The sequence below is a fragment of the Anolis carolinensis genome, chromosome 3, assembly GCF_035594765.1.
Source record: "Anolis carolinensis isolate JA03-04 chromosome 3, rAnoCar3.1.pri, whole genome shotgun sequence".
Lineage (NCBI taxonomy): Eukaryota > Metazoa > Chordata > Lepidosauria > Squamata > Dactyloidae > Anolis > Anolis carolinensis.
Window position 1 is genome coordinate 238,027,466 of NC_085843.1, and position 288,358 is coordinate 238,315,823.

The 288,358-nt window shown below is 39.4% G+C and overlaps 5 protein-coding genes across 37 annotated transcripts in view; 2 read left to right on the top strand and 3 right to left on the bottom strand.

Annotated features, from left to right (window-relative positions):
• Positions 1-4,007: 4,007 nt before the first annotated feature.
• On the bottom strand, positions 4,008-20,800 carry ilkap (ILK associated serine/threonine phosphatase). 2 transcript variants are annotated; one of them, XM_008106438.3, is made up of 12 exons: positions 20,610-20,800; positions 18,218-18,283; positions 16,171-16,227; positions 13,884-14,003; positions 12,711-12,837; positions 11,230-11,336; positions 10,150-10,243; positions 8,998-9,085; positions 7,657-7,778; positions 6,305-6,424; positions 6,047-6,128; positions 4,008-4,330 (listed from the first exon to the last, which is right to left on the bottom strand). In XM_008106438.3, the coding sequence occupies exons 1-12, from the start codon at positions 20,662-20,664 to the stop codon at positions 4,190-4,192; spliced, it is 1,179 nt and encodes a 392-aa protein (XP_008104645.1). In that variant the 5' UTR covers positions 20,665-20,800; the 3' UTR covers positions 4,008-4,189. The 2 variants fall into 2 exon arrangements, with proteins under 2 accessions (XP_008104645.1, XP_008104646.1); XM_008106439.2 differs by lacking the exon at positions 20,610-20,800 and having other exon boundaries at positions 13,898-14,003.
• A 9,837-nt stretch (positions 20,801-30,637) lies between these two features.
• Positions 30,638-169,366, bottom strand: kif1a (kinesin family member 1A). 30 transcript variants are annotated; one of them, XM_062976439.1, is made up of 51 exons: positions 169,221-169,366; positions 152,175-152,335; positions 119,721-119,797; positions 117,138-117,317; positions 111,446-111,511; positions 109,536-109,714; positions 109,247-109,358; positions 107,250-107,327; positions 106,730-106,795; positions 105,913-105,930; positions 105,226-105,301; positions 104,592-104,670; positions 103,264-103,406; positions 101,870-101,896; positions 95,770-95,903; positions 94,670-94,749; positions 93,252-93,327; positions 88,545-88,624; positions 87,681-87,787; positions 85,903-85,983; positions 84,583-84,763; positions 82,441-82,513; positions 81,376-81,469; positions 80,112-80,260; positions 79,538-79,716; positions 78,270-78,407; positions 75,934-76,185; positions 70,520-70,638; positions 70,313-70,398; positions 69,549-69,687; positions 68,077-68,242; positions 67,158-67,248; positions 65,541-65,659; positions 64,967-65,022; positions 61,488-61,596; positions 60,473-60,539; positions 59,907-59,991; positions 58,909-59,014; positions 55,685-55,711; positions 51,336-51,359; positions 47,508-47,622; positions 46,447-46,580; positions 44,669-44,730; positions 44,042-44,187; positions 42,663-42,875; positions 41,962-42,039; positions 40,832-40,956; positions 40,348-40,494; positions 38,062-38,254; positions 36,731-36,849; positions 30,638-36,130 (listed from the first exon to the last, which is right to left on the bottom strand). In XM_062976439.1, exons 2-51 carry the CDS (start codon positions 152,278-152,280, stop codon positions 36,088-36,090), a joined length of 5,400 nt encoding a protein of 1,799 aa, XP_062832509.1. In that variant the 5' UTR covers positions 152,281-152,335; positions 169,221-169,366; the 3' UTR covers positions 30,638-36,087. The 30 variants fall into 30 exon arrangements, with proteins under 30 accessions (XP_062832509.1, XP_062832502.1, XP_062832501.1 ...); XM_062976432.1 differs by having other exon boundaries at positions 75,934-76,161; positions 95,770-95,981; XM_062976431.1 differs by having other exon boundaries at positions 95,770-95,981.
• A 10,224-nt stretch (positions 169,367-179,590) lies between these two features.
• LOC100559647 (allantoinase, mitochondrial) lies at positions 179,591-209,105 on the top strand. The gene is made up of 12 exons (XM_008106529.2): positions 179,591-179,832; positions 180,881-181,038; positions 190,175-190,326; positions 192,733-192,847; positions 193,521-193,667; positions 195,140-195,185; positions 196,426-196,519; positions 196,924-197,110; positions 200,885-201,023; positions 201,314-201,486; positions 207,258-207,290; positions 208,390-209,105. The coding sequence occupies exons 1-12, from the start codon at positions 179,802-179,804 to the stop codon at positions 208,549-208,551; spliced, it is 1,437 nt and encodes a 478-aa protein (XP_008104736.2). The 5' UTR covers positions 179,591-179,801; the 3' UTR covers positions 208,552-209,105.
• A 2,853-nt stretch (positions 209,106-211,958) lies between these two features.
• On the top strand, positions 211,959-223,706 carry agxt (alanine--glyoxylate aminotransferase). The gene is made up of 11 exons (XM_008106426.3): positions 211,959-212,645; positions 213,275-213,467; positions 215,363-215,427; positions 216,016-216,116; positions 217,947-218,017; positions 218,133-218,217; positions 218,921-219,016; positions 220,204-220,273; positions 220,906-221,001; positions 222,039-222,167; positions 222,559-223,706. Exons 1-11 carry the CDS (start codon positions 212,397-212,399, stop codon positions 222,664-222,666), a joined length of 1,263 nt encoding a protein of 420 aa, XP_008104633.2. The 5' UTR covers positions 211,959-212,396; the 3' UTR covers positions 222,667-223,706.
• A 1,048-nt stretch (positions 223,707-224,754) lies between these two features.
• armc8 (armadillo repeat containing 8) overlaps positions 224,755-288,358 on the bottom strand; it is a 68,915-nt gene continuing 5,311 nt past the window's right edge. Inside the window, exons 2-23 of one of the 3 annotated variants that reach the window (XM_008106424.3) lie at positions 282,537-282,613; positions 272,515-272,586; positions 257,043-257,185; positions 256,860-256,957; positions 252,027-252,119; positions 248,580-248,639; positions 244,782-244,862; positions 240,368-240,443; positions 240,196-240,286; positions 239,321-239,381; positions 238,195-238,395; positions 237,199-237,294; positions 236,715-236,797; positions 235,992-236,073; positions 233,587-233,673; positions 232,248-232,340; positions 231,628-231,777; positions 230,829-230,924; positions 230,047-230,142; positions 229,173-229,245; positions 228,511-228,604; positions 224,755-226,800 (exon numbers count right to left, since the gene is read on the bottom strand). In XM_008106424.3, the coding sequence (XP_008104631.1) occupies positions 226,767-226,800; positions 228,511-228,604; positions 229,173-229,245; positions 230,047-230,142; positions 230,829-230,924; positions 231,628-231,777; positions 232,248-232,340; positions 233,587-233,673; positions 235,992-236,073; positions 236,715-236,797; positions 237,199-237,294; positions 238,195-238,395; positions 239,321-239,381; positions 240,196-240,286; positions 240,368-240,443; positions 244,782-244,862; positions 248,580-248,639; positions 252,027-252,119; positions 256,860-256,957; positions 257,043-257,185; positions 272,515-272,586; positions 282,537-282,613 (2,037 nt within the window). In that variant the 3' untranslated portion in view covers positions 224,755-226,766. Of the gene's footprint in view, positions 226,801-228,510; positions 228,605-229,172; positions 229,246-230,046; positions 230,143-230,828; positions 230,925-231,627; positions 231,778-232,247; positions 232,341-233,586; positions 233,674-235,991; positions 236,074-236,714; positions 236,798-237,198; positions 237,295-238,194; positions 238,396-239,320; positions 239,382-240,195; positions 240,287-240,367; positions 240,444-244,781; positions 244,863-248,579; positions 248,640-252,026; positions 252,120-256,859; positions 256,958-257,042; positions 257,186-272,514; positions 272,587-282,536; positions 282,614-288,358 lie in introns of those variants that run through there. The other 2 variants (XM_008106425.3, XM_062976458.1) reach the window with 2 other exon arrangements.

A 288,358-nucleotide genomic window follows, 5' to 3' on the forward strand; every position in this document is an offset into this window, starting at 1 on the left:
ATCTCTTTTGGGTAGTGGTGGGATGCATTCCTTGTGAATGTCAGATTTTTCTTCTATTCTTCTAAAGTGACTGGAATCCCCTGACATATTTTGTGGTCTTCTGATCTTCCAGAAGTCCTGGAAGATGACATTTTTGTCATGCGTCTGGCTGTCACATAGCCGGGTACCATACCATGAGAGTAGAGTCAGCAAATATAGGTGGATAATAACTGCTACAGAAGTTGTGAGATGTTCTTCCATGGCAGAAGTTTAGAGATATCTCCTGGATCAGGATCAGGATCATGGCCGAAGACCTTCTCATGCTCAAGCACTACCCCCTCCCTCAAATATATGTACATATTGCTTTTGTGTAGAATGTACCAACTATCTGACTTCTTCCTGACGTAGATATGCTATTTACCTTATGATTCTGCCCAGTTTATAAATAATGCTAAGGAAACTGCCAGCTACAGTTTGGCTCAGGTTTCATAGAGGCATTGGCTTGCCTTGCTTGCTCCACCGCTAGTCCAGCTCATCAGTGGCCTTGAAAACCCATCAGACCACATTGTGCTGCTAGCAGACAGAGGAAGGATATACTTTGTGCAGCACATTTTGGGACTCATTTAAGTTTATCAGGGCAGATGTATACAGTATTACGTGCTTAGCATCCTCTGGTGACATGAAGGAGGAAGCCAAAGGTATTTCCCTTTCTTAGTAATTGTCTGTACTTTCTCTGCAGCTGCTACAACCGCACTATGATAACCAAGAAATCTAACAAAATACAGACCCACCTTCTACTCCTACAGCAATCCGAGCACGTAGGCAGACATGGTTTTGTATGCGTTTTCTTTTTTAAAAAATTCAAAGAAATTAGGAATGCACACATTTTAGCCTAAGATAGGGCTCTCTACAGATAACACTCTTTTATATAATCACTCCCTACAAGCTATCGTTTTAAAATGTTCAGCAAAGTGTACTGTGGAAACCTTTGATACAAGTAGGCGTTCTAGTGGAGTGCCAGCGCCAACAAGATTTGCTGCTGGTCTACAGAGATGCAACCATTTACATGGAATCCAGATATCCATGTCATATTGTTTCCAGGGAGTGATATGCTGGGTGTTTGAGTCCTCTTCACAGGAAAAGGACCCAAGTAAAAATCTATCCGTTTCAGAAAAAAAATCTAATATTGTATCTGCAGCAACTAGGCTTTTATATACAGGCAGTACCCGAATTACAACCAACCAACTCATATTTAAGAAAGGGGGTGAGTCAACAGGAAGCGAGAAAAATCTACCCCTTGGAAGGGAAATTGACTCCTGAAAGAGCTGTCACGAGGAAAAAAGTGTCTCCACTGAAATGTTCTCACCAATCTTTGTCGCTTCTAGTGTGAGAGAATTGGCCGTCTGCAAGGACGCTGCCCAGGGGATGCCCGGATGTTTGACGCTTCACCATCCTGTGGAGGGCTTCTCTCATGTCCTTGCATGGGGAGCTGGAGCTGACAGAGGGAGCTCATCCTGCTCTCCCCCGATTCCTGCTGGCACAAGGGTTTAACCCATTGTGCCACCGAGGGCAGTTTCTCAAGTCGCACCTAACATGAAAAAACCCCAATCTTTGTTTCCACAACATGCCAATTTTTTCTAAATCTAATTATTACAGGGAGAGGAAGTGAAGTAAAATCTTCTGAATGGAGACACAGACAGCAAAACAAACACCATTGGGAGGTTAACCCTTCCCTAAGTTATACAAAGTTTATGTATATGTAAATGTATGGAGTTACACTTTAAAAACGTTTCTGTTCTGACTTAAATACACATTCAACTAAAAAACAAAACCTACATACAGAACCTATGTTGTTCATAACTAGGGGACTGCCTGTCCAATTATTTCCTCCCATTGTAGAGGAACATATTCACACACAAGCTTGTTTTCACAACATTCTTTCCAAGAATCATGAACTGCAGGTAGAGATGAAACATTTTTTTCTAACAGTGAGAAATCAGCAGAAGCACCTAAAACAGTGGTTCCCAACCTTTGGTCATCCAGGTATTTTGGACTTTTAACTCCCAGAAATCCCAGCCAGTTTACCAGCTGATAGGAATTGTGGGACCTTAAGTTCAAAATACCCAAAGGACCAAAGATTGGGAACAACTGACCTAAAGCAAAGATGAAAACTAGCTCTGAAGCAGCTACCTATATTGAACTATTGCATGCAGCTAGATGTTTTAGGAAAGACAAATTCTTAGTAAGCGGTGCTCCCACCCTTCCCACTCTGGAGATGCCACTTAAGCCTGATAAGGCCCAGGAGGTGCCCTGCCCTCCAGAAGTAACATTAGCCCTCCTAATTCAGCTATTTTGTAATCATGTTTCCATTCACATCTTTTAAGTGTGTATTAATATATAAGCTATAAAGTTTTAAAATCAGCTTTATTTATTGTGCTATATAATGCCTTTGCATTAAGATGTGTTTCATTTCCTTGAAAAAAATAGTATACAGTAAGACCCCCAGTATCCATGGGAAATGTTTCTGGATTTTGCATGGATGCATTAAACATTTTTAAGCAGAGGCTGCATAGTCTTCTGTCAGGAGTGTTTTGATTGTGTGTTTCTACATGGCAGGGGGTTTGACTGAATGGCAGTTGTGGTCTCTTCCAACTCTATGCTATAATTGCACTTCCTCACAAACACTGCATAGCATTACACACAATTTCAGCATCACACAGATTCACCCACTCCAATCTTCACCTATCCCCAATTAGTGTAAAACAAATCTTACCACCTAGTTTCAGATGTGTTTCAGATTCACTAGGAATAGCCAAATAGTACTGCCATTAACTAGGTAGTGGCCTAAACCCTATTATTACTTCTGGCTAGAGTTAAATCAATTGGATTATCTGTGTTGACTCACCAGTTGCTTGGTGAGTCAACAACGGGGACTAACAACAGTACTGCAACCACTGAGTCTGACTTGATATAATACTTGCTTGCAGGCAAACATGCATAGTTTTGTGTATGTGTTGAAGTAGCACAGAGAAATATCCATTAGCTTTCATCAGCTTTTAGCTTGCCCACATTTGAAAGATATCTTTTGGCAAGAATTCAAGAGTGCCCTATTTAAATATCTAAAACATTCAGCTGGACCCTCTTTGAGTTGGTGCACACAGGGACATGCACACCTGCGTGAATACCATAAAGATTTATCTGCATAATTCCCTTTCTGCAGCTTCCATGTCAAATCTGCAACTTCCCTAAAAACTCTTGAGCGATTCTTCAACAATGACATCATTTTATTTGTTTTTTTGCTTAGTCTTGACTGACCTCCCATGACAATCAGGAAAGGCGTTTGTTGTCAGGAAGCCAGTGATTTGGAGCAGTTTGGGGTTTTTTTTAAAAAATTGTATCAAAAGCGACTTTAGAACATACAGCAAATTGCTTCTGTTGTGAGAGAATTGGCTATCTACAGAGACGATGCCCAGGGGACGCCCAGATGTGTTACCATCCTGCTGGAAGGCTTCTCTCATGTCCCCACAAATTAGAGCTGACAGATGGGAGCTCACCCCATCTCGCAGATTTAAACCAGCAACCTTCAGGTCAGCAACCCAACCTTCATGCCAGCAGTCCAGCTGGCACAAGGGTTTAACCCATTGCGCCACCGCGGCTTCATAACGGTTTGAGTGTTCGACAATGACTCTGGAGAGGTCCTCACTCAGCTATGGGAGTCCACTGGGTGATCTTGAACATCTATATGACAATTTGATCTTTAAATATGATTGAGAAAGGATTGGGAACCCTTTAAAAGACAACTTCTAAAATAAGCTGCATCCATGCCCTTAATAAATAAAACAAAATACATCCATGCCTTTCATAAATAAAACATGTGTTGTGTACTTGGGCTATAGATCCTGATGCACAATGCGGCTGGCAAAGGAAAAATGTTTTAGACTAGTTTAAGAAGTTAATTTAGTGAAGACATTTGATGGCCCCAACTGACCCAGGTGCAAACCCCTGAAATAATAAATTGACCTAAACAGTTAGAAAAAAGAACGAACCTTTTTATTTACAAATAAGAGCATTTAGGGAAGAAAACACACAAAAACCCTACATACATACATACATACATACATACACTCACACACACTCACGGACACACATAACTTGTTCTACTGAATCCACTGCATGCTGCTATGGACTTTGCTGGCATGTATTTCTCCCGTCACTGCTCAATCCGGACCACCACCACAGTAACGTTATCAGCAGACCCTCGCTGCACAGCTTTGTTGGCCAATCTGTTACAGGCAGCTTCATACCTGGCATCGGCGGCTGATTTGGCATCTCTTGTAGGAATCGTTTTGTCCTGTTGACAAGACAAGACGGGTCACTTTCTTCCATTACTTACATTCCAGAGATAGTATTAAGATGCTTCTCTTTCCCCCACGCTGCCTTGAATCTTTTTTGAGGATTCAGCTCAGCACAGAGGCAAGTAATTTGGGCACCTGATGCAAAAACTCGCTAAAAAACAACGCAAAAGGGCCCCTCTCTGGCAGTAAAAATCTTGTAATACAAGACTAAACAACTAATGGTTTGCTATTGTTTCATGACATGAAAATCATCTGTGGGAGGCAATAAGTAAAGGAGCACCCCTTTTCCCCAAGTAACTCACTCAGGTCTGCATTTACTATTTAGTCACTTGCATTGTCTTCTTTTGACTCTGCACAGGCAAGACAGAAACACACCCAGAGGTGTTTTTAAACTAAAAAGAGCAGTTTGCATTTAGCAGGAAGACAAAATAGCCTACCAGGCAGCCCCAACAACACTGCCCTCTTTAACATAAGGCTGCTCTACTGGATCTGTATGTTTTGTTACTTCGTGTCCCTTTATCTCAGAGCACATGCTGGGAAGGAGAAAGGAACTCAGGTCCAGTCTTCATCTACAGTGAAGGCTGACCTCAACTGGCTCCAGAATCAGAAGTTTTGGAGGCAAAATAATCAATGTGGCAATATGTGCAATAGAGCAGAGAGGCACACACTCTTGCAGAAATTGTTTAAAACAATTTATGTACAAGCATTCCCTTGAGTTACAGTTAAAAACATGGATGTTTAGTCACACTTTCGACTAAACAAGTCCGTTATACCTGGCCTTTATCTATATTGAAACTTCCTTGTCACTTTACACTATTTTTCCACTTAGATTCATCTTCCCGTTTATATTTTCTCAAATATGCCTATTTTGATATAGACACTTTTATCAGTTTTGATTGTTGCCCATTTATGTCCTATGTTGGACTTTTTACTGGCATATGGTGACAGTTAATCATTTTATTATTGTGTCTTAATGATGTCTTTTAACTTCTGATGTTAAATGTGATTGATTGGGCTTGCTCCCCATGTGAGCCGCTCCAAGTCCCTGTTGGGGGAGATGGAGGTGGCATACAAAAAGATAAAGTTATTATTATTGTTGTTATTATTATTATTATTATTATTATTATTATTATTATTATTATTATTATTATTATTATTACAGACATCTGACTCATATGACTCCTAGTTACCAACGAGAGTAAGACAAGAAGAAGTGAGAGGAAATCTACTCCTGGAAGAGTTATGGGGAAAAGGTGTCTCCACTGAAGCTTATCATCCACCCTTGCTTCTACGTCAACCCATTTTTTTTTTCAAAATCTCATTAGCACAGGGACAGAAAGTGAGGTGAAATCTTCTGAACAGAGACACAAACAGCAAAACAAATGTTATAGGGGTGTTAACTCTTTCCTGTGCATTCTAAAACTAAAAAAATGTTTTGGCTGGAGTTACACTTAAAAACTGTACCTGTTCCAACTTATATACAAATTCAGCTTAAGAACAAATCTACAGAACCTATCTTGCTCATAACCCAAAGACTGTCTGCATATCCTTCAACAGAAAGCACAGCAAGACTGTTATTGTTAAGAGTGATGTGAAAGTCACAAGAAGTAGATAAAAGGAGCAAGAACGGCCAAATTCTCCTGTCAGTGCTGTGAAAGTGAAGTGAGTTTGCTCCTCTAAGTGCCTTTTTAAAAATTCACTAAACCACTCACCTCCAAACAAGACATGATGAAGTTCACAGCTTCTTCTGGTGAGAAGACTTTGAAAAGACCATCACATGCCAACAGGATAAATCTATGAGAATAATTAGTGATAAGCTTTGTCCAAACTAACCGAGGCAGAAAAAAAAACCAGAACTAAAATAAAAGTTCAGTGCTGTTTTTTTTTTTTTTGGTTTTTTTTTGGGGGGGGAGGGTTAACAAAAGTACTATACATATTTTCCTCCTTTGTTAATTTTGATTCAGTGTTACCTGTCATTGTGTGTAAGTTGGCAGCGTTTCACATCTGGCACAGAAATGACCCCAAAGCGCTTGTACTGTCCATCTCCAATAGATCGAGAGACTTCTAGAACACCGAGAACACGACCTTCCCTAAGAAGGGGAGGAATGGGAGGGATGCAAGTATCATCAAGGCTGAACAACCAAACATTATATAGCACTGCCAATTATGCCCCATTTGTTGGTTACAATAAACAGCATCCCTGGCCAATAGTTGGAAATCTGGGTCCCAGATGTTCAATCACATTTGGAACCAACAAACTACAGAAAGAATCTAGGACCAAGAGGGAGGCCTCCTCTATGAAATTCATGGACAGTCTATTCCTTTACCCTCTAGCTGAGGAACAGGCAGAGTGAAGCCCATGGGCAACATGTAACCATCCCTCCCCTTGAACAGAATTTTTACATTTCTTTTTAAAATTAAAATCCCCCACTTTTTCTGGCTGTACTTATACCATGTTCCCATGGTTGTTTTAGGTCCTACAGAGATCTTTTTAAAAGCAGTAAATAAACATGAACTTTACTTTTTCTAAAAAGTATGCACAGCGGAGACATGTGTTGAGATTTGTAGGGAGAGGGACAAATGCAGCCTCCAAACCTCTGACAATTCTCAAATCCTGCTCTAGTTCTAGAACTCAAGCCAAAACTATCTCTTTCCTTGATTATGCTGTTACATGTCAGTTTAAAGTTGTTTTGCTACTACACGATGGGCCAAAAGTCACAAAGAGGTTTCAATATTTAATAACTCCTTTGTTTTATGTTTTTAATTCACAATACCATAGCATCATACACAATATGCATTGAAAATAAATGTACATTATGTGAGAAACCCCAAATCTCATAAATGGTGCCCAATACCACTTTTTCCTCTCCTTTGAGAGAAAAAGCAGGATATAAATGATGCTGCTGCTGCTGCTGCTGATAATAATAATAATAGGGTAATAATAATAATAATAATAATAATAATAATAATAATAATAATAATAATAATAAATATATATACAGAATCCCTTTGTGACTTTTGGGCCACCCTGTAGCTTAGATGTATAGCGGTTTCCTAATATATACAACCCGGGGTGGAGCTGTTAGGGAATGTCCTTGTTCTACTGGATTTTAAGAAATTTAGGAAAGTCAAATCTATAAGAAAGTACAATTACCAGATATCTACCATGTGACAATGAACATATGCATCATGAGATGGAGGAACAACCAAGTTCCAGGTTTGTTAAAATACAGCAGTGGTTCTTAACCTGTGGTACTCCAGGTATTTTGGCCTACAACTCCCAGAAATCCCAGTCAGTTTACTTTGTCTTTGCATTTATTACCTGACATTCCCCCCAGCCTTTTGGATCCTCATCCGCTCATCATACTGAGTTGGGTTATGCTCCTTACTGAGGCTTAAGGCTGTATGCTTCTGATTCTCTTCATTGTAACGACACAGAATGGCCTGCACTGACAGAAGAAGTCTTGTCAACAAGCAGTACATATTGTAGTCTCACAGTCTCTGCTTGGATAATTATGCAGGACACTGCTGTCCTACAAGGAGATCTTAAGACAGGCTCCAAGCAGCAGACTGAACTGCAGAGATGAGCTCTTTTAAAGCTGTAATGGTGAACACCACCACTGTGTTGGAAATGAGAAAGCATTAACACTTGCATAGAGAGCGCAACTGGGGACAGAAGGAACCCTTTAGTGCAGGCATGGGCAAACTTTGGCCCTCCAGGTGTCTTGAACTCCCACAATTCCTAATAGCCTACTGGATATGGAAATTGAAGTCCAAAACACCTGGAGGGGTGAATTTGCCCATGACGGCTTTAATGCATGCCCGCGGTCTTGTTTTCACCTCTGTTTCCTATATCTATGTAGCTCAAGGTGTTTTGCTTCCTGCCTACATATTGAGGTGACTTCCTCCTCCTTCTAATAAATCTTTGGTGTGCTTTATTACCCTGTGAGAAGTGAGCATTGTGAGGTTTCTCTGCCTCAAGAGGCCTTACACTTACACACACACACACACACACACACACACACAGGTCAGGATTAGAGACTCTACTCTTTTTTTGTCTATCATTTTATACAAAATGCATTACCTGCAACAATAAAAGGAAGCTTTTACCAGAGCATCCTGCGTGTTTCCCATCATTTCCTATTATAAGCTCATATGCAGCACTAGTGGCTACTTTGCATTCTACTCTGGTACAGATACCAAATATTCCTACAGCACCATCTAGCATTCACTAAGAAAACTAAAATAATACAGAACTGTGTTTTCTGTGACTGAGCAGGGATTAAAATCCAAGATTTCCAGTCGACTAGTTCATCACTCAAACTATACCATCATGCTGCCTCTCACACTACAGCACATGAATGATTTTTAACCACCATGGATGCATTCTGCACAATTCTGAGAGACACTGGAGCTCTTTGGCAAAGAGTTCTGATTACCTAATCAAACTATAAATCCCAGAATCCTGCAGGATGGAGCCATGGCAGTTAAAATGCTAAAATATTACAGAGTGCAATAAATCAAAGACAAATGAGGCAGCCCATTTGAGGGACATACTGCCATAATGTATGCGTACTACGTTGCTTCTGTGTAAAAGGGGAAAAGTCTATTTAATGCAAAAGAAACATGTCTAAATTGAACCCAGAACTTCCAATGTGCTTACCCTGCTATCTCCAAGATTGGCAATATACAAGGTATTATCTATCACCAGTACACAAGTTGCTGTAGAACCATCCTTCCAGGCAGGTTTCCTAAAAACACCAGAAATTTTGGGGGAAAATGAGCCCAAGACTCCTTTGAGGCCTGTTTCAAACTTATCTCATATTTCAGCTGCACAATTAGAGTGAGGTGAGGTACACAACTGAAAATACAGGTAATTTAAATCAACGCTGTACTATTTTGACAATACAGTAGAGTCTCACTTATCCAACACTAGCTTATCCAACGTTCTGGATTATCCAACGCATTTTTGTAGTCCATGTTTTCAATACATCATGATATTTTGGTGCTAAATTCGTAAATACAGTAATTACTACATAGCATTATTGCATACTGAACTACTTTTTTGTCAAATTTGTTGTATAACATGATGTTTTGGTGCTTAATTTGTAAAATCATGACCTAATTTGATGTTTAATAGGAGTTTCCTTAATCCCTCCTTATTATCCAACATATTCGCTTATCCAACATTCTGCCGGCCCGTTTATGTTGGATAAGTGAGACTCTACTGTATTTAGAAATCCGTTTTTTAAAAAAACAAACAAAACAAAACAAAAAAACCCTGCATTTCTTTCCTTTCCTAAACATCTACTTAAGAAACACAGAAAATTCTGTTTCTTCTCATATGCAACTTTCTCTAACATATCTTTCCCTGTTGAATACATCATTGTATGCAATTTCTGTGTCAAGAAGTTAACTGAAAAATTCAGATAAGTATAGTATTCATCTCAGTCAACGTATTAGCTTGGAAGTACAAATTTACTCATCTTAAATATCTGCATTATTCCTGAACATCCCTATATAGAAAAATTAATCCTGTGTAAGAACAGTTAAATAGAAATTAAGTATTCAAAAATGCAACCCGAATCCCTATGTACTTTCTAAAATGACAGTGTCATAAATATACTTGACATGATCATGACACCTGGTAAAGTTTCAATAATTTAATTATTCATTTTTAGATGCTATGTTTAATTCGATTTTAACGTTCATAGTCTTTAAGTTTTAAATTGTATACTATTGTTTTTACCACTGTCCAGTTTTGAGTTTAAGATAAAAAAGTGGCATAACAACAACAACAAAAAGTTCTACTTACTGGCTGGAAGCCTGCTTGAGAAATTCTTCATCAGTGTGTTTGAAGGTATCCAGAAGGCACCTTCTTATTGCCTTTTCCACACTGGGCACGTCTCCTGTGACATAAACCCAAGGAAAAGCAACCATCAACCATTATCTCAGATGCCTGGCAACAAGATAGGCATATTGTAATTGTACATTACATAAACAAAAGTTTTTGCTCAGCATAACCTTTCCACTCTCAGTAGCTATGAAGACAGGAAAATCAATGAATTCAATGATGAAGACTGAAACTCAGCCCCAGCTTTTAACCAGCTTGCTCTATGGTAATTGCTTTTGACAGTGTCATTTATCTCCTACATTCAAAGCAACAAGCATCACGAATTCAAAAGAACAATTGCTTGCACAAACAGAAAATTCAACAGAAAATGCTGATTAATGGATACAAATGTTGTCTCTTATGGACAAACACTCTCAGGGTGCTCCTTTAAATCGGGACAGATCTTCAGAGAGCATGGAGCAAAAGGAAGTTATTGCCTGCAACCTAGAATCACAGAGTTGGAATAGACTGCATGGGTCATCTAGTTCAAAGCCCTGCCATTCAGGAAAAGCAATCAAAGCACCCCCCCCCCCCCACACACACACACAAATGATCATCCAGCCTGTTTAAAAGCCTCCAAAGAAGGCAGCTTCCACCACACTCCGAGCTAGAAAGTTCCACTGCTGAACAGCCCTTATAGTCAGGAACAGCTTCCTAATGTTCCGGTGGAATGCATACCTCCGGACAGAGGGAGGCAGATGGATGGCCAGAGGGAGACACTTGAATTCCCCATGAAATGCCAGCCTTTCTGGCTGGTGTTCACACCAGTCAGCGGAGGGGAGGGGCCCAACTAACCTTCCTACAGGTAGCCCTTTCCCCTCTCCTTTTGGTTCTCCTGTCTTTTTCTCTTTAATTTGAACCCATTCCTCTGAGTCCTAGTCTCCAGGGCATCAGAAAACAAGTGTGCTCCCTCTTCCTTATGACATCCTTTCAAGTATTTATACATGGCGATCATGTCTCCTCTCAACTTCACTGTTATTTTGTGCTTTCCATTAAATGTACCTTTGGGAAACTTTCTTATCAAGTTTTGATGTAGATTTTGTGCTGCATAATTTGAAGCTCGAACTCCTCCATGCCCATCAAAGACAGCAAAGTATGAGACGCGGGTGCTGTAAGAGAAGGCATATATACACTGATAGTCTGATCTCACTACAAGATTGGCAAAGAAACTAAAAATGCATTCAGATAACAGAACTGCAAAAAACATCCCATTATCTATATGCTATCTCAAATCATTCTCCTGTAAAAAATAAAACTTTTCTGCAGCCAAAACTTGTGAAAATGAAACTTCTATGCCAGTGGTTCTCGATCTGTGGGTCCTCAGGTGTTTTGGCCTACAACTCTCAGAAATCCCAGCCACTTTACTAGTTGTTAGGATTACTGGGAGTTGAAGGCCAAAATATCCGGGGACCCACAGGTTGAGAACCACTGTTCTATGCTCTCAGCAACATAAATGGCAGATCATGTCTCCCTGTTCAGTCTCCCTGTTATGCTACAAACTTTTCCATGAAGGTAGCACAACTGTTCACATGTTTTTACTAAGAGCATATGCAAGAGCGTTGGATCTCAGCTGCGATTTTCTTCCTTACAGTTTCTCTTCCTCAAAGGACTGCCATTATACACCAAGCTGAAAATACGGACACTGATCATAATGTGAAACAACATTCCAACTAGGTTTCCCATTCATCTTCCATGTGAGAAGTATTATATATTTCTGAATTTATCAAGGTGGAATGTGGCCTTTCTAGTATAGTGTCAACTACACTGGAAAGCCAAAATAAAAACAAAAAAAGACTGAACAGTTACCCACTCCTCTATGGAATTGTTCTAGGAAGGGTTAGGTGACTGTGGAAGGGGGGTGCATTATCCCCATAGGATCATAATCATAGAGTAAGAAGAGACCCCAAGAGCCATCCAGTTCAACCTTCTACCATGCAGGAACACACTATCAAAGCATCCCTGACAGATGGTCATCTAGGCTCTGCTTTAAAATCTCCAGAGAAGGAGATTCCACCACACTCACAGGCAGCATTGTTCCATTGTTGAATAGCTCTTACTGTCAGGAACCTATTCCCAATGTTTAGGTGGAATCTTTTTTTTCTTGCAATTTGAATCTATTACTCTGTGTGCTAGTCTCACAGCTGAACACTTAAAAGCTTAAGCACCCCTATCAGAATATTTATAAATACTGAATTCCAGATCTTGAAAATTAAGATGGATTGGAAAGGAAAATCACATCTATGAATGCCCTGGGAAACAACTACTTACAGCAAAATGGTAAGGAATTATGAACAAGTTCATGGCTCTATCTGTATGGGTCAAGTACTGCAAGTAGAAATGTAGAAGAAAAAGAACATGGACCACTTCCAGACATCAAACCAAATGAATTCAAAGCCACTGTCCACACAAGGCTGTTCTACCATAAGATGGAAGACATTAAATATATATGCATCAAAGTAAGTACTCAGAGATATAAGGCGTACATTTGTGAGGGCAGAGGGCTGCACTCTTCCGTAATATCATTCAGAATCACATGGGCATCCTGCATCTCTTCTCGTTCACCTTTCCTCTCTGCCACATAGCCCTTCAGAGGAAGAATCTCAGAGAAATCTAAAGAGGAATCAAGAAAAGATACATTCAGGATTCAATCTCTGCGCTCCCTTTTTTGAACAAAGGCAAAAAAGTTACCTAACGAAGGCAAGGAAGAAGTGCGCTGAAAACATATTCAGCACAAACTGTGTTTAAGCTTTAAGACATTCATACATGACATTCATGTTAGGAAAAGTCTCCTATGACTGCTATGGTTATGTAGCAAGCAGGGCATGGCAATTTAGGGTACCATAGCAATGACACTCACATAAAAAACTAACAGCAACGTAGTGCTTAGAGATAGGCACAAGAAGGCAGGAAGACAACATTTTTATAAGAAGCTGTTCAAATTGTGTAAGTAATAACCTCTGAATGTGTGACAATATGAGGGTAGCTATCATATCGTTAAACTGAACAACCACAGTCAATTGTATCACAGCAAACACATTAAAACACTGCACTCTGAAGCGTGCAAAAATGCAAACAGTATTAGAAACTGGGGGATGGACACCATGGTGGCAAACCAGGTTATATTGCAATAAACACCTATAAATGTACAGTTAGCATTACAAAAAACTTGTGGGACAGAGCAAGAAGAATAAAGTCCTATATTTTATTATCCATTCAGTTTGAAAAGAGAACGCTTTATTCACATTGATTCTTCTTAATTCTGGAGATCATGTTATTGTTGAAAGGTACTTTAAGAAACAAGCTGGTAATCTACAGGCTGAATTAAAAAATAAAACAAAACAGTAACATGACTAACCTACCTCCCAAGGCTATTGTGAGGAGGCAGGGGGTAAGCCTCATGTTGACTGTAACCCAGAGCTCCTCGGAGGATAAGAGGGCTACAAATGTGAGAGAGGCAAGGAAAAAGGAGCTGGGAGAAACCCATTCTTTACAGACATGGGTGTTCTGTAAGGGTTTTGCCCATAGATACGAACCCACACTTGCCCTTAACTGATCATTAGCAAGACTGTTCTCAAAAAGGTAATGTTATCTTTACCCTAATATAAAGTAAGCACTACAAAAGACAAGAAGTATTTGGCTTCAGATTGTCTGAAAACCTTTACAAACTTTCTTTTCCACAAGTTCTTCACTCCCATTCTTCTCCCCTTCCGTGGACTTTCTCTTTTCTCCCCTTCCATAGCTCACAGGAAGGGAAACTTGTTCTGCAGGATGCGAAACTAGAAAATAAAATGTCAACTGTTATTATGTCCTCTACTGTTCCATATTTACAAGGGCAATTTCATTTTTTAAAAAACCTGATTCCATAAAACTATGCTCTAAAGTGTTCTTGCTACATCGTTTTGGTAACTGTTTGGAGTCAAATTCCTTTCTGCTACAGATCATATCAGCCTTTTTTACTACAATCAATTTGCTGAAGTCAAAATGGGGCACTTCATGCTTTCTGAAACTTACAGCCCCATGTACACAGAGGCACTGAATGCACCTTACATTACATCTGAAGGAGACAGTTAAAAACAACTGTGGTTGAGATCCTGTACTGGGAGATATATCTTCGGCACATGGCGCTATTATCTAAAACTCACTTTTTGAGTAATGCAGTTCTCTCAACACAGTAATGTCTGTATTATTGGGGAGTGGGGGGATCAGTGGAGATGTATCCAGCTGTTTCCCTGTATTATGGACATCATCTACAGAGATTTCCCAAAGACCTATAGTATCACTAGCTATAGCAAAAATAACAGGATGCATTTCCACTAATCGTCCAACAAAATGGAAATGGCCACAGAGCTTCACTTAAAAGGTGGGTTGAGGTAGTTTTGGCCCTTTCACAGTCAGTAAAGGATCCTGACCACTGCAATGACTGAAAGTGGTTTGAGAGCACATATAGGCTTAACATATAACCTGCTAACAAGGTGCCAGCCTATGTTAAGGAAAAGCAGCTATGGAGAGGAAGGCTTTGGAATTGACAAACCTCCTGGAAAGCCTACTAACACATTACCCTATGATTGCTTCTGTATTAACTCACCCTTTCCTAAAGCTACATTTCCCAAAAAAACATTCATTAGGATTCCACATCTGCATGCTAAGCATAGTGTGGCTTTTGTTTGGGAATATGCTCAACTGAAATGTGAGTCTCAATGGAAATGGATATGAACAAATAATACATTAGTGAGGTGAATTGTGTGGCCCTCCAAATACAGCTGAAATTGCAGCTCCCAGAATTTCTTTTCACTGATTATACGAGCTAGGGCTGTTGGAAACTGCAGTTCAAGAATTCCCACTAATGGAGTAAGTGCAATCTTACTTCTTTATATATCAGAAATATAATTAATGTAGGATCCAGAAGAAAATACAAATCGAACACCTTACCCAGCCTCTGACAGATAAGACTAAATTCAGCTGGCAATGCTTCACAAGCAAAACCCAGACTGTTTACTTACAGTCTCAATAGTCATGGCCCAAAACTGTTTTTTTACTTCAACTTAGTGTGAGCGGTGTTTTAATGTACAGAGGCAGAAAAGGCATGCTTTAACTTCTGCAGACACACTTAATGGATTATTATATACAGCATTCTTTCCAGAGCTTTCTCAACTACAACTCCCAGAATCCCCAACCAGAAGACCTAAACTATGACACACACCACTGAATATAAACAGTCCAACATTTAGCTCAAGAGGGATTGGGAACACTTGTGAATCCCATGGCTAGAGCACAATCTAGAAAAAGCCCACTAGGCTGAAGGTCTACTGATCTGAATAACCCTCAACTGAAACAAAAGGAAATGTGGTTTGCATCAAAGCTTTAGTCAATTGGGAAAAGCAAATATCTCCTTCCTATCCCTGGTTTTCAGGGGAATAGAAAACAGTAAGTTTGTGGACAGATGAAACAATGTTTGCCCATTCAAAACAAGAGCAGAATGTCTTTCCCTCACTCTGAATTCCCATTGCAATTTGGTTAATCACTAAACCAGAAACGTTACATCAAAGATGAAGGACCTTTGGTCCTCTGGATGTTTTAACCTACAGTTCCCATCACTGACAGTCAAGCATGGTCAATAGTAAGTGACTGCTGGAATTTCAAAACATTTAGAAGACCAAAGTTTCCACTTGTGGGTTACATGTTATCAAACTGCCTACATTTCCAACTGGTAGAAGTAAAGTACACACTGCTGCCATGTAATCATTTTTCAAAGAGACTGCCCAGATAGTCGACTGCTGCAAAGGGATCTTCCACTGAACAAAAGTCAGAGCACAAAAGAAGTGGAGTTTTCAAGGGATATTTCACCTCCTGCAAACCATCACTTACAGCACTGAATTTTTCCCTTTGATGGAGTATACAGATTAACCAACAATTAAAGGCATTGGCATGTGTGACTGGGCTCACCTGTGTTCCCACTGCTGGCAGGTGGGAGATCATCAAAAAGCAAAGAGCTTCCTGCATCTTAAAAGACAAGAAGGAACAGGCTTAGAATTTAGGCTCCACTGTAAACAGATTTCTGGGATAGCATAATAGAAGAGAAGAAATTATCCAACGTAATTCTACCAAGATAAAGTATTTCCTAAATTATTTGCTTGTTCAGAAGAGGCCATTGAATCTAGCTCAAGACAATGGAAGGAGTAGGAGGACACATACTGTCTGGGAGCACACTGCCATTTCCTTTCCTCCTAAGCCAAATTGCCTTTCCACTATCTCTCCTTGGAAGCTTTTGAGGGAGGTTTTGGACAAGGCACAAAGGGTTAGGATACAGGCAGTCTGAGTTATACATGTCCAACTTACAAATAACTCATAGTTAAGAACGGGGGTGAGACAACAGGAAGTGAGAGGATTCTACCCCTTAGAAGGGAAATTCACTCCAGAACAAGTTGACATGGGGGAAAGATATCGTCACGGAAGTTTTAATACCAATCCTTGTTTCCGCAACAAGCCCAATTTTTCAAAATCCAATTTTCACAGGGACAGAAAGTGAGGGCAAATCTTCTGAACACAGGCTTAGATAGCAAATCCTAACCCTACCCCTTCCCTGTGCTATCCAAAGCTAGCCAGTTTTAAGCATGAATTTTAAACTTGTGTCTTATGTTTAATTTCTGTTCTGTGTATTTTAATATGTATATTTTATAGAAATGCATATATGGATAGAATTTTTACAATGTCTATGTGTTTTAATTATGCTACAACCCCCTCAAGCCACGAGGAGAGGCGGGTAAGAAATAAAATTATTATTATATATTTATATATGGAGTTACACTTATAAAATATACCTGTTCAGACTTACATGCAAATTCAACTTAAAAACAAACCTACAGAACCTATATTGTTCATAGCCCAGGAACTGCTTGATTTTTAAAAATGCATTTATAATGGATGCACATGAATTGAATATTTTTCTTTGCCATTTTGATGAAGAATTTTAGCCATAGAGAACTACAGGATTCCCACTACATATCTACATAAACCCTTCTAAACTAGAGCCCTCCAGCTGGTGCACTAGCCCTGTGTTTACAGCACTTGTAGTCCCATAAATGTAGATCAGAACAGGTTCGGATATGGCAGTAACTCTCTAGAGTTTCAGGCAGAGGGATTTCAAAGCCCTACATGGAGATGGCAAAGGCTGAAAACAGAACCATACGAACTATGACTTTTGTCCAGTAACACTAGTTGTCTCTAAAGACCTACTTCAGGATAAATTCTCATAAACAGAATGTTCTACAGATGTGTGACAGGTAGGTATGTTTGCTAATTAGGCATGGCACACAGACATGAATACAGAGGTTGCTTTTAGCATGTTAGGACAGGGGAAAAGATATTCCATTTTTTCTTTCTACCATACAGCATGTTGTCTGTGCATTGTAATAATAGCCATGCTGTCCCTCAAAACATTACCAGAAGCCCAAATACAGAAAGGAAGCTTGTGTGGGTAGCTGAATACCAAAAGTAAAGTTGGACAAATAAGCTTAATATAATGATAGAGAGCTAGGGTAGAGATCCCTTTGGATACAGAAATTGGGTCCATACTGTTCCGTGAAGCTAAAAGAGATAAGAACATATTCTGAGTGTTAAAACACTTTTTATAATATAACCTAGAGACCAAAGAAGAACACTCTGTATGTTGGTGTATGGACCATCATAAAGACATAAATGTGCGCATCCTGTAATTTAACAATTTTGACAACATGCTAATTTCACATAAAAACAGACTGTTCTAGTTAACAGAAATCAATACTTTCATTTGGTATTTTGGAAGCACACAAACTTGGCAATAGCTACTTCCTGACAATTAACCCTTGCAGGTCACAAATGTAAACTAACCCCTATTACTATTTTGAAAATCTGGTAACGCTAACAAAGAGCAAGACCATGCTAACTACAACCACTGGTTCCTCTTCCAATTGATGCTAATATGTGAAAGACAAAATATCCAGAAAAACCATACCCAAGTCAGTGCCGCTGACTGGTGGGAGATCATCAAAAAGCAAAGACCCTCTCCGCTCTTCTTTATCTAGAGAAACATCCCAGAAGAGAAAATTAGAAGAGACCCTTGGCCACAAATAATACAACAGAGGTATCACATGGTTACACTCTATCCAGATGAAACTACAGAATTATTTTGGGTCTCCTATACCCACAACACTGGCAGGAATCCAGTAACCATGAATTCCTATAAGGAGTGGCTTAGGGAGATAAGGATGGTTACTCAGGAGAAGAGGAGGATAAGAGATTAAAGGTTAAAGGTAAAGGTTTTCCCCTGACGTTAAGTCCAGTCGTGACCGACTCTGGGGGTTGGTGCTCATCTCCATTTCTAAGCCGAAGAGCCAGCGTTGTCCGTAAACACCTCCAAGGTCATGTGGCCAGCATGACTGTATGGAGCGCCGTTACCTTCCCGCTGGAGCGGTACCTATTGATCTACTCACATTTGTATGTTTTCGAACTGCTAGGTTGGCAGGAGCTGGGGCTAACAGTGGGCGCTCATTCTGCTCCCGGGATTTGAACCTGGGACCTTTTGGTCCACAAATTCAGATAAGAGATTACTTGATAATTATGTTTAAACATTTGAAAAGATGTTGCACTGAGGAGGGAACAAGCTTGTTTTCTGCTGCTCCAAAGACTAAGTCACAGAGCAATGGATTCAAGCTGCAGGAAGAGAGAATCCATTTAAACATTAGAAAGAATTTCGTGACAGAGTTCTTTGGCGGTGGAATATGCTGCCTCAGAATGTGATGGAATCTCCTTCTCTGGATGGTTTTTAAGGAGCAGCTGGATGGCTATCTGCTGGGAGTGCTTTGATTGTGTGTTCCTGCTGGGCAGAACGGGTCTGAACTGGATGGCCTTTGGGGTCTCTTCCCATTCTAGGGGACCTGGAATCAGCCTCAGAGGAGGCTGCCTAAGTATTTAATTTGGTTTTGTATTCTAAGCAACTAAAAGATGTTCCAAGTCTTCTGAGTGATGATGCTGGATCTAATGTAATGTCCGTAATGTAATGTCTGTTTGTGGGGACCTCATATCTCCCAAACGATTTTACCGATTGCTACGAAATTTGGTCACAATATAGCATTCAAACTGACAGGGATTTTCAGGCATTAACATATCTACTATCACAAACCTGTTACAGCTGAGACAGGTAAAACCATGCCCCGTAGAAACGGCCAATCAGTCTCCTACTCCCTTAGCAACCGTCATAGCAGACAGCTCCTCCCCTTAGCAATGGCGCTAGCAACGGCCAAGCAGTCTCCTCCCTTTAGCAACTGGCATGGTCGGGGCCGCAAGTGACAGCTAGGCCTGCCTCCTTGCCACTATTTGGCTTGGCGAGTTACACGAAGCCAAGGCTCTGTGGCCTAGCCATGGAAAGGAGGAATATTGAGAATGAAAATCCTTTTCATGGGCCCCAGCGTGGTGAGTGAGAGATATCACTACGTATTATATTATTATTATTATTATTGTATTACATTCCAATTATCCACAAGCATCGTGAAATCACATATATCTGAAGCCTACTCTTTCTCTATCCCTTCTTTCCCATTGAACCTGACTGGGCCACAGCAACGCGTACAGCTAGTAAATACAGCTAGGAAATAATAAAAAATTAAATAGAAGCCTCCACCAACTCTAGGATTCTAATACTGACAGGAGTTTTAATAACTGGATCTACAGCAGCAACCATCCATGCAACAAGTGTGTGTGTGTTTATATAAGTTTGTGTGTACGCACAAGCATGTGTATATATGGTATATATACACATACACATAGTAGACTCTCCGTTAACTGAAACTCAAGCAAATAGCAAAGGAATCAATGAAATAAAACTTTAACTAAAAATAAAAACTAACAGTGAAATCAGTACACCCGAGTTGCATTAAGGTACATTTGTGGTAATCTGCTTTCAATTATAATTGTATTTCAACATCACTATCAAAACACTGAGTTTAAGGTATGGTCTAGTGTGGAGATCTATTAGTTGGACCAATTTTTAATAGTAACTCAGCTAAGAGCAACTACAGTTATCTGGCACCGACCTAACCCCACTGGTGCCGGTTAACTGAGAGTCTCCTCTCTCTCTCTCTCTCTCTCTCTCTCTCTCTCTCTGTATATGTATATATGTGTGTGAATACGTGCAGTTTCTGCCTGCAATGCGCCTGGGTATCAATAACTGACACGTGTGTCTATGGATACTTTCACACGTGTTCATGTGTCACAGTATTTGGCCAAGGGGCATTATGCGGGTCTCTCTTCCCTCCCTCCTGAAAAAGCCATCCCAACACAACCCTTACTATCCACCTTCGCGGGCCCTAATCCAGGCCTTTCCCTCCCCTCCCTCCTCCATTGCTCACCGATTGCTGCGGGCGCCGCAGAGGCCTGCTCCGGGAAGTCCCCGAACAGATCCATCCGGCCTGAGCTGCAACTGCAGCACCGACTGTTTCCTCCTCCTCACGCCAAGGCCGCACGAGCTGCCAATCGTTTGCAGAAAGCGGAACGGAATGCCGCGCTGATTGGCTGCCCTTCGCTTCCCGTGCCTCTACGTCTCCTTAAGGGGCGGGGCTAGCGCCAAAACAACAAACAAGAGGAGCGCCGGACTTCAACTCCCAGAAGCCTCAGCCAGTTTGGGTGAGGACTAGGAATTGTGGGAGTTGAAGTCCAAAATATCTGGAGGCCCAAAGCAGTGGCGACCTCTCTCACGAAGCAACCACCCCGCTTCCTGTCTCTCTCGTTCTTCACTCTACGGGTCTGATGGCGGGGGGCGGGATTATCTCTTGTCAATCACGCTGAGGTTGTTTTTATTTCTTCGCCACTTCCGGAAGGCCGGTCTTCTTTTTCCGGGTCTAATTGGTAGCCATAGACAAGGCCTCCCCCGAAAGGGCATCACAGAATTAATTCAGTTTGCCGCCACTTTTAACTTCTGTGGCTCAAGGCTATGGCGTCATGGGAGGCCCTCCCCTTCTTTGCCTTGTCGAAGGCTTTCATGGCCGGGATCACAGGGTTGTATGTTTTCCGGGCTGTATGGCCATGTTCCAGAAGTATTCTCTCCTGACGTTTCGCCCACATCTATGGCAGGCATCCTGAGAGCTTGTGAGGTTTGGAGAAACTAAACCTTCCTTGCTTAGTTTCTCTATACCTCACAACCTCTGAGGATGCCTGCCATAGATATGGGCGAAACGTCAGGAGAGAATACTTCTGGAACATGGTTTATACAGCCCGGAAAACATACAACAACCCAGGGCTGGTGCCTTTCCAAACTATGAATCCCATGATTGCATAATATAACTCTGGCTGACACTGACCACAAAGTCACATCAAATGACCTAGAGCAGGCATGGGCAAGCTTGAGCCTTCCAGGTGTTTTGGACTGCAACTTCCACAATTCCTAACAGCACAATCTGTTTGCCAAGTTTCTCTACCCATAAGGTATCTAGCTTGTGATGGATCTGCAAATCATCCTATTCAAGAAGCTTGTGCCTTCAACACCCTTACCTGGTCATTGCAAATTCTTCCTGCACATCTACTTGATTTGAAGCCCATGCCTTCAAATCTCTTAACATGGTTTTTGCACATCCTTGCTTCAGATCTGCTACTTGGAGACATCTGTGGGTTCAAGAAGACCATTACTTCAAATCTCTTACCTGGTCATTGCAAAGCCTTCCTGCAGATCTTCTACTATTGGAAATGGCAACCGTCAACAAGCCTTCTATAATAGTTATTGGTTATGTATGTATTTGAGATTACTTACTATAGTAAAGGTCAAGTCCATTCATGTCCAACTCTGGGGGGTTGGAGCTCCTCTCCATTCTGAATTCGAAGAGCCAGCGTTGTCCGTAGACACCTCCAAGGTCATGTGTCCAGCATGACTGCATGGAGCACCGTTACCTTCCTGCCGGAGTGATACCTGTTGATCTACTCAAATTTGCATGTTTTTGAACTGCTAGGTTGGCAGAAGCTGGGGCTAACAGCAGGTGCTCACTCTGTTCCCTGGATTCGAACCTGCAACCTTTCGGTCCACAAGTTCAGCAGCTCAGTGTTTTAATACACTGCACCACCAGGGGCTTACTATATTGTATGCATATCATGGTATGCAGTTTTTCCCTTAACTCAATGTTGTTTGATGCTGTGGGAGCGACTACAAGCCATGTGACCCAGATCTGAGAACGTTCAGAGAGACTCCATTTTAGAACCTGTTTGAATCAGAAGTCAGTTGGAAGTCAGTTATGTCAGTTGCTATCAGTTATTTATTTATTTATTTACAGTATGTATATTCCGCCCTTCTCACCCCGAAGGGGACTCAGGGCGGATCACATTATACACATACAGGGCAAACATTCAATGCCCATAAACACATCGAACCGAGACAGAGACAGACAGACAGATGCAGAGGCAATTTAACCTTCTCCTGAGGGGATGTTCATTTCTGGCCACAGGGGGGAGCAGCTGCTTCATCATCCACTCTGATGGCACTTCCTCATTCCAACATTGTAAATTAGTTAAACTTGCCTCCCCACTTTTATAAGTGGTACCTTATTTCCTACTTGATAGATGCAACTATCTTTCGGGTTGCTAGGTCAGCAACGAGCAGGGGCTATATTTTATTTTTAATTGATGGGTGCTCACCCCGCCACGGGCTGGCCTCAAACTCATGACCTCATGGTCAGAGTGATTTATTGCAGCAGCTGCTCACCAGCCTGCGCCACAGCCCGGCAGTTAGAGCAGGCATGGTGAAACTAAGGCCCGGGGACCAGATGCGGTCCCTTGGGCACTTACCTCAGGCCCTCCTCATTTTCCCTGCCCTCATGGCATAAAGTCGTGGTGGCCCACCACATCTTAATGCATAAAAGATGGGGGAGGAAGGCACGCAGCAGCTGAGAATCCTCTGGAATGCTCTCAGCCACCGCATGTCTTGCCCTCCTCCCGGCATAAGGATGGTGTGAGCAGCCCTGTCCTTATGCTGGGAGGACGGCTTGAGGAAGGCATGCAGCGGTTGAGAGCCCTCTGGGATGCTCTTGGATGTCGCTTGCCTCACTCTCCTCCTAACATAATGCCGAGAGGACAGCCTGAATATTGAGACAGGAGGATTGGAGCAGTTGCAAACATGTCCTGTTTTCCTCGGCATAAAGATAGGGAGAGCAGCCCCATCCTTATGCTGGGAGGACAACCTGAGAATGACCCGCCCCCTCCTGGCCCAGCCCTCTCCTCCTGGGTCCATCCCACCCGGCGTGTGCCTGGCTACTCTCTTTCCCAGGCCCACAATGCGGCCTCAAGGCAAAAAAGTTTGCCCATGCCTGAGTTAGAGTGTGAGTCAGTTTGCATCACAAGTATAGTACAGTATAGTTGATGTATGAAGTTAGTTGAGTATGGTATAATATGCTGCACCGAGTACAGTGTTACCTCACTACTTCGTGGTTCACTTTTCACAGATTCGCTGTTTCGCGGTTTTTCAATAAACTCTAAAAGACTATTATGAATCATGAAAAATTACAATTTACAGCCTAAGGAAGGGAGGAAGGAGAAGCCCAAGGGAAAGAAAAAGAGCCCAGGCGGCAACGGGAGGAAAAGGAGGTGATTTATCAACACACGATTGGTTGATAAAGACTTAAAATAGTGTATAACTACTAAAATAATGTATAAATATTAAAATAATACTTCACAGATTTTCACTTATTGCGGGTGGTCCTGGAACCTAACCCCAGCGATAAGTGAGAGAACACTGTAGTCCGTTCATATTAAGTCAATGTTCAGTAATGTATTAGACCAGAAAGAGTGTTAATATGAAACTATTAAGAAATGTACCTGTATGCTGAATACATGAAGTTTGTAAGTAAATAAACTATGTTAACTTTTAATGAAGACTACAGTAGAGTCTCACTTATCCAACATTCACTTATCCAATGTTCTGGATTATCCAACGCATTTTTGTAGTCAATGTTTTCAATACATCGTGATATTTTGGTGCTAAATTAATAAATACAGTAATTACTAAATAGCATTACTGTGTATTGAACCACTTTTCCTGTCAAATTTGTTGTATAACATGATGTTTTGATGCTTAATTTGTAAAATCATAACCTAATTTGATGTTTAATAGGCTTTTGCTTAATCTCTCCTTATTATCCAACATATTCGCTTATCCAATGTTCTGCCGGCCCGTTTATGTTGGATAAGTGAGACTCTACTGTACTTATTTTTGATCTCTTTAGAGCATGATTTAAAAGCAATATATTTTATGGGGGAGTAGATATTTTTGGACAACTGTAATAACTCTTCTGAAGATCTGCTATATATGTTATTCATTGGCATATCTTTGTTCCTAACAGTTCAAAGAGGAAACCAAGGATATCAGTCCTTAACATTTGAGAAACCTAAATTGTCTTGCATGAATAGTAGTGGATATTTACCACTAAGGAGATTATTCACTCAATTGAATTTTTAACTCTTCTCAGGAAGATCATAAATTACAAAGGTAATGATCTCTAACAAGGTAATGCATTTCCAAAAGGTTATGATTATTCCAAATAGTGTCAATGCCAATCTCCAAAAGGGTTACGCTTCCTGCAGACCTTCCACTTGGTGACTGCTGTGGGTTAAACGATGAACATGCCTTCAAATCTCTTACCTGGTTATTGCACATCCTTGCTGCAGATCTTTTTGGTGACAGTTGTGGGTTCAAGAAGTCCATTACTTCAAATCTCTTGCCTGGTCATTACAAACCCTTCCTGCAGATCTTCTACTTGGTGACTGCTGAAGGTCAAAGAAGCTTGTGCCTTCAAATCTTGCAGTCAAACATAGGACCCCGCAAAAAAGATTTATAGTTTTCCAAGGGCAACAAACCAAAATGAAATACAGTGGCACCCTTCCTCTTACATGAAGTCTCCCAAGCCCTGCCACTTCCAGACCCTTGCTTCTGCCCTCTATCCTCCTAACTATGAACTATATTTTATTCCACTTTATTCTAAAAAATCTATTAAATATATTCTGTGGGTTCAAGAAGCTCATGCCGCCAAATCTCAAATGGTTTTTGCACATCCTTGCTGCAGATCCTCTACTTAGTGACTGTTGTGGTTTGAAGAAGTTAATTGCTTCAAATCTCTTACCTGGTCATTGCACATCCTGGCTGCAGATCTTCTACTTGGGTGACTGCTGTGGATTCAAAACGTTCATTACTTCAAATCCCTAACCTGGTCATTGCACATCCTTCCTGCAGATCTTCCACCTGGCTTACTTGTATTTTACTATGAGCTCCTGGATTGATTTGTCCTCATTTACTGAGACTATTCTCGTTTTCTTAAATAATAATTTCCTTAGGAAACCATAGCATGTAAGATTGTAATCCACAAAAAGAAAATGGGATATAGTTAAATTAAAGATTTATATAATGAAATAAGAAATCAATGGAATGGAAACAATTGGTAAGATTGGGATAAATTGTTTAATATTAAGAAAAATTTGGGAACAAATCAAAAAGGAAGAAAGTAATGAGGGAGAAAATATAATAGACAAGACTTGATGGTGAAAAAGATTAAATAAAATATATGAAAGAATGATAGAAGATAAGGAATCTATGTATAGGACAATGGAAAACAAGTGGGAAAAGGAAGGGGGCCAAATCGTGACCCAAGCTGAATTACTAAAACAAAATGTGATATAAATATGCAAATTTTGTTAATAGGGATATATGGGAATAGAAGAATTAAGGAGCAAGACCAAGAATTAATCATGATAATGTTTAGAGTTGCACACGCAAGAATAGCGTGGGGCTGGAAGGATAAAAAGAAATAGACACTTGAAAATGGTATGAATATATGTAGGATCAAATACAACTGAAAGTATGGATGTTATAAGAAGAAAAAAAACATAGTCAGACAAGCAGAAGAAAATTAAAGAAATATGGACTCCATTTAGCAGATGGCTACAGATCGTTAAACCAGATGATAAAAGCTGGAAGAAAAAATTGGATAGAATGGAAAGAAGGCTCATGTAACAATAAAAAAGGTTTAAGTTGTCAACAGGGAAGAGGGTGGGGTGGGTGTGGGGAGGGAGAAGGGAATGGAAAAGGATAAACTATGGTAACTATGATTATGTATATAATCATATAATGTGTATATCATATAATTATGTATATATACAAAATAAAAACAAAAAGAAAATGGCTGTGTTGCAACTACTTGGGGCATTTCTTCTTTTGTGTCATTCAGGCACTGTCTGTGTGGACAAAATACATCTTACCCATCTTATATTGGCTGGTATTCTGCCACACATCATTTATGTCAATCTGTGCTCCATCCAATTCTTTGGCCCTTCAAACTGCTTTAAAACAAATGTCTGTTTACCCCAAATTCTGGACCAGGATCCAAACTGGAAGATTTAAGGGTGGACAAATCAATTTGTGGAAGAGGACCAGGGCCAGTAGGTCAAATGATCATTCCTACCAGGAAATTAGAGAAGGCATTTGGGCAACTGAGGCAGAAAATTTTAGGGGAAAGACGCCTCCTTTCTTCAAAGGAAAGTGGAAACAAGGCGAAACTAGGAAAATCAACCCACCATTTGCTGCCTCTTTGTGATCCTTACTGCCAACTGCTTCACCTTGAGTCCCCCACTCCAGCCTTAACTGCCACAGAACAATTGGTGCATCACAATGGAAGACAAGGCGCATCATCCCTTGCCCTGTGTAGGCTGCAGTGGGATGGCAATAAGCATCCTGACACCACTTTTAGATAAATGTTTTAAAATATGTTCACTTATTTTTATTGTACATTGTTTTATAGGTTATTGTTTTACATATGTACATTGTCTTGTATTGTTTTTACACAATGTTGTGAGCTACTTTGGGTCCTATTTAGGGAGAAAAGCAGGATAAAAATAAAGATTGATTGAGACTGACTGACTTTCAATGCCATGGCTCAAATCCTGAAAGTGTCCCCCAGGATGGTAGGATATATCAGCACATCTTGGCATGAGACAGATGGTTCTCCAACCCAGTCACAAAATATATTTTGTGTTTTCGAAGAATGGAGACATAAGCTAGTTGTTCTCAGAAGGCTGAGAATTCCCATTTGTTGTCTTTTGAATCTATATTAGGGAGGTAAGCTGCTCTGATAAGCCAGCATGGTATATTGGTTTGGACTCCAACAGGAGATTAGGGTTTGAATCCCTGTTCAGCCAAAGAAATTTTTGAGATGACTTTGGGTGAGTTGTACATAAGACAGAAACAAAGATAACAAATCTCTGTTGTTGATGATGACGACCATGTTTGCCTTGAAGTCATTTCCAGTTCTTGGTGACCCCATCTCAAGGTTTCTGGGGCTGAGAGTATGTGACTCACCCACAGCTTCTCCTGTGGGTTTTCTTGTCCAAGCAGGGATTCAAGCCCTGGTCTCCAGAATTATAGTCCAACACTCAAATCATTCTGTCATGCTGGCTTTGTAATAAATCTCTCTTTTGTTTCCTACAAGTGTGTCTGCTCCATTTAAGAGCTGAAAGGGAAAACTGGATACACTTGCCACATTCCACCCACTGGACAACACAGAAACAAAGATAACAGCCATTTATCTCCTATAGTGGTAACCTTTAAGCCTGAGTATCTGATTTGGGGATGGATCTTAAAAAAGGAAAAGTGGCAAAGCACATGGCAGGAGACCAAGGTTAGAACTATGGAATTCACACAACTACAAATCCTATGATCCCATATAATGCAGCCATGGGAGTTGAGGTGGTAACAAATGCCCCTAGGCATCCTTTTTTAATGATAGGATTTCCTCTGCTATATCAAATCTCCAAAGTTGTGTACCACCAAGTCGTTTGCAAAATATGGAGACCAAAAAGAGATTCTATCACAGGATGTTATTGGAAAGATTTGGTCAGAAGAGTTTTGCCATTGTCTTCCTCTAAGAGAGTGTGATGCTCTCTTGTTTCCATGGCCAAGCAGGGATTCGAACCATGGCCTCCAGAATCATAGTCCGGCACTCAAATGACTAAGCCACACTGGGCTAGCAATCTGTTATTAGACAAAAGGGTTCCCACGGAGGTTGAAGGTGCTATGTAGAAATATAGTTTGTTCAAACTTTGAACGGAATACAAATGTGCTTGTTATGTAAAGGTTGGCCTCATGGCAATTTCAGTTGTCTTAAAACTTTTTTAAAAAATTCTCTTGTTTTAATGTTATGTTGAAGATTGTTAGACGTCTGTAAAGTAAATGGTGTTAAAATATAGAATATCACTTGTAATTTTAGAAAATAAATTTACAGTTGAGGGCAGGAAATTCTATCCTTCCCGCTGAAAACCCAAATTCTCTTGAAGCCAGAAACTATCTCCTGTCTTCTGAGTTTGAAACTACTAGCTAAGGCAGTGGTTCTCTACCTCTGGTTCTCAACAGGTGTTTTAGCCTACAACTCCCAGAGACCCAAGCTAGTTTACCAGCTGTTGGGATTTCTGGGAGTTGAAGGCCAAAACATCTGGGGACCCACAGGTTTGAGAACCAATGAGCTAAGGGGTGTACTAATGAAGAACATGGTCTATTAATTAAAAAACAAAGGGCACATAGAATGAGATATTAAGTATATGCATGATCTATTCTCACCTTTTGCACTTTTAATCATACTGGACATTAACTTAGAGACGTCCCAGGGGCATCTTTACATGGTTTTACCTATAAAAGTAAACTTAACTGCATCATTAATTGTTCCATCTCTCTTGGCACCCACTGGCCAGTGTCTTTCTTTCCCATTCTTTTTTGTTTTTGTTTACTTTTCCAAAATAAACCTTTTATCTTGAGGTCCAAAATGGCTCACCATTACCTGTTTGGATTCAAATACTCGACAATTGAGAGGTTAAGGTGATAGAGTGAGAATATGGTGTGTATCTTCAAGTTGTTTCACACTTATGACAACTCTAAGGTAGATCCTTTCACAGGGTTCTCTGGGCAATATTTGTTCAGCGATGGCTTGCCTTTATCTTCCTTGGAGACTGGAAGAGTCTGACTTGTCCATGGTCACCCAGCGGATTTCCATGGCTGAGCAGGGAGACTCAGAGCACACCACCAGCAGTTCCAAAACTGTCTTCCACAGAACATTATGGGTTTTGCAAAAGTATTATGGGGGTCCAAGAAAAATCTTTTAAAAAGGGTCCCACAAGAGGCCAACTATTCAACAATCTCTAATGTGAAGGGGGAGCACAGCTGATTTCCAAACACCATCTCAGCTTATGCTGATATGAAAAGCAAATTTAGAAGTAAGTTGGATGCCCAGATTTATATATTCAATTGTTGGACATAAACTTCTGAACAAAAATCAAATCATGTCAGGGGCTACTGTAATTTTTATATGTTTTTTATGGATTTAATCTATATTGTTTTTAATACTACTGATGTTTAATACTGTTTTAATATTTGTATATTTTAAATTGTACTGTAATGCTTTGAATGTTAGCTGCTTTGAGTCTAATGGAGACAAAAATGAGATATAAACAAACTTAATAATAATGAAACAATTTAGGTGTGAATACAATATTTGCTTGTATCAAAATAAAGGTCTGTGGTTATATTTAAAATATTTTCTTTTAATTTCCAAACCTACTACAATATACAGAACACCCAGGCAACAAGAGTAGGTGAAAGAAGGAAGAACTTTGCGGGTTCACAAAGCTTTGCAAAAAGCAAAGACAGAATTAGATTTCTACCATGAAAAAAAGTATTTTAAAGCAGGTATGGGCAAACTTTGGCCCTCCAGACGTTTTGGACCTCAACTCCCACAATTCCTAACAGCCAGTAGGCTGATAGGAATTGTGGGAGTTGAAGTCCAAAACACTTGGAGGGCCGATGTTTGCCCATGCCTGTTCTAAAGGGTCCCATGACTGGGAAAAAATTGGAACCAGTTCACGATATAATGCTGGCTACCAGTATTAAAAGTTTTAGTGTTTGTTCAGTCAAAATTAGGTTGTTTCCAGGCTTTGGTAATCGGATATGCTGGTCTACAACTACCATCATACCAGCACTATCAATGGCCATGCTTACTGGGAGGTTAGTGTAACACATTTGGGGCACAGTAAGTATGGAAACTGCTAAGACACTAGCTGGCCATCTCATATACAAGGCGATTCTGTGTATATATCTTCTTAAAGAATGTTGTATGTAAAAGTTGGGTGCAAGACCTTCACTGTCTTTTTTAGATTAAATTATATTTTGAATATTGTTTAATTTTAATTTTTTACTGATATTGTTGTCTGAATCTGGCATTGAATTATGGGCATAGTTTGTAAGCCGCCCTAAGTCCCCCTTTGGGGGTGAGAAGGGTGAGGTATAAGCACAGTAAATAAATCAATAATAATAAATAATCAATCAGAAAATACTTAAATAAGAGAGCAAGCAAAAAGATCCAGGATATCTTGTCCAGTATTTGCATAAATGCCACATTTATTTCTTTAACTGAACAATGCCTTAGGTGTACACAAACAGTTCAAGACCCTAATTTCCAACACTCATAATTTAAGACATCAAGAAAACTAGACTCATTACTTCAGTATTGTTATTATTTATAACAGGTGTGCCCACAGCAATCACATATATACAAAGCAAGAGAAATGGTCTCCCAGCACTTGGAGATGATGTCACGGGAAGAACTCATGTGGACAAACTAGATAATGGAAGCACAGGCAAAAAAGATTAATAAAAAATAAAAAATGTAACCACAATCTGTTATTATAAAGTACGATCTTGATATCGAGTCATAACTCATGAATAGAAGAGATCCTTCGTATAGATCAGTCAGTACACAACAGAAAGACAGTAAGAGCATATTAAACAGTTAAATGTCTTGTGTTGTTGCAGTTGTATATTACCACAATCTCTACATAGTTTCAAAGTTCTTAGCTAATTGTGCTTCTTTCACTTGTTTCTTTACCTGTCTGTTACTTTTGGATAATTTTCAATTCCACTTCTCGGCTAAGATGCACCATCCTTCCAATGGAAGGCGGTAGAGAGGGCATCTGTTCTTTTAGAGATCCCACCTTAATTTTTAGAACTGGAAAAGGTTTTAAATAAATAAAACAACTGTGCCATTCATAGTTACAGAAGATAAATCCCTGACCAATATGTACTACAGAAGAGTGTTACATTATATCATAATACTAAACCATGGTTTTCTTACACATCATTGTTTTATCTCACCAGCCTCCAACAGCGATTTGTAAAATGGTAGTGTTAGTGGGAAACAAAGTGAAATTGGAAGCTGTCAGTTATGTTTCATGCTGAATTTAACGGGTCTCCTTATCTACAGGACAGGATGGTATCCTTGGAATATGAATTCTAAAAGGCCTCCAAACAAAAGACAAATTAAAATCAATCAGCGGGAATTCTTCTCATGTAGTCCCAAAACCAGTAAATGTACACGTCACTTGTTGTTTTGTCAATGAATGAAGCAGTAATCTCAGAAGCACCAATGCCAAGGAAAAGATATGTGCAAACTATCATGATTTAATTTCTGTAACTATTTTTTCCAAATTATTACAGAAATCCTTCACTGCTAGGAGATTGCTATCATGTTGGATGAATTATCAGTGTTTCCCAACCTTTGGTCCTCCAGGTGTTTTGGACTTCAACTTCCAGAAATCCCAGTTAGGAACTGTGGGGGCTGAAGTCCAAAATGCCTGCAGGACCAAAAGTTGGGAAATACTACATGATAAATAATCTACTGACAATGTGTTGAATTCAAAGCTGACCAACTACTTTTCAGTCATTGCATTACATTTCCTATTCAAACATACCCACTGATTTCTAAGAGCTTTGGGACAAGTTTTAATCCCTCACTGCCATGTTGTCTGCAGGTTTGCTGGCCCCAGCAACATGGGACACCAAGTGAGAGAAAATACTTTTTTCCAAAACTGAAACCATCAAGGGACATGAACTGTAGGCTGGTTGACCTAAGCCGTATCCCATATCAATCTTTTCACACTGTGCAGGCAATATAGATATTTTAGCACTTGACTGGTCAAAAACAAACATGAACAAGAGAGGGCACTGAAATGACCTCTTCATTCATTATCACTAGTACAGTTTTAATACATTATTACTAGTACAGCTATTAGTTTCCTGGTTTTGGTCTCAATGATAAAGGCTGTCCACATACTATACGTTTCGTTGTTGTTAGAATCCTGAAATTAAAGTGTGGGAGAGTCTACTTAGGCAGATTTTTGATGGGCACATACATTTTTACTGAATCCCATGTATCTGTGAAAGCCTTCTTCTCCTCAGATAGAAGGGAAAATATCCCTCTGTCAATGAACTATTGCGATATTAAGTTTACATTCTTATGAACACTTACTTAAAAAATAAGTCCTACTGAAAAGTGAGACTTACTTCCAAATAAACATATGTACAATTGTACTGTGTTTTTCATTTTAAAAAGAGAGAGCTTTATACTACACTTGCTTGTTTCCACCTGGCTCCTGATAGCTGTGGTTTACTCTCAAACATAAAACATCAGAACATTTTAGAGAAATGAAGATTCAGCATGGCTATCTGTCCATGCTGAATCCTCATTACTCTAAAATGTTCTGATGTTATATCTGTCCATTTTACTGCAAATCACTTTTGGCAAAAAATTGTCTGGTCTAATGCCAATTATTGCCAATTAGTAGAGTTGGGGCATTGAATCAGATACTGGTAAATAAGCAAGAATCTCCACTGAGCAGAAATCAAGAATCAAAGATGATTTTTCATGACATGATGTGCAGATTTTTAGACTTATGGGTGATTCCAGGTATAAAAGCTACACAATCAATGTTTGGGTTTTCTTTTGCTGTAAGCAGATTTTCAGTGTACTTTCTACAGTGTGCTATATACCTCCTTCTCCTTTTAAAAAATGTTTTTACATCCCATTATGTTCTGTAGGATGGATCAAAACAATGGCAATTCTGTTCCCTCCCCAGTGTACTTATGGACTCTTGAGCAAGATACTTCTTTCTTTCTATGTCAGTCTGTACATTAGGGGTGTTGCTCCCTACCCGCTGCCCACCTTGCTAGATTTGGCTATTTTGAACCATTCCTTTCTCCCTGCTTGGATCTGATAGCAATCCCTGAGCTGTGCAGGGTGGAGGGGGGGGGGAGGATAGAAGTTTAGAATAGCAACATTCAAGCATCTCCCTTTCTTCATAACCTTTAAGGAGGCTGAGACAGTCTAAGCCAGGTGGTTCTCAACCTGTAGGTCCCTATGTAGCAGAAGAAAGCATGTCCCCAACATGTCATCCACCTTTTCCAGGAACAACGTTTCTTACCCTGCCTCTCTTGCATAGATCTGAATCTGGGAAGAATTCCTGCTGCTATTTTACGTCTTCTTCCAAAATTTTATGTTCCATTACATTAAATTAAATGGATGCAGCATTGGGAAAACAAAGGGGTGTTACAAGAGGACGACTGTGTCATGTGGAACGTACACACACCATTAAATGTAAGTGAAGAGGGCATAGCATTCCACTGTAAACACCTTGTCTGGAAGCAGCTTTAAGCTGGAAAGTTGCAATGAACAAAAATAGTCCACTAAAAGCTCTTTAAAAATTACTTATTATTTTTTTCACTCAGGAAAAATAAACCACACACATTAAAACAAATAGAGCTGTCTTTTGACAGCCTCCTGTATGGTCATACTGACCTGGCTGTAAATAGCATTGTGGACAGGAAAGCACTTCTTCCAGACACTTCGCATATAATTTCTTATAATGCAGAGACAAGCTTTAAGCATATTTTGAAAGAGATTCCAGTACCACAGAAGACTAGGATTAATAGAGTAAAATGGTAGTCTATGAGGAGAACTATCCCTTCAAACTTTTTGTTGTTCTCTGGATCTGTAAGTCAGAATGAGAGTTGGAGAAAGATGGAATGACAAGCTATTTTAAGGGGGATTATAAGGGGGGAACAGGTAACAAAGAATGAAGTAAAATATGACTCAGTGATGTTATGCCTGGCTGATGAGGGAATCAGAACACTCAGTCTGCATATTTATTCTAGCAAAGGCTCTTGGGGACTAAAGGATTATAGACACCTGAACGAATGTCTGCTATCAGGAAGAGCAAGGAAACATGAAGAGAGGGTTGGAGGCTTCCTTGGATTTGCCAAAGTTTAGGTTTGCAGGGGCACCCAATTTTTAAAAAATCTGAACAGGAACGTTTTGAGTTTTCACACAAACTTTGTAAACATTTGGTGTAAAGGTCATCTTTTACATTCTGCTTAGAAAATCTAATACTTCAGAGAAAGAAAATAAAGAAATGAGGTGCAGGCGTATTTAATGATTGCAAGGAGACTTTTAAAAGCACCACCTGATACAACAATGTAGAGAAGGGCCCATTTGATATCACACTTTTCCATCCATAGTCTAGGGTCTTTTCATTCTTGCTACATCATTCCCCATCATCTAATTCAAACCTAAGCCTCTCATAAATCAGTTTTCACACATTCAGTTTCAAGTTTCTTGGGAAGTACATTTATCTTCCCTTGAGGTTGTACTTCTGTTCTGCAGAATTTTTTTCTCCCTAGGCATTGGGAGTGGTTATACTCTATTCCTTGGAAAATGCCATTTTTCCCTGACTATTCTGAATGCTGTGTAGAATATAGTTGTATCACAGTAACCTAATGAATATTATCTGTGATATGAACAATGAAAAGCAACCCACATTTCTGATATGTTGGTGAATAAAGAATCCATCGCAGAATTTTGCTAGGAATCACATGAATTTACCTCCAACAACACACCGCAATTGACGTGAAAATGAATGTCAGTCTCAAAATTACAAGAAGATGCACGTGAGAAATAAAGTGATGGACTTAAAAATGAAAAGCAACACCAAAAGGCTGGGGACCAAGAATGCATCACATTTTCCCCATCAATCTATTTAGCTGCTTTCTAGAAAAAAGTGTAGGATATCCAACCTTTTTTCCCCAAACACAGAAGAAGCAGCTGGGGGTGTAGATGGGGTAAATAATTCCATCTAGCGAATGAAAAGAGACTTAAGTGCAACTGCCATTGCTGTTTTTTTACTCCCAAGTAGAGCCTCCTAAAATTGCTTCTTGTTGAAAGCAAAAGCAAGCATTTCGGAGGAATGTTAGACACTTTTGGATGTAACATCTGCTTCAAAGCCAAGTCAAACAAACTCAGGTGACTGTGAGGGAAAAAGAAAAATGAGCAGCCTGGCAGCAAGTGTAGTGTTTGGAATGGGGAAAGGGTAGCTAGCTTCACACAATGGTTGACGGGCCCCTCCTGAGCTGACTTCCACATCTCTTCCTATATCAGAAACAGGATGCAGCATCACGTATGTTCATAAGTGTGGAAAACAACAACACATGATAAACAGAATGTACATTTTTCAGTGAAGTAAATAGAAATAAATACTTTATAAATATAATCTCATACTACTCTTTCTTGCTCTAACAAGTAATTTTTTAAAATGTCAATAATAAGTTATGATTTATCAGCACACAATCCTATCATTTTTATCTCTTAAGTAACATGATTTATAACTTGCACTCTTTTCCAAATTCCTGTATCTTTAAGTCAAAGTTGCTTTAAGACTCAAAATTAAAAAGCTCTTGTTTTGTTAGTGGTCATATGCCACCCAATGAGAGACGGGTGGAAGATCACATGTGCACAAGAATCTCAGGGTATACCAGGCTTCTAAAGTTACCATAGAAATGAATTTGGCCAACGAAGCTGTAACTTGAGATGAATCACTTTGCTGGCGCAGCACTCTGGGAGATGAATGACAGGAGAGATCCAGATTTAAGGAGGACCCACAAGCAGCGCCCATTGTTTCACTTGGTTTGATGAAGTGGGTGGTTCTTTTGGGTTAAATTCTTGTCTGGGCTGTTCTCCGTCTAGATAGCTTGGACCTGATAGAGAAGCCATGAAATAAGAGAAGTTAAAGAATGGGGTGAGTGAGAGTAGAAATTACTCTTCAGACCCCTAACCTCAGAGATGTCATTGAAAATAATTAACTTCCCTCTCACCTCATCACCCTCCTCATCCCTCTCCTTTCTTCCTAGGATCCGTGCCTTTTAACAATTTTAACAAGTTCCAGCCAACTGGTACAAATTACCTGAATAACACCACTGCCTAATTTGCTTTCAGAAACTTTCTGTACTGAACTCAGTTGAGCTGAGCAGGAGGCCTTAAAGTCAGAAAAAAATGTGATTCAGAAGTACTGATACTTCTCTCATTCTAAGAGTCAATATGGTATAGTGGTTTGAGTACTGGACTAAGACTTTTTGGGAGAACAGAATCCTTACTCAAACATGGGAGCCCACTGGCTGACTTTGAGCAAGTCACATTCTCTCATCCTCAAAGGAAGAAGGACAACCCTCCTTGAACAAATTCTGCCAAGAAACCCCTGTGATAAATTCACCTTAGAGTCACTATAAGTAAGAACTGACTTGAAGGTACACAACAATCACCGTTCACTGTAGAGAAAGGCATTTAAGTTGTTCAGTTACCTTATTGAACCAGCCAGGAGAGGGTTGAATGCATATAGCCAGTCGTGCATATCCTTGTCATTGCATGCCTGCAGCAGGATCCCGCGATGCTCAGTGCACACTGCAAAGGTGTTAGGAGTCTAAGAGAAGGAAGGGATGGGAGGATAGAGAGAGAGATGCATCTGAGAGCCAGTAACAGACAAAGAGTATGCAGCAGAATCTAGTGTGCAAATATAATAGACTAGACTACTTCAGAATCTATACTGGGCACTATGGAAATAGCCCTTAATAAATTCAGACCCTTTTTGTCTTCTAATATGTAAATATTTGTAAATACTCACGTTGATATTCAGTTTTGAAAATACAAAAATCTTTTTTTTAAAAATCTTTAACAGAACAGGACTGAAGTTTGTCCTTATCCTAGGAAAGTCATTCATTTCACATTATGTTTCCAAGCTATCAATTTACACAGAATATTTACTTGCAAATCATGCTGATGAGAGTATTACCTCTATTCACTTTATGTTTTAGATGCAGGTCCTCTTTACATTTAAAATACTTTTGGTGCAAAACATGTTTTGTTTATGCTTGCAGGTCTTGCTCAAGATTGTGTGACAGCTGTATTAAGTGCCCTGAGAAGTGTATATGTACATGTGCTTGAATGCATGCATCACCAAAATCAAAACATTGTTGTTAATCAAGCTGGGAAAGAGCATCCCATGAGGGATATCTAAGATTATGTAGAATAAGTCAAATATTTCACTGGACTGAAATGTTTTGCTGCCATCCTCCCACTTCCACCTATGGGGAAAGGGGGGTAGTCACATGTCCAGCGCCCCCTGAGGTTTTTTTCTAGAAAGATATTGGAGACATCCTTCTTTACAGGGGCTTTCTGAGAACAGAGCTCTTTTTTCCTTTCTCCTCCTTTTCTTCTCCCCATCAAATTTCTCAACAGTAAAAGAAATCCCTTTGTGGGTGCTGAATGTGTGACTAGCCCCTTTTCCCCTTATCCCTCACTTACTATGTATATGCAAATAACAGTATTCCAAAATATGAAAAAATTGGTATCCCAAAATCCTTTGTCCCAAGCATTTTGATTAAGGGAGACTCAACCTGAACAAAGCTGAGGGAACCAACAGGTAGGGTAGATGTATCTTGTTCAGAAACCAATCTGGTCAAAACATGTAGCTTCTAGATTCTCTTAGATTCTACTGTCATTCTCTTGTCTCTGACCATCTCAAAAGACTACTGGTATGATCTCTTATTTCTGTTACATCTCCATCTTCAACACTCTAATGATCAATTCAGGCTGTCGCTTTCTCATTTTACCCAATCTGTGAATTTGTTCTTACTTTCAGCATGGCTTGCTGGTCCTCACTGTATTCCACCTGAGCTGATGAAAGATTGAGAACTGCCCTCTCCACTGAGTCCTTGTCACTGTTGTAAATGTAGACATAGGGGCGTCTCACCACCACATAGCGCTTCACCCAGCCATTTGTATGGGGCTCCAGGAAGTGGAGGTAGCCTTTTCGAGAAACAATTGGACTGTGGAAGAAATACATTATTAGTAACAATATAGAAACTGCACACAGTGTAATTTACCATGCTTTTAATCACATCTTTGGGAATATAGTGTATTGGAAGAGCCAGCGGTGAAAACCCACCAGGTGACATTGGGCAAGTTACTCACTCTTAGCCCTTAAAAGCCCATGATAAGTTTGAGGGTCGTCATAAATGGGAAATGATTTGAAAGCACACAACAACAACAAAGCATAGTGAGCAACTGTCTCCGAAGTTAGAAAGGCTTCTGTGATTAGCTTTACCCATGTAGATCCTGTTTTCAGAATCTAGTAATTAAGTTGATAATGCCTGTTTTCCATGCAAAACAAAGCAGTGTTTTTAAAGTTTTTTTATATGTTGATGCAGAATTGCCCCCCACCACAACCTGCTAGGGACATGCACCATATTTGTGCCCATTGGATGCAATTGTTTGTTTTATTTCTTGGAAACTGGCCATGAATGTGCGCAGGAGAGATAGAGAAAGAAGATGGATGTCCATCTGCCAGAAGTGCCTTGAGTGTGTATTCCTACATGGTAGGGGTTTGGACTGGATCACGCTTGTGCTCCCTTCCAACTATTCCTTTTTTACCATACAAAGTTCCACGTGGAACAGAAAAGGTGAATGGGAAGAGAATGGCAGAAGGGAGAAAATTTACCAGTTTCCCTTCCTCTTAGGACTGCAGAAAACACCATATGAAATGACTAGGATTCGGAATGGTACAGAAATTCAACAATAGCAAAAACACAATGAAGTCTCAATTTGGCTTCCAATGGTCTCACAAAAAAACTGTTATCTTTTTCAATGTGATGGTAAATACTTCTGTCTGCTGATGTTGTAGCCCAGCCTGCACTTGAGCTGTCAGGTAATTCTGACGTTGGGCCTGTTCAGCCTGTCAGAGGACTCTGGGTTTGGGCCTGAGATTCCCATGTAGCTAGATGAAGCTGCTGTTCCTGGACAGCCAGAGTTAGAGGTGAATGTGCCTGAGGATTCTGGGACCAGGCATACAATGGTTTCAAGCAGGTAGCTTGAACCACATTCCCTGGGAGAATCAAGGTCAAGTTACTCCTTGGCAGATGGGCATTCCAGTTTTAATAAGAGTAATGAGGCTGACAGAAAGAAAGCAATATGTCAACAACGGCAAGAAAGGGAGGTTGTGAGAAGAAGCAGAAGGTTGCTAATGAGAAAGGGTTTTGAGCAACCTTCCCATGGAAAGAGGCCTTGATTTTGACTTTAAGAGGAACTGATTTCAGAGGTGGTAATTTTGCTCATCGAGAGACTTGATCTTACTTTATGGACTCCTGTTTCATGTATCCTTGGATTTTTATGCCTTGTTTCTGTGGACATTCATGCCTTGATTCTGTGGACTTTCATGCCTTGTTCTTGTGAGATATAATGTCCTGTTTCCCTGGGTTTTCTTGCCAAGTTCCTGTAAGCCTTGTACCTTGAGTCTTGTTCCAGTCTTGTCCCTTGTTCCTGGGCATTTTGGATCATCATGTCAAGTTTCTAAAGTCTTGCATTTTGGATTTCCTGTTGTAGTTCATGACCCTGCTTTTGGTTCCAATTCATGACTTCGTTCCTTGGACTACTTTTGAATACCTTGATTGAAGTTATTCATGTTTTTTGGATTCCATGGACCCTTGCTTCAAGATTGCTAACTATCTTGTACCTGGTGGATTAAAACCTTGTTTCCTTGGCTTTGAACTTTGATTTACTTTTGCTTACATATAATAAACAGCTTGTTTTACTTATAGTCTGGGGCTCCGGTGTGGTGTTAAAGTGTCTCTGCAGCCTAGGGGTGCAACAGCTGAGCCCAATTACACAGTAATTTGGTTGGGGGGTCGGAGAAGCTAGCCTTCAACAAGAGAAGATTTCTCTTTGATGAGTTTTCTCCTTCACTGTCTACAATAGGTGTAAATACAGCTTTCCATGGCGTTACGGTTATTTCTCCAGTCTTTGTCATAGAGTTGTTTTTTAAAAAAAGGAAAGTTGACTGTATTATACCTTCAAACCAAGACAAAACAACACATAATTTGCTTGGCCAAGTACAGAACTCTCTCCACCTGCCCACAACTAATACCTGACTCGAATCTCTTGAATGTCAGGAACCAAAAGGCGCTGGATCTCCTTTTCATCCTCGGGCCCACAGGTGGGGGTTTTCTTCTGTTCTCCTTCAATTGCGTGTTCAGATTCAGGACTTTCTACCCTTGAAGACAGCTGGAGAGGTCTGGACAAGAAAGAGATTTGAAACTTCAAAAATCAACACCCATGAAAGAAGAGAAATTTAACAATAAAGATCAAAATGATATGAAACTGAATGCTGCCTATCTGAGTCATTCCTTTGTTCAACTCATTGAAAAGTCTGAAAATTATCAAAAAAAGTTTTAAATGTATTAATGAATAAGAGGTTTTGATCAGCACTCAATTTTTCCCTACCCCAATCATGGGCAAGTCATGCCTTGCAACCTTTTCTTAATAATGAAAGTGATAAATGTGCTGAAATGGCACATATAATGGTGGTTGTGAGATAGGTTTAAAATTCTTAGTTATGCCACCTGTCTTACCTGGCATCTGTGGCAGTGTACCGTCCTTCAACCAATGATGGGCAAGTGGAAGAGGGAGTCAAAGTGCTGCCACCAAGAGCTGGCATGGAAGGATCTCTCATCAGAGTCACAGACATTTCAGATAACTGTATAAATAGAATCCAACACTGGGATTACTTCCTTTACAACAACAGAAGACAGACTTCTATATTCAGGAACCTTTGAATCAGCCCCCAAAAGAATATGGGAACTAAGAACACATTTATCTTCCCATCACAAAACAATTTCTACTCCAGCTTCCCTTGGCTTGTTTTTCCCCAAATGAGACAGATTTTATGCATGGCACACATATAGTTCATTTTATTGATTAGCCCATTGGCTGTAACAAAACACTTGACGAACACACTTGACACATACTCATATAGCAAACAACTCACATTGCAACCAAAGTTAAAATAAACAAGCTGTTAACAAGGGGTCAAGATTCAAATATCCGCATCACACCTACAATTTACCCCAATCGACTCCAAATATGCAGTTCTCAGCTGAGTTGCTTTTTATAAAAATGGGCCATTTTGTATGTTATTTTAGCATTCTGGCCAGCCAATAAAAATGTAGTTTTAATATAAGGATTCCAGTGTGTCTTTTGTATAATGTATGATCTGAGATATTGGTTTCTCTCTTTGTTATAAAAGTTACAGTTAAACAGTACATGTGTAATGTCTTCCGTATGGAACTTGGTTAAACCTTCCATGTTTGACTACTGAGTCCAGCTGTTCAAATCTAGTTTTGGTAAATACCCTCCCTGAGGTGTTTAGGAATTTCTGTTTTTTTAGATATTGGCTGTTTGAGAAGTATGCTTAAAATGACTTAACCATTCAATGAGTCAGCTTTACTAAGGGTAGCAATGTATTTCTGAGCTTTAATATCCATATTAATGTTTGAAAAGCTGTTCTATCTGCCACCAAAGAGCAGCATCTCCAAAGTCCACCCTGAATGATGATTCAACTCTTTACGATGATACTTTTCTGAAAGTAAAGTGTCATTTGTTTCTCCTCCCTGGGTACAACATTCTGGCCAACAGAAGAATCAGTTTCCCAATTCTTTGGCTAGTGACAAGGCCAACACTACAAGCATGGAGTTTTGCTTACCTTGCTTTCACTTGCGCTAACACAGACATGGCTATGAGTGTACTCTCTGTTGAATGTGTGTGTAAGGAGACGTAAACACTGCAGAAAAGAGGGAAAAGAAAACAAAGTTCAACATCATAAAACAGTGGCTGGACCATGATTAGGGCAGAATTAACTGGGATGCTAAACTGACTTCTACAGGATAAAGTTCCAGCCAGAAACTGTAATCCTGCTTCTTTTAATGTGAAATGTTTTGGTTTGAAATCTACTGAAAAAAATGCCCCAATAAGTTTTAATGTTTTTGTTAGTGATATATGTGGACAATGTCATTATACAGTGCAGCCATAAGGAGGCACTATACATAGTTTTATATTGGAGGAGTCAGAATCTGCTGCTGTTCTGTATCTGACACAGAGAAAGACAATAACATTTTTGTTTAGCCAGTTGGAGGCTGTGTTCTTTAAGCTTTCCATGACGGATAGCACTACATATGTCAAAAGACAAAGAGAACATTATACCAGGACCACAATCCTCTCTCTATAGAAATCTCATCCAGCCTTTGCTATCACTTAGGATTGGCCAAAACAAAATGATAATGGTTGGACTCACAGATCTAGTTCAAGCACTATGGGAATGCATACATAGCTATGTCCATCTTATCACCTGCCTAAGGCATGGATAAAGTCAAACACAGGTTTCCTGGGTTATCCGACATCTTATACCTTAACTGCAAGTTCTTTCTGCCTCTCGTTGGGCATATCTAGGGGCAAATTCCTTCCTTCTGGAGTACCATCTGCTGAGATAGGAGATGAAACACAAGATGTGCTTCGCGAATCAGAGTCATCACTGGAGCTTGATGACAGGGAATCAAGACCTAAGCGCTGAGTTGTCTCTAGCTTCTCACGCAAGAGCAGGTAATGTCTTGTTTTCTCAACCTATGGAAAGGCAGAAACAAATCGTGATTGGAACATACAGGGAATCATGATGCAGAGATCAGTCACTACCATATATATCTCTAACATGTATATCACTACAAAGAAAATGGGACATAGATATTATCTGTAATTAATCTCAGTAGCATATGAAGTGGCACTTATGCACAACTTATTCAGGAGTAGGCAATTTAAAAAATAATTCCTGGAAAAAATTGTGTAAGGTTCTATCATCTTAGTAGAGCCTGGATCCTTTTTTTGGACTGTAATTTTCAGAGCTATTAAGCCTCTAATACAATTTTTAACCCCCCCCCCTGCAGCTTCGTTCCATATAAATATTACAACACAATTTATTTTTTATCATGTTTTTCATATCATTTTGAATAGGGAGAGGAGGGAGGGAGCATGGCTTCTGCATATGCAACATTTCTGTTTGGAATCAGTAAATAGCTCCCCAAACCTTTCCATAGTGTGAACTTCACACCCATGACCCAAAGGAGGAAAGATATGACAGTATGTGAGGATGTTTGGAGAATGTCCTCACTGTGCGTTGGGGGTTATTTTACACTTAAAATGATGCGTGTTTCTCAGAAGTAAATGCTGTGCCTATGTGACTGTGGAGTAAGTCCCATTAAATTCAATGGGTCTTTCAAGAAAATATGCACAGTCCTAGAGAGAACTGTACTTAACTCTCACTGAAATGAGTAGGATTAGCTAGACATGATTCATTTGTACTGATTTCAATATCACATAAGCATTAACATGATTGATTATAGATTCTGGTTTCAGAGCATTGAATACTTCTTTTAGAATGCCTATAACCATCAGGTATTGTTCAGACATTGAAGTTTCCAAAATAAAAAAACATTTATGTGTCACAGATAGTTTCTCTCTTCCGTTTTAATAAGATGTGGATACAGATGTTTTGGCATGGCCAGTTTACTGCCATATAAAATCCAGATTATCTGCTCTGAACTGGATTATATGGCAGTGTAGACTCATATATTCCAGTTCAAATCAGATAATGTAGATTATCTGATTTGATAATCTGGATTATATGGCAGTGTAGAAGCGGCCTTAGTTAATGTTCTCTTAAATTCCTCCACACCCGATCCCATCCACATGAGCATGGATACACTGAGGTGGAAAGGTGGGTCACTGAATCTTACTTCCTGCAGAAGGCTCAGTTTCTCTAGTTCCCATTGATGATCCAAGATGAGGCTGTCACTACGGGGCCGCCAGCCTGCTAGGTTTTCCTCGCCTCGCACGTATGCCACAGATGTGTCAAGCACACGTCTTCGTCTCCTTTGCATGCCTGTGTTTGGAAATATTTCAAGTGTATTGTTACTTATTTATTAATCACACTTTGGTACCACTTGTTATCATGAAATCTGTAAGTGAGTCCATTATTTAGCACTGTTCATACTTAATTTGCAGAGCATGTTTAATTTATTTTATTTTAGATACACTCCAATTATGGTTGTCATGGAGCCTGGAGTTCTGGTCACAGGGAATCATGTTGTTAATTGCAGACTGTAGATTCTCTGCCACTGCAGACAGATGTCCCATTGCAGATATTTATGGTTAAGAAATTAAGGGGCAACAATATAGATATTGTTGATACTGTTCACTAAAATGAAATAACGTATATTATAGCAACAGTAAGTCTGGATGTTCCTTTCCCTCCAATCTTTCGGTCTAGTAAGTCTTCTACCAAGCTTTCATAATGGTAAAGGCTAATTAGGACACCTAATTTTATTTTATTTATTTGGTAAAGGTAATGAAGAGTTTCCTACCTGGACTGCCAGCATCGGCCACCCGGCAAAGGCTGAGCTCATAGACTCCAGTCACACGGTTGCTACAAAAGTGAGAGTGAAAAGTCAGACCAAGTGGTAGAAGAAATATCTTTCATAAGAACAGACGAAACAGCCATGCTGGATTGGCCCAAAATCCTGCATTTCAATTGACAATGGCCAAAGAGGTGTCTATGAGAAGCCTACAAAAGAAGGACATGAGTGCAATAGCACTTTCTCACTCATGTTCCCCAGCAAAAGGTACTCAGAAACATAAGCATCATGTGCTGGAGGTAATATATAACCAATGTATAGCCTTAGTTACATCTTGCTTGTGTCGCTCTAAGGTGCTTCATGTGAGGTTCTACTTTTGGGTTTTTGGATCTTCAGAAGAACTAAAAAGCTTGCAACCAGACAGTAAACAGGGCTGGTTATAAAAGGAGCACACAACTCCTTTGTTATAGCAGCTCCACTTGCTACATGTTTGTTCCTGCCACAATCCAAAGTTCTGGTTTTAACATCATAGAAGCTTAGCTTCCAGTTATCTGAAGAATAACCTCTGAGATTTTCAGAAATGTTGCTCCTGTCACCTTCATAGGCACATGTGATGCAAAAGAGGAACTTTCTCCTCGGCTCAAAAATCTCTTTCTAGGGAAGCTGTACCGACTTCTTTCTTGTTGTCACTACGTATGTTGGTAGCAAAGGCTTTTAAAAATTCTGACAATCTTTCTTGAACTATTTTTAAAGAAAGGATTTCTAAAAGTGCTATTATGTTTTGATCTTTGCTAAATGTATTTTTAAGTTATCATTGTAATGATATGTATGCTGTTATCTATACTATATTTATTTTTATGCTGTAAGCCTTCTTGTGTCTTGGTTCTGAGAGAAAAGGTAGCATGTAAATAATAATATAAATACAGTAGAGTCTCACTTATCCAAGCTAAACAGGCTGGCAGAAGCTTGGATAAGCGAATATCTTGGATAATAAGGAGGGATTAAGGAAAAGCCTATTAAACATCAAATTAGGTTATGATTTTACAAATTAAGCACCAAAACATCATGTTATACAACAAATTAGACAGAAATAGTAGTTCAATACGCAGTAATGTTATGTTGTAATTACTGTATTTACGAATTTAGCACCAAAATATCACAATATATTAAAAACATTGACTACAAAAATAGCTTGGATAATCCAGAAGCTTGGATAAGCAAGGCTTGGATAAGTGAGACTCTACTGTAATAATAGTATGACAGGCCATCCACTTTCATGGGAATTAGGGACACAGTACACCCACAAAATTGAAAGAACTGTGAATTTTTTAAAAAAACATTTTTTTCCTGATAAAACACCTTTCCAATAATCCCTAGGTTCTCCGGTATGATTCTATGGTCAGCTTCCAACAGAGGCTGATCACAAAATGACACTAGAGGACTTAAAGATTCCTACAGAAAACATATTGAGTCTACAAAAAAAAACCCCAAAAAAACCCCCAAATCTATAAAAATTAAACCCACAAACTGTAATAAAAACAGCAAAGAGCCGGTGATAATCATGTGCAATATTTGGGGGGGGGGGGAATTAAGCATTTAATTCCTCTTGATGTAGAAAACACTCAAATATAAACCAAGTGTTCCTAGGAAAATCAGACAACTCTTAGACAAAAGTTTGAGTTTATTGCAGAACTGATAACCTTGACTAAGATGTGAACACACATGCTTCCTTGTCAATCTTGTGCTTAACTCTTCTTTTGCCTGAGGAAAAGCAAAAACATCTTTACCTCTCTGAAGCTCGAAGACTTCCACTTCCAAAAAGATTGCGGATGGATCGAGAAGCAGGGAGTTTGGCATCTCTGGAGTAGAAGACCATGCAGAAATCTTTGGTGACCACAGCTGGTTGGGTGCAATTCTCCATCTGGAACAGGAAGAGACTTGCTAGTTACCAAAAGTGTCTTCCACTCAGGATCCTTCTGACTGTTAGTACATTGTGTATTGTTTTCAGAAAGTATTATGTGTGGACCTTCCCAAGTAAAATTATGTTCTGCAGGAGATTATCAAATAGTATTATTGGTATACTTTCAATAAGCTATTAACGTTAATATTTTTGTTATCTAGGAAGAGCTTCCTGATGTGGGACACAACATAAAGACTATATGAGTGTGCAGGACAAGGGTACTAAACCTCTACACATTTTCTTCTCTTGTGCACTTACAATGGGACTGCAGACAGCTATTGGCATAACCTAGGTATATATTTCCCTCCATACTAATGGAACAGTGGTGGTCTTTTAGCTATTTTAAATAATCAGTTGATCAATCAAGCGGTCATCACCACCATCCTTTGCTCTTTTGATGTCTCCACAGCTCAAAACACATTGCACCTATCCTCCAATCATCAATTCAAAACACGATCGCTTTACCTATTGCTGGTCCAATAACCCTTTATTGGGATCCTGTTTTGAAAAGACTGATTTAAGCATTTACTTTACTGCTATCCCTGGTGGTGGCGCAGTGCGTTAAAGTGCTGAGCTGCTGAACTTGCAAACCGAAAGGTCCCAGATTCAAATCCCAGGAGCGGAATGAACGCCTGCTGTTAGCCCCAGCTCCTGCCAACCTAGCAGTTCGAAAACATGGAAATGTGAGTAGATCAATAGGTACCGCTCGGGCGGGAAGGTAACGCTGCTCCATGCAGTCATGCCGGCCACATGACCTTGGAGGTGTCTATGGACAAAGCCGGCTCTAATTACTTATACTACAGTCAAGAACCACAGAATTGCTTAAGAAACCTAACTCCACGTGGCATATTTATAGGAAATGATACGAAGGCATTGGTGGGCTCTTGCCTCAATATATGCAGAGAGGGTCATGTAGATTTTCTCTCTGTATGGCGTGACGCGATTCAGTAGCAGAGAGTTGTGCATGGAACTATCCCAGGCTGCTTCAAACTGGTAAAAGGTCCTGCAAAGAGACAGCAAAATATTTGGTTAAAAACACACAGCAATCAACAACCAACAAAACTGCATGAAAAGCATTGTATTAGCAGCAGCAATATGCAAACATGCAAACACACAGACACCTTTGTGCTGAATGGATGCAGCCATCCTGGAGTGCTCAGGCTCAAAAACACTTCCTTGTTTTGGAAAACAAAATAGAAGGCACAAGTGGGAATTCCCAAGGAAGTTTTTGTGCTATGAATCCTGATTTTTTAAATACATAATCAGAGATGATTTTGGATATGCTTAAGCTGTGATAAATAACAAGGTGCCAGAAAGGGAGGACAGTGATATAAGGACAGTTGAATGGACAGTTGGCATTCTCTCATCTAAACACTACAATAAACAAAGACAAACATGTAGTCATCTGTAAATACTACAGCTTGCAGAAGGGTAGGAAAGATATGAAATCCTTTCTTCCTGAGTAATCCTAAACAGTAACAACGATGCCATAGACCTATTCCCCCATATTTGTCTTGGGATATAATTTAACAATGGCCTTAGAAAGTAAAAGTGGAAAATAGTAGATGACACAAAATAAGAGGGAGGTAGAGAGTAATAAAGCAATTTTTAAAAGAAAAGACCCTCTTTTGATCCAGGAAAAATTGCTTATTTGTAAATTTTGACTACAGCACTCCAGGGCCATATCTCTTCAGTCAAACATAGCATAACACTATCAATCTTCCTTCCACTGAAAGGAGGAACTATTTTTTTTCTTTGGCAAGCAAGTTCAGAAAAAAGGAAATAAAAAGAGTGAGGATGCTCAGTTCTGCAGTCAGTTCCATTTCTCCAGAAGCATTTCTCATTTCACAAATTGAACATTACCTTTTTGAGATGTTTGATATGTCCATAAATATTCCCTTTATTGCTTATTTTTCACATACAGCCATAGTTGCCCATGCTCTAAAGAAGTCCAGGCACCAGCCTAAGACCTAAGGAATTTGACTATTTCTCCAACCCCTAGTTTGTTCCTCCACTTCGGAGGAATTTTTTGGACTAGTTCACCGATTCTATGCACTAGGCATATCTGGAATAATAAGAAAATGTTTTTATTCCCCAAACCTATCTTGCCCATAATGTACCCCAATTTGGCCTGATATTCAAGGCCTCTTGTCTTATAAAACCAGATGCATAAAATATATGTGCGTACTACCTTGTTTTGAACGAGATAAATAAAAACAGTGCTGCAAAATTACTCAATATCTTCTGGCAATGATTATTTATCCAACCTCTGTTTAGGCATTTACCTGAACATCTGGAAAGCTAAATGGGTGGTGAGGATTTGAGCCCTGTTCTCCTCACTAAAGTCCCAGTGTAAACCTTCAGTGTTGGAAATCTGAGTGCAAAGGTTTGCAGAGAACTTTGCAACCACATTTGGCTGAATCCTGCCTAAACCATGGGGGCTCTATAATCTATATACGCACAATGATGGTTATAAAGCCCTCTGTAGGCTTTTGTATTCAGTTACATATACTATAAGTTTCTCAAAGGCATGAATTTCTGAAGCATGGTGTGTCCCCAACACCATCCTGGGAAGTGTAATATGAATACTATCATTGGGAATATCAACTCCAATTAAATTTGTTCCCAATCCTATTCAGAAATTAGGGTTTTTGTAACAAAACAGCAACTACTCTTTTATACTGTTGAAACCAGGTAACAACTCTGATTATGTATAGCAATATCACCTCAATGTAATGTCCTTTGTTCTTATGTACTATAGCTCCCATCATCCTTAGTCACTACTGTTGGTGCTTAACATATCATTTTGGCACTTAACATTAACAAGGTGCAGAGCAGTCTTTAAACTAAGCCCTGGGAGAGAGATGACAGGAGTCGAGAGGCATCTGGCATGGGCTGCTCACAATATTTCTCACTGCGTAAGGGAGGATAAGGTGCAACTAGACTATGCTAGAAGTCTCTGAGCCAAAATGGGAGGATTGGACTTCTTCATTTTAGGAATGTCACTATTGTAAGCATGGAAAGAATGGGGAAAAGTAATGGGAAATAATAATCTTTGGACTCGGCTTTATAGAAATGATTCAGAAGTAATTGCTGTCACTCTACTTCATATACGGTATTGTGTCAAACACGCTAGAGAGGGAACATTCAGGGAGAACAAAGTCCAGAGGGCAACTAAAGGAGCAAGTGTTGCAGTTTCCCCTGGAATAATCTGTGTTCTGACCATGACAAAGAAGGGCAAACTCTAGATACTCTAAGCAACTGTGCTTAGAAAACATGTCACAGAATCACCCAGGGGGGACATTTAGTCCTAAGTGATATTGGTGTAAGATGAAAGTGTACCTGAACCAACTTAGAGATAGTGATTATAATGTGTTGTCGAAGGCTATCATGGCGGGATCACAGGGTTGTTGTGTGTTTTCCGGGCTGTATGACCATGTTCCAGAAGTATTCTCTCCTGACGTTTCACCCATATCTATGGCAGGCATCCTCAGAGGTTGTGCCATAGATGTGGGAGAAACATCAGGAGAGAATACTTCTGGAACATGGCCATAAAGCCCGGAAAACACACAACAACCCAGTGATTATAATGCTATTGAATGCAACATTCTTTGAATAGAAGACTGCCAGAGAGTCATGACACAATCATATTTAAGGCGGGGTTATTAAAAGCCACAAAATAAAGGCTCAGCTAGAGAGTAAAGGTGAATGATGGGAAGTCTGGACAGATAAAAGGAGTTTCTTCGTATGATGTGCAGTTAAAGTGTGGAACTTACTATTTAAGATGTAGTGCTGGTTGTCTTGGTGGCTTTAAAGGAAGGCTGGACAATTTAATGGAGGCTATCAACAGCCGTTACTAGATATGAAGGCTGGATATTACCTCAGTGATCAAAGACAGTATGCCTCTGAATACCAGTTACTGAGGAGAACAAATGAAGGGTTCTATTGCACTTATATCCTGCTTCTGTACATCTCTTTGCCATTTAATTGTGTGCATAGACAGAAAGTCAGGCTTAACAGGAGCTTGGTCTGATCTAGAATGGATGGTGGAAATTGTCATTCGATACATCTGAAGGACACCAGATTGGGGAACTCACACCTTATGTTTCCAGCTATGATTTTCTACCAGAAAGACATCCCTTTGCAGAGTCTCTTTGGCTCAGTTTTGACATTTTGGACTCACTAAATGAACGAGCATTTCAGAAACTACATTCAGAAATTAATCAAAATATTAGAACGATCTGTCATTTATGTCTGAGCATCCTCACATTTCAAAAGCATTTCCACATGGACATTCCACTGTCACAGCTCACCAAACTCATATCAACCATAGTCAGAAACCTCTTTTTAACAACAGAGATGCCAAGCTTCTTTTTGTAAGATTAAACATTACAACAGGTCCAGCTCTCAGAAAAAAGATGATGGCTCTTGTCAAGAGGATCTCACTATTGGTTGGTGCACAGTTACCATCCCATTCTAAACACCACATTTTCACATCAAGAGATTTGGAGCATCTTGCAAAAAATGAACCAAAAGAGTTGAGACTAAGTCCACTGAGACACAAGCTAATACAAGATAGGTTAACTCCAACAGGAAGAAAGCAAGGACAGGAAAGTTGTAAAGTAAGCACGGAGGAAACAAGTGAGAGGAGACAGAGAGAAAAGCAGAAGGGAACAGACCAAGCAAGTGTATGAGAGAAAAGTGAGAGAGAAATACCTAGTGTCATTTCCAAGTGAAATGCTATAAGTGGAAGGCAACCCAAGACAAACACATGTACACATACACACATACACAAAGAAATTAAAATGTCAGAAAGCATTGTTTATATGGTGTCCTGTGAAAAGCTACCCAGAGAGGCAGCTGCATGGGGTGCATGGGGATTTGAACAGAGTCCAGTTACAGTTAGTTGTGGATTTGATATAGGTGGGGAAGCAAAAGGAAGAAAACAAGTCATAGGTTTCCCTTCATTCTTTTTTGGTAGAAAGATTTCGCTCACCAAACAAAATCTAGTTCATGTCCTAGACCTTCCTCCATTAAATCAGAAGGCTGTCTTATATCCATGCCCATCAAAATTAAGCTTCAATATCTCTATCAATGGGCTGAATATCAATGATAATTTTTATCAGGGCTGTTATTCATTCAGGCCCTATTCCAGGTTCTGTGAAATTCAGTCAACAATTCAGCCAAACAATTTACTAGCTTGTCTACCCTGATGTATCATCCCTTTCATGCACAACAAAAATATACATATATATTTTTAACTTCTGAATTCTTATATGTTGGCCCTTCTACAACAACAGAAATATATATTATTAATACAGTGTGTTTTATGAACAACTATTGTTATTAACAATTGTGAAAATGTAGAAATACATGGTCAAGAAATTCCATAAGCAGCAGTTGGACATGTTTCAATAGACAATGTAGCTAATACATCATTTTGCTGATCAGGTGGCAGGGACATTCTGGGACCTAGTCAGTTATCCAGGTCAATTCATTAGTAAAAAGCATGGCTGAAAGACTCTGCAGTTGGTCCTTGCATATCACATTTCCAAGAAGCTATTCAAACAAAGCCAGTCTGAGTTAGTCACATAAAGCAGTAATGGTGAATCAGGCTGCATGCACTGGATATTGAGCAATACGTTTGAATCTCCATATTCATTTTTTGTCTTATCCTAGGTTCTTTGCCCTTCTTCAGTAAAAAATTTTTTATCCTATGTTAGTAGATCACAAGGTGCACTGATTTTTCCATGGTAGAGGCTTGATAATCCCAGACCTACAAGAAAACATGCAAACTAAGGCTTTCAGAATTAACACATGCAACATCAATAAGCAAATCCCACTGAGCTCAATGAGATTTACTTTCCCATTAAGTGTGAATCTTGGTTTAGAACTAATGCACTTGGTCTAATTATTATAGTACATATGCAATAAGATTGTTGATTATGCTCCGTCCTGTGATGTACTAAAATGTTTGAAATGGGAGATCACACTTCAATGGGCTACTCTTTATCAATTCATGTAGCTTCTCTCCAGCACTGTAGCCAGCAGCTGATCTTTTTCTTCATCACTGTTGCTTTTAGACAGTCAATCGACAAGCATGCAGTGCTCTTTCTTCATGCTATCCAGCCAGAGCCATAGATGGATGAACAAGAAGGTGGGGATAGTGAAGAGGAAGCAAGCTCTTGTCCGCAGTCTCCTGCTTCGCCCTGGCTGCAGCATTAGCATGGAGAGTAACCAGCGCTTGAGAAATCCTTTGGCCAGTAAAGCCAATTTCCCAAGCTTTGGGAACAGCCATCTCGCCTCTTTATTCCCATGTGGCTCCCTGTTTCAAACTTAAGCAGTGCAGCATGTGGAAATGGCAATCACTCAGCACAGGCAACACAAGACTCAGCACTTGATCTCTAATCCATATTGTAGAGAAAATTGTGATAAGCTGATTTCAAAATCATTGGCTCATCTGATCCCACTTGTAGTATGTCCTGATTACCAAAGGAGAGCAAACAGGGGACACCATGCAGAGCCACCACAGCAAGATGAGGAATTGCAATACCAATAAATAAACCCAAATGTCTCAGGAAAGTATGTGGGTTCTCACAAATTACATATCATTAAAAGTTGATAAGATATGGGGGTTAGGATCTCTATTCTAGCATCAAGTATGTAGAACACCTGCCTGTCGCATTCATCCTCCAAGAAGAATTCTACTTAAGATGACTTCATATGATGACTATGATGACTTGAGCATGAAACAGAGTGTGAGTCTCCTCAGGGAGATAGGGTGGGTTACAAATAAAGTGTATTATTATTATAAATACAGTTGAAAAATTAGGTTCAAGACTGCTGATGCAGAAAATAAGTTCTTGAATGCTGACAGAAATCCACAACCCCCCAAATTAGTTATTCATTAATTATACTTATTGATATATTTTTGTTATTGTTTTTGTGTGTCTTCAAGATGTTTCTGACTTATGGTACCCTATTACCACATTTTCTTAGCAAGATTTGTTCAGAAGGAGTTAATTTCTTCTGTGATACATATGGGTATCTAGCAATAACATTAGAAAGACGCTTGGCAACTCATTCGTATGATGGAGGGAACTGGAGCATCCTACTGTGTTTATTTTGACATGCTGAGACAACCAACAGCCAATAAACTAAATGGTAAGATTTCTTCATATCCCTACTAGGCTGACGTATCCTATCTCTGGATGACTACTTACAAAAATGAAGAACAAAAACCTGGTGCAATGACTGCACACAACCCAACAACAAAGCATTTATCAAATTGGACATATGTAAGCAATAAGCCACATAATACTTAATTCTAGTACCCTTATACAGCATTCCCTGTTTATAAATTGGCTACCGTATTGGGGAGACATTTTCTAATATATGGGAGCCCCCAGTGGCGCAATGGGTTAAACCCTTGTGCCAGAAGAACTGCTGACCGACAGGTTGGCAGTCTGAATCTGGGGAGAGCAAGTGAGCTCCCTCTGTCAGCTCCAGCTCCCCATGCAGGGTCATGAGAGAAGTCTCCTGCAAGGATGGTAAAACATCTGGGCATCCTCTGGGCAACGTCCTTGAAGATGGCCAATTATCTCACACCAGAAGCAACTCGCAGTTTCTCAAGTCGCTCCTGACACAGGAAAAAAAATCTAATATGATTTGTTCTCACATTCTTGGCCACGCCCTGATGTGCGCCCATCTCTAGTTTTATTTTACAGATTTGTGTGGAGGGGTTTTGCCCCAAAGTTCTCCATATTCAGTCTGGAGACAATTTCTCCGTGTTTTCTGAGCCTCCTAGGTTGTTTGAGAGGCCTTTTTCAATCAGGAAGCTAACCCAAAGTCAACTGTAGACATGGAACCAGAGAGGGCTTCTGATGCTGCTGATGGAATTGTTGTTTACCCGTCCTGCAACTACCATTTTAATCAGCACCATTTTCTCATAAAGTTGGATGGGGATTATGAAAGCTGTAGCCCAATGGACCTGGAGAGCATCACTGCATAATAGCAAAGAAATTCGCTATAGTGTGATCTCCTACCAATGGAAATCAATGAATTCTGGTCAAGTCATTCCACCCTAAAGATCATCCTTGTTTCCACATCCATGTAGAGATTTCCCATAATTTTATCAGGAACAAATTCTACATTGAAGGGAATGTGCATATCCTACAACTAATCTGTCTTCCCTCCGAGAACATGAGTTCCTCAGAGATACATCCCTCAACAATCAGTATTAACCATGTGTTTACTTTCTAACTACCATCACAAAACAAGACACACTAAATGTAAGATACACATGTGAAGAAAAACATATGCTATGAAAAACAGAGGTATTTCATCACAGCAGAAATGTGCTAAATATCTCCTCTAGCTTAATCTTCAATAGATGTTGTAGGGGTTAATCTTTCTTCTCATTTTTCACACCTTGTTGTCTATTTGTCTGTTTAGTTTGTAGAGTTGCTCCTGACTAGATCAACAAAACATTACTACCCCATCTGAAGAAGCTGTTATCACAAGACAACTCCTTCCAAGAAAGCCTCTTAAACTATATCTTTTCCTGTTTGTCTTTCACACACTAGTGCCTTTCCGTACTCCCCCTGCTCCCATCACGCTCAGCCCAGTTCGTCATGCATCTTGCATCAGCTCACAGCTAGCTAAAAGTGCCTCTGTGCCAGTGCTAGGTGCAGGGGATGGGATTTCAGCATGGGCGAGAGGGGCCAGCATGTTTTGCGGAGATGTCCAAAAGAAAAAGTAGAGCAGTAGCAAAACAGAAAGAAAACCCAGCCAACAAAAGAAACCAAACATTTATGAGAAGGAGCAATAAAAGACAATGTTGCTTTAAGAATAAGAAACTCAAACAGAAAAACCCAAGTAACCAAATGGAACAAAAAGGAAGCCCAACAAAGCAGAAGAAGACAGAGAGAGAAGCCAGTGTATTTTGGTTGGTGGAAGGACGTTCACTATGTAGCATTGTTAACCACAGTGCTGACTTGGGTGGGAGTGAGGGTGCATCAAGGAGCAGGTAAAGAAAAATAAATGGGGAAGGGAACAAATAATACCTAGGCATATCCGAATCAAGAAACTGCCTGCAAAAACACAAACAATCACATGGTTAGTGTGGTCCAAATGGGTGGCGGCAGCAGCGGCAGCAGCAGCAGTTTCATAACGCAGCTCTTCCAAAGCTCAGAGCCTACAATCAGAACCCTTCTGCACTCCCGCAGGCCACACAAAGCTGCAGAAGAAAACCACTAAGTTCTGAAATAATTCAGATAAGGGTACAAACATACTGGTGTGTGAGCGAGCAGCAGTCTGATGCTGGAAGCACCTATCCGGTCACAGATGGCATATTGACTCTGGACTCAGAAGACATAAGTTTAGTTCTCTTTTTAGTCAGTAAAGTTCCCTAGACACCATTATTCTAAGGAAGACTACTTTTCTTTACAGAAGGATTAGCCTAACAGAAGGAGTGGCCTTTGGGGGGATATGTAAATATTCACTTCATTCTTGTGTGCAAGAAAGAATTTAATAAATCTATGCCTGAATTTTTGCTCATTTTTAAAGGATTTCTTTGTGAAAAAATGTATGTAAACCCAACATCTTTGCATAGAAAAAATATACCCTCTTTTTCTTTTCCAACAAAAAATCCTCAAGTGCAAACCCCCCAAAAAACCATTGTGACAATTTACAATAATCTTAGTATATTAAGCAATCCTTCTTCACGAAGAATGGGAAAAGCTGCCAGTATGCTTTGCGTCCCTACCATTTTAATACTGAGATCAAAAGCATTTGGTGCCAGTATGGTTTTGCTTCAGTTGTCTGGTACCTCCCAACAGACTTCAGAAGGCCTAACTGAGCCACAGATGGCATCCTGTCCACCTAAGGCAGTGGTTCTCAACCTGGGGTCCCCAGATGTTTTTGGCCTACAACTCCCAGAAATCCCAGCCAGTCTACCAGCTGTTAGGATTTCTGGGAGTTGAAAGCCAAAAATATCTGGGGACCCCAAGTTGAGAACCACTAATCTAAGGGATCATAAATTCTGAAATGATGAGCACAGATCCAGGGAGGCTTGATGCCACTACATTACATAATATTAAGAGTTCTTTTCCTTGTTTATGGAAATTACACTAATTTATCTTTCCTTTTGTATGACTCAAGGTAGAGGGCAGAGACCAAAAGAGGTAGTTGCCTAGTCATTGGGAAGGTAGCTTGATAACACATAATAGCAAAGCTGAGAGCCAAAGCAGCACATTCGCATAGTGTGTCAGGCATGATCCTGCACATAAGCTCTTCTCACTCCAGCAGCATCAAGACCCAAAGCAAGCCCCCAAAGCCCATGCAAGATCAAAGAATGGGGCATTGGGAATTTCCCATAGTCTTCCTCAGTCGCCATCGTAGATTTGTCCTTCATTTTCGTCTTTCAGCTGCTGAATCTGCCAGTCCTTTCTGGCAGCTATGTGGTGTCAGCCCACACCTCAGTTTTCATCCATGTAGGCAGCTAGGCAGAGGGCTCATACACCATGAAAAGGAAATACCAAACATGAAACCCTTTGTATATTTCATTATTACTCTTTCTACACGTCCCTGGCAAGTGTGTCATGGTCTGGGGTAGACCTTTTAAAGGTATTATTCTTCATATTTTGTATTTGGAACCCTGACTTTCACGATGGATGTTGCTTAGGATGCTGTATTTGGTAAAGAATTGTGGATAAAATGTTATAAACAAATAGGATTGGAAATAAATATGTGCTTAACCAATATTGTAACGCTTGGTTTGAAAAGTCATCCTTAAGTCTCTTGCTAAAAGCTGTTGAGCTTTCATAAGAAAGCATCAGAAAGACAACTCACAGAAAATGCAGTACAACAGCCTTCCTCAACCTGACACATTCCAGATGTGTCATCCCTGAATGTACGACCTCATTTTAGGCCATTCATCTTTTATTTCAGCCTTTCACTTATTTTCACACACTAACACATTGCTTTGCCCCCAGATTCATCTGTACTATTCCTTGTTATAGTTGCATAATTTCCTGCCTCACTCATATCAACTTGTGATCAGTGGGCATTTGTTGAAGATTACGTATATTAAATATCTGGATGGAAGTGAGTATTGAAAGATGTACTTGAAATGATTCCATAATGATTACTCTGACAACTATAAGTGACATTGAAGAAGGAAACTGTCATCTCCATAAAAAGCAATGCAAACAAGAGGTAACTGAGATTTCCAATTGTCTGCATGCTAAATTACTAACATAGTGGCATTACTGTCCAGTCCATGATACCAAACTAAGCCCTTCATCTTATGAAAAAAAATGTCACAGTGCATTGCTATCTGCTGGATTCATCCCTCAGTGATTATGTCTTTCATACACATATTGTTAACCAAGCCCCAAGGAGCATGGAAAGATTTCCAAACATCTGCTATTCCCAGAATACGCTCTATCTCAACAACAAGGAAATAGCAGAAGTTTGCTTCTGGGATGTTCCTAAAGACATGACTGAGTGAATGGGGGCATCCAGCAGGGCTAACCATGGGGGCTAGGGCATTTATCGTCACAGAAGACAGGCAATCACTGCAAAGCAGAACAGTCTGTCAGATACTGTTAGACTGCTGCTCTGGAACATGCCTTTGGCCCCAGAAAATAGATTGTCTTAGAGGCTAGTATTCTTTCACAGCAAGAAAAGCTACCAGCCCTTCTCTTCTCTTGTAGTTTAAAATGGCCCTTACTGTGTGCTGGAAAAAGATGCCTGAAAGCCTATTCTAATGAGACAACATGTTTGTTACAAGCAGAGGAGCAGCATCCCAATGGCAATTTCCAGAACTGTATGCCTATGGGAGATGCACTGCTTTCCAAGTTCGGGGGTCAATCCATACTGTTTCCATTTAGAATAATCCATCAGCCTGGAATCCTGAACTTCTTCTGCCTGTGAGGACAGGTGGAAAAATAACCTGACCTGGTAGTTTTAGATTGATATGGCTCCAATCTTTTGTAAGTTGTGTGATGAACATAATGAATGTTAATAGCCAAAGTCAAACATGTTTGTGAATCTTGAAAAATGTCTACTATCTGGCTTGTAAATGTATAATCAGAGGCTTTTCCTCTGTTAGATACTGCCATACTTAGCTCATTGACTTTGCTGCAGAAAGAGGGCCAGGCTTAAGAAGAAATACCTGTCCACCCACGAGGTCCATATATTCCCACAGGAAGACCTATAGGGAAATCATGTTTGCCCCCAGGTTAGATGAACACAGCATGCTAGGAAACCGTTCAGTCGGACTCACCGATCATCTTGGGAAGGACAGATATATCCTGATGAGAGAATGTTCAGGGAGAGAATGTTGGGATCAATGAGCGATTCATCTCCTTCTGGGGTGTTTCGGATCCGGCCTGCAGGCAGAAAATACCATATGGGTATACTGACATACTGACATTTCCATCTAGAATGACGAGATGAATACCCCCTCATTATCTGATAGCTCTCATTATATCTCCTCAACATGCAAAATTGATTATACCTGGAATCACAGCAGCAGTCAGCTGTGTGTGTTGGGGGGCACACCACATGATTTAAACAGGGCAGCAGCATGTGGCAATGACTCACTGTCCTCCTCATCATAACAGTCTCTCAAACAGCTATTGGGAATGCCAGGTGGAATGTGAATAGGATGAAGAGGCAGCATGTGAGGAAATTAATCTATGCACTCTCCTCTCCATCATAATTGACCTCTGTATAACCTGAGCTTAAATTTGTTAGTGGCAATTGGAACTTCACAACAGCAGCCCAGGCACTTGTGTTGGCTATGTGGAAGCCTTCTTCAGTAGTGATGCTGTAGAGATCACGTGCAACGTTTAATTCCCTGTTAAGCTGAAGCTGGCTATATTGCTGAGACAAGTCCATATACCATGCTATTACACCATGCTACCCATGGAGGAATGAACCCTTGCACATCATTCTGATATGATTAGCTATTAAAATTGACCTTCAGAGTCAAGGGAATCACCTTGACAAAATCTTCAACAAAGAGCTGTTGCTTATCAAAACACCAGAAATGCAGCTCAGATTGGCTTTCATTGCGCTGCAATTAACTCTCAGATACAGACAGCTAGAGTCAACCCTGTCTACCTGAACATAGTCACAACAAAGTTCAGCCACTTGAGAGCTTATTTTCCTGTTTTGACTCTTGGAATATAATATTTGTATCTACAAGCCTTGCTTTTTTAGAAACGTGGAGCTATTCATTTCAAACAACTGGACTGGCAAAAGACAAATTTTGCTTACCTACAACTAGCTCCCGCACTTCCTTCCAGCGGATGTGGCTTCCTGTCTCATGCACCAAGGTAACCGTGATCCTCCTCTGGATGCCCTGCCATCCAACATGCCCAAAGAGAAAGGAGAAAGGGATTAACAAACCTGCAAGAAGGCAATGGCTACCCACTGAGCTAAACATTGGCTCTTCTCCAAAGGACACATAAGTGATTGGGGCAAAAACACTGGTTGAAAGAATCCCACTGCAGATTACCTTTGCAAACAAGATTTTAAAAGAGCAGTGCAATTCCTACAGTGCCTTCTCCCTCAGCAAGTGCTTTGCCAAAATAAAGGAATGAAATGGAATGTTAATACAAATTGTCTCCTTTAACTGGTCCACTGTGAGGGAGGCAGACAACAGTGCAGAGCTCAGCAGAATTTCCCCTTCTCTTCTCTCGACAAAGCATAGTCTCAGTTAGAAAATCAATATGATCACAGGAATTGCACTCTCAAGAACTGATGTCACAAAACATAAGGGTCAAGAACACAATATCACAAAATCCATAAGAGTTCTAGGGGTAGGAAAGGCCAGAAAATACCTGGTGCAGTAAGAAGGTCCCATGGCAGGGCATTCCTCCCCGGTGATCCACAACAGCAGGGATGTAGCTGGGAAAGAAATGCCAGTGAGACAGGACAGAAAATAGCCACACCTCAGAGCTCCAGAATCAAGGCAAGGGAAATGGTAATGATTGCCATCTGTATTGTCCACAGAATCACGTTGAGGGCGTTTGTGATTTGGCACTATCATTGCATCAAATATGTAACCATCAAATGTTATTCTCATAGGTACAGTTTTGAGCAGAGGTTTACTTCTGTTTTTGAGAAATTGATGCTTTTTGATACAAAACTGTTTTGGATGCACAGTGACTTTATTAATTAATTAAAATATTTATCTCAGGAAAATGCACAATAAAATCAATTCAGGACAATTTAAAATTACAGCAACAATTTTAAAAGTCTACAAATATATGAAATCACTTGTCACTTAAAATGAGACAATTTAAAACCAGTGAATAGTTGAATGGCTACTCCTGCAGATTTCTAGGACAGGAGATTCATCCTTTGTTTTGGATATGGAGAAAATAGTTATAGGAGTATGTTGGAGCGGTGAACCACTAAAACAGCCCTGTGGGGTTGTACTTTGCCCACTTCTGGAGCAGACAGAACTGAGGCAGATGAAACAACAGTCTAAGTGAGAATAAAACAGCTTCATATATTCAATGCAGAACTTTCAAAAAGAACTCACAGCAACCCAAAAATAACTTTGTTAATGCAGTTTCTAGAATCCCCCAGCTAGCCTGGGTACTGTTACTTCTTCAAGCTCAGCTTCATAGGAAGCTTCATAGGTAGCTTGCAAATGAACCAAATAAAGAGGTTTCAGAGAGATGCCATCTGAGTGCAAGAGGCTCATCTAATGGATTTCCACTTTGAATGTTCTAATAGGCAAACATGGTGAAAACATTTTAACTGTGTAACTCTGATAATCACTGCTCTTGGAGCATAAATTGTGATATGCCTTAGCCCATCCTCCCATCATTTGAAGGGATCACTTACTCGCCATTGGCCTCCAGCTCACAAATCTCAAAGAAGACCATCAGATCATATTTGCACTGGCAGGGACCCACGCTGGGCCTCGTCATGGCACTCAGTTTGGTCGCAGGCACTGCAGAGGAGATATAGTGCAATTATAGGCTGAAGACATGGGCAAATTATCTAAGTTTGGCATTCAAGTTCACTCCATTACAGAGAAAAGGGAAAGACAGCCAGACCCACCTGCTGTGACCATCTAAGAATCAAACTGCACCCTGCATGTGTACCTAATACCTAAAAGATCTCTCCCTCTTTTTAAAAATGGAAATAGGTGCATTGATCCAAGTTGGAACCAAAAGTAAATTTGTACCACTCCTAATCCTGCAGGATATAAAAGGAAAGAAACTAATGGCTTTGCAATCTTTCTGTTTGAATGAAAAGAATATGGCTGAGGGCTTAGCTTACCCCTCCTAGAATGGATATCTAAACAGAAATCTAGCAGCAGTGTTATAAGAACTACTCTCTGGCTCAAAAGCTGAGAGCTATTCTGCATGCCTAAACCGTTGTTGTTGTTGTTGTTGTTGTAGCTGTTGTATGCTTTCAAGTAGTTTCTGATTTATGGTGACCCCAATGTGAATCTATTATGGAGTTTTATGAGGATGAGAGTGTGTGACTTGCCCAAGGGCACCTAGTGCAGTGGTCCTCAACCTGTGGGTCCCCAGGTATTTTGGCCTACAACTCCCAGAAAGCTCAGCCAGTTTACCAGCTGTTAGGATTTCTGGGAGTTGAAGGCCAAAACATCTGGGGACCCATAGGTCGAGAACCACTGACCTAGTTGGTTTTAACAATCAAGCAGGGAATTGAACCCTGGTCTCCAGAATCAAAATCCAAAACCCAAACTCAAACCATTACATGAGCTAGCTTTTAGAGTTCCTAAACTGTGTTTTTAGATTCATAGAGTTATAGTGCAAAAGTAGTATTTCACTCAACGTTATGATACTATAACTTCTCAAAAAGTTTGAAAATAAATGAGGAGAAACAAGCACATGTTGCTCGGATATAATATGCTCCCAGATTTTGTGCGGAATGTAAAATTGAGTAAAACAATTGAAAATGAAAGACCTCTGGCCCCAAAATACCATACAGTCACCCTGGAAGACCTAGAAAATGCCTAATGGGGATTTTTTTCCACTTGCAGATAAATAAAACCACAAATACTGGCTTTGCAGATATGGGAGGCATACTATAATCCAGAACAACAGAAATGTTATTTGGAGATTATATCTCTGACCAACTTGTTTTATTTATACTCTGTTGCTTATGTTATTCCTTAAGGTTCTGTGCAAAATGATGACATTATTACAAATAAGTATCTCTATCTCCATTTGCTTTTTTAAGTGAAAGGGATGTGACAGCTGAACAGAGAAAACATAGTAGAAAGAGGTAGCAAGAAAAACATGCAGAGGGCACAGCATACAGCATGTTGGAATGTCCACTGACTCAGGGATCATCAACCCATAATGGACTCATGTGTATTGTGAATTCATTGAAACCATCATACAGATTGAATATGGGCATAACTAGCAAAGTGATGCTGTTCTGAAATAGAATGGGATGCTGTACCATATCTAGGTTTCTCAAGCCCTAGCTGGATACATTTCCAAGGAACACCCACCACCCATTCAAGAACCCTGTGTCAGTGTTTTCCCACAGCTTTATCCAGAAGACCAACCAGGCTTCTGAGCCTTTCTCACAACACAGTTCATAACGGACATAGATGTTGCAGGCCTTGGTTCCTTCCCCTCGTTTACGAGGAAGGAGGAGGCAGTGCTGGCCGCTGACAACATTTGCCCAGAGAATACTTCTACAAGTTGACTTGCAAGCACATGGGACACCAGACCCTTAAATTTCTGAAGGGCTTCATCGTGTTCTTCACATGTGGCATGGAGAAACAAATAGGGAGCAAGACAAAATGAAACATTTGTGCCCAGATACACAAAGCCAAAGCAAAATGTATGAAAGACATAAGTAATCAGGAACTGGCAAGGTGGAAATGACATATGACCCATGTTTGCTTGGTTTAGTATTATAAATGTAATCCATAGTGTTTAGATGTAGATAAATGTATTTTATTTTTGGCTTTTGTTTTACTGTTGTCATGTAAACATGTATATCTTGATTGTAGTTTTAGGTAGCTGAAAACGTATATGTTAATAAAAATATATTTTTAAAGAAGACATACGTAACTTAATAATTGTCTGAAAATATTGCTCTAGCTTCTAAGATACTGTGTGCTATTTGGATATATAAGCTTCAAAGAGACCAACCAATCTTTGGTCATTCTCAACAGAAAATAAGGTGGAAATTGGAAAGTAAGATGCAACAAAGAGAGTTATGTTCAGTTCTTCTCTCCAAAACCATCTCTCATACATGTACTTGGAAAAGGAAGTCAGAGTGTCAGTTAAATTGAAATTAAATATGCTGACAGTCCTGTTCTGCTTGCATCACAGATAGTAAGTAAGTATTATGCCTTGTTGCTAGTGATGTTATGTGGAACCCATGACTTTACTGAAACCTCTGGTCTTCTTATTAAAATATAGGGAATAAGTATCATATTGTTTCTGTTTGGAAACCATATACACAATCCTGGCAGAGAAATGTGTCACAGGGGTTTTAGGTTTTAAGTTGTTTTTAATTTTAATTTTCTTATTTTAGTGCTTCAAGTATTATTTTGTGGCAAAAAGGCAGGCTGACATTTATTCTAATGGATATCAGAATGTGTACAAAAAGCAATACTAAAGCAAACCATGGATACAAAACAATAAAACTCTTAAAATCACAATAAAACAAATCAAAGACATCTTAACATACAAGGAAACAAAGAATCGTTAAATCTAGAAAGCAGCTAACTTCAAAAAAACTTTAATTGCATAAACCTACATTTATAATGCTTAGTGTCAAGGAAGACAATACATTTACACAAGTAAACTCTGCTTCATCATCCGTTACGATGCTATTCCAAGTTACTAACTATGCATTGTGTTGCTTTTGTATTATGTAACTCTTAGTTATGATTTGTTAGTATACCATGTGTAACCCTATAAAAGATATCATTGCATTAAGCAGTATGTATTATTTATACATTATTAAGATACCTTCTGTCCAGATCAGAACTGTACAAATTCCTAAGCTGAAATGTACTGACTTTGAACCAGGATGTTATATCCAAGTGCAAAGGAATTCTTTTGTGACTCCCAATGATTACATCAGAAAATCAACAGCAACTATGTTGCTGGAAAAAGTTCCTACTTGCTTTCTGGGTTTGTTTTAATTGATGTAGCAACCCGTTTTTCCCCCTGTGATCCATTTTGCTGTGCTTGCAACTCTTCCCAGACAAATACAACAGTTTTGTAGGAACAGGGCACTTTCCCCAAACTCCTATCTTTCTAATTTCTACATTTCCATTAAGACTCAAACTAAATGAAGAGAAATCTCTCTCCTACCTGGTTTGGATAATGGCATGACCCGAGGGAAATGGCGCCGGGATGGTCTTAGGGGGCTGAAAAGACAAAAGGGAAAAATTAAAGAACCCAATGAAGAACATTTATCACTATAGGCCCATTAGATGGTCTCTATAAGGAACTCGGGTGAATATGAGTGGGGTAGGAGGACTTGAACATGGGCAACAGGGTATGAAGAACTGGTGCAACTCTTCATTTGCCCAAGAGACTAAAACTGTAACCAAGATTGTATCATTGATGTTTTGTGGGTGATTTTCTGTGCTGAGTTGATTGGTTTTGCCTGTTTACATGACATTTCAATGCAGTAACCAAATGAATGATCAAGCTAAGACCTACTTATACAATGTAAATGAATGTAAATAAACACAAAAGAAATTCTTCCAGGGCCCAGGTCCTTTGAAACCTCAAGATAATACCAGTGGAGAGGCTTCCAATTATTTCTTTGCTGTTGTCACATGTATCAAAAAAGAGACATAATCTAGGCTATATTTCCATAAAGGAAAGCCAGCAAGAGTGTGTTGATGGGAATGCCAGTTCTAATTTTGGTGATTCTTACCTAAGGACATCCTTGCAGAGAGGTGGAAAAGGATGCTGCTGATAGTGTCCAAATACCTCAAAAACAATTGGCTGGCTTTTAATGTATTCAATGAAAGATTTGGTGACCTCCACTGCAATCTGAGTGAACAGCAGGAGATAAGAACAAAATAAAACACATCACTTGAAATAAGAATCAAGATGCATAAAACCCGCTAGAATATTTATAACTTCCTATGCATTTAGGCTGAAAATCAATGAAGGATTGTGTTTAATTCTGAATGTGTGGCTTTTAGTAGGATTGTTCACTATCTGGGAATCTAGGCCTAATTATTGTTGCTGTTAATTGCCATCAAGCCAGCTTCAATATGTGGTAACTCAGTGAATGAGAGCCCTTCAATATAATATGTTATAAAAGGCTTCCTTCCTTTTATGAACCTGTAATGCAGTCTTCACCTTTCCTGACTGCCTTCTACTTTGTCAACATTATCATATTGATAGTTCATAAATCAAATCAATAAAATAAGTTCTATTAATCAGTTCTGTTACTGATAAGGGATTTTTTGTACCAATGTTAGGTTTCCCTGTTCCATGAGGTTTTTTTCAACCATCCCATAAAACTGTCAGGCAAATTAGCAATACTTATGATAAATGGTAGAAAAATATGAATACAAACTGTGTATGATCTATACTCATATTGGAGCCCCCGGTGGTGCAGTGGCTTTAACCCTTGAGCCGGCAGGACTGACGACTTGAAGGTTGGGTTGCTGACCTGAAGGTTGCCGGTTCAAATCTAACCCTGGGAGAGCACATATGTGCTCCCTCTATCAGCTCCAACTCCATGCGGGGACATGAGAGACGCCTCTCACAAGGACGGTAAAAACATCAAAACATCCGGGCATCTCCTGGGCAACATTCTTGCAGATGGCCAATTCTCTCACACCAGAAGCGACTTGCAGTTTCTCAAGTCACTCCTGACACCGAAAAAAAAAATACTCATGTTGTTAAATATCACAGCTGGTTTTTTATTTTCTTGCCAATGAAGAAAGCAGTGCTTTATATTCCTGCATTGTCATGACATCTTAAATTTATTGCATCAACAGAATGACACAGCATATACCACACTGCTGTACGGTTATGCCTATTCTAAAAGCTTACTTGTTACTGAAGTACATAGAAAAATACCAAATAACAAAGCTATAATACAATGTATAGATTGCATTAGAACATCTATATAAAGCACACACCCTATCCTACCAGTTTTTGGCTTTAGTGGCAATCATTGGCAACCACTGCCATTTCTGATTTCAACTCACACAGAGCAAGTAGCTACTGAACTCCTAACACAAAAGGGTGTTATATCCATGGTATAAGAAATGCTCTCTGAGTTAAAACAATCTACTTTTCTATAACCTCATTATTAGTCATACTGTTGCCATCATGCTATTAATACTATCACGCTATTAATACCATCTCTATGACAATCTGTCCTTTCAGACGAGAGAGAGAGAGAGAGAGAGAGAGAGAGAGAGAGAGAGAGAGAGAGAGAGAGAGAGAGAGAGAGAGAGAGAGAGATATTCTTAGTGTAAGTTCTTCATGTAACCTTTCCAGCTGGAAATAGCTCTGAAGTTATACTAACATTTTGAACATGATAGAAGCCAAGTGGTGGGCCTCGCCCAGTATTCTTCAAAGGCTCTGTGGAGAAGGCCTCATCATGGCGGTGGATAAAGCTGTGGAGGGAAAATAATCAATGTTTACCATTGTTTTAAAATATATTTATATATTTATCTCAGGAGAAACCTATTATTTTATTTTATGACACAGCAAACAAGATAGATATGCTGGATTTCGTATCATAAAATCACAAGTCGAACACTTCCCAAGTGTCTAGGACTGTGTGATGTATTATTATTATTATTATTATTATTATTATTATTATTTTGTTTATTTATATCCCACTTTATCTCTCCTGAAGGAGACTCCAAGCGGCTTACAATTAAAAGTATGACCATATAATTTAAAATATCTAAATATTCAAACATTAAAATCGAATTAAACATAATAGTATTAAAATTCAGTTAAAATCCATTAAAACCTATTCAAAGCTAAATATAATAGCACCCCCTGACTATTATTCTCACATTATTTTGTGTGTGTGCAATATACTACACATTTCTTACATAAACAAAAGCTGACTTGGGATTTTTTGCTCAACGTGCCTTCCTATACAGTGTGAGTATAAGATTCTTATAAAGATATCACACTTTGGAAGTAAGTCTATGGCAGGATGGGTACTTCTCTGTGAGAATCTTTAACACTAGCTTTTTGTTGACCTTCTCTCATAAGAGTCACTAGTTCACCATGAAGGTACTGACAGAAGCCAACATAGCTATGTTCTAATGTATGTTCTTTATACTTTAAAAAACTGAATCCACTTAATCAGGCAAGAACCTACTTCTCTCAAATTCACATCTTCCACACAAAAATGTGAAATAGCTGGTAAACTACAAAGAGAAATGGGTAAATAGGAAATAAGAAAAATAAGGACGATATCTCACTTAAACTGGCAGAAGATGTCTGCATATTCTGCTGAAATACTGGAGGCCTGCAGAACAGTCACCCTGAAAGTGAAAATGCTTCCCAGTTTCAAGTGTTCCAAAGCTGTTTCTAAAGGCCCATCCACAGCAGACTTCTCTGAACTGTCCAGAAGATCTTCAGGAGTGGCTGCAGAAAATAAATGTAATAATATATAATAATGAATGCAATAACATATATAACACTTCTTCACTAGAATAAAGACCACAGGCTTATCTACACTAAACATTTAGGTCGGTGTGTGATTGGATCTGCCCTGTGGTGGCTAAATGCTACCTTGCCCCAGGCAAAGCTAAATCAAGGGAAAGCATGAATCCTCACTCATCCTTGAGCTCCCCCCACCCCCACCCCGGTGTTTAGGGCTGTCAAGATACCTGGGCCAGTTTCTAAACTGCCATCCGGTGCTTCCTGGGCTCAGGTGGCCCGGAGACACAGGACGTCTCATCCATGTCTGGTGCAGCTGGAACTCATGTCTGCATTAGTAGTTAGTGTTGAAGGGCCTAATGTTTCATATCCCGTGGAACATATGACATACTAAGAAGCAAAGGAAGTCCTAGGTACTGAAGGGAAAAAAGCCTTGTAATTCAGTCACCAGGTCTTTCCATATAAAAATGGCCAAATGATTGCATCAGCTTGATAATGCTGAATCTGCAAAGGATAAACTACTCTGGATGTATAATGAAAGGAGGGAAAAGCAAGTGTGTTTCAATTTATTCATCCGTTCTGCCAACTGGCACAACTGGCAACTCCTATTAGTTCCCTTCTTTTCATTCTTTGCTCAAGGCAGTGAATAGTGTACATCGGTGTTTCTCAAACTGTGCTCCTCCAGATGTTTTGGGCTTCAGCTCCCAGAAATCCCAGCCAGCGTACCAGCTATTAGGAATTGTGAGAGCTGAAGTCCAAAACATCTGGAGGAGCACAGCTTCAGAAACTCTGATCTAGATAATACATATGCTGGATAGCAAACTTTGGCACAAGAGAGAGAGAAAAAAACATGCTGTTGCCTTATTTTGAAGAAATATACCAACTTTGCCTCCCAAATGTTACTGGTAATATTAACTGTTCTTCCAAGGCCTGGATTGTTTTATGGGTTAAATAACCTGTTCTTCCAACTTATTGGTTGTTCTACTGGTGTGTAATTTAGAATACACTAAACAAGATCCATAACAACTTACGGTAGCAGGGGGAAAAAGCAACAGCACAGAACTTAAATGCAGTACTACATCATACAAGTTAGGGTTCTTTTATATTTCAGTAAAGACTGTTAACTTTATTACACTTGTTCCACTGCCTTCAACCATGCAATGCAGTTATAAAGCTACTGAGGATAATAGCTTTCAATGTTTTGTATCTCAGGATCCCAGCAAGGGCTCCATTTTTTAAATTGCTATGTACAAGGTTCTCAATTTCTTTCCTTATCTAAAAATCCTTTCACCTGCACAAGTGTTGTTGTTGACTTCATCTGCTGAGGGTCCAATATCAGTTATCTGCCCCTGGCCCTCAACAATGCGCAGTTCCTCCTGTGAGGTTCCAGAGCGGGACATCCCCACCACAGGACAGGATTCAGACTGGAACTACAGTAAAATAAAGAAAAGTAAGAAATAAAAATACAAAATATGATGGCAATGCTTAACTGTTTTCCCTTGTAGAAACATATCTTGTCTCTCCTTTTGAACCATTGGATTAGGGAGAGCCACTCCCAAGTTCAAGCAGCAGAACCAAGAAGAGAAGACTGAAGACAAGAATGTGCTTTGTATTTATAAGCAGTAGTAAGAAACACTGTTTTCTTGCTGAATAGTATGCACAATTTGGACACATCCCATAACCAGTAAACTACTGAAGTCTAAGACTGTAGGTGTTGCAAGTGCTGCTTTCAACTTCAAACCAATTTGCTCTGCTTTCATGTTACAACATATAGTTTAAGGTACATAGAAACTATAAGGAATACACCTGTGTACCTTTTTTGGAGGGGGGGGGGGAAGTCAAGGTATGTCAAAACAGAAGAGAGAATAAGCTTTGTTGTCACTTAAAATGCATCTGAATGGACTTTTACCTACTCCATACTTCCCTGCATTCTTGTACAGTCCAAATCTGCAGAACACAGTGGTTATTTAATAACTGATGACACATGGCCAATTTGCTACAGCAACTTGGAATGATGCTCCTTGGAATGCTGCAGTACTTGCATTCATAGCATACCTTCTCGAAGTGTTGGTCATCAAAGGAAATTTTGGCTGTTCCTGACTGCCTCACTCCTGAACCATAATCTGGTGCTTCTTCATCCGCTAGAAACAGGAATACAGTTAAAAATTATAGCAAGGACCAAAAGATCAACCTCTTTAAGTGACTGAAAGTGTTCACCTGGAGTCAAGGAATTGCTACATAACCACCTTCACCACTTTTTACCTGAGATGGCCTGAACTGCCACACGCAGGAATCCTTTCACTTCTCCCTTCTCACTGACGATGGCGACACGATGGACCAGAGGCACCGGATACAACAAGTTGCTGAGATACACAAAAGCTCTGTAAACAAAAACAACATAAGAGAGTGGTCACTGCGTCTCACGTAGGAGCTTCTCCAAACACACTCCATAGCCGATGGCAGCTGGGACCACAGTTCACCGCTCACATCACAACATGGCGCTGCAAAGCAAAACTAAAGAAAGGCAGCCATGGCCAGCCGGACAGAGAAGGGAATTCAGCGTGCTTAGGACAGAGTTCCTGTGCTGAGCCGTGAAGCGAAAGTGTAGAGAGTTAGTGAGCGCTAGCATAGCATACCTCTCGTTCTGTCATCGTGGCCGAAGGGAAGGGAGGGGGGCTGCACTGGTGCAAGAAGGAAACTGGGAAAAGGACCTGTGGCAGGAGAGACTAGACAACTAGTACCCTGGGTGCAGGAAGTCGTCCAAGGTCCTGCTGCTGCATAATGCCAGGATGGAGGGGACAGAAGGGAGGGAAAGCAACGAAACTGGGGACCAGAGTCAGGAAGTGAGGACAGAAGGATATAGATAAGAAAAGAGGAAGGATCAGAAAGGGGGTAAATTAGGCAGCTACAGAGAAATATTCTTATGACGTTCCTTAGGAAACAGAGACAAATTCAATTGAAGTTCAAGCCTCCTTCGAATGACTGCTTACTTCTAGTTAGACTAAACCATTAGGGGGTGGAGGGGAGCCAACCAATATGCTGCAGCCAATTTCATTCTGTCAAGTAGACTGAGGACATGGGTGTTTTGGAATAATAAATAAAAGTGTTCCCTCAGTTCCTTGTTACTGACACTGAGACAAAAAGTTAGATTTTTTTTTATGAAGGAACAATATTTATCACTGAGGGTTAGGAGGACACATCAATTAGGAAGCTACACGAGGAATGTATTTTTCCTCTTGAAACCCATTAACTCCAATGCCAGCTAGCGACTTAACAATATAACCATACAATATTTAGTATTCTTGATATAAATAGAAATATCCAGTGTGTTTACACAATCTATATACTGTATTTTTAAAGTTCTTGCTTTGTTACTTCTGTTTAGGAGCAGATATTTACAAATTCTGTTTTGAACCTTGATCCATTTGATTGGATTTTATAATAATATGGAATATGTGTATAGTGTAATTTGCTGCCATTATGGGTCCAATCCATATACAGTAATGGAATGTATATTTTAGCACTAACAGAACACAGAGACTTCCATTAAAGTCCAGCTGGGCTGCTTTTCCTTGCAATCTGCATACCAAAGTAGGACAAACCATTATTGTTCTAAGGAAGGGGAACAGACATGAGACACAAAATTAATAAGCACAACTCAGTGAGGAATTCAGGAGGCAGCAGCTGTGATGCTCCTATTTGTATGCCTGCCTACAAATAGGGTCCCACTTTATCACATTATTATTATATTTATTCATATCCCATTTTTTCTCTTTAAAGAGACTCAGAGCAGCACTCTTGACCAAAACATGTTTAGCTCATTGCTGCAACCCAGCACCAAAAATCATTGCCTTTATAGCCCTCCTTTGCCACCCTCTCAATGCAGTGAAAACACAGATCTCATCACAATTGAACTGCAAAGGGCTTTTATTTGTAGATAATCCTGGTGATACCTCAAAGTAAATTAGCATTTCTTCAACCAAGAAATACCAAGCTTAATATTTGAAATCCAAATTTTGTTGGAAGCATGATTAGCTGAACCTTTAAATTGCTGCTAATCCTAGGTAGGGAAAACATGCACACAGGGGACAGATGACAGTCTTGTTTAAGTAAAAATATTGAACTTTTCACATTTTAAAGAATGTTGTTTGAAAAATTTTGTTGATGCTTTCCCATCTCTATGGAATTACTCTTGACTTATCCACAGGTGATATACAAATCCATAATTTTAGTCCCAAATCCTACCCTCAATGTATACAATGTATACATGTAAGTTGACTTGTACATGAGTATGCTTTCCAGGGAAACTTGGGGCTGCAGCTCATCAACCAGCTTTGCTCTAAAGCAGGTTCACAACCTGTGGTCCGCAAGAACAAAATATGGTCTGCGGCCTCACCATTACTACACTGTTGCCTCAAAACCACGCAACAATGAGGGCGACTGGTCTTGCGAAAACCTCTTATAGTGTCAAGGCAACTAGGATGTCAGGAGGGGAGAGGCTGACTACCCATGAAAGATTACTACTACCACATCAGCTCTAGATTATTAAATATGGTTTTCTGTGGGAGAGCAGATGGCGACTACTGGATGGCATATGTTCTTTTGGTACTAATGTTGGAGAGTGGTCCCTGGTCAAAGGGGTCCCTGGTCAAAATGGTCCCTGGTCAAGTGTTCCCTAGTCAAAAATAGGTTGGGAACCACTGCTCTAAAAGGAGCTTGAAACATATATCTGCTGGAGTGTTTTTATGACCACTAGTAAGCATGACACATTATGAAGCAGGCTTGAAATCCAGACGATTGAAGAGAGAAAGAACTGGAGAGAGGTTTCAGAGATAGTAACAGCAAGATGAGAAAAGGGGAAAAATCAAGAAAGGCAAGAACAGGAAATGAGGTGGAGAGTTGGACCAAGAAAGGTAGAAAGAGGCTAATTGTCATTAAAGAAACAGAGTAGGATAGAGGCGCTAACCACAAGATTGGTGAGGTGCAGAGATGGCATGCTCAGACCAAAGAAAAGCCTTTCAAAAGGAAGACAAAAGTGAAATAACCCCCCAATTTTGCTAAAGCTTTGGAGAAAGAGCCAGCAGCTAAAATAAATAAATAAATAAGTAAAATGGAAAAAAATTAAAGACAAGGATCCAATCAAAGCACACTTCACGAGAAATGTGAACGGCACAGCTGCTGCATGAAGGGAGTCAATTTTGGCTGACCCAAAAGACTCCCAAGAACAGTTCACAGGATTGGGGGAGAGGGTTTTCCCTCATTGAGATGTTTGGTAGTTTGGCCTGTTTATTGATTTGAAATCTCAAATCCCCCAAGAGGAGGGGAAAAAAGAGGAAGAAGCCAGCTCTTTCGGTCTGAGACTGCGGGACTATTCCACCATCTCCCTTTCTGCCTATTCTAGGCCCCTTTCCTTCCCTGTCCACTCCCATTTTCCTGAATCCTATTTACAAATGAGGAAACTAATCGAAAGAATCTCATGGCAATTAATAACAGGTCATAATGTCATGATTTCTCATTTTGATCCCATGAAGGGTGAGTAAAAGGAGACAAACATTTACTCCTATCTAGGCAAAATCCATATAGATCTTACAAATATAGCAAATATTGTTCTGTAGGGTTGTGCATTTGTGTGGACCATACAGCCATTGCAGAACAGGCCAATTTTCTGATTTTTTATTCAAAAACACAATAAGAAATTGACATTTACCACGGCATTTACAGTCACAAATGCAATCTGCAAGAAAGTGAGGATGAAGCCTATCAATTCCATTAATAGACATGGAAATTGATGAGGTTTGCCTCTTAGGAATAAACTCACTTCTGCTAAACTGCAGTGTGTCAAAAATATACTCCGTCCTTTTAGGAAGCAGGACGAGTAGAGCAAATAGTACTGGCCATATGAAAAGCAAATAGCATCAGATGGCCATATAAAGAGCAACTGTCTCCAAAGAACATCATGGAGTTCATTTTTGGATATCAACCTCATTGCCATCTTTTTATTTCTTGAAACCCTGGCTTTTATTTGCTGTGAAATGCCCCAAATGCAAATCTTATATTACTAGGTAACACATGCCCATTTTCATCATAATTTTTCCAGGATTTACTAATTTATGGAATGAAGTTTTATCACCAATCACTCCTTTTTCTCTGGAATGGCATCACAGGGTTGCTTTATTTTAAAGATACACATCTCAGTACTCCCGCTACCTCCTGCACCAGCTTCAACAGGGAACTATATTAAATTTACAACCTTAATACCGTATATACCAGTGTATACGCTGAGTTTTCAGCCCTTTTTAGGTCTGAAAAAGTCCCCCTTGGCTTGTACTCAAGTGAGGGTTCTGTCTGGCTTATATTCGGGTTGGTTTTACTCAAGTATACAGGCAATCAGAGTTGGACAGTAAATATGCGAAAACATTTAACCTAGTGATGCCTCAATTAATGTAATTTTATTGGTACAGTAGAGTCTCACTTATCCAATATAAACGGGCCGGCAGAATGTTGGATAATAAGGAGGGGTTAAGGAAAAGCCTATTAAGCATCAAATTAGGTTATGATTTTACAAATTAAGCACCAAAACATCATGTTATACAACAAATTTGACAGAAAAAGTAGTTCAATATGCAGTGCAGGCTGTGGTGCAGGCTGTTGAGCAGCTGCAATAAATCACTCTGACCATGAGGTAATGAGTTTGAGGCCAGCCTGTGGCAGGGTGAGCACCCGTCAATTAAAAATTAAAAATAGCCCCTGCTCGTTGCTGACCTAGCAACCTGAAAGATAGTTGCATCTATCAAGTAGGAAATAAGGTACCACTTATTTAAAAAAAAGTGGGGAGGCAAGGTTAACTAATTTACGACCTGGAATGAGGAAGTGCCGTCAGAGTGGATGATGAAGCAGCTGCTCCCCCCTGTGGCCAGAATAGAAAATCCCTTCAGGAGAAGGTTAAATTGCCTCTGCGTCTGTCTGTCTCGGTCTCTGTTTGATGTGTTTATAGGCATTGAATGTTTGCCCTATGTGTGTATAATGTGATCTTCCCTGAATCCCCCTCGGGGTGAGAAGGGCGGAATATAAATACTGTAAATAAATAAATAAATAAATAAATAAATAATGCTAAGTAGTAATTACTGTATTTACGAATTTAGCACCAAAATATCATGATGTTTTGAAAACACTGACTACAAAAATGCGTTGGATAATCCAGAATGTTGGATAAGCGAGTGTTGGATAAGTGAGACTCTACTGTATCTATTTTTATTTTTGAAATTTACTAGTAACTGCTGCATTTTCCACCCTCACTTATATTCGAGGCAATATGTTTTTCCAGTTTTTTGTGATAAAATTAGATGCCTTGGGCTTATATTCAGGTCGGCTTATACTCGAGTATATACGGCTTGTAATGCAAGGTTCCCAAGCAAATATCAGCCAGGGTGGCTTGGCAGGATCTGAATTTGTTGCTTTTATTTTAAAAACCCTTCTTACTGCAAGTTGTCCTACCACATGTCCACTGACCCCTTAAGTATAATCTCTGCTTTCTTCTTTCTTTTTGCCCCCACCCTTCCTTCTCCATAGAACAGCTCGCAGCTCACCTGTCCCTGAATGCCTTAATATGGGAAAGCAGATCTCTTATGCGAAAGAGCTAGTTCCTTCCCAGCATGCTCTCCTAAGACCTCACCAACCTTCCTACTAAACTGAACAGGGGGGAGCGGTCGTAAAATGGATCCTGGCCATCATACAGCGGGTACTCCGGAAAGATGTCTTCCTCCAGGTCCTCCTCCTCCTCCTCCTCCTTCCCCACGTGCTGCTCGTCAGCAGGCTCGGTGATGTCGGAGTCAGGGTTCGAGAAGGTGGGGGAGGGGGTGAGATCAGCCATGCGCTCGCTCATGCATGTGTTGAAAATAGGAGAGCTGTTGCAGCCAGAGATATCTGAACTAAGGTTAGTACAACAAGATAGGAGACAGGTTAACACCAACTATTCCAAGCACACGTACACACACGCAGAGTAGATCTGTCGTGCCTGTTCTTTTCAAACAAGCAGCAGGGTTAATAAGGAAGGAAAGAGATGAAAAACCTCCCAAACCAAACACATCTAATGGAGGAGACCAGGATGCCATCAGCTGAAAATTCAGAACATCCAATGCTGCACTACATAGGAAACTTCACAACCGTCTTCAATGAAGCCAATATGTGGCTTCAGAAAATCAGTGTCCTCTGATCCTATTTTATAAAGGGTACAGATAATATTGTCACTGTGAATTTAGACAGTGGAATGGGTCATACTTCAGATGTACCCAAATTTGTTGAAGTTCAATGGCAAATCTTTTTTTACCTAGCCTTGAGCAACTCTCAGCTGATGGCATCACTTTTGTTTCTATTAGTTGCATGGAAGCACACAAGACCACACATTATATATAGGTAGAAATCCACATAACACACACAACAAATGTATAAAACCTACTATAAAACCTTCCTTGGTCATATTTAACAATGAAAGGGTTTTTTTGTCCAACATGAGAGTACAATATTCTCCCAACTGGCCAGAAGGTTTTTCTACATTGTAATATGGGACAAGTGTGTGCCATTACAATATATCTGAATGTGATGGTTTCTTCTTATCCAGAGGTTACAAGGTGGAGTCCTGCTTGAAAGACTACAATTTAATCTGTACAATGTCCAGAGTGGTCACCCAGGATCATAGAATGTGCAAACTATGAAAACTCAATATACTTTCCTAGAAGAAATTTCAGTCATCATTATAATGTAGAGAAGGGAAACATGCTCCGAACATCATGCAACTGGACATCAGAAAAAGTCACATGGATGGAGACTATACCACCATTTATGTACATATAAAGGCGGTGTTGGTAATGGTACCTTTTTGCACAGAAATCTTGCAAAGAAACACAGATGTATGATCTTGTTGGCTGTACATGTGGCTATATTTTTAATAGACACCACATTGATATAATGGAAGGCAACCAACTCAGGAACATAAACCTGGATGGTAGTGTAAGATCCTTACAGAGTGAGGTCCTGTTCCGGTATTCTGAAACAAATTACTGGGAGGCTGTGTGGATATACTAGCTCCTCCTCCTTCCTTCCTGTGTGTTTCCATGCTCTTCATATGGAAAGTTAATCAGTGGAGAGCCTGCTCTGAATATGAAGGCTCACCAGGTAATACAGAACACCGAATGTTTAGTGTCATATATCACATGGAAAGTTTCCTATATCACATGGATACACAATTCACTCTGCACATAAGGAAAGTGACAGAAACAAATGAAAAGAGAGGCAGATATAGCCTACTACTTCTCCTTTAGTATGAATATATACATAGTTTATGTATATTTATAGTTTATTTTATGTTCCAACATTGAATGTTTGCCGTATATATGCTGAGTCCCCTTTGGGGTGAGAAGGGCAGAATATAAATGTTTTAAATAAATAAATCATAAATAAATAAAAGTGACTTTTCCAAGTACTGTGCATGTATAAATGTAAGGGCATTAAGTCTAGTCGAGTCCGACTCTGGAGGATGGTGCTCATGTCCATTTCGAAGCTGAAGAGCTGGCATTGCCCATAGACACCTCCTAGGTCATGTGGCTGGCATGACTGCATGGAACGTTATTACCTTCCTGCCGAAGTGGTACCTATTGATCTACTCACAGTTGCATGTTTTCGAACATGCTGGGGCTAACAACGGGAGGTTACCCTATCCATGGATTCGAATAGCTGATCTTTCAGTCAGCAAGTTCTGATCTAAGTTCTGCAGCTTAGCGGTTTAACCTGCTGTGCCACAGAGGCCCTTGTATAGGCCCTATGCATGTGTAGGGACCAATATTCTACACAACTATTTTTATGTGCAATCAAATGTTCAAGTGTTTCTCTGCTCCACTGCAGAAGCGGCTGCTTTTGCTGTATAACAACAGTTGTCTTTGTTGTTGCCATGGGTGGCTTTTCTTTTGATCTCTTTAGTTTAGGATGGCATTTCAATACAGTAGATCAAAGCTCTCACCTGCCAACCAGCCTGAACCAAGGGAAGCGGTCATAAAAGGGGTCTCCGCCCGTCACCACATTGTCACAGTCTTCTATAACACTAGAGGGCACTTCAGCAGCCCGGTCATACATCTCTCGCATCAGGTCCAACCTCTGCCTGCAGTAACAAGGAAAAGAAATAAGCCCCTTAATTCCTCATTGATATACCTACATCTATACCACTATTTTACCTGCAGTCTTTCAAAAACTAATGCTGAATCCTGCTCCATTTGCTAGAGACACACTATTCCATGGGGAATATTGTCCAACCCCACCTGGAACAGGTAAACTGTGCAAAACTTATTGAACACTGAAGGGAGTCTGAGAATAGCTCAGAGTTTAGAATAGCATCCTGCGCCGGGCTGTGGCGCAGGCTGGAAAGCAAGCCAGCTGCAACAAATCACTCTGACCAAGAGGTCATGAGTTCGAGGCCAGCCTGTGCCTGCGTCTTGTCTCTGTCTCTGTTCTATGTTATGGCATTGAATGTTTGCCTTTATGTGTGCAATGTGATCCACCCTGAGTCCCCTTTGGGGTGAGAAGGGCGGAATATAAATGCTGTAAATAAATAAATACATAAATAAATTCACAGATGTCAAGCCTATGGACACAAGCACTAGTAGGTGCCATTCAGCATGCTCTATGGGGTGGATGTATTACTGTTTTGTCATTGGGAGGATTTGGATTTCAAGCTGTTTCATGATTTGGCCAAAATGTGGATTGGCAGGGTTGTTGTATGTCTTTCGGGCTGTGTGGCCATGTTCCAGAAGTATTCTCTCCTGATGTTTCGCCCACATCTATGGCAGGCATCCTCAGAGGTTGTGAGGTATGGAAAAAACTAAGCAAGGACTGTTTTGGATTGATCAAAAATGTGGATTGATCAATGGCATGCCAAGATCCACTTAGCATTGACATTAAGTCCAACACTTGCATGAGATCTCAGCATGGGATCAAATAGCAATATCAGCCATAAACTACAGTATCTTTTTGACTTTGCTATTGAAAAATGCAATTATTAGATACAGTATTAGAAGCATTGCTGTTTGCACAGAAACCTTTCAAAGAAACATAGTTGCCGGTTAACATGGCCACAAAATATGATCTTCTTTCTTAAATTCAGCCCTCCTGTCCAACCGGTGATATTCTAAAGTGGTCATGTATGTAGGCTCTCAATAACCTGGCAAAGCAATATTAACACATGTTTATGAAGAAATTCCCTTCAAAGCTCCTATTCCTCTTGTTTCTATTTACCTGAGTTTCTCCAGAGTCCAGTAGTGAGTTGCTCCATTCTTCTGGTCCTGCACCTCCACTGCCACAATAGTCCTTGGAAAAGGGCGTTTCTCGCGATCTTTGGCAGCGTCCGGAGGAAGCAAATCAGGAGGCAGAGGAGAGTACAAAGTGTCTGTGAGGAGTACGAATTGAAACTGAACCTGGAAGTGAAGAATAAGTATTAGTAATTAGCACTGCTTCACTCACAGAGAGCACTTTGTATTACCCATAACTTGCTGTATAGAATATCAAGATCTTCTCAAAGATTAAGAAGAATCCAGAACATTCACCTTCTTTCACCATCTACTAATTAAATGTATTCTGGCTTTTTCCCTGGAGGGCCCATTTAGCTAACATAGGTATTGACCATTGATAGATGTATCCTTAATGAATTCATCAGATCTTTCAAAAAATATAGAACAGCAGTTTGCATTTGTAAAATGGTAGTAAATTAACTGTAGTTATGAGCCAATCAATCACTATGAGTCAGTGAGCAAATAATACTATGTCCACTTGCTTCCTCCTCCTCCTCCTCCTCATTGCAGAAATTGCTCACCTTCTTCTTCAGCTCCACACTGATGGCATTGGCCTCCTTGAGGAAAATGGCATTACCCCACAATTGGTCCCGGAGAGACGTAAATTGGTACCACTTCCACTTCCTGAAACCCCAGAGTGCTAACTCAAACTCCCGCTCTGTCCACTGAACTGGGGAGATAAAACATTCAAAACAGTTACTTTCTTTGCAGACCAAGTTCTTGTTTATATATATATTTTTTATATGGGTTCCTCCAGGTAGGGTTAACATGTCAGGAGGTTGCAAAATTTGTTGCTGCTGTTCTCTGGTTTTGCTGTGCTTCTAAAAATATATATCCAAACAATGTTTTTGCTATCCTGGCCTATTTTCCAACTGCAACATTCGATTCCTACCTTCAAATCAGTTTCTTTTATAATTCAAAGACACACGGAAACAAGAAAAGTTATCTTTCTCTTCTCTTTTCTATCTTTTTTCTTTTTCTTTTAAAATTTACAATGCTTCAGCTCAAATTGCACTTTGGTAGCATAATACCATAATGCTAAGAATTGTTATTTTATACAAAAAAGAGGGAAATGTCCTTTTTAATTATTTATTTTGGATTACCTTGGTAAATCAGCCCTTGGGTTTTTAAAAAGAGTCCTAATGCTGGGTTTCTGTGAGTTTTCAGCACTGTTTGGCCATGTTTTAGAAGCATTCTCTCCGGACTATTCACCCACATCTAAGGCAGGCATTCTCAGAGGCTGTGAAGTCTGTTGGAAACTAGGCAAGTGGGGTTTTTTTATATCTGTGGAACATTCAGGGTGGGTGACAGAACTCTTGTCTGCCTGAGGCAAGTGTGAATGTTGCAATTGGCTACCTTGATTAGCACCGAACAGCCTTGCAGCTTCAAGGCCTGGCTGCTTCCTGCCTGAGGAAATCCTTTGTTGGGAGGTGTTAGCTGGCTCTGATTGTTTCTTGTCTGGAATTCCCCTGCCTTTTAAGTGTTGTTCTTTATTTACTGTCCTGATTTTAGAGTTTTTTAAATACTGGTAGACAGATTTTGTCCATTTTCATGATTTCCTCTTTTCTCAAAACACAAGGGAATTGTTCATACAGCCCGGAAAACACTTTCAAACTAGGAACAGAACATTTTTCAAATTTTGCTACATAGTGTAATTTAGGAGCGCCCTTAAATTCCAGTAGTGGAGGAAAGGTGAGATATAAACATGTGAGTATATGCAAATTAATATCAATTACCACATGAAAACCTCCTCATAAGAGCACCTTCCTTTTACTAAATTCTTACCTTCATCCTCGGGTTCCTCCTCTTCCTCATTAGCTTCAGGGTAGTATCTAGAGTCCATCTGCTTCTGTAAAGCCTCCAGTTTACTTTCATAATCCTGTAAGTACAAGCAGAGTAGCAGTTCTGAACTGTTATCCTATTTTCCCCATTAATTGAAAAATCATTCCCCTCTATGCAGTAAAGCATTTATTTCCCTTCCTTAGTAATCATTGTTCTAGTTTAATAGTTTACAGAATTTCATGAGATACAGAATCATGTAAATGACGTCTGAGAGCACTCATGAGGAGATGCATGCCAGATTAAAAACAGATTAAAGTGATATTTTAAAACAGCTATAACATTACACACAATTTTTAAAAGTCTGGACTTAAGTGCCAAAGGACGTGAAAAACAGTGACATATTGGCTGTCACCATGGTCTCAGTAGATTTGCGATATAGTTGTATAATATAATATATTGTATGTATATATACTTGTAAACCGCCCTGAGTCCCCTTCGGGGTGAGAAGGGCGGTATATAAATGTCGCAAATAAATAAATAAATTTCAAGCCAGACTGATTTCCTTTGGGAAGCAGTTCTACAGCCAATGCGCAACTATACAAAAACTCCTGTCTCAAGCACTCTTCCATCTAGCAATTCTGAGAGCGGGGACATGCAACAGGGCTTCTGTTAGTCATTGGTATTGCGTTAAATTCATTTTGTCCAATTTCTACATAAGAATGTGTGCTAATTTCTAGATGCAATTACCCCTCATATGCAAGTTTTGAATACAAAATCCCTACAATATAATAGTTTTTGGTACACAATATTGAATGAAGAATGACACTGGAAAATTTAGAGAGAACACAATCTGAAGAATATTGTGTTCAAATTCAGAAGGTGTGAATTATGTTGTTTCAGCTAAAAATATGGAACAAACAAAATTCTTCTTCATCCTTGATTTTGGAAGGATGGATTTTGGAAGATTAGCCATATTTTGAAAGCAACTGTTTCATCTACCATAATTCATCTAACCCTAACCCTCCCCCCCTTTTTTGTTGTTGAAAAATCAATATATTTATTACTTACGAGTCTTTGCTGCTCAAGAAGGTAATTAGCCTCTTCCCTTTCCTTCCGGTACTGGTCTTCAAGTTCCTGAAGCCTGCATAAAAATAAGAATAATAAAGTAACATTGACAGTTACAAAGAGCCACAACATTTATTATTTACTGCATTTCACTACCTCAAATCCAGACTTCTTTTGGACCTGTAACCCTGCCTTATACAGCATCTGACCATAGTACACACATCTCTTAGTTAACAAATGCTCTGATAGCAAAACACGTTTTTACATGTGCCAAACCCTCTGGTTTCCCTTCTAATCCTTTGCCTAGCATGACAGTTTAAGCAGCACTAGTACTACGGTAGATGCACTAGATGCTGCAGGAAGACTGGAGAAACACAGACTTTTAGTGTCAGGTTGAAGCAGTGTATCTGTAGTAAACAAATATGGAGCTGGAAAAGAGTGGCATTTTATTCTTGCAAAACATATTTTATTTAGTAGTTAATCATTATCCCAAAGTACTAATAGCCATGTATATCTGCCTACAACAGGCAAGGTAAATAACAGCTGCCTCCAAAAGCCCTTACTGAATATGTATGAACAGAACAGCAGATAAACCTCTTTCAACAAGTTAAAGCATTCAACTATAAATTTAGCCACAAGAATGGAAATTGTCATGCCTCCACAGAGAGCCCCCCTATTTTCCCCAATTTAAGACTTCTTTAGTTGGAAGGGCCTAGCCTCTACAGAGTCAGCCATTTGTCCAGGAGATGCTAAGACGAGTAAGGATGCAAAAAACATTGCAAGTCAAAGGTTGATAGATAAAAATTAAACAGTTGAACAGCTAGTTTTACAAGCAAAAGAGACCTTGTCACAGATACAGAAAATAAGGAAGAAAAGACACAGAAGCAAGGCAAGTAAGCAAAGACCACAACTGGATCAAATTACAAATTCCCAACCTTTTCTATAGGCTTTCCAAAGACCTTTGGCTGTTGGATCAGGAAGGAGCTAGAATTTGAACCTTTTGTGATTTTATTAATTTCTTTATTAACTGTTCTCCTGTGTACATCAACTCTGTTCCTAGTAAGATCAGGGCACCTCCTGAAAACAGCTTGAGAGGACAGAACAGAAATCAGAAGAAAAGTGGAGACTGGCCATCTACTGAATGCATTTTTGAAGAAGCCTTCATGTCCTCCTTAGAAAGTTCACAGTTTTTGTTTACTTATGTGAAACTTAAATGCCTTGGTTGCTTCGTTTCACATCTAGTTAATTTTGAATAAAAAGGATTCATGGAAAACACCTTGTACTGCTTTTCTTTTTGTGGTGAAGGAATCTCTCTCTCATCTTTCTATGTTATTTATGCCTCTGGTAACAAATTCTCTGACAACAAATCATAGAATCATAGAGTTGGAAGAGACCTCATGGGCCATCCAGTCCAACCCCCGGCCAAGAAGCAGGAAAATTGCATTCAAAGCAACCCTGACAGATGGCCATCCAGCCTCTGCTTAAAAGCCTCAAGAGTGTGGAGCCTCCACCACACTCCAGAACAGAGAGTTCCACTGCCGAACAACTCTCACAGTTAGGAAGTCCTTCCTAATGTTCTGGTGGAATCTCCTTTCCTGTAGTTTGAAGCCATTGTTCCACATCCTAGTCTCTGGGGCAGGAGAAAACAAGATTGCGCTCCCCTCTCTATGACTTCCCCTCACATATTTATACATGGCTATCAGGTCTCCTCTCAGCCTTCTCTTCTGCAGGCTAAACATGCTAAATTCTTTAAGCTGCTCCTCATTCTTGTTCTCCAGACCATTGATCATTTTAGTCACCCTCGTCTGGACACATTCCAGCTTATCAATAACTCCCTTCAATTGCGGTGCCCTGAATTGGACACAGTATTCCAGGTGTGTTGTGACCAAGGCAGAATAGAGGGGTAGCCAAGGAACATATCTTCTTTGTTAATGGAGGTATGTCTGTTTTCTGTCCCATGAGAGACAGTGATTCTCTAGCAGAGATCCTTCCCATTACCTGCTACCTGATCCGGCCAAATGGACACAATGGGAACTGGGCCTGAGACCTCCTCAATGAAGAGTGTTTGCTCTACCACCTAGCAATAGGTCTCTGAATTCTTACTCCTGCTCCTCAGTTTTTCTTATGCTTTTCCATCTAACTCACCTTTGTTCCATCTCCTGCTTCATGTCAATGCCTTGTTTCTCCAGAAGTTCTCTCTGGGCGAAAGCCCAGTCCACGGGTTCAGCAGGGGTTTCTGCGCAGGGAGTCCGCTCTCGCTCCTGCCGTGCCTGCTCTGGGTGGTTAAAGCGAAAGACGTGGCTCTTGCCCATGATGATGCGATTTCCTGTAAGGACCAGGCAGGGAGCATATTCAGAAAAGGGGCAGAAACAAGGTGGTCTTCCAACACCTGTATAATGGGTTGCTAAACCAATGCAACAATTACCATTTTACAGGTTCTATCAAACAAACACCAATTACATGAAAACAAATAACACACCTGATCAGGGCAACTTAAATGCAAATTTTTCCTCACATATATCCTCACATATTCCCAAGGTGGGAAAAATTACTTTTGGGGCTACAATTCCTCAGCTAACATGGACATTGGCAGTTCTGCCGTGTGGCAAGCTATATTTACCTGTCATAGCAGGAAAGATGAGGAAGTAGCGCAAGATTTGGATAATAAAACGAAGACAAGGAGGAGGAAGGGGGGAAACGTGACAGCACCTTTATGACTATCTGATTTTTATTTTCTCATAAAATGTATACAGATGCAATACCAAGTGGTATTAATGCCTCAGGCATAAAGCAGATTCATCCAGTTGTGGGAGTGGTTTGTATTGTAATCTAGATCTAGAACGGTGCAAACTATGCCCAGAGAGATTTACATCTTTCTAGATCCTATTGCATTCTATCCCATTCCCACAACTGTATAAATATGCTCAAGATCTTAATCAGGAATAAGTCCAAACATCTGAGCTTATATCCACAAAAGCTCATGCAAAAACAGTAGCCAGTTAGTTTTGAAGGTGCTCTCACATTTTGCTCCTTGACCTGTTCCTTTCTCCTTTTTGTGCTGCAAGACTAACAAAGCTACTTCTTTGAGATCTGGATGAATTTTTTTTCAAGAATTTTTGACTCCCAGTTGTTTAGCAATAGCAATATCAAAATGATTTTCAAACCTTCTCAAACTATACTACTGAAATGAAGATAGATAGGAGTAAACACAAATTGGTTTTTTTGTGTTTTTGCATGGGAGAACTACAAGATCAGTTGAATTCTGATACTCAACGGATTTTCTAAAACACCACCATCTTATAATTCCAAGAGTTTATCTCTTGTGTCTGGCCTCAGCTGATGGGTCTTGGGGATCTTTGGAAACCCCAAACACTAACGAAGCTTAGTGTGCCCTCCCTGTGCTAGCATTTTTGTCTTATTCCAAAGCACATCTCCCCATCCCTTTACCTTAGCAAACAAACCTACCAGATCTTAAGATGCTGGGTTCTGTGACTTTCTTGCCATTGACATAGGTGTCTGCCCCTTCACAAGGTTCCAGGGTCACCACTGGTGCGGAAAAGGAGTAGGTGGAATTAGGGGTGGATGGGGAATAAAAGGCACATAAAAGGTACTGTGAAAAACACAAGGGACAACTCTTTTCCCAGGCTTGTTTTAAAAAAACATGGATGATTGGTCTACTGGATGAATGAGAAAACAAGTACTGGCAGGCAGTCTATACATATTAGATTGAACTCTGATAGACATTTTAATATACATAAGACAAGGTAACACTTTCATTCTAAATATGGGTTCTCATTTGGCATGCTCATATGAAAAATTATCACATATTTCAAGGAATTACTTTATAACACATCAAGATATGATCCAGAGGCTCAAAGGCTAGATTCAAAACCCAGTGAATTTGCATGGATCATCAGAGTCCTAATCTACCCTTTAAATGGAAATATTTGATGTTAATGTGCTATGAAATAATTGAATTTGATCTAATCTTATAGAGAGATCCAGTTAGTAGTTATTTCAGACAAATGGCTGCTACATGTTAACTCTTCATAATTTTCACAGACCACTTGTACTGTGGGATATGTCTTCCAACTGCATAGTGAATTTGTTATTTATTCCACTACCTATAGAATCTGGAGAGCTGAAAATGAATTAATGGTATCTAACCATATGCTCATGGGCTATTCAATGGAGAGATGGGTGGAAGGGCTAGATGATTATAGACTTCTGAATGATGTTGGACTGCAGTTCCTATATATCTTACCCAACACAGTCAATGATAAGCAATTATGTGAGCTACATTCAAACAAAAATGGGAAAGCTGTAGTTCCCAGACTTTCATAGAAATGCAATGACACCCCTACATGTCAAATGTTGTGCTCCAACTCCAAAACACATTACAGTTGATTCTCTACTCTTGTGGGTTCAAATTAATATGGTCTTTCTAGAAATATCTAGATCCTCCAGTGTGACTATGCTCAAATTCCAAGAAGTTGCCATAAAGTTGTGCTGGAGGACCTAGAGGTTTCTGGAGACATATTTCTCTCAAGTTAACAAAAATATTTCCCCACATTTCCCCCCACTTTCATAGGCATCCTGCATTTCAACCCCTGCAAGGGCCTATGTAATTTCATCTCTGCGTAGACCGTACTAAGGGAGTCCACTAGCAAATCTTGTTTCAGCAAAGTTGGTGCTGGTACATAAATCTACAAGAAATCCATAAAAACGTGTCTCCAAGTATATACACAAAACTTTGGAAGATGGAGGGCACATTAACCCCCTAGGAAATCCTGAAGGGTCTCAGTTCTCACTGCATCTACTCCAGATACCCCTAGGAGTACATGGGAAATATTAACATTATGGGGGGATTTTAACATTGGGAGGTGAGAGGTCACTTTCTGTTTTTTTTTAAAAAAAAAAACTTTCCTGAGGCCAAATTGGCTTGGGCGAGGCTGAAGTATGGTAGGAAAGACTCCCCATAAACCCTAGAGGGTATTTGGGAGCATTCTAAAACTAAACCTTTGTGGGATAATTGACTCCTGTGGTATTCTGGAGCAGGGCTCGGACTTGGGTGATACAAACTCAGAAGAAAAGAAACAACACTCCCTAGTCTGGCTGCCATGATCTAAATGCTGCATTTTGAAAAAAAGGATTTTTGCAAAAAAGATGGTGAGCTTCTCTGTCATTTCTAACTAGATAGGGATAGACAGCTGGAAACCATGGAGCTTTCTGTATGAACACACCTTCACTGCCGCCCTTTGTGTCACTTCGGAATAGGCAGTGCTCTTCTTTGATGAAATGCCCACTGAGTACAATGTCTTGTCTCCTTTCGGCATCTTCTCGACCAACCCTGTTGGGGACAAAGCAGTAAATTAGTGCAAAGCATTCTGGGTACTCTTCTGAACAAGTAATTAATAATAGAATTGCTTTGACCAAATCTATTATCATTGTAGGCAGATGGATGAGGTGATGGTTATTTTAGGGCTTAGCACAGCTCAGATGCATTAGTTTGCTTCTAGTCATAATTGGGGTGCTACTTTTGGCACACAGAACCCTAAAAACAGTTGGTTCATCTTGTCTTAGGGAATGCCAACTATATGAACTTCTCTGTTCACTTAATTCAGTGGTTCTCAAATTTTCAACTCCCCAAAATCCCAAGAGCTGGTAAACTGATGGATTTCTGGGAGCTGTAGGCTAAAACATCTGGGGATCCACAAGTTGAGAACCACTGACTTAAATCAAAAAAGAACTGTCTAGGATCTCTGTATTTACATAATCGTAAATATAATTGTTAGACCCAACTAAAAAATGAATAAAACTTATACAAGTGTTGACAAACCACTTTTCCAATGAGCCAATGGGTTTATTCTGTCTGGAACTAACAAATGGATTTAGACATGACTCATAATCATGCAGCTTTTCACATGTTGCTGGAGTGCATATGTCAGCAGCCTGCACAGCAATATCAAGGAATAACGGGAAGTGCAATCCAACAATATTTGGACGGCTGTATGACAATACCATGTGGTATATAAGAGTTAAAACAGATCAACACTAATTCAATCAGTTCACTGTGAGAAATTTACTATCCTCATCATGCTCATTACCTGGTTATTCCATCTTTAATGTAGTAGAGAAGGCACTCAGACATCAGAGGATCCTCATTTAGGTTGACCAGATGTGGCGTCTGAGAGAAGCAAAGGAGAAAGATTAAATTAAGCAACTCTTCTCATTCCATGCAGAAGTCTACTAGACCTTGGAAATGTTACTGTTTTGGATTATAATTCCCAGCATCTCACAGCACAAGCCATAGTAGCTATGGGATTCTGAAAGTTGTTTCCCCCATCCTGCCCCCGAAATCTCTCTTCCAAGCTCTGAGCCTATCCATGCTTTTCTCATAGGTCTGTTCACAATAAGACAACAACAAGAGACTCAATTTTTCTGCTATATCATGCTGATAGGTACCTTTAAAAACATTTGGGAAATTCTGTGATTTGACACTTACCATTCTGAAGTGTTCAGACCATATGCTAACATTTTGAAAACCATTTGTTATTGTGTTCCTTCAAGTCATTTCTGACTTACAACAATTCTAAGATGAACCATATCATAGTGTTTTCTTGACATTTGTTCAGAAGTGGCTTGCCCTTGCCTTCCTCTGAGGCTGAGAAGTGTGATGTACTCAAAGTCACCTACTAGATTTCCATGGTTAAGTAGGGATTTAACTTCCGGCCTCCAGAGTCCTAATCCAATGCTCAAACCTCTATCCCACGCTGGCTCATCTTTAAAACCATAACTCTACCAAGGCTGACAAGAATATTTGTATTCTTTCATGATTTCAAGACTTGGGATGGAGCAAGACAAGCTATTCTTTCCATGCAGAATAAGATTCCCTTACCCCTTGTTTCTATCTTTTAAAAAAATACTAGGCAGTGTAAGAATGAGCTTTGGAGTCATGGTAATTTGCTAAAAATGAATGATATTAATCTAACTATATATGTTGTTTTATTGTGTGATCCTATGCATATTGTCCTAGGACTCACTGAACAAAGTGAGACTTTTCTATGGCTACACTGTAGAATTAATACATGGCAGTTTGACATCTCTTTAACTGCCATGGCTCAATGCTAAGGAATCCTGGGATTTGTAGTGTGGTGAGGCATCAGCACTCTTTGGCAGAGATGGTTAAAAAGCTTGTAAAACTACAACTCTCATGATTTCATAGTATTGAGCCATGGTAGTTAAAGTGATATCAAACTACATTATTCTATAGCAGTAGTTCTCAAGCTGTGAGTCCCCAGATGTTTTGGCCTTCAACTCCCAGAAATCCTAACAGCTGGTAAACTGGCTGGGATTTCTAGGAGTTGTAGGCCCAAACAACTGAGGACCCACAGTTTGACAACCACTGTTCTACAGTGTCGTAGATGCACTGTCATACCTGAGTAGGGAATTGAGCCCCAGGGGTCACAGTCCAATGCTCATACCATACAACATACCATGCCATTCTGACTCTAGTAATCTCTTACCCCAGGATGTTCTTGCCTGGGGGCACAGAAAGTATGTTTCCTAACAAATGCCTTTTATTATGGCATAAGCCAAAATGGAATTGCGTCTGCTTCATTAGATCAGTTTCATCAGTGTATTGTAGTGGTTGATGTTTTTTCAAAATATCGGGCTCCATAGCCTGTGCTTAGAAACTCAACATATCAATTACTGCTATAGATTGATTGAGTGGATCTGATGAAGCACATTCCATTCCATTTTGCTTATGCCATAATAAAAGGCATTTGTTAGAAAACATACCTTTTATTGGAGTGACTTACATTTCAGTTTATGTCACGCTGTACTGTTCTTTTAAAGAACAAAAGTAACAATCTCTTGTGTAAAAAATGTACAAGGTATTGACTTTTCTGCACCAGGAAGCAAATCTGCAATGCATATGCATAACCTAATTAAAAAAGAGTCACACTAACCTACATTTGGGTTTCACACTTCAACATTATGCTGGATTAAACGGCTATAGAACACTATTGGCAATCCCATTGTTATGACACCAGTCTGAACACCATGCAAAGAATATTGCAAATCGCAAACTCATGCAAGAACTAGGAATCCACGCCAAGCAAATAAGCACACCTAAGTGAAAAGAAGTCTTAAATGGATTCTGCAGCTGTAACCCTATAGAGACTGCAGAACCTCCCATCGTCTCTTACAGGATATTTGAAATGAAGTCAACAAATCTGAGTTCCCAGATGTACTATTAGGTTCCTTCATGAGGCAGTTGCCCAGGCACCTGAAACCCAGCCACAGTTCATTGCTAAAGCCTACCACTACGGTGGAGTACACTAGCCTTCCACAGTCCAGTCCTCTTTCTCTACAAGCCAGTTGAGATGGGAGTTAGGCAGCTGTTTCTAGCCATTATTAGTGCTTGCTCACTCACAAACCCTAGTAGGTGGGATGGCAGTCGGCTTGCACATCAGAATGTGCTACTGCTCATTTTGCTGCTGGCAAGAAAGCCAGCCAGCTACAATTACAAGAAAAGGCACCACCAACATCTACCTGGTGGATGGGATGGAGAGAGCTACAGAATGTGTCATCAGCAATATTTGCTGGTCCAAAATAATGCATCTTACCTTGTGGGAAGGCACTAGCCCAATGGGTAGACCACATAACATGTATACAATAGATTCCAGTTCAATGCATTGTGTTTAAGGTTAAGATTTGGAAACATCTCTGAAATCCTGGAGAGATGCTCGCAGTCACAGTGTGTAGACTGTGCTAAGCCACATTAAATAAATGGTTTAAGGTGTATTTCGAAGCCCCAAATCTGGACAACTGGAGCTGAAATCCAAGATGAATGCAATACTGGGTTCCTAAATATAATGTTTAAATCTCTAATCAACAGAATGCAACTTTAGGTCTTGGGTTTTAACATATTTCCTATTTTAAAAGTCTGAATCAACATCATCCATTTTATTTTTGATCTCAATATACTTGTATTTTGTTTTTTATATCCAGGCTATTCTACCATGTTTCGACAGCTGTTCTCAAAAATGACAGTACTAAACTATTGTAACTGTGTATTTGCAGCATTACTCAGTCATTAGTCAAAAGGCAGTGAATTGACTAAAATCATTTGACTGACAGTCCTGCTTATAGCTATGGATACACATAAGAACAGGCACCCAGTAGCAACTACTGCAGATAAGGTCTTTTTATCCTGACCCTGAGCAAACAGCACCTGAGGGCTCTTCACTGAGAAGAGACAGTGTGACGCAGAACTCTCTCCACTCTTGAGTGGTAGATTGAGGAATCACGTAACTCCATTTACTTGAGACAGGATAGTTAAATAAGTAAGTTCATTACATCACTCTTTAGAATGCTCATGATTATGTAAGTCAAAGAAAGCATGCTGAATATCATTGTGTCATCCATCCTCTTGTGCTACTTATTGCAAAAGAGCTAGGAAGCCAGCTCTTCCACACAGCATTTTCTTAGTACAAGGAAGCACAAGTGTGTCTAATGCCACAGGATAAGATGTAGATTTTTAACAGGTACCACACAGATCACTCCAACAATACCCTTCAGACCAACCTTCTTGGGGGAGTGCACCCCTACACTTTCCAGGAAAACTTCCTGGTGGTCAACTGGTAGTAGCTACATGACAAAAGGTGGAAGAAAAAAACAACTCAAGCATACAATAACCATTACTATAACCCTGATAAACATATGAATAAATCTAAGGCACTAATATATATGGTATCTACTAACGATAATTGTTAATCTATAAATGGGTAGCCTGTGGACAACAACTATGTGTGATCTCCAATCTTTTCCTGCTGCCCACCAAGTTCCCAAGATCATCTAAAGCCCTCAAACAGACCCAATTTCTTTTTGGACTGTGTGCATGGTTGAAATTACACAAAAAGTATCCAAACTTGCCAAGCTTCCCAAACATATAGGTTATTCTTTTCCAGTAACTCCCAAATAATTCTCCCCAAAATCAACCAAAAGTGAAGTAAACCAAACCAAGAAGTGAATAAATTAAATCAGAACTAAAATAAAGGAAGTCAAAAATCCCTAAAGATGCCATTTGACCTCCCCCCCCAATGCAGCTAGCCATATAAGATTAATATATTGAAGTTTCCCTCCATTTCAAATATTGTTTGACCCTGAGACTTATTGCAAGCATTTTGATCATTAGGTTGTATCAGTATTTGACCTTGAGTTCTTCTTAAGAAAATCTTCTGAATTATGCTTCCCAAAAAAAAAAAGATTCTACACAACCAGCAGTAAAGTAGAACACTGTTGTGTCTACTAACAGTCATGTAATAATCTCTGGCTGCAGGGTGAGACAAAGAACATTCAGAGCTAGTTATGGCACCCATACGCCAGCAGTAAAATATTAACGCAGTTTCAAAGAGGGAAGGGCATTCATGTATTCAAATGCTATCAAAAATGTAATGTACCAACAAAGTTGAAGATGGGAAAAATGTGTTGTTGAAGGCTTTCATGGCTGGAATCACTGGGTTGATGTGATTTTTCCAGGCTGTATGGACATGTTCCAGAAGCATTCTCTCCTAACATTTTGCCTATATCTATGGCAGGCATCTTCAGAGGTTGTGAGGTCAGCCCTCACAACCTCTGAGGATGCCTGCCATAGATGTGGGTGAAACGTCAGGAGAGAATGCTTCCGGAACATGGCCATACAGCCTGGAAAACTCACAGTAACCCAAACGGAAGAATGTTTACACTGGTACATATTGTACATATAATCTGCTTCAAAATGCACTTGAACACCATGGAGGTCCTACCTTCTTAGGAGAGAATACTCCTAGTGTACCACCATCTTCTCTCATAGCCACTCCCATTTCCGCTAGCAAAGCTTCCCTGGAAAATGTAAAAGGGGGAAAAAACAAGTTTTTGAAAATTCTTTTGTTGAGACCTGGGTTTTGTGATAAAACCCTCCCTTTTGTTGAAGCCTGGGTCTTGTGATAAGAGAAGCAAGAATACTCAGAAAGACAAAGTATATCACATGAAAATAGAACTGATAGCCATATATGTATATATTTAAAGGGTAGGTATGTTAGAGGGAATCCTACGAAATGGGTGCTGGGAGAATATGTGGATAATTGACGGATGTCTGGATGCTGAGAAATAATAGGCAGACGTGAGTGGGACAGTGGCAAAGATTAATCCTGACAGCAGCTGCAAAGCAATAGTGGCTGGTGGCTCTCATGTCAGTGGAGCAGTGCATCCATTCCAGATTTTGGCTGAGTTTACAAGAATTTTCTAAAGTGCTGAACATACTAAAGAACAAGGTTCAGGATCTTGAAGAAATGTTATAAAATCTGCATTAAGACCTGGAGTGAATTGATCACCTAACTGATCTGGGAGGCATTAACCATCACAAATAGAAGGTACAAAAAGAACCAAAGTCACAGTGGAAACATCTGCCAAAGAAGAAAATGAACCTCTTGTCATGGTTTCCTACTGAACGTATTACTGTTTTTAGTTTTATAGGAGGTGGACTGGATGGACAAGGAACATTCACCCCAACATTTAATGTAGATTTTCTGACCCATGTAAGAACCTTAACATACGTTTTGAAATTAGCATACTAGGATGTTTACACGCCATCTTCAGGATGAAGCCATTGTGTGACTTCCGGCGGAGGCTCTGCCCTTAACTGTAATGGGGATAACATCTCCAAGAGGGAGATGCGCACAGGGCGATGGATTTCGCTGCCTGGCCTCTGCAACAAAAGAGACACCTTTCTTTTGTTGCGGAGGCCAGGCAAAGCATTGCCTGGCCTTTCTGATGAGGCCCTAAGAAAAAATAATTCGTAAGTGGCTGGTTCTTGTTGCCTCAACATTTCCCAGACTCTCGAATTCCTCAGCGTTCATGAAGCTAATCTACAAACTCAAAAAGCTCTGAGTAATAACTTGTTTGTATGGTGGCTTTAAGAGGTAATACGCATCATTCATAAACAATGCATGCAGTGTTGACTTGTCTCATTAACACAAGTCTGGTAGGCACATAAACATCCTGTACATGGTGTCAAACCACCTGAAGGCTGCTTTGTTAAGTCACAGAGGCATGGCAAATCTATAACAGCCCTAAAATTAATCATTCTGTGCCAAAAGAATAAAATTGTAATATAAAATGTTGCATCTGATGTGAATATTTTTATTATGAACATAGCAATCCAGACTCATTGTCTAGTTCCTACCTTTCCATCCGGATTGCTTCTGTTCTACGTAGTTTTTCCTCCCATGTTTCATTCAACTCAGCAATGATTTTCTCAGTTTCCTGCAGAGAATAATTCAACATAAACATTTTATAGATATCACTGGAGTGTACTAGAAACATTTTGAATGCAGTACATTTTGCAAAACTCACTATATTTTCTCCAGTGCAGTGGTCCTCAATCTGTGGGTCCCTGGGTATTTTGGCCCACAACTCTCAGAAATCCCAGCCAGTTTACCAGCTGTTAGGATTTCTGGAAGTTGAAGGCCAAATCATCTGGGACCCACAAGTCGAGAATCACTGAGCTAGAGACTTAAAGTATCTAAGATGTTATTGATTACAATTTATTTATTTATTTATTTCTCACATTTATATCCCGCCCTTCTCACCCGAAGGAACTCAGGGCGGCTTACAACAGTGGCAACAATTAGATGCCCATACAAACCAATATAAAACAGCACATAAAACACTTAAAACTATTAAAATACATTATGAATTAAAAATATACATTTCAAACATAAAATCAGATCTGTTCTTCCTCATGCTTTGACTATAGTTCAGTCTGTGTCATTTTCACCGTTTTATTGATTAAAAGCCTGGGCACACAGCCATGTTTTTAGGGCTTTTCTGAAGCCCAACAGGGTTGGAATTTGACGCATCTCTCTTGGGAGGGAGTTCCACAGCCGGGGAGCCACCACCAAGAAGGCCCTGTCCTTCGTTCCCAACAGCCGCGCCTCTGAGGCAGGTGGGACCGAGAGCAGGGCCTCTCCAGATGATCTCAGGGATCTTGCTGGCTCATAGGAGGAGATACGTTCCAATTTCTATCTTCTCTGATTACTGATCAAGCTAGAAATGCCTGATGAAAGTTACAGGCTAACATATGTGAGCTATGCTCTCAATAGTTGACTTGAGAGTCCTTCCCATAGACGTCTCTCAAGCAACATACTCCAAATGCATACTTTCATTCATTTATAGGCAATACACCAGAAAGTAATGTTTTGTTATACCATGATCTTTTTCTGTCATGTTTTTTCTCTCATTATCTCTACAGTACAAACAATGGCATCATGACCCTGCACTTACCTTCAACCTCTCAATGGCCTCTTCACTACCTGGAGCAAACATGATGCGCTCATGGAGACTGGTGACAGAAGCAGCTCGGCTGGACAATGCAGACAGTGAGGAGGACGGGCTCATTCCTACCAAGGCATTGGTCACTGTGGAGAGATTGTCATGGCGTTGACTCATATCTGCCACTCTACGGTTATCATTATTGTTCTCAAAGTCGGAAATGTCTATGGGGGTTCAGGAGGGGAGAAAGAAGAGGGAAAGACACGAGACAAGAAGAAGGAAGGAGAAGATAGAGAAAAGAATTGCAGTTTGGAAATAGCAACATGATGCAATGAGGAGAAAGGTAGAAATTGAACAAAGAGATATACAGACAATCATGTAGCTATTACTGCTAGGGCAGGATCCTCGCATCAGCTGGAACATTCACACTACACCCTTTACAGTTTCTCTTAAGCACCGAAGCACCAGACTTTGTTCTTTCCTGTGCCTTGGAGAAAACTGATAGCACACTGAAAACTTAATCTACAATCATGCAACCTCAATATCTCCATTAACATTCTTGGCAAGAGGCAGAACAACTGCTGTCCATTCAGGCCACGAAGAAGGGAAAAAGAAGACTTAGAGCTTAGCATCATTCCATCTCAGAGTCGACTTTTCAGAAGCTGCAAATACTTTTAAATCCTGGTAGCCATCCTGGGAATTTTATTCAAAGGTGAGGAATAAAACCTTAAAACAAACAAGATCCTGGGGCCAACGCAGAGTTTCACCTTGTCACACTGGGCTTCCATGGCAACATTGATTGTCCATTTGCATTTCAATGGCCTGTGAACCATTCAATTAACCATGAAAAAGAATGTTGAACAGCTAGAATTTGCCATCCAACTTTTGATACTTGAGAAAGTATCTCAAGTATCTTGAGATCTTGAGAAACCTCTTCTCCATGCTCCTTAGATGAAGAACCTTAATAATACATAATAATTAGACAAAAGTCCTTCCTTGTGATGACTCCCAATCTCTAGGCTATCTGCCCCATTAGACAGGATGGCTTCACCAACATCAGGAGATTGGCTTTCAACCAAGCAATCATGAGAACCTTCCAGTGACAAAAGTGTATCCAAATCAGAGAATTATTTATCTCAAGATACTGTGTTAATGCTCTAAAGCAGTGGTTCTCAATATGTGGGTCCCCAGGAGTTTTGACCTACAACTACCAGAAATCCCAGCCAGTTTACTAGCTGTTAGGATTTCTGGGAGTTGAAGGCCAGAACATCTGGGGACCCACAGGTTGAAAACCACTGCTCTAAAGGATGTCTGTGAATCAATGCTGCAAATGCTAAAACTATATTGCATGGCCATCACAAGACATTTTGATGCATGAGGCAGTAACAAGATAGGATGTTGATGCTTCCCTATACAGAAGCCAACTTGATTGTTAAGTCAATATCATTTCGATACTGATGTCCAGATAGCATTTAAATCATGTCTGAGAAAGGAAACTATTTCAAAAAGCTCATGGCTGGTTATGTGTAATGCACACTTCCTTCCTGTAACAATGGGGAAAGACTCGGGGATTAAGGATGAAAAAAAAACAAGGAAAGTGATCTCATTGGTCTGTACCAGTTGTTTGTCCGGGGCTATTGTCTTATTCTGCCTAATAACAGATCTAGCTCCAATAGACCACAACAAACAGAAGGCATAAGCCATTTACAACAGGTTATGAATGCATTACTTATACTAATCTATACAGTACTGGGTATGGCTGGAACAAGGATAATGGTAAGATAGCCTATTAGGAGAAGGCCCACATATAATGCTTAGAACATCCAGGCTCAAAACCTCCACTGGGATTGTCTCCATAAATTCAATACTCTTTTTATTCTATGTCTATGGGATATGTACAGTTCAATCTCCACCATGTTTATTCAGGCTCACAGATTTTGACAGAACTTATATTTCAATGAAATATTAACATCTCTGAACTTATTTTGAACTTAGAGACTATACTACCTTTGCTCTCAAACAGCAATATCCTTAAGATTCTCTCATGTTGTAATCTCACTGATATTAATAAAGAAAAGTGTTCTTTCATTTTTCGGCTTGTTATTTAAAATATGTAACATGAATCAGAGGTTGGAAACATTACTGTTTGGGCTACAACTTCCAAACACACACCTGCCATGGCTACTGTTCATACTGTCTGGGAGAACCTGGGAGTTGGAAGTCCTCTGCATGGAATCCCAGCAGATAAGAAGATGATTGTCTAAACCAGACAAGGGCAAACTTCGGCCCTCCAGGTGTTAAGCGGCTGAGGGGGGAAAGGAAAGGGCCTGAGGCTGTTAGGAATTGTGGGAGTTGAAGTCCAAAACACCTGGAGGGCTGAAGTTTGCCCATGCCTGATCTAAACAGATGCTACAAGCCACTGCATGGGAGGAGGTTGGACTGGGTGGCCATAGTGGTCTCTCCCATCTACGATTGATCAATCACATTGTATTCTCCAGCATTTGGAACAGAAAACAATGAGTGACACTAAATGTCACAAAAGTCCATGATGGACTTGTTATATCTGTGCTAGTAATAAATATATTTAAACTCTAGATAGTGCTAAAAACAGGGATTAGAAAAACTGAAGAGGAGCCCAAACATGAAAGGTAATTCAGAATATTTTGGAGCCTATTAGGAGAATTCACACAAAAGTTAACTAATTCATATTTGTAACAACAATTTTAATGTTAAGTATACTGTCCGTTAATAATACATTAGTTTTATCAGATTCACGTGTAAAGTTAAAATTGTTTTCAGCAGCAGTTTAATGGTTTAGAATTGTGTTAGCACAGATTAATGAACATAACAGTTTGAATTTGGAAACTCTGTTTAACTTCCATTGCTGCCAAAGGCTTGTTAACCTTACCATCTGTCTTGTTGAATACTTGCAATAATTGTATTAGATGAATGTCTTTAAATATGTATACTTATCTCTGATTGTAAAATTGTTTTATAGGTTGTGTTTTATATATGTACAATTGTTTTTATATTGTCTTTTGCACAATGTTGTGAGCCGCTTTGGGTCCCGTTTTACGGAGAAAAGCAGGATACAAATAAATAATGATGATGATGATGATGTTTGGAAGTACTGTATTCCTTAAAAAAATAGAACATGAGACATACTGCACCAAAATGCGGGCCATTTAGTAAAAACACACAGAGGAAAAGGAAAGGCAACAAGGTGATGTTTAGGAAATTCCTATGGCATTTCCTTTTGGATGCTACTTCCTCCCAAAGTATTTATTCTTCAATTTCCTTTCCTCATTCCCATAATTTTATGGGGGAAAGAGGTTCAAAAATGCTATCTTGCATCTGTAGACCTCCCAGATTAATCCATGGCAAACCTCATCTTTTTTCTTTACCATAGAAAGCAATAAAGGAGAGAAAGAGGACTAGGTTCACTGTGTTTTTTGCTGAGGAGCACTGAGAGCCATCTATCAAAAAGCACCCTTTGACATCAGATTAACATGGATGCTGATATAATCTCTTTGATTTTAAAAAAATCTATGCAATGGAGATGCTGTCTTCTAAGATGGTAATAGCAAAAGCTGTTAATATTCAGTTTCTGAAACCCAAACTCCAGGGTGACCCTTCTTCTTGACATACATTGTCATTCTTTTTTTTTTTTTACTGTGTTTTACATGAAAGATTAAGTATTTCTAAGACATTAAAAACTCCAGGAAAAGATCCTGAGAGCTTTGTAAGATAGCACTTCTCTAGTCTAGCTGCCCCTCTACATTTTTTTAAAGCCACAGGACCAGGCAAGAGCTCTGGAGTCTTTTCTTTCCTCTGCGGCTAAATTATTCAACATCTATTTCAAGACTTGGCTGGAATCCAGCACAGGCTGAACAACCAGGCCTGTCTCTTTATCCCTCACCATTACAAAACCTTCCATTGCAATGCAGCCTTCTGAGAGTCCCCCGAGGACCAGAGAAGCCTTGTCTCAATTTTATCCATCACTCACTCGCACAAAGTATTTTAGAGTCTGGAGGGGGCTGGGCTTTGGTCCCTGCAAGGTTTGAACAACAAAATATTGATGTGCTGCAGAGTATTGGGAGGTGGGGTGGGGGGGAGGGCAGTAGAAAGCTATCTGTGTGACTAAAGCTAAGACGGTAAATTAAACAGAGCATTACATATCTAAGGAAATATAAGGTAAGCAGAACCACTATTTAATCTGAGTTGTGTGGGATAGGGTAGGATTTTGTATCAATATTCTAAAATACATTTAACAAAATGGTCCTTGGTATTCACTAGGATTTGGTTCCAGCCCCACTACCCTCCAAACAATCTGTGGATACCAAGATGGAATATGAAAATGTAATTAATTATATAAAATAGCAAAATGAAGGTTTACTCTTTGTATATGTACACATATGTGTGTGTGTGTGTGTGTGTGTGTGTGTATATATATATTTCAAACCATGGGTGAGGGTTTTTTTCATGTCAGGAGTAACTTGAGAAACTGCAAGTCGCTTCTGGTGTGAGAGAATTGGCCATCTGCAAGGACATTGCCCTGGGGATGTCTGGATGTTTTAATGTTTTTATAATCCTTGTGGGAGGCTTCTCTCATGTCACCACATGAAGCTGGAGCTGATAGAGGGAACTCATCCACGCTCCCCCCATGTTGGATTCGAACCAGCAACAACCTTCGGGTCAGCAACCCAACTTTCAAGTCATCAGTCCTGTCAGCACAAGGGTTTAATCCACTGTACCACTGGGGGCTCCTACCATGGGTGGTGAAATTCATGGATACAGAATCCACAAAAGGCCAAATCTATTATTAAGCATGACATGGCCAATGTTCTGTAGATTGAGAGGAGACACAACATGTGTAATTGAGAAGGGTAAGGCAGGTCCACATGGCTTTTTTGGAATTTGGAGGATAAGTAATACCAGATAACTGGATCCATTAAAAATAATGTCCTCAACCTCGTACCTCCCCTCATCCCAGCTGTGTTGGTTTGCTACTCTCAGAATGCACCAGCCAGGTACATTGAGTGTTGTAGTCAAAGGTGTTCGGAGGACAACAATTTAGAGAAGGTTCCATTATAGCATAGTGCCTCAGTCTTGAAAATCTCACTAAACTTGCTGTGTTTGCAACGGGTGCTTTCCTCAGAGCGTAGGCAGTACTGCTCACAAACAAGGCACAGGCTTCAGGGTTTCCTAGCATGCTAGCAAAAGCCAGGTCCAAGTTGTCAAGCCCTAACTGCAGATGGGCTACTCCAGCAGCATCCCTAACTGGTACAACTATATGACCAAAAAAAGACCAAAGAGGATCATTGGTAACACCAGTGACACCCATGGCCTGAAGTAGATATTTTAATGCTTCTGAATAGGCTGTTTCCTGCCTCCCACCTACGCATATTAATTGCTCCTAGCCCCAGCAGAAGCAGCAACAGCAGCAGCAGCAACAAGCAGCAGGAAACATTTACAGCATAGAGAAATGAAATCTCAAGACTATTATAGGGATGGGAATATGGCAACATTCAAAGAATAATCAAGTAACAAAAGACTAAACCCAATCTAAAGGGAAAATGAAGGCCTCTGGTAAAAGGCCAAACAGATTGAAATAGATCTGAAGAGCAAAAATTATTTAGTCTGTGGATGAATGTGTCAATCATGGGCCAACAACTTCTGGTGGACTATATGGCCATCCACCCCACATTAAAGGACTCTCAAATATAGTATTTGTACCCATTTGCAAAGAAGTATGGGTGTTGTAGGTTCACATTCAAGGCTGTTCATGGGGCAAAACTGCCATGTTTGTGGAACAAGGCAAGATTCAGCAAACCAATAGTTCATTTCTGCTCTGGAACCGGTGAGTGCAGAGACAGATCACATTCAAAACAATGAATTTTTCTGATTTTTGTCCCGCGCTTTTTAGTTTTGTAAATAATAATTCAAGATCTCTTCTGAGTAACTATGGAAGTCGAAATTTTCCCTTCAGCCTTGCTGAATTGTGCAAAGGCTACTGAGTCCATTTCTCATGCTGTACATATGTTCCTTTGCTATGACTGAGTCTGCCATAAGCAGTGAAGCACACAAAATACCAGCAATGGGGAATACACACATTTAGGTCCTCCTGGAACGGGATTAGCTAAGAGAGACAGGAGAAGGAGTGAGGGGAAGACAAAGAAAACAAAAATAGGTTCATCTCACAGAATTCAAGAATCAACACCTGAGGGCTCTTCCAGATATCCAGAATCCCTGACCTTTATTGCCAGTGTTTTAGTATACTCCCATTTTGTCTACTTCAGAATTGGTTTCATTGGGCTGGTTTCATTGGGATAAGAGAGATAGTTGTAGTTGGAAGACTTTTTGCCACTTCGATTTCAAGGGGGTGAAGTGTGCGTTGTATGACAACAACACACACTTGATCACACAACCTACTGGCACATATGCAGAGGGAGGCAAGATAAAATTTAAAAAGGGTTGAGAAAATGATTGAGAGAAGTGGGAATGAGCAGCTGTGAAAGCTTGTGTTGAAGACACAACTATGATCCAATAAGGAACTATGCCACTCACAGAGCCATCTCCCCCACAGCATCCACTTTCACAACAATTGTTCTAGATGGGTTTACATCGTACAATGTAAAGCCCCAATTCATATCTTCCTAGCAAGAAAACATGTGGGTTGAGTGTTGTGGGCAAAAATAAATACATAGATAAACCCCACAACAGATGCCACGCTTGAGGGGGAGGAGAAATTTGGATCCCCTGGAGTGACCGAGCAAGAACAGCTCATTTATTGTGCATTTATTGACTGGAAAGGCCATGAGTGGCATATCCTTCAAGTCAAACAATTCCTGCTTCATTCACTGCAAGTGAGGAAAGTCCACACTGGGATATAATGTGGTAAAAAACATATCCAGGTCAGACATCAGGACAACTACAATAGTCTTGCAATCTTACTACTGGGTATGTAAACAGCTTACTATCAACAAGAAGATGTTGACAGCAATGTCAAGGACTAGACAGGCAAAGAGGGATGGTTTTGTGGAATCATCAGGAGCTAATAAAGAGGAAAAGGGTGGCGTGAAGAGTTTCTGGAAGAGTGGTACCTTAGGGTCATTTGCCTTATTACTGTGGCACTTGCAGTGGTTGACTGTGCCAATATGATGAGCTCTTGTTGAGCAGCATAACCTCCACACCTTGGATGGGCAATATCATCATGTGACTACAAACTTTTGACATGAGCATCTGTAAAATTATAACATAAACGCTGTGTAGTAACAGGGCAAACTTCACACCACATGAACAAATGTAAACTGGGTTCCTCATGGTGGTTACACCAAGTGATCTGGCACTTCAAATCTCCCCCTTATCGTCTTGTAGAAACCAACTAGATGGGCAGTGGGACATCATGCAGAAAAGGTGGATCTCTGAGTTACTTAAATAACTCGGAAGAACAAACATATGCAAATAGTCTCCCAATCCAGTTCAATGCATAGGAAGTCAACATACTGTCAATAATGTCTCCCAGACCCTGGGCATACAGCAGGTCTCTCAGACGAGCCACTTCATCCTTCAGTTCCCTGATCAGTTTGTTGTTAGGATCCTCATTAATGACAGCATTGCACCTGATCTGCTTAGCACGGTCAGCATACCTGTAGAAGCAAGATGAAGTTCATGTAAGTGCCATATGGTGTGCATATAAAATAGTGAAGAGATGAGCTCCACTGGTTAGTGTTGATGATATTTCTGAGGAACCTCTGAATATGGCAATTTGAATTGAAGAATGAGGAGGTGAGAACGTTTTCATCTATGTTTTCATTCCTGTTATGTAGAGGCAAGCTAATGAAAGAACAGTTAAATCCCCAAGGACAATGCAATACAATGAGATTATTAGTCGTCATGTTATTTCTACAACAGCTCATAAGCTATTAACAAGAGATATTGATAAGATGTCATTCATAGGAAGCAGCTCAACCACGGTATCACTACAATGAATGTGAGAAACATTACCCTGTTTCCCCTAAAATAAGACATCCCCAGAAAATAAGACCTAGTAAAGGTTTTGCTGATTTGTTAAATATAAGGCCTCCCCTGAAAGTAAGACCTAGCACCGTTATTGTTTGGAAGCATGCCCACCGAACACAACACCAGAGCATGCAGGATCGGTAAATGTATGTACCATAAAGTGTTGTACATGGAAATATTGGTAGTAACAATAAATTCTTGATAGGATTCAGTTTGTCTGGTTATGCTGGTTTATGATGACAACTACTGTACAGTATATAATAAATGTTCATTTTTTTGTTCAACAATAAATGTGAATTCTTCTTCATGGAAAAATAAGACATCCCCTGAAAATAAGACCTAGAGCATCTTTGGGATCAAAAATTAATATAAGACACTGTCTTATTTTCGGGGAAACACGGTACTCTTACAATAAACTCAAAAGTCATGTAAAAGCTTTACCTGTCTAATATTTTCTCCCTAATCAGCCCCATATATATTGGTGTACTAAGAGGATTCACCCAATCCTCCTATGATCATGAAATTATTGTGAATTAAATTAATGATCAGATGGGGAATTATTTAACATAATCTCAGTTTTTTGTGAGCAAAGCATATAAAATGTTTAATGCCTGAATATTCACTAAAGCTCACACTTCCAAATGTGGATGGTGCAGTTGTACATATTTTCCCTAACTAATTAGACAAACTCTAGTTTACTCAATATACAAGCATTTCTGTCCTCCCAGAATATATTGAAAAAGAAAGAAAAATTGTGCAGGAAAAGCTCACTCATTAGCTACACATACTGCAGTGTGAGAAATAACTCTTACCTTAATGTGCTGAGGGTCTCATCATAATTGATATCAGCAGGGCTAAGGGCAGCAACCATAGCAGTCCTAGAGTTACCACCTGCACAGGGAATGCACAATCGCCCATAAAAACAAATTTAGAGATCAAATCATTTTCAGGTTGCATTTATAATGTTCAAAAGGCTGGTTCTCACATGGAAGCAGGATTAAATCATTGCTTTGAGACACATATTGAGCAGAATGGTGGATCAAGTCCTTCCTGTCCATGACCTGGAACATTGTCTGCTCCCACTTCCAATGGCTACATTTCCCTGATTGAGTGAAGCAGATGCTGCTGGCCTCAGCGCATGTCAGAGCTAAAACCTCACTTTGAGGAAGGACCTTAAGTGTTTGGGTGTTATTTTTTAAAAACAAAAAATGGCTTTGCAGCATTCAACAGTTGTTGTAGAGCCTTGTTATGATAAACTTCAATATTTACTACTACATCACAGTCTGCCATTCATCCAAACACTGAATAACCTGAGGTAAGGAAGGATGCTACTATATAGTATGCATGTTTAGATTAGAGAAGGATCAGTGGCATAACAGGGACATATATATCACAGTGAATCAAGGAGCCTAGATGACACTAATGACATTTAGGATTAATAAGTACCAAGATTTTCTCGAAGGAGCCAGGTAAGTACAGAGTCTCGATATGGAATGAAGTCCGTCTTTTTCTTTTTCTTGTTCTATGAGAAGGAAAACAACTAAGAATGACAGAGACCTCTGATATCTGTAAATAATTGTCATGTATAATTAAGGAAGAAAATTAACACATACAGCTCATCCCCATCATGCAGTTTGTCAGACTGAGGGTGAAAAAGCCCTGCGCAGATGTTCTCCTTAATAACTTTCATTAAGATACAAACCTTCAGAATTTTATATGAAACATTAAAAATGAACTATTGATCCATTTTGAGGATCTCAAAGAAAAATAGACTGCCATGATGATGATGAAGATGATGATGATGATGATGATGATCACAACAACTGAAATTTCCTGGTTGCTACCAGATTACTGGTTTAAATAAGGATGATTAGTGTTGCCACTTTTCAGGAAATACAACTCAGCCTTGAAGCAAGAAGATGTTTTGTGCGATGTGGCAAATCCTAGCTCTTATATATTTATTGTGATTTCAGTATAAATCCATCTTGTACTTACAAAGTAGATAACACAATACAGTACTATATAATTTATAAATATATTCTGCATATCCTCCCATAAACTGTTTTAAAACTGAAAATCTTTCAAAATTAAATTATTACAACCAATTATCATAGTGTAGAAGTGAGCATTTACCTTATTTGGTCCTGAATCCTGAAAGGAAATCAAAAATATTGATTACAACGGCATAATAATGCATGGTCAAAACAGAATATAATAAAACAAGTGGGTATTAAATTTTTAAAAATGAGACACTCTTCTAGTCCAAATATAGCTCCAAATCTCTAGTATTTTGGGGGATAAAAAAGCTTGATGTGGCAATCAACCACAGAGCAGAAAATTTCAACAGCACCGAACAAGTGGAAGAGACATATGTACACTGATGGAACAGGATAAACCCTCATGTTCCTTGCATGAAGGACAAATGTGACAAAAAAATGATAGACAGATAGTTCAAGACTGCTGTCAGAGAATGGCACATAGATGTTCTTATCATAAAACCACTTTTTACTTGCACAAAAGGGCTCCACATCATTAAAGAGGAACAGGACCATACTGTCACTTTAATCTTAGGGGACGTAAAGATTTGTGTACCACCTCCCTGAATCCAGAACCTATAGAAAATGAGTGTGTGTGTGTGTGTGTGTGTGTCTGTCTATCTATCTATCTATCTATCTATCTATCTATCTATCTATCTATCTATCTATCTATCTATCTATCTTCCACTAATTAAATACAGGATGTGAACATCACACTGTACATTTTGATTCATAACTGCGCTGCGGCTTGGAGTTTTTAGTGAAAGCAAACACTTAACCAGCATCTTTTCTAGACACAAAATGGCTGAGTAGCCACCCAAGTGAAGGATTTCAGAGAATGTATTGGGAGAGGAAACCTGCACAGGATTTCTAAGGAAAATGCCCCTACCCACTCATATCAACAAAAGTCTTACCATTTCAGCTAGAGCAGAAATCACCTTTCCCAGGGTGGTTAGTGATTTATTGATGTTTGCTCCTTCCTATGAGGAAAAAAAAAATTCCAGTCTGAATCAACAAATTCTCTGCACAGAATTTGCATTAAAAATATGCTTAGGAGCTGTACATATTCCACTGGAAACATCTGCCAGTATCCAGAACTAATTTTTGGGAACACGACTTCTATTTTAACTTCTACATACATGTGCATAACAGTATTGGGCAGTTTTCTTATTCCTCAACTCAGAATCTATGAGGAATGCCAAAATGAAACGGCATTAAATAGCCAGGCAAAACAAGAACTGGCAACAGAGAGAACTGTAAAGAATTATGTGTAAATAAGTATGAACAGGAGAAGGAGTGGCAGTCATTCCAGAAGCTACTTCTAATCCTTCAATTGAATGACAGAGAGAAGTCTCTGACAGGTAATCTTATGCTGGTAGCAGAGCACCCATCGTCCACTCCTGTAGTTTAGTTTGATCAGGAAGTTTCCTTTACCTTAAGTCGTGTGCCTTTTGCTCCTGTGGAGTCAGCTCGTTCACTCCCTGCAAGATCGACCAAGCTAATTTTGCTGACCTGAAAATAGAAAACATATTACCTATCATATCCATCATCATATCTATTTAGAAGAATAGAAACACTGTCTGCTATTCAGACATTAGGAGACAAGTAACAATTCTAATATAGTCTTTCTTCTGATCAGCAACTACTTCAGACAGTAAAAAAAATATGTTTGGTGTGCTTCTAAGGCATTGCCTTAATATTGAGCATGTAGCCAACTTCCTGATGGGAAGTAATGTTGAATCTGGATATAAGACTATTTGATAAACCAGGTATACATCCTTTAGTTCCATGGGAGAAAGGCTGTACTAAATAAAATACTATATGACTGTGATTAATAGATTTACGACAATAAATTATTTAATCGCAATGATGCATAAAAAGTTAATGGTTTGGTAACAAATGTTTTTTTTTAATCTGAAGGTCTTTTATTTATTCCAGCTCTTTCTTGGCATGAAATTGGAAGAGCCATGTAGGTTAGAAGCACTCAACATCAAAACCAGAATGAAATCCTTAGCATGCTCCAGTTATCATATTAAAAATGTACAAGCTCAATGGCAGGTTGCACTAAGAAGTAGTTTATGTATTTTCTACTCTTCTCCTCCACCCTGTGCATCACAGTATTGGGAAATACTTTATTTGTAAAATTTGCTAATATTATTCCTCTCAAGGAAGAAATTTAATAAAATGTAAAATAATACAACTAGGAAATTGCAATATTAAGGTTGCTTATACAATTGAGCCAACACTGGGAGCAGTCCAGGCGATTCTTTATATGGATAATCAAAATCTGTTCAAGATGGCTACTAACCATTGACTGCATAGTTTTCAGAATCTTCTCACCAACATGAAATTTACCAAGATATTTGATGACTCTATGACACTAACCTGTCGAGAGATAATAGCCACTAAATACCAATGGCTGGAATGGGAACAGAAGGAGAGGGCTATTGCCACCATGACCTTCTTGTAGGCTTATAGGAAGTATCTGTTTGATCACCGCAGGAAAGAGAGGGCTTGAATAGAGTGACCTTTGCTTCAGTCTGGCAGGCCTCTACATATCTATCCAGATTATTTTTACATTATGAATTTTGAAATATGTTTTAATATGTATGGGTATTATATGTTCTTTTAAATGGATGTTATGTGTTTTATCATTAGTGTAGGAGCCCCTGGTGGTGCAGTAGGTTAAACCCTTGTGCCAGCAGGACTGCAGACTGAAAGGTCGGCAGTTCGAATCCGGGGAGCAGGGTGAGCTCCCGTTTGTCAGCTCCAGCTTCCCATGTGGGGACATGAGAGAAGCCTCCCACAGGATAGTAACACATCAAACCTCTGAGCATTCCCAGGGCAACAGACTGCCAATTCTCTCATACCAGGAGTGACTTGCAATTTCTCAAGTCACTCCGGACACACACAAAAATATTTAGTATAATGTCTTATATTTTATTCCATTGTTGTTCCCCATTTTGATCTATGAAGAGAAGTGGGTAAGAAATAATGATGTTTTCCAGTGGACAATTCTAGTATTTTCCAGACACTGTTACAGCAAATGTCTTGAGAGTCGTCAGCTGTACAAAGCAATTCCTCTCTATATTTATTCCTTTTGTATCCAACTCTCTTTGATAAATGCCAATGCAAAATATAATAATATGTGCAAAAATAGAGACTACAGGTCTGTACAGATGATAACAGAATAAATACAAGTAGGTTCATCATCAAAGTAATCCCTGAATCTATCTCTTCTGTTCATTTCCTGAAAAATGATGCTGCTTCTCTCTCATTTTAATGAATCAGAGCTTTCAGCTGTTTGTCTGGTTGAGGTCAGAGGCTTAGTCATAGTTGGAGTGTTGTAAGAAATGATGTGGCACCAGGTTGTACCCTCTCCCTCCCCACTGGGGCTCCTGACAACATCTGATGCCATGTTTCCTACCCACCTTCTCAGTGGTGATGTCAGTCTCGGCATCATGCCGCTTCTGAGTGAAGATGATATTGAAAACAGCGTGGGAGCGGCTGCTGGTTTCATTCATATTGGTGGCAGCCACTGTCCTGTTGCAGAAAATAAAGAGCAGCAAAATGAAAATGTCTACCTTTTTAAAAATCCAGGAGAAAGACTCCTTATCACAAAAAGAAACAAAATGATTTGATGAAAGAGAACTTTGAAAAACACTCTATCCATGATTCGGACATGACTATAGGACCAATCACCTTGCACTTCTCTTTTACCTGGCTTTGTTCCCAGAGTCCATTAGATCTTGGATGTCATTATAGGATGTGACAGCTAGTTTCGAGAGATCTTCCACATACGGCCCAAGGAGTGGGTGCTCTCTCACTCTTAAATTCCCTTTGTTTTTGGGGTTGAGGAGGTCACGCACACGTTCACAGTATATTTCCATGTAGCTCACCTGCAGGACACAATGTGCAAACTCTGAGGCTGACACCTTTCAATAATGCATTTAGATTATGAGAATGCTCTATCTTTAAATTTTTAAAATTTTAAAATACATTTAGGCTGCCTTTGAACATTATGGGAATGCCCATTCTGCAGGTCATCCCTTTGGAACAAAGGAAAATCTCACTGTCTTAATGTGTTTATAAAATATGTGTTATTAATTATTGAATCAATTTCCTGCCTTTTTCCTTGTCCCAGGCTGATAATGTACTATAAATCACCTTTATCTAATTATCTTTCAGAAGATCCACCCCAAATGAAAGGAATTTAATTAAAGCAAGCATTTCCAGTCATATTCCTACAGTATGCACACTTAACTGGAAGCAAGACCCACTGAACATATTGTTATCTTTTAGGGTAAATTGTATAAGGTGTTTTTGTGTACTTACTATTTTTTCTTTTAATCTTATAGGTCTACAACAATTTAGTACTCTAACAGACACTGAATAGTTGCCAAATATCTTTGTTAAAACATGAAGACAGCTTAGCAAAACAAAATATGTTGAGTATATGATGCTAATAAATATGTCTAAGCCAGGCATGGGCAAACTTGTGCCCTCCAGGAGTTTTGGACTTCAACTCCCACAATTCCTAACAGCCTCAGGCCCTTTCTTTTTCCTCTTCAGCCGCTTAAGCTTAATAATAGTGGTTGTAGCTGTGTTGTCGAAGGCTTTCATGGACGGAATCACTGGGTTGCTGTGGGTTTTCCCGGACTATAAGGCTGTGTTCCAGAAGCATTCTCTCCTGTCATTTCACCCACACCTATAGCAAACATCCTCAGAGGTTGGGAGGTCTGTTGGAAACTAGGCAAGTGGGGTTTATATATCTGTGGAATGTCCAGGTGGGAGAAAGAACTCTTGTCTGCTTGAGGCAAGTGTGAATGTTGCAATTGATCACCCTATTTATTTATTTATTTATTTATTACAATATTTATATTCCGCCCTTCCCACTCAACAGGGGACTCAGGGCGGCTTACAATAAAACGCTGAATAGTGCTGAATAATTAGCACTGAATAGCCTTGCAGCTTCAGAAAATAGGGGAATTCCTGACAGAAAACAATCAGGGCCAGCTAACACCTCCCAACAAAGGATTCCCCCAGGCAGAAAGCAACCAGACTTTGAAGCTGTAAGGCTATTCAATGCTAATCAAGGTGATCAATTGCGACATTCACATTTGCCTCGAGCACCCTGGATCTTCCACAGATACATAAACCCCACTTACCTACTTTCCAACAGACCTCACAACCTCTGAAGATGCCTGCCATAGATGTGGGTGAAACATCAGGAGAGAATGCTTCTGGAACATAGCCAAACAGCCCAGAAAACTCACAGAAACCCAGTGGTTGTAGTTGTTGTCATGAACTTCATTTTTACTTTTCCCATGATTGGGAGCCAATGTGGTTTACAAAATTAAAGTAATTGCAATATAATTAACTGATAATTAAAATATACAAAAGGTCAACATTAAATCAGAATTAAACTATGAACAATATTAAAAAATATTAAATCTTCAAAGAATGAAAGCCAGTGTAAAACTACACAATCTGAAACAATATAGCACTCTTTGAAAAGCCCTTTCCTTAAAAAGCTCGACAGTCTTTCTATGCATGTTCAGTGATCTCATCATATAATCCCTCTTGCCCCTAGGAAACTATATGAACTATGACCAACAATCGCTTTGTACCTCCACTGAGTAAGACATGTTGTCATTTGTTGTGTCATTGATTCGGGAGAAGAGATCTTCACACAGCTGCATAACATGAGAAGGCAAGAGAATGGGTTATATAAATCAGAGACAATGGTGCCATTTACTTAAGACCTCTCCCCCAACAATTCAGCAAATATACAGATGGTTAAGTGTCATCACTGTGGCATTAGCAGAAATTCAAATAGAAGAGCTCATCAGATATGTTTTTATTCTTTCACTAAATGAAACACAACTATAATTAATAATAATAATAATAATAATAATAATAATAACAACAACAACAACAACAATAATAATATAACTTTATTTTTGTACCCCACCTCCATATTCCCAAAGGGACTTGGGGCAGATTACATGGGGCCAAGCCCGAACGACACAGCTTAAAATGTAATATATTAAAATGCATAACAACAATATAAGACAGAATAAAACAACAACATTATAACGATATATAAAAAGGCATCAAACCAACAACCAATAACAATTTCACTTTATCATCACAGGTGGGTGGACTAGTGCAACAATAATTTAAAGAATAGGCTAATGAGTAAAGTGCATAAGTCATATGGCAGCAGTAAGGATAAGAGCAATAGTAAAGTGTGAGGACAGATTTTTTGGTCCTCTCTGGGGCTAGCTATCTAGAAGTTTGTCTACTCAAAAGCACAGCGGAACATCCACATCTTTAACTCTTTGCGGAAAATGGACAGGGAGGGTGCTAGCCTAATCACCCCGGGGAGGGAGTTCCAGAACCAGGGGCCACAACCGAGAAGGCTCTCTCTCTTGTCCCCACCAGTCGTACCTGAGACGGAGGTAGAAGCAAGAGGAAGGACTCCCCAGAGGATCTTAAAGATCGTGCAGGTTAGATGGGGAAGATGTGGTCATGAAGATAGGCAGGTCTCGAACCGTTTAGAGCTTTATAGGTAACTAGCTGTGCCCGGCCACGCGTTGCTGTGGCTTAGTCTGGTGGTGCTGGTCAGTCTACATTAGGTTCTATTTATGCTGTGAGCTCCATCTTCTTTATACTCACATTAGTAGTAGTATTTGAAGTCTGTTACCTTCTTCAATTTTTGTGTTGATTGATAATTGCTTGAGATCCCTGTTGTCTTTTGTTTGTTGTTAGTTGTAATGTCTGATTCTGCTGAGTGCGGTTTATATTTTTATTGTGGTACGATAGTCTTTTTTTGTTTTGCCTGTGTAGGTGTTTATTATTATTGTTGTTGTAGTGATTATGAAGGTTGGATAAGTTAGATGCTACTGTATTGTTTTTTGGAGGCCCAGTGTAGCACTGACTGGCCTCTCAGCCTCAGTGCCTGGCTCTTTCTTGCCTGTGATGGTGTTGATTCTTATTGTTGTTGTTGTTGTCGTTGTTATTATTGTAATTGTTTTTTTGGAGGCCAAGTGTGAATGTAGGGATTGGGGAGGTGGATGAATTGTGTTGTCAAATGTTGTATTTGTTGTAGTCACAATGCGTTGTTGTGAGTTTTGTGGGTCTGGATTGTGGTTTTGTGGTGTGGTTGTGTTGTTATAACTGAGAGGCAAGGCTTTTGTGTTGTGTTGCGAAGTTTTGTATTTCTGGGTCGTTTAGTTGTGTGCCAAGTTTTGTATTTCTGGGGCGTTTAGTTGTGTTGTTATAGTCACGATGCATTGTTGTGAGTTTTGTGGGTCCGGATTGTGGTTTTGTGGTGTGGTTGTGTTGTTACAATCGGGAGGGAATGCTTTTGTGTTGTGTTGCCCAGTTTCGTATTTCTGGGGCGTTTAGTTGTGTTGTTATAGTCATGATGCGTTGTTGTGAGTTTTGTGGGTCCGGTGTGGTTTTGTGGTGTGGTTGTGTTGTTACAACCGGGAGGCAAGGCTTTTGCATTGTTTTGCCAAGTTTTGTATTTCTGGGGCGTTTAGTTGTGTTGTTATAGTCATGATGCGTTGTTGTGAGTTTTGTGGGTCCAGATTGTGGTTTTGTGTTGTGGTTGTGTTCTTACAACTGGGAGGCAAGGCTTTTGCGTTGTGTTGTCAAATTTTGTATTTCTGGAGCGTTTTGTTGTGTTATAGTCACGATGCGTTGTTGTGAGTTTTGTGGGTCCGGATTGTGGTTTTGTGGTGTAGTTGTGTTGTTACAACCGGGAGAAAAGGCTTTTGTGTTGTGTTGTCAAGTTTTGTATTTCTGGGGCATTTAGTTGTGTGCCAAGTTTCGTATTTCTGGGGCGTTTAGTTGTGTTGTTATAGTCACAATGCATTGTTGTGAGTTTTGTGGGTCCGGATTGTGGTTTTGTGGTGTGGTTGTGTTGTTACAACCGGGAGGCAAGGTTTTTGCATTGTGTTGTCAAGTTTTATATTTTTGGGGCGTTTAGTTGTGTGCCAAGTTTCGTATTTCTGGGACGTTTAGTCGTGTTGTTATAGTCACGATGCATTTTTGTGAGTTTTGTGGATCCGGATTGTAGTTTTGTGGTGTGGTTGTGTTGTTACAACCGGGAGGCAAGGCTTTTGCGTTGTGTTGTTAAGTTTTATATTTCTGGGGTGTTTAGTTGTGTGCCAAGTTTCGTATTTCTGGGGCGTTTAGTTGTGTTGTTATAGTCACGATGCATTGTTGTGAGTTTTATGGGTCCGAATTGTGGTTTTTTGGTGTGGTTGTGTTGTTACAACCTGGAGGGAAGGCTTTTGCGTTGTGTTGCCAAGTTTCGTATTTCTGGGGCGTTTAGTTGTGTTGTTATAGTCACGATGCATTGTTGTGAGTTTTATGGGTCCGAATTGTGGTTTTTTGGTGTGGTTGTGTTGTTACAACCTGGAGGGAAGGCTTTTGCGTTGTGTCGCCAAGTTTTGTATTTACGGGGCGTTTAGTTGTGTTGTCATAGTCACGATGCGTTGTTGTGAGTTTTGTGGGTCCTGTGTGTTTTTGTGGTGTGGTTGTGTTGTTACAACTGGGAGGCAAGGCTTTTGCATTGTGTTGCCAAGTTTTGTATTTCTGGGGCGTTTAGTTGTGTTGTTATTGCATGATGCGTTGTTGTGAGTTTTGTGGGTCTGGATTGTGGTTTTGTGGTGTGGTTGTGTTGTTGTAACCTGGAGGCAAGCCTTTTGCATTGTGTTGCCAAATTTCGTATTTCTGGGATGTTTAGTTTTGTTGTTATAGTCACTGCGCAAACAACTTTATCATTTTATATATATAGATGACCTGCACCTTGAATTGGGACCGGAAACTTATCAGCAGCCAGTGGAGCTGTTTAAACAGGGGGGTTAACCACTCCCTGTAGGTTGTGCCGGTTAATAGCTCTGCCATCAACTCAGAAATTTTTCAAGGACAGTAGAGTCTCGCTTATCCAACCTTTGCTTATCCAATATTCTGGATTATCGAACGCAGTCTGCCTCATGCCCAGATCCACAGCTGTTTCTCTAGGCAGCAAGGACTGAACTTTTTGCGGATTTTACTTCCGAAAATGTTGTTACCGCAAGTTTATTTTATGCAATTCTATCTTTATTTATAGTCAATTTGTTAGTAGCTAATACACTGCAATGTTTTCATGATAAATTTGTAAACACAGTAATTACTACATAACATTACCATGTTTCAAACTGCTTTTTCCTGTCAATTTGTTGTAAAACATGATGTTTTGGTGCTTAATTTGTAAAATCATAATGTCATTTAACGTTTAATAGGCTTTTACTTAATCCTTTCTTATTATCCAACATTTTCGCTTATCCATCGTTCTGCCGAAACTCTACTGTATCTTTCTTTCAATAGTAGATATTACAGGTAGGAAAGACCTGCTTGTTTAACCAGTAGGTTCCCCTTTCTACTAGACAGGCATTGAACCCCCTCTCCTCTGAGCAACAACAGACAGCACTGATTTAGATTTCAAGACTGAGTGAAAATGGCTGACAAGAAGACTTCTTCACTATTGCCTCTCTACTGATGCAATCCTTGTTCTGCCTCCTGCACTGACTGCTAATTCGTCTGAATCACCAAAGACAGGAGTGGGAATTTTTGCTTCTCAACATGCCAACCTTGGCTGACTAGTGCTGTAATTCAGAGCCCTGGGATTCTGTAGACACAGTGTGAAAAACAGTCCTGGGGTTCCCTCCCTGTGGACTCCCCAACTGCAGAAGCACTGAAGGGTAGATCCTTCCCACAGAGGACTATGAGATGCCAGCCTCAACTAGCAGAGAGCAGTGCTGAATTCAAACCTTTCTCTCTTCAACACTGTAAGAAAGCCAAGCCATCTATCTGAGACTGTGCATTGCAGCTGCTCACATCCTGAGACAGCCTTTCCCGTTGTCCTCTTGATTCCACTGGCTGGATGCAACATCTCATTTACTTCTTCAAGATATTTTTTTTTTGAAGTAAGCATTAACAGGAGGATTTTTATGGGGCATGCTTTATTTTTTAAATTTATGGTTTAATTAATTTTAAAATGTATCATGGTGTGATCTTAATGGTTTTTCAATTGAATGGCAAATGTTTTAATTTATTGTGTCTGGAAGCCACCTTGGGCCCAACTCTGAGAAAATGGTGTCATATAAATAAAATAAATAATAATTTTAAAAATGTGGAAGCAGCTGTTACAAGGGTTCAATTGTTGACTACCATGATGATGTGTGCATATATGTATATAACAGAAATATTGCTCCCCAAGGTCAAAAATGCTGGGTAAAAGACATCATCTGAATTGTGGGGAAATTAATCCCTTGAAATAATAAAAATGTGAGGTAAAATTTGGTGGCATTATTGACACAGGTGACTAAGGAATCTTCCCAGCATTAGAAGGAATTGGGAGCCCCTTCAATATTGGAAAGAACAGGGAGATCCCTTCAGGAAGCATGTTTTTAGAGGAAAGGGAACAAGAGTGAGATTGTCTTCTACTTGTCTTCTATATGTGGCAGGTGAGGTCTGAGTTGCCCCTACCATTGAGAAAAGTGAGGCAACTGCCTCAAGCAGCACATTTTGGGAATCATAACAAAATAGAAAATCAAGCAGCACATTTTGGAAATCATAACAAAATAGAAAATCAAGCAGCACATTTTGGGAATCATAACAAAATAGAAAATCAAGCAGCACATTTTGGGAATCATAACAAAATAGAAAATCAAGCAGCACATTTTGGGAATCATAACAAAACAGAACATGCATAGTTATCCCACATGCTTCTGTGTTATTTTTTCTGCAAGAGATGGGGAGAGTTATAGTGGGATTTTCTATCTCCTATGTGAAAATAATTTGGCTACTATGCATCTTGATTTGGATAGTGGAGGCATTATTTGCCGCTCCATCTCAAAATATACTGGATAGGATACTCTCTTGTTCATCTTTTCACACAGCAAAATGTTTCATGCCAACCTTACCACAGATCATAGTTATATTTTACCAGCTAACCATCCCAGAGGCCTATTGCCATCACACAACTTTCTGTTATGGTTATCAGTTACTCTTTTTACTCCTGCTTATTTTGCATATTTTGATCACTTTACACAAACTGTTCCTTCTTTTCCATTGAGTGAACTTACCACACTAACTCACACATCCCTCCCTTTATGAAGAAGCCATGGACTATTGTGATCTCCTTGCTGACACTCAGGAAATCAAATGCACATCCCAAATTTCATTCCCTTTTCTATTTCGAGGATTGCTTTCTTTGGGCTGCTTGTTTGCTTGATTTTAGCTGTAGACTATTTTCATGATTACCTGAGGAATTATGCCTTGCTGATCTTTTTCCTGTCTGCCCATCATGGTATATGATTTTCCAGCTCCAGTTTGCCCATAGGCAAAGATGCAGACGTTGTAACCCTCAAAAGCATGTTGCAGCATTTCCTCTCCAATATCCCGATAGACCTGCTTTTGAGAGGCATAGTTGATGTCATCAGGCTACGAAGAAAAACAAAACAGGAGTCAAAATAAGAAAGACATAGAACAAATGAGAAGAAGAGATGAGAGGAATCATTCCTATAGCAGTTTGCTTTATCCAAGAACTATACTAAAATGTCACTGCAACATCTATTCTGAAGAGTTATTACAACTTCTCACCAGAACATAGTGATTGGCAAAATTTTCTTTGTGATGTTATTTATTTATATTTATCTTGGAGCAAAAAGTAAAAACCAACTACAATAGAATTTCCCCATTTATATATCCATGGCTTTGAAGTTACTTTAAGCACAATAAATGGTGGACTTTTCTTATTCTGCAATATTGCATTACTGATAACAAGAACTGTACTTCTTATGACTGACAAACTTGGCATGATAAGAGGAATCTTATTTGGTAGCCCTCCTTCCCAGTCACAGGTCTTTAACTATACAAAGCTGAAGGTCAGAGTACTAATCATCTCCCAAATATCTTCTAAGGGTGCTTCCAGAAAGAGGGAGGCCAAAATGGAAACAACAAGACTTCTCCTTCTCACTTCATTTTCCTTTCTGTCCGTAAATGTTCATGGAGTGAGACATTGAAAATTGTTCACACCTAGAAGTCTGTTTACATTTCCATGTTAACTTTGCCCAAAAGTTCAATTAAGTTTTAAGTTACTGCAATGCTAGTGATTTGGAAACTAAAAAAAATAATGCAGTGGGGAGTAAAATTGTTATCTGGGCTGGCGTTTTCATCTCACCCACCTCCACATAGCTACACCTCAAGTCTGGGAAGAAGCTATATGTGTAGATCCTTCACGTACTGAAAAACTTCAAGTGTTCAAACTGTAGAAAAGACCTGCCTACTCCCATTGTTTTATCTGACGTTTGAAGCATTTATATACAGCATACGCAATGAAATACATCCCAATTACAGTTGTTCCTCAACATTTGCAGTTTTGACTTTTGGGCCGGGCTGTGGCGCAGCTGGCTAGTAACCAGCTGCAATAAATCACTACTGACCGAGAGGTCATGGGTTTGAAGCCCGGGTCGGGTTAAGCCCCCGACCATTAAATAGCCCGGCTTGCTGTGTTACCTACGCAGCCCGAAAGACAGTTGCATCTGTCAAGTAGGAAATTTAGGTACGCTTTATGCAGGAGGCTAATTTAACTAAATTACAACATCATAAAACTGCCAGCAACATGCAGGAAAGGAATGAGAAAGTACAGTCACTACTGGACGGTGAAGCAACAGCTCCCCCTGTGGCCAGGATCATGAAGCTGGAATGTTAAATGCCTCTGTGTGTGTCTATATTGTATGTTGTTTGTCTGATGGCATTGAATGTTTGCCATATATATGTTCATTGTAATCTGCCTTGAGTCCCCGGAATATAAGAACAGAATATAAATACTGTAAATAAATAAATAAATGAATAATTGATTATTCATGGATTCAATTCAGAATCTTTTCCCTATGAATCTCTAGGTCCTCCAATGTAATTCCACGGTCAGCTTTCAGCAGAAGTCGACCACAGCTGTGCTGGAAGGCCTAGTAATTCCTAGAAAAGTGTTCTCTCAGGAAAAAAATGCAACAATTTCTTTATTTTGATTCTTCACTTCCATAGGGGTCCTGTGCCTCTAACCCAACCTTTGGGCCTCCAGGTGTTTTGGACTTCTGCTCCCACAATTCCTAACAGCTGGTAAGATGGCTGGGATTTCTGGGAGTTGAAGTCCAAAACACCTGGAGCCCAAAGGTTGGGAAAAACTAACCCCTATCAAAGGCACAGAAGAGAAGACCTGTCTTCTGGCTATCATGGCCATTCCCTTTTTCCTAACTTTCTCCCTACATCTTGAGAAGGCATTTAAGATTAGCCCCAAGCTGAGTTGCAAGAGATTATTAGTATTGGATGGGCAATAAGCGTTTGGATGTTAAAGGGGAGTGGGTTCATTTTTACAGCCTTTATTTTTAGTTGTGGAGGAAGGAGGTTGCTGGTCTTCAATCATAATATGGTCAGCCGTAGAGAGGTCACATTTGATATACTTTAAGTATCATAATGGAAAGAAATAATCAATGATGACTTTGTGCAGCAATGCACAATCTTAATGAATACCTGCAATGCTGTACTTTTTTGGAGAAGAGATTATGGAAGGTTGGGGGTAATACAAGATTGCATGAACCCAGCTGCAGAAGTCAGAGAAGCTGAGTCACAGTTTTCCTGTTATTGGTCCACAAATTGCTCGTGATTACTTCTCAAAACCTCTTCCTGTTTAGAATTCATTTACTGAAAAATCCTGATGAATTACTTTTAGCCAGAATTAATTAAGAAACACCATACAACAGACTAAGAATTCAAACCTAATAGTAAGACAACTCAAAAAGATTCCAAAGGGAATACATTGCATTTTGTGGCCTTGTGTCTACTTACTGTGGTATGAGACCAATAGGAATAGTCAAAGCTGAAGCTTTTGGGTGTCTCCTTTGGCTGTTTTGGATTAATGATAGCTAAAAAGAAGCAAAGAGGAAAACATAATATGAATGAGCAGTCCGCAGTCAGTATTTCCATGTAGCAATAAATGATCTCTTTCCTTGAAGCATCCATATTATGGCAACAGCCCTGGTGTTCCTCACTGATTTGGACATGCATTCTGCCTGTGAAAACGACTACAAAGTGACACTTCATATGACACCAGGGTGAACTCCAAGGAATGTTACCTGGCTAATTGCAATGAAGACAGCAAGAAGAACCTTAAGAAACAGGCAAAAGAAACACTCAATAACATAATTGGAGGCTTCTTCTACCATTGCCGACCTGACGTTTTTAAAAAGTGGTCTAATTTAGGAAAATAACATCAGGAATTGAGTTGCAGCATCACCTCACAAATACCCTGACAAAGTAAGAAACTGGGCCCTGAGACACTATACCAATGGTTCTCAGCCTGTGAATCCCCAGATGTTTTGGCCTTTAATGTCCAGAAATCCTAACAGTTTGTCAACTGGCTGGGATTTCTGGGAGTTGTAGGCTGAAACACCTGGGGACCCACAGGTTGAGAACCACTGCAGTACACAATACGGTTTCAGCATGTTGTTATTTTTTCACCCTTTCAACTCAACTTTTGCTTATGTTGACCATATCTTAGGGTTTCCTTGGCAAGATTTTTTTCAGAGGAGGTTTGTCATTGCCTTCCTCTAGATCAGGGGTCCCCAAACTAAGGCCCGGGGGCCGGATGCGGCCCTCCAAGGCCATTGACCTGGCCCCCGCCCTCAGTTTTATAATATGATATTTTAATATCAGTTTTAATAATATAATATATTGTATATACATATAATATTGATAATATTATAATGTTATACAGTATAATACTAATAATAATACCATATAATAATATTAATTATATGTTATATATAATATTACAATATAGTGGTATAGTTCATTATAGTAAAATATAATGCTAATATTGTGCTATGCTAATAATATAAAATATTGTACAGTAGAGTTTCACTTATCCAACATAAACGGGCCGGCAGAACGTTGGATAAGCAAATATTTTGGATAATAAGAAGAGATGAAGGAGAAGCCTATTAAACATCAAATTAGGTTATGATTTTACAAATTAAGCACCAAAACATCATGGTAGACAACAAATTTGACAGAAAAAGTAGTTCAATACGCAGTAATGCTACGTAGTAATTACTGTATTTATGAATTTAGCACCCAAAAATCACGATATATTGAAAACATTGACTACAAAAATGCGTTGGATAATCCAGAATGTTGGATAAGTGAATGTTGGATAAGTGAGACTCTACTGTATGTACATACAGCTGCTCTGAGTCCCCTTCGGGGTGAAAAAGGTGGGATATAAATGTAGTAACTAAATGCAATAAATAAATTCTTAATTTTAGACTTAGCCTCGCCCAAAGACTGAAATGACTTGAAGGCACACAACAACAACAATCCTAATTCACTTGACTGTGTCATTGGCCAGAAGCAGGCCCACACTTCCCATTGAAATCCTGATAGGCTTATGTTGGTTAAAGTGGTTTTCATTTTTAAATATTGTATTGTTCTTTCAATGTTGTTGTTTTATACTACAAATAAGACATGTGCAGTGTGAATAGGAATTTGTTCGTTTTTGTTTTTTCCAAATGATAATTCGGCCCCTCAACAATCTGAAGGATTGTGGACCGGCCCTCTGCTTTAAAAGTTTGGGGACCCCTGCTCTAGATATTAATTACAGCACCTGATATTTCCTGGTGGCCTCCCTTCTGAGTACTCACCAGGTCTAACCCTGCTTAGTTTTTCAGATCAGACATAATCTGGTGCTTTCAAGGAATTTGGGCAAATAACGCCACTTTATGTGGCATTGCTGCATTCTACGGATACTGTGGCTTGTACAATCAGTCCTCCACAGGTGTCGTTTTGTGGCTCTGATTACTCATGGATTTTATCATACAGTTGTACTGGAGGGCCTACAAATTTCAACGAACGTGTTCTCTCAGGTTTTAAAAAATGTATTCTATTTATCCAATGTTTTTCCATTTTTGTGGTGGTTCTCCATCTTGATCCCAGAAAATCCAGAGGGCTGGCTTTAATTTAATGCAGGACTAATATTAATATTATTAATCATAATCATAACAACAACAACTTTATTCTTATATCCCACCCTATCTCCCCCGAAGGGACTTGGGGCAGTGAAAGCCCAGTGAAACAACAATAAAATATATCAGCATAAAATGCATTTCAATTACAATGAGTTAACACATAAAAACATATAAAATATTATAAAACATAACTCAACAAAACCAATAACCGATAGATGAGACTAGCTGTCTCTGACTAATAATGATAACCATATGTTCTCAACTTGCAAACTGCATACAATGCAGTTGTAATATCACTAATAAAGTTGTAATATCACTAATAATGATAACCATATGTTCTCAACTTGCAAACTGCATACAATGAAATATAATGGAATATAGTGGCATAATTATGTATTATGTATCTATGGAACATGGGAAGGGGGAAGCGGGTACTTTCTCTTGAAAAACATTTATATCATCAAACATGATATTTTCTAACTCCCATTCTAAAACATTTCTCCTATAATAGAAAACACAGACTTGATGAAACATTAAATCATAAGAATCTTGCAAAACTGATGTGAGTGTCCAGTTGGATTATTTCTGCTGCCCTATTTGATACCCTTAACGGCATAATTACCTCCTGTGTCTGATCATTAAACATCAACAGATTCTCCCTTATTAATTTTTTTAAAAAATACAGTTTATGACAATAATGAAGTAGGACCAATGGACCAATCTGACAAATGACTACCAGTATTTAAAAAACCTCTAAAATCAGGACAGTAAATAAAGAGCAACACTCAAAATGCAGGGGAATTTCAGACAAGAATCAATCAGGGCCAGCTAACACTTCCTAACAAAGGATTGCCCCAGGCAGCAACCAGCTAAGCATTGAATCTGCAAGGCTATTCAATGCTAATCAAAGTGATCAACTGAAACATTCACATTTGCCTCAAGCAGACAAGAATTCTTTCCCCCACCCTGGACATTCCACAGATATATAAACCTCACTAGTTTCCAACAGATCCCTCAACTTCTGAAGATGCCTGCCATAGATGTGGGCACAACACCAGGAGAGAATGCTTCTGGAACATGGCCATTCAGCCCAGAAAACTCACAACAACCCAACCAATCTGACTGTTTGGGTTTCACCCAGTTTTTCCATTTTAAAATTCAGTTTGTCTTATTTCTCCATCAGTTTGAAAACACATATCCATCTCTGCACAAAACATTCACACCAATCTTGGTACATTTCTTCTGGCACACAATTTTCTGTGTGCATCTTCGCATGCAGATCTCCTTAATCCATGTGTTTTCATACATTACTTTCACTGATACACGCATTGTTGTATATCTTCCTTATCTACATAGTGTTTATTTGTATAGTGTTTATTGCTGAGCTTTTTTGAACCTGATGCACAAATAGTGGAAAAGAACTGCATTCGGATCACGTTTTAGAGCAGGAAGGATAAATAAGTTATGTTCGCATTAAAATTTGAACTGAACAGATCTCATCCTCTCACCCCTACAAGGAGCCCATTCGAGTACTCCTACATCTGATAAAAGAAAACAGCTAAAGTTACAGAGAAATGTCACTTGACAGATGCATCATGGGGAAAGCTTAATCACAAATTAAAGTATGGGTAAGTGAGGAAAGCAAAGATCCCCCATATCGAGAACATAAAATCAATATTGATGAGTAGTTACTGGAAGGAGGAAATGTAACAAGATCAAATGAAATGTATTATATGTGAGTATGAATGGAAGAAGGAAAGAGAGCTAGTAATTTTGAAGATACTAGTCTATAGACTAAGGCCTGCAAACCATTAACTACCTGCTCAGGAATTGTAATTCAAAACTGCTAATAAGACCTGAAATAGATGACCTGCCTGGTAAACTGTGATAAGAACTGTGACAGTGATAAGAGAAATGTTTGCAACTGTTAACAAGGAAGTCAATGCAGAGCTGCTTGTGTTTGCTAACACCAATCAAGAGGAATCAACATCTGGAGCCAGGAAACAACTTTGGGACAACATCAGCAAAAGACTGCTATATAAGTGACCTTATGACAATCCAGAAAGTGTGACAGACAGCGACGTTGTTCACCCGCCATGCTCAGTGGAGATGGTGTACTTGGGAATGGAAGTTCTGCTTTGGGAAAGCAGGATTCTGTTCACTTTTTGGGGCCTCCTTTTCTCAGGGAAAGAGGAAGGAGTGCGTTTTGGAGTCATGTTCTTTTGGAGTTTTGAAGTTTTGGCATTTTGGAACTATGTGTTGGTAGGCTGCAGTGGAAGCTGGGTCTGGCCTAAGCAGGTGCTTCTCCAAGGAGGGAGAAAGGATATGGTAATATTTGTATGCATTAAGATGGATGCATGTTGTGTGTGAATGCTGAGTGAAAATGTAACCCCCCCCCTTTTGTCTGTTTGTTAGCCAATGTAACTGTAGGTTGTTTGTGAATCCAATGTAGTTGCATAGAATCTGTATGTCTGTATGTCTAAATGATGTTCTTTGTTGTTCTGTAAAAGTTCTGCTATACCTCTCAGACTGAAATTGTCATAAAAGGAACCTATGCTTTAAAGTTATTGAAAAGTTATTCATAACATTTTTGGTGTCAGAAGTAGGATATTCTGTTAAGTCTGAGCAGGATATTTTAACCTTTGTTTTAAAAGTATTCATGACAGAAATATGAGGAAGGACTCTCGTGTAGAGCGAAGCAGGATGTATGCAATTTGGTTGTAGTTTGTTTACCACTAATACGGTTGGTGTTTAATAACTAAAAAGAGAATGCCGAGGCTTTAATATTTTGGAAAGAAACGTAATTGTTCAGTGATTAAAGAAAAGCCTACTATACATGCTCAGAGGCACTTTCATTTAACATATTTTTTTTACTTACAGTGACATACCAATTAGCACATGCACATTTTGTGCAAATTTGTATTATGGATCTATGCTCTAAAACATTTCTCATCTGTTCATTCATTCCACTTATCTCCCACATTTCCTTCATTAATGGAATACCAAAAAAAAATTAAATTAAAACACAACAGAAAGAGGAGCACAGGAGTAAAAGACTGAAAACACAATACAAAATATGCCGGGCAGGATATTCAATACCTTCCTATTTGATCCCTTCTGCAGAAAGTGAGGGTAGTTATAATAATAAATAACAAAACTTTATTTATATGCCACCCTATCTCCTCGAGGAACTCAGGGCAGTTTCCAACATAAGAGAAAACAAGACAACAACTTAAAACCATACAACTACTAAACATAATGCAATAATAAACATAAGTATTCAAGACATACAAATCAATCAAGTAACACAGACTTAAGAACTAATGACAGAATACTCCATCAATGAACCAAGATACAGTTGCCAAAGACATGGCAGAATAAAAGAGCTGTTTGCCTGCCAATAGGAAGACAACAGCAAGACAACCTCCCTTGGAATGAAGTGGCCAACGAGAAAACCCTTGGTTGCCATAGACTACAAATGCCTCCTGATTTAGACAATGCCGAATTGGTCATGGGGATTCTGTGTGGGAAGTTTGGCCCAGTTCTATAGTTGGTGGGGTTCAAGGGGCTCTGATTGCAGGTGAACTATAAATCCCAGCAACTACAACTCCGAAATGTCAAGGTCTATTTTCTCCAAACGGCACCAGTGTTCAAATATGTGCATATTGAGTATTTGTGCCAAGTTTGATCCCGAACCATCATTGATTGAGTCCGCAGTGCTCTCTGGATGTAGGTGAACTACAACTCCAAAACTCAAGATCACTGTCCACCAAACACTTCCAGTATTTTCTGATGGTCACAGGAGTTCTGTGTGCCAAGTTTGGTTCACTTCCATTGCTGGTGGAGTTCAGAATTGTAGGTTAACTATAAATTCCAGTAACTACAACTCAAATAACAAAATCATCCCCACACCCTCAACCCCACCAGTATTCAAATTTGGGCGTATCAGGTATTTGTGCCAAATTTGGTCCAGTGAATAAAAATATATTCTGCATATCAGATATTTACATTACAATTCATACCAGTAACAAAATGACAGTTGTGAAGTAGCAATGAAAATAATTTTATGGTTGGGGATCACTGCAACATGAGGATTAAGGGGTCGAGGCATTAGGGGTCGAGGCATTAGGAAGGATGAGAACCACAGCTCTAGCAAGAAAGAGTACACTTATTCAAATGAAGTCCCACTATATAAATGAGACCAGAGATGGGCCATTGACACATAGCCATGATGTAAGGGACTCAGAGGGAATCGCTAAACGAAACCGACAGCCAAACAGGGAGGTCAGTGGGTATGTGCATCAATTACTTAGGTTAACAGCACAGGCAGAGCTATGACGGGTTTCTCCCACAAACGTCAGAGACAGAAAGTGGCAGAGTGTCCTTAATGTCAGCCAGTCACCTTTAAATCTACTGGAAAGCTACTCCCATTGTACATGGTTGGCTAGCTGTTCAGCTAACACTGCCTTGGCCAAGCAGAGGCAGAGGGATGTTCTGCCCAACCTCCCATAATCCCTGCCCTTCTCTTTCTATATTTTCAGCTGCAATAATTCCATCATTGCCATTTCAAAATAGTGTTTTATTTGTGTAATCAATTCATGTTTGTTTCCTAGTTGTCTGGGTGCGGCAATGAAGTGGCAACTTCGATAGATTGCATGTATTAACACATTCTAGTCAGAAGGCATTCTCTTAGCTTGTCAGAACAGTGGATTTCCTGAAATTGCAGTGCTGTACAAAAAAGGTTAACCAAAACGGAAGCTATGGCTTGTTTTGAGAAAATCTTTGGATGGCCCTATCACAAACACACATCTTTTTTTCTTTGCTAAGTGGCCTATCCAGTAAAGTTGTATGGGAAAGCAAACAACTAATCTGAAGATGATGCTTCCAAGAGTGCATCTGTATTGTACAATTAATGTAGTTTGAACACTCCTTTGACTGCCATAGCTCAATGCTATGGATTTTCAGAGGTTGTAGTTTGATGAGGCATTATTTGCAAAGGAGGCTAAAAACGCTGTAAAATTACAACTCCTATGATTCCATAGTATTGAACCATGGCAGATAGTGGCGTCAAACTGCATTAATTATACAGTCTAGAGATTTATTTATTGTGTCAGAAGCAAACCGAGGGTACAGTTGTAATGTATTTAAAAACACAAAAAAGTTAAAAACTTGGCATGATACTAAATGTACTTTGACCAGTAGCTGGCCACTAGGAGTGCCTCTGGTGTTGCTATCTGAAGGTCCTCCATGGTTCATGTGGTAGGGCTCAGGCTGCATTATAGTAGGTGGTCTGTGGTTTGCTCTTCTTCACATTCGCATGTCATGAACTCCATTCATAGCCCCATTTTTTAAGACTGGCTCTGCATATCATAGTCCCAGAACGCTGTCTGTTCAGCACCTTCCAAGTCTCCCAGTCTTCTGTGTGCCTAGGAGGGAGTTTCTCATTCGGTATCAGACATGGCTTGAGGTTCTGGGTTTTATCCTGCCACTTTTGGACTCTCACTTGCTGAGGTGTTCCTGCGAGTATCTCTGCGGATCTTAGGAAGCTGTCCTTGATTTAAGGCATTGGCATGCCGGCTGATATCCAAACAGGGGATGGACCGGAGATGTCGCTGCCTTTGCCCTTTCATTATTGGCTGCTACTTCCTGGTGGATGTCAGGTGGTGCAATACTGGCGAAACAGCACAATTTCTCCAGTGGTGTGCGGCATAGACATCCTGTGATAATACGGCTGGTCTCATTAAGAGCCACATCCACTTTTTTAACATGGTGAATGTGTTTCACACTGGGTATGCATACTCAGCAGCAGAGTAGCAAAGTGCAAGTGCAGATGTCTTCACTGTGTCTGGTTGTGATCCCCAGGTTGTACCAGTCAGCTTTCGAATGTTATTATTTCTAGCGTCCACTTTTTGCTTGACAGTCAGGCAGTGCTTCTTGTAAGTTACAGCACAGTCCAGAGTGAGTCCCATTACCATATCCCCACTTCTACATATCAGGTATCCATGTGAGATAGCTTTTTAAAAGCAGAATAACCTTTTTAGAGTGCAACTACCTCAATCCTCTAACTAGTATGGACTTGCCAGCTGGTGGGCTCTGGCAGTTATCATGCAAAAGAAAACCTTCCAGAATTTGATATAAAGCACGCATTATCCTTGTAGTGACCCTGAAGAACATTTCAGGAAAATACAAGACATGGAGGCAAAAGCATTACATGGCTGGTAAGAGCCTTTTCCTTCATGTTTCAACTGCCATTGATTTAGCCTCAGAGGGAGAAAATAACAGTCTGAAGAGGAAAAGAGCTCCATAGTGTCTTTGCTCAGTAGCTGGGGATGCAAAGAAGTCTTATACCAGCCAGGTCCCCCTTCAGCAGTTCAGCCTGGTGTATAGCTGAGTCCTCCTTCAATTCAGCAAGAAGGGAAGCTGGAAGAGAGATCCACAGGTGCTCATGAAAGATAACAAATTCATCATCTGGTGCTGGAAAAAGCTACCTGCCCATAGCTGTCAGACACACTCTCTAAATCAGTGGTTCCCAACCTGTGGGCCGTGAAACCTAAAATAAGGTCTGTGAAATGGCAACTACTGGATGGCATATGTTCTGTATCAGAAACTAGAACTGATGTGGTCTATCCAATGCATCAGCACCCCAAATAACCAAACCAAATCTAAACTTGACCAAAAACCTATTCGTAACCCTTTTGGCATTAATGTTGGAGAGTGGTCCCTGGTCAAAGTGGTCCCTGGTCAAGTTGTCTCTGGTCAAAGTAGTCCCTGCCTGGTCAAGTGGTCCCTGGTCAAAAAAAGGTTGGAAACCACTTCTCTAAATAATATCATACAAATAGTGTGGACTGAGATAAGTGTCATTTAAACAGTGAGAAGCCAGTGTCTCTTTGGCTGGCTGCTGAAAGCAACTTCAGTCCACCCCATGACCTCCAGACCCTGCTCTTGTATGTCTAGGATTTATGACCCTGGGACTGCTCACTGGCTTCTCCATTTGGACTTTGTACTGATTTATGGCTTCTTGGTCTCTGATCTATTACTGCAGATTCTATGCTTCTGTTTTTTAGCTCCTAGGCAGGACAGGTGAGAGGCTCTTCCTCCCTGTTCCAAGTGCCATTCTTATGGTCTTTGAGGGAGAGAAGAGCAGCCAACATCTGCTGGACTTATTCCCCTCCCTCACTGCCATTCCTTTTTCCTTGTATGTCTTATTTACACTGTAAGCCTGGGTGGAGGGAACTGTCCAATTAATGATGTGTAACCTGTCTTGAAGATCTATTCAACCAAACACAACAGTGAGGTATAAATATCTAAATAAATTTGTAAAAACATGCTTTGCATCTTTATGATCCCCAGTAGAAGCTTCTGAGACAGGGAAACCTAGGACTTTAAGCATTTGGAAACACAGAGACTGTCTCATTTGCAGAAGCTCCTCTGACTGACCTTTAACTTCAGTAAGACTTCCAACTCTTGATCCTAGAAGCAATTATAAGGAATCAAACAAAACAAATATAGGGGATGTCAGCTGAAAGCAATTTAACCACTTGAAATTTGCCTCCACTCACAACTCATACCCGCATTAAAATTCTGTGCCATATTTCTCCGTCGATGTTGAGAGTGTTGCCATGGCAATCCAATGCACCGAGGTTGGCTTGCGCTGCCTTTTCTCTTTAATTGTTTGTCGCTTTTTAAAATGAGAGGCACACCAAACAGAAGCATGCGCAGGGAATAATGGGGAGCCTAAAAATAACATTTCCATAATTTTAAGCGTCATTCAAATGACCTTCCCACAGAAGAAGATGGTGCTGAGTGAGGAATTACATTCGTAAACAGGCAGCTGATTTGCCATTCAAATCAGGAGACTTAATCATGTAAGCTTGATGATGCCAAGAAGAGGTTAGTTCTTAGGGAAAGGAAGCAAAAAGAAAATCAAAGGGAAAGAGGACACATTAGTAATGAAGGAAAAACATGCAAGGCAGCAATAAATGAGAGCTAATGATTACTGTGCTATTTTCACATTCAGGACTACAAGTGGGCAAGGAAACATTTCCTGAGGTAGGAGGGTAGATGGAAGAAATTATTGTGGAGAGTCACTACCAGAAAAGGCATTTGTCATTACCGGTTTCCCTCATAATTCCTCCAATTTGATATTGTGGATTACTAGCAGGGACATCCACAAAGGGCTGGGCTTTAGAACAGCTAGTAAATCACCAGTAGTAATAAGATCTACCAACTGAAAGATGGCCAGTTTGAAGCTCGGTTGGGGTGAGCACTCGAACGTCAAGCCCAGCTCCCTGTTTACCTAAGCAATTCGAAAACAGCTTAGAATGATAAGTAAAGAAATTAGGTACCGCTAATTAGCAGGAGGAGGTATTTTAGGACACCATGAAGACAAAGACCAGAAATGCAACAACCAAAAAGGAAGGTGGAAGGAGGAAGTCCTGATGGTTCTTTGTCATAGAGAATGGGGGAACAGCATCCCTCGTTACTGAATCCGAACTCAACCTCCAAAGCATCCAAACTGGACTTTGAGACAACATACTTCCTTTCTGTCTCTTCTGTCCTGTCTGTCGGCATTGAATGTTTGCCGTATATGTGTTCTGTGATCCGCCCTGACTCCCCTTGGGGAGATAGGGTGGAATATAAATAAAGTGTTGTTATTATTTTATTATTATTATTATTATTAATAATAATACATTCCTCATTTTAGATATGCAAACATGGCATACAAATCAATGACAGTCAATGGTGTTGTGTGGTTTCCAGCTTTTGATAATACAAATGCCAGTTAGATTCATAAAAATTAGGAAGATACTGATAATCCTTGATTTAACCATATAATACTAATGGGATTAGTTATTAATGATGGCACTCATGCCAGTTGACATGCTACCAAATTTTTCAGCTCCTAGGATTTGTTCATGTGCATGTGTATGTGTTCATGCATGTGTGTGAACATTCCTACCAAGTAAGAATATGCTGCCAATCAGAGAAACGTGTGATATGTTAATAAAAGATTAATTTCCATGCCAAAGCCAGGGTTTGAGAGTTCTTAAATTACAGCTTGAAATGAGAAACAAGTCTTTCATAGGTCTTTTGTGGTGATTTTGGCACACAATGTGAAAGCTCTGAGCCAACAGATTCAGAGTAAATGCATCCAAACAATGATTTGAACAAAATTCTGCGGCATATGCCTCCCATTGCAGTGAATCTCCCCATGGCACTCAATTAATCTAAATGGACACAATGTGAACTTGACTTTTATGCACAGTACACCGTTAAATGGATTTATGATATCAGTGCTAACAGCTCTTGATAAAAGTAATACCATAAGTCTTTAAAATACATGAGTGTATTTTAGAGGATTGTGGCATAAACCTTCAATGATTTCAAAGGGTTCTAGTAGACAACATCAGAGACAGCTACAAAATCTTCACATGTGTCATTATATATATTTTTTTAAAATCTATCAGATGACAGAGTACGTGTCTTTTTCTGTCTTGTATTGACGCAGTATGTCTTTAACCAAGGATGCTTAGGGAATGCAAAAGCGCTAAAATGCACCGCCAAATGTAACTCCTGTGGAGGAGGAGAGAATGCCATCAATATGCCAGGAGCTTTTGAAATGCAGAGAGCTTCATGCTTTGCTTTGCATGTTGCTTTATCACATAATTATAAGATATACACACATACAAAATCTGTAGTATGGTATTTGTAGAAGATCAAACCATGGAATTGTTATATGAGGAAACAAGAGGGATAACATTAGATTCAACAGCCCCATTTGGTGAGAATCCAGGATATACACGTAATATATTTCTGCATGTAAGAGCAATAATAGATAAGATGAGATAGTATAAGATAATGCATATCTAACTATTTTGCCTCTCTACTGCTAGTGTTAATTATTATTTACGGACACAGTGCTCTCTTTGTGTTCTTCTTGTTTCATGGCCTGGGCCGGATTTTGCTAATGTGTCATTCCAATTAAGGACAATGGATGAGATTTCCCCAAAGCTGCTAAGTATGCAATTGTTTGTCTTTAATGAGCTGCTTAATTTCTTCACATCTGCCCTGGATAAAAATACCTCCCTCATGCAAGTAGCACAGCTGGGGAATGAACCCTACCTACAGCAGTAGCGTCTGCAAAAGCCTGGGGAAATGGAGCAAACAAAACTCTTCTCTGGTGTCTTTGTTCCTTCCTGGTCCCTAAATTAATGATAAGTCTTCCTGTAAAGACTTGGCAGTTGCTAAGGAAACTGCCTTGGGGTACCATGTTGGCAAGCCTGCCCATCAAAGCAAATGTAGCGCAAACCACTAATAGCTGAACGGCACACACAGAGAAAACAAGAATTATTGTATTTACCAAATCAAATAATCTTCAAAATACAAGGAATGGGCTTTGAGGTGTCACTATTTCCTGCCTTGAAAAAACAAACTCTCAATTTAATCCTTGCTCTGTTTGTTTTCTGGTTTGAGTTTTTTTGTTAGGAATTTGATGTCTTATAGTCAGCGTCATACTATTGTAGCAATTATCCCAGATTTTAAAATGTATATCTTAAACCACACTCAGTCTAATGTATTATATGTTATACATTTCATCCTTTTGTGTTTGTGTAGTTTGTGTTGTTTTTTGTCCTAGAATCAATTCACACGATTCTGTACCCAGAATTGAATTTGCATTTGCCATATTCAAACCCAATAATCAAGCAACTACACCACATTGGAGCCTCCAGTGGCGCAGCAGATTACAACTGCTGTGCTGCTGAACTTGCTGACCGAAAGGCTGGTGGTTCGAATCTAGGGAGCGGAGTGAGTGCCTATTGTTAGCCCCAGCTTCTGCCAACCTAGCAGTTTGAAAACATGCAAATGTGGGTAGATCAATAGGTTACCTGATGGGAAGGTAATGGCACTCCATGCAGTCATGCCAGCCACATGACTTTGGGGGTGTCTACGGACAACGCTGGATCTTCAGCTTATAAATGGAGATGAGCTCCAATCCCCAGAGTCGGCCACAACTAAACTTAATGTCAGGGGAAATCTTTACCTTTACCTTCCACCACATTATTGAAGCAGGAGATGCATGGATTGAAACAATGAGCAGAATGTAATCATGCTTCTTTTACTTCTCAACGGGAAAGCATGGCAATATGAGGTACTGTATATTAAATTCTTCTTCTTTTAGTACATATTCAGAAATATTATTTCAATGAGAAATACTATTCCTATAAACATATCCTCTCTTGCTTCTTTTTATATACATTATTATAGCAATGAGAAGTGGCAATGGCAGGAGCTCCAAGGTCAGGAATGAAGCTTTTACTTTTATTGATTTGATCCTCAAATGACGTAAGTACAAGGAAATAGGTAAGAATATCGTTCAGAAACCACAGTAAAAGGCTGGTCTGTATATTCAGATCTCTTCACAAGTCATGATGACTTATTTTACTGATGCCACTGCTGATGCAATTCTGTTTTGTACATATTAATTTAGCTGTAGGACATCTAGTAACAAAATGCATTGAACCTTTACCTCCCGTTCTGCCAAAACAAATACTTTCATATATCGGAAGTTTGGAGGACTGAATGTTCTTCCCCATACAACTGATAATAGATTTTGTATTTTAAGACAATTTTAGAATCCTCAGCAACAGGCAATATCATAATCTCTTTATAAGGAAGGTTGTGGTCAATGTCTCATGTCTTTGCTGCAATATTCCCTGGAGGCTCTATCCAACCTTGCTCAGCTTTAGCTTCTCTATAGAAGATGTGCACACTAAAATATGGGTATTACATTCAGCCAGATTCTGAAAATTTGTTAGATTTTCTTTTTCAAACCATCACATCTTGTGGCACTGAATGCTACTGTATGGAAGTCTTGCTGTATGATCAAAAATAGTGTTTTGCTCATCTTGAAATTATTGTTCTTCATCAGTTCATCACTCCCTCCCAAATGTCATAATGATGAAATAATGTTCTCAACTGCATAATGTGTTACTTCCCAGTCAGAAAAAGTCCAGCTTTTAAAATACCCTTCCACAAAACTATTATTTCACTCTGTGTTCACATGAAAATGATGATTTACTGAAGCTATCTATATAACTAAGCCACAGGCAGGTTGACCTCCGAGTCCCATGGCCTTTTGTCTGGCCTTTTGTTCATGTAAGGATGACTTCAGTGTCATTATTTTCATCACTTTCCAAGTTTTGTTTTATTTGTGCTCTGTTGCTCCTCCACGTTTACTACACCTTTTCAAAAACAGGGCTACAAAAGCTGCTGAGATCCATGCCTTCAATCCAAATAATACCATAGTTTCTTATGGCAAAAAGAACCTTAGACCTATGTTTTTCAAAGTCCAGTTCCCTACCCTTCTAAGCAAAGCTGCTTTCCACTTTAACATAGTCAGTTGGATGGTAGGTAAAGTGTAGGTTATGTGTAATGCATTCAGGTAGGTAGATAAGCAGGTAGAAATAAAGACCATTGTGACATTTTCTGACAACATGGGAATCCTAATGCATTGTGTGGTATAGAAGGAGCCTCAGGTGGCGCAGTGGGTTAATCCCTTGTGCCAGCAGGACTGATGACTTGAAGACTGGGTTGCTGACCTGAAGGTTACCGGTTCGAATCCAACCTGGGGAGAGCAGACATGAGCTCCTTCTATCAGCTCCAGCTCCATGCGGGGACATGAGAGAAGTCTCCCACAAGGATGGTAAAAACATCAAAACACCCTGGACAACATCCTTGCAGATAGCCAATTCTCTCACACCAGAAGCGACTTGCAGTTTCTCAAGTCACTCACAACACACACAAAAATGTGGTATAGAAATGACCCATGTCTATGAGAGTATTTGAAGGTGTAGAAGTAATGGTATTCCACTGTTAGCAAACGATCAAGAGCAGGACATCATATATTTCCATGAGATGAAACATTTGTTTTGAGTGGCTGCTCCTTTTTTGCAAAAATGTAACCAATGTTTTTCAAAGGTGCTATTTCCACTTCCAAAAATAAAAAGACAATCCTGTTTCAGATTTCAAAAATAAAAAATAAAAAATTAAGGAAAACCACTGTTTTCCTTAAAATAGTAGCAGTATCATGGGGCAATTTTCTAATCCAAGAAGAAGTCTCTACTAAGGAAAATGTCCCTCAGTACAGGGCTGTTCTTTGCGCTGGCCATCTTACAGTCAAACAGAACACTTTTATGGTGAAGGGTGCATGGGTGTGGGGAAGAGGCTTTATTTTGTGTGGGATAGGGGTTTCGGGTGCATGTATGGTCTGTCATGTGTAATACGTCATGTGTTGTTTGAATGTTATGGTGAACTCTTATATTTTAAAAATAATGAGTAGAAAGCTTAGACTGAAACAGTGGATAACATGTAGAAATAGCAAGACTATATGTTTTAAATTAAGCTACTGATATTAATATGTACTCAGTCAGAATTAACTGGTTGATTGATTAGTGTAGATATAAATGTAGGCATCAAAATGATGGTTACCTGACTATATCTGCTATGATTTGTTGTTCTGTTATGAACCATAACTAAAATAAATTCTTTAAAATTTCAACCAAAACACTACCATGATCTTTAAAAGTTAATTTGGCAAATGTGGTGCACCATCTGCTGTTTTTTAGTCCACTGCTCTACTGCACAAGCAATAGATGCATCACTATTCCACTAAATGGTGCCAATGTATGATAGGTTTTTGATTAGAGTTTCTTCCAGTTTGAAGCTGGAAGGGGAAAATGTCCTGTGCCACATTTCATCCAGTGCAGAAATATAGTTCAGCTGATATTACCATCACATTAGATGAACAAGATGAATTTCCTGTGATGTTCCCAGCTGCCAAGTATCTTCATTCCCAGAACATGATATGTTGGCATTGCAAAAACACCAGATTTTCCTGGTTTATGTGGGATATAATGCTGGAATGAATTGATTACTGCTGGTAAAGGTCCATCCATGATGTGTACTATTTTCAAATCTGATCCAAAAATACAGTCAGCGTGTTCCAAAAGGCAGGCAGACATTTTATCAGTCGCTGTATATACTGCTCTTGCTTCCAAATTGTTGAAACTCAAGTGACTTGTGAGGTCACAAAATCTTCATTGAGCTCATTGCTGCTCTCAAGGTACCTTAAAACTGACGTTGTGCTTTCTCCAAGGTTTCATCTCTCTGTTTGTTTTTTTTGTACTCCTACCTCTTATGACATTAAGATCGCTAGTCCTTCAGGTCTCTTCAAAATAAACAGGGATACTGGGAAATGAAGTCCAAAACACCTGGAAGATTGGAGTTTGGGGGACACTGTTGTAAGGAAACACTGATATTCATCACATAGTACAATGTCTTCATTTTCAGTAAACATTCTTGGAACCATTCTTTCAGAATGGTTATTGAAATGCATTTTCATTTCAGGCATTTCTACACTGTAGAAAACAAAACACAAAAATAGGTGTCCTTTTCCCTATTTCCAGCAGTGAAAATTAAGGTCTGCCATCTCCCTCATCCAGATAATTTGCAAATCTATGCAAACATACTTACTGCTGATGGGGCCACCAGAAATTTAGTGCCCAGTGATATCAATATCTCCCTGGAAATCCTGACTGTGAGCCCTAGCTGGTGGGCACCTAATTCCATATTTCCAGCTTCACAAACAGGACCAGGGGCTATTCCTAGTAAATAGTCATTCCTTAAGTGAAAGGGCGTCATGTTATTGCTGCTTTCTAATTTCTCTCTGTGGGGTGTTGTTTTTCATCTAGGCACCCATCTCATACTATGCATCATGTTTCAACCACAAAATGGTATGAGGCATTTTTATCCAAATACCTTACGTTATCTGAGACAAAAAAAGAAGGAAACATCCCAATGACAAAAACAAATAGATTTGATAGGATAATTTTTATCTTAGTCATTTATTGTCTGTAAAAAAAACCAACAAAATAAAACCACTGTATATGGCAAGTAAGTGAAACACAGATATACTGTTTATATGATTTCAAGGGAGAATGTGATAAACCGTTGACCTTTTGGAGCTGGATGAAGGTGAAAGGGAGTTGCTAGATATGGGTTAATATGTGAATATGGTTACAAATTGCTGTATATAATACACTATTATTGTTATTTTTATTAGCATTGTCGCTCTTTGTCTTGACATTTTAGCAATGTTTGTAGAAAAATGTATCAAACAGGATCAATAAAATAATTACTATTTTGAAAACTGGTGGGATTTTTGAAAGTATCATGTAATGTGTAATCAGCCGCTCAAAGAAAAGGGACCTACAGGGCAAGTTCAAGCTCAGGGATATCCCAGAAATAGCCCCTTGGACCTCAGCCACAATTCTAAGAGTGAATTATATCACTCTGATGCAATCTTTGCTGTCACATTTTTAATTCTTTTCCTAATCATTCCTAACATTGCTTTTAAAAAATTGATGCTGACAGTGTTGGTAAAGATTTTACTAAATGATGTCAAAATCTGTTTCCTGGTGAATTAAAACAGTGGAAAATATAAACAAGATATTTGAGGAATGGGGTCTGACAACTACTTATACTGTTCAGACAGCACTGGTTCAATTAACAGGATCCCCTACAGAGTGGATGAATGACAAGTAGGCAGCATGCAATGAGGCCACAGATATGGAGAACATTCCACAATGCATTGTGGAAATTGGATGCAGACTGGATGCATCACCAACAATTAGAATAGAGTAGAATATAATAGAATAACTTGATTGTCATTGCACATTGTACAGCCGAGTTAAATGCCATCCCCAATACACATTATACATGTAGAATTACAAAAACAAAACACCCATCCTTCTACATTCTAACCACTATTGCACAACCACTAATGCCACATCAGTAAGAAAACAAAAGAGTTCAATGTAGTCACAGCTCTGGGACAAAAGCTATCTCTCAGGTCCCTTGCACACAACCATATAACCCAGAATATCAAGGCAGAAAATCCCACAATATCTGCTTTGAACTGGGTTAATCTGAGTCCACACTGCCATATATTCCAGTTCAAAGCAGAAAATGTGGAGTTTTATTCAGATGTATGGAAGGGGCCTCAGCCTATTTGTCCTTGTTTTTATCATCCTATACTGTCTGCCAGATGGTAATAATTCAAAAAATGAATATCCAGGGTGAGATGGATCCTTAAGGTTATTTTGAGCTTTAAGGCAGTGGGAATAATATAACGGTCTTCCAAAGAGGAGAGCGAGCAACCAGTAATTCACTGGACAACCTCTCTATCCGCCACTGTGCAATTACCGTAGAAAACCATAGGCTGATTCAATCAGTTAGAATGCTCTCTATAGCACAGCGGTAGAAAATCACCAACAGTTTTTCATTCAATTGTTGGTTCCTTAAAAGTCTCAGATAATACAATCTCTGTTGGGCCCTCTTAACCAACGCCACAGCATGAATGCTCTTCCTTAACAATAGCAACCAGGAACTTAACATTGGCCACCTGCTCCCCTCGATCTCCATTTATAACCAAAGGCTGAATTTCTGATCGATTCCTTCTGTAATCTACTATACTGTAATCCTTGGTCTTATTAATGTTATGAACCAAATTATTGTCCCTGCAGCACGAGAGTAGCCGATCCATCTCATCCCGGTGGGCAGACCCATCCCCTTCAGAGATAAGCCCCACCACTGTTGTATCATCTGCAAATTTAATAATGATATTACTATGGTAAATGGGGGTGCAATCATATATGTAAAGAGTATAAAGTAGAGAACTCAACACACAGCCCTGTGACATATCAGTGTTGAGAATAAGAGCTGAAGAGATATAATCTAATCTAACCCTCTAGGAACTTCCAGAAAAGAAGTCCATAATCCAAAAACAGAATGAATATGACAGTCCAAGATCCATAAGTTTAGACATCAATCTATGTGGAAGGATTGTGTCAAACGTGGAACTAAAGTTTGCAAAAAGCATCCTCACATAGTTTCCCTGTTGTTCCATTACTATCTTCAAATCTATTATGTGGATGTTGACTAATAAATTCCAGGTGACTATAGCTGCATTCTAAGGATTTATCTGCAGACAAAATTACATGATATCTGAAATAACAATTTAGTGTGAAATTAACAGGGAGAGAGAATAATATATGCGAGGGACATTCGTACAAAGAAATCAAGGAAGAATCAGGGGACTACCGAATCAGAAAAATCGTAGTCCCAAAAATACCATGAAGAAGCTCAGCTGCATTCCACAAAGCAGCTACCAGATCTTTTTGAGTGAAGCAATAGGAAATGGTACATTCACACAACAATTCAGCTAATTACTCAAATGTCAGCAATTGTGTACTTAGTGCAGATGGGCTCCAGCAGAGATTCCAGAGAGCTTTTTCAAGACATCCAATAGTGTTCCGCGAGTAAAAGGAAAGTACAATCCAAAACACACCAGGAGTGAATATTGGTGAGCCACTACAACACTGTTCCTTCTAGCAGTGAACACAGATAGGCACAAACAAGCCAAAAAGAACACCCTATCAGTATTCTCTCCAGTGAAATTCCCCTGATTACTCACTGTATAGTTCTATTTTTTCTATTTTTTTAGGCAGAAGGGATATCACTTGGTTGTCATTCATCAAAGTGAACTCAAAGTGTACATAGCTCTCCATTCCTCAAGCCACAGTAGACAACAGCAGCCAGTGCTTCCCTATCTATTGTCCTACCCTAAACTGTATATTGCAGATGTACCTGAAACTATAGATAATATTTTATGCACGTGATAAACTGGGCTACAATCCACAAAGACTTGTGGTAGAAGATACATTTGTGGTGCTGGATCTTGACAAACAAGACAGGGCTATCTAAAAACTAGATGGTTTCCATTCCAAAGTGTTCAGGGAAATTATTCTGCAGAAACCTCAGCAATTTTGGACTAAATATGTTCATTCATGTGAACAGGTTTTGTTCAAATATCCCTGGTTGGTGGATTCTGAATTTTTTTGTCCAAAAATAAGCTTTTCTTAGGTCTCCTAATCTACAGCAAGGTTGTCATGATGGTGTCTAAGATGTACAGTAGAGGAGGGATTTGTTTACCATTATACTTCTAAATAAAGGAGGAAATGAAGCAGGTGCTCTTTTTTCACCTGCTTCACCCTTTTATAGTCTTATGAAAGGGACATGAGGATCTCATTCTCTTTTACATTATAGCTACTAGATGTCTACGTGTGTGGTTATCAATATGTGGAAGAAAATTTCATAGTTCATCTACAGATAATTTGAAGAAGTATTTTGTTTTGCCTCTTCTAAATACTGCATCAATCAATTTCATTGTATAATTTTGGATTACGATATTGTAAGAGAGAGAGAGAGAAATTAATTCTCTCTCCTGTATGTTTTATGGCTTGGGTCCAGAATATCTGAAAGACTATATCTCCCTATATGTACATGCCTGAACTTTAAGGTATTCAAGATGGAGGGGCGTGTTTTGTGGAGAGGACCTTCTTGGTAGTTGCTCTAAGAGTTTGGAACTCTTTTCCTAAAAATACTAGGATGTCAAATGAAATGGCAAATGAAAAATATGCCTATTCCAGAAGATATTCAGGAATTAAGTGAAATGAACTTTTAGTAGCTGTGTTTTTATATTGTTTTTAATCGTTTCAATGGTCTTAATTCTATAGGTTGTTTACTCTCTAAAATAATTATATCTTTTATTCTGTTCTGATTTTAATATTCCGTAAGACATATTGAGTCCAGTAATCAGCAAAAAAATATATAGAAAATTATCACTACAACATTTATTCATATCCTCCTTACTTTTGCTCTTTCTAAATTAACATAAACTTTCCTCATAGGAAGCTCATTCAGCCTTATGATCATTTTAGCTCAGTGGATCCCAAACTTTTTTTGACCAGGGCCCACTTGACCAGGGTCCACTTTGACCAGGGATTAGTACCAAAGGGGTTATGAATCAATTTTTGGTCATCTTTAAATTTGGTTTGGTTATTCGGGTTGCCGATTCAGAAAATTGCATTGGATCACATGAGCTCTAATTTCTTTATATATATATATATAGCACTTCATTCTGCTTTTTTTAAAAAAAAATTATTGGGTAATTACAGTAGAGTCTCACTTATCCAACATAAACGGGCCGGCAGAACGTTGGATAAGCGAATATGTTGGATAATAAGGAGGGATTAAGGAAATGCCTATTAAACATCAAATTAGGTTATGATTTTACAAATTAAGCACCCAAACATCATGTTAGACAACAAATTTGACAGAAAAAGTAGTTCAATTCAAGGTAATGCTATGTAGCAATTACTGTATTTACGAATTTAGTACCAAAATATCATGATGTATTGAAAACATTGTCTACAAAAATGCGTTGGATAATCCAGAACGTTGGATAAGCGAGTGTTGGATATGTGAGACTACTGTATAAGCATTGAAAGAGTGGGAACAATACTGGGTATAGGAAAGAAAGTGAAAACATGAATTCTAGTTTCTGAAACAGAAAACATGTCCTCCAGTAGTCGCCATCTGCTCGCCCATAGAAAACCATATTTAATAATCTAGAGCTGCTGTGGTGTATCCAATGCAATGGTCAGCTCTGTGGAAAGGAGCAGAAATAAAATTAATAAAATAAAATAAATAAATAGAGGAAGGAGGTTCACAGACCTGATTTTCATACTCGCTGCCCACTGTTGGGCCGTGGCCCACAGGTTGAAAACCACTGTTAGCTACTAAATTTTGCTGCAGCATTTTGCTTTTGCCTAAGTCTATTAGGTAAAGTAAGATTCTGCCTCATCTCTCCCCTGCTGAATACATTACATGTAAACCACTTGTACACCTTGATCTCAGTCTGCATCAACAAAAGTCAGATGAGGACAAAGAAGGACAATGGGAGAAGAAGAGAGAAATTGGGACACAGCTGAAAAAACATAACAGAGGATTAGAAGTGTCCTGGCCAAATTTGGAGAATTGGAGAACATATTATTTTCCTTTTCCATGCATCATTTTATCCTCAATCCCTTTTCTAATTTACAACATAGAATTTTCTCTTTTCGTAGGTGTCATGCAAAGCATTGATGTTTTTATTTAGCAGTGCATTGCAACTCCAGCATCCCTTTTCCTGGTAAGTCAATCATGATGATTAAACTCCTAAATATGTCAAATTATGGAAAGCATGTTATTTTGACTTCTAAGAAAGTTCTCAAAACATACCTAGGGGAAACTGTTTTAAGTGCAAATCTGTAGCCCTCAATACTAAATAAAGCTTTAAAGGAACAAGACAGTGGCCATGTTCACACACATAATTATACTGGGAGAAAGTGTCTAAATCAGAAACACTCATCAGTGTTAAGAAAATACATATTAATTAAGCTACAATATCCAATACAGATGTCCCACTGTCTTGGGAAAGAGGATGGGGTGAGCTTTCAGCAAATTGACTCCAATTAACAATACATACTGTTATTATCATCTAAATGTGTTACTAGTTGGAAGATTGCACTTTTTCTTTCAAACAGCACAAAATGATACTTTATATAATTCAATCTGCAAAAAATTGAAAATGTTAGCAGTGGCTGATTCGGTGGAGATTCAAAGCAAAATTAAGTGTTTTTTTTCTCTTTAAGAAAGAAAAACTGTCCGATAGGAATTTCTACAACCAGCCCAGCTCTGTACATATTGTCTGAATTGCTGTGACAGCTTTATGGTGTGGCTATTTTGCCTTCTTGTGATCCCTAATTACAGTATGGCATTTGACAGGAGAATGTTAATGTTGTTGTATGTCTTTCGGGCTGTGTGGCCATGTTCCAGAAGTATTCTCTCCTGACGTTTCGTCCACATCTATGGCAGGCATCCTCAGAGGTTGTGAGGTATGGATAAACTAAGTAAGGAAAGGGAAGAATATATATCTGTGTAGAGTCCAGGGTGTGGCAAGAGTCCTTTGTCACTGGGAGCCAGCATTAATGTTTCAGTTAATCACCCTAATTAGCATTGGAAATGTTTTGTCTCTTGCCTGGGGGGGATCCTTTGTTCAGTCAAGCCCTCAGAGTGTTGGTTTTGATTTTGGAGTTTTGTAATACTGGTAGCCAGATTTTGTTCATTTTCATGGTTTCTTCCTTTCTGTTGAAGTTGTCCACATGCTTGTGGATTTCAATGGCTTCTCTGTGTAGTCTGACATGATAGTTGTTGGAATAGTCCAGCATTTTTGTGTTCTCAAATAATATCCTGTGTCCAGGCTGGTTCATCAAATGCTCTGCTATGGCTGATTTCTCTGGTTGAATTAGTCTGCAGTGCCTTTCATGTTCTTTGACTCTTGTTTGGGCGCTGCGTTTGGTGGTCCCTATGTATACTTGTCCACAGCTGCATGGTATCCGGTAGACTCCTGCAGAAGAGAGAGGATCCCTCTTGTCCTTCGCTGACCGTAGCATTTGTTGGATTTTCTTTGTGGGTCTGTAGATAGTTTGTAGGTTGTGCTGCTTCATCAGTTTGCCTATGCGGTCAGTGGTTCCCTTGATGTATGGTAAGAACATCTTTCCTCTGGGTGGATCTTTGTCTTGACTCTCATGGCTTGTTCTTGGCCTTGCAGCTCTTCTGATGTCTGTGGTGGAGTATCCATTGGCCTGTAGAGCCCAGTTTAGGTGGTTGAATTCACCTTGGAGGAGGTGAGGTTCGCAGATTCTTTGTGCACAGTCAGTCAGGGCTTTGATAGTGCTCCTTTTTTGACTTGGGTGATGGTTGGAGTTTTTATGAAGGTATCTATCTGTGTGTGTAGGTTTTCTGTAAACTGTGTGGCCCAATTGTTGATTGGGTTTGCGGATGACCAGAACATCTAGAAATGGCAGTTTTCCTTCCTTTTCTTTTTCCATGGTGAATTGGATGTTTGGGTGGATGCTGTTAAGATGGTCCAGGAACTTGCTGAGTTCTTCCTCTCCATGGCTCCAAATTGTGAAGGTGTCATCTACGTATCTGAACCAAACAGTTGGCTTTTTTGGTGCTGTTTCTAGGACCTGTTTTTCAAAGTATTCCATATAGAAATTTGCTACTACTGGGCTGAGAGGGTTCCCCATGGCCACTCCATCCTTCTGTTCATAGAATCCAGTGTCCCACTGAAAGTAGCTATTGGTGAGGCAATGGTGAAACAGGGCTGTGATGTCTTCTGAGAAGTTTTGTTTGATTAGTGTGAGGGTGTCAACTACTGGGACTTTGGTAAAAAGGGACACCACATCGAAGCTGATCAGGATGTCATTGGTGCTTAGATTGAGGTTGCTGATCTTTTCTATAAAGTGTGTTGAGTCCTTGATATAGTGTGCAGTGAGCCCAATGTGGGTTTGTAGCTGTGTAGCCAGAAATTTTGCCAGGTTGTAAGTCGGCGATCCAATGGCACTTACAATGGGTCTGAGTGGGATGGAGTCCTTGTGGATTTTGGGGAGTCCGTAAAGCCGTAAATACAAAGAAAAAATCAGACAACTTCTAGATCCCACAATTTACAAGAAACTGAAACAAGACCCTACTAACAAAATCACCAGAAAAACGAACACTCTAATCAAGAACTCCGCCATTAACTTTGACATACGCCAACAGCTGTGCAAATCAGAAGCCCTCCCACCCAGGCTTTACCAGGATATCATTTAAACCAAGGGTGGATAAAGTACAGCTTGTGGGTGCACAGAGACTTTGGGACCCCTGAGAAGCCCATGAAAGTCCCCAGAGCCTTTTAAAAATTCACTCTAATATCTGGACCATTTTTTTTGCCCCCAAACACTTAAAATGCAGTGGTTTGATCCGTCCAATATTGTAAAACTCCCAAGCCCAAGTACTCCTCCAAATGAAAATGGTTGCCAGCAATGAAATCACATCACTTTGAGTATACTGAAATATACCAACATTGTCTACTGGTTGGGCATAAAAACGAAAAATGCCCCCTGTCTTCTGTGAAGTCGTCCACTTCGATTTAAGTAAATAAGCAATACAGTGGTGCAGAGGAGAGGATGCTGGATGCTTCTTAATCCTGTAACCTATCTCCACTCCATCTAGCCTTCTGCCATCTAACTTTCCTCTACTTCTGTCTCACTTTTAGCATCAGAACCAGAAATGAGAAAAGTGTTTCAAACAACTAATACAAGGAGTTGTAAAATTTAAAAATAATAATAATAACAACAGTGTTCTAACAGTTATGTAAAACACAAAAGTTAGCCTCTAAAAAGTTTATTTGGAAGCCTCTCCTTATCAGAGACCCTAAAATGTACTGTATGTCGTTCATATATGAATTAGGCTTGAGCCTGGATTTGTTTTTAGCCATTTCCTTCTTCGGCCAATCCAGTTTCTTTGGTTTGTTTGGGTGCCCGTAACAGCAAGGCTCCAGTCATCACGGATTCCCGTCTAAAATGGGACCACATGGCAACTGATATCGGCTCCTCCTCCCCTATTCGGCAACTCAATTTAATCTTTTTTAAATTTTCCTTTATTTTCCTTTATTTTCTTGATTCTTTTTATTTAGTGGGGCTGACTGGAAGTTGGGGACATGCAAGGATGTGTGCATTTGGGGGCTTCTGAGAGTCACCCTTTTAGCTTTTTTATCCTTCCTTTCCTCTCTTTCAAATACCTTTAAAAGATAATAATCATAATTAATCCCAGCAAACAAAAAGAAGACCCTCATTCTCTGAAAACTACTACCATCTAGTTACCTCTCCTCTAGAGAAGAAAGTAGAAACAGCTTTGAGAAAGCATTAAAGCCAATGCAGAAAGGGGATTAAAGTGTGCCTACTCCAGACAGGGCCTGCAGGAGAGGAAAAAGAGGGCTTTTTAAAGGAAGCACAGAGAGGATAGAGCCAGGTCATCGCTTTTCCTTTCCCTGGGCCTCCTTCAAATGCCTTGGAAAGCTGGGTGAGGTGTTGCAGGGAGAAAAAGTGTGCACTTGTCTGCAGCGCCTCTCCTCTAGATTAGAAACATCATTTAGGGTGCTTTCTTAACCCTGTTGCTAACACCCAGGCTCCCTTGAAGGAAAAAAGATAAGGCTCCCAGGAACTAACTTGTAAGTTCCCCATTGCTGCCAATGGACTGGATCTAGCCACAGTTTTCGGCTATGGACCAAAAACGGCTATCCAGCTACCCACCCATCTTCGGGAGGTGAGCGAAAACAAATACGGGGGTCTACAGTCAGCAGAAACGGATCAAGGTTCAGCCGAAATGCAGAAGCCTAATAGGAATCTAGGACTGAATAGAGGCAAACGTTCAAAACTCTAAGTCTCCATGATCTTTTTGCAATCAAAGTAAGATTTCCCACTACTACTATGCTTTGCATATGAATGGTTTTAATATGTTTGTTCTTCTAAAATTGTGAAGGAAAACACTGAACAAATAGACAGAAATAAAGAAATGCACAGAATCTGCAGATAAATCCAACCGCGTGGGAACACTTTCTAAATACTTAGAGGAAGGTCCAACTATTACAACATCCCGATCAGAGAACTAACAGAAAAGGAGCAAGAGAAAGCCCTCTGTTGAAACCACAGGACATTTTATTCAGTGCTATGCTTGCCCTACTGAAGACCTCGCTCTGAGGAGAGAATGTTAATGTTATTCTGGAAGTAACATAATGCTCTTTTTTCTCTCATAGAAGACGCAGCATCCACCACAAAGAGTCTGTTTGGCTATTTAAAAATGACAATAACAAAAGAAGGACAACTAAGGCAATTCAGACATATTCTGGGAGCTGGTTGGAAAGGCTGAAACGCATTTTCTGTCCCAAAAATAAGAGAGAGGAGCTGCAGGGACACAGACGAAGCCTAAGAAAGAGTAGTCATTCAATGGAGAAAAGGTTTATTTAATGCTGGGAACCAAAATTCTATAAGCAAATGCCAAAATGACAGGCAAGAGGCATAGAGACGCTTTCCATTTTCCTTTCTGTGTCTCTGAGTTCAGCAATGTTTAATCAGTTACTTCCAGGAATAAAAAGGGAGGAAGGCCATATAATGATGATTTTGTTCAAGGCAACCCGGAATAGTCCAGGAAAGGTTTGCCTTCTACAGATTTTTTTTCCTAACTCTCCAGGGATTTACTAACAGAAGAAATCAAATTATAGTGTCTGGCTTCTGAGAAATTGTGGAGCATAACTCTTCAAGCTACATTATGAAATTATTCTGGCCTTAACTCTCTGTAGTATGGAGCACTACAAAATAGGACCCCTGATGTCAGTTAGTGAAGGGAGAATATGAGAAGAATTTCTATGGAGATGAGAAAATGTGGGAGGGAAAAAAGAAGAGAGAGTAACAGCTATTGAATATTTTGGATTCTACTTTTTTGAAATAATAAAGTTAGTAGAAGATATTTAAAAATGGTCAAGGTGGGAGATGTGTCCTTTCCACTGTTTCTTCCTTTATCTCCTACTTTGCACATCTGCTCCTTCCTCTACATTATCATTCAAAAACACAAACACTTTTGTGTGTGTGTGTGTGTGTGTGTATATATATATATACACACACACATATACATACACACACACACACACACAAGTAGACAAAAGTGATTGTACTCAATAGGTACCATGACTGGACTATACTTCAGAATCAATATTTTTAGCTCCTTACCTATGTAGCAATACCAGCCTACAAATACTTCAAAAATGCAGCTTTTGTGATGCTATAAAATCTGAAGAGAACCCAGAATATTAATTATATTTCCTTATGAAATTGGTATAGGTTTAACTGATCACAACTGGATGTTTTATGTTATGTATTATTTGAAGATGTCTGTGATTATTATAATTTAGATTGTCTCATGCTGATGCTGATATTTTAACTAAAATAGTTTGAATAAACAGAGGCATTTGAAGTATTTATACTACACTAGGATGTAGCCACTTAGCCCTTCTGATCAATGGTATGCCTTGATCAGTGTTAAACTGTCAAATGTGTTTATTTTGATGTATTGTCTATATGGTTTTCTTTCCAGCAATTGAATGTTTGCCTTATATGTTGGAAACCGCCCTGAATCCCTTCGGGGAGATAGGGCGGGATACAAATAAAGTTTTATTTTTACTATATATTATGTATGTTATGCCTTTAAAGACCCTTTCACATTACCCAATTGTAGCAATATGATTCCACGTTATACCTCTATGGCAATATCTTACAGAATTCGAGGATACGTAGTTTTGTAAGGCAGTAGAGTTTTCTGGCTGAGAACTTTAAATATCTCTCCCTAAACAGAAAATCAAAGGCTTCTTTAGGATGGAACTATAACAATTAAAGTGGTATCATGCTCCATTTTACAATATGGAAGAACACAAATGTTGTTGGACTGCAATCCCTGACCATTGGAGACACTCTCACAATTCCTAACAATTTGACATGTTAACTGCACCAGACCCTGGAACATTATTTTTAAAAGCACCGGTATTTTTTTAACTCATACTCCAATGCTCCACTGTGTACTGTGCAGCATAGGTAAAAGGAGATGGATTGAGCCCCTGTTGTCCCTCATTGCCGTAGCAGACAGCCACACAGCTCCAGGAGAGTTTCTGGCCACCACTACCAGTAGGTACCGTTGCTGGCATAAGCAGTTGTCCGGAAGCAGGTGGTCCAGCTGGTCTGAACCAGGTTCAATCTTTCTGGCCCATAAGGACTCCGCTCTACCAGTGCTGTGGAATGGATACAAAATGTGTCAGGCCAGTCCAGAGCATTGCTACTTCAGACTGGGCCCAGAATATTTGGTAAGGGGCCCTGAACCTCCTCTTAAATTTCTCTAAGCCATAAAACTACCATAGCTGTTAGAACCACTGCGCCAGTTATATAATTGCGAATTTATGTATGTGTAAGTCTTCATGTTTGTGTGTATTCTAAGTATTGTCACAGTCAGAGCTCTTCCTCTGTTTCCACATGGGTTTATAACCAAACTTATAAACACTAGCCATGAGCCAAGTTGCATCTTTCCAAAAACATTTTTGGACCGCGGATGTCCCATATTTATTGGCCTCTTCCATCCAATACCCAGGCAGATGGAACTGCTGAGCTGTTATATGCCATGTAGTCCAGTGAGACTCTCAAAAGAACTAGCTTTCCCTGTCCAGCTGAGGGGATTATCTACTTGTATTGCTGCTTGTTATCTCTGCCTTTGTCCTGTAGGCAATCAAAACCTCCATGTCAGCAAGTCTCCGGGGTCACTGGCTTCTATTAGCATGCAAACACCAACAGCAGCAACACTTTTTGGGAAAAGAGGATGTGTCTTCAAGAAGCATCCTGGAAGAGCAAGAGCTTTGTATCTTCTGGTCTTATTTCTACATACATGAATATGCTGGGGTGAGTTGAGGGAGGAAACATGGGCAAAATGCAGGGTTCCCAACATCAAGTTCCTCAGATGGCATGCACAGGTGTGAAAGGAAGGGGCCTCATCACTTAACTAGCACAGGGCCTCATTTGTCCTAAAGCTTGCACTCAAGCAATTATAATGTGTGTGGTTGTGTTGCTGGCAGTGAAATTAGCAAAGGATACTAGTAGCCACTATACAGTTAAGTGACAATGCACATATTGGAGAGTACTATTTGTTCACTATAATTTTTTAGAAGTATGTGTGAATATTGTGAAGGAAGATTACATAATTAAATTGTAAGAAGCAAAAGCATGAAGATGAAAACAGACATTTTATATCAGTGTGGGAAGGGTCTCTAATTTTATTGTCTTACATGAATGCAAATTAACTAAATGAAATTTTGTGCATTTTTCTGAGATGTTCAGAAACTCTATTACTGTATTAAATATAATTAGGGTTGGGCTTGAATCCTGTTTTATCTGTTTCATTTGTGGTTTTGTACCGTTTCGTCTATTCGGATTGCACAAAATGGTACAACCTCACAGGAACAAAAGAAACAGCAAAACAAAATTTTTAAAAAGTAGCTGTTTGGTTGGCTGATTTTTGTCACTTGACTGTAGGCCCTGGCTCACACTTGATGCTCGTAGGCCCTGCCTACTGGGCCTACCAGCATCAAGTGCTCAATGTCTCATAGGCCTGGCTCACAGGGCCTACAGTCGAGTGCCAAACACTCAGTTGTAGGCCCTGCAAGCCACGCATATCAGCCATCAAGCGCTCGATGGCGCATAGGCCTGGCTAACAGGGCCTACAGTCAAGCACCAAACACTTGATGCGCATAGGCCTGGCTTGCAAAGGAAAGGAAATGGAACAAACAGAATGAAACAAACAGAAATGGTAAGTAATTTCATACAAATGCACAACCCTACACAGTATAGTTAAAACATTAATCAATCATTATTTTGAAAACATTTGGTATATTTTTCAATATATCCATGGTGTTATGTCCTGTTGACTGAAATCTTCATCACTTCAAGCCACAGGTAATCCCACAATCCTCTCTGAAATATCAGTGAATCTATCAGTCTCAGGCTGATCTACAACACTGCAACCTCCACTTCTCTGGGCTCTTCTCCTTCCTCTCAATCTCACAAGCTAGCTGTAGTGCAATTTTGAAAGGGGAAATGTCAGGGGGAAAAAAGTGGTAATATTTTGAAATTTTGGTATTTTTAATGATTAAATTAATTTCAAAAAATTACTACGCCAAGCTCACAAAGAAGGAATTTTGTTTTTCCTCGTTTTCTCCAGTTGCATAGTGATTCCTGAGCTTAGAAGATGAGCTGTCTTCTCACTCCCTCCACCCCATTTCCAGACACTTCAGAAACACTTCGCTGATAAGACATGATGGACGCAGGGAGGAAGTCCTCCCGGCGAGGTCTGACGGGCTATTATACATATTTTCCTTTATGTATTACAAATGGGGAGGGTGGCTGTGTGGGAATGGAGGAGGGGGCTGTGTGGGATAACATCTTATTCTTCATACATTGCTGAGCAACACATTGCATAAGAGATATTGTGCATCACAAGAGCAACATCTTAATGCCCTCACACTGTTTTTTCAAAACAAGACTTCAATGCTTTACCACTTTCTCCTTTGGGACAAGAAAATTCTATCCACATGTGCGCATGCACACAGAAAACCAAGCAAAGGTACATCAAAGACTGTGGAAAGCAGGAGATCTTCAAAAGGAAAAGGTTTTACTCTAAGCAAGCAATCTACATTAGCAAAAGGGTATCTCTTACATGAAGGCTCTTACTTCAGGCACATTTGGAGAAGTTAGGAACATCCGACCGTGAGTAGAATAGGAAATGTTTAGCTAGTTTGCTTTGAGGAATTATGCTGAATATGGCGTAGGTTGTTTTGTTAGTTTCTGACTTCACTAAGTGTGCCTGAAGGAATGGACTTTATATAAAAGATATTATTTTACTAATGCAGATTGCTTGCTAAGAATGAAGTCTTTTTCCTCTAAAGATCTCCTTTTTCCATGCTATCTATCATGTACTTGTCATTCAGTGTGTGTGTGTGTGTGTGTGTGCGCCCGTGCTAGAATTTTCCTCTCCTAAGGGAGTGGGGATGACAGCGTTTGCAGGATTAGAGGTGAAAACTGCAAAATTAAGGCCTCAGTAACATGCAGCAAAGTTATTGGTCATAGCGGTTTAAAACCTGAGAGTGATGGCAGTAGTATACTTTTTTTTCTGAGCCTTCTGGGAAATAACAAGATTTCATCCCCTTTTCTTCACTCCCTCATCCAGAGCTAACTGTACACAAACTTTGAAGTCAGTTTGCAGTAATTGTATCTCTTTCCCCCGTCAGAGCTCCTTAAGGAAAAAAAAATGGTCCTAGCCCCCTTTTTTCCAGCCCTCATTCACTATGAATATACAAATGTCAAAATCTGAAAAATATACGAAATCTGAAGCTTGGTCTGTAACATTTTGAATAAGGGGGACTGAACCTGTAATAATAATAATAATAATAATAATAATAATAATAATAATAATAATAATAATAAAAAACAAAAACAATATACTAGCCTTATTCTCACAATCAAGACCCATGTCCAAGGCTCACAATTGCATGAAATTCCCAGTACATATAGTGTTATACAAGTGTGTCCAAAATGGCTTTTCCATCCAAGGTAAGTCCTGCCCCCAGCCCCCAATTCCCCCCACAATAAGGTATCAAAAAGCCCCCACTGCTTCTTTTGCTGTTGTTAAATTTCCTGCCATCACTGGGAAATGAAATAATGAAAACAAAGAGATCGTGGTACGTTTCTAACCCCTTCTATATCCTGCGAAAATTAGCATCTCCCAGGGGCTCAAGCTTTAGAAAGCTGCTAAGCTACGCTACTTTCTGAAACATAAAATATCACAAGCTGCAATAATCCATAATAATCCTTAGACTAAATAATAATCACAAATAATAGAGGAGAGGTACACAATTACTCACTGGTGGTGTTTCCTGTCATCTGTATGATACATTTGGAGTCCTTGCCCATTTCTCGGGAGTTGAAAGGGCGCACCCGGACGGCCACCTTGACAGATGCTCCTGCCATTCTGGCCGTCTACGAGTTTCTCTCCTCCTGGGAAGATTCCACTCCTGAAAATCCCCTGTAAAAATGGAAAAAAAGATGGTGACAACGTCTCTTTTTAGACCAGGCAAAGCCACAGGAATTGTTGATAATATCCTTGTAGGAGAACCTACAAAGTTATATTCACTGACCGTACTCATGCTGTACTACTTGGAGTTAAAGGACACTCCATGATAAGCATGTGGCAAAACAACTGTACGTTGCATTCTTTTTTTACACGGAAGTAAATGCAATTTAAACATGATGCATTGCAAACAACTATACAAGGCCAGCTGAGTTTTAAACCTTTGCACTCCAGCTTGAATTTTTTAATGTCTGTAGGACACGTGTCAAACTCAAGGCCTGTGGGTCGAATCTGACCCTCCAGATGCTGGACTACAACTCCTGTATTCCTCATCATTAGACAATACAGAGTTTATGAAATAGTATGCAGTATGATACTACTTAGGCCTATTTTAATAGGAACTCTCAAGCAACCAAAAACTACATCTATTCAGCATTTACTAGAACTGATGGGAGCTGTGATACAGTAACATCTGGAAAGCTGCAGTTTGTTTTGTTTAGCCAGGATAGTGGAGTTTAAATTTAGATACAAGGCTTGTGGATAGAAAGTCTGAGTTTAAAATGCTCTTCAGTCTTTCCCCAGCTTCAGAACCACAAGTGCTGTTGGGTTGCAATTCTCATTATCCCCCGTCTGCAAGGTGGATAATTAAAAGTGTTGTTCAACATCTGAGGAGCCAAACAGCGTAAAAACTAAAGAGCACCCACGACTACTGTATATAAAAGAATTATAATTGGTGCTTTCCACCTGTTGTAGGAGGTTAATGTAGGCTTTTAAAAACAGCTTAGGGTAGGTTTAAAACTAATCTATTTTAAGCCCATTCTTACATGCTCACTTTTGAGTAAAAACATAATTTGAAGCTGCGTCCTGTACACCATGACAGGTAGTTTAACCCTTAGAAACAAAGCTACCCATCCGTCACCTCTGACTTTACCATCTTACAGAGAAGGATCTTAAAATGGGTCTGTAGCTAAGAAGATGACTAAATGTTCTATTGCATTTTACCAGACAACCCTTTTATGATGGAAATCTTCTCAAATATTTAAAGCATATGAAGAAAATGAAAGACCTTCAGTTCTTATAGTGAAAATGATACAAGTAGTGCCAATTCAGTGTATTCATTCTCCAGCTTTCCCCATCCCACCTCACACCATGGAGTCCGCAGGAAATATTAAACCCAGGATTAATTATCCTATTTGCATTCACCTATAAAGCAAGTGTATCTGTATCATCGCTGGCATCCTATGCTTTATAAATTGCTTCTGATGATTGAATTTTTGATTTTTTAAAAATTTTTAATCTAATTAACTAACTGTCTAGCCCTCATCATATGCATATGTACAGTACATGCACATGTGTATGCATACATATGTGTGTATTTATATACAGAGGAGCCCCCAGTAACATAGCGGATTAAAGCGCAGAACTGCTGAACTTGTGGACTGAAAGGTCAAAGGTTCAAATCCAGGGAGTGGGGTGAGCTCCTGCTGTTAGCCCCAGCTTCTGCAAACCTAGCAGTATGAAAACATGCAAATGTGAGTAGATCAATAAGTACTGCTACTATGGGAAGGTAACGGTTCTCCATACAGTCATGCCAGCCACATGACCTTAGAGGTATCTATGGACAATGCTGGTTCTTCGGCTTAGAAATGGAGATGAGCACCAACCCCCAGAGTCGGCAATGACTAGACTTAATGTCAGGGGAAAACCTTTACCTTTACCTTATGTATATACAAACATATAGGCATGTATGTGTATGTATAAATGCATAAGCATATTTACTTGAATGCAATGCACACTTTTTTTTTTACTAAATTGCTTGGTCAAAATAGAGATGTACATGTTTAATTTTTTGTCAAATATGTTGTGTCGTTGTTTTGGGCTTGTCCCTGTTGTGAGCCGCGCCGAGTCCCTTCGGGGAGATGGGGCAGGTTATAAAAATAAAGATTATTATTATTATTATTATTATTATTATTCCATTCGATGGCACACTACAATCGGATGCCTAAAGCTTGAGAACTCGCCAGTCTTGGCCTGTTGGAGGAGCCGCGGCTTCCCAACTAAAGTCATTCAGACTCTGAATGAAGCCAGCTGGGAAGTCACACCCCTCCGCCAAGCCAAGGCGGGAAAGTTCATCATTCTTGGAGGGCATCACTTCCCTTCCCAGCCCTGGCATTCTCCTTCTCCCAGCTGGGAGAAGAAGGAGAAAGCCCCCTCCCTTCCCAGCCAGCTGAGTCTCTCAGACTCCCTTATCTCTCAGCTGAGAGGCAAAGCAGAAGTAGCAACTCTCACCCCCACCCCAAGCCGAGACTGGGAAATCCATATTTTGGTAATGTGCACCTCACCACTGATGGTGCACTACACTCGAGTAAAAATGGGTATATCTTCACACAGGCATGGAGAAACAAATACACACATACATAAACATTCATCCATACAAATACCAACTTTCACGTTTTAAATTTTTTTATTTGTTTTACAATTTAAAACATCTTCCCCCCCCCCCCCCCCCAATATGGGGGTGGATGAATACAACTAAAAATTAATAGAGTTCTTGTATGTTTTCCGGGCTGTATGGCCATGTTCCAGAAGTATTCTCTCCTGACGTTTCGCTCACCTCTGAGGATGCCTGCCATAGATGTGGGTGAAATGTCAGGAGAGAATACTTTCAGAATATGGCCATACAGCCCAGAAAACCCTGTGATCCTGGCCATGAAAGCCTTCGACAACACATAAAAATTAATATTTTGAAAAGCTATAAATGTTTAAATAATTAGCTTATTAAAAACTGCAGTCATTTATACGTATGTGTTTTAAATCTCTTTTCATTTATCTACATCAGGAGCACCTTCATGTATCAACCTGACTACAAGAATGAAATGAACTAAACACATTTAGTCCAGTTGAGAAAAAAATGGGGCAATTCACATCAATTGGTCTGTGGAACTGTGCCCTAAAACTTCTGGATGACACCATGTTGATGGATGTTTTGGCATATAGATCGATTTTGGGCAGTCCAAGAAGCAAAGGGCCCATCAGAAAGCACTGATTAACCCTGGTAGAGCAAGTTATTTTAGCAACAATTACTTAATAAGATTTTCCTTAATCTGTGACACTATTTTGTCAATGCCCATGTGATCCACTTTTGAGGAGAGAACGTAAGCATCTGATGGTTGCTCATTACCCAGCAGGGAACAAATGACAAGTAGAAAGGACCTAAAAGCCTCCGAAAAGATGTCTTTGGGGAGCCGTCGCTTTCAGCCTACAATTGGACCGATGAGCAAGAAGACAATGTTGTTTTTAGCATAAGCTTTGATGAAGACAGTGTGGGAATAACTGTCACGCCTGAAGGAATCTGAACATCTATTTTCCACTAAGGAGTTCTTTTACTAAAAATACTTATCTGGCAATTCAATCCTTTGAATTCTCCTCAAACACTTCATAGGTCAGGGCGATGCCAGTGTATTTCACAAAACTGGATAAAAGAGAGGGGTAATTTTAAATGATCCAGCATCAACTGCAAGGGACACAATATCTCCCCTCATGTTTTCCTTCTTGGCATTCTCCTCTTTCCAAAACTGATATAAAATCGCATCCGCCTGGCTACTCTGCACATCTGAGTAACAAAGCTAAGCCTCCAGGGCTCACCTCCAGGTTTGTTTTCAGTATAAATAATTCAGCGATCTAAGTGCAGCACTCGGCTCAGCCACAGTCCTCAGCCATATTCAGGATCCTTTGTTTACTGATGAAAGATGGGATGGAAATACAGGGGGAAAGGATGAAGGATTGGAAGAGAATGAATGACAGCTCAAAGGATATTTCTCATATCTTGAGATATTTCTCAAGTCTTCAGTATTCTCCGGAAACTGAATTTTTCTGTTTGGAGCTTAGAAAAGTTACTTTATGAAGTACGGTTCTCAGACTTTTGTACCCATACCACTGTATAAATCAGAATCATAGAGTTGGAAGAAACCTCACAGGCCATCCAGTCCAACCCCCTGCCAAGAAGCAGGAAAATCACATTCAAAGCACCCTTGACAGATGGCCATTCAACCTCTGCTGAAAATCCTCTAAAGAAGGAGCCTCCGCCACACTCCGGGGCAGACAGTTCCACTGCTGAACAGCTCTCACAGTGAATAAGTTCTTGCTAATGTTCAGGTGGAATCTCCTTTTCTGTAGTTTGAAGCCATTGTTATGCGCCCTAGTCTCCAGGGCAGCAGAAAACAATCTTGCTCCCTCCTCCCTATGACTTACCCTCACATATTTATACATGGCCTCATCATATCTCCTCTCAGTCTTCTCCTCTGCAGGCTAAACATGCCCAGCTCTTTCAGCCACTCCTCGTAGGGCTTGTTATCCAGACCCATGGTTATTTTCATCGCCCTCCTCTGAACACATTCCAGCTTGTCAACATCTTCCTTCAATTGCGGTGCCCAGAATTGGGCACAGGATTCCAGGTGTGGTCTGACCAAGGCAGAATAGAGGGAGAGCATGACTTCCCTGGATCTAGACCAGTGATTCCCAAAGTGGGAGCTACTGCCCCCTGGTGGGTGCTGCATCAATCCAGGGGAGAGGTGATGGCCAAAGGTACATATATCTTTCTGTTTAATTGCTATTTAAAAAACTTAAAAAATAATTTCCAGGGCACTGAGTAATATTTTTTCTGGAAAGGGAGCAGTAGGCCAAATAAGTTTGGGAACCACTGATCTAGACACTAGAGTCCTATTTATACATTGGCTTTTTTCACCGCCGCATCACATTGTAGGCTCATGTTTAACTTGTCATCCACGAGGACTGCAAGATCTTTTTCACACATAATGCTGTCGAGCCAGGCGTCCCTCATTCTGTATCATCCCAAACTCAGAAAGAATTGGCCAACTCCAATACAAAATCAAGATATTTTTCATAAAGACTGGAGTCAGACCTGCCTTTGCCAAGAAAATAATATTTGAATAGCGACCTCCATTCAATTATCTTCGGACAGAAAACAGTTCAAGAGCTCTGAATTCATTGCACCCTGAATCATGGGCTCATAAAATCTGAAGTTTTGTACTCTCTCGAGTTCAACTCCGTGCTTAGTGCTAGAAATCTAGAGCTATAGCTTCCCCAGTGGGTGGCAGGCTAATTTCTGTTGGAGACCTCTAGGAAAGAACAGTCCATTCCTCCTCTTGGTAAACTCAGGATTTTTTTAAAAAATGGGGGAAATTGAGAGAAATGGGTTGATGCGAGTTTTCTAGGCTGCATGTTCTCAAAGCATTTTCTCCTGACGTTTCGCCTACATCTATGGTAGGCATCCTCAGAGGTTGTGAGGTCTGAAGATGCCTGCCATAGATGTGGGTGAAATGTCAGGAGAGAATGCTTCTGGAACATCCTGGAAAACTCACAGCAACCCGTGATTCCAGCCATGAAAGCCTTCGACAACACTCTTTTTGGAAAACTTTTTTTCTGTAATAATTGAAAAAATATATTAAGTATATAAATGATAAATAAATATATTTATTTATCATTTATTTTGAATGACAACGTTTTAGGTGACTTATTCACATAATTACAGACCCACAATCCTTTCTAAAAACTACATAAGAGGAAGACTTTTACAAGAGACTATGCACAGTACCTGAATATTGGTTTCCTTTTCTCATTTCTTTTTTATGGGAATGAATACATTATGTCAACCTGACACCATAAAGAACGACTGGAGACAAAACAACACTCTTTGTTTTACTAATGTTGATGGTTTCTTCTAGTTTTACCATTTTGTTATGTTTCTTTATTGTTTATTCCTTTTAAACTGGCCAAATAAACACACCTTACAGTTCAGTAGCTCTATTTACAGCAAATAAATAAATAGTAAAAAGTGGATTCGATTTGTAAATATTTCAAACATTATGCCAACTCTGGAAACTAAGTATATCTAATGAGTGGAATGAGATATTATGGTGGGAAAATATGCTTGCCAACATGCTGCCTTGTAAGGTGGCAGATTCCAAAAGCAGGAACATAAATAAATACAAAAATAATAAAGGAAAACATAAAAGTTTTTGCACTGGTTGTTGGGTAATTTAAATAAACACTAATGATTAATGCACAAAAAAAACCCCTGAAGAACAAGATGGCAAATTGTACAATTATTGACCTATTACCTGAGCCGCATACAAATCTTTACAAAGTTTGTAGCATGCCAGCTGGACAAAGAGAATCATGTTGCAGTGAAGTATCCAAGAAAGAGGTATGGCTGGCTTACATTTTGTTGCAAGCTCCATTTACCAGTTGCAATACAGATAAATGGAATTGTGTTTGTGCAGGCTGTTCCATTGTTGGGCTAATAGAGCAAGTGCTGGGAATGCCTTGTGGCTGACGTAATTATTCTAGTCCACAGAGATCATTTCTTGGGTCTGCAGGGACGTCTTCGCTCTGACCCCTTCTCTCTGAACGGGGCCACACCCTCTGTTTCTGTCCACTGAACACAAGACAAAGGAGCATCCGTGGAAAGGTGGGAATCAATTTTTATTTCATTCACTGTACAAAAGTAATAAATCACCATGAAACTCTCCTTCCACTTGAAATTCAAAACAAAACTATGCTGAATTTGAAAAGCTGAGATGTTAAAAGAGTGAAGGATATATAATAACGGACAACTAAAGTAATACTTTGCATTTCTTACAAGGCTGCTCCTTATTATACCATTGCACAGCTTTAAACACCCCAGACCATTACTCTGCTACAGACATCCCGTTTCTGAATGCATTGAAATGGATTATATGGCAGTGTAGATTCATATAATCCAGTTCAAAGCAGTTAATTTGCATTCTGCAACTGGATTATATGTCAGTGTAGATGCAGCCTGGGTTAATTTTTATTTCTGGTCCTGCTGAATTTGAATGAAAATTCTGATTTTATTTCTGGTTATTCATGTGGGAACAAAAACCATTACCATATTTGGAACATGGGTTTGGTTCCTTCATGGATATTCTATGTCCCTCTCCAGAATGTTGAGTTTCCAATGTTTCTTTAAAAAGTACATACCGTATATACGGGTTTTTCAGCCCTTTTTAAACATTTTGACCAAAAAGGCAGAGGAAGAAACCCCTCAACATTTGGGTTCATGCTTTAAGATTATATACATTTTTATTTTATGCTAACAACAACAACAACAACAACAACTTTATTTTGATATCCCGCCCCATCTCCCCGAAGGGACTCGAGGCAGCTTGCATGGGAACCAAGCCCGATAAAACAAAATTACAAATATGTCAACAAAAAATACCTTACAGTACAATAAAACACCCTCTAAAAACATTGTAAAAACATGTACTCAATAACAACCTATTTTATAAATACTATAATATTATACTAATTTAATAATAGTATAAATATGTATAAAATCTAAATATTTTAATGAAAGGCAGAATGGTTTGAGAACTGAAGGACTCTAAGACACACAAGTCTGAATCTTCGTATGGCCACGGAAAACCTCTAGTAACCTAGGGCAAGTCACACATTCTCAGCCTCAAGAGGGCGGCAATGGCAAACTATCTCTGAACAAATGTTGTCAAGAAAACCACATAACAGGGTCGCCTAAAGTGAGAAATGACTTGAAGGCAGGCAATAAGAATGTCTTCATGAAATATCCAATTGACAGGGAAATCCTATATTTGTTTATTCTGATGTTAAGAGACTCTGTATTCTGTCAAAATTTTCCCTAAATTCTATTTATACACATTTACATTTAAGTAAATCTATGTTAGGGTTTTGGAGTCCCTGGTGGTGCAGTGGATTAAACCACCGAGCTGCTGAACTTGCTGACTGAAAGGTCAACGGATTGAATCCAGGGAGCGGGGGTGAGCTCCCGCTGTTAACCCCAGCTTCTACCAACCTAGCAGTTCGAACACATGGAAATGTGAATAGATCAATAGGAACCACTCTGGCGGGAAGGTAATGGCACTCCATGGAGTCATGCCGGCCACATGACCTAGGAGGTGTCTACGGACAATGCCAGCTCTTCAGCTTAAAAATGGAGATGAGAACCAACCCCCAGAGTTGGACACAACTAGACTTAATGTCATGGGAAAACCTTTACCTTTACTTATGCTAGGGTTTACTAAGCGAAGGTTTTTTAAAAACAAATAAAGTGCTATATTGTTTTAATTGTACTTCTCAAACTGCTTTTTGATTATTCTTAATTGCAGTTTTTAATTGTTTTACAATTCTTGATGGTTTGATTCAATTTTAATGCTGATCTTCTATCTGTTTTTAGCTATACAACAAACATTAAGCTGAATATAAATGAACAACAACAACAACAGTGGAGAGACTGCATTTTCTTGAGCAGAGTTGCCCCTGATTTTATGTGCAAGTTGGCACACCCTTAGTATGGCACATTTCGTGACACACACACAATGTGTTACAACACCATAAAAATAACAAAGATTGATTTTAAATGAATGCAGATAGCAGAATACCCTGGAGAAATCATGACAGAATTATGAATTTAATTCTGATTCAAAGGGTTTTTTTCATTGTATCCCTTTATATATGAGTATGTACATGTATTCCTAACAGGTGATAATCGAACCATCTAATTCAAAACCACCACCATCATCTTTTAGCAATTTATTCCACCAGACAATTATAACTGTACTATTCCCAATACTTTTTAAATCTATACAATGCTACTTCAATCCCTGTTTCTTTTCTTTGTTATTATTTTATCTCTCCCTCTGCCTCGTTGATTAATTATGATTCTCCTTCTCAATGGTATTTTTTTAACATTTGAAAACCAAAATATGGTCCTATCTCTGCTTACATCTGAATTGCCTTCAATTTGTTTTCTTTCTTTGAAAAAAGATACATCTGGGACTGGACACAATGAAATGAGAACCAGCCTGTAGCAAATAGCCCTGGCTGTGAAGATAAATCTTTTGCTGATAGAAATCAAAAGAGCATTTCCCTTTTTTCTGCAACCATTTCACACTGTTGACTCATTCAGACAGTGCTTCATTTGTCCTCACAGTAGGCTGCTTCTAACCTGAACTCTTTATAGAGACTGAGGAAGGGGGCTCTGGCTTATTGGAAGAGCACATGCTTTGAATATATAACACCATAGCTCCAACCCCTAGCATCTCTATGTATAGCTTCTCAAGGACTTCCTGCATGAAGACTTACGGCTCACCAAGCTATGGGTGCAACTACACTGTCAGATTAATGCAGTTTGACACCACTTTAACTGCCATGGCTGAATGCAATGGAATCCTGGGAGTTGTAGTTTGGTGAGGTATCAGCTCTCTTAGCCAGAGAAGGCTTGTAAAGCTGCACTGAGCCATGGCATTCAAAGTGGTGTCGAACTGCATTAATCCTAAGGTGTAGATCAGTGGTTCTCAACCTGTGGGCCGCAGCCCTGCAGTGGGCCGTGAGAACAAAAATCTGGTCCGCGAACCTCTTTCCTCTTTATTTATTTAATTTTATTTATTTTACTACTCCTTTCCACAGAGCTGACCATTGCATTGGATAGACCACATCAGTTCTAGATTATTAAATATGGTTTTCCGTGGGAAAGCAAATGGCGACTACTGGATGGCATATGTTCTGAATCAGAAACTAGAGCTGATGTGGTCTATCCAATGCAGTTTTCTGAATCAGCACCCCAAATAACGAAGCCAAATCCAAAGTTGACCAAAAACTGATTCATAACCCTTTTGGTACTAATGTTGGAGAGTGGTTCCTCTTCAAGTGGTCCCTCTTCAAGTGGTCCCTGCTTAATGTGGTCCCTAGAATCATAGAATCATAGAATCATAGAATAGTAGAGTTGGAAGAGACCTCAAGGGCCATCTAGTCCAACCCCCCGCTAAGAAGCAGGAAATCGCATTCAAAGCACCCCCGACAGATGGCCATCCAGCCTCTGCTTAAAAGCTTCCAAAGAAGGAGCCTCCACCACATTCCGGGGGAGAGAGTTCCACTGCCGAACAGCCCTCACAGTGAGGAAGTTCTTCCTGATGTTCAGGTGGAATCTCCTTTCCTGTAGTTTGAAGCCATTGTTCCGTGTCCTAGTCTGCAGGGCAGCAGAAAACAAGCTTGCTCCCTCCTCCCTATGACTTCCCCTCACATATTTGTACATGGCTATCATGTCTCCTCTCAGCCTTCTCTTCTGCAGGCTAAACATGCCCAGCTCTTTAAGCCTCTCCTCATAGGGCTTGTTCTCCAGACCCTTAATCATTTTAGTCGCCCTCCTCTGGACGCTTTCCAGCTTGTCAGCATCTCCCTTCATCTGTGGTGCCCAAAACTGGACACAGTATTCCAGGTGTGGTCTGACCAAGGCAGAATAGAGGGGGAGCATAACTTCCCTGGATCTAGACGTTATTCCCCTATTGATGCAGGCCAAAATCCCATTGGCTTTTTTAGCTGCCGCATCACATTGTAGGCTCATGTTTAACTTGTTGTCCACGAGGACTCCAAGATCTTTTTCGCACACACTGCTGTCAAGCCAGGCGTCCCCCATTCTGTATCTTTGATTTCCATTTTTTCTGCCGAAGTGAAGTATCTTGCATTTGTCCCTGTTGAACTTCATTTTGTTAGTTTCGGCCCATCTCTCTAGTCTGTCAAGGTCGTTTTGAATTCTGCTCCTGTCTTCTGGAGTGTTAGCTATCCCTCCGAGTTTGGTGTCATCTGCAAACTTGATGATCGTGCCTTCTAACCCTTCGTCTAAGTCGTTAATAAAGATGTTGAACAGAACCGGGCCCAGGACGGAGCCCTGCGGCACTCCACTTGTCACTTCTTTCCATGATGAAGACGACGCATTGGTGAGCACCCTTTGGGTTCGTTCGCTTAGCCAATTACAGATCCACCTAACCGTAGTTTTGTCTAGCCCACATTTTACTAGTTTGTTTGCCAGAAGGTCGTGGGGGACTTTGTCGAAGGCCTTACTGAAATCCAGGTACGCTACATCCACAGCATTCCCTGTATCAACCCAACTCGTAACTCTATCGAAAAAAGAGATCAGATTAGTCTGGCATGACTTGTTTTTGGTAAATCCGTGTTGACTATTAGCAATGACCGCATTTGTTTCTAAGTGTTTGCAGACCACTTCCTTAATGATCTTTTCCAGAATCTTGCCTGGTATTGATGTGAGGCTGACCGGACGGTAATTGTTTGGGTCGTTCTTTTTTCCCTTCTTGAAGATAGGGACCACATTCGCCCTCCTCCAATCTGCTGGGACTTCTCCTGTTCTCCAAGAACTCTCGAAGATGATTGCCAGTGGTTCTGAAATAACTTCCGCTAGTTCCTTCAATACTCTTGGATGTAGCTGATCTGGCCCTGGCGACTTGAATTCGTTTAGAGTGGCCAGGTGTTCCTGGACAACTTGTTTCCCTATTTGGGGTTGGATTTCCCCCAATCCTTCGTCCATTCCATGTTGCTGAGGTTGAAGATGGCTTTCTTTTTGTGAGAAGACCGAGGCAAAGAAGGCATTAAGCAGTTCTGCCTTTTCCCTATCCCCTGTCACCATCACCCCATCTTCTCCTTGCAGTGGCCCTATCGCCTGGTCAGAAAAATCTTGGGAACCACTGGTGTAAATGCACCCTATGTCATCTGAGGCCACATCTACACTGCCATATAATGCAGTCTGAAACTGCCTTACATGACCAATGTGGACCACATTGAACTGCAGTGTTTAAGGCATCTTGGATGGCCCAGTGGTTTAAAACAGGATATTACAGTCCCTTCGGTACCTGCTGCTTCTTGTTGCATTATTTCTAATTTGACCTTTAGTTCATATTGTTTGTGTATCAAGTCTCTGCAATGAACGCCATTACAGAGAGAGAGAGAGAGAGAGAGAGAGAGAGAGAGAGAATGTCTGGGAGTGTTTGAGCTGAAATATTTAGGAGTTTGTATTTAAAAGGTGAAGGAAGCATATTTTTAGGCAAAGGAACCAAGAACTCATAAAGAAAAGGAAAATATATTATAATATATTATAACATTGTGAAAATGTTTTGATTGATAATCCAAAGAACCCTCCTTTGTCAGAATGCTGCTGGCTAAGGGTTACACACCCAGTGGCTTTTAGAGCTCATTGCAGTGATCTTCTCCTTAGGGCTATGGAACCAAATTTTCACAAACAGACAACCTCCAGACGTTTTGGATGATAATTCCCAGCATCCCCAGCCAGCATCCTGATTTGAGGACTATTGAAGTAGAAGATGAAAAAATACTAGGCCTGCTTTAACTTGGAACTGAAAAAAGATACACCAGAAGAAACCAAAAACCTATAAGGTGTGATAACAGCCAGTCACAGAAGTCATCACTGCAAATTGGAAGTGAGCCAAGGTGAATACTCTGCAGTCCATCTCATTGAAACCTGTTTTGAAAGGGCTGATGTATAAGAAATGTGGCTACCTTAACAATCAAACCATCTGTGCATAGCACAAAATAACCTCGTCACAGACTACTGTGGATGACATATGCTTGCATCAGCCACAGTTACTTTAGTGAGTAAAAAATAATCATAGTGGTGAATATAAAGTGGTAAATGTACACCCACTTACCTGGGAGTAAGCCTCACTGATCACAATGGGGCTTACCTCTGAACAAACATTTATAGGATTACACATAAATTATTATTATTCAGTATATAAGGCACTAGCTGTGCCCGGCCACGCGTTGCTGTGGCAAAGTGGTGGTGGTATTGGTTAAAAATTGTTGTGTAATTTTTATTTGACGTTATTTGTATTTTTAATTAATTTTATTGTAAGTTATCTTTTTATTTATTATATTTTATTGTTTTCTTGTATTATTTTTAATTATTTTCTGTTATTATAGTATTTTATTGTAGTGTTTTTAATTATTTTTAGTGTTTTTTATTATTTTTATTGGGTTGCTAGGAGACCAAGTTGGAGGAGCTTAGCCTTCTAACTGGCAGCAATTGGATAAAAGCAATTATTTCTCTCCCTCTAATTAGGACTTTATTTTTCTTTTCTTTTTGTTGTATCAACCTAGAGGCGTGGATGATGGGTTGTGTTGTCAAATTTCGAGGTTGAGGGGCCTGTAGTTTTGTTGTTTTGTCGGTCGCCATGATGCCATCACTCTTTTATATATATATAGATGGTGGAGGGTAAAGATTAATCTCTCCTTTCTCCCATAGCATGAGGCTTCTAACCCTCAACTAACCTTTTTGTCTCTTCATGGAAATAAACCCGTAAGTTATTATCTACCCCCCAAAGAGCCCACATTGCAGGAAATCCATATTCTTAAGTCCTTGTTTACTTCTGTCTCTCTGGAAATGCTCTGGCATGAATTCATGACAGCAGGGAAATAATTATATTTATGGCCTTCCTTGAATTCTGCCTAAGATTTTATACTGCTACATAAAAATGTTTGCATCCCTCAGCATGATTTAGAGAGGGCATGCTTTTGGGTAGGGCCCTGGCATGCTGGCAAAAGTCATTACATTCAGCCATGTTGCCAGCAGTCATTCTGTTCCCAACTAAGATGGCCTCGAGTGACTTCCAAACAGGCCGTGGTGCAATCTGCAATTGCCTCCTGGACTTCCAGAAGCATAACCTCTGCCATGTATCTAATGTCCACGAGCTCTTTTTTTTCCCGTCTTTGCACAACCGTTCAGAAAAATGCATCATTCCTAGCTGACAGCAAGAAGCTGTCACACCCAGAAAATGTCAGGGAGCTGGTAGAAACCCTTATGGGGCTCAGGACAATTGCTAGATTTAATCACAGAAATACTGTTAATACCATATTTCTCCTATTCTAGGACACAATGGATTGTAATACTAATTTCAGTACCACCAACAGAAAAAAACCCTATCATTTATATATATCTTAAAAACCTGCAATTTAGAGTTGTTGGGAGGAAAGTGAATCTTTTAGTTGAAAAATAGAGTAATTTAGACTCTCCCGTTAATGTATCTTTTTATAGAAATACATTTTAATACATGTATTTATATAATCTTGATTATGGTTATGTGTAACTCACCTCGAGCCATGAGGAGAGGGACATAAGAAATAAAATTAGTATTATTATTGTTGTTGTTGTTGTTGTTATTATTATTATTATTATTATTATTACTGTCACAACACATATACTGCCAACCAGTTTGTGCGATTTTATAATACAGAAAAACAATGGTTATGTGTTTTAACTATGTTGTAACCCACCTCAAGCCATGAAGATAGGCGGGTAAGAAATATTATTATTATTATTATTATTATTATTATTATTATTATTATTATTGTCACAACACATATACTGCCAACTAGTTTTATAATACCAAAAAAACAAAAACACATTCTACATTAACCTCAGGATGTTTTCAAATATATATCACCTCCTTTCATTTCTAAGAGGCAAGCATAACTTACATATTACATAAACAAGCATTCCCAGTCAGTTTGTAGTACTAACGTAGGTTGCTACAAGGCATAGCAGGGAATGCTGCTGCTACTATAGCAGTGCAGGTTCTCAACCCTGTAAAATGGCTGACACCCCACCAAGCTCTCCACCCATATCTGAACAAGAATATTTTTAAGGGTCTGAAGGCTCTTTTCCTTCACCTCCCGGCTTTTTTTCTCCTTCACCTCCTGGCTTCTTTCTCCGCCAATACATCAGATGGCAAAACACCCACTTTTGCTTAAGGGCTTGTTCTCCCTTCACTGTGCAAAACAGCATTTTTAAAGGACATACTCCACACCACAGATGTCTTCTGCAACGCCTTGGAAGACTTTGGAAGACAACCCCCCAGAGGAGATGAAGTCATGAAATACACCAAAGGCCTCCCACAGATAAATCGGGAATGAAGCAGACTTCCAAGGCAGAAATGTTGAATCCATCCCCACCTGCACACTCATCTTGCCGAATCAATATCGGAACAGCCCCCTCACTCTTCAGATTTAGGAAAAATCTTAAGACCTGGCTATTTAAGCAAACCTTCGGGGATTAATACGACCCATAAGTATGACAGTACCTGTATAAGAAGAGTGAAAGAAATTGGTGCAATGTTTATAAAGCTCATCTGGTGCTAGACCTTTGATATGTTTTAATCATCTGATAGATTATTTCTAACTGATGTGTATATGTTTTTATAGTTTTATAATATTGTGTTTTGCTGTTATTGTTATTGTCTGAATCTGGCATTGAATCATTGCCATAGTTGGTAAGCTGCCCTGAGTGAGAAGGGAGGGGTATCAGTACAGTAGATAAATAAATAATAAATAATATGACTAGAATAGTTTAAGTTTAGGATCTTGTGGGACGCCACGGAAGCAGCTCCGAATGCAGATGCCACCAACAAGGATTGGCAGGCCTTCGCCAACCCCCATGACTCTGCAATCTCTCCATGGCCCTGTGTCATTGGCGCAAGGGGGTGGGGTGGGGACGTGGGGTGGCATTCCCAAGCCATACATTTCTGGTGGAGGTTAATTCAGAAGCCCGGAGAATAATTCATCTGCTCCCAACCATGAAAAGGGTCTATTTTCCTCCTCAAAGAGGAGGCACACAAACATCACATCTTTCTCTGTCAGAAAGGGTGTCTCCCTCGCCAGGAAAAATATGCACAGGACAATAGGCACTGTGTTGTTGAAGCTTTTCATGGCCGGAATCACTGGGTTGCTGTGAGTTTTCCGGGCTGTATGGCCATGTTCCAAAAGCATTCATTCCTGACGTTTCACAGGCATCCTCAGAGGTTGTGAGGTCTATTGGAAACTAGGCAATTGGGTTTTATGTATCTGTGAAATGCTCAGGATGGGAGAAAGAACTCTCGTCTGTCTGAGGCAGGTGTGAATGTTGCAATTGGCCACTTTGATTAGCATTGAATAATAATAATAATAATAAATCTTTATTTATATCCCGCTTTTCTCCCTCATGGGACCCAAAGCGGCTTACAACATATTAAAATCACATGAACAACAATCAGAGTACATCAATAATATAAACATAATAGGATGAACAGATTAAGAAAAACAACTACAGTATACATTCAAGTTCATGAGGCATCATCGATGATTTATAATTGCCTTTCAGCTTCAAGGTCTGGCTGCTTACTGCCTAGGGGAATCCTTTGTTGGGAGGTGTTAGCTGGTCCTGATCTTTCTCCCACCCTGGACATTATTCCACAGATATACAAACCCCACTTGCCTAGTTTCCAACAGACCTCACAACCTCTGAGGATGCCTGCCACAGATGTGGGCAAAACGTCAGGAGAGAATGCTTCTGGAACATGGCCATGCAGCCTGGAAGACGCAGAGCAACACAATGGGCACTCATCCCAAGAAAGGCCTTTGTCTGTGAAAGGAACCAGGGGGCTAACCTTGAAAGGAATGAACCATTCCCTCTTTCTAAGGACTTGTCCCCTATGGCTTTCTGACACTCGCAGCACTGACTGTCCTCCAAATACACACAAACACCCAGGCTAGGCTTGGCAGGGAATGGGAAAGACGAAACGGGGAGATTTTTTTTAGGGTGCAATCCCTGCTTCCTCCTCTTTCCTCCCTATCCTTGGATGCTTTGCAAAGGCATCCATTAGGCTAGGGAGGAAAGAGGAGGAGGTGGGGAAGGCACCCTAAAAATCCCACCCATGGTCACAGAGCCACACCATTGTTTCCCCCACGAAGCTGGAAAGAGAAATGCTCCATTGTCCTTTCTTGAAACCCTGCCAAGGCGAGGAAGGGATGAAGGCGAAGAAATACGCAACCGCCAGCCGCATTGTATGCATCCCAGGGATGCTCTGCAGATATGGGTCAGTGGGGGAGCCCTGCAAAGGGCGAGGCAGATCCAGCCAGGAGGAAAGGGTGCGGGGGGGGGGGGGCAGAGGTGGGGCAGGCGAGCCATGACAGGCGGGCTTACCTTCCTGCGGTGCAAAAGGGCTCGAGGGCCGGCTCGGGCATCGGCGGGAGGCTTGTGGTGCTGATGCTGCGCTCTCTCCAAGGATGCTCGGTTCCTGCAGGTTCCTCGCTGGCCCCGCCCCTTTGGGCCCTCTCCGCGCTCTGATTGGCTGAGGGGAGCCAGCAGCCTGTTGACCGCAGCAGTCGGGAGGGAGGGGCCCTGGTGGGAGGGGGGGCTGCTGACGCTGCTGATGCTGAAAGGGAGGGAGGGGGGAGGGAGGGAGGGGGGATGGGCTGCTCAGCGGCCCCCTCACTGCGCCATTGGAGGGAGGGGAGGGGGGAGAGGAGGGGGACAGAGAAGGGGAGGGGGATACTGCTTCTGGATGGGGAGGGGAGAGAAGGGAGCTCTCCTTTGCTTGGCTGGAGGGGAGCAGAGAAGGGGGACCCCTGCTCATTGGGGGGAGGAAAAGGGGAGTCCTTCCTACCCTGTTTCCCCTAAAATAAGACATCTCCAGAAAATAAGACCTAGTAGAGGTTTTGCTGAATTGCTAAATATAAGGCCTCCCCCGAAAGTAAGACCTAGCAAAGTTTTTGTTTGGAAGCATGCCCGGCGCCCACCAAACAAAACAGGATTGGTAAATGTACATACCAGTTGTATATGGAAATAATGGTAGTAACAAGAAATTCTTGACAGAAGTCACAGTTTGTCTGGTTTGGTTATGTTGGTTTGTGATGACAACTACTGTACAGTATAGAATAAATGTTAATTTTTTTGTTCAACAATAAATGTGAATTCTTCTTCATGGAAAAATAAGACATCCCCTGAAAATAAGACCTAGCGCATCTTTGGGAGTAAAAAATAATATAAGACACTGTCTTATTTTCGGGGAAACACGGTAGGCCTGTCTGTGGGGAGCAGTGAGGTCTGTGAGGTCTATTGGAAACTAGGCAATTGGGGGTTATGTATCTGTGAAATGTTCAGGATGGGAGAAAGAACTCTCGTCTGTCTGAGGCAAGGGTGAATATTGCAATTGGCCACTTTGATTAGCATTGAATAATAATAATAATAATAATAATAATTGATGTTGCCATCCCAGGTGACAGTCGCATTGACGAAAAACAACAGGAAAAACTCAGCCGCTATCAGGACCTCAAGATTGAACTTCAAAGACTCTGGCAGAAACCAGTGCAGGTGGTCCCGGTGGTGATGGGCACACTGGGTGCCGTGCCAAAAGATCTCAGCCGGCATTTGGAAACAATAGACATTGACAAAATTACGATCTATGGGACAAAGCTAGATACATGTCTCTCACAGTAAAGGTAAGGGAAGATAATAATAACTGGACAGAGATTCTAAAATATATGACAGCCGCAATACAAGCCACGATAGCCCGAGGATGGAGGGATGATACAAAATGGGATGTAGAAACCTGGTGGACTTATATATCAGAATATATAATTAACGATTTCATCATTCAAAAGAAAATTTTTTATACAAATAGCCTAAAAGATCAAGACTGGTTAAGGAAATGGACTGTTCTAATCGACAAAATAGACGGAGACGAAAGATACCGTACCTTGAACCAGGCGTTCCACACGATTAAACTGATGTATTGACAATTTTGAATGGCTGTTCCAGGGGGGTGGGGGGTATGGGGGGAGGGTGGGGTGGAGGGTGATACATTTCTAAGAACTGTTTAAAATGTCATTTAAGAAATAGTTACCTTTGGAACAATGTATACTGAAATAAGTTATGTATGGCAAAAATAGTTAATTGTTATGATGTATCAAAAAGAAAAAGAAAAAAAAGACAACATTACGATCTGCCAACTGCAAAAGGCCACCCTACTGGGTTCTGCACACATCATCCGAAAATACATCACACAATCCTAGACACTTGGGAAGTGTTCGACTTGTGATTTTGTGATACGAAATCCAGCATATCTATCTTGTTTGCTGTGTCATAATAAAATAATAATCATAATAATAATAAGTTTATTTATATCCCGCCTCCATGTCCCCCGAAGGGGACTCGGGGCGGCTTACAGCAAAATCAGATACAAAACAATAACAAAAACAGGAAACATCAAAATACAGTAACAAAAACCAGTAATAATATATAGTAGAGTCTCACTAATCCAAGACTCGCTTATCCAACGTTCTGGATTATCCAACGCATTTTTGTAGTCAATGTTTTCAATAAATTGTGATATTTTGGTGCTAAATTCATAAATACAGTAATTACTACATAGCATTACTGTGTATTGGACTGCTTTTTCTGTCAAATTTGTTGTATAACATGATGTTTTGGTGCTTAATTTGTAAAATCATAACCTAATTTGAGGTTTAATAGGCTTTTTCTTAATCTCTCCTTATTATCCAACATATTCGCTTATCCAACGTTCTGCTGGCCCGTTTACATTGGATAAGCGAGACTCTACTGTATACACAATAACCAAAAAGGGGGGGGGGGACAGAAACATAGTAATAAAACATCGAAGTAAAACAAATGAGGTTGCAAAAGTGGATAAGCAAAGTGCACATTATGAGTTGCAAATTCAGAAATAGATAAAGTGCAACAGATTCAATTAAGGTCACATTGGGTTGGGAGGAGCCCTGAATTAATATCAAGTAATCAGGAGAAGTGCAACCAGTACAAAAGGCCGAGGAGTATAATTGTAATTATGATGATAATTATGATGGGGAAGGGCGATCTTGACCAAAAGCCTGGGTGAAAAGCCAGGTTTTCAGGCTTTCCTAGGCCTGTCTGTGGGAAGCAGGGAAGGGAGGGCTCCCCTGGCTTGAAGAGAGGCTGGGAAGGAGATTCCTTCTAAGTGGAGTAGAGAAAAGTGGGGGCTCCTTCACTTGCCTATAGAAAAAGAAAAGGGGGACCCCTTCCTCACCTGGCTTATTGGATATAACCTATTAAAAATAACTGCATCCAGTTTCTGGGCACATACATATCCCTTTGGGAATAAGTGGCAATCATAACCTTATTGAAAAGGAAAAAAATGATGTCCTACCCTGTTTCCCCTAAAATAAGACATCCCCAGAAAATAAGACCTAGTACAGGTTTTGCTGAATTGCTAAATATAAGACCTCCCCCGAAAGTAAGACCTAGCAAAGTTTTTGTTTGGAAGCGTGCCTGCTGAACAGAACACCAGAGCATGCAAGATTGGTAAATGTACATACCATAAAGTGTTGTACATGGAAATAATGGTAGTAACAAGAAATTCTTGATAGGATTCACAGTTTGTCTGGTTATGCTGGTTTGTGATGACAACTACTGTACAGTATATAATAAATGTTCATTTTTTTTGTTCAACAATAAATGTGAATTCTTCTTCATGGAAAAATAAGACATCCCCTGAAAATAAGACCTAGAGCATCTTTGGGAGCAAAAATTAATATAAGGCACTGTCTTGTTTTCGGGAAAACAGGGTATCTGTTTGGCAAATGCGAATCTCCATGAACATGTGGAGACCACCTTTTGAAAACCACTAGTCAAGAAAAGCATGGCCTTGTTAGAAGTCAACCCTTTGAACAAGTGATATTCATAAGCATTCATATAATGGCACACAGGTAACTCAGCTGTTAGACTGAAGAACCATGTCTTTGAACTGCTAAGGACAAAGACATGCCACCTCAAAAATATATTTGGTTAGCAGAGGATGGTTGTTTCTTTAAAGTTGCAACTGCAGTTGCAGTTTATACACACCCTTATTATTTATCATGTCAGAAGCGAACTGAGGGTACATGTTTTAATGTATTTGAAAATATAAACAACGTTTTTTTAAAAAAAAAAAATTGGCATGCTGCTAAATGTCCTTTGACCAGTAGCTGGCCACTTGGAGTGTTCCCTTTGTGTTAGGTATCACCACAGAGGAAGAGAGAGAGAGAGAAATTATTCATTTAATTCTGAATCCTCAATCTCTCCCCATGCATGGGGCAGTTGGGCTATAGTGGAACTGCCCTTTTGTCAAATTTGTAAATGGAATAGTTTTATTGTCTATATTTTTGCCTGTTCCAAATCACGTACCAATGGAATCAACCACAGTAGGTTATATTATATACCCTCTATTCTAGTTGATGCTTTATCATTTATCAAATCTATAAATGGCAGAAATGGTTCAACAAGGGTCTAGAAAACTCAAAATGGTCTTCTGACCATTGACAAATGTGAAATATATATAACCTAAACATGATTATCGCAATCAAACATGTTCAGGGAAATCAGAATTCTGGGCAGTGTCTGCACTCCTGGAATTTTCCTTACTTGGAACACTGCAGAGCCAGTAGTTTTTCCCTTGTTTCTTAACTGCACAAATGCTCTTTTCTGACAACAGTGAAGACAAATAGAAAGTGCCACTTCCTTTGTAAAAAATATATGCACTCGCACTGAGACATGGCTGGCGTAGGAAAACAATGCCATTCATAAATGTCTTCTGCTTTGATTTTAATTCTAGATAACTTCCTAAGCCTGTCCCAACATCTGCATATCCTTTTTATTTATTTCCCAAACTGCCATATTAACACACCACTCCGTTTGGTTGTCCCCTATTGATTAATGCCCCAAGCATGCTTAGAATGGGGAATATATCGGGGGGGGGGGGGGGGTGTTGTGTCTGTGTCAGGAGCAACTTGAGAAACTACAAGTCGCTTCTGGTGTGAGAGAATTGGCTGTCTGCAAGGACATTACTCAGGGGACGCCAGGATGTTTTGATGTTTTCTTTTTGACCATCCTTGTAGAAGTCTTCTCTCATGTCCCCGCATGGAGCTGGAGCTGATAGAGTGGGCTCATCCGTGTTCTCCCAGGGTTGGATTCAAACCGGCAACCTTCAGGTCAGCACCCCAACTTCAAGTCATCAGTCCTGCCGGCACAAGCGTTTAACCCACTGCGCCACCAGGAGCTCCATATATTGGGTAACATCAAGGCTTTATGACAGCATTGCAATTTCCATGCCTAATACAAATTTGCTTAGTTTTAGCTATCACTACACTTAACAACTGCTTGCACTGGATGTGACTCCATTGATCAGAGCAGGAATGCCACGATTTACAGGCAGGGCAAATGAGGTCAGGCTTGGCATCTTTCTAGCTTTATTTCTAATTTATTTCTGGCTGGAATTTGCTAGTCCGGATGTTGATATTCCTGCCAGATTGAAATTGTTATTTACACCAATAAGAAAAGAAGCTTAATTGCAAGTTTCCCAGATAGCAGACATTGAAAGTAACACATGAACCATTCCTTGGTCACACTCTACTCATAGATTATTTTCCAGGAAGGTTACTGGTCTCTTTAAAAATAAAATTCCAAAGAGAAATCTTATGGTTAATCTTATTTATGGTTTATAGCGTTATACTCCTCCAAACTCAAGAATGGGAAACGTAATGTTGGTGGGCAGGAAAAGAGATTTAAAGATAGGCTTAAAGTCAACCTTAAAAACTGTGGCATAGACACTGAGAACTGGGAGGCCCTGGCCCTTGAGCGCTCTAATTGGAGGTCAGCTGTGACCAGCAGAGGCACAAACGGAGGGCTTAAAGGAGAAACATGCCAAGAGGAAGGAGCATCAAGCCAACCCTGACCGAGACCTCCTTCCACCTGGAAACCAATGTTCTCATTGCGGGAGAACATGCAGATCAAGAATAGGTCTCTTCAGTCACCTGCGGACACACACCCAAGACACCGGAAACGGAGGACCATCATCCTCGACCTACGAGGGATTGCCTAAGTAAGTAAGTAAGTATACTCCTCAATAAATCCAGGTACAATGGATATAATTTCTGTTTTAAAACGTTAATTCTGTTTTAGCGTTTGTATATTTGTAAGTTTTGAATCGTGTTGAAAGGCTTTTAATGTAAGCCGCTTTGAGTCTCCTTTGTGGAGAGAAAAAGCAGGGTATAAATAAACAACAATAAAAATATGTTGTCGAAGGCTTTCATGGCCAGAATCACTGGGTTGTTGTTCATTTTCCAGGCTGTACGACCATGTTTCAGAAGCATTATCTCCTGATGTTTCGGCCACATCTATGGCAGGCATCCTCAGAGGTTGTGAAAATGTGCAACAACCCAACAACAACAGTAATGATACACACTGAAAACATAAAGTACAAAAATAACCTTTTTTGAAAAACTAAAAATATATATACCTGATTCTTCCAAAGGAGTGTCACATCACTCCAGACTGAATTCATTCTCCAGACATATATACATTCATGGTCTGGCAAAAGTCTTAATATATTAGGCTTCAGCCAAGTCATTACCACTCCCTGACCATTCAGAAAATCATTAGCTTCTCTGCTTCTGGATGAAAAAGAGAAGCAAGGGTTGCATATTAAGTGCAAACTGATGACATTCTGTATGCTAGTCATAGTGAGGGCAGATATTTTTCTTTTTTTTCCACCCTGATGCAAAATTGGGTGTGGTTTCAAACAAACAAGGCAATAATAAATGCTAAATTGGATTGACTTGCCAATTTGTGGTGGTTATGAGGAGGGAATCTGTTCAATATGCCTAAGATCTGTAAGAAATGTTGAGACAGACAATTCCATTTTTGATTGGCTAAAACAGGCATGGGCAAACTTCGGCCCTCAGAGTGTTTTGGACTTCAACTCCCACAATTCCTAACAGCTGGTAGGCTGTTAGGAATGGTGGGAGTTGAAGTCCAAAACACCCGGAGGGCCGAAGTTTGCCCATGCTTGGGCTAAAACATGTCTGTGAAGAAGATATAAGGAAGCCTTTCGCTCTGTGAAAATAGGAAAAATCCCATCAGATTTATTCCCTCTTTTTTAATTGTGTCTATATAAACCATCTCACTCTTTTTGTTGTTTTTCAGTATTGGCAAATTCATAGTGAAATCATATGTAAGCCTACACTCAGAAGTGTGTTCCATGGAAATTATTCATAGTATTTCAGCTTGGGCTGCAAGACATTGACTAATGTTGTTCACTGTTATAATTGGATATATGAATCAACCGCGATTGCTTTCCAGCCGCAGAAGCTCTTGAGTTTAAAATATTAAAATCCACCCCCAGCCATTATAATCAGATATCAGAAAATCAGATTTTCCTGACATTGTTTGTGACTTTGAACTTGATGTGTAAAGTGAGGAGCAATACAATATAAGAAGCCAGGCTTTGGCGCAGCTGGTAAATCACCAGAAGCAATAAGATCTACCAACTGAAAGGTCGCCAGTTCGAAACCCCGGATTGGAGTGAGCACCCGACTGTCAGCCCAGCTCACTGTTTACCTAAGCAGTTCGAAACAGCTTAGAACTATAAGTAGAGAAATTAAGTACTGCTAAAAAGCAGGGGAGGTATTTTATGACACCATAAAAGAAAAGAAAAACAGAAAATACTCTGCAACCAAAAGAAAGGAGGAAGTCCTGATGGCTGGATTCAAGCACAACCTCCAAGGCGCCAAAGCTGGACATCAACACAACATACCTCCTTTTTGGCTGTTCTGTCCTGTCCAAATGACATTGAATGTTTGCTGTGTATGTATACTGTGATCGTCCTGAGTCTCCTTGGAGAGATAGGGCAGAATATACGGTAAAAAAATGTTGTTTTTATTATTATTGGGTTGTTGTGTATTTTCTGAGCTGTATGGCTATGTTCCAGAAGCATTCTCTCCTGAATCTGGCAAGACTATTAATGCTAATCAAGGTAATTAATTACAATATTCACACTGGCTTCCAACAAACAAGAGTTATTTATCCCACCCTGGCCCTTCCACAGATATATAAACCTTCCTTGCTTAGTTTTTTCCAGTATACCTCACAACCTCTGAGGATGCCTGCCATAGATGTGGGTGAAACGTCAGGAGAGAATGTTCTGGAACATGGCCATACAGCCCGGAAAACACACAACAACCCTGTGATTCTGGCCATGAAAGCCTTTGACAACACATTATTATTATTATTATTATTATTATTATTATTATTATTATTATTATTAGCCTTTGAGTCATAACAGGCATAACAGACACTGTTTTATGTTGCTGCTGCTCAGGTTCAAGGTCTTTGTTGCGTCATCACTTCCTTTACAAAAGCTTATGCTACAATATGATTTTCAAAGGTCTGCAATATCCTTTTGCATACTGATATTCCTGACCAACGTAACACGGTTGTATCTTTGACTTTCATTTCTACAGCTGAAGATGTTTCTCGCACTTGACTGGCTCCAGCTGGAGCATTTCCTGTTTGCCATCCTCCCCTGCTGGTATTCACTCCATTGCATTGTTGTTATCTAATGACTGCTTAGCCAGATTGCAGCACTGCTGCGATGATGGCGCTTGGAGGGATGTGTGTTTGCGTTAAACAGAGGTTATTGGAGGTGGCTGCTCACAGGGGGGTCAGCGTCAACATCTAGACAATTCATAACAGAAAGGCATTTCAGTTTCTACTGGACTCATCATTAAAATCTCTATATTGCCCTGCAGCACATTGTCTGCTTTCTAAGTGGCAGTGGCATTTCACTCCAAGACATAGCCATGAAATATTAGTATGCAAAGGGATCTTGTAGCAATTTAAAGACTGAAGGTTTGTCTACTACATGGACTAAAATCATGTTATTCACTTTATAGGCACTATAGTCCCCACACACAATGTTCCTGATGAATCACTTGCAATGAAGGTTTTAATCTACCGTGCATTTTACCCTGCAGTTCTACAGAAAACTTGGGCTTTTATGCATGTGGCCAACCTCCCAGGTGGCATTGCTTTACTGTGGAGTTTCACAGAGAAGTTATTGATAGGTGAAACTAGTTGGTAGGAGGTGATCATTCCCAACAGGAGTTTTCCCCCCAGTAAATGTAAAGGTAAAGGTTTTCCCCTGACATTAAGTTTTGTCGTGTCCGTGGGGGTTGGTGCTCATCTGCATTTCTAAGCCGAAGAGCCGACGTTGCCCATAGACATATCCAAGGTCATGTGGCTGGCATGACTGCGTGGACTACCGTTACCTTCCTGCCAGAGTGGTACCTATGGATCTACTCACATTTGCATATTTTCGAACTGCTAGATTGGCAGAAGTGGGGCTAACAACGGGAGCTTACCCAACTCCCTGGATTTGAACTGCCAACCATTCAGTCAACAAGTTCAGAAGCTCAGCGGTTTCCCCCTAAATTTTCCCTTATTAAAAATAAGGTACATGTGTACAGATACCTGCCTATCTATGTATCAGTATTAGCATATCTCTGGTTAACAGAAAATGTATATATTTTCATGCATGGTGGGAGAGAGAAAACAGAGTGGTAATGGACATGTGGCTGAAAATAATGTGACAGACTGGAAATGTAGATCACTTGCTAACAGCAAGGTGAGTTTGCCAGGGAGAAAGGTGTTGTTGGTTATGACAATACAATGGGTGCAATGTGTATCACATTAACAGTACTGGGAAAATGTGCCACATAGAAGTTTTTTTCAACAGTGTATACAAGTCCTGAGAGAACAAAATTGGTAACATCTAAGGAAGTACGTTTCCTGTATGAAAGCTTATGCTACTGACTTCATTCTCTCAGCTAGTCTCTAAGGTGCTACAGGATCACTTTGCATACTGGTATATCATTGTTGAATTATACATTTCTACCGAGATCCGGATGCAGGAAAGGTAGCAACAGCTTATATCAGGCAGCAACTGGCCTTGGATATAAAATAAACTCTCCACTACAATTTTATTTCAAAATGATTATTACCCTTTGCATAGCTACAACCATAATGTAATATGAATACACTCTTTGTTATTGAGGAAGGTAATTAATTGCAAAGTAAATAGTTCTACCTGAACATGGAAGTATGTCGTCATTGTGTTGTCAAAGGCTTTAATGGCCGGAATCATTGAATTGCTGTGAGTTTTCTGGGCTGTATGGCCATGTTCCAGAAGCATTCTATCCTGAGTAAAATATCAGGAGATAATGCTTGTGGAACATGGCCATACAGCCCAGAAAACTCACAGCAACCCTATGTAGTCATTTCCATGTTCTACTAGAATCTTTCAGCACTAAATGCAGCTTACAGAGCAATGGCTATTCAGAGCTGTAGCTCTTTCTGCTTCAAAGTTAATGTATGTAAAAGAGCAATATGGAACTGATCGATGGCACTTACTACATTCTTTAGCATGTTTTCCATTTTGTGAAGTTTTATTTTAATAGCAATTGAAACTAATAATTTTAAAAAACTTTATTTTTTATCCCACCCTATCTCCCTAAAAAAAATTGGCAAACAATCAATGCCGACAAAACTTATTTAGATAGTGGACATCAGAAATAGTTCATTTCCCTTTGACATTGATTTTTAGTTTTTGAACATTTTCAAAGAGAAATAACTTTCTGGTTGCAAAAGATCAAACAACTAATGATTAACTCCACTAGTGTGATCACTGATCTCCCAAGGTCTCAGAAGAGAATATGGGAAATTTTGATAGCGGCCCCCTGTCCCAAGTTGTATTAGTGTTCAGGTTAAAACCAGACCCACAGCCACCTGTCCTGGAGTTGTTTTTTATGCTGTATTGCTTGTTATAAAAGTGCACCAGAAGGCAAAAGGAAACTCATTTAGAGAGACAAGGAGGCAGTGGCAACCAGAGGTTTTGATTCTTGTCACCAGCGCAACATGTCTAGGAAAAGCAGTGCACCTCAAGCAGGTAAGTGAGGGACCACCGAAACAACAGAGATTAGTATAATCTGATTGAGAAGCTCTGGTGGAAACTTCCATTTGAATGATGTCAGAAATATCAGGATAATGGAAGGATTACCATTTCAGGTGATATTTGGTGTGATATTGTTGTATTGTAGACCAGCGGTCCTCAAATGTTTAAGGAGAGTGCCAGTTCATGGTCACTAAGACTGTTGGGGGGCTGGACTATAGTTTTTTTTGGGGGGGGGATGAAAGATTTCCTATGTACACTGCACATATCTTATTTGTAGTGCAAAAATATATGAAAGAACATTGCAATATTTAAAATGAAGAACCATTTTCATGAACAAACTTAACAGTATTTCAATGGGAAGTGTGGACCTGCTTTTGGCTGAAGAAATAATACAACAACAACAACAACTACTACTACTACTACTTTATTTTTATACCCTGCCACCATCTCCCAATTGGGACTCGGGGCGGCTTACACATGGGGCAAGTGCCCATAGATACAAATACAAATATCCATCAAAAACAAAACATAGATAAGAATGAAAACAATAGAAGTAACAAAATGGTTAAAAACACAATTTCAATAAACATAAGAATACCAGAGAGACAAGTTAATTAGGATTGTTGTTATTGTGTGCCTTCAAGTCACTTCAGACTTAGGGTGACTCTAAATCTAACGTTTGTCACCAGTGCCATTGTCTTCACTCTCTTTTAGCCTTTCCAGTATTCTGAAATGCTGGAGGCTGTTGTTTACTTTGATAACCATCTATCCGTTTTCTTTTTAATTAATAAGAAACAGAGATCTCATAAATCCGAAACCTCATGATTAAGAAAAAGAGGTTTTAGTTAACCCTAGGTCCTTCCATATTATTATAACTGAAGGAATATTAGGGAAATAATTCAAGTTCTTCTACTCAAATTACACTTAAATCTGAGGGCATAAATTAAAGTGCATGACATAGAAGTTATGGGTATGTAAGAAAAAGACTGAAATCATGAAAAATATTGGTTGTTTTGTTAACTGAATTCGACCTTTAATTAAGGGCCAGCCAAACTGGATGTGGGCTCAGAAGTTATGTATGTAAGAAGCAACCAGGTGGTGCTGGATAACACCATTGGCCCAGCAGAGATCGTCATCTCCGATGGCAAGATCGTTGACGTTCTGCCGAAAAGAAACTGGGCCAGACCCAGTGGAGAAAAGGTATCACTCCATTTCACATGTTATTTATTTGTGATTTCTTTCACAGCTGTGCATAGTTTTCCTTTAGTAAAGGTAAAAGTTTCTCCTTGACAGTAAATCTAGTTGAGTCCGACTCTGGGGAGTGGTGCTCATCTCCATTTCTAAGCCAAAGAGCTGGCGTTGTCAATAGACACCTCCCAGGTCATGTGGGTGGCATGTCTGCATAGAGCACCATTACCTTCCCGCTGAAGTGGTACCTATTGATCTACTCTACTGCTAGGTTGGCAAAAGTTAGGGCGAACAATGGGAGCTCACCCCATCCCACAGATTTGAACTGCGAAAGTTCTGCAACTTAGCAGTTTAATCCGCTGCACCACAGCAGCCATTCAATTTCCAGGATGGTTTAAAAATGAAAAAAACAACAACCCTAAAACAAAATCATATTCCAACACAACAAATGTTAAAAACAGCTACAGATCCAACATTCTTTTTTAGTCTGATAGAATAAAAATAGTTTGAACCAGAGACTGAAAAGGCATAAGGGTGAGTGCAAGCTGAGAGGCCCTGAAGAAAAAATTATTACACTTATATATCTAGAGAGAATCTCATTAAAGAATTCAAATAGAGAATCTCTCACATCGTTGCTGTATAACAAATGTTGAATTATGTTTATTGTAGGGAATAAAAGCCATCCAACATGGGTGCCATTTGCAGAGTTTGAAAAAGTAATTCTAAAAAGTAATTTCTTCTCATTTTTCATTGCAATAGTTAAAAAGTGATTCTTTGTCATTGCAATGTTAGGAAAGAAACACTAGTGTTGCTCAGCACATTTTGTTCCTTTTTTTATGGGCCAGACTTAAAATTTGTAAGACAACTAGCTGTGCTCGGCCACGCGTTGCTGTGGCAAAGTGGTGGTGGTACTGGTTAAAAATTGTTGTGTAATTTTTATTTGACGTTATTTGCAATTTTTTATTAATTTTATTGTAAGTTATATTTTTATTTATTATATTTTATTATTTTCTTGTATTATTTTTAGTTATTTTCTGTTATTATAGTATTTTATTGTATTAATTTTTAGTGTTTTTTATTATTTTTTATTGGGTTGCTAGGAGACCAAGTTGGAGGAGCTTAGCCTTCTAACGGACAGCAAATGGATAAAAGCAATTATTCCTCTCTCTCTAATTAGGACTTTATTTTTCTTTTCTTTTTGTTGTATCAACCTAGAGGCGTGGATGATGGGTTGTGTTGTCAAATTTCGAGGTTGGGGGGCCTGTAGTTTTGTTGTTTTGTGGGTCGCCGTGATGCCATCATTCTTTTATATATATAGATGGAATAAAACTTTAAAGTGGTCAAGATGTTTCTAAAAATGCCCTCTAAAGAAACTATTTATAAAGTAACTAGAATCTGTTACTTGATACGCTAACACAAAAGCTTAATCTCATTGTCTACAATTATGTAGCCTTGGGTCTATGGCAAGAGAATAGTAAAATCTAAAACGTGAGCACAAAATACTGTATAATTACATAATTTTATCGCAACAAACAGTAAATGATTAGTTGACCTTTGAAGGTCGAAAGAAAGTTGCATTGTATTATATTTACAGCAACTCATTTTAATTACTTGAAGACTTCTAGAAGATCTGAGCACATAAAAATGGTCCAAAATTAACACTAAAATGCATACATGATGGCTTTTGGAGATACATAATTCCATAGATGGGATGATTTGAATGATGATCAATCACAATACCTACTCTGGCGATTTGGGAGTGTGAAGCAGGCTTCTTTCCTCCTAGCTATGCAAAAATACATGAATGATACTTGTAGCCATTTTTATTGGAAGAGGAGTTGTGCTTGACTGTTGTGCCACTGAAAGGAAAGTATTGCAAAAGGAGGTACTGAATACCTCTTTGTATGCTATATAATAAAATACTTAGGCTGGCGTAACCTCTGGTTACACTGGTGTAAATCACCAAGGGTATTCTCACATTAAGACTGAGAAGGCTGCCTCTCCTCGTTTTGCCCATTTAATTTCAGATCCAGGGAAAGGTTGTGATGATAAAGTATTGATTCAGGATGTGATAGAGATGGCACGCTTTCAGATAATGAGGTCCCAAGTCTATTCTGAAAGAGAACCAGAGCATTGAATATTTGGAGAGCTTGTGTGAAGCAGGTTATAGAAGGGAGCAATCCCAACACCAAACATTACATCCCTGGAGGCTAATTCTCCACTCAGTTACACATGTTTTACACTGCTATGGCTCTATTGACTTTACTGTAACTGAGCAGAGAACAAAGCCCCAAAGCCATAAGGTAAGTGAGGAGCTGTGAATAAAATCCACAGCTAATGCATTGGGTCTGGAGCACAATCATATGTTTTCTCTTTTCTTTTTTTAGCCCCTTCCGTTGAGGGTTGAACTTTTAGTTACCTGGCCACTGACCCTTTATCAGTGTTTGCTGCTGATCCACACTATTATTCATATTTCTTGGCTAATAATTGACACTCCCACACACTCCATTGGTGAATTATTCATGATCAGCCCATGTGTAGAGCTCATGAGACAGGTTTGGGTAGAAAAGCTGCTGGTTTTCTTTCTTATAAAAATAATATGTCCATGTGAGTAATCAGAATGATATATGAGTAAAATTAACAAGATAGGAATATAGGAAAGTTGAAGCCCTGTCTTGTCTAATTAACTTTTCCAAGTTAGATGCCCACATGAAGCCCATAGATAGAACATAGGACAATAGCCAGTTACATGTACTTAGGGTATAAGAATTGGGTGCATATACATTAAAGAATTAATGCAAGTTAACACAATTTTCACTGCCATGGCTCAGTGCTATAAAAGCTTGGGAATTGCAATCGTTTTTAAAAATCTTTAGCTTTCTCTCCCAAAGAGTGCTAATGCTTCACCAAACTGCAACTCCCAGGATTCCATAGCATTGAGACTTGGCAGTTAAAGTGTTGTCAAACTGCACTATTTCTACAGTGTAGATGCATCTCAGAACTTGGGAGATAAGAGGTTCTAATGAGCACAATAGAATTCACTGGGTGACCTTGAGGCAATTCTGCCCTTTTTTCTCAACCTAACTCTCACAGAGCAATCGTAAAGGTCAATGGGAAGGATAAGACCTATGCATGGAACACTGAGCTTATTGGAGGAAAGAGAATAATAAATAGGAAATATAATAATAAATAGCCCTCTCCTATTGTTCTTCTGTGGCAACCATTCTGACTGATTTATTTATTTCATTTATATACCACTTTTCTCACACCTAGGGGGACTCAAAGTGGTTTACAACATAATACGTTTTAGGACTTTATAGACTAAAGCCAGCACTTTGAATTGTGCTTGGTAGCAGACTGGCAAACTTAGATTCTGGATAAAGCTATCATGACTTAAATCTACTGACAACTGTATCTTCCATGAATATTTTGAATTCCCTTTCAAAAATATTGCAAGACCCATTTCCACAAGATCTATTGCTAGATATTGTGGAAATGAATTGCACAGTTGACCTGTTTTTCACTAAAATAGTAGTTTACATGTGTTCCTCCACTGTGTACTGACAAATTAGACATATAGCAATTAATTCAAATTAGACCTGTAGTGATGTAATTCATCACAAATTTTCCGAGAAAAAATGGTTTCAAACCAGTATTGGCTAAATCCCATTAGTCCCAGCTAGACCCATTGAATCAACTGGATTTACCTATCTATTGTCTCACCATTCAATATATGGCTCAATGAATTTACTCTAGTTAGGAATAAATACAAGATTCCAAACAGGATTGCTAACAAATAGTTTTTCTATGTATATGCACATTTTACACAGCAAAGGGCTCTTCTCTGGACCTCCTTTCTTTTATTGAGCTGAAGATCTTGGCATCTGTACCTTTTTATTTATAACTTTTTATTTATAACATCATTGCTATCTTGTCTTTTTTCCTTAGATAAGTTGCAAAAATAGCTTATTGTACATTAAGCTCCTATAATATAAACATCACTAAAATGTTTAAACCGAGGGATATCAGCTAAGAATGCAAGACAAGCCAAAAATATAAACCAAATAATTTTAAAGTAATCAGTGTTGGGAGCCAAGGATGTGTTGGATTTCACCCTGTGACTAATGTATAATTAATACAGTTTCATACCACTTTGACTGCCATAGCTCAGTGCTACAGAATCACAGGAGTTGTAGTTTTATATGGTGTTTATTCTTCTCTGCCAAACAGTGCTGGTACCTCACCTAACTACGTTTCTCATGTCTATAGAATTGAGCCATGGCAGTTAAAGTGGTGTCAAACTGCATTAATTTATGTACGTATTAATCATTCATACATATCATTCATGTTGTGGGAGATTCTGCTTTTACAATTTCCAAGAAATTGTACCTCTCTGATATTAGCTGGAACAGCCAGTTCTCTATCTGACACTAATGTATTACTGATGAATTACATTATCATGGATCTTCCAATATTTTACAGATGACGTTTCATTTCCTTCCCAACAAATTTCTCATTACAGAGCTGTGCTATGGCATTGCTAGCCTGGTGACTCAGTATCCCTGGTGTAAAACTACTGTTGCACATTCAGGAGCCTTGGGCCATCCAGCCATAGAAATTGAACCCTGGGTTTGTACTGTCAAAATCCTAGCTGGATTTTTAAGTCTTTGTGGGGAATTTGTTCACATCATCTGTGATGCCCCTAGAGTGCTTTCATATTACCAGCCCACTAATTAATTGTGAAGCTGCCATCAATTAATCACAGCTGCTATACTACTTTGAAGACATTAATTATACCAAAACTAGCATGTACATCCCACTTCTAAACTGTATATATACATTAGTCCAGTAGTCCTTAGAATAATCCTGCAATTTGGTCATTCCCCATGTAAATTGGTTAGATGGTCAGTGTCAAAGACAGAACGCCACCAAATAGAGTACAACACAGTTTATTAAAGTTACAGAACTAAAAAATGCCCGTAGGAAACAAAGGACTAGGCAAACACTTGTCTTTAGTGTGAAAAGTAACAGAAACTGCTCCGTTTGAATTAAAACGGTTCGAAAGGATAAACCGGATTAAACAGGAGTTTAATCTGGATTAAATCAAAAGTGCTTACTTCAGCCTGGCAATTTAAACAAACAAAAGTTGGTAAACAGAGGTCAAAATGAACACAAAAGCTGGCAGCAGATTCCTCTCTGCTACTCAAAAGCTACAGATGAATCACTCAGGCTGTTTACTCCTCCGTGCAACGAGCGAAATCCGGGTCCAGGCACATCAATCAGGGTAACGGCGGTCAGCAGGGTCCCAATCCGGTCCAAGGTCGAAAGCCAAGTGCAGACGTCTAAAGTTCCACAAGTTCCACCGATAGCCACAGAAGGGATAGTCCGAGGTCGTAGTCAGTCAGTCAGTCCAGCGTCAATCCAGAGTAGGTAATTAATGTCCATCAAAAAGACGACGGAGGTCCAAGCTATCAAGATTAAACACAAGTTGCACAGAAAAACCCCACACAGTTCCTCCCGCCGTCTATGCCCAGTGTCCTTGGTAACTTACGTATCCAGCAACGAATCACACCCGTCTTCAGGAAGTTCCCCAACAAGAGCCCAAGCGTTCGTCCAGATTACCTTGCCCAACGCAATTAGCCATTGATCCTAAACCCCATTTTATCCCAGTTCATAACTCCTCATCGCTGTCAGCTGCTATCCTAATTCCAGGTGCCTCATCATCATCCTCATCAGAGCTAAAACACCTTTGACTATGCCCCACAGCATCCCCAGCTGTGGATCCCGCTCCATCCCTCCAGCCCGTCCATGGGTCTGATCCTGCAACCCGCCAATCGCCTCCCATGCTATCATTGCCGGTGACACCCAAATCCTCCCTCACACGAGTCCACTCCATGTCATCCTCCTCTGAGCTAACCATCTCTTCCTCCATTCCCTCGGTAAAACCCTCAAATGAGTCTTCATCTGTTGGTTCTGCAAATAAGTCCCGGAGCCGTTTCCTTTCACGCTCCTCAAAAGAGTCTGACTCTCGAGGAGTCTTACGACCCCGTCTCCTAGTACCGGAGCCAGAAGGCTCAACCATAACAGTCAGAGAACCTGGGTTTGCTAACAGCCTCTTTGTAGTTCTTCTATCTAGAGCAGTGATTCCCAACCTGTGGGTCATCAGGTTTTTGGCCTACAACTCCTAGAAATCCCAGCCAGTTTACCAGTTTTTAGGATTTCTGGGAGTTGAAGGCCAAAACATCTAGGAACCCACAGGTTGAGAACCACTGATCTAGAGCGAATATAGACAGCCTAATTTAGTTTTCTGTCACACTAGGTTTTTGTTTGTTTGTTTGTTTGTATGACAATTTAATTTATTTTTGTAGTGTCTGGGCAGTAGCTGGAAATGGAATGGCCCAGCTACCTCAAAATCTCAAAAATGTATTATGGAAAATAACTTGTAAGAACATGAAAAATCAAGGTTGAATCTATAAACAAAACTGCATTATATAGCAGTATAGATCCAGTCATAGATCTTCAACCTCCTAGACCAGTGATTCCCAACCTTTGGTCTTCCAAATGTTTTAGACTTCAGCTCCCACAATTCCTAACAATTGATAAGCTGCTAGGATTTCTGGGAGTTGAAGTCCAAAACAACTGGAGGACCAAAGGTGGGGAACCACTGTCCTAGGGCAAATATTAAGAAAAACAAATTATCTCCCTTTAGAAGAAATAAGAGAGACGTCATACAATTTGAAGCTTTGTAGAACCCATCTACCCAAATAAAACCTAGAAGTTGATGGAGAAGGCACATAGTCTCTTTGATGATATAATCAGGTCCTAAAACAAAGATGTTGTCTTAACACAAAGATGTTTTAAATATATGTTTGAATGAAGTTATAGTGAAAGGATCCTAGAAAAAACATGGGAATAAGGGCAATTAATTTTTATTTAGATATTTCAAAATAATAATACTAAAACAGAACTACAGCAGCAAATACTTCAGCCTCCTATTATGTCTAGAGAAGGCTCTAAGAACTGAAGTGTTATGAAGAAAATGGGATTAAAACATCTAAATACCGATGTTATTGCATCTCACCCAATTCCAATTCCCAGAATTCTTTGGGCATAGTTGTGATATATAGTAGGCTTGTGCAATTCAGCTGGAGAGCGATCCATTTTTGGTATCTGAATTTTGTTGGATACCCAGATCTGTTTTCTGGAGCCTCCTGAAAAATGTCTGATAGAAGAATCTGTTTTTGGCTAGGCAGCCAAAAGATCCAGGAAGATCCGGCCAATTGGTGGCAGTGGGGAACTTACAAGGTTTCCCTTTCTGTTCCTGGGACCCTTTCCTGTCTTCCTTTCAAGGGAGCCTAAGTTTGAGGAATCGGGATAAGGAAGCATGTGCCAGGTACTTGAATAGAAGGGAAGAAAGTAGCCACACGGGCTGTTTTAGGCAAAAAAAGACATGGCGGGTGAGCCCTTGCCATTACGGCTGGCTGAAGAAGCTGAACAGGCCAAAGGAAACTGACCAAACTGAATCAATGCACAAGCCTAATGTATAGTGGTAAGACAACAATATAAAGGTTAAGTGTAAATATGGTATTATTTGTTTCTTCATTACTTTCTCTTATTTTAGACAAACACATTAGATTGGCTTTGAGGTTTTGATTGTATGCATTAATAAAAATGGGACAATGTGACCATCCAAAGGGAATGCACAATTGACTGGAGATTTAAAGAGGCAGACAAATTAAGCAGGAATGACATAAAATGCAGCTGAGCCTCTGAAAGTCAATGAATTTCCAGAAGACCGGGAGGAAAAGACAAACAGCTGCTGTGTTGAATTCATCCACTCATACAAAAGGATCATTTACTGGAATCCATTCTTCCACATTCCCACTTTGCAATTGCAGGCTGCCTATTGAAATTCGGATGTTGCAAAAAACATGTCCCATGTTCAATGAATGTATACTCAAACTGGGTTCCTCATGGCAAACCCAGGCATAGGAACAGAATGAGTACCCCACGCTACAGTGAAAAGGGCCATAACAAAAAGGAGGAATGATTACCCTGCTAGTCTTAGTATGCACATAAACCCAGGGGTATGGCTGAGATTTCATGTCACAGCATGTCTTCTGTCTTGTGTAAGACAGCAACAATAGTTGTAAGATTTCCTTTCTAGCACATGTAAGGCAGTGTTGTTGAATAAAAAATGTTAAACTATTTGCAAAAAAGAGCTACATTTTGGAAAAGATTGTCCAACACATTGGTAATAGAGCAAATATTTTGTTGGATGAGCTTCCTGTTACTCTTCCTGTGATTTCAAACATACTTAGACAGAATGGGCAAAAAAAAATCTAGCAGTGCTAACTCTGAATAGCAGTGCTAATGTTAGAATGGTATAAATAATTTTATGTGGGTTGTGGTATAGTGTCATGGAAAGCCTATTTAGATAGTACTATGTATCATATTTCACTGACTTTGATTGTCTCAGGATATAGACTTTTGCTGTTTTCTTTACATAAAATCAACACATTTGCACAACTTTCATTCTGACACCAATTTGTGGTTTTTAAAAAGTTTGCAAAATAGAGTTGGAAGAGACTACCAGATCATTAACCCAATCCCACTTTCCCATTCAGGAATACACAGGATCTTCCAGACAGGCCCTATATCCCAGTATCTGATGCTGAGTTTTCTGTTTATCCTAGATTATCTGGTAGTGCGGACTCATATAATCCAGTTTAAAGCAGAAAACCTGTTTTCTACCTGTCTGGAAGGGCCCACAGTTAAAGCACTCCTGGCAGATTAGGTCTATTCAAAGACCTCCAGAGTAGGAGACTCCACTGCACTTCATGGTGGAGTCTTTTAAACCCTCTTCAATCTTTCCATATCACCCTAAAGAAGCTCCTTTATTAAACTCTTGCACAGGCATGGGCAAACTTTGGCCCTCTAGGTGTTTTAGACTTGAACTCCCACAATTCCTAACAGCTGTTAGGAATTGTGTGAGTAGAAGTCCAAAACACCTGGAGCGTCCAAGTTTGCCCATGCCTGCCCTAGCATTTTAAGGAAAGCCTGCACAAGATACAAACATTTAGAGGAACTGTACCTTTTAAGCCAACTGTAGTGACCTGTTAAGCCTCATTGGCCCTTTTGCTTACAGATACTCGATATTGGAGACCTTGTGGTCATGCCTGGAATAGTCGACCCACACGTACACATCTGTGAGCCTGGACACCCATCCTGTGAAGGATTCGCATCTGTGACTAAGGCTGCAGCTGCAGGAGGCATCACCACCATCGTTGACATGCCACGGTATGGGACCTGGGGATTGGTGGGAGGGGACCAAGATGTTCCTGTTTTAATCCAGATTGCACAAGGAGCTTCCTCAGGGCAATCTTATGATTTAAAAACACAATGAAAAGGGCAGTAGAGACCCAATGTGGCGAGACAGCTAGTGTGGAGTAGTCCAACACTCAAAGTTGGACTACAACTCCCAAGTACCAGGCCACTCCAGGTGCCAGGTTTGAATCCCTGCTCAGTCATGAAAACTTCATAGATGACTTTGAGCAAGTCACACATCCTCAACTTCAGAGGAAGGCAACCCCAACCCACTATGAACAAATATTGCTCCTCCCAAAAAAACCCATGAAAGTGACTGTAAACTGGAAATTATTTGAAGGCACCCAACAACAATAAGGACAATAGGCACGCAGACACACTCACCATTTCTCTTACCCTCCTGACTACATGTATCTGAGGCAATTCCAGTGACCCACAGGAAGAACATTCTGAGGAGGGCAGCAGGAGGGCAGAAGGCAACAGGGAATTGACCTGCATGAACTTCCCTCCTGCAATGAATTAAATCTCTGTCTTTGCTGCTTTCTGCATCACTACATGAACTTACACATGCTTTGCTCAGCCACATACTCTGCTCTAGCCAAGCTTGCAAGATACCTGGCATTAATAACTTAAGAGCATTCTGGTCAGAAGACTTCTCTTTTGGCAGCATTAGTGGCTTTTGTTGTGCATGAGTCCTAAAATGCCTAACATAGTCCTGCAGTGCCAGCTACTGGCCTTATTCAGATGGTGTAGGATGTGTCATCATACTATAACCAAAGATGTACCTGAACATTCAGTTTGCATACACTTGCTGTCTATGTGGTTTTATCCTTTTTCAGCCTTCCACCCAATTTCTACACATATATATCATTGTCAAAAATTAAATAGAAGAGATGCTAAGAACATTCTTAATGTTGTTTTAACAAACCTTATTTATGATTTGTTTGTTTATTTATTGAGCTGCGGTGGCACAATGGGTTAAACCCTTGTGCTGGTGGAACTGCTGACCTGAAGGTCGGCAGTTTGAATCCACAAGATGGGGTGAGCTCCCATCTGTCAGCCCCAGTTTCCCATGCAGGGATATGAGAGTAGCCTCCCACAGGATGGTAACATAGCCGGGCATCTCCTGGGCAACGTCTTTGTAGATGGCCAATTCTCTCACACCAGAAGTGACTTGCAGTATATTCTCAATTCACTTCTGACACAATTTTAAAAAATCGTTTGTTTTTATCCCACCTTTCTCCCAATACAGGCTCTCAAGGTGGCTAATAGCAGACATGACATTAAAATATGCATATACAAATTTAAAAACAGTTCAGTATTTTGTGTCATGGAACAATACATTAAACACATTTTAAATCCTAATCACAGTGCCAGCTGGTAGCCTCGGTATCGGTGGGGCAATTAATCCACTCCAGGTTTTAGGTAGCTTTAAAGTAACAGCCCAAAGTGCTGAATGGTGAAGGAGTACTCAGGTTCAGGACCTTGTACAAGTATTTTGTGAAAGTTAAAAAACATCATGGGTAATTTATTTATTTTGAAGTTTTTTATTGACAAGTGGAACCTGCAGCAAAATATTGCAAAGTAAACCGGTTTGGAGTTTAAGCCTGCCATGCCTATACATCATCCCACCCTAGTTCCTTTTCCAGGAGTTTTCTGTGCCCACTGAGAACATAAGAGTCCTCACTGGGCTGTTTTGGCTATTTTGGTCTTTTCCTATATGGTGGGTTCTCCTAAAGCGATTTTGCAAACATTGGAGTTTCTTAGGTTTACTGATACAATTTTTGTTTGCAGCTAGTATTGTTTTGGTTACATAGGTGTCTGCTCAAAATAATAAATATATATATACTTATATAATAGGATGCATTAGAATTTGTATGAAGCCCTCAGTAGCACAATGGGTTCTAGTGGTTCTCAACCTGGGATCCCCAGATGTTTTTGGCATTCAACTCCCAGAAATCCTAACAGCTGGTAAACTAGCTGGGATTTCTGGGAATTGTAGGCCAAAAAACATCTGGGGACCCCAGGTTGAGAACCACTGGATTAAACCCTTGTGCTGGCAGGACTGCTGAACTGAAGGTTGGGTTGCTGACCTAAAGGTTGCTGGTTCGAAGCCAACCCAGAGAAAGCGCAGATGAGTTCCCTCTGTCAGCTCCACAAGGATGGTGAAACATCAAACATCCAGGTGTCTCCTGGGCAACATCCTTACAGACAGCCAATTCTCTCACACCAGAAGTGACTTGCTGTTTCTCAAGTCACTCCTGACATGAAAAAAATGTGTCCCAAAACTGGGGGCCAGAGTGTGCTAGAAACAAGCCTGTAACAGCTTTGTTCCTTTCTAGGTAACTTCAACTGTTTTTTTATTTCCCAACCACTCAGGCACTGCTGTCCTCCAATCACAAGCTTGTCGGCCCTTGATTCTCAATTCCAGGCTGCCAAGGGACAGTGCCATATTGATGTTGCTTTTTGGGGTGCTATTGTTCCTGGAAATCAGGTCAGTATCCAGAAATGCAGCTACACCAGCTGACCCACGCCTTCTGTGGTTTGGAGAGATGTTGTAACAAGAGAAAAGGAATAGCTGAAAAAGAAAAGTGTCCCAGAACAATCAGTTCTTTACAAAATAATAATAGATTTTGTCTTGCTGTTGGTTGAGGAGGGGAGACCAGGAGTTTAGTTTTCAGGTTCCCAACCTGTGCCCTGCTGTGTTTTTCTGAATGTGCTGGCTTTGCAAGCAGTTATTTATTTATCATATCAAAAGCGAACTGAACATACTTGAGAACCACACATTTCAAAAAGTGGAACTTTGTCCTCCTCCTTTGAAGTGGAGTTGCTCAAATCCATAATTCCAAGCAGATATCAGTTTCATGGCATGCCCAAGTTCCTCTTCAAACAGTAACCCCTTTAATCTCAATATAGTCTATAGTTATAGAAATGTTTAGCTGGCCTTCCACAGAAACAAGGCTGTTAACTTTTGTGATTTACTAGTTCATGTTTGGTTTTGGTCTGATAGTAGCTGGATACTGATAACAACTGCATAGTAACAGAACATCGCACACACCTTGGTTTTCCTTCTTTTGTCACATCATTAGCATGTTTTTTGCTTGGGTATCATCAACTGATACTCCTTTGGAGGTTCTAAGTATGTTTCCTTATGCTGCTGTTATTAGACTGAGCTGCTGCCAATGCTGAAGGCTGGTGTTCCTGGGTTTCAATGTTTCCTGATGGCCACTGGCGCGGAAGATTTTTCTCACGTGAGCCTGCATGATTTACATGTGGCAATGAATGAACTGCAGGATACAAACTGTGTACTCCTGGTAAGAACTGAGGCACCTACTCATGCTTTCAAGTAAACTTGGTTTTAACTTGGTTTTTTTTTCCCTTGGTTTTTTATTTTTTATTCTTTGGTGCAGCATATCTCTAGGGTAACTCCCAATGAGGATTTAATTAAATAATGGTCCTGCCTAAGTCACAGAATTTTTCTGATGGAGGAGTATGTTCCTAAGGTTGTTGCCCCACACTATTTTTTTAAATCAAACTGCTGAAATATTGTTAAGCAGGAGAAAATGGAATAGCTGCCCAGTGTCTTTCAAAGGTAGCACTAGAAGCTGCCCATTTGGAAGCATTTGTAAATGTAAAGGTCAATATATGACAGGGTTTTCTCAGCAAGATTTGTTCAGAGCAGGTTTTCCAAGGTCACCCAGTGAGTTTCCACTAGTGTTGTGCATTTGTATGGAATTGCTGTTGGTTTTGTTTAGTTTCATTCATTTTGTCTCATTTTCGTATTTGTCCTCGTTTTCAAAAACAGGGTGCCTATACTAATAGAATTTTCATCTTGCTTACAAAAAATTAAACTTTTCGTGCCATTGGCAGCAATGGGAGGGCTTCCAAGGCTCACCCCCCTCCCCCGTTCAGATTTAGGGCTATAGGGGTGAAAATTGCCACACACAGAGGTTATATGGGCCCCTTTTAGCCCACCAACTTTTTAAATGTTTGGGTCTTCCCCCGATTTCTAGCAATTTTTTTTCCTTTTTATAAATGAAATCCCCTATAAAAGCATTTCCTTTTCCTCACACCTGGCCCGGCCTTCTTAACTTCTGCAGCAGCCGAAGGAGGGCCAGGGGAGCTGCCAGCCAGCCAAATGGGAAAGATGCTCCACACAAATACACAGCCTGTTGACTAGATTTCACTTCTTAATAAAAATATTACACCATCAAACAACAACTTCAAAAGCTTTTTGATGATTTTTTTTTGGGGGGGGGGGGGTAAGAAAACGTTCCGCAAAGGCAAAAGGCAAGCCAAGCCAAGCGGAGACACAGCAACAGTGACCCAGACCCAGCAGCAGCAGCAATGGCTGCTTTAGGGGCATTTCCCCCTTATATACCCTCCCTGCCCAGCCCACTTCAGTAATTCTTCGGCCTCCGATTGGCCAAGGATCACCTCCTCCCTGCCCCCTTCTCTGACGTATGAGGAAGTGATCGCAGGCATGGAGGCCACGTGGCTAGAAAATGAAAGCAAGCACGATGACTGTGCGGCTTTCATTTTCGTGTCGCCATATGTTTTGTACAAAAATCTCATAATATGTTTCATATAGACGAATGGTCAACACGAAACAAGTGCACGAAGGAAACAAATACCGCACACATCCCTAGTTTCCACAGCTGAACATGGATTCAAATCCTGGTCTGACACCCAAACCAGTGCACCATGTTGGATCTGTAATCTCTGATCTGATCTTCTGATAGGAGCTTCTAAAATGCATTAAACATTATCCTTGTTCTCTACTCAGTTCCATGCAGAACAGGAACCAAATCAGCCAGTGCCAGTCCTAGAAGGTATGTGTGTATATCTGTATGTTTGATGCTAATACTTAGACCAGTAACTTTCCTTTGGCTCTTTGAGATCTGTCTGCCAGGAGATATAACAAATTCCTCTGTCCCCTTTGTCAAATACTCCAAGTCATTTTTGTGTAATTGCAGTATATGTCTAAACTGAATTGCTTGCTCAGCTCAAATTTCAAGCTAAACAAACAAAATGATGGATAACAGAGGAGACACCATAAAGGGGTGGATAAAAGAGGATAGATAACAGAGGAGGTTGCATAAAGAGTGAAAGGAAGACAGTATTCACATCAGCACAGCTGCTTTTACAGTGCTTCTCTAAAGAGCTGGGATGAAAATAGTCAAAGGCACAAATGTTCATATATAACATTTAAAAGAAAGGCCAATGTCACCTCTTTCAGCATCTGGCCTAAAAGCTAATTCTTATTAAAAAAACTAATTCTTATATTATTTATGTTGTTAAATAATAGATTCCTATGGGGAGTGCACTCTACCTGTAGTCCTCCAGGTGTTTTGGACTTCAACTTCCATAAATCCCAGCCATCTTACCAGATGTTAGGAATTATGGGGGCTAAAGTCCAAAACCCCTGGAGGACCAAAGGTTGGGAACCACTGTTCTTGAACATTGGGAGCCTAAAGCCCATTTCCCCTCATGAATAGCTTTCCAGAGGTTACATGTCAATAGTAAGTACAGCCAAAGCCAGGAGAAGACAATGCCTCTTATAAGCATATCCGTCTCATTTACAACCATCCTTCTGAATAGAAACATATCACAACACAAATTCATCTATTCAAATTTGTTATTGTTTTGTGTGCTTTCAAGTTGTTTCCAACTTTGCCAACCCTAAGGCAAACCTATCACAGACATTTCTGGGCAAGATTTATTTGCCACCCAAAAATACACACAAAGTATTCTTTGCTCAGTACTAGCTAGTAACTACCCCTTCCACACCTGGCCCCTGACAATATGTAGTGTTGAGTGCAGATGGTCGTTGGTTACAAAGTTTCCAATCTACACCTAACTGTGGAGGAAATCAATATGCAGGCATAATAGGTTGGTAGAGCTAGAAGAAAGGACTTTGCAAAGTAATTCTGGTGACAAATCACTGATTTGATTGCAGGGCACTCAAGAGAAGCACTGAAGATGGTCAGTGTAGGATGAGGCCTATGGGGAATACATCAGGTTGGATGAAGTTGGTTGAAAATGTGTATCATTTTTCTTATGTCCATGTAGACACTGCAGAATACAGCACATTCTTGGACTCACGCCCTGATACCATGGAAGTGGAGGCCACTCTTACTATTGCTGAGCTCTGTCTACAATATCAGTAAGAAAATGGTTACCAGTTGCAGATGCATGAGAACAATCTGGGTTGAGAACCTGGTATGAAAGCTAAGGAGCTTCTCTAGTCCTAACTTGGCTCAAGTTTCTATCCACCTGGTAATATTTGGTGGTTTGGGGAAATTCCAGTTGGAGTGATTAGGAGATTTTCCCCAATGAAAATATCAGGGAAAACTAGTATATTAGTTTACACATGGGGACAGGGGGCATAATATGTCTGGAGAGAAAATAGAAAACAGTTATTATGTTCCAAAGGATGGTAGATATGACTTATAATAATATTTTTGGACAACCTTTGCATCAGTCTCAGAAATTGCAGATTAAAGCAATCAATAGATCTGAGGGAGAAATCAATGAAAGTTGAATAAGCTTGTGCTTTCCATCTTACAGAATACCATGCCACATCATTAATCTCTCCTCCGCTCAAGCTTTGCCCATCATCAAGGATGCTCGTGAGCAAGGAGCACCAATTACAGTAGAAACTACTCACCATTACCTCAGCTTGACATCAGAATGTATTCCTCCAGGTGGCACCTACTACAAATGCTGCCCTCCTATAAGAGAGAAAAGCAACCAGGTAATTGATCATGGAGTATGAGAAATATATGAAGCTGAAGTATGTTATGAAGTGGACGAGTGTAGTCCCTCCGGCTGAAAAAGCAAGTGAAACACCAATAGTATCCAAGTCTAATGTACACCTTTTTTGGCTGAATTACATTGCAAAAATGTAGATGCAAATTAGATTCAATTATGCATTTGAATAATGCATGTAAACGTGCTTTTGCTTACTCTTTGCTGGTGCAACCCTGAGGGACAAGGATACCTTGCAGCTGCTGCCATCACCTCCTCCTCCTCTCCCATCAGGTTGGTCACTCAGTGGTCACCCAGTTTCATCTCCTCATCTAGAAGCAGCAGATTGAAAACTCAGCATTATGGAAGGGCATGGCTTCCCCTTGCCTGTCAGTCAAGCAGAGTCAAGGAGGTGGAGACAGGTGAAGGGAGATGTAGTAGAGGAAAAGGCAATGGCAGCAGCCACCCAACTGGCCTCATTCACGAAGCCTTCAAAACCACTTCCTTGGTTTTGAAGACCTGGTGAATGAGGTCAGTTGGGAATCCTAAGGCGTGGCTCATTATATTCAACAGTAATTCATTTTCTGTAATGTGCACTTTCAAAATAGAGGTGCGCATTACATTCAGTGGCAGCTTATACTCGAGTAGATATGGTAATTTTATAAAGGAGATTTTGCTTACAGGTTCCTGAGTTTTGTTAAGGTATAGTTGATAATGTCTGCAAGAATGGGAAAAGCCAGAAAGAACCCAAGTAAAATAATTAAATTAACTATGTAATTGCAAGGATTTGTTTATATGTAGCAGTTATAGGTTGTTCTGGATGAAGGACATAACCATGGCTGTTTATGAATATGGTACTCAAAAATACATTGTATTGTCGAGTTATCACTGGAAGAAAACATGCCATCCAGTCCTTTCACTATTAATTGCCTACTAAAAGCACATTACTTTTTAATGCACTCAATTAAAAACAAGAACACAAGAAAAGCACCTAAAAATATGAGATCCTGACCCCATATCCTGTATGGTATGTTGAAGTGAAAATGCAATTTCTCAGTTTGGAAATTTCCTGTTGCTTCCAAACTGCGATAGGAGTATAAAATCCTGCTCACAGTGAGAGGAAGAATAGGATACACACACGGGATTGTTAACTCTCAGTAAATTCACTTTTTTTGTGATTCACAAGCAAGTTCACTCTTTTTGCAATTCTTGATTTCGCTGGGTTGTAAAAGTAAGCCTCATCTTCACATTGTCTCCCAACTAATATCAGCAAATCCCTTTATGGCTTCTTTTTTATTCAGATTTTTGGAGGGCATGGGGAAAGTTAATCTTTTCATTAGCCCATGTGTTCTTAATTGGGACTTCTGCTTTGATCCTTCTGCATGGCAGCCCTCTGAACCAAGTTGATGGATGTCACAAACTGTGGGCTCTCAAAATACCCTTGTTTGTTTTATTTTTCTTCCCTCCATTACATGTGGTGAAATGTTCTGTAAATAAGCCATAAGCTTCTCAGGTGCTATAAGCTGGCTGTATTTTTTTAGTTAGTTTGCTTTGTCTTACTCTGTTCCTCTGACAGTCCTGGAAATCTGCCCTTGGCATTTTATTTCTGATTTCTTAGGCATCTTTTTACTGATTGTGGTGTACTTTCAAAACAGAAAAACAGCAGTTTTGTCAAGTTTAGGATTCGTAACAATATACAGGCAGACTCTGCGTTCACAGGTTCAACCATCTACAGCTTGAAAATATCAAAACAAAACAAAAAATCCAAAAAGTAAATCTTGATTTTTCCTTTTTATATAAGTGGTGTTATTTTATTATGCCATTATAAATACAGTAGAGTCTCACTTATCCAACGTAAACGGGCCAGCAGAACGTTGGATAAGTGAATATGTTGGATAATAAGGAGAGATTAAGGAAAAACCTATTAAACATCAAATTAGGTTATGATTTTACAAATTAAACACCAGAACATCATGTTATACAACAAATTTGAGAGAAAAAGTAGTTCTATACACAGTAATGCTATGTAGTAATTACTGTATTTATGAATTTAGCACCAAAATATCACGATATAATGAAAACATTGACTACAAAAATGCGTTGGATAATCCAGAACGTTGGATAAGCGAGTGTTGGATAAGTGAGACTCTACTGTAATGGGACTTGAGAAGCCACAGATTATTATATCTATAGAGGTCAGTAGATACCAAATAGAGGAAATGGAGGTACATTGTGAAATGTAAATGCATCTTTTTGAAATGCAAAAACTTGTGAACATGTAAATGGAAATGTTCAGTAGAACAACAGTGAAGTATCAGATGAGCACCAGTATCAGTATTGGTAAATTGGTATATGTAATTCATATATTTTCTTTGATTTGATAATAGGAAGCAAATCTTTAAAAATCAGAAAAGGGCAACAGTGACTTACCTAAAATATAGTCCTATGATTATATAACAAATAGTATAACAAGTAAGGTAGAAAATCCCGGTTGTCTTGGCCACTCAACTGCATTGTGGGTGAGGTGATGCCACCAAGAAAGTAAGTGGCACAGATTGTAAACACGTCCTTGCATAAAGTGTAAATTGAATGCAAAAATACAATATTAGGGCAAGCGGGTGGAGAGTTAGAATTTCTTCATCAAAACACTGATGAGTCCTCAACTTTAGTTCAGTTTATTAGTCCTCATCAAGCATACAACAGCACAAAAGCATTGATTCAAGTAATCCATTCTTACTACTGGATTTAATGCAATGGGAAGATAAGAGTTGGATGATTCCAGTAGTCCAATCACATTTCATTTCAAGCTGATGAACATATATATTAAATAGCATTTAGAGATGAGCTGCAAGTTTGCAGTGTTCCTTGGGTAATTTCTAAATGATAAGGCAGAAATCCCCCAATACTGTTCTCTGGAACCATCCTCTCAGATAAAAACAGAATCGCTAAAGAGTGTTGCTCCATCTTCCCTATTCCTTAAAATTATTCAGAATAATTTGGCGACCAATTGATCTAGAAATGTCAATGTGGCCACATTTTAGTATCTAGAACAGTGGTTTTCAACCTGTGGGTCCCCAGAAGTTTTTGGCCTACAACTCCCAGAAATCCCAGCCAGTTTACCAGCTGTTAGGATTTCTGGGAGTTGAAGGCCAAAACATATGGGGACCCACAGGTTGAGAACCATTGATCTAGAATAGTGCTTCCCAAACTTATTTGGCCTACCACCCCCTTTCCAGAAAAAAATATTACTCAGTTCCCCCTGGAAATTAATTTTTAAAAAAAATTTAATAGCAATTAAACAGAAAGTTATATGCATTAATGTTTCTACCTTTTTCGTAAAATATAGTAAAGAAAGGTGTACATTAGAAACATTGAAGTTTGAAATTATGAAACTATTTTTTGAACTCAGAATAAAAAGGTAAAACAAGTTAAAACATTCAAATGCACCTGTGGCCATCACCGCCCCCCTGGATCGCTGCAGCGCACCCACTTTGGGAATCACTGATCTAGAACATCAAAGCTGTTTCTTCTTCATACTTACTCCTTTTTGCCTTGTAAAGACAATGAGGAGCTGCAATTGAGACGAGACAGTTGCGGAATCTCGTATCAGAACTCAAGAATATTAGTGTGAAGTAAGCCCAGTGAATTACTTCTGCTTTCAGAAACTTTCATTACTTAGTCCAGACTAACAAATAGTTCAGTTGTGTCATCTGAAGCATAAAGTATAAATACAATCCCTTACATACAATCCCTTCTCCCTCCCCCCCCCCCATGACTCCAGGAGCAGTTGTGGGCAGCCTTGCAAGTAGGACAAATAGATATGTCTGTCTCCGCTCATGTTCCTTGTTTCCGAGACTCGAAAGAACAGAACAACGGCGATTTCCTCAAGGCTCAAGCAGGGATTGCTTCATTACAACTTGGTAAGAAGTTTATGTGCACCATCATCGTCATCACTTTCTGTTTAACCTCTTCAATTAAAAACCTATCGTGGAAACAAACTTTTTTGATCTGTTTTTTTCCAGGATGTGGGAGATCAGCCTTGCTGAAGCTTGCCATACATTTTATGGCCAGTTTCAGTTGGTAAAACCACTTCCCCATTCTTACAGACCTTTCCCAGGTCTGTGCCAAGTGATTATCTGTGATAATGTGTCATGAATAGTCAGGCTTTGACAGTATCTTCCTTTTCTAATTGCAACTGCAAATCACATAGGCCTCCCTCTCTTCTGGACCTCTGCAAAATGCAGAGGATTCTCGTTCCATAATTTGGTGCAAGTGTTGTGCAAGAATCCTGCCATTCTGAGCAAACTGGAGGATCGCAAAGGTTCACTTAGACCAGGGATGGATGCAGACCTGGTGATCTGGGATCCTGAAAAGGAGTTTGAGGTAATGATAAATATTGTTTGGTTTGATTGAGATTCATCTTTGGGGTCTAACACAGAATAAGAGCATGATATACAGTAGTTAAGCAAAACAAATGGTCAGAAGGAACAAACAATTATTTACTATAGAAATCAAGGAAGTTATATTATGCCAGAGGGAAAATTAAAGATTTATGGTAGACTAGCTGTACCCGGCCACGCGTTGCTGTGGCGAAGTATGGTGGTATGGGAAAGAAAGTATTGAGGAATTGGTGGTAGTTAAGGTAAAGGATAAATGTTTTCCCCTGACATTAAGTCCAGTTGTGTCTGACTCTGGGGGTTGGTGCTCATCTCCATTTCTAAGCTGAAGAGCCGGCGTTGTCCGTAGACACCTCCAAGGTCATGTGGCCACTGGCAGACTGCATGGAGCGCAGTTACCTTCCTGCCAGATATTATATTATCTGGCCCTGATTGTTTCCCCTGTTTTCAGAGTGTTGCTCTTTATTTACTGTCCTGGTTTTAGAAATTAGATTATTCTGTATTATTATACCACAGTAATTACTACATATTATATTTATAATCTTATATTATCTGCTTAGAACGGGATTATGTGAGGCCCCTTCGACAAAGCTGTTTAAAATCCATACTGAACTGGAGTATATGGCAGTGTGGACTCAAGATAATCCAGTTCAAAGCAGATAATATAAGATTATAAATGGGTTATATAGCTGTGTGGAAGGGCCTTGAATCTACACTGCCATATAATCCAGTTAAAATCTGATAATCTGTATTCTATAGGCAGTGTGGAAGAGGCCTAAGTGAGGCCTAACTCTGCCTGTCCCCTGGACTGCGTGGGTTGCTAGGAGACCAAGTGGGCGGAGCTTAGAATCATAGAATCATAGAATAGTAGAGTTGGAAGAGACCACATGGGCCATCTAGTCCAACCCCCTGCTAAGAAGCAGGAAATCGCATTCAAAGCACCCCCGACAGATGGCCATCCAGCCTCTGCTTAAAAGCCTCCAAGGAAGGAGCCTCCACCACGGCCCCGGGGAGAGAGTTCCACTGTCGAACAGCTCTCACAGTGAGGAAGTTCTTCCTGATGTTCAGGTGGAATCTCCTTTCCTGTAGTTTGAAGCCATTGTTCCGTGTCCTAGTCTGCAGGGCAGCAGAAAACAAGCTTGCTCCCTCTTCCCTATGACTTCCCTTCATGTATTTGTACATGGCTATCATGTCTCCTCTCAGCCTTCTCTTCTGTAGGCTAAACATGCCCAGCTCTTTAAGCCGCTCCTCATAGGGCTTGTTCTCCAGACCCTTAATCATTTTAGTCGCCCTCCTCTGGACGCTTTCCAGCTTGTCAACATCTCCCTTCAACTGTGGTGCCCAAAATTGGACACAGTATTCCAGGTGTGGTCTGACCAAGGCAGAATAGAGGGGGAGCATAACTTCCCTGGATCTAGACGCTATTCCCCTATTGATGCAGGCCAGAATCCCATTGGCTTTTTTAGCAGCCGCATCACATTGTTGGCTCATGTTTAACTTGTTGTCCACGAGGACTCCAAGGTCTTTTTCGCACACACTGCTGTCAAGCCAGGCGTCCCCCATTCTGTATCTTTGATTTCCATTTTTTCTGCCGAAGTGAAGTATCTTGCATTTGTCCCTGTTGAACTTCATTTTGTTAGTTTTGGCCCATCTCTCTAGTCTGTCAAGATCGTTTTGAATTCTGCTCCTGTCTTCTGGAGTGTTAGCTATCCCTCCCAGTTTTGTGTCGTCTGCAAACTTGATGATCGTGCCTTCTAACCCTTCGTCTAAGTCGTTAATAAAGATGTTGAACAGAACCGGGCCCAGGACGGAGCCCTGCGGCACTCCACTTGTCACTTCTTTCCATGATGAAGACGACGCATTGGTGAGCACCCTTTGGGTTCATTCGCTTAGCCAATTACAGATCCACCTAACCGTAGTTTTGTCTAGCCCACATTTTACTAGTTTGTTTGCCAGAAGGTCGTGGGGGACTTTGTCGAAGGCCTTACTGAAATCCAGGTACGCTACATCCACAGCATTCCCTGTATCGACCCAACTCGTAACTCTATCGAAAAAAGAGATCAAATTAGTCTGGCATGACTTGTTTTTGGTAAATCCGTGTTGACTATTAGCAATGACCGCATTTGTTTCTAAGTGTTCGCAGACCACTTCCTTAATGATCTTTTCCAGAATTTTGCCTGGTATGGATGTGAGGCTGACCGGACAGTAATTGTTTGGGTCGTTCTTTTTTCCCTTCTTGAAGATAGGGACCACATTCGCCCTCCTCCAATCTGCTGGGACTTCTCCCGTTCTCCAAGAACTCTCGAAGATAATTGCCAGTGGTTCTGAAATAACTTCCACTAGTTCCTTCAGTACTCTTGGGTGTAGCTGATCTGGCCCTGGGGACTTGAATTCGTTTAGAGAGCCCAAGTGTTCCTGGACAACTTGTTTCCCTATTTGGGGTTGGATTTCCCCCAATCCTTCGTCCATTCCGTGTTGCTGAGGTTGAAGATGGCTTTCTTTTTCTGAGAAGACCGAGGCAAAGAAGGCATTAAGTAGTTCTGCCTTTTCCCTGTCCCCTGTCGCCATCACCCCATCTTCTCCTTGCAATGGCCCTATTGCCTCCTTTTTTTTCCTTTTTCTACCAACGTAAGCAAAAAAGCCTTTTTTGTTGTTTTTTATGTCCCTGGCAAGCCTGAGCTCATTTTGCGCTTTAGCCTTGCGAACCTTTTCCCTACAGGTGTTGGCTATACGTTTGAATTCTTCTTTGGTGATTTCTCCCCTTTTCCACTTCTTGTGCATGTCACTTTTGAGCTTTAGCTCAGTTAGATGTTCTTTGGACATCCATTCTGGCTTCTTTGCACTTGTCTTATTTTTCTTCTTTGTTGGCACTGTTTGCATTTGCGCCTTGAGTATTTCACTTTTGAAAAACTCCCATCCATCCTTAACTCCCTTGTTTTTTAATATCGGCGTCCATGGAATGCCGCTCAGTAATTCCTTCATTTTTTGGAAGTCAGCTCTCTTAAAGTCCAGAATGCGTGTTTGACTTGTCTTAGTTTCAGCATTCCTTTGTATTGCAAACTGCAGGAGCACATGGTCACTTGCCCCTAAGGATCCAACCACTTCAACTGTATTGATCAGGTCTTCCACATTTGTTAAGATTAGATCAAGAGTTGCTGATCCCCTTGTTGCCTCTTCTACCTTCTGGACCATAAAATTATCTGCAAGGCAAGTGAGGAATTTGTTGGACTTTGTACTCTTGGCTGAGTTTGTTTTCCAGCAGATATCGGGATAATTGAAATCACCCATGACTACTATATCTCTTCTTTGTGCCTGTTTGGTCAGCTGTTGACAGAAGGCTTCATCAAGTCCTTCATCCTGACTCGGAGGTCTGTAGTAGACACCCACGACAAGATCTTTTTGAGTCCCGGTTCCCTTGATTCTTATCCAGATGCTTTCAAGCTGGTTTCCCGGATTACAGTCTTGCATTTCTTCTGCAACGTAACTGTTTTTGACATATAAAGCTACTCCCCCTCCTCTCCCCTTTGTTCTATTTCTGTGAAAGAGGTTATAGCCCTCAATGGTTAAATTCCAGTGATGGGAGTCATCCCACCAGGTTTCAGTGATGCCTATGACATCGTATGTGTGGTGCTGTGCTAGGAGTTGGAGTTCGTCTTGCTTATTTCCCATGCTCTGAGCATTAGTGTAAAGACATGTAAGCCCCTGTGACCTCCCCTCGAACTGTTTATTTGGGATTATTGTGCTGTCTGTACTTGGTCCTTGCTGTGTTTGTGCAGCCCTCCGTTTAGCCTTTCGGCGGTTCCCTGTGGTTGTGGGTAATATAGTGTTCGCCAGGCTGTTGTTCCCCTCCCCCAGTGGATCTAGTTTAAAGTGCGCCTGATGAGGTTTGTGAGTCTGTGTGCAAAAAGATGTTTTCCTACTTGTGTGAGATGCACCCCATCGCTTGCCAGTAGTCCATCCTCTTGGAAGAGTAGACCATGGTCAAGGAAGCCAAAATGCTCCTCTTGACACCATTTTCTGAGCCAGTTATTGACCTGTACTATTTTTCCGGCCCTTGTAGAGCCGTGTCCTACAACAGGGAGGAGGGATGAAAAGATCACATGTACATTATACAGTTTTAGCTTTGTTCCCAGAGCTCGAAAATCATTTGTGATCTTTTGAAAAGTATGCCTAGCGGTGTCATTGGTACCTACATGAATCAACATAAGGTGGGGAGGGTGATGGGGCTTTAGGAGCCTGCTGAGCCTCTGAGTGATATGGTGTATTTTTGCCCCCGGGAGGCAGCATGTTTCTCGAGCCATCCCATCCGGTCTGGAAATGATGGCTTCCGTTCCTCTAAGGAGGGAGTCACCTACTACCAAGACCTGTTTCCTTTGAGGATTGACAGGGTCCCTTTTGTGCAAGACAGTGTGTATGTCCCCTGAAGAGTGTTCCTGTTGAAGTGAATCATGTAGGTGTAAAGTGTTGTCCTCCTCCTCAACATCCCCAGTGCATTCATCAATGACAATCCATTGAGATACATCCGAGAGCCCATTACTCTCCCAAGGATGTTCCTGTTGCTCCTGGTCTATGATTGGGGATGGAGCATTTGCATGATTACATAAGTGTGACTGTGGTGATGCACTGTCCCCGTCAGGGCTATCCCCTGCGCATTGATCCAGGGTGGTCCACTGAGTGGTATCTAAGAAACTGTGGTCCTCCACAAGATGTGTAGCTTAGCCTTCTAACTGGCAGCAATTGGATAAAAACAATTATTCCTCTCCCTCTAATTAGGATTTTATTTTTATTTTATTTTTGTTGTATGAACGTAGAGGCATGGATGAGGGGTTGTGCTGCCAAGTTTAGTGTTTCTGGGATGTGTAGTTTTGTTGTTTTGTCCTAGGCCGAAATTTCATTACCCTTTTATATATATAGAAGGTGAACAGAAGTATCTGCTCTTAAAAGATTCCAGTATAAAATAATAGCAGAACAGTTGATTCAGCACATCGTCATCGTCTCTATTTTTATATAGCACTTTCCCCAAAACTGGGACTCATAATTGTGACACTTTTAAATTCCATCTATGTTTTTAGCAAGAAAGTAGCCTTGAAAGACTTATTTTTCAGCTGACTGTCTCTGTGCAACTTTGAGGTTTTGTGATTCATGATAAGATCATGATTGGCTTTCCACTTAATGACATACACCAGCATAACCTTGGTATGTGTTGGTTTTGGTCACTGCAGAGAGGAAATTCATTACCTCTTTCATGTAATGATCCCAACCATCATAAGACCCAACCATTTCATGCTGCCTTCCTATGACCATTTAGTAACTTTTGGAGAATGAGGGGTGGCCGAGAAGCATCAGATTATATGCCTGTAGCTAAACACAGATCAGTGAAATCATTGACTTAAACCATTGACTTGATGGTCTTCTGGAGAATGACATTTTTATACATCTAAGAATAGGTACATAGCCACACATTGCTTTGGTGCCTTCAGCTTTCCACTGGCCACAAGAAAGAAAGTTTAACCTTGTGTTAGGGGGAGACAAGGTATAGTTCTGATTGGTTATATTTTACACTATGTCTCCTCACTCAAATTTTGGCCCATGTCTCATAATCTGCTCAAGTAGATCTAGTTTAAGTATTCCTGTTCTTTGTAATAACAGCATTGAGGTAAGAATATCTGGTTGGTAATAATATTTAAACTGCAGTCTTTACAAAATGAATATGTATGAGTGTAACAGAGCCTTTTTCTATTTCCTTCTCTCTCTCAGGTGAAGAAAGACATAATTCATCACAAGTGTAAGGTATGGGAAAAATTCATGTTCTCTACATTATCCCAATGATATTACAGTTCCTTCCCCAACTGCAGACAGTTTGCTGTAACGTACTGTACAAATCACAATCCCTTGGACTCTTTTTAGGGTAGACTTTACTGCTAGGTAAATATGTCCATTTTTGTCATGGTATCAACATTGGTGCAGAATAATGGTGATGATTCAGGTGACATTCTAATAGTCATTTCAGCTAGTTGTTCTAGTGCCTGAGATGGGTCATGGAGAATTGCTCACCATGCTATTCTACTGAAGGTGAATAAGATAATACATGTGTAAGAAGGAACTAAATATTTCCTTCCATAAGCATGTAACAAGTAAAACTGCTGACATAACCTTGAATTTACTGCAACAGAACTTTGAATTATTCCAGGGTGATGAATCATAGAATCATAGAATCATAGAATAGTAGAGTTGGAAGAGACCTCATGGGCCATCCAGTCCAACCCCCTGCTAAGAAGCAGGAAATCGCATTCAAAGCACCCCCGACAGATGACCTCAACAGGATGCCAGCCAATAGATTAGTTAATTCACCTCCGTTTGTCACTTTTCTTATTGGAATAAAATTAACAAATAAAACATGCAAGATGGTCCAAGCTTTTCAGATTTCTTTGTATTCCCCTAATCCGGTATTTTGAAGCTATTCGGTCTTGGAATGAACCATGAAATGACTAGTGTCTTGAAGTGGCTCTGAGGTTAGTGGTAGGAGTCAACAAAGAAGTTAAGCTAGGACTTTCACAGATGTACTCTTGTGCACATGCCTAATGATGTACAAACCACACCAGGTGGGAGATCACATACGGAAGTACCCATCAATAGGCTGGCAGGTAGTTCTTTGAAAATTAATATTTTTCAAACAGGTACAACTTGGAAAGGTGAGTGAATGAAACGTCTCATCAGGCTTCAGATGGTTCACTTTATTTAATCACGTTGCTCACTCTGGCTCTTTTCCTGTTGCTACAATGTTTGAAGGCACCTAGGGGTGGACCAGAACAATAACATACATGGCTGAAGACTCTAGATTTTACATTCTTGTTATTAATAATTTCTTTGTTTTTCTTCCCAAATCTAGCTGACTCCATACTTGGGTTTCCAGCTTTGTGGCAAGGTCTTTGCAACCCTTGTACGTGGCAGGCTGGTTTATATGGATGGAAAATTTGCAACCAAGGCACAAGGAGAGCTGCTTGTGTCTGAGAGACAGATGCCCACAAAAAACCCATCTCCATACTATTAATGGAGAGACAGAAAATAACAAATGCACTAGCCACATCAAAGTGCAATGAACAAATCTAGAAGGAAAGATAAGATGAACTATAATGATGGCTCGAGAGAAAACGGGGGAGAAGCAATATTAAAAAGCAACGACTCAACAAATTGAGTAACAGAAAGTTCTGATCCCCCTGCCCAACAACTGTTGAATCAGGAGAAGCCCTTCTGTCAGTCCCACCTCCATCTCAAGTTCGGTTGGTAGGAATGAGAGAACGGGCCTTCCTTCTCAGTGGCTGCCCCTCGACTATGTTTATATTTTTTAATTGGATACCAATGCTTTTATGTTAAGCTGCTTTGAGTCCCCTTTGGGGAGATAAAGCGTGGTATAAATAAACATAAACATTATATTCATTATCATCATCATCACCATCACTAAAATGAAGACAACAACACCATATAATAATGGAATAGGGGATGGGGACGTATTCATGTGTATATAATTAGAGGGAAAAATTTGCATTCCTTGCTGCCTAGAAGCTTGGGTGATTGACTGATGCTAATAAAGATGTCAACCATCAATGGGATTTGTTGCTGCTGCTTCATTTCAAAATATTTATTTTGTTAATTCCCTGTCAGCTTACCTGCTTTACTGTGACATAGGACTCATGGCAAAACAGACAATAATTCAAGCTATGATTGAGTTGCCAGTATGTATTGTTTCACAATGGTTGTGTGCATGCCTTCAAGTGAATATGATGATCCCATTAATTTCTTAGGGTTTTCTAAGGCAAAGAAGACGCACAGAGGAGGCTTTGCGTATAGCACCCACCATTCTTTGGCAGTCTCATATCCAAATACTGTTTAGAGCTGACCCTAATTAGCTTTCAAGATCAAACAAGATCTAGCTTTCAAGATCAAAAGCTACCTTTATGGTATTTCAGCCCTGGTTGTTACAACATGAGAAATTAGACAAAGACAGATATTTCTGATGACTCATGTTCAGTTTGGTTTCCCAATCAGGATATATCTAGCTTTAATCGTGTGCATCTTCAATACTTTTCACATATTCTTTATGAGATAGCGTCACATTCAAATTCCTTCCTCAGACAATGTAAATTGCATTTCAGTAAAACTTACGCAAACTGCTCTTTTTTCATAATTTAACATATGTGAAGTTTAGCTCTGCTGCAGACAAGCAAAAAAAAAAAACCCCACTGAGTCATTTGTTTTCTCCTATGGAAATCCATGTAAACAGAGTAAATGTAATTAAACAGAAAGGCAGTGTTTTCATTTGCTTGTGTCGTACTGCAGCACACATTCTGAGAGAGCATTTGGACATAACTGTTGTGAGCTGGCAAGAATTCATAAAGCAAATGAATGCTAAACAAACAAACAAAACCGAGAGAGGTTAATATCTAAAATACAATTAAATTTTGTACCAGTAAAAAGGAGGATGCTCAGAGTCAAAGGTGTGGTCTGACATGCAGTAGCTTCCTGAAAGTGGTGCGGAGGCACTCCATAGAAAATTATGGGAAGGGCAAATCATCTCCTCACTTTGGCCAGTTCCAGTTACTCACTTGTACATAAAATGACTTATTCCCATTGGTTCCATTCCAATTTTAAAAAGCAATGAATGAAAACACTATATGAAACAGCAAAATGAGAAAAGGTTTCTCAGAAACATGTATTGAAATTAAAACTATTTTAAAAAATGACTTCCTTCTTCAAATGAAATTGAATTTGATTCAGAAATGTCATGACCCAAAAAAAAAACATTTTGCTAGAAGGCATTAGGTATTAATAAACCTATGAAAATCTATTTCTCCTTTGTTTTCTATGAATGATTATGTCCATTTCTCTGTGCTTCCTCTCTCTCAGTTAGGCACCACATAGTTAAGGATTAAACCAGGTGTGAGGAGTGTTGGGGTTTGTAGATGTAAATAAATAGAAGCTTTACCACTGTTTCTGAACCAAAATATACCCTGCAGTATAATAAAGTGTCACTCAGGTTTGTGTAACAAGTAATAAGTCTTTAAATATGCATAATTTGCCTTAGAAATAATCAGGCTTCAGAGAGTTGGCAGCCATTTCCTTCCTGACGGGTTCTAGTCAGCGCTCTCTTCACTCTCCGAGGCGAAATGGCAGTTAAAACTGTTTCTCTTAGCAGCAAGCCAGAGACAGTAGTCAATCGTAATGTTGGCTCCTGGCTGGCTTAGCCAATCAGCTGCCGACACATGCCTTTCCAGTCAACCCATAACATCATGGTGCCTTTTACAAATCCCCACAAGGAGGGTGTTAGGATTTTTTGTTAGGGAAAACTACCCAAAAATACAGCAGAGCATCCAAAATACAAAAACAGGATAATTCTAGTTGAACATTGAGCTCACAGCAAGCAGAGTGTGAAGTGCCATGTGGCTGTAAAGAATTTAGAGCTTAGGAGGCAAAGATCCAGAGTTCAATCTTTAAAATTACAAAAGATTTATTTACAAAAAGAATAACTACATTTCTTAATAGTAAATAACTGGGTCTGAGCTACTCTAATTCAATCTCTAGGGTTCAAAAGAGAGGGGAAAATCTTCAGTCACACATCTCTCCTGACACAAGCAGAGAGAAGTTTAATACACACAGCACACACAAAGATGTAAAAGTAGAAAGTCTGAAGAGAAAGGCACGAAGCTGCAAAATATCAATTCTGCATAAGCAATCACAATGAGAGCAGAAACAGAGGAGAAAAGAAATAGATACATTTCAACTGTCATTCAGGAGACAGAGTAGAGACATCATATGGGCAACGAAGGTCCGCATAGTTAAAGCAATGATATTCCCTGTAGTAACCTATGGATACGAGAGCTGGACCATAAGAAAGGCTGAGAGAAGGAAGATAGATGTTTTTGAACTGTGCCCTTGGAGGAAAATTCTGAGAGTGGCTTGGGCCGCAAGAAGATCCAACCAGTCCATCCTCCAGGAAATAATGCCCGGCTGCTCACTGGAAGGAAGGATATTAGAGGTAAAGATTAAGTCCTTTGGCCACATAATGAGAAGACAGGCAAGCTTGGAGAAGAGAATGATGCTGGGGAAAATGGAAGGAAAAAGGAAAAAGGCTAGATGGATGGATGGCATCCTTGAAGTGACTGGCTTGACCTTGAAGGAGCTGGGGCCGACAGGGAGCTCTGGCATGGGCTAGTCCATGAGATTCAGAAGCGACTGAACGAATAAAGAATAACAATCTATATTGATGTGAAGAGGGTCAGTTTGCCGATCTATATCAGTCATAAAAGCGTATTGCTGAAGCAGGGGAAAATAAATGCATATGGCTACTTGTTAACTAATGTAAAATTTTAAATGGCTGTTCCTGGCAAACTATTAACAGAGATTACATTAACAGCTCAGGACTGAAAAGTTACAGTTTAAGAGCAAGATCCACATTTTTTCAATGTCTTGTGATTTACGATACCAGCAGATTTTAGAAGAGTCCAGTGATTCTGATTCTCCCTGGGATGAAGTTTCGAGGGAAGCAACAACAGATTAATCTCAAAATTGAGCAAAAGATATGGGCAAAATCACTCCAGAAGTCTCTTTGAATGACATTTAATTTTTCAGCTCCTAACAGGTGCAGAATGCTCAGGCAAGGAAGGCAAAAACATTGAGAAAATAGAACTGTTCAGAAAGAAAACAGAGGAATAACTTGCTTGGAAGTTATATGCTACGGCTGCTGCTAAATCATATGAACAAAAGCTTGAGGAGGCCAATAACGGAACAAAATAGGCTCTGAAACACTGGGATATTTTTTTGTAGGAGAGGGAGGTGCTCCAGCCTTTATCATATCTAAGATCTGTTTGCTTTTTCCTGACCCTCTATTTAAGGTCAGCGATGTGCAGTGTTTTCCTAGTGCAACAGACAACCAGCTGGGCTCGTGTTTGCCTGCCTTTGCTTTCAGCTCAGAGTTGCCGCACCATGTCTTCTCAAAAACTTCAGGTGGCCCCCCCTGCACCTCTGCTACGACCCATGTTTGTCCCTGAGAGGCTTTTAATGGGTCCTGGACCTTCCAATTCCCCACCGCGAGTCTTGTCTGCAGGTGGTCGGCAGCTAATAGGACATATCCACAAAGAAATGATTGAGGTAAGTATTAGAATCCAACTCATAGCACTTGTAACTAAAAACTGGCATATCATCCTTCATCTTGTTGTTATCCTGCCTTGAGCCATAACTCTAGCCCTCTATTTAATTTTCCTTGAGCTGTTCATTTGTTGTTATTTTTTGGTTCCTTAAAAAAAAATCCCATTACAACTCTTGACTGAACACTGCCATTTTTAACCAGTCTATTTATTAAATCAGAAGAAAGTTGAGTAAGTGTCTTCACTTTGGGTGGGTTTAGTCCTTACTCTTGAATGGGACTGTTTGATCCTCTGGAATGGCAATATGATTCCACTGTACCCAAATGAGCTGCAAACTTTTATCTTGTCTTAATTCACTAGGTCTTTTGTTAATCTTTGAAGAATTAACTCTTTTAAATGTATATGATCTACTACAGTTGTGGACATAGTCTTTCCTGAATTTCTTTCCTTTCTTTCAAATGAGAAATATTGTTTGATTGCCTGGAATAATTGTTTTGTGGTTTATCTCAGATTTATTGGAAATACAAGTATAATCTAAAATGGAGGCATATCACTTCTGCAGATAATCTAGAATATGGGACATCTGTGCTGATGTTTCCTAGTTTTAGGAATTGTCTTCTCTATTGTCCTTAGATTATGGATGAGATCAAGGTGGGAATCCAGTATGCCTTCCAGACACAGAATCCCCTCACGCTTGCTGTCAGTGGCACAGGTCATTGTGCCATGGAAGCAGCCCTCCTGAACGTGGTGGAAGAAGGAGACAAAGTATTGATAGGTGTGAATGGATACTGGGGTGAACGAGCAACTGATATTGCCAAGAGGCTTGGTATGTATTTTGGATATTTTTGCTGTGGCAGGACACTCAATGCACCTAGCACACCAGATATGAATGGAAGGGACATGATGACTTTTCTGGTTTCAAAAGTTTAAAGACTTTTTCTAATTTTTTTCAAGGTTTGTAGGGGGAGGCTTGAAGAGGCAGAACTGCTTTGTTTTTCAGTGGTGAAATTTGGAGACTCTCGGAGGCTTCATGGGCTGCATTTTGGGGTCCCAAGAGCAGCACGGGGCCAACAGATCAGTTTGCCCATTCCCCTATTAAACACTTTGAAAGCCTAAGCTTTTCTACAAAATAGTGCCTTTGTTATTACTATCTAAACCAGGCTCATTTTTAGTGCAAGGAGCAACTGTAGCTACAATCCTATATCCAGTCATCCAGGATTAAGGCTAATTGAATTCAGTGAAATATAATTTTTACTAGACATGCTTAGAATGTACATGTTTTATCACACAAGTTATGAAAAGGATTACCTCCCTGCAGCATTACTCAGTTTGAGCTCTGTATTGTTAATGCAATAATATAAAGGATTTGGATAGCTTGGCTTCCTAATGCTGACCTTGCGATCATTATTATTTAAGACAATTCAAATTTATTTAGCATTTTAAAGACTAATGAAGTTAATGTGACATAAAGTGCAAAAGCATTCTCCACTTAGTTCCTTCCAGATATGTGAAACTACAATTCCCAGTATGGCTAAAAAGGAAGGTAGGATAGACATTCAATCAATCAATCAATCAATCAATCAATCAATCAATCTGCCAATCAATCAGTTAGGTTAAAACCTTCTTATCTCCCATGCCAGAGTTGCATAGCATTGTTTATTTCCTTTGTGTATAACAAAGGGCAGCACTTATTTTATTTCACAAAGTGGGCTGTAACAAATGTGTTTTTAAAATATCCCAGCATTTGTAGTTTTGTCGAAGGCTTACATGGCCAGCACCACTGGGTTGCTTGAGGTTTCCGGGCTGTATGGCCATGTTCCAGAACATGGAACATGGTCATATAGCCTGGAAAACTAACAGCAACCCACTTGTAGTTTTGAGTGCAAGACCCTGCCATCACTATTCCTCAGTAACCATGACTGCTACTACTCCTGCTGTAGGTCAGCACTAAAGCACTGCATACTTTGCATGCAGTCTCCTAGGTATATGATGATGGTGGTGGTGATGATGATGATGCAAAAGTTCCCAGTTCCAATTTCTAGTGCTCCTAAATAAGGCTGGGAAAAATTCTGTTTGAAATCCTAGAGAGCCTCTGCTAGTTGGAGGAGCAAATATTGATCCCTGTAGATCAGTGGTTCTCAACCTGGTGTCCTCAGATGTATTTGGCCTACAACTCCCAGAAATCCCAGCTAGTCTATCAGCTGTTAGGATTTCTGGGAGTTGAAGGCAAAAAACATCTGGGGACCCCGGGTTGGGAAAAACGGATGTAGATCAAAGGCCTGATTCTACTTTGATCCTATTTGAGATATAGCATATATTTATTTCAGTAAATAAAATTGGTTTTAATAATGCTTAATTCCTGACCAATGTTTAATCAAATTATACTCAAGATTCCCATGGAATGTGACTGGACTTTGACAGTCTACTACTCTGTAGTCAAGTTAATACATGACTCATTTCAAACAAAAAGCTGGTGTCTTTCAAACATTGACTGTGATCTGCACCATCACCCGGGAATATGGATCCATTTCTATGGTTTTATAATTGGAGACAGAGGAAGCTGCAGAATACTGAGCTACATCTTTAGTCCATCTGGGACTTTCTGCCTGAAGAACTTTTGCTACTATTACTGAGCTACTCTTATCCTCCTCCTTCAAATAATGGACTTTTTTTTTTGTTCTGATGTCCTAGAAACATACTTTTTTATTAATTGCCTTTTAGGAGCTGAAGTATATCAGCTGGTAAAAGAACCTGGAGAGCATTTTACTTTGGAAGAAATAGAGAAGGTGAGTTGAGTAGTCAAAGCATGTTGAAAGTATAGTGTTTTCAGAGTAGACTTCCCTTTTTTCCTCTTGTGGTGGTGGCTAGAACCATTCTATCCTTGGAAATTTAGAACACACCTTACCATATTGAGATATAATCCATTTATATTAGTATGCCTCCCGTCTTGGCGGGAGGGTAAAAGGACACCTCATGCAGACATGCTGGCAAAATATGATCGGAGATGTCTATGGACAAGAGGCTCCTCGGTATGGAAAATGGAACAAGAGCCAGAGTTGAGCATCACCTCCATACCCTTGAGATGAAAAAGGGGAAGGCCTTTACCTTTGTCTGTGTACGTGTATTTTATGTCGTTGATGTGTAAAGGCATTGAATGTTTGCCTTATATTTGTACTGTAATCCACTCTGAGTCCCTCTGGGGAGATAAAGCAGAATATTAAAAACATGTGTTGTTGTTGTTGTTGTTGTTGTTGTTGTTGTTGGACCCATTTGGAATCATGTTCAAAGAGTCTCCAAAATGGAGTATGTTCCAATGTGATAAGGTTCAATCTGTTTTGTTCTTATATGATTCTTCTTTCCTATTCCTATCATAGGCTTTGTTGCAACATGCTCCTGTTTTGTTCTTCATCACACATGGAGAATCATCCACAGGAGTGATGCAGCCACTGGATGGCCTTGGTAATCTCTGTCACAGGTCAGTAGGGTCATAGAGATGGGTCACGGGTTAGCAAGGTCATGGAGAAGGTTCCAACATCATTTACCTAATAGATAAGATTGATGGATGTCCCATGGGAATAACTTTGACAAAGGTGCTACAGTTGGATGTTCTCCTCCACCCCCCCACCCCCCGCCCAAAACAGCAGGGAAATTGGGCACCGCATGCCAAGGAATATGTAATGAATTAACATATGGGTGCAAAAGACCAATGAGCTAAAAATTTACCAGACAAATGTGCTATGTTTCAATTAAATAGAACCCACAACCAAGGAAGAATGAAGTTTGTTAAATGCTGGCTCATAGACAGGTGTTTCATGACAACAGTTCTGCAGAACATGAGTGGAGGAGAGCCTTGTTAGATTTAGGGACCAATATAGCCTGCAAAAGTTAAGTGACAGATGAAAATAAATGCAAAATTAACAGAATCCAATAAAAATATCATCAACAATTTTATACTGCTAAGGCTCAAACTACATATTACATAGTGTTCAAAGGTTGTTTTGTTTTGGCTGAGAAACACAAAGCAGTCAGGTAACAAGTCTGAAATGAAGCTAGTTAGACATGGGAGCTGTTGACCAATTTTAAGCTCCATATTATTTATAAGTATTATAAAACATTTCTGCTTTCAGCTATTTCTCCAAATATCTCCCTCTAAGTGGCTTTGCTGTCATGAAGGGGCCAGGCTGTGGCGCAGGCTGTTGAGCAGCTGCAATAAATCACTCTGACCATGAGGTCATGAGTTCGAGGCCAGCCCGTGGCGGGGTGAGCACCCATCAATTAAAAAAAAAAAAAAACCTGCTCGTTGCTGACCTAGCAACCCGAAAGATAGTTGCATCTATCAAGTAGGAAATAAGGTACCACTTATAAAAAAAAAGTGGGGAGGCAAGTTTAACTAATTTACGACCTGGAATAAGGAAGTGCCGTCAGAGTGGATGATGAAGCAGCTGCTCCCCCCTGTGGCCAGAATCGAACATCCCCTCAGGAGAAGTTAAATTGCCTCTGCGTCTATCTGTCTCGGTCTCTGTTTGATGTGTTTATGGGCATTGAATGTTTGCCCTATGTGTGTATAATGTGATCCGCCCTGAGTCCCCTTCGGGGTGAGAAGGGAGGAATATAAATACTGTAAATAAATAAATAAATAAATAAATATTAATACATACATACATATATACATTTTTTAAAAAAATCTAGGAAATGTTATTTTAAATAGTTCACCCCAAAATGAATTGAAGGTAGACTTCCATTATGCAGGTGTGAAGCATATACACATTGCTATGATTAAAAATTATATTAGAGGTCAGGTTTTAAAGACTTTACTCAAAAAAATGGTGATATTCTAACAATAGACTTGTCTTGCGCCTGAGGGACTAAGAAATTAAAGGAAAGCTGGAATCTGTTTAAGAGACAAAACAACGGAAAAATAACTCTTGAATGGAGGATGGGAAGTCATCACAATTCACATCTTTTTTTCCTTTTTAAAAAATGTTTTTGTTTTTCTCTGTGTGTTTTTCTTGCTTTAGTCTCTCTCCCTCTCTTCGCTCTCTTCACTCTTTGCTTAAGCAATTTATGTTTTCCCACTATTGCTGTGTACACTATTTTAAACTATTTATTTAAGTTTAAAACATTTTTTAAACTTAAATAAAAATTTAAATGCAACATATATTGGAGGGTATTGTGAAAGAATTCCTATGAACCTAACTTGCATCTCTACATATAACACGTATCCCTCATGATGCTCACTCTCAAGCAAGTGTATCTTGGGAGTGCATTCTAAGTTTCTGCCCCTTATTTTTATTTTGTGCTTTAGGTATAATTGCTTACTATTGATAGATGCTGTGGCATCACTAGGTGGAGCTCCAATCCTCATGGACCAACAAGGTGAGCAATCATTATTGTAAATTGAAGATTTGTCACTTTTTTTCATTCCTATCGTTTCCTATTTCTGTCAAGTGACAGAACTCTTAACAAAGTTTTGCTCTTATTGAACACACAGGAATTGACATTCTCTACTCGGGTTCCCAGAAGGTCTTAAGTGCACCTCCAGGTGCTTGTCCCATTTCTTTCAGTGAAAGAGCCAGGTAAGTCAGTGTTTGCTTATGAGGTATCTCATTTTCAGAGTATTTGCAGTGCCTTCATGCTGTTGCTGTTGTTGATATTCTGTTTATTTATACCACATTTTTGGAGCCCCCGGTAGCACAGCAGGTTAAACCGTTGAACTGCTGAACTTGCTGACTTACTTGGCTCTTCGAATACTGGGATTTGAATCTGGGGGAGCGGGGGGAGCTCCTACTGTTAGCCCCAACTTCTGCCAACCTAGCAGTTCAAAAACATGCAAATGTGAGTAGATCAATAGGTACTGCTCTGGCAGGAAGGTAACAGCGCTCCATGCAGTCATGTCAGCCACATGGCATTGGAGGTGTCTACGCACAATGCTGACTCTTTGGCTTAGAAATGGAGATGAGCGCCAACCGCTAGAGTCGGACACAACTAGACTTAATGTCGGGAAAACCTTTACCTTTACCTTATACCCCATTTTATCTCTCCCGAAGGAGACTCAAAGCAGTGTAAAATATACAAATAAGCAAATATTAACAGAATTAAACATAACAGTATTTTAAAAAATGGTTAAAATCCATTAAAACATATACAAAGCTAAAAACCACAGCACCCTCTGACTTATCCTTTCTTTAAAAGCCTGTTTGAATAAGGTTTTAGCCTTATTGTAATGGAAGAACTGTTTAATTTCCTGAAGTGCTCAATCTTTGCCATTCATTTTATCAGGAAGAAGATTTATGCCAGGAAGACAAAGCCAGTCTCCTTCTATTTGGACATGGAAGAGCTGACTAAATACTGGGGCTGTGATGGCCACCCAAGAAAGTAAGAACTTACGATAATATTTTTCTGACTTCTCCTCTGGAAAATAACGTGATTGTTCGGAAATTGATTGCACACTATTATTGTTGTTTATTCGTTCAGTCACTTCCAACTCTTTGTAACCTCATGGACCAGCCCACACCAGAGCTCTGTGTCAGCCGACCAAGTTCCTTCACGGTCAAGCCAGTCACTTCAAGGATACCATCCATTCATCTTGTCCTTGGCCGATCCCTCTTCCTTTTGCATGCTATTATTCACCTGTATAACTGCACTGCTATTTATTCAAAATAAAAGGTCTGATACAAAATCCTACTAACAGACATCTTTCCACCACAAAAGAGAAACACTTTGAATTGACATTGGCAGGAAAGGGAAGGGTTTATTAACCCCAACCATTCTTTCTGTTCTTGGGTGCAGCCTTCAAAGTCACTTTGCTTTAAATATACAAACCTATGCAATAGAACATCACATTTGTGCCATGGAACGATCTGACACACGTATGTTGTGCAATATGGATTTTCAGCTTTATGGATTTTTGCAAAATAGTTGAATTCTTCACTGCTGCGTTATCTGACTCAAAGGAATGGAAGGCATGTCCATAATTAATTATTATATCACAATCTATAATGTATATGTAAAGGGCTGGGCTTTAGCAGAGCAGGTTAACCACCAGCTGCAATAGATCTTACCAATTGAAAGGTTGGCAGTTTGAAGCCTGGGTTGTGGGTGAGTGCCTGAGATTCAGCCCAGCTCACTGCCCACCTAGCAATTGAAAAAAAGCGGTGAGTAGATAAATGGGTACCGCTTAAGTGGGGAGGTATTTTAATGGCACCATAAGGAAATATCAGAAAAATACCTGGGGTCAAAAAAAAGAGGAAGTCTCTGAACAGGGCTCTTCGACATTGAGGATGGAGCGATAGCACCCCCCTGTAGCCAGAATCGAGCACAACCTCCAGGACGCTGAAGATGGGAGATGCCTATATACTTCCATCTGTTGTCTGTCCTGTCTGTGTATAATGGCATTGAATGTTTGACATACCGGTATATGTATTCTGTGATCCGCCATGGGTCCTCTTCGGGGTAAGAAAAGGTGGAATATAAATACTGTAAATAAATAAATAATGTGGATTACAATACAAATTATTACTTGGTCTATGTATTGGCTTTATCTACTGCATGTTATTTTACAGATATCATCATACTGCTCCAATCAACACATTCTTTTGTCTGCGAGAAGCCTTAGCAATTCTTGCAGAAACGGTCAGTTGCCACTAGAGCATATGTCTTTCAGGCTGACTGGGTGCATGAGGTGTGGTAAATGAAAGAAATGATGTGTACAGAATCAGTGTTATTCTTTGGAAATTTTAGAGCAACTTTGTAGTGTAGCACTTATTTATGAAGGTACAAAATGGTATATTTCTTTAATTCATCTCTAAGATGTAATCAGGACAGCTTTTTTAGGGGGATATTTTATTCTTTTATAATTTGTGTATGTTTCTAAAAATATTTTACAATATTTATGTGCTTTTTATTGCTTCTAATTTTTATTGTAAATATTTCAACTGATTTGAAGCGGCCTTTGGTTCCACTCTGAAAAAAGGTGGCATGTAAGTGCAATAAATAAAATGAATAAGAAATGGAAACAACATAAGACTTGATGCTTAAGTTCACTTTCTACTTTAGGTCTTAGTCAGAGATGGGTAAACAAGATGTTCTGCTTGCTTTACTTTTTGTGATCTGGATGTCAATCAGATGGTAACACCTATCACTATCGCAAGCTCAAACCAGGCATCTCAAAAGATTAAAATGTTTACCCATTATGTAACTACTACATACTAGAAACATATATTGTGGAAAATAAATAAATATATATATTTTTGTTTCCTACATAGGGACTAGAAAATTCGTGGAAGCTTCATAAGGAGAATAGCCTGTATTTGTGTTCAGGGCTACAGAAATTAGGCTTCAAGCTCTTTGTGAAAGATTTGGTAAGACTTACTATAACAATGAATGCAGAATGTAAATCTTACTAATTATCAATACAATGAGCAAGATATATAATGTATATACAGTATGTGTTGCCTCTTACAGAAGGTATTTAAGGTTAAGTTGTGAAAATGGGAGAGAAAAGGAAATAAATGTAATTTCCATAAGATGGAGAAAAAATAATCAGCCAGGCTACAGACCCTTGGTTCCCATCAACATCAGTCTGTTAAGGCTGTGGAACTCACTCCCTAGTGACATCCGGCAGGCTCCATCCCTTTTGAGTTTTAGAAAGAAAGTGAAGACCTGGCAATGCGAGCAAGTGTTCAAAGAATAAATTTTGTTGGCTTCGACTCAGTCTGGACTAAGGTTTATGTACAAGGTTCTGTGGATGGATGGCTCAAGTATTTTGTATTGTTTTAAATCTGTTTTAACTGCTTATGTTTTATTCTTTTGTATTGTTGTGTATTGGCATCGAATTCTGCCAGATTTGTAAGTTGCCCTGAGTCCCTTCAGGTGAGAAGGGCAGGATAGAAATGATGGAAATAAATAAATAAAGACTGAAAACAATGTATCTAAAATAGAAAGTAGTTTGAAAGTAGTTTGTGCCACTTTCAGTTCTGGTGAACAGGGTTTTTACATTCCTTCTATACTTGGGTTATACTAAGTAAAAAATGTGTGTACGTGGTATTTGGAATAAACTTTTAACTTTTCAGTGCAGGTCTAGCCTTAAAGTCAAACTGATGAACAGATAGCTGAACAAACAGGCTTCTGCCCCAGCATGAAGAATAGCAGGAGGGGGGATTTTTATAGCTTCCTGAATTTTTTTGAGAACTAAAAGCAGTGTTTCTCAAACTGTGCTCCTCCAGGTATTTGGATTTCAGCTCCCAAAAATCCTAGCCAGTTTACCAGCTGTTAGGAATTGTGGGGGTTGAAGTCCAAAACATCTGGAGGAGCAGTTTGAGAAACTCTGAGATGAAGAATTGTACACAAATCCAGAAAGCACAAGAGATGCTCCAACCCACTCCTTTCTATTTTGCAGAATGCAAGGCTCCCAACAGTCAACACAGTCTTTGTACCTGAAGGATACAACTGGAAAGAAATAACTGAATATACAATGAAAAATCATGGGATCGAAGTCTCAGGAGGCCTGGGTCCTTCAGCAGGCAAGGTAGATACTGGCTCATGGTAACAAAAAATAACACATACCGTCTAGCTACCAACACACCAGCAGAAAACCTCCAAACTATCTTAACATTACTATTAAGCCTGGTGAGGGTTAAATATTCATCCCGTTCATAAAAAGCTAACCAGTTTATAATAGCTTTCTCCCTGATGTTTTCTGTCTAAAATATGCATATTCAGAACATACAAATCCTAGCCTTCCTACTGAATCAAGTACGTATTAACAGAGATTATTCACTCTGTGGTCTTATTTATAAGTGTAAATAAATGAAGTCATTACCATTTAGAGATATAAATTAGAAGAGCTGCTCCAGGCTTTCCAAGAGTGTTTATGAAATATTTAATATTCTGTTATTTTTACCTTTTCATGTCATCAGGTTCTTCGAATAGGACTGATGGGTTACAACTCTACTAAATTTAACGTTGACAGAGTCCTTCATGCCCTGGAGGATGCCCTCCAGCATTGTCTCAAGAACAAGTTATGACCTCCTGCACCAACTCAGAGAAATTTACTTCTGTCCTGTTTTTGCCTCTCCTTTCAAATGTGCTTAGTATAGTATGGCCCAATTACTTTAGCCTTTCATTTTTCACACTGGATTGGGCATTGGAAGTCTGAAACATAGAAGAACCTACGTATATTGACAGGAAAGCGGGGAATCCTGTGGAGTAACCAGATGTATTACTATACATTCACTTTCTCAATGATTTTTCTGCATTCCAAAATATCTGTGTGACTATGTATATTTCTTTAATACATTTGTTGACTTAAATCTGTAAATTTAATGGCAAGGAATACTTAAGATATGGTTCTGCCAGTTCCTTGTTTTGAAATGTATTCTGAGATTTGTTGGCAGTCTTCCATCCAGGAAATAACTAGAGTTGATCTTGCGTAACTTACTAGATTTGATGTGATCTGGTGCCTTTAACTAGATTAAAATTGACACAGGAATAAAGTTTGCTTGCTTGTTATTGCTTGCACAACAACTAATGCAAGTTATTTCCTCAAGTTTAAGTGTGTAGCTAGTTGTTGCAATTCGTTGGGTAGAACCCAGTTGCTTCACTATATTAACAGTTGAATTTTCCCAAGTTGCATAGTGATGATAAGGGAAGAAAGACAAAGCCTATTCAGTCTACAGAGACTATTCTCCAGTTCCTTCAAGGCTCGAATATTTATTGCGTTTTCCCTCTTGTTTCATTACACTAGCAAGGAATATTGAAAGTATTTCAGGTTTTCAATATTATTCTTTATCAAATGTCTACACTGGCAAAAGCATATGAGCTTGTATATAGTTTTCATAGAACGTATGTATGAAAGGTCACGAGTATAGTTTCGCAGAAACACTTTAAAACTTTCCCAACTACAGCTCGAATCTTGTTCTCACTACTTTTGATTCTAGGCAGCATCGGTGAGCAAGATATATTCACTCCAGCATCACACAGCAAACTAGAGATGAAAAAAATATCTGCCACTGGCTGAAACATGTGGAAACCTTGTCGGAAAGAATAATAAAGCAGCATGAAAGTTTTTCTTTTGCATTTTTACATCTTGAATTTTTGGAGGAAATTATTTTGCTGAAATACATGTTATTTTCCTATGAGAACAAAAGATCTCAAGCAAATAATTTGAATTACGACTCAGGGATATGGAATATTATAGTACATTAGTAATAAATCAGAATTTGCAAGACTTGATAAGTGGGCTAATTTTTATTTTTATGAAGTAGTGCTGAAGCATCCATTGCAGTGTAGACTGTAAACACTGCATGTCGGAGTTGTAGGAATGTCTGCAACAGCCAATAGGTGACATTCAGAATTTTTTACATGACCCCAACACTGAAATAGAGAGATCCCATTTGGGGCCAGGACCCACAGGTCAAATGTAGTATTCTAAACTAGTGGTTCCCAACCTTTGGTCCTCCAATCGTTTTGAATTTCAACTCCCAGAATTATTGACTGTTGGCCAAGCTGGTGGGCTTTTGGGGGCTGAAGTCTCAAATACTTGGAGGTCCAAAACTGGGAGCCACAGCGCATCACCTAATTTTTATTTCAATCTGCACTGCCTCCTTCGCTAGGTGAAGCCAAATGCTGATAGCATTAATAGCAAATCAATGGTTTTAAATCCCTATCATCAACAGGTTCTTTCCACCTTTTGTTCTCTGCCTGAAATGTGACTGCTATGAGCACAGACTGCTATGTGATGTATGGATCAGAAACTGAAAATAGTTTCCTTGCAAACCTATAGTAGACACTCCGATTCCAGAACAGAGTGACAATCTAGGTGACTCCTTCGCAACAATCATAAGAACATAGATAAAACATTTGGAAAAGAAAAATCAAGCATTTACCAGATTTTGGCAGCTCCAAGAGTTTTGCAACTGCAATCATCACAGCATTGTAAAGGCATCACAGGAGATAAAGCTAGTCCTCTTTAGAATAAGATGTTATCTGGGACTAACAAGATATAATCCACAGATCTGAATAATATACTGCCTTCCCTAAACTTCTGAATAGTTATGGTGCAATCACAAAGAAGAAAGTGGAATAAAATATCAATGTGGTCAAGCCATTTTAAATATGTTATCCAGTAAAAGGTCTTTTTTATTTACAGTGTTTTTCTATTTGTACATATTTATAGCAACATCAAAAAAGTATTCACAATGCTTCACTGAGTGCAAAATGCCACTTCATTATCACCTACCATCCTAATATTTCACCAACCATTTTCCCCAACATTACCCAGATTGTCTTAGCATAGTTAATATCCTTCTTTAACATATAGGACCACTCTCCTGAAAAGCAACCATTTAAGTGTGAAGGTGAAAATTTGCACATCTCAGCTGTATTTGACACAGTTTTAGGCATATCTATATTTTTAAGAAAATGGATATGCATATGGGTGATGGAGACACAACAACATTGGAAGTGCATGTGTTGAAAAAATCCAGAGTGCAAAAGCAGCAACCAGGCCAAGAAAGCCCTCCCCTCAACCCACCCCTTCTCCTGGGAGTGGATTTGGACAAATCTGACAAGGAAGTGATTTTTCTCAGTATTATTAAGGCTACAATCACTTAGACGACTTGACTAAGGCTTTATTTCTGAGGTACTAAAGTTAGCAGGTGGGCACAGTGTGCAGACCCGCAGAAGCCCAACCCCAAAAGCTTGTAGCAATGACACTGAGAAATGACATCACTTACTACTATCCCTGAATCACTATTACTTGCCTTTCAGAGTAAAATACATTAAAACTTTATATAAAATCTCTGGTTTTATTTTGCCATCTCCCTCCAGCTCACGAACAGTTCCAGCCAAAGGCTCTAACTTTTGCTTTGATGCAATCAATGTAATATGCCTAGGCATGTGAATATCCATTCATTCATTATAAATAAAAGTTTGGGATGACCAAAAGCTGGTGAGTTAAATAAGACAGTCAACCTCTGACAGGCACCCATCCTTCAATGCAAACATTTATAGGGTCAAATCCACAGACAACCTGACTGGTTAACAACATTTTGCAGAATTAAAACCTCATATAAATCTTGCTCTCTTCTGCTCCAGAGAGATGTTTAGTCCCACTACCATACACTTCTCAAATTATCTTTTGTTTTCCAAGATAGAATCCGGAGTCTCATTTGCACCCAGACCTTTGATGGGGCTCTCTTCTGACAATTACTCCTACGTGGTTCCTAACAGCAGTGGCCTTTTTTAAAAAACAAACTTCGAACAATCCATCAAAGATTCAAGTCATGTAAGAACAATGCAGAGTTTGAAAACATGCAATTTCTCTGAGGCAGCAGTGGCACTGGAACTATACTTCTCTTGCTGGAAAAGCACAGCAAGTATGATTCCCACAAGTTCAACCTTGGTATCATATAAAAGTCAATGTAAGAAGGCTCTGCTCCATCTTGGGTTCATTCAGCTTCTCCGTCCCAAATCCAGGGAGCTGGCACTAGTAACACGTGGCAGTAGGAGGCCAGCTGAGTCACATTACATGTGCTACCTGTCATGTAGGTATCATTTCATTTCAAAAGAAGAAGTACATGTACATTAAGCTGAGGTTTAACAAATGCATATTTTTTACTTAAAAACATTCATCTGATCAAAATAAATTCCATGGGACAAAACTGTTTTTAAATAACATTTTCAATTCAAATCGTATATAATTCTTTAAAGTTTCCATACAGCAAAGAATGGTTAATCCTTGAAAATCTGTAGAAAAAACACAAAGAAAACAAAAGCTCTGAGGTATCACACCCACCCAAACACACAGCCTTACACTGGCTGTGGAAGAAGCAGAAAATTGTAGGCCCAAAGGAAAAGATCACTGATTGTTCTAGTAAAGTTCAGGTAGCTCAGGAAAAATATTATCCCAGAACAGTCCTCTGAGTAACAGAACTACCTCAATAAAGTCCTCAAGTGCATTGGAGACCTGATCGCTTAAACTGCTCCTGCCAAGCAGCTCCCTGCACCTGAGAGAATGCAGCCCAAGGTGCCTTGTGCAAAAGATAAGGAATTAGGTGCGGCTATTTCCTGTTATTCCTTATTATATAGCTTTGAGAGTTGTACAAAAAGTCCAACTTGTCTTTGATCATGCAAGATACTGCTGGAGTGCTGTCTTTGCCCTGTAACAAAAACAACAAAATAATGGTCAACTACTGAGAAGACACAAGCCAGTGACAGGATACAGACAGAAGACTGAAATAGTAAAAGCTGAGTATGCAAGCTCTCATATAAAATTAGGTAACATTTGTCCTAATTTCCCTAATAGACTGTCTGAAAAACTAAAGCAGTTAATAGTTTCTACAGCAAGTCTTATTTTTGAAATAAAAGTCAAGAATAACTGAAGAACCAACATATTCCCATTTAATTAGTTCTTTCACATCCCTGTCCTTACTAATTCAAGCAAGGATATACACACAGTTCTAGAATTAGGTTCAGGTTTAGGTGTAACGGTCTGTGAAAAGCATATGGACATTTCAGTTCAGTATTATTCAGCTGGAATATACCTACATATACTTGTATAAAAGCCCACCTCATGTATAAGTCGAGGGCATATTTGGAAGGGGTCCAATTACACTATGTATCAAAATTTGAAAAAAAATCAGTTCCTGGTTTGAAAGTGTTATTTCCTGTTTAATTGTGTGGTACAGTAGAGTCTCACTTATCCAACGTTCTGGATTATCCAACGCATTTTGTAGTCAATGTTTTCAATACATCGTGATTTTTTGGTGCTAAATTCGTAAATACAGTCATTACTACATAGCATTACTGCGTATTGAACTATTTTTTCTGTCAAATTTGTTGTATAACATGATGTTTTGGTTCTTAATTTGTAAAATCATACCCTAATTTGATGTTTAATAGGCTTTTCCTTAATCCCTCCTTATTATCCAACATATTCGCTTATCCAACATTCTGCCGGCCCGTTTATGTTGGATAAGTGAGACTCTGCTGTACTTTGAAAGTAGTTGTTATCCTCCAGAAACTTTGGTTTTGTGGCTGCCACAGACTATGTTGAATTGTTTGAGACCCAATGAAATATTAATTGAAAAACTACAGCAAAATGAGCTAAAAGGTTTAATAAACTTTTTCATGTTTTGTGACAGAACCACTTAGGAAATGACATTTATAACCCAAGAACAAATATTGTGTTAGATAGTGTTATGGATTTTGGTATGAGCCATGGATAAATTGAGGAAAAAAAATTGGAGCTGAGCACAGGGCTCCTTGGATCTCTTCTTCAATGAGATGAAAGCACTTGCAAGGCTGCTGCCATTTCCCCACCAAAAAGGCCTTTTGTCACTCTATTCAGAGAGGGATATAGTTCATTTTTAAATACAAGTTAAGGTATAGTATTACTTCTTATCAAAATAAGGGAACCATCCCCTTCTCTGGACAGATTGGCAAAAGGATTTCGACACTCTCCACCACAGCATTGCTTCTAGCATTTTTAAAGGCAGAAATATAGTGGTGGCTCCTCTTTGGTGATACCATGCTTTGGCAAGGAGAACAAAGGGAATCCGTGCTTTTTTTTTTAAACAATAATCTACCCACAAAAGACTAGGGGTATTGCCAAGATTTTCAGGAAAACTAAAAATATTCATAATATCAACAAACTATACAGCCTAAATCCAATTGTTAGTCCCAATTAAAATAGATCCACTAAATCAACAGTAGTGACTTACCACATTCCTACTACTAATTCAATGGATTTACTCTATCAACTAGATTTGGGCCAGTGTTATCCATCTTGACGCACTACATTCAATGTGCACAGTTCAAATTAGACCAAGATCATTCACATTTTAATTTTAAAGTTCTTTCATACTTACTTATCACAAAGATTTGGATCTGATGACTGACTTAATTTGTGTAGGATATCTACTATTCCAATATCTCTGAGTTTATCTTGACGATCTTGGGAACCTAGTAGAAGAATACTGCATATTATAAGTGAGATATTCAATGTGAATTGAGAAGAGTGGCAAATAACTGAAAGACATGTGATATAAGATAGAGCCTTCAACTATCAGACCTCCACAGAGTTAATGCTGCAGTTACACACCCACTTCCTGTGAGGATGGATTTGTATGCCATTAAATACCACGGATCTGCTAAAATCTTGGCTTCCAATGCCTGAATCACCAAGAACTGATGGAAAAGATGTTTAGCACAGAAGTAGAATAAAGGTATTTTCTATGGTGATTGCTTTCTTATGGAATTCTCTATCAAAATAAATGTGATCTGTACCACTACACTATATGCCCATACCACTGTACCACTTCTTGCCTTCTCTGGCTGGCAACAGAAGATGACCCAATCAAGGATGTCTCTTTCCCCACATATACAGAATGCATCCCATGTAATAATCAGCCCAACAGGATTTCATTTTACATAGGATTCGTGAGAAGGTTTGGCCACGTTTGCAAATTAGGGATCTCTCAAAAAGCTCCCTCTAGAAGAAACACTGCATCCAGGTATTTTATCTTCTTACCTTCTTCTTCATTCCATATAAGATTAGATACACAAAACATGGCAGCCAGCTGAAGTTTAGCATTTGAATGACTCTGTATGTGAACAGAAAGCCATATAGACATATTAAATTTTAAAGTATTTATTTCTTAGCCGTTGTATCATATCCCCCCAAGCAATGAGAGGCAAAACACAACTGGATAAAGAGACTCCCCTTTTCCCTTATTAGGAGGAAAAAATAGTAGAACTAAGGGAATGAGTGTACTCTGGAAAATTATGTGATAACTGTATTTTATAAAAAACAGTATTTCTCTCTGAATCTTTTTTAGTTTTCTACCCATGGAAGAAAATCTTTCTTTTAAATGAGCAAATGAGGATAAAGAACTGTCCTCTCAAACTAGCAAACAGATAATGAATAGGAAATAGTTTTCATACAATGCAAGGTAATTCATGTGCTCTGCCATGGAGTTACAGACCCTCCTCAAAAATCTATACAGTGTTCCCCCGCTACTTCACAGTTTGCTTTTCACGGACTCGCTGTTTTGTGGGTTTTCTCGGATGGCTCGAACATGGCCATCCAGCTCTCCCTCCCTCCCTCACAGGCACAAAAGGGCCCCGGCTGAGGTGCGCAGCCTAGCCTGTCCTGGCCTGTCCTCCTCAGCTGCCCGCAGGCAGTGCCAGTAGGCCCAACCTGTGTCTCATCGCCTCAGCAAACGGCCCACAAGCCTCCCCGGGGCTTGCAAAGGGGAGAAAGGCCACCTAACTACAAAAATAACGTATAAATATTTAAATAATAAATATAGCGTCCCTACTTCATGGATTTTCACTTTTCGCGGGTGGTCCTGGAACGTAACCCCCGCAATAAGTGAGGGAACGCTTTACAAGAAATTACATACCATGTAGTACTTTATTTTTTGCAAGATGTCATCATTTGTCATAATGAGTTCCTTTGCTGTTGTTCCATCTGCTATGTTGGCAAGTATACATAAAGTCTGAGGATGGAAAGATAAGATGACAACAATATACTGCATATAAAAAAATACTGATGCCTTATCTGACCCTTTGACTCTTTAGCTATTGTAAGGCTTTGCCTCAAATCTGAGAGGATGAATGTTACCTGCTGTATTCATCCCGCAGACTTAAAACACTTAGACGAGTCTGAGCCAGAGTCTAGGCCACCGCCTGCTCACACACACCTGAACTATTTCACTACTGAATCAGGGACTTTTGCTAAGATAAAAAGGGGAAAGCAGCATGTTTCTTCAGTCATCTAACCATCCCAGATGAGGGCTTACATGTTTCCATTCTTCCCTTAGATTTTTCTTGGAACCATGAGAGTAACAGGCACACAAAATCTGGAACTGTGGATCTTTGTTTTACTCCTTTTGTAGGCCACTGCTATAAAGTGTCATCTTTTCCAAGAGATAAATTCCACAACACTGGAATTCTTTGGTCCTTTTGAGTTGTTGAACTACAATTCCCAACAGTATATACAATGCAGCTAATGGTGGCGAATGTTGAGAGTTCCAGCCTAGCAATATCTAGAAGGCCATGTGATTCTCACTCTTTTGAGACAAAGAATATGCATCTGATTGAAAAGGTATTTTGCCTTTTCTTCAAAAGCCCCACGTACACTGTTCATATAGCTATGTACATATAATATAACATAGCACAATACCTGTTCTTTTACTTCTACATTATGCTCTCCTTCCAGGATGAGTGTCACGGCTTGCATTATTTGTTTCCCATGTGTACTTATTATCTGATCTATATGCTGCAAAAAAAACCAAACAAATAGTAAACATAAAAATAGCATAAAAATAGCAAAACATACTATTGTCCAAAGCATCACGAATGCTGCGAAGCCCAAGAAGAGCATAAAATACTATTATAAATGTGTGTTTATTCACATAATAGTCACAGAAAACTCAAGGTTAAAACAAATGTTCAAAATGAGAAAATGCAGAGAATGTGCCACTACATTTTCATTCAAAATAAAGACCACTCCCTTCAACTACTCAGATATCAAATATAATAAGCTAGAAATGACAACAAAAAAGGAAGCTGCCTCTCCATGGCTAACACCAAGGATAACAGGATTCTGGGTTACTGAATTATCACAAATAGGAGGTTTAACAGTTTTTGTGGGTCTCAACTTATCAGCAGGACACCTATAAGGAGATTGATAATACTATAAAGAAAGGAGGATCACTGGTCATGCTTTTCATTTGTATAGTTCATTCTACAAAGAGCATCTCAATCAGTGCTGATGAGTGCTGTGGCATTACTGCAGCATCAAAAGCCTTGTGTAATCATATAAACTGCAGCATCTTATAAAAACTATCTAATAAAATTAATGTGAACATACATCAAAACTTTTTGAAGCCTACCAAAAAACAGAAGAGAAAATTTATCATTTGGTTACAGAAAATATTAAGTCTAAAAAGAAGTTATATATGATTCATTAATATACTTACAGGACGAGTTGATAAAAGGTTTCTAAGTAGTCCCAAAGTCTTCATTAGCACATTTACATCAGAATCGGACAGCAACTGGAACAACTGTTCTGTACTCAAACCTCGTAAAATGTCTGCTTTGATCTTCTGTTCTGCTTGAAATGCCATATTCTAAAGAGACACAGAAAATTAATCTCATACTTGCAGTCACCCTAATATTTTTTAAAAACTGACAAAGTTTCATTACCCAAACTGATATAAATATTTATTTATATCTCAGCTACTCTGTCCCACACAAACCAGGATTCAAGGTAACTATATATACACAGATTGTATATGTCATAACTGTAGTATACAATGGCACTTTGTGCCATATGTAAGCCACCCCAAATCCCTTTAGAGATGTAGGCGAGGTACAAAAATAAAGTTGTTGATATTATTATTATTATTATTATTATTATTATTATTATTATTATTATTACAAGGAATATTTTTGCATCCCTAAAAACAACTTTGGACTCAACATATTTTCAGTTTTGAGTTGTACCTTGCAATCTTCATATTTTTAATACTACCATAGGGGCAACTTCTGAAAAAAAGAGACGAACACAAAATATCAATTGCACTACATGAATTCTTACCATTAAAGCCCAAACTCCATTCACTCGCAAGGCAAGATTGTCACTCTGGGTTAAACTGCAGAGAAGGTCTATGGCTCCTGATTCTAAAATAGGCTAAATGAACAAAAATGCCATTGGTTTAGAAATCTGAATGATAGATTGACCAATGTGCATAGCACACACATATATGCACAATAGAATTTAGTTAAATACGAACAAGTTAGATACGTAAGAAGTAACACTTTGTTTCCATAACCTTTGCTTCTTTGTTGGTTATGTATCTTTCACAAACTGCATAGAACTACTATTTCAGAACAAAAAAAACTTGGAAATGATCCAAGATGATCCCATAACTCTATGGGCAAAATATCTACTAATTCAGAAAGTTACTCTTGTTGACTTTTTAATCCAGTTCAAGCGCAACAGACCACTCTTGAATGCTGGATATTTATTGGAATCTTGGATTCTAATAAAGAAGCCCTGCAACTACAATCTGTTCTTGTTGTTATTCTTATGTGACTTCAAGATGTATGGCAACCCTATCAAGAACTTTGTCAAGGTTTTTTTTTTTCAAAATTGCCTTGTTCCCAGGCTGTGACTTGTCCAATATCCTTGCAGCACAGACATGAGTTGTCTTGCCATTTATTGAATACAAAGGTAAAGGTTTTCCCCTGACAGTAAGTCTAGTTGTGTCAGACTCTGGGGGTTGGTGCTCATCTCCATTTCTAAGCCGAAGAACCAGCGTTATCTGTAGACACCTTCAAGGTCATGTAGCTGGCATGACTGCATGGAGCAGTTATCTTCCTGCTGGAACAATACCTATTGATCTACTCACATTTGTATGTTTTCAAACTGCTAGGTTGGCAGAAGCTGAGTCTAACAGCAGTAACTCATCCTGCTCCCTGGATTCGAACCACCGACTTTCGGTCAGCAAGTTCAGCAGCTAACCCGCTGCGCCATCGAGGGCTCCTATAATTATTGAATACTGACTGGAATTCTCATTTCAAGTGGTGAACAGCCAGCTATATCTACATTGCCTTCATTTGATGGAACATTTCAGTCTAATAAGACATCATGGTTTATTTTTTGGGGAAGATGTTTAATGGTAAAGCAAGGCCATGAGAAGCAGGTTGTGAATATTCCCTGGAATGGAAATAAACAGCTGTTGCAGTCAAAATCTGAGCTGGAAACATGATTTATTGTGTGTATGTGTGCTGCTATTTCAGTTGTGAAATCTTGGGGCTAGGAGGGACAAGGCTTTCTCTGCATCAGACTGGTAGATATTAACTCATACAATAAACATTTCGTATTTCAAAATGAGTAATAAAAACACTTTTCTGTTTAAAAAAGCTCTACCAACCTCTTTGCTTGGAGAAAATTCTAAGAGGAGATTGCATAGAGTGGAAGATGCTACCACTAAGATTTCATCTGGAGCGTTCTGTAACACCTAGAAAGAAGAAGAAAAGAATTCTATTGGATTTAGAATAATACAGAACTGAAGACACTGTGTAATGCTGCTGGAGAATAAGTCAGCCACAGTTTGATGGGGGGACTAGGAAGGAGGTTCATGGAGCCTTCTCGGTGTTCTTGCCAAAAAGTAACCATTTGAACTGTGGGGGACAAGGCTGCACTTGGTGCAGTCCGGCTGCCAATGTACAGCCCATGAAAACCTGCCTTGCTATCTAATTCAGACTTGGTACCTGGATGGTTCTTCGAAATTCACATGTTCATCATTTGAAAGCTGGGAAGGGGCTGTATTTACCGCCAGTAAATTCCACAGGCATTACACTTCCCCAGAGCAGAAACAGACATCCATATGTCATCCCTATCTTTGCGAAGCTCAGGAAAGCGAAACAGGAAACAAGCCTCCTCCACAGCTGCTAAAAGAGAGACCCTCATTCTATGCTAGGAGAAAGCATCTAACCTGGATAGAAGATACAGTATTGACTCCCTGCAACTGTTAGTGAAGGAACATCTGACAAGTTGCTTTCCATAACTTAAAAGGGGAAAACAATTAATTGATTCTCCAACTCATTATGAGAAATTGTAAACATTGAATTAGTGGCAAATTCAACATAGCTATGAACAAATCAAACTTTACCCCTGGAACATTTTTAACAGGAAGGATATAGTGTGATAGTAAAAAAAAAAACTCTTTTTATTCAGGCAGGCTTCTAAAGAAGAAGGTTGTTAAGATCATGTCGGGAGCTGCCGTGGTTTTTCAGTTTTGAGTACTTTTTAATGAATTGTAATTGAATTTTTAAAAACAAATGATATTTAATTTTGTTTTGATGTTTGTATATTTGCAGAGTTTAAATTGTATTGAAATACTTTTAATGTAAGCCACTTTTGCGCCTCCTTGAGGAGAGAAAAGCAGGGTATAAATCACAATAGCAGTAATAGTAATAATAATAATGGACTTCTGCATCATTATTGCCACTTCAGCATGATTTCAATTAATATTTGCTTGACTATATTAGTGATTTCCAACTTACATCTTATAAATTGGGCTTATGGTGAAGGCTCATTCTTGTTTGCAAAGAAGGACCTATCTCGTATGGATTGGTCCCAGAAAAGGCAAGAGATAATGTGACTTAGAAGTCTTAGGCTTTTTACAGAAATGCCTAAATACTCTTCTCAGTTCTTTACATAGCTATGTCAATAGAGAGATTGAGACAAAATCAAGAAGACAGACAGACCTTTTCCCCAAATCACTAGAGTGGGGCTGGATTTCTTCTTCTTTGCAGAAAAGAATGAATCTTCACCTTTGATGCTCAATGCACCATTCTCTATTAACAAAGAAGATGGCATCCAGCATGGGACAGGCTACACCCAGACAGACAAATATATCAGGCAGAAAGGGTACCACCAACATGGATACACATACTGGAGTACATTCCTGCCATTTACAATATCTAGTGAAAATGGAAGTGGCAGACTAGGATGCTATCCTGAATATTTCCATAAAGAAAATGTTACAGAGAAGAAAAGCATCTGCAGAATGAAAGGAATGTGTTGTTACTTCTGAATGCTTAGACGTTGAGCAGTGTAAGCTGGAAAAAATATGAAACATCAGTCAACTTGCTAAAGTTGCAAAATACCCCTTATCTGTATTTAAATAAAGCAAAAAAGCACAGTTCTAACCAAAAAGGTGACCATATCTTTAGCAAAATGACAAAAAGATAAGAGTAATGGAGAGAGTCCTCAGCTCAGAGATCCTTCTTACTGAACTACTGATAATTAGAAACATTGCCTCAAAGGAAAGAAACTGAAAGTCATGGATGTCAAAGCTATGAAGAACATCATGACTAATGCCCATAAAACCTTATGCAGCTGGAAACCTTATGTTGCTTTTGAGCAGAACTCAGAGGTTTGCCACTTCAGTTTGAGAATAGGCCACCTGCCCCTGAGTGCCTACTGTCACCACAAGATGAATAATTTTCATTGATAGTTAAATTACTTTTTTACTTGTTTATGCAGAAGTCATGGGAGGCAAAAAAAACCCTACTCAGTCAGCATGAAAATCTGACTGAAATATCATTTTTCTAAGGTGAGAAAGTGAGTGATGGGCTGAGACTGTTAGCAGGAAACAGAGAGAAAGAGTTAGTGGCCGATCCACTGCCATTGAAGCTGCTAGAAGCTTCAACCTCTTAAAGAGGCAGAGGGACTTTGAAAATCTGGGTGAAACATCATTTTGAGGACAAAGCAAACTGCAGTTTATGCCACAATAATTCACCTTAAAGTATATTATATATAATTGTTTACCTTCATTAAAGGTTTCCATACAGCATGGTCTTGGAAACTTGTTCGGAGTTGTTGCACAGATCTTGACAAACTATGCAAACACCTGCAAGGAAAAATAAAACATGAGCTAAAAGTTCCTTTCTTTGCATTTTCGGAAATGTTTTTGGAAAAAAAGAAATATTTACAAATGCTATTAAACTAATAATTACAAAATAAAAACATTAAATTATATTTCTAATACACAGATCTAAATCCAATTGCTTGTTATTACTGGAACAGGCTATTGAATTTATTGCTGAATGGCATATCATTATGTATGCAAATCTTACTGGTGTCCTTCTTGAGTTTAGCAACTGGGTTAAGGTCATAAATACAAAATTAAAATTAAAGAAGGCCAAAAAGATTGTGGAATATCTTTTTATGTATTATTCCAAAAAAATACAAGAACATTCCACTTTCTCTCTTGCTGTTTTAAGTCAATTGCTTTATAATAGGAACAGTCTAAATCCACCACTACAACAAGTAAAGAATGGAGAACACACAGATAACTTCTAGTAGCAGTAAACAAATGAATATCTATATGATATATGTATCTACAGTGTTTTAGATAATTCACAAGAATCCATAATGGATCCATACTTTATAATCTCTGCTGCCTAAATTCACCTGTTAGTCCTAATACAATGAATCACTAGAACTCACTTATACTTGATGTAGTACCATTCACATTATGTATATTCATACCTGACTGCAGCTAAGCGCACCTTGATGCTAGACTCGGACAAACCATTCACAATTCGATCCATCATATTTTCAGTTTCAATTATCTGAAAGGAAAAGAGTGATGAAATTAAGTAATGTGTTGAAAGTGTTGTATTCAATGACAATGTGATTTAACACATTTGGCTCAATAACCTACATTCTACATAAATTATCTAAAAATGTTAACTAGAAAAGTGTGACACTTGTACAAAACACACAAAAATCCACATAGCTGTGTTATGAAATCAAACAAAGCAGAAAAGAGGGAAATGACTAATTAGTCCTTCAGAGTCCTAAGATTCTTAGCAAAGACCCACAATTGTGTTTGAGACAAAGGGAGAACGTTTCCTACCCACTGTACTGACTCAAAAGGATAGAGTAAGTGCTTATCATAACATATTCCAGAAAGATTTCCCTCTCTGACTGAGGGCTATTGGTATTGCCAAACACCCCATCACAAACTCACCTTTTTTCGTATATCTTCATCATTTGCTCCAAGTGCAGCATAGAGCTTGAATGCAGCCTGGCGGAGTTCATGAGCATGCTTCAAGTCATGATCAAGCTATTTAAAAATTCCAAAAGCCAAAAACAATCTTAGTATTTAAACCACAAACTAAGTAATGTAAGAAAGTTAAATCACTTAAGTGGTACATAGAGTGTTTAGAGTTTTTAAAATATCTACTTCATTCATATTTTTATTCACAATGACTGGGCATAATGATAAAAAGAAAAGAAAAGCATTGATAGGAAAATCACAATGGACAATCGTATCTAGTCTTCAAAACTAAGATTTGATTATGCCTTGAAAAGTGAACATAGCTCCAAATTTGAAGCATAAGAAACCAATCAGAGTCTTCAGTTAACCAGCTTCCCATTTAGTCTAAACTTAGAAATTAGAATTAACAGATGAAAGCAAGCAGGCTATTAAGCCAACTTCAAACCACAGCTTTACCTCCTAGTTTATTCCAAAGCCATTTCTTCACTTCAGATAAAATGGGAAATTCAGGAATATGTCTAAAAGCCTCATTTATTATCTCAGCCTCTGCTAAAAGTCATCAAATTTCTATCTGTTTGCCCAAGTGTTTTTGTTTTGTTTTTTCATGTCAGGAGCAGCTTGAGAAACTGCAAATCGCTTCTGGTGTGAGAGAATTGGCTGTCTGCAAGGACGTTGCCCAGGGGACACCCTGGATGTTTTCATGTTCTGCCATCCTATGGGAGGCTTCTCTCATGTCCCCGCATGGGGAGCTGGAGCTGACAGAGGGAGCTCACCTGCTCTCCCTGGGTTCGAACTGCCGACCTGTTGGTCAGCAGTCCTACCAGCACAAGGGTTTAACCCATTGCGCCACCAGGGACAAGAAACTATATACAGCACAGATATTGGCCTGAGTTATTATATAACACAGATATATACTCGAGTTACTTTTCAAGGCTTTTAGAAACTTTGAATTTACTGAGAACTTACTCTTTTTATGTCAGTGATGGCACTCACTGAACTGGGATACTTGAAGTAGTCTGCAAGCATTGCAATAAGGTGGTCAGTAATACTGGCAATTCTTTGTAGCTCAATATCTGCTTCAATCAAATAGGCAAGGGTTTCTGCTCCATCTACTCTCTCTTCTAGCAGTCTCTCTTTACTACACATTCTTGCCAAACATGGCAGTGTCTGGAGGGTAGAAAAATGACAAATTGTCATATGCATCTTGGAACACGTTTCTGTTTGTTTCATTAGTTAGATCAGAGCTTTGAATGTTTCTTAAAGTATGTAATTTGGGTTACTCATTCTTTATAAACAAACTTTGAATCATTAATTTCAGCCATAACCTCCACAGCGACCATAACACTTTATAATATCCATTATTACCAAGGGGCTGGGCTGTTGCCCCATCATGAATCATTTATTGCAGTACTCTCTTCTCTTGCTTTGAATTATTCTTCGACCTCGTTTTCTATTTTAAAGTCAAACTCCAAGACTTGTGGGATTCATGCCTAATTCCTAAAAATTTACATGAGCCCCCAAAAGCCAATTGAAAACATTCATGATGTAATGTCTCTTAGGTTGATCTAGTATTATAACTAGTATTATAAAGGCATTCTAGTGCTATAGTACTATAGGATATCCCACTAGCACTTCCAATAGGTTTGAGGAATACTTGCATCCTTTTAGAAGAAAGGCTTGTATCTCGCAATAGGGTACTACCTGCTTCCACAATGACCCTAATTCCTGCCTTATCCATTTCCAGAATGAGAGTAATCTCATACACAAAGCAATTCCACAGTGAAACAATTTAAGCCTCACCACTACCGGGATCAATATATTGAGCCAATGTACTCACACTAACCACAAGGTCTAATCCATTTCAAAGGACTGATATTGCTTAAGCCTACTCCTTAACAAAGTCAAGTTAATAGAAATTCACAGTGAAAAAAATGCATCTTCATAAATATATAAATGGAATCAGTAATTGCTAATCGTAACAAGTAAGAATGATTGGATTGGTTGTTTTCAAAATCTCAATCAGAGACACTGATTTCACTGATTTGAATTCATGATAACATTTGCATTTGGCTATAAAGTAGGTCCAACTTACCTTTAATATAATACAGGTATCATCAGTGTGGATTGCTCCAGCTCTGCACATATAAGTAAGGCTACAATGAAATATCAGAAAACTAATTTACTGCCAAGCAAAATGTATTTAGACAATGACAAAATAATTGCAGGACAGACAATCTCCACTACCCAAAATATAATTGCCAAAATGAGTAAGTCTAAACCATGTGTGATTCTATAGTAACGTCTTTGTTATGATTATTCATATGGCATTTACATGTACATAAACTATATCACAAGTCACAGACCAGCTTTTCATTCGGTATTTAAATACAACTTTTTAAATAGTATGAAAAAGAAACTCTTCAACCTGAAAATGTGTAAAACAGATTACATGTGTCATGACAACTGATAAGATTTCCCAGTGGAGACAGAGAAGACCATATAACCTAGCCTTTCTTAAGTTGATTACTCTCTTGACAAGCTGAACTACAGGTCCATTATCTCTAGCCAATATGATACTAAGTTGAAGGACAGCTGGTATATTTTGTTGGTGGCAAAGAGCAGCTGAACCCAAGGATAATGTAACAACTACCTTGCACCAGGATTAGACAATTCTCTCTCTCTTGTCTACACTATTACTATTTCTCCAGGGTATCGAATACCTGTCTGTTAATACTTTTAACTGGAGGTGTCAAAAGCTGAACCACTAAATTTGGATCATTCCACACAGTGACACAAGAGCATGTATGAAAGTATTATTTAGGCTAAACTTAAGGATCACAGCATAACTCTGCTTTTGGATTTGGGGAATTTTATTGTATGGAATGGTGTAGAATATTTCTCACATATGTAATAAGATAATATATAACATGAATAAGGAAACATATTTTAGATACTAGAAAAGATTACCATTTGGCTGATGTGAGCTGCATTTCAATAGGCTTGTCTCTTTGTAACATCTTCACAAAGATTTGTGGTAATAATTCTCCATCACCCATCACTGAAAACAAGAGAAAATATGTTTCAGGAAATAGAGACTTTCTGTGAATTTGCAGAATGACTACCAAAACTTTCTACTTACCATTTACAAGAGTCATTGATACTTGAGGGTTTTCAAAGGCTAAAACTGCAAAGCACTTCAGTGCTTGCATTTGAACCTGTGAAAACAGAGTATTTACATTTATCAAATTCAATGCTATCATTTGACAAAAAGATCTGGTAAAAGTCTAGTGAAAATGCATGTAAACACATATGGCAAGTCCTTAAAAACAATAAGACTGTCATCATTTTGAGAAGGACTATACAGGAAAACTGTGGTTATTTGGGCTTACTGTGGAGGAAGTGGATCATGGGGAATCTGCAGGGTAAACTGTGGGATGGGATTTCCAGAGAGGCATGAATTCAAGAATTACACAATCATGTCAAGCTACCTGAACCTTGGTTTTGTGTACTTGGGATTCTGCTTCTGTTCCAGCAAATACTGTTAGAGTTTATATCTGTGTTCTATATTGAATTCCCTCCCATTTAACAAGGTGCAGGGTCCTATCTTCACTGCTGACCCTTTCTCCTGTTCTTGGCAATAGACAGTTGCTTCTTATTTTCTCTACCATTAATTTGGTAACTGCTACTTAAGTCTCCTTAGTCTAAGAACCATTAGACTAACAGGTTGCTTATTTGTAAATGTGGTTCTTCAAGTGGTCATCTGTGCCTTACACAACTGGGTTTGCACCTGAGCAGACCCAAAATTCAGAATATTCCTATCCCACAAGCCTATCTTATTCTCACTTTTCAACAATTACTTCAGTTTTGTACTCTGCCATATAACCACAGGGACAAGATTGTGGGGATAATTGGACAGGTTTGTGTGTGGTAAGAGGAGACTCCTTGGTAAGCAATCTGTTTTTCTTTGTGTTTTCTGTGGCCCACACAATTGGGTGACTGCATACAATACCTTAGGATGGTGCAATTAATCACTGAAGTGAAGCAAGCACAGCTCATTCAAAGCATACATAATCTCTAGCTCTATAATGTTGTACAAAAGCAAATGATTGTGATCAAATCACAGATTTACATAAATTTAATATAGAAACTCCTCTCAGTAAAGCCAAAGACAAAATTACCACTCTCACTTTAATACACTGGCACACACACACAAAAATGAAGAAAAAGTCAAAGGACTGGACTAAGATGGACTCATGGGCCTACATGCCAAATATCTCAGCTCTAGAATAGGGAGCAAGTATGTTTTCTGCTGCCCTGGAGACTAGGACACAGAACAATGGCTTCAAACTACATGAAAGGAAATTCCAACTGAACGTTAGGAAAAACTTCCTAACTGTGAGAGCTGTTCAGCAGTGGAACTCTCTGTCCTGAAGTGTAGTGGAGGCTCCTTCTTTGGAGGCTTTTAAACAGAGGCTAGGTGGCCATCTGTCGGGGGTGCTTTGAATGCAATTTTCCTACTTCTTGGCAGGAGGTTGGACTGGATGGCCCATGAGGTCTCTTCCAACTCTTATGATTCTATGCATATTCTAAATGATACTTCTACACAGGCCCAATTGTGTGAACTACAAAGACCACAGAGAAGAATATGATCTACACATACTGGTACTGAGCTAAAAGCATGAGAAAATGAGGGTCTTCACTGTTCATTAGTAAAAGGTCAAGTACACAGCCAACAGGAAACCCTATTGTCAGAATCAAGGTGTGTTCCGAACAGAGTAAATTTGTGATTAAAATTACAGGAACTTCCATTACTAAGAATGCTATTCAAACAACATTTGAAACACGAACAGCATTTCTGTCTAATACATTATGTAGTAAACATTAATTATATAAATTAAAGTAATACATTATAGGAAGTACCTCCTCATGCTTATTCAATTCACAGACAAAATCACAGTTGCTAATGAAATTTGTATGATCCAGATTTGTCAGATTGAAAAAAAGTGATAGGAAGCTACCTTATGTCCACATAAGAGTCATCATTGGGGATTTGAAGAGGAGAGCCTACCCATGTCTCTCAAATCAAATATACAGCTTCCTAATCCTCAGGTTGTTTTTTGTTTATTTGTTAACAATGAGTGACTGCACCAAGCATCCCTTTTAATGCCCTTCTCTAGGCTAATCCCCTCTCAACTCTCTTGGGTTTAAGCTATGGCCTCCTTAACACTCCCTTATCTGTGTGGTTTGAGTGAACTTGTTTAAAATACTCTACAATCCACTGTCTATGTTAATAGGCCTCAGCTTTCCTTTCCTGTGACTGTTGAGAAATATGGAGAGTGCTGTTATATAGGTTTCTGCATCTCATTTTCCCAGTTTTACTATGAATTCCAGGGACTGGTATTCTTTGTTTCCCTGAGAAAGTTACCATCACCAATATTAACCAACCCACTCTGCTTTGATCTTTATGTAAGTATAACCATAAAGATTATACACCTCGGTTATGTGCCATGAGTTACTAACTGCTGAAGATTCAAAAGTTCCTATGTGGCTCTAATGAAATTATAACATACAGTAACCCTGATCCCTGAAGCCCCATTCAGACTATATGCCTATTCATACCAGTATTCAAGGGCTCCACAACAACTCTTTTGGGACTCTGGTAGATAACTTTTGCCACACCTGATACCCAAAACAATTAGGTCCTACTGAAAGCCACTTGATCCCACTTATCTCTTATTGGGCACATTATCAGGCAGACACCTGGGCATACAAACATCCATCACAGGAGTCTGATCTGGAATCACTCCAGGCAGCATGGATGGATTTCCAAATATCCAGTACATAGTTAAATAATTGTAACTCATGTTTCATAAATTAATAATAGATATGGCTTAAGGGAGTTGGCAAATTCAAAACCATACATAGTCTGATTTACTTGCCAGATGATTTCCTGAATGGCAAAAAGAGGATAACAGCAACACCATTAACACACACAAAAAACTTAGGTTACTTCACACATAAAATGTTTAAAATAAAATTTGGACTTATGAGATGGCTGCACAAATATTTTGTGTCGTAAAATCCTCTTGCAGATGTAATAGAAACCTGTAAAGTCTTCACCAGCCAGTTTTTTTTTGTTAATTCAGATATGCTGTTATTTTTTTAATAATTACAGGTTACAAATTATTCTTTTTGACAGCTGCATTACTTGATTAAATTTAATTATCCTTTTCCTATGTATTAGTTGATTTATTAAACTTAATTTCTTCATAAAACTTTATATAACTTATATCCATCCCTTCTAGTAAGGATTTCTTCAAAATGAATAACATTCAAACCACAATGATCAACAATTGCATAACAAAATTTAAATGTATATTAAAATAGGTCCAAAGCAGCACAGTATTTTAAATATGAAAATCCAATAAACAAACTTGATGTAATCAAAATTGCATTAGGACTCATACCCATAATCAAATTACATTGACAGAGTTACATCAAGAGTTTGACCCACTTCTTAATTGTATGGAAGCATAGCTACAACTAATTACAGTCGACAGGTGATGTCTCATTTCCTTTCAAGTTATACCATATTTCTTTTATTCTATGATGCCCTCAATTGTAAGATGCATACTAATTTCAGTATCACCAACAGAAAAAGCTTTATTTATATATATTAAAAAGTACTTGCGATTCTAAAGCGCACCCAGTTTTTAGAGATGTTTATATAGAGAAATGTGCATCTTAGAACTGAAGAAATGTAGTACATCAAACTTTGTAATGTGTTCATCGGTTCTCCTTGATAGTTCCCTTTTGGATATACTCACCACTGGAACTAGAAAAGATTCTTTACAAAAGAAGTCCTGTTCTCCCACACCTCTCATATTTTCATATGAGAGCATGCTGAAACTAGCTATTCTCTGCCACTTCTGTTCACAAAGATGAAACATTAAAAGGGGCCTAAAGTGGGGTAGAGTGATTCAATACTTTTTTCTACATGGTGTATTGTAAAGTGACAGTCTACACCAATTTCCTACAATCTTTCTAGACACAGTGCAGTGAATTAATGCCTTTATTCTACCTAAATACTGAGCACAAATATTTATTTACAGATTTTGTTTGTGTTTTTGTTCTGAAGTATCAAATACTAATTTTTAGAGTAAGAAGTCCTTGCCAATAACAAATATATTATGAAAGCGAAGCTGTCTTGAAAGGCACCATTAACTGAGGTGTTGTTCTTCCCTTTCTACAATCTACCCTGTCTCTTCACCCACTTTTTTTCGCCTGTTTTATCATTGCACATCAGAAAACATCCTCTAAAGCGTAAGTGTGGACACCGGGGTCCTGTCCATCCCTGCTCTATAAAAAACATTGTTTGAGAAATTCCTCACATTTGTGTGTGGGTACATAATTAACAGTGAAAAATATTTGCAGTCCTGTTCTCATCAAAACAGAAACAGTTAACACAACATTTTTACTCCACCAATGATGCAACTTCAAAGAAGTGGAAATATAAGTTATTTTACAGAGGAAAGATTATTTTAATGACTTACTTTATAAGATGGAGAAGTTAATAGATGAGCAATATTCTGTACTGCTCCGTGGTTAAACAGGACCGTCTGATGGTCTGGACCCTATTTTAAAAAGATAAGCCAGGCTATTAATATAATATAATAATGTCAAGAGAAAAGAATGGTATTATTTATTGTCTCTTTACACTTAAGTTTAGCATTACTAATTTTTGAAGTTTAAATTCACTGATTTGGAATCAAGACTAAAATTGTCTTTTCATTTTAACTCTAACCTTATTAGTGTTTGGGAGTAATTCTAAAAGAAAAGTTAACATTTCACAAAGTAAGAGTGAAACTATATGTTATATTAAGTACTTTATTAAGTACTTTATTGCTTATCTGGGAGCAGAGAGGTGTTGAGCAAGACAAGAGCTGCAAAGAGGAATAAACCCTCCTCCAATGCCACAGATCCCACAAGATATAATTTAGATGTGAATTTCATCTTCTACAATGACAGGTTGACAGGGGAAACAAGATTCAATAGACTACCTGTGCCTGTTCACATATAAACAAATTACACTTTTAAGTTAATGTTTAGCTTTACCCTAACAAATTTCATTTTCATGAATCAAAATTACATCTTCTCACACTAACAAAATGTAAATGAAATTTTTATCAGGCACTACAAAAGATTCTCAACAGCATTCCACAGATATTACCCAAGACAACAAATACAAAAAAAGTACACACCACAACTTACGTGGTATTATACACTAAATTATCACATTCTGTACTATTAAGAAACTCTGAACTTCAAATGTGAGGCTGCAATTAAAAGAAACTGTACTTCTGTATTATAGAAGGCAGCAATAGCCTTGAAAGTACAACTAAGATGAAGTTAAGGTAATGAGGGCCTGGAGCAGATCCAAAAACAGCTCCTTTTATAACATGAAAGCTCTCCAATTTGAAGCCCAACTTTCTCCCGAGATGGATCAGGCTCAGCACAGCTGGAGCCAAGAGAAGTCCTTGCTGACAGCACTTTGTAGGCCTGTAGAAGGGAGTACTTTTCGGTATACCTCTTATCTTTTTCTTAGTTGGAATGACTGAGGCTTACAGGATGAAGATTTATGACATTACCAAGTTAAGACCTGAGCAGAACTTACCGGTAACTTTCAATTTTCAGGTGTTTATCTGTGAACCTTTTTGAACCTGTGTAGAGTTTCATTCAGAACTTTCTAGAGCTTAGTAGCTTTTTGGTATGAATCCTGCCCTCATTCTCTATCATGCACAGTCCTGTGTACCAAGCTACTCTCCTTCGTTCTCATTCTGTTACATGGAAAATGCCTGGCAGATAATATATTAGAGGGCCTAAGGAGAATGGGTTGTGTAAGTTCACAGATGATCACTTGAAGAACTATAATCACAGGTAAGCAACTTGTTCCTCTTCTTTGTCGCCTCACACAAAATGGGAGACTACTTAGCTGTTTGCCAGGAACATAGAGAGTCATGGGAACACAGCCTGAAAGAAACACCAAAACACTGGTGGATATGATGGCAGGTGTGGATGTTACTGTGATGGTGATAAGGCCAGAATCATATATCCTGCAGAAGATGTAACTAGCCGACAGGTACTCAAGGAAGGTAGCTACAATAGTTCGAAAGAACAAGCAGATATCATAGTCAGTGGAATGAGTAGCATGGCTAACTGTAGATCCTGTGAAGGAGAATGTTTCAGAAGTCAGGAGGAGGTTGGAAGCCTTCCTTTCCCTATTATAGGGATGAGACCATGGATACCAAGACTGGTGTCAGCAATATTAATCAGGATAGCTCAAATAAGAAAAGTATTCATGGTAGAATGGTATTGAGCAAACTGATGCTGAGATAGGCAGGATGCACATGAATGACAGCTTAGAGAGCAGCAATCCCTACCATAGTAGGAGGGCAATTTCCAACAGTAATTTCAATAGGAGGGAGATTGTGATCTGGATCTCTGAGCGCAAAAAGAGACACCTAGTCACAGTGTTGAGAAAGTCTCAGTAATGAAAATTCCAGTGTTTCACAAATCCAAAATATTATGCCCAGAGGCTTGGGGACTTATCAAAGATCTAAACCCCCAAGCACCATCCTAAACAAAGGACTTCTTCATAGGAAATATGTGTCGCAGTTGCAGTCAAGCCCATTATGATCAGAACTGGAGAGCAATTAGAGAATTTCCTCAGGAATACAAAGGATAGAGGACATGCCCTCTGTGGTGGAGTTGAATCAAACAGGAGGATATGGAGGATATGCTGAAAGAATTTGTATTGGAAGTTGCAAACGGATTGTCCCTGGAGCTGGAGGCTTACACTGTTTTTCCATTCTTTTGTCCTTCTTAACTCTTCTTCTTAGGCTCTGACACATCCTCAGCCATACAGTGCTTCAGTGAGGTCTTGAAGGAAGAGGCAGGAATGAAGACCAACCACCCTAAAGTCAAAGGAGGACTATAAGAGTGATGGCAGTGAGAGTAATTCCAAGGTAAAGCAAACAATATACTCAGTACTGAAGAGACTATCTCAAGACAATTTAAGTCAGTGGCCCAAAAGAGAAGCTGGTACCAAAAGAGCTGTCAAATAGACAGTCCAGACATATAGATGGACCTTAAAGACCATATACAAAGAAGGAGTCTTACAAATGAAATAAGAAGAAGTAGCTAGCAAGTGATTCAATATTGCTTGGTTTTCAATCTTTGATAAAGATTTGCATGCATGGAACTGCAGGCAAGAAATCCAACTGCAGAATGTCTGCTTCATAAAATCTCTACAAATAGAATAGGCCCGGATCTTGTAAACCTCAGAGAAGAAGAAAAGGCACAGCTTGTGTCTATCTAGGCAATCTTGCCACCACAAGAAATTTGTCTTCTGAATAAGGCCTTAGTGGCCATACAAAAAAAAATCACAAAAATAGTAAAAGAAAATTAAACAATCATAGTTAAAACATGAAAAAAATAAGATCAAATATGATCAATGAAGTCAAAGGGAAAAATGGGACTTTGTTATATACTAATTGATGAAGCAAAAGTCCCCAATACTGTTGCTTGCATGATGGATTTAGAACAAACTAAGAAAAATATCTTGGCACACAGGAATGTGTATGGTAAAGGTCAGGAGTGGAGTTATCACCAAAAAGCTGCTCCACAATTGTTGATACTGAAAGAAGGCTCTGCACAGGCTTAAAACTCGAAGACTCACAATTATGATACAAGTATCTAAATAACACTAAATTTGTCAATAAGTTACTGTTGCCTTGGTTTTGATTTGTGTATATTTGGAAGAGGGCAAGTGTTTCCCCTTAACTTGTTAATGAGTTTCCTCCAAACACACTTCCCCTTTAATGCACAATAATAATCATAGGCACTTACATTAAAAACTCTATTCACTCTATACCTTTTATCATACATAAAATCTGATAAACTCTATAAATCTGTGGAGTTGACAGCTGGATGCTCTTGAATTGGGACTTTCTATCTTTAAGATTTTAGGCTCTTCTGGTGTTTTGATTGTCAAATATATATTACAGTAAAAAGCAACCCCATTCCATTCTCCACTCAATAATACTGGTTCTGCCATAATTCTGGCAGCTCAAAATCAGAGCAACAGAACATCTATTTTAAAAATGACTGATTCACTGAATATAATATACATACATATGAACTCAGTTGTAAATCTGACATTATACTGTGAGCAACCAATGTAACAACATCTGACAGGAATTTGGACCTTTAAAAGAGGCTTCGGCTACTATCACTGAACAACTTTAAAAGTTAAAAATGCAATTAATGATTTTGTAGAAAAAAAAACTTACATTGGCACATAGAAGTGGCTGAGGCGAGGATTTAAAGCCGCAGCTATGCCAGTGTCGGAGCTGAAGAACAGACATTAAAAGATGTAATATTAAAGTCAAGCATAATTTTGTCTACTTTTTAAAATGCTACATTTTTTCATGGGCATTGTAGCATCCATCTCCTCCCCATAAGTATTTTCAAATATGATACACTGACCTATAGATGGGAGTTTAAACCCTATATATAGCTTTTATACAATAGAGTCCCCTTGTACACACCATGCACGCAGCAATCACTAATTCAATACTGAAAACACCGCCACATTCCAACTGAAATATGTTATATACATTTTAAAATGCAATGACTGGAAGCTAGCATATTAACTGCAATACTGAGCTAGGAAACACAAAGCTCTTAACTCAAACCTCTAACCTCTACTATGAACTCTTTAAGCAAGGCTTGGACAAAATAGATAAACATCCATGGTATTATCTCTAGGGAATCTGCAGTAGTTCACCAAGGATCTCTTACATAACTCCCTTTTTATAAGAACTGTTTCTTTTTCTGTTTCAGCATCCTTCACTGATAAAACTGGTTGCCTTTGACAAGATCATGGTTCAACTCTGCTGGCCAGTTTCAGAAATATGTTAGAATACTTGATCTGCAAGAACTCTCTTGTAGATGCAGGCTTAAACAGAAAAAGTCCAGCCTTAATTTTGGATTCAACTCTGCTTAAAGTGACAGTTTTTGTACTTGGCTATCATTTAATCAGACATTTAATAGGAAAAACAAATGGTATGCCTTAGCACATCATCTGCAATGTAGATAATATTCACGTATCTACCCTCAATTGTCTTATTAAAAGTTTTACTGAGATCGATACCTCTGAATCACTTTGAAAATTCTGTCTGTACCTTCAAATTTCCTGTCGTCTTATACTGACCTCATGAATGTCATAGGATTTTCTTAGTCAAGGAATACTCAGAGGTGGTTTTATTAGTTCCTTCCTCTGAAATACAGCCTACAGCATCTGGTATTCATTGGAAGTCTGCCATCAAATGCTAACCAAAGTTGACTGCTGAACCACTAAGGTGCCTTTGAGGTCAATGTTAAATAAAGTCAAAGTATACAGTACAATAGTATTGTACTATAAGAGACTCTGGCAGCTGCCAGCTGCTTGATCATCTGCCTTCATACAGTTATTTCTGAAACTGTTCAGGGCAGGTTTTTTTTTAAAAAAGAAAGGGACAAAATAAACAGATCTGTTTTAATTGGTTGAACTGTAGATTACTAAAACAGTAAAAAACGTCTTCGTTCATTTTAGGAACGTTTTGAAAGTATACTGTAACCTTTTTCGTTTTTTATTGTTATAGCTTCTGTTCACATTTTTTGGGATCTGTGCTGATGCAGTCTCTATGTTAAAAACAGAAAAGGGTATGCAATATAATGTTTAATCATTCTGATTCCCACAGGGTTCAAAATCCTCCATATTTCTGCATGATATGTTCTGGTTTTTCAATAATTTAATAAAATAAATATTCATGTAAGCGTTTTCTTTTCAGTTAATATTGAAGAACTTAAACATACATTATATTGTAAGATATTTCTGGAAACGACTTTCAGTACACTGGCAAACAGCATGTGAAAACTATAATCCTCATTCACTGAGGATTAACAACTCAAAGTACATTTCTAAAATGACATCAATTTTGTGACAAAATTATCACATACTACTTTTTCAGGTCCGACATCAGCTGCTACAGTTTATTTCTGCTCTAGAACATTTGCATCTGTCTGAGCTATAAATTGTACAAGAATCTGACTGATGGAACATTTTGTATCTGTCAAAGGGGAGCGGGCGGTACAGATATACAAAATTGCATGTCATAGTAATACCACTTCAGATTGCACCTGTGAGGTCATTGTGTGCATGCTGCTTAATTTGTCTGCCTTTTAAAAAAAGGCTGATTCTTCCAAAGGCTGATTCTTCCAAAGTTATCCTGTTTTTAATTAAAAGGAAACTATTGAAAGTTTTAGATTCTGGGATTTTTCAATATTCTATCCCATTTCAAATTCATTGTATCAATACTTCTCATCTCACTGAAGTGAGAAGTAAAAAATAAAAGAGGAAACTTCTAGACATTTTACATAGGTAACTTGGGAACAATGCTGTTTATTTTCCATGTACAGGTAAACAAATACTGGTAATAGATAACTTACCATAATGTACTGCAAGAGACCATGCATGCAAGTGCCTCCACGTTGCCTGTCTACTTATGTAAACCCTATCAGTAACATAGGGTTTTACTATGGTAAGGAATACTCAGAGGTGGTTTACAGTTCCTTCCTCTGAAATGTTACCTACAGCTCCTGGTACTTTTTGGTGGCCTCTCATCGAGATATTAATCAGGTCTGACCCTGCTTAGCTTCCAAGATCAAACAGGATCTGGTGCCTTTTGCGTATTAGCGTATGCAAGAAACTAGCTGAGTAGAAATCAATCCAGATACACTTCTTGTTGTTCATACTGAATTCTGAACTATTGGAATGGAGCAAGGAATAAGCAACATACATATTTTGTGACCATTGACTCAAACATCCTCCACACACACACACACAAAAGCAATTTTAAGCAGCAAAGCAAAATCCTTGTGTAGGTGTTCACACAAGCATGAACATATTATCTAAAGCCCTAACTACAATGACATATTCTCCCATCGAAGTTGCCCATAGAGATAATAAAAGGGCAAATCACCTCGCTTTGCAGAATAAAAAAATAAGAAATGGTTCATGTTGCTCTGATTTGAGAGCATCAAATACTTTGACACCCATCATCCTATGACAGTCTAACTACCTATCTACTTATAGTCTACCACATAGACTCAAGTGCAGATTATGGGGCCAAAATTATGGATGTTGATATGACTGGTGAAAAGGTCAAGGGACATTCTGTAGAGAGGGGAAAGCACAATTTCTGTTTCAGAAGGGCAACCACCTCTGCAGCTACGCCATTTCTCTACCAAGACATTCAAAAAGGTCAGAAGCAGTGCCATAGTAGAGTCCACAGGCGCTCGGTGTTTCCATTAGGTTCTCCTGGGATGGACTAATCTCTCACCTTTTACCATTCTACTCAGAGAAGGTTGTGGTTCCCTTTTTAATAACATTTAATGTACAGTACCCACACTGACCCATGGATAAGTTGACCTACTTTTTAGTTGATTTTTTTAAAAGTAAAACTTCTAGATTTATACATGAGTATATAGGATATTTCTCATTCTTTTATTCTACTGCACTAAAAACAACACTCCAAAAGACCCCTAAGTAGAAAGAGCAACTCTACTATATATTTAGGCCTCCACTTCATCCCAAAATAACAAACACTTTAATGAAATAGTATTTTGAAAGCCAAAAGAAAACAGATACTTGGTTTTTAAAGACTTCACTAGAGAATATTAATGCTCCTTCTTACTTTGCAGCAATGTGAGAAGATCTGACATATATATTCTTGAGTATATCGAGACCTACTGAGAAGTGCCATGAGGTGCGGAATAACTGTAGCATCCTAGAAAATCAGGAAAGAAAACTGAACATTAGAACTAAAAAATTGAACACCAGTAAGAAGTTATTTGCTACATGCACTAATAGCCCTTTTCTCCTTTGTTCAGGTTTTTAAGGAAACAGAAAGCTTAAAGCCTCACAATTTATATATAACCGCAAAATTATAACCAAAAGATTCTGACATCTATAGAGTTGTAGCTGGTAGTAGAGAATATACTGACATTCTCAGAATATTGTTCATTTCAACTTTGCTTATGAAGGATTTATATACAACCTTCAGCATTTATACCGGTAAGTATTACTTGGAAATTGGTGGCACAGGTGGCAGACGTACAGATGCTAGCAGAAGCTTGAAAGAGTTTCAAATATTTCTTACAGCCAAAACATTATCTATCAAATAGATAGCCTTTTACTGCCTGCACAGTCTCAAATTTCCAATTAATATCAATGCCCTTATTTATTATTTATTTCTCACTGCCAATATGAAGAATGATTTACAGATAAACATTATCATAAAGCAGCTTCCTGCTTGGACAAAAAGATCTCAATATGATTTGATAGTCTACTCTCAATACTCTATTAGACCTCTCACTCTGTCCCTTCCATGACCTTTATTAGGTCTGCTGGAATAGGTCAATCGTTCAAAAAAAAAAAAAAAACCAGTCACAAATACCAAAGCATGAGAAACCTCCAATGTTTGTAAACTCCCTGGAAATGCCTGATCATGGGGATTGACAAGTGCTTAGTATTTAGCTTACTAGGTTAAAAGCTAGGCTGGTATGAGCAATTAAAATAAATTGCATAATAAGGGAGTCCTCTAACTTTCCTTTCTGCAAATTATCCTCACAGTTGGAATGGAAAGAACTTCACAGACGGCAAATCCTTAGAACTGAAAGCAGAATTAATGTGAAGAATTTTTTTCTTCTTTCATATTTTCAAGCCACCAAAGAGAGAGCAAAGTAGAGTCCAAGTGCAGTCATGGGAGAGAATGGGTAGGTTCCAAGTACTTTATTACAAACAAGTGAGACAGGAAACCAGAAATCTTCAGACACATCCACTGTTGCTATGCTCAAGCTACTATTTTTAATTCTTTCATGGCTAACAAAGAGTACACACAGGACCAGTGCTGGCAATACTATCAGTGACTTGCCTATGCCCACCACATCTCCTCCACATTTATTTGAGCCTGCAAGAAAAAATAAGGAGGGACATTTGCATTGTATTCTTCTTTGGACTGTTGTGACTGCGCCTTCGGGGATTATGGTTGATGGTGGTGGGATTCGAAAAGGAAGAAAAAACCCTCGTGATGAGGGTTCACTGGAGGAGTTGCGCAGGAAGCGACTTAGAGAGCTTAATGGGGGATCTTCTGAGGAAGATTCAGATGGGGAGTTTGGGGAAGAAATGTATGCTGAAGAACAGGTGGTGGATGGGGAAGTGGGCACTGAGTGGGCACAGCCACCGGAGATGTCTGGGGATTTGGGGCCTATGGATACTGCGGAACCTTGGGTCTCTACAGGAGCAGATCCCACTTGGGATGCTTGGAGAAGGGAGGATGGTTCTTTAAGTGTTCATGGGGCTAAGTGTGGGCAGGATGATTGGGACTCCGATGAATTGTTAGACACTCCTGATCCACGAGCTCTAGCTGTGTGGAGTTCAGACTCTGAGTAGATCTGGGACACCTGGTGTTTGGGTGTGAGTGTTGGGTCACCCAAGAGGAAGGGGAATAAAATGAGAATGTTTGGCCACTTCACTTTGCGTGTGGCAAGGTGTTGCTGAGGCGCCATTGGGATCTCTGTGTTTCCGTGAAAACTGGACTTGGACTGTGATTCGGATGTAAGTTATCTGGGACTGCTCTGCACCGGAGGGATGGAACTGTGTGGGTTTCCCTGGACTGCACTCTGATTACTATTTCTAGCTGCTGATACCATCGTTGCTTGGCTCTTTGTGCCTTATCGTGGACCTGGTTTGGATGACTGCACCCTCTTCGGACTTTGGATTGGAATTTGACCTGGCTTCTGTCTTCGCCCTCTGACTGACGACTACTCCCGGCTTCTGACTACTGGTTTGCCCTCTGGAATTTGCTGCTGCCTCCCGACCTGACCTTGGATCCTCCTGACGACAGCTATTCATCATCCCTTTGAAGCTCTCGGCTTTATCTGCACTGTGGAAGCAGTTTACTGCTTCTCTAGTTTGTTTTGTTTTCAGACCAGTTTGGTGTTTTTCTTTTGGGAACTGTCCCTTTAAATCCGCAGAGCCGGCTGGCTGTTTCAGAAACGGCTTGGAGCCAAAAGTGGCTTTTTGTACTTTCGGCTATACTTTGCAGCTTCTGGAAGGTTTCCAGTCTTCGTTTGTTATTCATATTTTCTAGCAGTCAACTCAATTTGTTCTCTAAAGCTGAACTGAAGCGTCTTTAGTTTTTTATTGAATGCCAGCATGGATAAATAGCTTGGCTTGTTTTTGAGTTATGTTTTTGTCCGAACTACTCTTGAAACACTGATAAGTGAAGTGTTTCAAGGATACCCTCTGTGTTTATGTTATTTTTGGCTTATCTTCTGAATAAACTCTGTTTTGTTTGTTAACTGGCGTCTGACTCTTGACATGGACATTTGTGTAGACATATCCGAAGAAGATGGCAAGGACAGAGACTGTGGTGTGATCTTAGCAAGACCACTAATATGTTCTCCACCTTTTTCTGTAAAGCAGTGATTCTCGGTCTGTGGGTCCCCAGGTGTTTTGGCCTACAACTCCCAGAAATCCCAGCCAGTTTATCAGATGTTAGGATTTCTGGGAGTTAAACCAAAACATCTGGGGACCCACAGGTTGAGAACCACCGCTGTAAAGGAAAATGCACAGCACCCTCAGTCTCAGGAAGGATAATGTGATAACAAACTGAACAAAACGTAGCTCATTTTTGTGACAATTTGTTGTGGGAGGACTGGCAACTCCTTAATTTATTTCAGTGTTCATAAAAGCTGCATAAACCTTGGAGGGCCCTAGTGATCAAAAGACAATAAATAAATCTCTTAAATAAATGGATGGACCTTTAAAGTAAGATGTATTGATTTAAAAAATGTTAAAATTAAAAGGTTAATTAACCAGGAGATGCCTTTGGCATCCTCTTTGGAGAACAGGAAAAATGTAAAATACAGGGTGTTTAAAAAAGAACTCCCTATTCACCATTTAAATTAAATGGTGAATAGGGAGTTCTTTTTCAAACAAATTAAATGGTGAATAAGGAGTTCTTTTTCAAACACTCTGTAGATTATGCTAATCTGCAGCTGCTACTGTAAAACTCTCTAGAAGAGATAAAACACTGGCCTATATCTTATCCAAGGTTTCCACAAAGTGTATATGAAAAGGAGTAAAACAACACAAAACATACTACCTAAATACATAATGGAAGAGATTGGGAACTGATGTATGATGTATGTGTAGTATATACTCAAGCTCACTGACTGGGGAAGAACTATAGCAACAGACACTTGGAGCTTCACCAAAGAGCACATTTGGGGCTGGTTATGAGAGTGAAGGATACACATGCATGTATGCACTCATAAAGTGGAGGGAGGAGGCCTTAATTTAATCTCCATTCCCAAGATCTTAAGTAATATCTCTGTGCTGGGTGAGGAGACTAAGGAAATGTGTTTCTAAGACTGCACTATCGCCCACTATTTTTGTAAACAGTTTAAACATACTTCTAACCATTATACCTCCCATCATTATCTGTTCACTACTCTGGGACCAAAAGTTGGAATTATTACCAAATAGCTTCAGCATTTTTTCTACATCCTTTGTTCACATAATGGAATTCTATTTAATTACAATTATACTCATAAAAAGTCAGCTTTTTCATCACTACATTCCTCTGTGAAGGCACACAATTATAAGTGTGTGTGTGTGTGTGTGTGTGTGTGGGTAGATGTTGTTGAGTGCCTTCAAAAATCGTTTCCAACTTAAAGTACCCTAAGGAGGACTTAATATTAATTTTTCTTGGCAAGATTTATTCAGAGTGGGTTTCCCTTCATCTTCCTTCTGAGGCTGAATGTGAATTTCCCAAGGTCACCCAGTGGGCTTTCAAGACTAAGCAGGGATTCAAACTCTGATCTCCAGAATCATAGTCCAGTGCTCAAATTACAACACCACATCACCTCTCTGAATATTTTTCTATTTAATATAACAGGGCAGTTAATATGAGCATATGGTTACATAATAACCATGTATCAAAACGTAATACAGAAGAAGAAAAAATAGGTTGAAACCACCCTAACATGATTTCTCCTAAAGCACCAAGTTTTTATTGTTTGTCCGTTTTACTCATTTGTATTGCTGTCATGATTACTACTCAATATTACCAATAAGGGAAACCAGAGAAAGTCTTACTTTCATCTGTCTCAGACAATGGCAGTATTAGCTTCTGCTTCTTATTACAAAATAGAATTCTCAAAGAGTATCCTGGAAGGAAATAGGTCCTTGAAGGTTTGTGGTGTGAGTCCACAATAAACAACAAAGCTTTAGAAATCATCTTACCACTTCTAATTCCTATGCCCTTAGCAAGCAAGTTATGTTGTCATATGCATTATTTTCGTGTCCATGAATGAGTTATTAGCCCTCCCAGAGTTGCAACATTTCAAAATCTTGTTTCAACAGGTGAAAATTATCTGAGTAATACATACTAAACAAAAAGTACAGTACATGAACTGATATGGCAGAAGAAAAATATATTCACCTGCTGCCTAAAACTTACCGTGTACAATAGTTCTTCGGGAGTTACAGGGCTGGTGAAAATGGTGCGAAGACACCTGAGGCAAGCTTCAATAAATTTAAGATCTGGTGACAGTAACCCTGTAAACAAATATGGAGATATTTTTTGGCAATTCTTAAAAATTATGCAGTCAAAAAACAAAAAGAGCAATGAGTATGAGGGTACCTTGTAGTAAGGCTGGTATGATATGGCAGTCCAGTAGAGATTTAACGTTGTTTTCTGTACCCATTGCAAGGCTTCCTAGCACCACTGCACACTCGGTTTTTAGCTCAGTGCTGGAGGCCTCTTGCTGAAGCAAATACAGCAACCTACACATGGAAAACACAGAGGAATAATTTCTCTTAAAGGCATATAATCTGAACAGATAATTTTTATACATAAAATGCAGGTTCTAGTAACATGTAATGCAACTCTATCAATGCTCCAAGTAGTCATTTTTTGAACTAAGAATATAGTAAGGCATGATTCTTCCTTCAACTATCTACGTTACATGGACAGATTAAAAAAGTGAAGTAGTGTAAGGGACCGATGCTGAAGGAAGTAGTTTTGAGGCCCAAAAGAAACCAGGAATATGACCATGCTTGAACGGTTAAGAATAAGAATTAAGAAGCATAAAGTGATACTCTTAGGAAAGGGAGAGGAGAAAGAAAATCCTTAAGAGATGGAGGTACTTATCCTAAGACACAAGGCAGCATAACAGAAGACACAGAAAGAATCCAATGACTGGAGGCAATGGGAAACAAGAAAGGGAATGGGGTTGAGTTAAAAAAACTGAACAGAAAAATCTTGAAAGCAGTTTTTATAACTTGGCAAAAATAGAGTAAAACAAGCATATTGAGTTCTAGATTTCCAATAGCAGCGAATGAGGCAGCAACACTGATCTGTAACTTCTTAAATTTTAAAAAAGGGACTTGAAAATAGATCAAGCAAAACTGTGACAGAACTAGACAACACAAAAATAAAAGGGTCAATATAACAATAACATAAGGAAAGTCACTCAACCATTAGAGATAACTGGCTAGGGTTGGTGATCAGGAAAATATTCAAGCAAGCAAACTAGATTTCAACTTGTGGTAGAAACAGCATGGACTGTAAGCCTGTCTGATCTCATCAGAAAGGTCATTCCACACTGTGAGCATCACAAAAGATAAAGTGCTGCTCCATGACAATATCACAACAAAAATCTTTCATGAATCAACTATACATTAAATAGCACCCAACAGGTCTAGAGACCAAACTGCTCCCACATATAACTTAGTTCTGAGCTGTTGAGGGCCTTATAAATTAAGAGAAACGATCTGAACCTGGATCAACAGGTCTCATTTTGACTCTCTCTCAAAAGAGGGCACCAAAAAACTCATGGAAAAAACTCAAGATACATTATTACTGAGTGTAACTTCGGGATTATCAGAGATTTCTAGGCAATACTTCAACTGTCATAAGGAAAGGCACCACTTCACAACAGGGTTTTTAAAAAGATGAGTAAGTTAGTTTGGAGAAAAGTTTAGTTTCCTCCTGTCTCTATTATAGTGAGATGGAACCTGTGTTGACAAAAATGGTTATAATTTTTTAAAAAAGAATTTGAAAATGCAAATTAGATTTAAATTTTAAACATTGTGTATTAGGATTTTAACATGAGCTTACGAGACAATTTTTGAAGTCTCACTTTTAATATTTAAACTCACGAATTCATAAATAAAAATTAATGCTTGGCACAACAGCCTCTGTTTCAGAAAAGCTGCCTTACTCTCAAAGTGTGTGATCAAGCCACCATCACCTCATTTCAGTGCTTCATTTTAAAAATAGCAGCTGGTGAAAGTTACTCTCATCTTAAAACAGTGGCTGATGCAGTTTCACAAATTTTCAGTATTTGAAAATGTTATGCTACTATGTTGGGATTTGTCCTAATTCCACTCAATTTCATATTAGTTAACATGTAGCATGAAACATCTGGACCACCCTTTACAGGAAATCCATTTGCCTACAGGCAGTTATTTTTGTCCAGAAAAATAATATGTAAATGAGCTCTTTAGAAATTGTCCCTATTTGTAAAAATACAAAAAGTATGAATATTATTTTGTTATATCAGCACGAGCAACAAGAGCAGATTTCTAATTCATTGCCAGCAATGCACTGAAATGTTAAGCAGAGGACTAGAAGAATGATGCCATCCCAATGCTGAATCTCAGTGTTATCTTCTATGTGAGATAAATTTGCCTTCCTGAATGCTGAAGATATAGTTTTAGGGAATCAAAATGACAAAGAGAATATCTTTAAAATGTCAACATCTTTTTCTTGTCCTGCATACACAATGTATTGTGAGATATCTTCAGAGGTAAGGATAGGCAATTTGTCTGCTCATAGTCATTCCTGTCCATGGTTGTAATCTACAAAACCAAAAGCTGCCTCCACTACTCCTACTTCCTCAGCCTTCTCCATCTCACTTTCACAGCTTGCCTTCTAAATTATTTTTTTTTACTCATTATAAATGAAACCATGACACACTGATGCAAGCAGGGAGTTTCTGCTTAACAAGATGCCACAACATATTTGAAATGAAGTCTGCAGTAACAAAAGGAAGGAAAATGTTGTGACAATATACCCGCTAAACCATGGGTCTAATTAGATAATGAACGGTTTTATCAATTAAGCATCTGTTCAACTAAATACTATGCAAGAATGGCAAAAAGTCTCTACACAAAGACAGCATTAAAAGTTTGAAAGGTGGTAGGAAGGATTTGAGATCCCGTTAATTTTCCTCTACCTCTTTAGTGTTTCTTAAAGTAGTTTGAAATTAGTTGAGCTGTTTCATATTTTAGTTTTACTATTCTGGCATCCAGTTCATTTCTCCATCTCTTCACCTTCCACAACATATTTTTAAAAGTTCTGAGAAAAAGAAACGAAGGAAACTTGAATAATGAGGATCCGATTAAGCTCTAATTCTGTCCAATGTTAAGAAGTCTGCAAAACTAATAAAGAAAATAGGCCTATGGATTTACAGTCTATGGAGAATATTGCTTTAGAACAGTGGTTCTCAACCTGTGGATCCCCAGATGTTTTGGCCTTCAACTCCCAGAAATCCTAAAAGCTGGTAAACTGGCTGGGATTTCTGGCAGTTGTAGGCCAAAACACCTGGGACCCGCAGGTTGAGAACCACTGCTTTAGGGTAATGTCAGTTGTGGCATTTCTCAATAATTATAATCATGGTTTCTTCATTTCTTTCTTGCAATTCCCTTTATTTTACATTTCAAACACTCTTATTTGTGTGCAAGCGCACACAGATACTTTATCTGATTCTGTTATGGTTCTATTTTGTCCTCAGCACAATGCCTTTCTCAGGAAGGGACACTTGGTGTTGACTTTTCTTCAACAAGGCATTTGAAAAAAGTAGTACCTTAAAGCTGAAATCCGGTACCGACATGACAAGTATCATTAAATTCTATGGAACTTGATATTATAAATTATTCTGTAAATATTTTAAATCCTGTTTTAATAGGTTTCTTTTGAATATTTTTATTGTTAGATAAGCATTCTTAACTGCATAGAATATTTCACTGGTCACAGGCAGCATATCATCACTCAATTAACTAGTAGCCCAAACTCATATATTCAGGGCATTCTTCCCTCACAGAAGTGAACAACGTTGAAATCTTATCTGTGGAACTTGATAGTTGCACCGTATCATCACTCTATAAACCACCTGGGGCTGATTTCTATTTTACACCCCCAACCAGTTGCCACAATCATGAAGCTCATTTTGTTGTGGGAGATTTCAATAGCCACAGCTGTGTCTGGGGCTATGACGAAGATGATAGAAATGGCGAAGCAGTTCTAACGTGGGCCGACAATAGTAGAATGAGCCTCCTTCATGACAGTAAATTACCACCATCATTTAATAGCGGCCGATGGAAGTGTGGTTATAACCCTGATCTGATTTTTGTAAAGGAAAGCATAAGCCACCAATGCACCAAAAGGGTATTAAACCCAATACCTAACACACAACACAGACCAATATGCTGCGTAGCATATGCAGCTGTAAGACCGAAAAGTGTCCCATTCCGCAGAAGATATAACTTCAATAAAGCTAACTGGACAAAGTTTACAGAGACCTTGGAAGCTGCTATTTCTGATATAGAACCTTCTATAGAAAATTATGACCTGTTCAAAGAAGCTGTGAAAAGATCCTCAAGGCTCTCAATCCCTAGAGGCTGTCGCACAAGCTACCTACCAGGCCTAAACAAAGAATCACTAAATCAGCTACAAGAATATCTCAGATTATTTCAAGAGAACCCATACAGTGATGGGACTATAGCAGCAGGCCAAAAACTATCTACAGCCTTAGCTAATGCTAAGAAAGACCATTGGATAGAGCTGCTTGAGAACCTGGACATGTCCAAGAGTAGCCGAAAAGCCTGGCAATTGCTGAGACGCCTGGATAGTGACCCTCTGGTCAACCCTGGACACGCGAACGTGACACCAGATCAGATAGCTCACCAGCTAATACAGAATGGGAAAACCAACCGCAGCAGAATAAAGATGAAAATCAACAGGGTGCCAGAACTTGAAACCCACCAGTTGTCTTCTCCTCTAAACCTGAAAGAACTCAGAGAAGCCACCAAGCGATGTAAGACTGGTAAAGCACCTGGCCTAGATGACCTGATGATGGAGCAAATCAAACACTTGGGGGCCAAAGCTGAAAACTGGCTTTTGAAATTCTACAATCAATGCCTGGCACACAAACAGATTCCCAGAGCATGGAGGAAAACTAAGATAATTGCCATCTTAAAACCTGGTAAAGATGCCTCCAATGCCAGGAACTATCGACCAATCTCCCTCTTATGTCATCTATATAAAGTCTATGAGAGGATGCTATTAAATCGACTAGGACCTGTTATCAAACCCAAGCTTATTGCACAACAAGCAGGTTTCAGACCAGGGAAAAACTGGTCAAATTCTTCATCTGACTGAACATATCGAGGAAGGCTACAAGAAAGGCTGCATTACGGGAACAGTTTTTGTGGACCTTACGGCAGCCTATGACACGGTGCAACATAGAAAAATGCTGCATAAAGTCTACCATATCACCCGGGACTTTGACTTTACAAAAACTGTCCAGACCCTCTTAGAAAACCGCAGCTTCTATGTGGAGTTTCAGGGCCAGAAAAGCAGATGGAGGAGGCAAAAGAATGGTTTACCCCAAGGCAGCGTTCTTGCACCAACCTTATTTAACATCTTCACGAACGATCAGCCACTACCACCACTCACAAAGAGCTTTATATATGCTGATGACCTTGGCCTTACAACACAAGCAAAAGATTTTGAAACAGTTGAAAAGCAACTCACCAATGCCTTGAAAGATCTCTCCAGCTACTACAAAGAGAACCACCTGAAGCCTAACCCTGCCAAGACACAAGTGTGTGCTTTCCACCTACGTAACCACGAAGCCAACAGGAAACTGAAAGTTACTTGGGAAGGCCAAGAGCTCGAACACTGTTTCCATCCTAAATACCTTGGTGTCACCTTAGACCGAACACTAACATATAGGAAACATTGCATGAACACCAAGCACAAAGTAGCTGCATGCAATAACATCCTGCGGAAACTGATTGGCAGCGCATGGGGAGAAGACCCACAAGTAATAAGAACATCAGCCCTGGCCTTGTCTTTCTCAACTGCAGAGTATGCCTGTCCTGTTTGGCACAAGTCTGCCCATGCAAAGCAGGTGGACATAGCACTGAATGAAACATGCAGAATCATCACGGGATGCCTTAAACCTACACCTGTTGATAAACTCTACAAGTTAGCTGGCATTGCCTCTCCTGACGTGCGACGGGAAGTTGCTGCTAAAGGTGAGAGAAAAAAGGTCGAACATTGTGAAAGCCACCCACTGCATGGCTATCACCCTCCTCCCATCAGACTCAAATCAAGGAAGGGCTTCATGAGAACCACCACTCCTCTTGATGTTCCTCCAGCAACAGCAAGGGTGTCCCTCTGGGCAGCTAAACCTGGCAATTCTAACTGAATGGCCCCCCAAGAGGGTCTTCCTCCAGGGGCAAACCAGGAATGGGCAACTTGGAAGTCCCTGAACAGACTCAGAAGTGGAGTGGGCAGATCAAAAGACAACTTGGCAAGGTGGCACTACCTGGAGGAATCCTCCACCTTGTGTGACTGTGGAGCTGAACAAACAACTCAGCATATGTATGCTTGCCCACAATGCCCTGCCTCATGTACGGAGGAGGAGTTGTTTAAAGCTACAGACAATGCGGTTGCTGTTGCCCGCTTTTGGTCCAAAACTATTTAGTTGCTTGTGATTTCTTTTCTTTTTTATTTTATTTCCATTATTTGAAATGTATTTGCTGTACCAATGCTTTTGACACGAAATAAATAAATAAAGGGCATTCTTACTTTTTTCAACTTCCATATGCAATTCCAATTAGGGTCAGTAGTTAAACTCTGATTATATAAACAACCCTCTTATTTTACATTCCAAGCAAAGACTGCAGAAAAGAACTTTCTTTAATAGGATAATGAGATTCTACTTATTAATCTTCTTTAGCATTAAGTCTCAGAGATGCATTCCATATACGGTTTTTTCTTGAACATCCTATTTTCAAAAGAACAATGTGCAAAGAATAAATTCTTCTTTCTAAAATATATTGCCAGATTTCTTACTGAATTAAATGAAGTAAAGCCTTCTTAATAATATGCAATCTCTATCTCTGAAGTAATCAAAAAGGATAACGGGTGGAAAACATGTAATGCAAATTAGCCTTATAATAACCAAAACACACCATGATGCTCAATAGGAGCTGCCAATTCATAGCTTTTATATATATAGTATGAGGCTTTTTGTCACACTATTTCATACTATTGTACCCTCTATCTCAGTTTCTCTCAACCTTTAACCTTTGTAGAAGCCTTGAAATATTTTCAGGGCTCAAGGAACCCATAATAAAAACATAAGCTCACACTACATTAGCCTGAAATGTAAATTGTAGATTAATAATCTAATAATATTTATCAATGCTTCTTTGTATAGACATATTTTCAGAAAGTAATGTATGAGGAGGAATAAAAACTCAGGACCACCCAGGGAGGACAGAACATGGTTCCTAGCCATGAAATGCTAATAAAAGTAAAATGGATCAGAGGAGGAGGAGAGGAATCAAATATTGCAGATAAAATCTGCTGACATAAACAGTGAACAGAAACATTTCACACTGCAATACTTTTGCAGATTCTAATTCTTTTCTGCTTCTCCAGCTGCAATGTGCATAAGCCTTGCTTCAACACGATATATTTTCGGAACATTCTATTCCTTTTCTGGCATACAATTAAAGGTTTCCTGAGTTAATTAACCATGGTTTCCCATTATATACAATCCAAGAATTGATGCTCCAAAGCAGGATCTGAACCCATAATTTGATGCTGATTAATCATTTCATGTTCCATAATAATTCCCTTAACAAAGCACAACAAAAGAATAAGTGCACATACAAGAACATGTCTTTGCCATGCTCTTTATTTTTAGCATCATCCATTTCAATAGTTCTGCTTTAGCTTTCATCTTTGTTTCCTTTTCACCCTATTTGAAAATATTTCTAGAATATTAGCTTTTCATCCTCCCATCTTGTCTTTTATTCCTGTTCCCTCTTTTGCTCGCTCTATTAATTCTTCTCACCCAGATTTCTTTCCATGGTTTGTCACTAAATTTTGAAAAGGGCATTATCTTTGGCAACATCCTAAAGCCTAGGGAATTCACCCAGTTCCTCTCCTGATATCCCTCTTGAAGACATATTTATTCTGAAAGGGTGTGAAAACGACTAGAGTTTCAATGTGACTTGGTGTTGCTACTTTTATCTGCTGCTCCAGTCTCTTGTATCCATCAAGAGACTGTTCATGCCTGGCTGCTTGCCATTAGAAATGTTTATCTGCTGTTCTCTTTTTAACCAATACATCTGTTATTAGGGTTTACTTTAGCTATGCCGTTCTGTGTGGTAAAGGCATTTTATAAACAAATGTATACTTGCTCTGTGTTTCATTACTCAAAACTTTACCAAGTAATTTTCTCAATCTGCCTTTTAGGGCACACTCCCAAAGTAGTCTACAAGATTGCACAGCATAATACAACTGCAATTTTAACATAGGCATAGAGGACACCATCTAAAGTTTTTAGTACCAAATGGATACCCTAAAAATATATCCTTACAATTTTTTTTCACAGCCAAGAGTGATGTGACCAGGAAAGAAATGTCCAGAGCAGGGATCCTTAAACTTTTCTGTCATAACCCCTTTCTATCTGAGAATTTTTTATGCGACCATTAGATATGAGTATATAAATAGGTATAAAATCACCCATTTTCTAATAATAATAATAATAATAATAATAATCGGCATTTGCAAGGCTTGCTACACAGGCTGATTTTCCTTTTATGAAGCACAGCTGAAGTATTTCAGGCAGAGTCCACTGTAAATATTGCACATTGTTACTAGAAGATTCATGTATCTAAAACAGCTATTAGATGGTATTCAGAAACCGGTCATTGTTGACAACTTTTTTGCAATCTCACATTGAACTAAGGGGGCCCATTGGGGGTCAGGACCCACAGTTTAAGAAGCAATGGCCCAAAGTACAAGAAGAATACTGAGAAAGCAATCTAGGCTACATTCATAATTAACTAAATAAGTAGGGCAAAACAAGACTCCAATGCAGATTCGAAGTCTTGGGCAGGCTTACACAGATGAATGCAATTCTAGTTGGCGTGATCAGTGTCACTGCCATGATTTCAGGGGGAAGCAGAGAAGGAGCTGGCCTTTGCATGCTACTTTACTTTTCCATTCACATCTTAGATCCTTTTCTTCTTCCTGCAGGCCTCAATTTCTGCTTCACCCAGGCAAAGGAAGTGAGGTACTGGAGGAGAGAGAAATATGCAGTACTCAGGAAGAGGAGGAATCCTCCCCTCCCCCGCAAGCCCAAAATGTCATTTACCCTGTGGATCTGGCTCCTTTTGCTCTTCATGCACTCTTCATGCATTTCTGTTTCCCCCAGGACTTTCTTTGACCAGGTGAAACAGACACTTGCGGCATACAGGAAGAGTGCCACACCCACTACCTGGACAGTTATTCCCCCCACAAATACCTCCTGAGGACTGAGCTGCTGTGTGAATGTTTTTCTTCAGCTGCTGTGTGAATGTTTTTCTGATGAGAGAAAGAAAAGAATAAGAAAGCAGGAGAACTTCATTTACACAAGGCCCCTGTAAAAAGCATATGTCTTAGATGTTTCTATACCTGTCCTTCAATCAGCCAATAGTGATTTAAATGTCCTAGAAATTGCCACAAAGGCAAATATGAAACTACCTCAGTGGCCGCCACCTGCATCAAGCACAATTACTTTGCTAAAAGGATAGAAAGAGTAGTGACAGGGAAACATCTGGGATGCCTGCTTTTTACAGGGGGCTTGAGAAGAGACATAGTAGCTATGTTTAAATATTTGAAAGGATGTCACAAGGAAGAGGGAGAAGGAGTATTTTCTACTGCCCTGGAGACTAGGATGCAATGGAGCAATGAGTTCAAATTGTAGAAAAGGAGATTCCACCTGAACATTAGGAAAAACTTCCTGACCATAAGAGCTGTTCAGCAGTGGAACTCTCTGACGTGGAGCATAGTGGAAGCTACTTCTTTAGACGTTTTAAAACAGAGGCTGGATAGCCATCTGTTGGGAGTGCTTTAATTGTGCATTTCCTGCAGAGCCGGGGGTTAGATTGAATGGCCCCTGTGGTCTCTTCCAACTCTGTGATTGTATGATTCTGTAAGCAGAGTCTTCCCCCTTCCTTCCCTCTCAATTCTTTCACCTTTCAGGGTTCCTTGAAAAAAGAAATTCAGCAGGTTCTGGATATGTGAATAGCCCTCTTTTCTCCCAATCCCTCATTTGCTAAGTATAGGCAAATAATTTCAAAAAAATAAAAATCCAAGAAACAACTGGTTCCAAGCATTTCGGATAAGAGAGACTGAACCTATATTTATTGTTACTTCCCTCCTAAGATCTTCATTTCTGTAACTTTTGTTCCATCAGCCTCAGCTATTTACTGTAGTGGTATACTGTTTTCCAAAATAATTTTTCCCATGTTCTCTTGTGGCTGCTTAAAACTGGAACTACCTCCAAGATTATCTTCATATGCTGTCTGATCTCTATTAGGTCCCCCTCCCCAAACTCACCTTCTCCAAGAAGCTACTTAATAAACTCCTAGTCCCTATATTTTAATGTAACTAGAGTAAACTAAAATACATGCTATTAAAGCAATTTTATTTTGTTCCCTTCCCTACTTCCACTATTATTTATTTTATATTACAACCCTTTCAGAACGGCCAGCATAATAAAGTAGTAACCAAGTAGTAGTAATAAACATAGTAAAGTAGTAAACAAGGACTCAGAGAGACAAGGGTTCGAGTAACTGCTCAGCCATGGATATTTGCAGGATGGCCTTGGTCATGCCACACACTCTCAGCCTTCGACAAACTTCCTCTAAAGAAATCTTGCCAAGAAAACCTTAGGATAAGTTGGAGTCAACATGAAAGCACAAAACAACAAAAAGAGGGGATCCACCTTTGTATCCTTTCTAATAAACCATTCAACTGTAGATGCTAAGTGAAAAATAAATGTACTATAATAGTGGTTCTCAACCTGTGGGTCCGCAGATGTTTTGGCCTTAAACTCCCAGAAATCCTAACAAGTGGTAAACTGGCTGGGATTTCTGGGAGTTATAGGCCAAACGCCTGGGGACCCACAGGCTGAGAACCACTGTACTATAAAGAACCTTTGTATAGTACAAACACTATCTTATGCAGTGTTTGACTATTTATACATTTCTCCCATCTCATATTAAAGTATATTTATACAATAAATCTTCCATTTCCTTTCATTACAATACATAAATATTCTATACTCCCTGTCTCCAAATCTACCACTGAGCTACAGTCTGAAGTGATTTCATTTGGTTTTCTTATCTTTTCTCCCCTCCCTTCTGGTATCTTCTTTAGTCAAGCCCCCCAGTATCCAACTGTGTACACAGAAAGTCCTATTCTCAGGGAAAGAGTCAGCATTATTGTCAACCATGACTTTCCACCATGGACACAGAGTCAAATATTTGATCATGTATAACGCTATTTCCTTGGGAGATACAGTGTATGACAACATTCTTCAAATCAAATTACCTTAGTCAGTGGGTATCACAGGCTTTTCCTTCATCAAAAAATCTATTATGGATCTGCAATCTGTATTTTAAAACTTCACAAGAGAACTCTAAAAACAGAACCATTTAGAACAACTGTTTTTTTACAGAGCTGAAACACACCTAATGCATAAATCACATTTGAAATCTCTGGCTCAGGTAAATACGATATGCAAAGCATTTCTCTCAAACTCATAATACGCAAAACCCCTCTCTTAACAAGAAATGGTAGTTTAGGAAAGGATCATTCTGGATTGTGATAGGGCAGAAAATCTAAAATTCCAGCAATGTGCATACTGCACAAAAATATAGTATTACCAGAAACAAAAGGTTGAGCTCAGTGCTTCCTCCATGAAACAGAATATTTATCCTTTAAAAAATAATCTTGGTACCTGCTACAGGTTCAAACAAATCCAAACACTAAGAACAAGCTTAACCAGATATGCTTAATGGAACACATTCTTAATTTATCACTATGATCATAGTTTCTCATGCTTAGTGTATCAAGTAGAGTCTTGCATAAATTGTTTTAACAGCATTATAGATTGTGGTCATTGTCATAGCCAGTTAAATGTCCTTAAGACAAAGAATATCACAGCTAAAAACTACCTTATTATTACTACTATTATTATTATAAAAACTACCTCCACATTTCTCATTAGATTATCTATTTATGCTGAATCCACAGGTACTCTGATTCTCAGCTCATTTTCATTAGTGTCATTTCATTTAAGTGTTTGGAGACAGATAACCAGCACTGTGGGATTTCTTCCACTTACTAATTAAATCAATGTACTGGATGGCTAAAGAATATGTAAACAAATCGTATCGGGGAAACAGACCTAGGGATGGCGAGTGATCTCATATTTTGTGCCCTTTCCTTATTTGTCCTTGTCTTTTCTTTTGAATGGCATATAGTATGCCAGGAATATGAGACAGAATTAGCCTTTGCAATCACTAATACAACATCTGTTTAATTACAGTTCATGCAAATTCACCAAAAAAAACCCCTCTCTATTTACTACTTCTGCTAGGAAAGTGGGAAGTGTCAACATAAATTTCTTCTTCATTCCCTCAAATTCAGTTTTGGAGATGGAGGTGAAACTGCGGGTACCAGTTCTATAGTAATGGATGTCATACTGTAATTGTTGACCTGACCAGTCTCTATTTCTTGCACTACATTTTGATACTAATTATCTCATGTTTCTATTTAATGGAAATCATTAAATATTTTAGACACTCCTCATCTTTGAATTATCCTCATAGCAGAACCATCTTGTTTAGCAGTATCTTATAACCTAACACCAATTTAAAAGTTTTCTCTTTCCAAAACAGCCAAATCTAGGTGTCAATAATATATATGTTACTGCATATCACTAATATCTATCAATTTTTCTTGTACATTTAAAATAGTCAAGCAAGTGCAAGATGACACAGCTAAACAAGCCCTGATTCAACAGTATACTTCTGATTAAACCGCTTCTATCAACAGAACAAAAAACAACTCAGAACTATTTTTTCTATACTGAAGGACTGCAGTGGTAAGGGGTAAAGTCCTAATTCTGCTGGTATAAACCACAAAATCTTGTGGAAATAGATAGACCTGTCTTGTACTGATTTATCTTAGTATCTGAATATTGCAATACTGAGCCTTATTTTAAGTCATATCTATTATAATGCACTTTCACTGTGAATTTATAAAATCTGTGTTCTTTTGAGCACACTCCTGCTAATACCTTTTCTAAAAGCTCCCTAAGTAGTCCTGCATTCTTTTTCAGTATTTAGCTACCAAGCTATGAATTACAGAATCAATAAATTAAGTGATCCCTCTACAGCTCTATTTAAAAATCTTTCAGAAGATTCAGGCCTAACTCTAAAATCAGCTACAGTATATCACTAGTTGAACTGCTGAATGGCAGCAACCTGATCTAGATTAAAATATACTTATTTATAAATTACAATTTATTTTGAATTCATTTTTATAAATAATAAATAAAACGCCAAATAAAATATCTTCTCTTTATCTTGTTTCATATTTCAAAAAATGCTGCCATTCTTTTAAAAATGAATCCTGCTTGAATATGTATCTCCGCATATTCTTACTGAATTAATCTTAAATGAATCACTATACAACTCTGTTCAGTCCTTTCCAGAGTTTACTATTAGGATAAAACAATTTCATTATTTCTAAACATATTTGACAATAATAGCATAGCTCTAAATTTGACATTCCTTTTTTGTACGTTTGAGGAATGGTTTCTAAAGTCATGGTAGTTCCTCTAGCCCATTCAAAAACATCATATTACAAGACATTGTATCTACTGTGGCAAACTGTCTACTAGTTTTCTATTACTGGTGGCCACCCACATTTATGAGTTCTTCTTACATAGATTCCAACACAGGCAGCCCACAAGTTATTAACAAGATAGGTTCTGTAAGTCTGTTCTTATGTTGAATTTGTATGTAAGTCAGAACAGGTACATTTTTAACTGTAACTCCAGCCATACACATATACATACATATAAACACACATATACACACACACATCATACACACTTTGGATAGCATAGGGGAGGCCTGACTGTGATATTTGTTTTGCTATCTGTGCCCTTGTTCAGAAGATTTTACCTCAATTTCTGTCCCTGTGATAACTGGATTTTGAAAAAAATGGCTTGTTATGGAAACAAGCATTGGTAAGAAAGCATCAGTGCAGACATTCCCCCTCCCCCCCCCCCCCCATGATAACTCTTTCAGGAGAGAATTTCCCTTACCAGGGGCAGATTTTTCTCACTTCCTGTTGTCTCAACTCAGTTCTTAACTATGAGTTGTTTGTAAGTCACGTTTATAACGCGTGGAGTATCTCTATTTGAAAAGGGGTTTAAAATCTGGCAGCAGAAAGTGAGGCGAGCAGCTCCTGCTTAACTAGCTCAATTTCTTCAACACATTCTTTCTGCTGTTTCTCCGTCTGTCCTACCATGTCCTGCCTACAGTGCATTTCCTCACTTCATTTACTACCTTCCCACCATGATTCAAAGATTAAACCCCTTTTCTGCTGATTCACTTCCTCACCCCGTCCTTCCACTGTCAGATTTTAAACCCCTTTCCTGTCAATCCACCTCCTTAGCGCATTTCTTTTTTTGTTAGCAGATGTGAAGTGAGGAGGTGGATTAGCAGGAAAGGGGCTTAAACTCTAAGTCTTCATAGTGAGAAGGTGGTGAATGAGGGATTCATGATGCTATTTGCAAAACATAGAAGGGCAGGCAAAGGCGGCAGCAGGAAGGAGGCAAGGAGGTAAATTAATGGAAAAGGGGTTTAAAATCTGGCAGCAGAAAGTGAGGCGAGCAGTAGATCTGCAAAAAAAGGGGTTTACAATCTGGCAATGGAAGGAATGAGCCAAAGAGGTAAATATGGCAGGAAAGATGTTTACACTAGCGGAGTCTTCATGGGAAGGTGGAGCCAGGTGTATATCTAAAATGTGTTTGTGTTTTCAAAAACACATTGGCTTAAATGTGTATTTTCTTATCCCAACTAGACTAAACTAATCAATCAATCACTGAATGGTAAGTTAATATGTAAGAAAAGCCTACTGTTTGAATTACTATACTCTAATTCACAGTAATAGTGGGACTCACAGTATGATACATGCAAACTATCTTGAAGCAGCCCAGGACTGGTTATCATTTTAAGAGAAAACTGATATAATTGCTATTTTTTAGAGATTAATATAAAAAATGAACACAAAATACAAGGCCTGGTACTAGCAAATTAGAAAGGTTAAATACTCCACCTACCAGAAATACTCATGAGTGTTCTCCTAAGAAACTAGGGGGATAAGTAACATCAGCAGGACCGAATTAAATACAATTATTTTGATCTTCTGCTACTAAACAATAATCTAAGGTAAATAATTGTAATCAGTGTTTCTTGATATGCAACACAAGAACAGAACATTTAACGCTCACACACTGTAAAAAGGATACAAAGAGCGCTAGCAATTAGCAAGCCCCAGAGTTCAGTGTTATAAGGCATTAATAAGGCAAAGGCAAATGATGGAATAATTGTTTTGTTTGACTTTACTCCTCTTCCTAGAGCCCCAAAACTGTTGCATGCAATCCATAAGCAAACAGAGGTCTGAAAGCTGTTTTAGGCATTTTTCTTGTAGGCTTTGCTAACTTACTATGCTGTGGGAAGGGTTTTTAGGACATTGAAAGCAATACAATTCAGAGCTTTCAGTAGACGTCTATACACTATTGCTTCATAACAAGAACTGAATATACAGTACTAACCTCAGTTAACTGGGGAAACAGGACAGTCATCAACAGTCAGACAAATTAAAGTGCCAGAATCTTAATAGGTGAACTTGAGATCTGCTGTGAAATCAGTGAAAATCAGAGTAGCAGAGGACATACCTTGGAACTGCTCCCAAAACAATCAAGTTGGCTTTTTGTTTGTTGTTTCCAATTACAGCATTTTTCATATCTCTGTAATCCAGAAAGAGAAAAACCCTAGTAAATTATGCTGAGGTACTAAGGACTCAGTTTTGCAGAATTTAGTTCCACTGAGATCAAACAGGTGTTATATCTGAGCACTAAATAGGAGACAAGTAATAGATCCCACGACTTCCAAAAATTCAAATCTCTGGCATTTCTCTATCCCCAGACATTCAAGTAGCAGAGAGAATCACTTGATCATTCATAACAAATACACCTGACATATTATTTCAGATATCAGGATCATGTTGTCAAAAGATGGTAAAGAAAATAAGGATGTATACATTGTACTAATGTGAGAATTTGTGCAAGAAATATGCAACAAACATAAAAATCCCAACTTTACAGTTGTGCATTTTCTATATTTGCTCCATGGAAATTACAATCTAACCAAGTTTCTATGCTAGTTTTGCTCTAAAACAGTCTTAAGATAGACACAAAACTGTCCCACTCAACCCCATTCTAGTTTAAGAGAGCCAATGCAGACTCAGGTGTTTTCTAATAGTATTAGCATAGTCTTTATGGGAGAACCAGTGTGGCATAATTTTTCGAGTGCTGGACGAAGACACTGGGAGATGAGAGTTCGATTCCCCGCTCTGCCACTGAAATCCAGTGGATGATATTGGGCAAATCACACCTTCTCAGTCTCAGAGGAAACACAGGGCAACCACCTCTGAACAAATTCTGGCAAGATAAGACCATGACAGGATTGCCTTGGGGTCATCAAAAATAATGTGAAGGTACACAACAACAAAGTCTTTCTGGATCCGATCCAAATTTAGTCATACTTATAAGCAAACTAAAATCAACTAGTTATGATCATGTTTAACAGCAGATAATGCATTTGGCAATATGAAAATAATTCTCCAATTTTAGCACTAGGGATAATGATAATAAATGTAAATTCTGAGTAACAATGTTTTATGACTTCAACAGCCAAATCAATCAGTGATTGCAACAAAGATTTGGGAAGACCATGACACAGCTGGCCTATACAATTAACAGAGTGTTTCGAATAGTATGTAAAACCATCAATTGACACCCCCCCCCTTTGGGTCAAGTTCAAAGTTTAAACTTAAATTTATCTCCTTCATCAAGAGTTACACATTAAGTTATGGCACCATCTGCCATTGCTTTAGACCAGGGGTCCCCAAACTAAGGCCCAGGGGCCACATGCGGCCCATCGAAGCCATTTATTTGGCCCCTGGGGTGACAGCTCCCTCCTCCTCTACCAAGGAAGATGCGTGCAGAGGAAAAGGAGGGGAAGGTGTTTGCGGAGGGTAGGAGGGAAAGGCGCGCACCTTTCCTGTCTCCTCCCTCACCTGGTGCATGCCTTCCAAAGCTTTGCTTGTTCATAATAGTATTTTAATTATTATTTAATTAATAAGTAATTATTAAGGGGTGCTTTGCTAGTGCTTTTGGTGCACAAAGTCAGAAGGAGGTTGGACTAAATGGCCCAAGGAGTCTCTTCCAACCCTCTTTATTATTTTTATTATGATTATGACTAACATTGAGGCTGTATTTATTCCTGTTTTGTTTTTTTACTTCAAAATAAGATATGTGAAGTGTGCACTGCATAGGAATTTGTTCATAGTTTTTTAAAAAACTATAGTTCGGCCCTCCAACGGTCTGAGGGATTGTGAACTGGCCCCCTGTTTAAAAAGTTTGGGGACCCCTGCTTTAGACACTATCCAAGTGCATCCAGAAAAAAGAAACACCAGGCAATAGTCAACATTGTCCTAAGTCATAATGTGAAACAGTTATATCACGAAGTACAAGAGACTAGGAGGCCCAATCATGCCTATTCAAACATGCCTAATGACAAACTTCAAAAGTGGAGGGAATTTTTAATATAATAAATTAACTTTAAAACAAAGCTTTGTTAAAAGTTTGAGAAAAGCAATTTTGACCAGGTCTGAAACACTTCATCAATAGTAGATGCATAGAAATGCCATTTATTAAGAACATCTTCTGAATACTGGGTTGAATTAATGCACATAAGGTTTCAAATGTATTTATACTATTGACTTTTAAATTCCCTGGAATCTCATTTGTGAGAGAAAGGCAGGATATAAACTGAATGGAATTTCAAATTGTGAAAAGATGTGGCAATGCTAACATTTTCATTAATTTCTGTTATGGCAAAAGGAATGGGCTGTAAAAAAATCAATTCTGATTTCTCCTCTTTACAACTTTGCTTATTGGGTTGCTGGCAAGCATTCTATTGGGAGTTTACAATGCCATAAACTAATTTACAATTGTGCAGTTTAGAAATCCAACATTGTGCAGTCATCATATTCCCAGAGACAGAATGCTACTGTGGCTATGCTTTTTGAGACCATTGCACAAGCAGCGCAAATAATGCATCCAGTAAGCAATAGTGTGATGAACAACAGTAGGACACTTTGTGGAACAGGCTGTCCTTGCACTGTAATAGTGCAAGTAGCAAAAGGGCAACAAGCCCCCAAAGTGTCATGATAGACAGATGATCTAAAACAGAAATCAGTGGAAAGTTATAAATGCCCTGTGACAGCCAGAAAAATATTCACAATTTAGCAGTACACCATTGTACAGTGGGAGCTATTGCTGAAAAACAGGACATACTGCACTGAGTCCTGTTACGCAGCAGGAGCCCCTACTGTCCACTGGGACATTTTACACAGTGCCCCATTGTTCATCACCACAATCTTTTAATAATGATTGCACATCTTGTCACCAATACAGAAAAGTTTCATCACAGTCAATATTTACAGTAACTTTCAAATATGACTGCTTAGGTAAAACACATTGTGTATTAAGTCCAATAACCAAGGTTACGTATTATTTAGAACTTAACCCTTTATTAAACTGTGCATCCATTTATAAAACATCCTACTGGCATAGAGTGATCGAAATAACAGAATAAACTAAAATACTAAAATAAATGAAGTGGAGGAAGTATGTTTGTGTTCTCAAAATTACTTAAAATATATTTTAAATCAATGTGATATATAGTACAAGAGCACCTATATAACTAAAACTCATTTGCAAAGCAAAGGATTCACAAATGCTAGAGCTATAGGCAACCAGAAAGTATTTTCTGGGTACTAGCTAGCCACTAATATTATACAGAACCTGAAACACTACATGAGGTTTTCTATCCACTGCAAAGAATATATGTTCTCTAGTTTTAAGCTAGATCAGTGGTTCCCAAACTTATTTGGCCTGCCACCCCCTTTCCAGAAAAAATATGACTCAGCGCCCCCCTGGAAAGGGGGCGTGGCTTAGAGGGGGTGGGCGTGGCTCCTGCTCAAGAGGCAGGGCTGAGCCTTTCCCCTAGTCCAAGATGCAGGGCTGCGAGGGGAGGTGGGCAGGGCCACAAATGGGCGGCCAGGACTGGGATGGGCAGAGTTACGAGCTGTGAGGCAGGGTTGAGCTTCTATCCCTGTCCTGCAGCACCTTCCAGGACACAGGAGGCGGTGCTAGAGGAGGTGGCAGGGTCTTTTCCCAAGTGCCTGACGGGGGTGAACCTCTATACCCCGCCCCCCGTGTTCTAACAAGCGCCTCAGGGGCGGTATACAGAGGTTCAGCCCTCTCTCGCGCTCTTGGGAAGAGGCCCCGCCCCCACCCCCACCCTTTAGTCCTAAAAGGCCTCTCAAGAGAGGTATAGAAGCTCAGTCCTGTCTCGGGCTCTTGGAAGGAGGCCCCGCCTCGTTCCCTAGCTCGGCCCTCTGTATCCCACCAAGAGCCTCAAGAGAGGTATAGATTCTCAGCCCTGTCTCAGGCTCTTAGGAAGAAGCCAAGCCCACTCCTCTAGCTCCACCCCCTGTGTGTCCTAACAAGCGCCTCAGATGCTCAGCCCTGTCTCCGGCACTTGGAAAGAGGCCCCGCCCCTCCTCTGGCCCCGCCCCCATGTCCTAATAGGTGCCATCACCGTCCCCGCCCCCCCCCCCCCGGATTGCTCCAGTGCCCATCGGGGGACAGGAGCACCCACTTTGGGAATCACTGGGCTAGATATAAAAAAAATCCTTCCCTAAAACTTGATATAAATGTAGAAAATGGGAGTGACCAGTTTCATTTTATCTCAGATACACTCAGATGCAGCAAGCATTTGTCTTACTGCTTCTGAATGTCACAAGTCAAGCTGCCTGTCACAACCCCATGAATTTTATCAGCCATACATTTTACACAACTCAAGTGAGAAGTGGAACGCCTAGCAGCGATACATAATGTGGCACTGGCTACCAAGGTCAAACTAAATGAAAATTTGGTTTGGCTTGGTAAAAGAAAAGAAAATGTGTGTACATAAGGTATACGAGATACTGGAAGCTCTTTCTTCATAATATGTGGTAAACAGAAGCTTGTTGTTCTTGCATCCAAAGAGCAGTATGTGGAATTACCAAAACGATTACCAATAAAATTCAGTCCTTTCAGTTCTCTTCCATCCCACTTCACCAACTGAATGTACATACAGCTGAACAACTTCATCTTCAGCAAAATCACTTGACCCCAAACAATATTCTGAACTCAATAAGACATTCTCAAATCAGTATGTTTCAGTTCCACAGAATGTATAAACTGAAGGAAAATCTGGGGGCCATAATTATGGATTTTGATCTGAACTTTGGATAAACCAAGCCATTCCTAGGAAATGAGACAATGCTCCGGTGGAGAGAGTAGTGGGTGTCAATGCCTCTTTTAATCTCTCTTGGGACAAACTAAGCTCTTACTATTCAGCACTTGACTCAGGCCTCTTCCACACTGCCATATAAAATCCAGATTAAGTTCTCTAAACTGGATTATATGGGAGTCTAGACTCATATAATCCAGTTCAAAGAAGATAATATGGATTATCTGATTTGATAATCTGGATTATATGGCAGTGTAGAAAGGGCCCCAGAGAAGAGGATGGTTCCTTTTTTATAGGAGTGAAAGTACAGTAATTGACGCACAGATACATCGACCCAGGTTTTTGGGGGTGGATTTTTGAATACATAAATAGTTAGAAGGCTATAGCCTCACATCCTGGAGGGGCGAAGTGTGGATACAGTTTCTGAGTTGCATCCAAGAACTGCAACTGGATGCTTATGTATGAAAGTTCTAAAGCAAACACTCCTCAAACACTAGTTATATTATATTTAAATGTTTATTTTTGAAATACAAGTATCCAAAACAAAGGGAAATGATTTCAAAGTCCAACATAACTGTAAGCAACAACCATACACACAAAGCTATGCTAATTAGGTTCAAAAGGTAAAGAGTAAAGACGCTATAGTAAAAACAAAAAAAATACTGCAATGAAAAAAGATGACCCCCAATTTCTTACTGCCACAAAATTAAACATATTGGAAACTGTGTGTATTGCTTTGCTATACTACTATTATACAGAGATGCAATGAATATAAAGCCCAAATAATCACTTTCAAGTGACTGCTATTCCAAAACTAAAACTGTAATCATCTCTACTTTTTCACATTGATATGTTTTCTTCTACTTCTTCAGTTTCCTCAGCAATCTATATATATAAAAATGTTCTGATCATTTCTAATTTAAACAAAACAGTGAGACTACACATCCCAAAACCACGAAACTTGGCAACAAAAGACATGTTCCTCCCTGCTGTGTTCAGACAGCAAAAAAATAAAAACAAAAAACAAACAAACAAACAAACTGGAAGTCCCTCAAAAACCCAAAAAACAGGAAAACTCCATGTGTGCATGTGCCAAGCAGCCCCCACCCTTGGAAAACAGACTTGCATGCAAGGGAGCTGTGCGCGACCATCCCAACCGTCGGGAAAGCCGGACTGCGTGACGCAAGGGAGGACGACAATATTTTCAAACTTTAAAAACATTTCCGTCAGGAACATGGCTAAAAGGACATAGGGAGGTAGGGCGGACAACAACTCCCACAATCCCTAATGGGACTAGAATCGGATTGTGGGAGTTGTACTACAAATACTTCAGAAACTGTCTCACAGCCCTTCCAGGGCCGCCTAAGGAGCCAAAATATGCATTTCTACAGTAAAGGGGGCCTGGGTTCAAACACACTGAGGCATTTAGAAGGTAATGGCGTGGATTGGCAAGTAATGGCGGCAGAGCTTCTTCAAACCCCTCTCTTCCGCCCTCACACCATTCTCCCTCCCCTCTCCTCCTACCACCTTCTCAGAAACTCGGTGTAATGGCAGCATGGCTTTAACACACCCCTCTCTTCCACCCTCCCTCTCTCCATCCTCCTCCCTTCTCCTACCTTCTTCTCTGAAACTCCATGTAATTGTGGCATGACTTTAAACCAGCTGAGGCATTTAGGCAGTCATCATGGTGGCGTGGCTTTCACCCCCCCCCCATCTTTCATATTATTAATGAATATAATTACTATTGCTTAAAGCAGCCTGGCGGACGGGCCTTCCACTGAGCCCTGTCTTCTCCTGATCCCTCTTCAACTCCCTGGACAGGAAGGGAGGTGCTTCAATCAGGGCCAGCTAACACCTTCAAACAAAGGATTCCCCAAGGGAGGAGGCAGCCAGGTCAGCCCTCTGAACCCCACCAAGGACAGATCTGGACCAAAGGTGCCACACAGATGCAACACGGCCAACTTCATATAGCAGCAGGGTTGGGAGGTGGTTAAATTTTCTATCCGAGGGTTATAGTTCACCCATATCCACAGAGCACTGAAGGTAGCCAACATCAGATCTGGACCAAACTTGGCACACAGACTCAACATGCCCAACTGTGAATACTGGCACGGTTTTGGGGTCTGAGAATTGTAGTTCATCTGTATTCAGAGAACATTGAACCCAGCAAGTGATGGATCTAGACCAAACTTGGCACACAGACCCAACATGGCCAACAGTGAATACTGGGAGAGTTTTAGGGGGACTGACCCAACATTTTTTGGGATTTGTAGTCCACCCACATCCTTCATACTATTACTGAATATCACTGCTATTGATTACACCACCCTAGGGGAGGGGCCTTCCACTGAGCCCTGTCTTCTGCTGGTCCTTCTTTAACTCCCTGGAAAGGAAGGGGGGCTTCAATCATGGCCAGCTAACACCTCCAAACAAAAGCTTCCCCCAGGGAGGAGGCAGACAGTCTTTCAAGCTGCAAGGCCAATACATGCTAATCAAGGTGACTAATAACAGCATGCATACCTGCCACACCAAGACTATTCAGTGTATTCCAGCTCACCAAACTAGGATTACATTTGAAAGAAAACGGCCAGGCTTTACAGCTGCAAGGTTATTCACTGCTAATCCACCTGGCCAACAAACGAATCCAAAAAGCCACAGCAAAGAGTGGCCGGGCCATACATATTTTTAAAACTTATCTTTTCACTTGTGCATATCTATAGTCAGTGCTGACAGAAGTAATCATGCACAAAACTATGGGACATGATTACTACAGCAGAGCTAAAAATTAATAAATAATACTTCTTGCCTTCATAGTAAGAAATTATTTTAACCCTGATCTCATCATTATCAAGAATGGGTTTCTGCAACAGCAGTACTAGTCCCATAGTTTACCCAAACCATGTGTTTTGTATCTCTACAGAAACTTTAATAATTATTACATTATTAATTATTACTATGATCTATATTGTCAGCCATCATTAATTGCCTTTAATGAAGGGATATTTATGAACATCCTAACCAGAAAGTTTGGAGTCATTTTGACAGTTGCACAGAGTGCAGGAGAATGGTCAGAATGCTTGAAGAATGCTTGAAGAACATTATTCATTTGAAAGTTATGTGTCAAGTTGCTTGGGGGATTTAGTATCCTTGTCACACGTTTCAGTAGCCCTCCTTATTCAGAGCAATGATCCTGGCAGGGATCAGGATCACATTTCATGTAAGAGAACAGAGAAAACAGCACTGATTTGTTCCCTTCAAGTAATTTTCCTAGTTTAGGAAAAATCTTTAGGTAAAAATCTGAAAGAGGGAAAAAGACCATTGCCTGGAAAAGTTATGGAGCACAGCTAATTCAGAATGCAATCAATTAAATGTCTTAAAAATTTAACTATACTGAACATTTGGTAATGTTCAAGTAGACTCTAAAAATGCTCTATTAACTTATCTCTGAGAAATTAATTAAAAATTAGAACTAGCAAGTCTCAATAGTTTTATGGAAGGCGGTTGATACCATTTCTATCATAGACTGAATTCAAAAAAGGAATCAGTTTTGGAACACTTATTTCTAGTAAAAATCTGTGTGCATACTAATTTGCAACTAAGAACATTTATACCACATAAATATAATCCAAAACTTTTGACCATGTAGTTTATAGGCATTACAACTTTATAGTTGTTTTAATTTCTTTTTCTACTCATACAAGGTTATTAAATAAGATCACTTTATTGAAAATTAAGTACCTACATCTTTGCAGAAACAATCACTGATGTTTGCTGGCTAGGGCAGGTTTTTGTTTGAGATAATTTCTTAATTAATTAATTTCAAACACGCATATCATAACAACTGTAATTCAATCTCCCCACAGCAAGATAGAGAAAGTCTTAACATAAGTTAGCAAAGCTCTTCCAATGTCTGCAGTATGTCAATGTCTCACCTCTAGTACTTAATCTCAAAAATCAGATTTCCTACTACCACTTATTTTTCAAAAATTAGACTAATTTTTCAACCTGCTGGCCTCATATGGCTGTGACAGTAAAGCACAGTATTACAAAAATGATTCTATACAAGCCTAGAGCATATAAGGTCCGGCCTTGACTACAAGAAGAGGCTAAGAAACATTCATTCCCATCTTAGGTTAACCTCAATTTGCCCCACATATTATGTACTATTAGAATGCTAGCTGGTACATCATACACACATTATATAAAAGCAATTTTAAAGGAATTGCATGGCTGTAAATAGGCTTCCAGTCTGAATTCAAGGCCTTAGAAATGACATTTAAACCCCTAAATGGCTTGCTGTTGTTTATTCGTTCAGTCACTTCTGACTCTTTGTGACCTCATGGACCAGCCCACATCAGAGCTCCCTGTCGGCTGTCAAGACCCCCAGCTCCTCCAAGGACAGGCCAGTCATTTCAAGGATACCATCCATCCATCTTGCCCTTGGTCGGCCCCTCTTCCTTATTCCTTCCATTTTCCCCAGCATCAATATCTTCTCCAAGCTTTCCTGTCTCCTCATTATGTGGCCAAAGTACTTCACCTTTGCCTGTAATATCCTTCTCTCCAGTGAGCAGTCGGGCTTTATTTCTTGGAATATGGACTGTTTTGATCTTCTTGCAGTCCAAGGCATTTTCCTCCAATCTCCAGAAATTTCCTCCAAGCCTCGAACACTGGCTTGGGACCTCAATATTTGAAGGAGCGCTCACCCAAAGTTTATGATCTACAAGAGAACCCTCCTCTATGTCCCCATCATTCAAGGCAATGGACGGTCTTCTCTACTGTGACACCCTCTACTGTGACACCCATAAATTTCCCCTTGGATGCATTAGTGTTGCTACCATTTCAATACTGAGAATTGAATCCTCACTAACGCTTTGGGATTTACCTGGTTTTACTATACTTAAAATGGTGCTAAAATTAATGTTTAAAATTTATTTTTAAATCAAGCTTAGCTTTTTGGATTTGTTTTGGATCATGAGAGGAATATTTTCAAGCCATGGATGTTTGAATCCATGGATATAGAGAGCTGCTGTACTCATACGAGTTTAAAAGGGAAAGAAAATTCTATCTGGCTTTAAACGCAAAACAGTAGGCATTATTTAGGAAATATTTCAGAGACATTCAAGCTATCAGAAGGAGATAGTTACGTATTAAAAATGCTGTTATCTAACATTACATATTACTGAAAGATAGAATGTAAATTCCATGTCCCAGTACTTCCTCAGAAAAGAACAAGTGATGTGCAGTTAGACATATTCATTGCAAAAAGGAAACTATGAAAAATATTCACACAGCGAACCCAATAACACCATTGGAAAATATTTATATTACTTACATGACACCCTGCAGGACTTTCTGAGGATCAGGATCAAATAATCTGTCAACATAATGGCGACTACTAGCTGTGACTTCCTGTAAAGAAAGACATCACAATCTGTTAATCTAATCCTACAAAAATTAAATACTCAAGAATATAAAAATTCAGAATAAACCCACAAAGTTTCTGCAAATGTTGGCCTGGAGAAGAAAAGGTTAGACATGATAACCATTGATAAATTTTCAAAAGATGTCATATAAAGGAAGGAACAAGCTTGGTTTTTAGTTTGTTTGTTCTACTGCTCCAGTTGCTCCAGATACTAAGGTTACATCTACACTGTAGAATTAATGCAGTTTAACAGCACTGTAACTGCCATGGGTCAATGCTATAGAATCCTGGGAGTTGTAGTTTTACAAGGTCATTAACTTTCTCTACCAAAGAATTCCTAGGATTCCAAAGCATTGAGAAATGGCTAACTGTTGTCAAACTACTTTATTTCTACAGTCCAGATGCAGCCTAGGGCACAGAGCAATGGATTCAAACTACAGGAAAAGTTTTCACTTGACATTGAGATCTCTTTGATAGAGGATTGGAGAAGCATGCTCTAATATAATCTATGTAATTTTTGGGGGACATGGGTCTAAATCAAGTGTTCTCATCTTCATTTCTTTTTTTGTGGAAATATTAAGATTTGATTTATGATTCCATATTCTAACTGAACAAAGGCATCTTCTGTATGGAAAAATAAATGCAGGCAGTCCCCAAGTTACAAACAAGATAGGTTCTGTAGGTTTGTTCTTAAGCTGAATTTGTATGCAAGACAAACAGGTATATTTTAAAATTGTAATTCCAATCAAAAACATATATATTTTTAGCTTTGGATAGAATAGGGAAGGGTTAACACCCCTGCAGTGTTAGATTCGCTGTTCCTCTGTTCAGCAGATTCCACCCCACTTTCTGTCCCTGTAATCACTGGATTTTGACAAAATTGCCTTGTTGTGGAAACAAGGATTAGTAATAAAGCTCCAGTAGATACACCTTTTCCCCATGATAACTCTTTCAGGAGTGAATTTTCCTTCTGGGGGGATAAATTTCTCCCACTTTCTGTTTTCTCACCTCCGTTCTAAACTATGAGTTGTTTGTAAGTCAGATGACTGTAACTCAGGGACTGACTGAACACAGAACTTACCAATTTTCAGGAATCCCACATACACAGCCTATTCTATTCAGTGTAGTCTCCCAACTTTTTATGTAGCATTTCAGGGAGTTGAAGAAACTACTTTAGTCCTCTCTCCACATTTGCAAGTTTCATGTTCTTGTATTTGATTATTTGTGGATTATGTACCCTGTCTCAGCTACTGCGCTCCACCATCTTTACCACTTCTATAAACTAGTATCTCTGTGAGAAAAACTGGTGGAGTGACTGGGCTGTGCATACATTCCTCTCTAATGCACTTAAGTGGGGAAAATGGGATGGGATGAGGATACGGTGTAAAGGGAGAATGCTTGCAAATGATCAATCCAACCCGCTGCCGTGCAGGAAATGGGTAAGCCCACCAGCTTCAGCTTTTATTTTAGGGAACACAAGAACCACAGCAGGGTCTTGAAAGCCCTTGTGATCATTCATTCCAAAGGCAGAAGCAGGTGGCTGGTGATAAACATCAGCATATCACTTTTTTGGGAGGGGCTACAAATACTGATTTTTCTATTTTTTTCTGCAGTCCTGCAGCCCTATATGTCAAGGGGTGATTAGTATGAGGACAAATAGATGAAGAAATCTGCTTGCACAATGCCTGATATATATGCCAAGATCTGAATCCAGTGCATAAAAGGTAAAATTACATTAAATTTAAGATACTGCTGCATCCAGAACTACGAAATCTGTTCCATGTTCGCTCCGGCAGTAACCTATGCAACATATCCTAGAGCACACCCCAGAACAGTATGACTGAGTAAACATGTGTAACATTGCACTATTAGGCAGATAAGATCACTTCCTCTCAGACTGTTTGCTTTCAAGGAATTTAGTGTATGCTGGAAGATTCTGAGTAATTTCCAGAATGCAAATTATATTTACATGGGACACTGGCTTATTACACTGGACACTTCAGCTGCACCATATGAATAGAAAGCAACATCCTTCTCAGAACTAGATATTGAAGGGATTAATAGCACTGGTTCACAAGTTGTTTGTCAATAAGCCTATATCCTCTAATCAATGACCCTCATAAATGTCTGTGTGTTTTCCTAGAACAAAATAAAAGAACATACCATACCTCAGGTTCATTCAAGACAAACTCACAGTTCAATATGAATGACAAAAATTATTTTCTCAAAAACTAGAACTCTTTGCCAGGGAATTAATGACGTAAGATAAGGCAGCTTTTTTCCTTTCTAGTAAAGTGACAAACACATGCCTTTTCAAGACTGATGGTCAACAGAGCTAGCATTTGCGATCATCTGATATTTCTACAGATCTCATGTAGTATTCTCCAATCATGTTGCTTACATGAACCCATTCCCTCCTAAAAATGCTCCCTTCTTGAATAGTAGGTAATGTACTGTTTATAATTCAAACCAAACTTTTCTTTATCTGCAACTAACATCTACCTGTAAGAATAATTATATGAAACCACTAGCTGTGCCCAGCCACACATTGCTGTGACAAAGTGGTGGTGGTATTGGTTAAAAATTGTTGTGTAATTTTTATTTTACGTTATTTGCAATTTTTTATTAATTTTATTGTAAGTTATATTTTTATTTATTATATTTTATTATTTTCTTTTATTATTTTTAGTTATTTTCTGTTATTATAGTATTTTATTGTATTAATTTTTTAGTGTTTTTTATTAAAAAAATTTGGGTTGCTAGGAGACCAAGTTGGAGGAGCTTAGCCTTCTAACTGGCAGCAATTGGATAAAAGCAATTATTCCTCTCTCTCTCATTAGGACTTTATTTTTCTTTTCTTTTTGTTGTATCAACCTAGAGACGTGGATGATGGGTTGTGTTGTCAAATTTCGAGGTTGGGGGGCCTGTAGTTTTGTTGTTTTGTGGGTCGCCGTGATGCCATCACTCTTTTATATATATAGATGTTTGCTAGCGTTTAGGAACTTGTTAGGGCTTTCATCCAATTGTTCAAGATAGCCCAATCAAAATGATAATTTCAATATCCTTGAGCAAAGAAGCAAGAAACAAGTGGCAAGATTGCTACATCTGACAGAAAAGCTAATAGGTAAGGCAGAAAGTGGCAAGAGAAATTGTTTGAAGCAACAAGATGTGTAATATCTTGAGAGACAAATTGATTCATTATGATTTACACCATGGAGACTATACTAACAAGTATTTTCTTGCAGGATGAAATAAATGTGGGAAGCTCTTTAAGATGCCCAGTGAGTAAGTAAAAGGGCAGGTCCTAAAGGATATAGATTTATCCAAAGCTAGGAAGATATTATCCTTTTGCAACACAAAGAGACATCAAATCCCTGTTGATTGTTATTTTAAATATATATTTCTTAAGTGATTAAATCTGTGGCAAATGAAATTGCCAAGTTAGCAGTGAATACAAAAACATTAGAGATTCTCATGTCCTATGAGCCTAGGTGAACACCAACTGAACAAGGGAAATCAAATGTCGCCCTCATAGACACAAGGAGTTGATCAGCTAAGGATAAAAATGTCCTGCAATGAAATCCTATAATACTTTCCTGGGAATAAACACTACTGAAATTAATGGACCTACTTGTGTATAAGCATGCATGGATAGAATCAAAAACTTGGAAGGAGATCTACAGGCCATGCCGTCCAAGACAGGATTGCACTATTAGGATTATTATTTATATGGCACTGTGAACATTCATGTCACTGTACAAAACAAATAAGTCCTAAAGGCATACAACCTAATATACGTATATATGACAGAGAGAGAGAGAGAGAGAGAGAGAGAGAGAGAGAGAGAGAGAGAGAGAGAGAGAGAGAGAGAAGAGAGAGAGAGAGATCATACTGGAAAGCATAGCATTATCTTGCTAAAGCTAGAAGAGAGAATTGCAGCAGCAGAGCTTGTACTTGTTTCCTGCCCAACTGTCAAAAACAAAGGAGTGCTGCCCTCTTTGGTATCTAGTCACTTCCACTGTATTGCAGATAATTTTTAAAGATTTTTAAGGTATTAAACATAAAAAGGTGTGCATTAAACTATGCCTCAGTTTATATTTAACCCCATGAAGAAAATGAAGACGTTACAAAAATTGCTTTCTGTACATTTTGTACAGAAAGAAATAAAAAGTAAAATGCTGCCTAAAAACAAACACAGCTAGACAGTATGCTGAAAAATTATCTTCATCAAGAAAAGGGTCAACAAAATGAAGGATTACTGCCACCATCCAAACTGCAGGAAAGGATCTAAACATTAAAAAGTTGTTCGGCAGTGGAATATGCTGCCTGAGAGTGTGGTGGAGTCTCCTTTTTTGGAGGTTTTTAGGCAGAAATAGTCATCTTTCAGAGGTGCTTTGGTTGTGTGTTCCTTCATGGCAGGGAGTTAATACGAATGTCCCTTGTGGTCTTTTCCATCTCTATGATTCTCTCTGATTCTAAGCTGGAGCTTTCCAAACTGTGTATTAGTTGCAGTGTGTAGATGTGTTGCACAGAAGTAATGAAAAACCCAAAGTCTAGGTGAAATAAGCAATAAATCAATTTTAAAAAAATATATAAATGAAAGGTTTTCATGACATTCATTGTGTCTGTATACATTTCATCATTATAATTTATGTAGTGGCCACATCTCTTATAAGGGTTGGTTTAACCTCTGGTTTGCTAGTAAAACTTAATAACTGTATCACAAAATGATGCATGTCTTAAAAATGTGTCACCAACATTAAATATTTAGAAAGCTCTGTTTTAAACTATTCCCAAGTACCACACATAATTTATTTCCATTCAGAAAGTTACAAAGTTTGTGTTTCTGTTTTGTAGAGAGAAAAAACAAATTGAGCTATCCTAAAATCTATATACAGTAGAGTCTCACTTATCCAAGCCTTGCTTATCCAAGCCTCTGGATAATCCAAGCCATTTTTGTAGTCAATGTTTTCAATATATCGTGATATTTTGGTGCTAAATTCATAAATACAGTAATTACTACATAACATGACTGTGTATTGAACTACTTTTTCTGTCAAATTTGTTGTCTAACATGATGTTTTGGTGCTTCATTTGTAAAATCATAACCTAATTTGATGTTTAATAGGCTTTTCCTTAATCTCTCCTTATTATCCAACATATTCGCTTATCCAAGCTTCTGCTGGCCCATTTAGCTTGGATAAGTGAGACTCTACTGTATATAAAAGGGTGATGGAATTGCGGCACCGAGCAAAACAACAAAAGTAAAGGCCCCCCAACCTCGAAATTTGACAACACAACCCATCATCCACGCCTCTAGGTTGATACAACAAAAAATCCCATCAAGAACCTCCATGGGGCCTTAAAAACCCAGCCGTCAGCCTGGCTGGAAGGCCCCATGGTGGTTGGAGGAGGGGCCTCCATGCGGCGGGGCCTGTGACGCCCGCTGAAGAGGAGGGCCGCGAGGCCCCAAGGTTTTTTTTTTTTCTGCATTCAGACCTGCAGAGCCAAAGGTGTGGGGGGGGCCTTCCAGAAAGACTGGCCCGCCGTCCCCCCCCCCCGCGGCCTCCTTCATGCCTCACAGGTCGGAGGGAAGCCCCCCCCCCTGAAAAAAAGCCGCCTCAGCCTCCCGCCAGCCGGAGGGAGGCCACGAGGCCCCAAAGGTTTTTTTTTTTGGACCTTCAGCCCTGCAAAGCTAAAGGTCGGGGGGCCCCCCCTCCCCCCGCGAAGAC

What these genes read in the sequence shown, in the direction of transcription:
- ilkap (XM_008106438.3), bottom strand. Translation starts at nt 20,664, where the DNA reads ATGGATCTGTTCGGGGACTTCCCGGAGCAGGCCTCTGCGGCGCCCGCA. An exon ending in AGCCCTCTGCCCTCACAAAT is followed by an intron (nt 11,337 to 12,710) that starts GTACGCCTTATA and finishes CTTCTCTTACAG; the next exon opens with CACCCGCGTCTCATACTTTG. An exon ending in GATAAGAAAGTTTCCCAAAG is followed by an intron (nt 10,244 to 11,229) that starts GTACATTTAATG and finishes TTTATGTCACAG; the next exon opens with GAGACGTGCCCAGTGTGGAA.
- kif1a (XM_062976431.1), bottom strand. Translation starts at nt 152,280, where the DNA reads ATGGCAGGAGCATCTGTCAAGGTGGCCGTCCGGGTGCGCCCTTTCAAC. An exon ending in GCTTCTATCATGTTCAAAAT is followed by an intron (nt 65,660 to 67,157) that starts GTTAGTATAACT and finishes CTGTTCACTCAG; the next exon opens with ATTGCAGTGGAGGTCACCAA. An exon ending in TTAGCGCAAGTGAAAGCAAG is followed by an intron (nt 40,957 to 41,961) that starts GTAAGCAAAACT and finishes CTATTTATACAG; the next exon opens with TTATCTGAAATGTCTGTGAC.
- LOC100559647 (XM_008106529.2), top strand. Translation starts at nt 179,802, where the DNA reads ATGTCTAGGAAAAGCAGTGCACCTCAAGCAG. An exon ending in ACCATCGTTGACATGCCACG is followed by an intron (nt 190,327 to 192,732) that starts GTATGGGACCTG and finishes CCAACCACTCAG; the next exon opens with GCACTGCTGTCCTCCAATCA. An exon ending in TAAGAGAGAAAAGCAACCAG is followed by an intron (nt 197,111 to 200,884) that starts GTAATTGATCAT and finishes CCATGACTCCAG; the next exon opens with GAGCAGTTGTGGGCAGCCTT.
- agxt (XM_008106426.3), top strand. Translation starts at nt 212,397, where the DNA reads ATGTGCAGTGTTTTCCTAGTGCAACAGACAACCAGCTGGGCTCGTGTT. An exon ending in AATCCTCATGGACCAACAAG is followed by an intron (nt 218,018 to 218,132) that starts GTGAGCAATCAT and finishes TTGAACACACAG; the next exon opens with GAATTGACATTCTCTACTCG. An exon ending in TGTGATGGCCACCCAAGAAA is followed by an intron (nt 219,017 to 220,203) that starts GTAAGAACTTAC and finishes GTTATTTTACAG; the next exon opens with ATATCATCATACTGCTCCAA.